The 236,679-nt window shown below is 42.1% G+C and overlaps 10 protein-coding genes, 2 long non-coding RNA genes and 18 other non-coding genes across 44 annotated transcripts; 6 read left to right on the top strand and 24 right to left on the bottom strand.

Moving 5' to 3' along the window:
- Nucleotides 1-4,339: 4,339 nt before the first annotated feature.
- Nucleotides 4,340-13,858, top strand: LOC115588111 (transmembrane protein 50B-like). Its single transcript, XM_030428491.1, is given in 8 exon segments — nucleotides 4,340-4,487; nucleotides 6,236-6,499; nucleotides 7,352-7,464; nucleotides 8,542-8,609; nucleotides 10,795-10,809; nucleotides 10,812-10,886; nucleotides 12,438-12,495; nucleotides 13,504-13,858. Coding segments are annotated over 7 exon segments (474 nt in total). The 5' UTR covers nucleotides 4,340-4,487; nucleotides 6,236-6,400; the 3' UTR covers nucleotides 13,550-13,858.
- A 2,215-nt stretch (nucleotides 13,859-16,073) lies between these two features.
- On the bottom strand, nucleotides 16,074-22,420 carry LOC115588110 (uncharacterized). Its single transcript, XM_030428490.1, has 7 exons — nucleotides 22,223-22,420; nucleotides 21,145-21,259; nucleotides 20,880-21,049; nucleotides 19,877-20,022; nucleotides 19,217-19,358; nucleotides 18,210-18,361; nucleotides 16,074-17,852 (listed from the first exon to the last, which is right to left on the bottom strand). Exons 1-7 carry the CDS (start codon nucleotides 22,260-22,262, stop codon nucleotides 17,760-17,762), a joined length of 858 nt encoding a protein of 285 aa, XP_030284350.1. The 5' UTR covers nucleotides 22,263-22,420; the 3' UTR covers nucleotides 16,074-17,759.
- Nucleotides 22,421-24,326: 1,906 nt separating this feature from the next.
- Nucleotides 24,327-44,675, bottom strand: LOC115588379 (interferon alpha/beta receptor 1b-like). The gene is made up of 8 exons (XM_030428979.1): nucleotides 44,467-44,675; nucleotides 35,328-35,457; nucleotides 33,743-33,933; nucleotides 33,022-33,182; nucleotides 31,717-31,870; nucleotides 27,638-27,795; nucleotides 27,382-27,551; nucleotides 24,327-27,291 (listed from the first exon to the last, which is right to left on the bottom strand). The coding sequence occupies exons 1-8, from the start codon at nucleotides 44,561-44,563 to the stop codon at nucleotides 27,066-27,068; spliced, it is 1,287 nt and encodes a 428-aa protein (XP_030284839.1). The 5' UTR covers nucleotides 44,564-44,675; the 3' UTR covers nucleotides 24,327-27,065.
- Nucleotides 44,676-45,946: 1,271 nt separating this feature from the next.
- On the bottom strand, nucleotides 45,947-46,020 carry trnan-guu (transfer RNA asparagine (anticodon GUU)). The gene has a single exon. It is a non-coding gene; the product is annotated as a tRNA-Asn (tRNA).
- A 345-nt stretch (nucleotides 46,021-46,365) lies between these two features.
- Nucleotides 46,366-46,439, bottom strand: trnat-agu (transfer RNA threonine (anticodon AGU)). Its single transcript has one exon. It is a non-coding gene; the product is annotated as a tRNA-Thr (tRNA).
- Nucleotides 46,440-46,608: 169 nt separating this feature from the next.
- trnat-ugu (transfer RNA threonine (anticodon UGU)) lies at nucleotides 46,609-46,682 on the bottom strand. The gene has a single exon. It is a non-coding gene; the product is annotated as a tRNA-Thr (tRNA).
- A 246-nt stretch (nucleotides 46,683-46,928) lies between these two features.
- trnan-guu (transfer RNA asparagine (anticodon GUU)) lies at nucleotides 46,929-47,002 on the bottom strand. The gene has a single exon. It is a non-coding gene; the product is annotated as a tRNA-Asn (tRNA).
- A 345-nt stretch (nucleotides 47,003-47,347) lies between these two features.
- Nucleotides 47,348-47,421, bottom strand: trnat-agu (transfer RNA threonine (anticodon AGU)). Its single transcript has one exon. It is a non-coding gene; the product is annotated as a tRNA-Thr (tRNA).
- A 665-nt stretch (nucleotides 47,422-48,086) lies between these two features.
- Nucleotides 48,087-48,160, bottom strand: trnat-agu (transfer RNA threonine (anticodon AGU)). Its single transcript has one exon. It is a non-coding gene; the product is annotated as a tRNA-Thr (tRNA).
- Nucleotides 48,161-48,406: 246 nt separating this feature from the next.
- On the bottom strand, nucleotides 48,407-48,480 carry trnan-guu (transfer RNA asparagine (anticodon GUU)). Its single transcript has one exon. It is a non-coding gene; the product is annotated as a tRNA-Asn (tRNA).
- A 345-nt stretch (nucleotides 48,481-48,825) lies between these two features.
- On the bottom strand, nucleotides 48,826-48,899 carry trnat-agu (transfer RNA threonine (anticodon AGU)). The gene has a single exon. It is a non-coding gene; the product is annotated as a tRNA-Thr (tRNA).
- Nucleotides 48,900-49,068: 169 nt separating this feature from the next.
- On the bottom strand, nucleotides 49,069-49,142 carry trnat-agu (transfer RNA threonine (anticodon AGU)). Its single transcript has one exon. It is a non-coding gene; the product is annotated as a tRNA-Thr (tRNA).
- A 44-nt stretch (nucleotides 49,143-49,186) lies between these two features.
- Nucleotides 49,187-49,260, bottom strand: trnat-ugu (transfer RNA threonine (anticodon UGU)). Its single transcript has one exon. It is a non-coding gene; the product is annotated as a tRNA-Thr (tRNA).
- A 246-nt stretch (nucleotides 49,261-49,506) lies between these two features.
- On the bottom strand, nucleotides 49,507-49,580 carry trnan-guu (transfer RNA asparagine (anticodon GUU)). Its single transcript has one exon. It is a non-coding gene; the product is annotated as a tRNA-Asn (tRNA).
- A 322-nt stretch (nucleotides 49,581-49,902) lies between these two features.
- On the bottom strand, nucleotides 49,903-49,976 carry trnat-agu (transfer RNA threonine (anticodon AGU)). Its single transcript has one exon. It is a non-coding gene; the product is annotated as a tRNA-Thr (tRNA).
- Nucleotides 49,977-50,146: 170 nt separating this feature from the next.
- trnat-agu (transfer RNA threonine (anticodon AGU)) lies at nucleotides 50,147-50,220 on the bottom strand. The gene has a single exon. It is a non-coding gene; the product is annotated as a tRNA-Thr (tRNA).
- A 492-nt stretch (nucleotides 50,221-50,712) lies between these two features.
- Nucleotides 50,713-50,786, bottom strand: trnan-guu (transfer RNA asparagine (anticodon GUU)). The gene has a single exon. It is a non-coding gene; the product is annotated as a tRNA-Asn (tRNA).
- A 345-nt stretch (nucleotides 50,787-51,131) lies between these two features.
- On the bottom strand, nucleotides 51,132-51,205 carry trnat-agu (transfer RNA threonine (anticodon AGU)). The gene has a single exon. It is a non-coding gene; the product is annotated as a tRNA-Thr (tRNA).
- Nucleotides 51,206-51,360: 155 nt separating this feature from the next.
- trnat-ugu (transfer RNA threonine (anticodon UGU)) lies at nucleotides 51,361-51,434 on the bottom strand. The gene has a single exon. It is a non-coding gene; the product is annotated as a tRNA-Thr (tRNA).
- A 246-nt stretch (nucleotides 51,435-51,680) lies between these two features.
- trnan-guu (transfer RNA asparagine (anticodon GUU)) lies at nucleotides 51,681-51,754 on the bottom strand. Its single transcript has one exon. It is a non-coding gene; the product is annotated as a tRNA-Asn (tRNA).
- Nucleotides 51,755-52,099: 345 nt separating this feature from the next.
- Nucleotides 52,100-52,173, bottom strand: trnat-agu (transfer RNA threonine (anticodon AGU)). The gene has a single exon. It is a non-coding gene; the product is annotated as a tRNA-Thr (tRNA).
- Nucleotides 52,174-53,619: 1,446 nt separating this feature from the next.
- On the bottom strand, nucleotides 53,620-60,471 carry LOC115587541 (interleukin-10 receptor subunit beta-like). Its single transcript, XM_030427424.1, has 7 exons — nucleotides 60,211-60,471; nucleotides 58,882-59,005; nucleotides 56,612-56,793; nucleotides 55,820-55,980; nucleotides 55,164-55,314; nucleotides 54,914-55,059; nucleotides 53,620-54,300 (listed from the first exon to the last, which is right to left on the bottom strand). The coding sequence occupies exons 1-7, from the start codon at nucleotides 60,266-60,268 to the stop codon at nucleotides 54,142-54,144; spliced, it is 981 nt and encodes a 326-aa protein (XP_030283284.1). The 5' UTR covers nucleotides 60,269-60,471; the 3' UTR covers nucleotides 53,620-54,141.
- Nucleotides 60,472-61,834: 1,363 nt separating this feature from the next.
- Nucleotides 61,835-84,035, bottom strand: LOC115588746 (interferon alpha/beta receptor 2-like). Its single transcript, XM_030429516.1, has 15 exons — nucleotides 83,840-84,035; nucleotides 83,109-83,243; nucleotides 82,194-82,326; nucleotides 81,097-81,272; nucleotides 80,500-80,648; nucleotides 80,075-80,225; nucleotides 79,245-79,360; nucleotides 73,886-74,593; nucleotides 70,795-70,970; nucleotides 70,450-70,582; nucleotides 67,893-68,064; nucleotides 67,635-67,777; nucleotides 64,274-64,433; nucleotides 63,948-64,075; nucleotides 61,835-62,288 (listed from the first exon to the last, which is right to left on the bottom strand). Exons 2-15 carry the CDS (start codon nucleotides 83,155-83,157, stop codon nucleotides 62,169-62,171), a joined length of 2,514 nt encoding a protein of 837 aa, XP_030285376.1. The 5' UTR covers nucleotides 83,158-83,243; nucleotides 83,840-84,035; the 3' UTR covers nucleotides 61,835-62,168.
- Nucleotides 84,036-84,252: 217 nt separating this feature from the next.
- LOC115588023 (uncharacterized) lies at nucleotides 84,253-95,738 on the bottom strand. Its single transcript, XM_030428259.1, has 8 exons — nucleotides 95,625-95,738; nucleotides 94,631-94,722; nucleotides 94,339-94,465; nucleotides 90,298-90,458; nucleotides 90,013-90,173; nucleotides 89,346-89,505; nucleotides 88,746-88,876; nucleotides 84,253-87,708 (listed from the first exon to the last, which is right to left on the bottom strand). Exons 2-8 carry the CDS (start codon nucleotides 94,677-94,679, stop codon nucleotides 86,926-86,928), a joined length of 1,572 nt encoding a protein of 523 aa, XP_030284119.1. The 5' UTR covers nucleotides 94,680-94,722; nucleotides 95,625-95,738; the 3' UTR covers nucleotides 84,253-86,925.
- A 2,448-nt stretch (nucleotides 95,739-98,186) lies between these two features.
- LOC115588026 (uncharacterized protein C21orf62 homolog) lies at nucleotides 98,187-182,862 on the bottom strand. 7 transcript variants are annotated; one of them, XM_030428266.1, is made up of 3 exons: nucleotides 182,789-182,862; nucleotides 112,229-112,377; nucleotides 98,187-104,720 (listed from the first exon to the last, which is right to left on the bottom strand). In XM_030428266.1, exon 3 carries the CDS (start codon nucleotides 104,655-104,657, stop codon nucleotides 103,893-103,895), a length of 765 nt encoding a protein of 254 aa, XP_030284126.1. In that variant the 5' UTR covers nucleotides 104,658-104,720; nucleotides 112,229-112,377; nucleotides 182,789-182,862; the 3' UTR covers nucleotides 98,187-103,892. The 7 variants fall into 7 exon arrangements, with proteins under 7 accessions (XP_030284126.1, XP_030284128.1, XP_030284124.1 ...); XM_030428268.1 differs by having other exon boundaries at nucleotides 112,229-112,373; nucleotides 182,789-182,843; XM_030428264.1 differs by lacking the exon at nucleotides 182,789-182,862 and adding an exon at nucleotides 120,644-120,754.
- On the top strand, nucleotides 122,865-173,533 carry LOC115588020 (butyrophilin-like protein 2). Its single transcript, XM_030428256.1, has 13 exons — nucleotides 122,865-123,479; nucleotides 123,633-123,878; nucleotides 124,569-124,631; nucleotides 124,865-124,908; nucleotides 128,172-128,510; nucleotides 128,608-128,892; nucleotides 168,293-168,622; nucleotides 168,720-169,013; nucleotides 169,593-169,691; nucleotides 170,200-170,268; nucleotides 170,357-170,437; nucleotides 171,931-171,975; nucleotides 172,107-173,533. Exons 4-13 carry the CDS (start codon nucleotides 124,872-124,874, stop codon nucleotides 172,223-172,225), a joined length of 1,698 nt encoding a protein of 565 aa, XP_030284116.1. The 5' UTR covers nucleotides 122,865-123,479; nucleotides 123,633-123,878; nucleotides 124,569-124,631; nucleotides 124,865-124,871; the 3' UTR covers nucleotides 172,226-173,533.
- On the top strand, nucleotides 131,848-133,149 carry LOC115588029 (uncharacterized). Its single transcript, XR_003985264.1, has 3 exons — nucleotides 131,848-131,948; nucleotides 132,400-132,444; nucleotides 132,576-133,149. It is a non-coding gene; the product is annotated as an uncharacterized LOC115588029 (long non-coding RNA).
- Nucleotides 137,515-147,055, top strand: LOC115588021 (ICOS ligand-like). 2 transcript variants are annotated; one of them, XM_030428257.1, is made up of 10 exons: nucleotides 137,515-137,778; nucleotides 138,010-138,053; nucleotides 140,322-140,684; nucleotides 140,782-141,081; nucleotides 141,434-141,484; nucleotides 141,716-141,817; nucleotides 142,335-142,415; nucleotides 142,721-143,173; nucleotides 144,063-144,107; nucleotides 144,240-147,055. In XM_030428257.1, the coding sequence occupies exons 2-10, from the start codon at nucleotides 138,017-138,019 to the stop codon at nucleotides 144,416-144,418; spliced, it is 1,611 nt and encodes a 536-aa protein (XP_030284117.1). In that variant the 5' UTR covers nucleotides 137,515-137,778; nucleotides 138,010-138,016; the 3' UTR covers nucleotides 144,419-147,055. The 2 variants fall into 2 exon arrangements, with proteins under 2 accessions (XP_030284117.1, XP_030284118.1); XM_030428258.1 differs by lacking the exons at nucleotides 144,063-144,107; nucleotides 144,240-147,055 and having other exon boundaries at nucleotides 137,519-137,778; nucleotides 142,568-142,811.
- On the top strand, nucleotides 148,106-149,617 carry LOC115588028 (uncharacterized). Its single transcript, XR_003985263.1, has 3 exons — nucleotides 148,106-148,320; nucleotides 149,276-149,371; nucleotides 149,465-149,617. It is a non-coding gene; the product is annotated as an uncharacterized LOC115588028 (long non-coding RNA).
- A 9,841-nt stretch (nucleotides 182,863-192,703) lies between the features above and the next one.
- LOC115588019 (uncharacterized) lies at nucleotides 192,704-225,265 on the top strand. 8 transcript variants are annotated; one of them, XM_030428246.1, is made up of 12 exons: nucleotides 192,704-192,803; nucleotides 192,958-193,219; nucleotides 193,911-193,973; nucleotides 194,205-194,248; nucleotides 195,873-196,208; nucleotides 196,306-196,590; nucleotides 204,847-205,188; nucleotides 205,286-205,573; nucleotides 208,381-208,482; nucleotides 220,358-220,834; nucleotides 221,722-221,766; nucleotides 221,899-225,265. In XM_030428246.1, exons 4-12 carry the CDS (start codon nucleotides 194,212-194,214, stop codon nucleotides 222,075-222,077), a joined length of 2,091 nt encoding a protein of 696 aa, XP_030284106.1. In that variant the 5' UTR covers nucleotides 192,704-192,803; nucleotides 192,958-193,219; nucleotides 193,911-193,973; nucleotides 194,205-194,211; the 3' UTR covers nucleotides 222,078-225,265. The 8 variants fall into 8 exon arrangements, with proteins under 8 accessions (XP_030284106.1, XP_030284110.1, XP_030284112.1 ...); XM_030428249.1 differs by lacking the exons at nucleotides 192,704-192,803; nucleotides 192,958-193,219; nucleotides 193,911-193,973; ... (4 more) ...; nucleotides 205,286-205,573; nucleotides 208,381-208,482 and adding exons at nucleotides 219,363-219,419; nucleotides 219,937-220,014; nucleotides 220,205-220,276; XM_030428250.1 differs by lacking the exons at nucleotides 192,704-192,803; nucleotides 192,958-193,219; nucleotides 193,911-193,973; ... (4 more) ...; nucleotides 205,286-205,573; nucleotides 208,381-208,482 and adding exons at nucleotides 219,322-219,419; nucleotides 220,205-220,276.
- The last annotated feature ends 11,414 nt before the right edge of the window (nucleotides 225,266-236,679 follow it).

The following is a 236,679-nucleotide window of genomic DNA, read 5'->3' as shown; positions in this document are numbered from 1 at the left end:
GCCGCCTGCGGCTGGTCCAGCAGAGTCTCATTATTCTGTGTTTACAGACCAGTTTCTCCAGAAAGAGGACGAGTGAGGTTAAACCCTGCGGTTTAAGAAAGAGCAGCAGCAGCATCCTCCACACATGAAGCTGGATTACTTTGTTGTGAAAAGAAGCGTATTATCAGCAGGGCTGCACCTGGGACGTGAGCAAAAATTGAGCTGCCAAATTTCACGCTGCCCATCTGACAGGGAATGAATTCCATAGGCTGCAGGGTCGGAGTCCATCGTTAGGAAACACACAAACACTCCAGTGAGCGTTTTCTGGGATGCTGCAGGTCTGAGCGGCGCCGCCTGAGCTGCTGACGCTTGTGGTCATGTAGGAGGTGACGTTTACCACCGTCTGACCTGACTCACCTCCTGCTGGGAACAGTCCAGTGCACACTAAACTGAAGCCCTGGTTATACAAACAGAGGTGTGACATGCACGAGAACAGGATAAAACAGGATGAGAGAGAATAAAGGAGCACGTCTAGGAGCAGAGATCTGAGTCTGCGTGTAATCCGTCAGATCTGAGTCCACTTCACTGAGAAGCTGTTGTGTCCTCGGGGAGACGGTGAAGCTGTTTCCAGGCCTTTGATTTTTTGAGTAAGTGGTTTTTTTATCCGGGGCAATCAGCGACTGAAAGGATACAAAAGCCTTTGGAAGAGTCTTTTACATTACATGAACGCTCTGTCATCGCCACTGGGAGCGAGACAGTCGCTGAGATTAAAGACAGCAGCGACTGACTTGGATCAGAAACAGGATCAGGATCAAATGTCAGCAGTTAATGTTCTGCAAACCATTTGTTCTGGATGTTTGAACGAGACATCTGGACAATTCCCAGCCGTGTTTGTGTCGACAAAACCAGTCGTTTAAATGAAACCTCTGGATAATTTCCTGCTGAAAACAAAGCTGAATGTTTCTAACCAGAACCTGATATTTTAAAACGAACCGGGATCTTTTCAGAACCCTAACCAGTGTTTTTTTTGTGCCTGAACATAACCAGAACCAGAACATAAGCTCAGCGCTGTCATACCGTAAAACCTAAGATGTAAAGTTTGAACTTATTGTTGGTTTTTGCAGAAATGTTCTTTGCGAGCACTCGTTCAAAACTTCATGTATCCAAAAGTGTAAAAGAAGAGTTGTGATCTTTCTGTTAAGGGAACAACTATAGTGGTAATTAATCATTTCATGTTTTAGTTGTTAGTATTTAAAAATAGAGAAGAGTTGCAGATACGTGACACAGAGAGAAGATGGAAACAGTCCTGCATGTTTTGTATGATTAAAGCTGGTTCTGAAGTTACGGGCAGTGTTCCAGCACCGGCCTCAGCAGGACTCGTTGATCTGGACTCTGGGATGGTTTGTACCTGACCCACCTTTCGCCTGGCCTCATCCTGCGGTGCTGGACTTCTCCGGCTGCGCCTCGCCGCTCACTGCAGCCCGGATCTTCTGCACCACGAACCTGCAGGCTGCGGAACAACGAGACACTGTGAACAGAACCTCTGAGTCCAACATCAGCAACATTTCTCTGATACTTCATTCAGTGTTCTGGCTCGACGCTCTGCAGCGGCCAATCAAATGTGTTCAAGCATCAGTGATGTCATCGACTTCTTTAGCTCAAACGATGTCATTAATTCACTCCACGTCTTCTTTACAGCCACGTCAGCTGGAAATGAGTGTTTGATCTCAGATAAGATTAACACATTATGTTAATTTAACTAATAATTGCAATCTGGTTCAATATTCAAAAGAAGCTGCTGCAGGAGGGTTCAGGAGCTTTTATCTGGATATGAAACAATCCAAATTTAATAACGACCTGCACAATCAGACGAGATCATCAGTGAGAGGATCGGCTGTGACTTTGGGTTTGAGTTTTCAGCCGAGGACAGATAAATCATTGACGAGGACGTGAGCACACTCTTCAGATGTGATCAGAGCAGATTGTTCTCTGGCAGCCGGACGTCTGCAGGGAGATTAACTGTGGTTTTAATCAGTGAGATGATCCGGTTTCAAGAGAGACCTTGTTATCATCTGGCAGAGACGTGTCAGGATGTAATGAACGAGGAGATTTATTAATTTTTAGATGGAGCAGATTTAGACTTTTACTGTGGAGTCAGTTTCTGATCTGTTTGTTTGATCTCTGCTTTTCTCTTTAAAGCAATCCTCCTGTCGGTGCAACAGAAAGACTGGTACATAATTACAGATCCAAAGGTCGTCTGAGGCCCAAACTGTCATAAAACCAGTTGATCTGGTCCTTCAGCGCCTCCTGACAGACAAACGCTGAGTCATTCTGACAGCTGGCAAAAACAAATCTCTCCGTCTGTCTTTTCCTTTAACGGGCTGAACAGGATCGACTGCTCTGTTTCTGAGACTTTAAAAGAAAATAAAAAGACTTCAGATTGATCGTCGATGTTGCTGAGAGGTTTTCTGTGAACGCAAACCTGCCTCCTGTTTGATCCAAACGCTTTTATCATGTTTGACTCAAACACACAACTTTAACTTTTGCTGAAAGCTTTTTAAAAACAGCAAAGACTCACCGTTGATGATCAGTCAGACCATGTCTCTGGGGTTCACTGAGCTGAGGCTCAGACTCAACGCTGTTTCTTCGGTGGTGAATCAGGAGCAAAGCTGTTGTTAGTGTGTGTGTCAGCGCTCAGCTGTCATCTGAAACTGGATCTCTTCTTCTTCCTCAATAACAAGTTGGACCCTCCTCTGGCAGATGACCCTCCCCTTCTGCTCTAGCTGAACTTCCTTCTCCAACTGGTTTAACTGGAGTTTTTGTTTCCTGCTGCAGTCGATGGTCGACATGTGAACACAGCAGCAACTCTGAACGCTTAAAAACAAAGATTCTGTTTGATTATCGTTGGGTTGAGAGACTTTTTAGGACATCAGGGGAAAATATTTGTATCTTATTTTAATTTCATGATTCTAAACAATAAATCCAAATATAAACTTGAAGGTTTTATACATTTTAACAGAACATTTAACAGGTTGATGTTTCACTACTCGGAACAATCCGGCCATAATCAAACTTGAAAAGTAAAAGTAATTTAACAAAATAAATACAAACCAAAGGACAGGCATAATCAATAATACTATCCCAATATTAACACATGAGGCGCCGTCAGTCAAAACAAGAGAACATCCTGAAGACTGTGAGTCATTATCAATCCTTTTCACTCATTAAAAAAATCGTTTTTCAAACAAAATTGTAGACATGACTCCAGATAAAGAATCTCTCAGCATCGTTATGATTATCGACCAACAACAGAAGTTTATCGTATGAAACCTGTCGCAGGCTTCTGTGGTCACATGTGTGAAAACCACCGTGAGATGTGACATAAAAGCTCAACATAATGATTAAAGATCTGAACGAGACGAGGAATCGCTCCAGGCTTTAACTGCAGACTAATTATCAGCCTGACAGTTAAATGTTTTAAAATTCTGCAGGTCAACAGCTTTAACGTCCCGCGTCTGGAGGTTAATAGAGAAAACGATAAATTATAAATGAAAGACTTACTTTAATTTCACAACTTGATTCATTTCATTAATTTTTCCCAGTCTGCTCGTTTATTTACCAATTTTAAACTTTTCTTTTAACCATCATACAGAATCTTACAGACTGGACGAGAAGTAATTATCAAGTACATTAACTTGTTCATGAACAAGAACAGCATGAACACAAATAAAGACATTATCAACTTCCACTGAGGTCACGTGCTGTGTATTCTCTCTGGGTCTACAATATCTTACACACACACACACACACACACACACACACACACACACACATATTTAGATATTTTATACACATATATATTTTTGGTTACACTTTTCATTAAAATAAACAATTATATACAATCAAAAATGTAAATAAAACTTGATTTAATCAAGTTATTTCACTGTTAACAAGCGATTAAATACTATTTATAAGCAATTGTTTGATGTTCATAATGATTTATAATTGCTTAATAACTTTATGAACAATTCCATCAATTTTCAAGAGTGAAAATAATGAACTATATCTAATTAACTATGAATTTACCAGTTATTAATGAAGTTTAACACATTTAAGTCAAATATTCTTCTTCTTCTTCTTCTTCTTCTTCTTTCTTCTTCTTCTCTTCTTCTCTTCTTCTTATTCTAGGCTAGGCTACTTCCTTAGCATTGTAGCCTAAAAAGTAAACACTTAGTCCGTCAACAGTTAATGTCTTGAGTTTAGAGTTTTACAGGAACAGAAAATGTTTATTTTTTAATCGTGTCCCACATCAGAAACTGTAATTCTCAGTGACCGTCAGAAGTTGCTGGCGCTGTTTGCTAACCGCAATTAAACACAAAGAAGAAGAAATCGACGGCGACAGCAACGAAGAAGAAGAAGAGGCAGAAGACGACGAAGAAGAAGAAGGAGGAGGGAACCAGCTCCAGCTTGTCAATGGAAACTGAAAGCAACCTCTGGCTCATGACAAGGTGGGCAGCTACATGTAACCCTACACACAAACATGTCATATCGCGTTAAAACTTAGTTCCTTTTGTTATGAAGTTAACGGTTTGTATCTGCTAACTGTTAGCTAGCTTCACACGTTGTCGTTTCAAACAGAACAGCCGCTGCTGCATCTGGACGAGGAACGTTATGTTAGCCTCCGTTAGCTTCCTCACAGTAACACAGCTTGGGCACGACCCTTTAGAGATTTATGTAATAAGGTTATTAATCCGCTAATGGTGCAATTCAAAGACTAAACAATCGATTATTTTACTAAATGGCTCTGCTACAGACGAACGAAGCTAGCTGTAGTGTTGAAAGGCTAACGTGAGAGCTAGCTTAATAAAGCTATTAGCCAGATTCAGGTGTGTTTCTGTTCAACGGTTGGCAGTGATGCTAAATTCCGTTCAGTAAAATGGCAGTTAAGATGTTAAGCATTATTGTTATTTGCTGATTGGCGCCTGGCAAAAACTTTAACCCATGAATGATTGAATAATATTCGTTCTTTAATTCGGCATGCTTGTGACCAGGTATATATATAATTTAGTATTAACTGAGATGTGTAGGAAGTGTTGTATTTATAGCTGAGCTGCTCACAATGGCTTGAACTGGTGTAAGACATTTGTCAACAAAAGCACTACAGTGCCACAGAGACGTCCCGGCTTAAAAATCATAGTCTCCAGATGTAATTTACTTGGTGGAAATGACACCAAGGAAACTAGGGGTGGTTAATCGGCCCAATTTCCCGATTCGATTCGATTACAAATCGAATTTCGATTATTAACGATTATCGTTTCGATTTTCAATTATTAACGATTATTGATCTTCCATTTAACATCAGTCAGCTGCTGAAATATTTTACTTCTCTTTTGAGTAACACCTCACAGCACCTTCAATATGTATAGTGTAACTGTAATATCAAAATTATTATTTTTTAATTTGTTTTAAATGTAGTGTTTCACTGTTAAAAGAAAGCTGCCAAGCTCAGCAGCCGGACTCATGTTAGAAGCATTGTTGGTGACGAGAACCAGGGCGTGTTTCTCTATTCCCCACTCGTCTGCCGTTGCTTTGAGAAACTCACACATATTTGCGCTTGTGTGGCTATCATCCATAGCTCTCGTCTGAAGTACGTAGGACATTAGCTTCCATTAGCTGCTGACATAATGAGCTGTAACGGTCACATATGAGACTGTAGCTCTGGGTGTCCAGGCATCGCAGGTTATTGCTACCCTGTGAGCAGAGTTGAGGGACTCTTGCACGGAAAGTTTTGTCTCCTTGTAAAGATTTGGAATCGATTTAAGTGTGAAAAAGCTCCGGGATGGAATAACATATCTTGGCTCCAGACTGTGGACCATGTAGCAGAAGCCAGTAAGAGGAGGACTCCAGTTTGTATTACTATTTCCCCCCCCAAAAAAAGTTTTTTTTTTTTTTATCGATTTTTGGAAAATCGTCAATATTATAATCGCGATTAATCAATAATCGATTTTTTTCACCACCCCTAAAGGAAACATGACTTCACTATTTTTATTTGTCATTAAAAATTTTTTTCATATTGCATTTCCAATATCTGTGAAAAAATAAAAGCAGTATATACATTTCCTTGTTGTCTGTTAGAAACTCCTCACTAACTCTGCAGTTATAGACTCCATGTCTGAGAGAACTGAACGTTACACATCAGGTAAAAGTTTAAGTACAGAAGATAATAATAAGACTTGATCATATGCATCCTCTCCAGGAGACTTGGTCAGTGTCACTGATCTGAGCCGGAAGCAGAGCCGCCTGCAGTCTGCGAAGAACACCAGGTGAAGCAGGTGTTGACACCTACGAGTCTGGAAGAGGAGGCCTGGTTCACCTGTGCAGAGAAACAGACGGAAGGAGGTGGACACGACGAGGACTGCAGATGGCTGGCTTTCTGGATAACTTCCGCTGGCCAGAGTGGGAATGCATCGACTGGGGGGAGAGGAGGAACGCTGTGGCCTCGATCGTCGCTGGAGTTCTGGTCAGTAGGTTTATTAGAGTGACTGTTTGTGTGACAGTATGCAAAAGCAAGATTGTGAAAATAATACAGTTGAGGCATAAGTAAGGTTATGACTGGGCTCTGACTCCTGGTTTTACATTTCTAAACTAACAGTCAATTCCAGCACCTACAGTTAATTAATGAGTCAGACATGTAGACACATGATAACCACTCCTTTATCTGTTTGACTGTTCACCTCAAAAAAAGCTTCACTTTCACTTCAGAAAACATTTAAATCTCTTTCGCTGCATCGTTTTCTCGGTTTGCAAACAACCAAACTGCATCACAGCCAACATCTGGGGATTTCATCTCCACAGCACTGTCTCCTAAATCAACAGGAAATCCTGTTAAAAAAAACTGAGATGGTTTGAAGCAAAATAAAGTTTTTCACTGTGTTGCTACATCATCATCTTAAAAAGCAGAAGTTTCCGTGTAAAAGCTGACACACCAAGCCAGCGTTTGAACCTTCATTACTTTGGAAACGCTGATGAAAAGGGCTTTAATATTCTCGACATGTTCATTTTGAGGAATCACGTCATCAGAAGTTGCAGAGTACAATATTACACAATATGTCTCAGTAAACTTAAATCACCAATATTACACAATATTTCTCAGTAAACTTAGATTACATCAGTGGTGTGACTAATTATTCTTCTCAGGCTTGACTTGTCTGTGAGCAGCTGTTTACATCTCGACATGTCGACATCTTCTCTGTTGATGACTAGAAGCTTTTAAAGACTGGCCATTTGTAATCCTCTGGACAGTCGACTCACAGTACTGCACATCCTGTGTTCCTATAACCACAGATGACAACCCTGTTTTCTCTTCTCCCAGTTCTTCACAGGCTGGTGGATCATGATAGACGCAGCAGTGACGTATCCAAGTCAGGATAAGATGAACCACGCCTTCCACACATGCGGCGTCTTCTCCACCATAGCATTCTTCATGTAAGTGTTGCACACTCGAGGGTTATCATCAGAGAATTAAAAATAATTGGCAGCATTCAGTAGTTGGAAGCACATCATGTTCCTGTTGCTAATAAGGGTCTCCCGCTGGTTGGATGTGTGTTGTGATTCTCTCATGTGTTACAACCTTCTGGTGAGCTGCTGGAAACTCCTAAAAAGCAGCAAATACCTAAAAAAAAAAAAACTACATTGTGTTAAGAAGAGTTAATTTTAAATTACAGGTCTCAACATCAACATTAGTTGTAGCTTTGAACTGCAGAGAGTAGCAAAGAAAATCATCACCTCATAACGATCAAGAGTCACTTTCAGTTAAAAACAACTGAATTATTTCCTTGTTAATTTGTTAATCCATCGATCAGTCTTCTCATGAGGACAGATTTCCTCCCTCAGCGCGAAAGCTGCAGGTTTACTGTAAATGAGCTTGGCTGCTGTTCATCTGATTTGAGGGGAAGATCAATCAGATATAGAAATTGATGTGGGTGTTTGGGGGCAATCTTTGAAACTCATTTACGAGAATAATGGCATAAACACACAGCCTAAAAATAGAAGATGACAGTACTACACAATAGGTTGTTGCAAACAGGCAGCTCTGTATAAAATTACCTCGTTTGGACCCTCATTTATTATTTTGAAAGATTTTTAAAACCTTTTTCTGAGTCTTTCAGTAGCTTCCCATGTCTCACATCTGTTCAGCGATTCAAAAAGAGAAAGAAAATAATCTTGTATTCTGTTTACGTCCTCCATGATGAGCAGCTTTCCTGATGTAATTTTCTCACTCTGCACTTACAGCTGATTTTATCGGGTCCAACATTGTGACATTTGACGCTGCTTCTTTACTGTTGCAGTGTCTCTTCCACTTTCATGTTTCTCATCTTCTTGAGGTCAAGCTGACAGGATTTGAGACACTTCCTTTTTGGTCATAGGTTAAAAAAAAAAAATGTGGACATTTCTCTCGACATCTTGTGAAAGCATCTTCAACAAAAGGAAGTACTCAAGAGAACTGAAACTTTAGGCTGTAGAGTTTTTTCCTGCACAGCTGACTGTGTCTTGTATTTTCAGGATCAACGCAGTTTCTAACGGCCAGGTGAGAGGAGACACGTACGGAGAGGGCTGCTTCGGCAGGACAGGTGTGTTGAGAGACATTTGAGAGTCTGTAATGACTCGTAATGTTTCTGTAGTCTCAGTTTTGTTTAGTTGGTTTGCAGCAGGAGGTTTGGTTCTGATTCATCAACAGTTAACAGTCAAAAATAAGCTGCTGGGTTCCCAAAAGAAAAGCTTTTCACCAACCACCCACACAAACCACGTGTACATGAGGTTACACTGCAGTGTGACAACAGTAAGAACAAGAATCATTAGTTATGCAGCACCTTCAAAAAACAAAGTTACAAAGAACTTCAAGTGGTTGAACCAGGATTAAACACATTTCACTGCAGTGAGATGAATGAAATCAGACCAACAATAATATAAGGTATAAAAAACAATAATGATAAAGTGAGAAAGTTGGAGATAAAATGTGGTGTTGTAGCATCAATGTTAAGCTGTTCATAGAGAGCTGAAGTCACAGCAGTCCTGTTTCTGTCAACGACATCATTTGATCAAACCTTTGTCTGGTAGTGAATGAAGGGAGACAGATGTTGTCTGGATGTTTCTTTAGTTTGATGACAGACTGACTGAATAGGACGATGTAGTTCACTGAGCTTTAACACTAAACTACATGAAGTTTGACTTTAATCACAACAAACTGACAAACATCATGTGTGAGATTCATGACACAGTTCAGACTGGATCAATACGTTATCTCTCTCTCCTTACTACCAGACAAAGGTTTGATCAGATAAGGTCCCGTGATGGAAACAGGAAGGGGCGGGGCTTCTATCCATCTTTGTTTATTGGATGAACTCGTGTTGATTGAAGTCTCCTGTTTAAAGCCACTGCGGTGCCGACTCGTCTGAAACGTTCTTGTACTGATTGTTTGCCTCTTTGATTCCTGTACATGTATTCTTTTTCCATATTATGCTAAATGGTGATTAAACAGGTCGTTCTTAACACTAATAAGATAAAAAGAGAAGAAAATAAATATTATCCCCAGGGTTCGTACAGGTGCTTGAAATCCTTGAAAGTGCTTGAATTCCAATGTTGTGTTTTCAAGGTCTGAAAAGTGCTTGGATTTTAGTTTAAGTGCTTGAAAGTGCTTGACATTATAACTCTGTGTCTGGGCAACATTGGGATCAGACTGGATGGTTTTCTTATTACAAGGAGAAATAAAATTAGTGTGTGTGTGTATCATCACACATGCAGCCTGGTGGCAATAGAGAAGGATGGCTGAGGAGAAGGTGAATTTGATGCAAGTTGGACTGATGACACGTTCAATATTAATAAACTTTGATGAATAAGCGAAAAGCTTATAAAAGTTTATGTCAAAAAAGAAAATTACAGGCTCAGGTCTCTCTTTGTCCCGGTGCAAGTGTACCTGAAGAACACCAAGTGGCTTCCCTTTTTTTGGATAAAACTTTGTGTTCTCCTTTAATTTCTAAAGTTTTTGCTATCATGAAACATAATTTTAGATGTTTACAGGCATATACAATGTACATAATTGTGATAAAAGTGAAAAAATAATCCTGAGTATATATATTCCTGTAGATATGTATTTTACCCCAGCGATAAGGTGCTGGAAACTTGTGTAAATGGCCCTGTAAAAGTGCTTGAAAAGTGCTTGAATTTGACCTTGAAAAATGTGTACGAACCCTGTATCCCGTACTGTGCAGATTTTCTTTCAGTTTCTGTTCTTTTTAATCATGATTTTTTTTACCTGACTTCCCATTCAGCTTAATTGATCAAATATTTCTTGAAGATGAACTCGAGTGCTAAAACAAGAGCTGTATATTCAGGTTCTGTCTTATTAGTTTCCATGTTAATAGAGGCCACTGTAGCTCACTTTAACATGATACAATATTGTGTCTCATAATTGGAACCGTCTGAGATACATAATTGAAAAGCACTTTCTGTGCATGTCACGGCCTCAGTTCAGCATCTGATCACTCAGAGTCTGAAATGGAAATAACATTTGTGTTTTTAAACGGTTTAAAGACAAAATCCTGCTCAGAAACAACTAATAGACAACTGGCAGGATGTAAAGTCATTGTGTTTTAAAGCACAGAAAACAAAGCAGTTGTTCAGTTTTCACGCCTCACATTCTAAAACATTACTTGTAATACACCTCTGCTCTGTTTTTAATTGATTGGCTCATGATTAAAGGATGATGCGGTACTGTGTGTTCAGCTGTCGATGTGTTAACACTCGGTGTTCTCACAGGAGCTCGTCTCTGGCTGTCATCGGCTTCATGATGATGTTCGGCTCGCTCATCGCCTCCATCTGGATCCTGTTCGGAGGCTATGTGGTGCCGAGTGAGGTGAACACGCCTGTCGCTACTTCTTCTCTCGTCCAGTCAAACGTTTTTTGTTTGTTGGGGGGTTTTTCAACTTTGGGATCTGATGTTATTTTAAATGTTGTTCCTTCCTCGCTCAAAATAAGAGAAGTCCAAAACTAAAGAGAAATGTCACAAACCTCAACCCACATAGCAACGTTACAGGACCAAACAACAGCTACGTGCTAACTCATCACGTCTTTGGCAACTTATATGAGGAAAGACTTGCTGAAGTTATACGTGGCTGTTCTGCTGACAGACGTCTGACTGATGTATGAGTGAGTGGATCTTCTCTAGTTTAACCTTTTAAGGCTGCAACACATCCGTTAGCTCCTATATCACCCTTGACTACCTGCAATTAAATGGAACATAATGATTACAAAGACTACGTCATTCACTCATTAATTCATCTTGTTCCTCCAGCTAATCCTCTCAGCTCTTATCCATTCATACATCATTCTGTTTGTCTTTATTATTCCGTCAGCTAGAAAGCTATACACGCCTCTTTTCGCCTCGTTTATCTCACCCACACAATCTCTAATCCACTACTTGGATCAGGACGCACAGGTCCACCAACATGTTTAACACCTCTGATGTCACCACAATCAAATGGGATTACTGAGGTTTTAACTATGACTCGAGCTGCGTCCATGCTAATGCGGATCAGTTCGACACGCAGCTTTCCTCGTTAGATTTGTCGCTCCGCCAGCAGTCAGTCAGTGTTTTCCAGCCTCACAGAGGGGATTCAGCACTGACCTGGTGTTTGTGACCGGATCAGAACCTCTCTCTGTGACTGTTGCTTCTTATTCCAGCTTATTCTGAGAATAATAAACTATGACATGCCCTGTGAACTCGGTAGTGACGCTGCTAAAAGCCTGTCAGCTACAAATAAAAGCACAGACGAGTATTAAAGACTTATTTGTTGCTGTATTCATATCGTCCTGCTCATAGCGGCCATGCACTGGATTCCAGTTATTCTGATAATGAGGCTTCAGCGGTCTGTACATGTTCTGGTAGCTGGGTTTAGGTTTATTTCTGAGGGCACATGCATACAACAACAAGAAAGTCTTTTTACTCAAGCTAAACTATTGTTTGTTCTGTTTTCTCCTAGTTTAAGTTAGAGAGTTTAAAAGTAATTTTGACCAAATCTGATATCAGGACGTCCCCCTCCAACCCAAGCCAGACAGGACACACTGTCCGGGGTTAAACTAAGATATATTTGTCCTAAAACGACCGTAACTAAGAAAGGAAATCCATCTGATTTGTCTAATTCAACCTGCTGAAGCCTCACGTTCGCTGGATTGTGTCCTGTGTTTGTCACAGTCAAGTTTTATTTCTGCAGACTTTTGGTTGAGTCCATCAGTTGTCGCCGACCTGTCAAAGGTGTCTAACAGCCAATAATGTTTCTGTGGCGTTAGGTAATAAAGTGACTTCCTGTAGTCTGTTTAGAGATATTTAAATACACATTTCAACATCCCTTTAGTTATCATTTTATTACTGACTGATTTTGTTCTGTGTTTTGATGTTATAGAGAAAGAAGTGGCTCCCGGGCTGGCTGTGTTCTTTCAGAACGCATTCATCTTTTTTAGGTGAGTATGGGACCATCACATATATCTAATCTGGGGGTGAAGTGATCCAGTAGGCTTGTGCTTCAACGTTGGTAGGTCAGTCCATGGACCGTGTGTGTAACGTGTTGGGAACCCCCCACACTGATCAGTTTGCTAAAGGCGAAGCTGCTGTGTTGTTATGTTACTAGCATGATGGTCCTGCTAGTGATTATCCTCCTTGATGGATGGATAAATGCTTCGAGTCTGATCGCCAGCTTACGTGATCGCCCACTGCTAGACGACGCCAGGCTGCGTTTCTCCAAAGTAGCACCGCCGCAGTCAAAACGGATTACCCTCGTTAAGATGACAGGACGGACCTGTATTCTAGTCTGGTCTACAACATGGAACTTGAATCAACCCAGTAAATGATCAGATATTAAAACACTGCCTGTCTGTAAACTACCAACCAAACGTATTTCTATGACGAAGGTATTGATTTCTGTGAAACGGTCCAGAACAACCGCGTTAAATGTTCATGTTGTGATGTTACACTTCGAGTTTACAGAGCAGGTTCAGCTTGTATCCATTCATGAGCGTCGCTTGCTCAACAACTACAGCTCAGTATCATTATCAGTAACAGGAAATGTCTTGCAGCTTCATGTTGTTTCCAGTTTGGGTGTGACTCAAGTGATACTTAACAGGAAAATTGTTTTAACCTACCCACGTGTTTTATAGATGATAAGTTTATGTGATGGCATAAAAAGGGGCTTGGTCCTCTGTGATGTTGGTTTCCAGGAACCTTTAACTGTTCACCTGCTTCACTGGGAGTTTGTGTCTTTGCCTCCTTTTTTTCTAAAATCAGCTCTTTGGTTTCGCAGACATCATTCTCTGCAAGATTGTAGATTTCCTCCTGATATGAGAAACTGATCAGGATGACTCATGTCCCTTTTTAAAAAATATCAAATGTGACGATCTTGATGGTCCATTAAACCTCTTGTGATGGAGGAACTTATGCTGACGTTGTGTTTCTTCCTCTCTGTCTTTCTGCAGCACTCTGATCTACAAGTTCGGCCGGACTGAAGATTTATGGGGTTAGAGGGTTTGTCTTATTGCTGACTGTCGGTATAAATGACACACACACACACACACACACACACACACACACACACACACACACACACACACACACGTGCAGTCAGTCAACATGTTTTGTAACCAGCCCAAACACACACACACAAATCCACAGATTGTTTTATAAACTGCATTTGCTTTTTAAATAGAAATCCGTCATTGCTGCTACACACACACACACAAACACACACACACACACACACACACACACTTTAGTTCTCTGTAGTTTAGATGCTTTTGTAAATGACTCATACTGTGTCTGTGCTGTTCTTGAGAAAAAAAAACTTTTCAAAGTGTTTGTATTTAAAATGACTGAACCTTTTTTTTTGTTTTGGACAAACTGGAGGAACTGGTTCATGTTCTTTGTTTCATTGTACATCAGGACCGGTTCAGACCCGGTGTTAATATCCGTCCTAAATGATCCGACCACAGCTGTTAAAAGTAGGTTGTGAACATCCCTACTTCCTTTCAAAAGAGGCCATGAAGACGTGCAGGTCCAACCACTGAACTAGAATCACAGCATCACCAGACTCCCTTAACAAATTGCGCAATTTAAAGAGTTGTTCATTGAGGAGAAACGTAACAAGCTTTGTGTAACTGCTATGACAAATTCTAAATCATTGGTGCCTTCTTGTAAATTCAGCATTAAATTAGAACATGAAGTGAACTAGTAACCACAACATCACCAGACCCCTTTAACAAATGGAGGGATTTTAAGAGTTGTGGAGTTAAAACAAACTTTCTTAACAGTAAACAGTTACCGTAATAGACCATTCCTGGGGAGATATCCAGACTTCCTTACAAATTGGGCAATTTTGAGACTTTCAGACTGACAAATTCTTTTTTAATTGGGCCTTATTTTTTTACAGACTGTATACATATAAAATTTTACAAAGACAGTAAACAGTAACCACAGTAAAAGTCCACTTCTTGGAGAAAGTCCCCAGACTCTCTTGAAAAAGCACTTGATTTTGAGAATTAGAAGAACTTTGTGAAACAGCTACAGCAAATTCTAAATCATGTGTGCCTTCTCTTTAATTCGACATTAAATCTTATACAGTCTGTTTGTTTTTTTTCACTGAAAACATGCCAAATACAGTTAACAGTAAGCAATATTGGCTACTTCTTGGTAAAAAGTCTCCAGACTCCCTTTGAAACTCTTAAAATTACCACATTTTTAGAGTCGGAGAGACTTAAAAAAAACATTGCCAAATGATGTCTCTGATGAATTTTAATAATTTAATAAGTTTGTCTAAATTCGGCTTTAAATGTAATCCATGAACTTGTTTCTTTCCGTGTAAAAGTGTCTGTCACGTCTAAAGTGTGTCTTTCCAGACTCCCTTGAAAAAACACTCATTGTTGTGAGTTATTGAAACACAAGAAACGTTTTAAATTCTTAACCATTTGGACCTTCTTGTAAATTCGGCAAATAACATTTAGTTCTTTGGGCTGAAAACTGTTCCCGTTGGTTCCAGTGTTGTTCCATTTTAATTTGCATATAAAGTGAAGCGGTAACTTCACATGTGCTGGATCAGGACGGATGTGAATACAAGGTCTGAACTGAGCTTCTCAGATGCTTCTCAAGTGTTCATTCATGCATTTATTCATTGTGTTGGGGGTTACAGTGTATTTTCACTGTAGTGAATCAGAAAGGGAAAATCATCGTTTGTTTAAGGAGGAGATAATTTATTGCTATAAATGCATTTTGAAGTGGATGTGAGCGAACACACCACCACAGAGGGAACAAAGCCCCTCCTGCTGTCTCGGCTGAAGCTGCTCATTCGTTCAGCACATGCACTGGATTATAATTGGATGATTGTTATTGTTTCTGATTCGTATTAGGGTCAGTTTCCTGTTGACAGATTAGTCGCTGTCGTTCTGCCTCAGGATCGAGTGTGTTTTTTAAAATAGGCTGTTTTGTCTTCTTGTACTTATTGTCCTCGTTTAGCTCGTTTCTACCAGAAAATGTCCTGTACAGTGAGATGTAAGTATTCAGTATACTCTGGATTTTTTTTTAAGTGGCCATTTTAAGTATTTAAGTATGGAACAAACCTTGTCAGTCAGACTGCTGTAGTAAAGGCATTAAACAGACTTCTTTACACTCCTTGCTTTTCACGTATTGATTATTTTATAACGTCCGAAAGACACACTAAGGTACAAGTGTTTCTTTTAAAGCTTTGACTTGCATGGAGTTAAAATCAGAGGGGAAATTGGGGAAGTAGGATTCAGGGGCACTTCCCAACATTTTTTATCATTTGTCTGACTTGTCAAAAGCTTCGAATATGTGAAAAATAAAGAAAATGTTTTATTGGACCCTGGAATCTGATAATTATTTAGACGTGTCCACAGCTCCTTCATTCGTTTAGGAAAATGCTGCGACGCCGTGCACGACAAAATGTCCCCGACTGTCTATCAGTGAGTGGGTGAGTAGACTGTTCCTCTGAATTAGACACATTGGGATGAAGGTGAAGTGACACATCATGACGCCGTCTGTCTCCACATGTTTTATTAATTATTATTTAACCCAGAGCAAAACTTTGTAATATCCAACTAACTGAGTTGATCTCACCGACACAGAAAGTCAGTTAATGTACAAAGGAGTAAAAAAAACAACAATATTTAAGCAGTGTTAGGAGGAGAGAAGCCAGACAAGAAGCAGAAAGCACCTTCAAAAACAGTCCAGCCGGTGAGAAAAGGCTCTGGTGTGATTGGAGAATAAAGATTAAGATTGTCATGGACAGATGACAGATCACCACCTTCAACCTCTGGTCATGTGCTTTTTGCTCGACTCGGACATAATTTCCTCACAGATGACAGCAAATTCCCACGTTTTTAAAAAGGTGCAGTGTGTAGAAATCATCCACCTGTTGACGGTTAATCTAAATTAACAGCAGATCACCAGAGTCACCATCAGCTCTTAGCTCAGAGTTTAGAAGGCGTGTAGAGCTCTGATTGTTGGTGTTGGACAATAAAAATGAATTTAGGATCAGACGTGATATGACAGAGGCTTGTCTGTGACCCTTTTACAGCAGACATTCCACTTGTTACAGCTTTTCCATTACGTCTTTACTAAAGTGCATATAAAACATATCAAATCACGTTATTATCGTAACCTGATTATTGTGGTCATGTAAACAGGCCTCGTGTTTAAAACTTCACTCGAGCCTTTCTGGCTTTGAAAAGTAAAACGTGAGTGTCTGCTGTGAAAAGGGTCGGTTGTGTTAGCCTGCTAACTTGGGTCGTCTAACAAGCTAGCTTTGGCCCAGCCTATCCTGTAACATCACTCTGGGCCACTCACTGCACAGCTAACCAAGCTAACTAGCTATCTGGTGATCTTCCCCAGTTGAGCTGCAGGGAAGACACATTTCTGCAGGCTACACTGGAAGTTAGCATCACTCTGGTTCCCTCTCAGAGATTTTGCTTGAGCTCGTTACAGGCAAACTAATTTCCAGGTTTTAACAGTCTATTTGTTAGCGGTATGAATATGATCAGTGGCTTATTTTTACATGTTGCACCTTTTGTAATGATTTAGCGGTTGCTGACGCCTCCGTAGAGTCTGTGCTCTGTGTTAGCACTTTATTTTACATCGGCAGAATTAATGCTGTGATTGTTAGAAGCTGCTGATGATCTGGTTGTATAATACCTACAAAAGTGCTTAGAAATAAACAGAAAAAATAGTGTACAGTTGTAAAAACAAAAACAAGAAATCTCCAGTAGTCTCACAGTTTCTCTTCCTTTAAAACTAGTGTGAAGTCGACGTCTATGAGCAGCAGTTCTCATCCCGTGTGATCGCTGTCTGCGTGTTGGTTTAACAGTTTCTCACAATGACTCTCCACAAGTCAAAGTGCACTTGGAACATCAAACGTCAAACCGATACACTAAAAATGTCTGTAAGCACCCTCTTTCAACTTCTCCTGAAAAGAAAACATTTTTCACAGTCAATCGTCAATTTGGCACAAAAAAACTTTAGACCTTGGTGATTATATTCAACATCTATGATTTGTAATTTGCAGCAGTATTAAATCAAATGAGAGCGGATATGAGGACAGTGTGGAGCTGGTTGCTAAATGGTTCAGTTCTTTCTCCTGCAGTGAAAGCTGAATGTAGCGCCGGTAAGAATCTGTGTTAGGGAGGAGCACAGCCGAGTCCAGCTGGCTCAAACAGTCCGAGCCGGTTTACTGCGGCGTGATGCAAGTGATGACATCAAACTGCTCCTCGCTGGGGCTGGTGGGGAGGGGATGGTGGACATACGAGCTGAATTGGAACAACTGGAAAAACACAAACATACAGTTTGTATTATAACTCCTGTGAGCACACTGAAGTGTTGATGTGTTTCACTGTGTCCAGACAACTGCTGTTTGTGATCAGCTGCTCTAAATATGCTTTATGATCTGATGTCCAACAGGACAAGGACGGACGGGTGTCCTCAACACAGACAGATAGATGGAAGGTCCACTAAACATTTCTGCAACTTCACAGCAAAACAGTTCCAGAAATGTTTAGTGGACTAAATGTCTCTCTCTCTCTCATATCAGTCACATGACTTCCTCATTAATGTAAAGCAGACTGTGTGAACCATTGTAGCCAAGATCAGCAGTGTGTGTGTGTGTCTGTGTGTCTCTTACGTCCTCTGGGATCTTGCAGGGCGGCTGCATCAGCCGTTTGATCTTCTTAAAGTGGAAGATGAGGACGTACGCCATCAAGAGTCCCAGGATGACGACGCAGGCGACGGGCACGACCACGGCCACAGAGATTTCTGCTTGGTTCAACTCGTGTTCTGGGAAAAACACACAAAAAAGACAATTCATGAAAAAAATTACGTTTTTTTGGACAAAAAAACCCAAAAAGTTTCATGTGGACCCGAATGAAGAGGAGGAAAACAATATGAAGAAGGAACGCAAAGTCATTCAGGAGAAAAAAAATCCAAGTGAAAAAAAAACCCCGTTTTCTCTGAATATTGTAGTTAAACTTAATTTTTTTTACCACTTTAAAAAAAAATTCTTTCCCCAGGAGGACGAAAATATATAAAAGAAATTCCAAGAGAGTTTTTCTCTCCTGAAAAAATGTTTTTGCTCATTGTCATAAAAAAAAATTATATTTATTTTATTTTTCACGGATGTAAAAACACATTCTGAAACTTGGACGTTTTGTTTCCAAGAAGAAAAAAAGTGTGAAATAAATGCAAAAACTTTTTTTTTTCAGACAAATATTTAGTTTTACTGTTTCACATCAAGTCTTCTTTTAATTTTCTCTTCCACAGTTGTCAAAACTAAAACTAATTCTGGAAAGATATTGTGGTATAACTGAATTTTCCATCAGTTCTCATGTCATGAACACAGGGGACAAAGACTTCCCTCAGGAGGAAAAAATATAAAAGACAATTCTTTCAAGAGGAAAAAAGACAAAAAAAATAAAAAATAATTGTAAAAAATGTCATCTGTGAAACCAAGCGATTTATTTTTCTCCTGATAAATACCTTTTTATTTTACCGTTTCACATAAAATCTTTTTTTATATTTTATTTTCACTTATTTAAAAAACTCTGGAACTCAAGAAGATCGTTATATATCCACTGATTGATTTTCATTCTGCTCTACAAGTGAAACAAACAACCAGCTCTAAGAGGCTCTTACTTGTCTTGGGGATGAGCTCACACTTGGTGCAGCTCGGCAGTCCGACCGGATATCCCAGGTAGATGTACTGGACCTTCACACAGTACCGCTCTCCCTCCTGCAGCCCGTTGATGGGCACTGAGGCCACGCTGTCTTTAAAGAGCTGCAGGGGAGTGGAAGGAGTTTGGATTAACACATAATACAGACAGAAGGTCAATATTCTCTCTTCATTTCACAAATATTGTTTCCAAAGATTATTTTCATCATCAAATCATCTGCAGGATATTTTTAGGACTAATGGAATAAATTATTCAATTTATGAAAGAAGACAACATGTCAAATATTACACATATACTAAACAGTAACTGATGTAGGCTACTTCTTGGAGAAAGTCACCAGACTCCCTTTAAGAATCACACTATTTAGTGAGTTGCTGAGTTGGGAGAAACTTTATAAACATTTTGAAACACTGTCTCTCATCAATTCATCATCATTTGTGCCTTCTTGTAAATTTGGCAAATGTTCTACATTATGTTCTTTGTTTGTGTCCTTGATGTACGAGTTCATTTAAATGTAGATTGTGGTAGTGAGATGTGCTCCCTCAGGATGTTAAAACCAGGTCTGAACCACTTCATGGTCTGAGATCTGGTGTATTATCTCTAAACTGATGAGGTTCCTCACCTTCAGCTTCTCTCCTTCCTTGCCCAAGTACACTCTGTGTTTGGCGTGATCTGCATGTTCCTTTGCGAGATCGTTGTCACTGCTCAGATGTACCATCAGTGACCCGGGCTGGGCGGTCAGATCGACTACAGGAGTGCAGGAGTCATCTGAGAGAGCGCAACAAGCACACTGAAGATCAGGACAGATCCACACCAGGCCCGGAGGCTCGCCTAAACACATCACTCTGTGGTTCACACCATGGTTAGGCTGGTTAACGCCCGGAACCACATGACAGACAGCGGCACTACGACGCTGATGTGCCGCCTCAAACGAGCCCACTCAAACTATAGAAAGCCGATGTAACTGAAAGTAAATGTTACCAGTCGTGGGTCTGAAATTAGTCACTTCCTGACAGTTAGACCGCTGTCATTCAACACCTCTGAACCTCACGACTGTAATCAAGAGTGTCTTGTTTGTTTCTGCTCAGTGACGTTTTTAGTGTAATATAAAAGATAACAGCATCATAAGCTGCACACAGTCACAGACACTCGTACAAACTGAACGATGTGTGAAGAATAAATAGATTCATTCAGAGAGCTGGGTAGAGGGATCCTTTCTCGATTTCCCTGTGAAGAGAGTTTACTCACAGAGGAATAACTGAACTGAGCTAAAGTACTAACGCTTCCAAAGATCCTTTATTAAGTTCCCTTGGAAGATGGTTTACTAGAAAGATGTGAGAAACTTTGTACCAAACTGAATTTCTATCTTTGGTCGTTACCTGTTGAATCACTGAAGGCTGCAGAAAGCCACCGTGATAAAAGAAGAGTTTGAAAAACACTCTCCGTCCGACCCTCTTATTAATCATCCACTTTTTTTAATGCAGTCTCTGCAGTGGAGAGCTCTCAGATCAAGCACATCTTTTGTTGCCGGTGTGTATATTAATCTGCATTATTTCAATACATGCAAACCCATAAAAACACAAAACAAAGGTTCTTAATTCTGGGTGCAGGTGTTGGTTTCTCACTGTGATTGCTGCAGGCTTCCACCTGGCTGGACTTCAGGCCTCGTCTCTCTGCCTGGATTCGCAGCTTCACGCAGCCCAGCTCGTCCACAGCTTTGAGTGACGTGACATCACATGAAGTAGAAGATATCTTCTCGCAGGCTGGAACATTTATCCACTTCTCGCTATCAAAACTTAGGATTGAGAGCAGAAACAACAAGAGGTTAAGAGAAATAACTGAGTTGGTGTCATGTGGGGGCAGATTCACAGGACAGCCATCAGACCTCACCTGCTGTACTTAACCGTGTAGGTAACATCTGTATCCTCGGTGCCGGGAGTCCATTTCAGAAGCCAGTTATCAACATGGATGTCCTGCGGTGGTGCTGGTGGCACCTCACAAAGTACTGGGAGTGATGGGAACGGACACGGAGAGATCAGCGAATAAGAAGGTGTGTGACAGGAATACAAGAAAGGACACATTTCCTGCAACTGTAATGACTAAATCTGATCTTTGAGGTTTTTTTTTTGTCTTTTTCTGAACAACCATAACTTATATTAATTCTTTTGTATGAATAATAATGCACTAAGTCATCCAAATATAATTAAAGCTCCTTAATTGGCCACTATTGCTTCACTTTCTCGCACTTTTCTGCCCTGATTAAAACTATTAGTTTGATTAAAATTATACATAAAAACAAGAGTGTGTGATTCAACTACATTCGGCTGTTTCCTGTGAGCTGCCAGTAAAAACTGATGTTTCTGATAACAGTTCTGAGTGTTTTGTCAATTTTTCCTGTTAATCAGATTAAACAGTGTAATGTTACAGCTTCCTTTAAAGAACAAGAACATTGCACAATGGAAGATGCCAATTTTACCACAATAACTTCTATAAAATAAATAAGACATTATGTTGCATTTTATCTGACACACTCAATTCAACCAGACTTTAAAAGTGTGAGTTTTAGAAGTGGAGTCTGGTCTATGTGTGTGTTTGATGGGTTCAGTTTATGCCGATTTTACCACAATGCCTTATTTAAAACAATTACAACATTAGATCATGTTATCTGTGACGGCCAGCTCCGCTGACACACAGTGACCTTTAAATAGCCAGTTGTTTAATGGAGTCTGGCTTGCTAGCTTACAACACTTTTCTAATATAAAAGAAGTTGTTGTTGCGGACCGTCCGGTCCGAACCTGTGTGTGTCAGCTTGGCTAAATTCGGACACCTCTCCATTTGTCACATGCGCACAGACACACATAGAGGATGTTGCCTCACAGTTAACACACACAGAGAGCGCACACACAAACGGCTAGGCTAGCCATGCTAGCTAATATCGAAACGGTTAACGGTTATCAACGACTCTTACCTCGAGCGACGAGCTGGACGCACAGCGCGATGACCAACATCGTGACGGCGTCATTTCACAAACGGAACCGAGTCTGGGTCAAACATGGAGGTATCGAGTCCGTCTCCATGTCGGCTGTAAGCGATCAGAACAACCGTCACATCAACTCAAGCTCGGCCGATGACACACTTCCTCAATTTGGGAAAGAATCTGTGGAAGTTACGTACTTCAGACTTCTGCCAAAAACGGACTTCCGGACACGCCCCTTAAACGCCCCTGGGAACTCGAGGAGGAACTCTTTTCTTTTCATTTGTTTCACACTAAAAGAAACTTCCCTGCACTTTTCTTTCACTCTTTTCACACATGAGAAAAGACAAAGAAATCTGATTTTTCCTGTTTGTAAAACCGAGAAAAAAAACATTCAAGTTGATATTTTTTTTCCATCAGTGAAACCAACAAATTATTTTTTCAGAAATATTTATTCAGAAAAAATAAATAAAAACATAAATAATAGATTTGTTTTGCCTCGTGTTAAACTGAGTGAAAACAAACATCTGAATTTTTTTCTTCCTGATTTTTTTGTTTCAACACCCCCCCCCCCCCCCCCCCCCCCCCCACAAAAAAACCCAATCTTTTTATGTGTGAAACCGAGTGGAAGAAAAAAAAAAAAACAATATTCAGGATGATATATTTTTTCATGCATCGTGTGAAATCAAACACATATTTAATTAAGAATAATTTTTTTCTTGTGTTTGAATTTGTTCTGTGCGAAACAAAGCAAAAAAAATTATAAATAAAAAAATTCAGGATAATATCATTTTTTCAGGATGATTTTTTTCAACCAATCAAATAAAAAAATAAATAAAAAAGATATTCAGAATGATCTTTTCCTTGTGTGAAAGCTGGTGAAAAAAATATATTTTCTTGTTGAAACAGATTTCTTTCTGCGTGTGAACCCAATTTGGTTTTGAGGTTTTGTGGTGTGTGAGATAAGAAGCAGGATGTGATGGACTGCGCTTCTTCACTGTGTTTTCTTGAACTGTGACCTTTGGCAAAGATCACATCTGTCCAGGAGAAAGAAAACAATCCGACAGGACACAGAAACACCAGCAGAGGGCGACATGGACCAGCAGGAGGGCTCAGCTCGGTCCACACAGTCTTCATTACAGAGGAACAAAGTCCAGAGTCAGTCTGTTTGACACAATGTGGACTTTGAAGCTGCACGCAGCCATAAACTGTAATAGTCCTCTGGCTTTAGTTTAATGTTTAAGCCAAAGACTGAATCAACCTGAATTTGACGGTTCAGGTGTGTCTCACTGCAGCGAGCCGGCCTTTCAGTTTCATTATGACACAGATGCCAACAAGTACAGACCAGCAGACCAGTTACCCTCCAGTGAGGCATCAGTACTGGATACCAGTTACACAGAGACTTGACTTTAAAATCCTCTGTCACACTCCGTCAGTTTAGTTTCGTATATTTTCTGAATATCGACCATGAATCAGTTTATAAAAGCCATAAACAGGAAAAATATTAAGGGGGTGAAGACTTTTTCTAGACACTTTAATCTCAGCTTTGTGGGCGTCTTTAAATCAACCAACACCAACTAATGTTCAGGAGGAAGACGATGAGGCTGAGAGACGTTTAGGACGAAGACGATGAGGCTGAGAGACGTTTAGGACGAAGACGATGAGGCTGAGAGACGTTTAGGATGAAGACGATGAGGCTGAGAGACGTTTAGGACGAAGACGATGAGGCTGAGAGACGTTTAGGACGAAGACGATGAGGCTGAGAGACGTTTAGGATGAAGACGATGAGGCTGAGAGATGATCAGGTGCGTCCTGAAGGAGGGAGACTGAGTGATCCCTTCACAGGTGAACAGAGTCCACTCACACCTGATGTCTCCACATCATCCTCGTGATGTCAGATCTGCTCTCACTTCCCCACACTAACGCAAATATACATACACACACGCACACAAACAGGAGGAAGTGATACATTTATTACACAAATAAAGACTTTTATTCATGTAAACACTGCTGGGGTTAAAGATTAACAGAGTTAAACTGACTGTTAGAAGCAGAAACTGTAACATGAGGAGTAAAATGAGTCGTTCTGACGCCAGGGTTTGGTATAAGAAGTGATTTATTTCATCTTGATGATTGTCCATTAAGATGGGCGCAGTAGACGAGAGAGTTGTCGAGACGTACACTGACATCACTGCTTCCACTCACTTCACCAGTACACAGCTTCACAATATGTTTATATACAGTTTTTTTCCACAGACGTTACAACAGATGCTGAATGTTGAGGCGATGCAGACAGAAGCTCTGCAGCAAGAATCAAACCTCAGCAAGTTAACTCATGGTTGTCTTCTTGACATTTTCCCATCATATTCTACACTTTCTGCCTCAAAACATCCACAAACATCATCGTCACATGGCAGATTCAGAAAAGGGCAATTTGCATGTGTTGTTATAAAGTAGATGGAAGTGACAACAACTGTTTCATAATCTATACAAGTCCACAGCGAGGCGGCCGTCTCCGTCTCCTCGCTGCTTCTGTTCACAACAGAACATTTTCTCTCAGTCTTTGTTGAAGTGAAGTCACAGACTGAAGGATTATGATGAACATGTGAGGTAAAACTTAGAGGTTCTGCTGTGACGACCCAGTTTCTCCTTCGAAAGCATAAAAACAAACATGACAGATGAACACAGGAAGACGTTTAGAGCCACCGTAAAAAAATCCGTTCTGATGTTTTATTCTCAGTTCTCTTTTCACAACTTCTGTTCTCAGAATTCAGACTTTTGTTCCTTAAAGTTCTGGGAGGATTCAAGAGTCGGACAGAACTCAAAAAAATGTTCTTACAGCGGCCGCTAATCGTCCTCCGCGATATGTACATTTAAATGAAGAAATACAAGGAAAATATCTTTGATAGAAAAACAAAATTTAACCAATATGGCACCAAGATTCTATAAGAATCATAAATGGAATGAAAATGTTTCCAAGTGCTCGCGTTAAAATTAATACAAGCTTCAGAGACACACACAAAACTTTCCTTTAAAAATAGTGAACAAAAGGTTGGATTAAATCCGGTTCTTGCTGATAAAATGCAGACAAGAACTAGAAGAACAGAAATAAATTCCTAACCACTTCCTTCTTTTAAGTTTTGAACTCGGGACTGTTCAAGTATGAAACTGGATCTGATCCGATGTGGAGACGCCTGAACACGTCTGGGATGGATTGTTCCTGTTCAGGTCAAACTACCCTGTTAAAAGTTTAAAGTCTTTCAGAGACGTTTCAGCAAAATGTTAAACAGCACAACTATTCTAAAAATTACTGCGTTAGCAGGTAACAAAAGACGTTTGGCGCGTCGGGTGCAGATCCAGATCTTCAGGAAGAACAAACATCTGGATTCTGCTCTGACCCGGAGCGTTCACTGACGGGAGGACAGCTCAGAGATTACTTTTTAACTTCTGGGATTAAAATGTAGATTTTTTCTTCAACTCAACAGAATATATAACAAAGATCTAGTGGTTTTAATTCCTACGTATTAATTCTTTAACTGGCAGTGACCCGCACTGCCTGAGCTGCTGCTGAACTCTCCTGAATAAAACCTTCCTGGAGGAGGATCGACTGCAGGACTGCAGGATCAGACGGTGTCAGGTTCATTTACGACCAACTAAGATCAGACGCTCTCTTGTTTACTTTTAATCTGCCAGACTCCACTCAGCAGAGCTTTGAAGAAAGTCATTTTTACGTTTATTACTGCATATTGGGGGAAACTTTACAAACAGGCAACTTTTATGTATAAATATATTTTTGGTGGTTAGACTCAGTTAATAGTTTTTTCTCGCCCTAAAGGATTTTACTGCAGCCAGGTTTTAAAATACTGGAATTTAATAGATGATAAGATTCCTACATTTATTTTTTTCTAATAATTTAATTTAGTAAAATATGTGATTTGCAGTTGAAGTCATATTTTGTTGCTTCAAACGCAGACTGAAATCTTATCTCTTCTTGCAGCGGCACTTTGAAAACATTTAAATTTATTTTAGATCTGCTGTGATCGATTGTCCTCCTCAGCCACCGTAGCGCCGTGTGCAGGTGGGTGAGGTTTGGCCGACAGCTGGAGCGTTCTGGAGCCGCCGAGTAGAGTGAGTCACGACAGCGAAAGCTCAAACTGCAGATTGACACGTGATTCACAGAGACTTGAGATATTTCCAGGTAGTTTGAGGCGGGCAGTTTAACTGCGTGAACGCAGAGAGAGAGAAGTACGATGTCGGGATGTTCATAGTTTGCACATGATTTATCAATTGATTGATCTACCGGACAAGAGGCTCCACGACCATCACTAAAATAATACAGGTCCAGTGGAGTAAACAGATGACGCGACTCGCTCTACTCGAGGGCTCTGGTACCTTCATGTCATATCCACTGTTGGAGTCAATCAAGCGCTCTGAGGTCGTTTTATTGGACTTAGTCTGCTAATACTAAATTACTGTTAGCTAATTAGCACCTTTAAGCTACTTATGTTAACTCAATAAACAACATGAAAGTAAAACATCATCAACACACTGCGACACAGTTGAATCCTCTCAGCCACAGAGTGATGGCACATTAGAGTGACTGCAGGCTTCAAACAGTGGCTGTCTGAGACGAGGGGACAGAAATAAACAACATATTTTAATCAGCGCTGACAGTACTTCCTGGTTGGCAACAAATTCAGGTCCGATGAGGATGTGCGTCCTCTCCTCGTTTCACAGTGACAGCTGGAGAAAAGGCACGCCGCACATTTTCCGCAACTTCCTGAACATCATCCTCCCTTCAAGCTCCTCCAACGAACGTCTTTCGGCGTGCGAGCCTTCAGACACACATGTCTACGATGCCCTCGTCTGTGATCAGAAGTGGACTCTTGAGCCCAGGAGCCATGTCCTTCATCTTCACCTGCTCCAAGTCACCCTGCCAGGAGTTCTCGACCGCCCCGGAGGAGGACTGAGTGCTGCTGGGCTGCCGCAGGCCGGAGCTGCCACCTGTGGAGTAAACGCCAGAGTCTCCGCTGCCACTGCTGTCCTGACGGCTGTGTCTGCCACTAGAGACATGAAGCAGAGAGAACCTTTAGTCATTTACGCTGATAAATAAGAGAAGATCGTATTAAATGCTCTAAGGAATATAAATCTACCTGCTGTCTGGCTCCAGGCCTGATGTGGGTGACGGCAGGGCCTCAGGGGGAGGGTTGTGGATCTCCAGGACCGGTTCTGGACAGATGATCACCTTATCACACAGGAGCTCTGACTCTGAGTCCGGGGTGAGGAGGCGAGGAATGTCAGAGCCAGGTGAGTCACAGATATACTGGAGGAAGAGGACAGAGTCCGAGTTATTTGTCTGCCAACGATCAAAGGTGAACTGTGAATCTGAAGCGTGCGGCGGCTTCGTACCGTCTTGAAGAGTGGAGGCAGCTGGTTGGTGGGGCAGAAAGTGGACTTGATGGTCTTGTAGGTCCTGTAGAAGCCGAAGACAGCAACCAGCACCAAGAGGAAGCAGACCAGCAGGGAGGCCAGGAAGTACAGAAAGATCTGCCACCACGGTATCGCACCTGTTAGAGTGTGAACACAAAGACAGACAGGTGAGATCAGATCTGCAAGTTGTATTCATCTTCTTCATACACTCACACAGGTAAACACATCTCACACAGGTAAACACATCTCACACAGGTAAACACATCTCACACAGGTAAACACATCTCACACAGGTAAACACATCTCACACAGGTAAACACATCTCACACAGGTAAACACATCTCACACAGGTAAACACATCTCACACAGGGAAACACATCTCACACAGGGAAACACATCTCACACAGGTAAACACATCTCACACAGGGAAACACATCTCACACAGGTAAACACATCTCACACAGGTAAACACATCTCACACAGGGAAACACATCTCACACAGGTAAACACATCTCACACAGGGAAACACATCTCACACAGGGAAACACATCTCACACAGGGAAACACATCTCACACAGGGAAACACATCTCACACAGGTAAACACATCTCACACAGGTAAACACATCTCACACAGGGAAACACATCTCACACAGGGAAACACATCTCACACAGGGAAACACATCTCACACAGGGAAACACATCTCACACAGGTAAACACATCTCACACAGGTAAACACATCTCACACAGGTAAACACATCTCACACAGGTAACACATCTCACACAGGTAAACACATCTCACACAGGTAAACACATCTCACACACGGTAAACACATCTCACACAGGTAAACACATCTCACACAGGTAAACACATCTCACACAGGTAAACCATCTCACACAGGTAAACACATCTCACCCAGGTAAACACATCTCACACAGGTAAACACATCTCACACAGGTAAACACATCTCACACAGGTAAACACATCTCACACAGGTAAACACATCTCACACAGGTAAAACACATCTCACACAGGTAAACACATCTCACACAGGTAAACACATCTCACACAGGTAAACACATCTCACACAGGTAAACACATCTCACACAGGTAAACACATCTCACAGGTAAACACATCTCACACAGGTAAACACATCTCACACACGTAAACACACTCACACAGGTAAACACATCTCACACAGGTAAACACATCTCACACAGGTAAACACATCTCACACAGGTAAACACATCTCACACAGGTAAACACATCTCACACAGGTAAACACATCTCACACGTAAACACATCTCACACAGGTAACACATCTCACACAGGTAAACACATCTCACACACGTAAACACATCTCACACAGGTAAACACATCTCACACAGGTAAAACACATCTCAACAGGTAAACACATCTCACACAGGTAAACACATCTCACACAGGTAAAACACATCTCACACAGGTAAACACATCTCACACAGGTAAACACATCTCACACAGGTAAACACATCTCACACAGGTAAACACATCTCACACAGGTAAACACATCTCACACAGGTAAACACATCTCACACAGGTAAACACATCTCACACAGGGAAACACATCTCACACAGGGAAACACATCTCACACAGGTAAACACATCTCACACAGGGAAACACATCTCACACAGGGAAACACATCTCACACAGGTAAACACATCTCACACAGGGAAACACATCTCACACAGGTAAACACATCTCACACAGGGAAACACATCTCACACAGGGAAACACATCTCACACAGGGAAACACATCTCACACAGGGAAACACATCTCACAGGTAAACACATCTCACACAGGGAAACACATCTCACACAGGTAAACACATCTCACACAGGGAAACACATCTCACACAGGGAAACACATCTCACACAGGGAAACACATCTCACACAGGTAAACACATCTCACACAGGTAACACATCTCACACACGTAAACACATCTCACACAGGTAAACAATCTCACACAGGTAACACATCTCACACAGGTAAACACATCTCACACAGGTAACACACATCTCCACAGGTAAACCACATCTCAACACAGTAAACACATCTCACACAGGTAAAACACAATCCACACAGGTAAACCATCTCACACAGGTAAACACATCTCACACAGGTAAACAACATCTCACAGGTAAACACATCTCACACACGGTAAACACATCTCACACAGGGTAAACACATCTCACACAGGTAAACACATTCACACAGGTAAACACATCTCACACAGGTAAACACATTCTCACAACAGGTAAACACATCTCACACACGGTAAACACATCTCACACAGGTAAACACATAATCTCACACAGGTAAAACACATCTCACACAGGTAAACACATCTCACACACGGTAAAACATCTCACAGGTAAACACATCTCACACAGGTAACACCATCTCACACACGGTAAACACATCTCACAAGGTAAACACATCTCACACAGGTAAACAACATCTCACAAGGTAAAACACATCTCACACAGGTAAACACATCTCACACAGGTAAACACATCTCACACACGTAAACTACATTCTCACCACAGGTAAACACATCTCACACACGGTAAACACATCTCACACAGGTAAACACATCTCACAAGGAAACAACATCTTCACACACGTAACACATCTCACACAGGTAAACACATCTCACACAGGTAAACACATCTCACACAGGTAAACACATCTCACACAGGTAAACACATCTCACACAGGTAAACACATCTCACACACGTAAACACATCTCACACAGGTAAACACATCTCACACAGGTAAACACATCTCACACAGGTAAACACATCTCACACACGTAAACACATCTCACACAGGTAAACACATCTCACACAGGTAAACACATCTCACACAGGTAAACACATCTCACAGGTAAACACATCTCACACACGTAAACACATCTCACACAGGTAAACACATCTCACACAGGTAAACACATCTCACAGGTAAACACATCTCACACACGTAAACACATCTCACACAGGTAAACACATCTCACACAGGTAAACACATCTCACACAGGTAAACACATCTCACACAGGTAAACACATCTCACACAGGTAAACACATCTCACACAGGTAAACACATCTCACACTGCCACTTTGAGAGGTCAGTTGATGTCTCTTGGCCAAAAAGCTGCAACTTACTCTTCATTTTACAAGAAGCAGCAGAGGAAGACTTGAGACTGATTGTCATGAATAAGCAGCCATTTTCACACCACTCTTTATCTTCATCTCAGTGAATCACAGTCAAAAAACCCTACTTTTCATTTCTTTAGTGTCATTTTAAGACCCCCTTTTCCAATAAATGGTAACCAACATATTCCTTTGTGATAGACAAAGATTTCTGGCCTGTGTGCTCGACCTGGTCACAGCAGAAATCAGTACAGATAAATAAATCTGAATGTTTTTGTGAAATGTTTGGATGTGGAAGTGACGCAGAGATGATACTTAAGGCTTCTCTACACAGATGCTTCATATATTTACAACTCGAGTAACTTAATGAGGTTCACTCACTACCTGAATAACTGCACTCTGAAATGTTTTTTTTCTTTTGGCTTCATGCCTCTTTTCCTGCCATGCTACGCCCCATGTGTGATGTCTGCCTCTGCACGTGTCTGCCTGCTGCTCGCCCACACTCGGTCTGCTGACTGAAGGGAAAACACGGAACCCACCAAACGTTTGTTTTTGGTTTTACCACGTGGAAAGTTGACAGCTTCAACCGCCACCCGTGTGTCACATCTCTGAGACAGAATTTATGACTCTGATGTCTCGATCTTTGATCATGAATGTCACATATATTATATATTCTGATCTCAGCGTCAGGACTCTTGAATTGGTGAAGGTTGCAGATATTTTCAAAATAAAACCATGACGTCAACAGCAGACATTTGAAAATAAGATCACATCAACACAATATGATCATAGTTAACACTTTACAACTCTGTACGGACTCTGGCCGACACTTTGACCACTTCGGGCGTGTACACTGTGTTACCTTCAGTCTTCATGCACTGTGGGGAGGTGAAGCTGCTGCTCTTGTTGTAGAAGTCGGAGCGAGTCTGGACCATCACACAGTACAAAGTCCAAGGCTTCAGGTGGGGCAGCGTCACCAGGTTAGCGCTGCTGCTCACCAGCTGGGCATCTGAAGCCTGAAGATTTAAAAAGGTGGATGTGTGATGGATGTCTGTTAAATACTCAGTGGACGTCATATCCACTCAGATGTCCATTAGAGCCACTTTATAACTTTGTCCAATCATTTGTGGTCGTGCCAACAGTCAGCACCAGACACTGTTTGACATCATCAGCACTCTCTCGATACGATGACTGATGGTCGTCAGCTGCGGCAAATGTCTGGTTTGACTGAAGTGCATTAACAACAGCTCAGGTCGTATCTTGGAGTCAAATGTCTACTTTGCAGAAGAGGTGAGACACACCGAGAGCATGTAAAGAGATTCCTCATTCAAATACCTGTGTGGAGCTACACTCTGCAATGACCTTCAAACAAACAGGAGTGGCTCTCAGATATGTTGAAATGTGAAGGCTTTGCTGTTTCATACGTGCTAAATGTACGTCAGAGAAAATGATAATTGAGTGTTGAATGAATCTAAATCCTTTTCATGTTTAAATACAGTCGACTGTTGGGCACAGAGGTATGCACTCTACTGAGTGCCACCCTAGTTGTGAAATCATTGGTACGTCTCTGAAAAGGATTGTCTTGTGTCTAAATGGTGCTCTATAAATAAATAAATACATTTTTCAAAAACAAGAATGAGGAGATGAGCCTTCACTGAGACTTTTTTTCTTTTAGAATATTTTCAGTATTATTCTAATGTGACTCATTCTCCAAGCTATTTGTTATTATTATTACTGTTTTTGTTTTCAATCTTTAAATCACCCGCACACTCGTCAGCTGTGCGTCAGCTCTGTGGCCCTCGTCAAACCAGTTTAGAGATGTTGCTGCACTTTTATAGTCAAGCACCTGGCAGGAAATCATGCCGATTTCTCGCGTGTGATTCGGCACCTTGTTGCACAGACAGGAAACTGCTCTGCTCAGAGTTTAGGGCACAGATCAAAACCACTAAACCAACAACATGCGCAACAGAGGCAGACACCAGGTGCTCTGCTGCTGCACGCTCAGAGATGTCGCCAGGTGGTTTCAAGGACTGAAGACAAAGTGGGAAGTGTGAAGAGGAGAAACTGTGTCATTTTCTGTAAACTGTGACAATCTGTCCTGCTGTTTTTAAAGAAGTATCTGTAGAGAAGGTATCACTTAACAAAACAGCAGGGATGACAGCTCTACCTGTGGGTCTGTAGAGCTGTCCCAGTAGACGATGTGGTAGTACAGTTTCTCCACTTCTTCCCTCATGGAGCTGTTGTTTCTGGTCAAAGGGTCGGAGATGTTGACGTCCAGGTCGTATCCAGCAAGAGCAAGAGTCACTTTCCTCGGAGGACCCAAAGCAGCTGGTGGGAAATATTAGAGAAGATATTAGATCCAACAAAAGAGAGATTCAGGGTCATTTCCTTCTCCCCCTTTATTTGAAGCTTCAGTAGCAACAATCTTATATCAATTTATAATTAAATAAAGTAGTTTCACAATATCATCATCATCATACAGCCTCTGATTGGACACAGGTTGCACTCAATTATTTCCTGAGTTTTGTAGAGATTAAAGACGGTAAACAAGTTATCTCAGAGATCTCAATCATGTGATGTGAGCAGCTGATCGTTTATCTAAGAATCACCACACCTTCTGACTGTTTACTTCTACATTTCCTTGATCGTGAAACTCGACTCTGTGGTTTTGACAGTTCAGAACTGCACAACTCAGAACACACGCAAAGGTCATCATAATCCCGGTGTTGTTTTTCTCACAGCTCCGTCTGCTTCACTTTGTGGTTGTTTGCTCTGTTGTTCAGCTCTCTTCCGTCACTCTGTCTTGATGGTTTGTGGTGAAACAGACGCCGCCATCAGCGCCACCCGTCTTCATCTCATCCTCCCCCCTCTCTCTCTCTCCAGCTCACCTTCTTTATCAGGGCAGAATTCCTTCTGCACCCAGTCCGAGTGATTCCCGTTCAGGTTGGCTCGTACACGAAGCACGTAGATGCCCAGGTAGTGCAGGTCGAACTCTGTGAGGTCACATGACCTGTCTGGCTTCTCTTCACACGCCATGGACCAGGTCACCTTCTTCTTTGTGGACCTCAGCTTGTACTTCCTGGAGGGGAGAGAAAGAAAGAACATGAAAAATACTGATGGGAACGTTTTAGATAAAGGCAGCTGCAGAAAAGCACAGTTACCTGTTAATAAATGCATAATGAAGAATGAAATAATCGTAACAGAGCCACAACAGAAACCTTGGTGTGTTTGTAATCTATAACCTGGTCATTCTCAGATACTGGGTCACATTTTACTTAAGTCAAATTCTTTCATAGGCTTTTTTTTCAGATTCAAATCTACAGTCAACATTTGAGCCACATGAGGGGAGTTTGCTGGTAAACACGGTGCTTACAGTAGAATTTCAATGCTGGAAAGATAACGCTATGCAATATAAACACTTAAATATGATTTGAAATTGATGCTACATGACCAGAGAAAACAGGGCTGTGATATTTAACCATTCCACATACACAGAACTGTTAACCTGGGATGTTTTAAAGCTGCATTTGTACAATTTCTGGAACTTCTTCAGTCTGAAATGTTGCACAAGAGGAAGATGTCACATGTTTGGTAATCAGAATAAAACTCTGGCCACGCTGCAGTTTCCCAGTACCAAGTATGAGGAACTGCGGGCGACAAGTCAACTATTATCTCCTAGATTCCAGTAAAGAGTTGAATTACATATTCTCTCGGAACAACTGTCATCAGAGTTCTTGTGGAGGACAGCTGCAGCTCTCAGTGCAGACTGAACCGAACTGACGAGTTTACAGCAGCACATCTGTCTCTGTGAGGCTGTGATGGTCTTTAAAAAGACAAAAGAAAGAAGTTGAGATCTTTAGCAGTCATAGTGAACTTAATGTGAGCTGGACAAAGAGCGTTGTCAGTAGAGACACACAGGAAGTCAAGCCTTTTTTTTAAGCTTCATGTGCCACTAAGCTGCTTTCATAGGACTGAACCGGGCTCCTCCTCCGGCGATGTGTCCAGGTTTTAACATCTTTGGTCTGGACTGGGAGCCTGGAGCAACGGGGAAGTGTTGAGGTTTATGTCGCTGGTACAGGGGGGACTTTGGACCAGGACAAGCCAGTTCACCTGGTCAGTGAGTGAGTATGCACAACACCAGAGCCCTGGAGCCAGTTCATCGTTATTCTTCTAAATTCCACTCTTTTCCTGCCAAAATGTCTGCTGCGAAAAGTATCTATTGCTCTGGAGGGAAAAATGAATGTCTGAATGTGATTTCATTACTTTTTTCCACTCTGGACTGAAGCGGTGGAGAACGACTGACCTCCTCTGAGCCACATCACTCATGCTGCATGAAGTTAAACCAGGCAACTCATCAATAACCTCAATGTTGATCCAAAGTGAAGTTAGAGGAGCTTTACAGATTAAAACTCGTTTCATTTAACTTGCCGTTTTCCCTCGTGTATCATGTTCGTATGTGTGAGTGACACTCACGCGACGTATTGTGTGGTGAAGGTGACGCTGTGACCCTCTGCAGCGCTCTGGTCCCAGCCCCAGGTCAGGACGTAGTTGGTGTTTACGGTCACCATGGCCAAGTTGTGTGGTGCAGCCACCTCTGCTCCAGCTGAAACACAATCAGAGGAAAACCACATGACGACACATTTCACAACAACATTTAATCGCATTTAAACTCAATGTGTTATCCTATGACAAAGAAAAGCTCAATATTCTGACATTTGAGAAGCCATCTGTTGTATTTGGGTTGGACTAAATTAAAGAGAAGGTCGTCTCTATGTCAACACTTCCTGCTACTAAATATTTAACAGCAGCTGTTTAATGCCAAATATTTAAAGTTTAACTTTTGAAAAGTCTATTTATGGAAGAAAGACACTCAAACTCAAAATCTTAATATTTAGAAACTCACAAATATGTATATTGTCCATAAGTGATAAACCTCCCTCTTCTCAGAGGTAACACTGTTTGAAGCTAAACAGGTGGCAGGGTCCACCACATATAAACAAAGTAAAGCTAAGGTCAGTTTGATGAGACATAAAAAAGAAAGAAAGAAGTAAAATCTTCCTTTAAGGATTAACCAACAACTAGGGCTGCACAAAAAATCGTTAAAAAATCGCGATCTCGATTCACACATACACGTGATCTCATTTGTACACACAGCGATTCTGAAGCATTTTATATCTCGAGCCGAATCACAAACAAATGCTCCTAATTTCCTCCCGGATTTTTTGACGCGCCCCCAAACGCAGCACGGCCGCTGCCTCCTCCCTCAACCTGTGGTAAAGCGTCTTTACAACACGTGATTCAGTGGCGGAAGCCCACCTGCAGTTGAGTGTTTGGAAGGAGTGTGAGAAGCTGTTTTTAGACAAGGCAGCAAGCCGCCAATCTGCCCGTCCTATTGACGGCTAGGTCCGCGGTTTTAGACAGAGGGCGGCAAATTGGGGGTCTGTTTTGGTCCGCCGATTTGCTGCCTCGGACGGTACACTTATTTCCGCCTCGACTGCTAGCTTGTTGTTGTAGCGACAAACTAGGAACGGTCGCTACTTTCAAATTAAAAGCCCCCCGCTAAGAACCCAGTTCTAAACTCCAATGGGGTGCAATGTAAAGCTCTTATTTTGAAGACAAATTTGTTGTCAACTGTTTGCAGCCCAACTTCGGGCTTCACGTCACGTCACCTCTGAGGCGGCTTTTGGAAAAGGAAGAATATTATGCCTCCGTTTTAGAAAGCCGATCACAGCAGCTATCACATATCACCTAGCCAAAGCTACGGCCCCAATAAACACTGTACAACATGAGGTATTACAGGATGCCCTCTCATCTTGGAGACTAATTTTTTTTACTTTTGTAAAAATCATTTATCATCCAATGATAGAACTAACAAAACAAAAAAAACATTGCTTTGGCAGAGGCATAGTAGTATGCCTCTGCCATACTACAATGTTTTTTTTTTTGTTTTGTTCAAGTTCATCAGTGCAATAAACATTTTGTGAAAAAAATCGTGCCAGAGAATCGTGATCTCAATTCTAAGCAAAAAAATCGTGATTCACATTTTTTCCAGAATCGTGCAGCCCTACCAACAACCAACATGTTAACTCTGACATGCTCACTGACTCTTTCTGACGACAAGTACCCCCAAAAAACTCTCTTAAAACACACAGTTTCCTTTTACCAAAGGCTAAACAATTTAAAAAACCTGAAGGTTTCAGCAAATGTTACTCAAATATTAGTAGTGTGTTTCAGGGGACTGTTAATCCAAATCTGGTGGTCTCTAGAGGTTTTTCTGGTAGCAGAATAGAGTCCGTGGGATCCAGAACAAACGTGAGACAATGGAGCTCAGCGGCTCAGAGGAAGAAGATATTTACAGCACACAACAATAAAGGAAAAAGTTATTCAAACATATAACCAGACAAATTCTTCAACAAGTTTGTATTTCAAAAGTAGGATGACAACATGCAAACTAGTGTCGTCACAATTCTGAAATTTTATTGTCTTTACCTTAAAAAATGTCAGTATTGTATAAATTGACAGAAAACATCGAGGGCATGAAAATCACTTTAGTAAAAGATAAAAGGCTAAAACATCACAGAGGTACAACTTCTCTTTTGTTGGCGGCAGTAAACTCTGAATACTGCAGAAAAACAAGTACTGAAACCACGTCAAATTTTAGAACTGATGCGTTTTGAAAAATCAACTTTTAATACAGAGACAGCATTTATGTCCACGTGAAACTTCATAACAAGAAGTGACAGATCAGAAAACACTGGAAGAGACTAACGACAAACCTGCTGAGACGAGAGAAACAGCAGAACATCTCTAATCTTTAACATTTACATGCATGTAACTCATGTTTATTACACTATAAAGTAGCTGTAGGCAGATATCATTTATAGTGTTAGTGTTAATTATACCAACATACAGTTTTTATAACCTACTTTATATTATTACAACTGTGTTTTATTATATTATTATGTGTTGATGCAGCAGCCTCCATGGGAGACGTTATGTAATAAAAACATTTATAGTGTTACAAATCAATCATTAAATGTTTATAGACTGAATATAAAAGTTAACTTATTTTAGACTTACAAGACTTTTTATGTTGTTTCAAACTATCTCAAAACTATAACTGTTGTGTTTGAACTGCTTCTTTGTCAACAAAAGTAAATGAAATATTCACGAGCATCTTCACGTTTCTGGATTCATGTTTGTTTGGAAACATTCATTAAAATGTCACGATCAGGAACCTTTGATGCTCACAGTCTAGTGAGCGCAGCCAAAACCCAGAAGACAGACACAGAAAGAATAAATGATCAATGTGATTCAGATTAATGAGGTCAGTAAGGAAACCAAAAGGAGAACAAACAGAGGAGAGTGTGTTCTTTTCTGCCTTGTGTGATATTTCACCAGCCGAGAACAACCATAACGAGAGTCAAACACACAACGATGTGACCTCAAGAAAGAGGAACGAATCACAGATAGGGGAAAAAAAATCAGTGAGCTAATTTAGTCTCTCTGGAGACAAACAGAACATCGAACATTACTGCTGTAACACCTGTGGATTCAAAAAAGGGGGAAACCGTGCAAAAACAGATGAAAGATGTTTCGATGTGACTGAAAAAAGCACCCAGTGAACAAACACAGGAAACATTTGAAGGAAAAACTCTGGCAGTTTTGGGCGGACCGGGTTCGGTTCGACACTTCCTGTGTGGGCTTCCATGTGTGTGTGTCTCAGCTCGTTCGGCCTCCTGCGGACTCTGGCTGGGACTTCCTCCCTGACTCAGTTCTTCTCAATCCTTTACTTGCGCAACTCTTTCTTTCTGTCCATTTCATACAACTTTCACAGCCACAGAGACATTTAAACAGAACGCTGATGGTTTCATGACTCAAACCGTCCAAAGACACAACGCAGAATTTAACCCGAGCTGTCCATGTATGACTCAATGACATCACAGCCCAGTCTGAATTGTTGAGGCCTTTGTGGACAGACGGGAAAACTCTGTTGATACTTTACTTAACCGTGTGTGCACACAAAGGCGGAAACATGCCAACCTTCTTGTCAGATTTATGGAGCTTCGTGTCAACATGGTTCAGTTTATAAAACTCGATCGTTGTGGATTTGGCCGCACAAGCCTCATTTTTACTACAAGAGCTCGCCTTCGGAAACACCTTAATTGCAGACAGATTGTGATAAAAATACTTGCTTATGAAATATATTTTTAAAAAAAACTTAATACTGGTATGAGAAACTTATTTCTAATTAAAAATACATTAAGTTTTAATTTAAAAAGTACTGATGACTATGTTTTAGGCAGTTTGTAGCCTCATTATGGGTTTTGTCGGGCCTGATGTTGAAAGAATCTGTTCTTTCACCTCCTAATGTGACCTATTCTGATTTTACATCAAACATAAAACGTGGTCAGACCAACCAACCAACCTATAGACCGACAGACCAACAAACAAATCAGAAAACAAATGAACCAACCAACAATACAACATATACAAACCAACTAACCAAGGTTTATTTTTGTCTTATTTACTTTGTTTATGTCAGAATGCAAATGACTTCTCTTTGGAATTGCTGACTTAACGTTCCACCACCTACAGTTTATTTTTAACCTTTTCAAATCTTGAAAAACCGGCTTAAAATTCATATAAACAGAAAGACACGTCACCAACATACAGATAATTTCCCTGTAATGGTTGTGACTAATAATTACTACAAAACAGGGGCAAAATTCACAGCGAGTTCTGGTAAATACTGAGGAAGGAACCTTACTAAAAAACGTGGACCTGCCCTCAACTGCGGGTAACAAACAGTTCTTATAAACTCCTCCTATATAAAAAGTCTCCGGTGTACCTGCAGATATAGATACCAGCACCGAGTGCCAGTGCACCTCAGGGTATGAAGGTGTGGCTCACCACAGAGAAACGGCATTGATGAGTCAAACAGAGAAACATGGAGTCAGTCAAACTGAAAGTGAAACTGTGACTCAGATTAGGATAAATCAGGAGCTGCATGTGACTTTTAACTGCTCAATTTCATGATATTTATTTTGGTAAATATCTTTAGAGTCGAGCATTATAAACAGTTTACTCACATATAAACACTGATGAGTAGACAAGTTCCTCTTTTCCAACACTTGAATTTGAAGCTACACTTTCACACTGAAGGTGTAAGGCAGGCATGTCCAAACTATTCCACAAAGGGCCGGTGTGGCTGGAGGTTTATGTTCCAACCAGTCAAGAGCACACAGTATGACCAATCATCTTTCTGAAGACTGAGATCAGTTGATTAAATGAGTCAGGTCTGGTGTGCTGGTGCTTGGTTGAAAAGAAAATCTGCAGCCACACCGGCCCTTTGGGAAATAGTGTGGACATGCCTGGTGTTAATGGGAAGTTTTCCCAGATATATTATTGACTCAAAAGTAGGATAGGCCTCATCCACTCATGAAAGTGGAACATTAAAGTAATTTGACAGCCATAATTCTTGGCTGCCTGACAGATGATTGAGTCTAGTTTGTTCCCAGCATTAAGACATCGAGATGCTTGGGACTTGTTTCCACTCGTCATGGATTATTTCCTCTGTCACACCAATAAAACTTACTCAAGCCTTCAGAAACTCCTGCACAGGACTGAAACACTGTCATGGCCAACTAACTCTAAAAGACTCTCCAAACTGGTCTTACTCTCATACAGGCTTTCTGCAGGTTTGAACAAGTCAGACTCAAGACTCTTTAAGACCTTTTTTAAACCATTTTGAAATAAATTTAAGACCTACACGAAGTATGAAAAAGTAAGGAAAAGTGCGGTCCCAGAATTACTTTCAAAAATAACCAAATTTTTACATCCAAATCTGTTGCAAAAATGTTTAGCAACAGTGTTAAAATCCAAAGCACCTCCGCTTTCAACATCGGAGTTGAGCCAAAGATGGTTTGAGTGTCACTTGACTGCGAGGCAGCGCCGAGTTCAGGTCGAGCAGAACTGGATGAACTTGGACTGGGAACTGGTGACAAAGGCGTACAAAAGTTATAGTGATAGTGTGACTTCGCTGGAGACTTTTAGAAGCTAACTGTTGTTTTTCCGATTTTGTTTGTGACACCAGTGCTTTCACACCAAGTGTGCCCAAGTTGAGGGTCCTCTGGCAGAGCGTGCACTGCGCTTCAAATTCATTATGAGGTACGGCTTTTAACTAACTGTGTTCTGGTTGTTCAAGCCAACACTTGTTAAATTTACACTTCCCCATATTTGTAGCAGGTTCCGTAGTCAAAGTCTTTCCAGAACTGGCGAAGTGTGCGGTGATAAATTCCAACCAGGCTGTTGGCAAAATGCCACTCACGTTCCTGGTTACTTCAGAAAGTAAAGCAAAATACAGACGTATTTCAGACTTTTCAAGGCCTAAAACTGAGATTGTCAAATTTAAGACTTTTTAAATCCCTGCAGAAACCCTGTCATAAAGCTCATACCTCCACCGAGGCCCCAACAGTCCCCTCCAAACACACTGAAGTGTACTCACTTATAGATATCAGACACCAGAGTACACCAGATTTTTTGCATCAACATACATGCATTATTCCCCGAGAACTTAATGCAAATGTCGGGAAAAAAATTGCAGGATCCATCCTTTAATCTGGATCCACATCAAAAGTTAATGGGGTCTATTTGGGGATGAGACCCGTCCTCCATCCAAGTTTCATAGAAACCTGTTCAGTAACTTTTTTGTAATACAGCTGACAAACCAAGAGACAAACCAACACAGAAGGCACGCAACCTCCAAACAGTATACAGCAGAACAGTCGTCTGTCTGCACGCAGCCTCTTCAATACTGTCCATTTCTACATCAGCTCAGGAAGAGATAAGAGCCAACTCCCAACAGATCCCTCTTCAAAACACACAAACACAGATTATATCACTCCCACTGCTTTTTAACTCCAAGGTCAAGAGGAGGATATCTCCATACTTAAAAAAAAAAATGAAGGAGAAGACAGTCTCGAGTTAGTCATGACTGTATTGCAGTGTACTAAAGAGAGGAAGTGGAACAAGATGCAGAAATTTTTATTTCCAAACTAAAGAAATTCGTCAGCCAGGAGAGCTTTTACCAAATCAAACTCACGTCTTAGTTTACTGGCTTTCACTCTACCGTGGACTGAGCAGCCTTGTGTATTTGCCTTAACTGGGAAAGGATTTGAGCAAACAAACTTCCCCCTCATTTCCATAGAAGATGCAATGACCCGGTGTCATGTGTTGATCTGTCGAAATGAGGAACAAACTCCAAGGCTAAAGCTGACGCTAATATTAGCTGACCACACGGCTGGTGGGAGCAGATATTCAACAGAAAAGGGCGTTCCTGGAAGAACAGACATGTCAGATAGAAGAGCAGCTGGACAATCGCCCAAAACATATCTTGGTGTGTTATTAGAGAAGGGACTATGTTCTTATTCTGACATTTCCACCTCATTCACACCTCGATGTCTATTTGCACACTGGAAGTGCAGCGGTGCTTGAGAGAAGAAAATGTCAAAATTCACCTTTTTAAAATCTTTTATAAATGTGACGTTTTTCTGGTTAAACTGAGTATCTCTGGATTAGAAAAACAACCCCATTTTACGAAGATATTTTTCATCATTTTCTGACATCAAAATGAAAATAAGTGTTAGTTGCATGCGTCAACCTGTATCCAGACATAACCACATCATCATTTCTCAGATGGACCGATAACTGGCATCAATAATAACCCCTGGTGTTTTTTTTTCTGCACTCAAGATGCAAATAAACACATGTATTACCTCCTGTATTGTGATTCCTTCTGCATATTTCAGGTGCTTATATGTGTGAACTCACAAAGGTTTTTTGATAAACGGTTGTTTGGTGTGAGACAAACTCACAGATGGATGGACAGACACATGACGGGGAACAGTTGTTGAGGGCTGCAACCAAACGTTTTCGTCATTAATCAATCTGCCAATGAGGCCAGCACAATGTGGTAGAAAAAATATCATATTGTGAGTATTTTGACCGATACTGCGATGCAGTATATGAATTTATGATTCTATAACGATGTGGGTGCTCAATCAACAAACTCTCATGGTATCTAAGAACCTTTATACTGGAATACACTGTGTAATATCAGACAGACGTGTCCTGTAGACTTTGCTTTTGTACAAAGCAGCAAAAAAGATGTAGCAGGATGTGATTGTGTTAAATCTGTCTGACAATGAACACGCTGCGATGTGACTATTGCACAGGCTCACACTTCAATGTCGATGTTGAAAATGCTCACCACTATTTTTCAGAGCCCCAAGTGACAGTAACGACTCGTCATTTACTGTCACAGATGACAAGAAGACAAGCAGGAAATCCTCACATTTAAGATCATCAAGATTACTGCAACTTCTGGGTACTTTCATGCAAACCACAGAAACTGCTTTGTTTGAGTATATAAACAAGCCTTTACTCCTTATTTTGCCTTCACTATTCCATTTTCAACTTCAGTTTCAGTTTAAACATCGGATTGGATAGAGAGCGCAGGCTGGGAGTCTAATTGCACGGATCGGTACTTTCTCCTTCTCTGAGGACATCGGATAGAGCTGAACGCACGTCAGGCTTGTTGCCAGCGGCAACTTGTTCAGTGCCTTTGAGAAAACCACAATAAAAGCAGAACAAGGTGTGCTTCCTTCAGATGGGAAATATAATACACAAGACTGAATTTGCCTACTTCAATACCAATTTATGGTGGCTGAGTATTTCAATGTAATTCAATAACTGCTCTCCACCTCAAGGGCAAATATTGTCCTTCCAATCAACTTAATTTGTCTGACAGCTTAATATCCAACCTTCTATCTCTAGATGGGTTGATGTTGGTTTATTTATTGAGCAAACACTCCTCCTTGAGCAAAATAAACTCTATAAAAACCCTCTTGGATAACCTGGAAAGTGCATCGACACAAAGCTGAGAAGAGGCTGTTTTTCTGACTTTGTACAGACACATGATTGTCACAGGAAATTCAGCAACCACACATTTGCTGACAGTATATGATATGTAACTGTGGACTAAAACAGCCAACAGCAAAATAAAATCTGCTCAACATCTAAAGCAGTAAAATTCATTCTACACATTAATGCAGCAGTAATAATATTAATCCAACATCATCAGATTGGTTGACACATTTTCTTGCACACTGATAATAAATACTTTCTCTTAATGCAGTGTAGTTGAGCATTTTTACACTGCTGTTCTTCTTAAATAATCTAGACGGTCTGTTGCTTTCCTTCCTCCTAAGAGGTAAACAGCCAGTCCAAACACAAAAGGGGGTTTTTACAGTCCTCACCTGCAGCGAGGCAGCGTGAAGCAGTAACACTGTATTTGGCTGTGCGGCTAACAGTTAGCTAGCAGTGATAACGCGTCTGACGCTAGATTTCGTCAGACAGATAACCGGGTAATATGAGAAAAATTTACATCAGACATTGTTTTCTAATAAAGACGGAAGTCTTCAGCACACTGGTAGAGAAAACAGTAAACGACGGGTATGAAGCAGCTTGCTAACACGAGCACCGTCAAACCCGTTCCAAAAACAAACCGTCGAACGTTAGCATGCTAACTTAGCTAGCAAAAAGAACTTACCGGCGCTGGTGTGGAGGCACAAGAGGAGGAGGCCGGTGATAACAGCAGCAGACATGGTTGAGGTGGATATTTCTTCGACGTGCTGACAGTTTTTCATGCGCTCATCGTCTCTGTCGGGATCCGCTCGGCTGAACTCAGCTCGACTCGCCGCTCTGCGCTCCACCGATGTGACAGCTACAACACGCGAAGAAGAACCAGAACATCCGGTGGCGATGTCAAAATAAAAGCCAGGTTATCATTTCTGCTCCTTTGAATGCAGTTCCGGCACGCTGTGAAACGTGAGTGCTGCCCTCCAGCGTCAAGATCAGGTCAACTAAAACACATAAACACATGAATAAATAAATCACTCACCCAGCCCATGGTTAAAAAAAATAGTTAATAAGTAATAAGCATTTTATTGGCTTAATATGAAACACCTATTATGTTGTTTGATTTGAAAACGATTGCATTTCTCTAAAAGATTCCAGGTCATGTGTCCCACAGACTCCAAACCAGTGCTGAATTGTACAAATGATCTACATGATTCAGGCAATCCTCTTATTGTTAATAATGTTATTTAAAATGTCAATATATTTTTTTTATAAAAAATCTGTATTATTTTCAATAGTTCCAGGTCTTGTGACCCCTTGACTCAAAACCAGAGCCGAATAATAGGTATAATACAGATGATTCGGTCATACCTCTTAGTTTTTTGGATAATAATAATAATAATAATAATAATAATAATAATAATAATAATAATAATAATAATAATGATGATGAAACAAAATGTTTATGAAAAATCAGTATTTTTTTTTATGTTTCCTGGTAACGACACTCATTCACTCAATATCAATGCGGAAATGTCTTCCTGTATTGGTTGAATGAGACACGTCTCTTTTTACTTTACTTTAATACTTTGGTCCATCATAGTTTATATTTACATTTTTCTTAAAAATTCTGCATTTTTATCAGTGGGTTCCATGTATATTCAATGATGACAATAAATGTCCCGGAAATAGTAATAAAGCACTTAACTAATTGTACAATAAATATAAGCATTAATGAATTAGATTACAATTAATTTATTGATCTATTAATCAATATAGTTAAATTACAGAATATTCATTATTTCATTTGTAATCATGCAGATCAACTAACAGAACTTTAGTTCTTTTTTCACATTTAACATGAAAATGAACAAGTTGCAAAAGTTTTCTTACACTGAAGGCAAAAATTTACTTAAGTAGTAAATTGTGCCTGCAGATGTTTTAATACAGCTACAGAAAGAATATTCAACCCATTTTTAAGTAGCATGTAACGATGAGATGAAGTTGTTATTATTTGTATGACCTTTTTACCTGAACAAGGCTGCCATACTTTCTCAATCACATTTGATGATGTGGGATAGTCGGACTTGGTGACAACAGCAGGTGCTGGCACAAAAACTGTCTAATTTCCCTCATGCAGCCTGTAGGACTTGAAAGGAACAAAGAGTGCTCGTGCCTGGGTGGGCTTGAACCACCATCCTCTCGGTTAACAGCCGAGCGCGCTGGCCGATTGCGCCACAGAGACATGCTGTGGTGCTCGGTGGCCAAAGATCGTGGGTCGTCTTCTTCCGAAATAGGTTCTGCTGTGCTCAGACAACATGTACTTTTGATGTCATCAAAGAATCCCCTCTAATTGGAATAAATCCACAGTCTAGTAGATTGCTAACAATGAACACCATTCATTGTTCTTTCCAAGACAGCGACACAAAACATCAGTTTGTTTTCTTATCAATCATGTCTCTGTTTTCCATTTGCCTGTTCTTCCAGAAGAAATTCTTGATGGGTTCTGTAACGCTTGAAGTTGCATTGACTGCACGTGAGATAATAATGGTTTTAGTCCTCTGCAAACCTCTTTGAAAAAAGCCAAGGAAGGCACCGCTGGGATTTGAACCCAGGATCTCCTGTTTACTAGACAGGCACTTTGACCAACTAAGCCACGGCGCCCTCACTTTCAGCTTTCTCACAGAGTCTTACATGAAGCATGAAATCACACCAAAGTAGTTTGGCGAAAGATGCTTCGTTATTTGGTCAGGGCTAGGAAAAAAAAAAATAATAAAACAGAGCCAATCTAGCGGTGGGTGCCCTGTCGAACAGGAAACGCAAGGGGCAAGGAAGGCACCGCTGGGATTTGAACCCAGGATCTCCTGTTTACAAGACAGGCACTTTGACCAACTAAGCCACGGCACCATTACTCTTGAGTTTTCTGCACACTTTGATCGGAGCAGTTCTTCCAGATCTGGACTCAGCAGCCAGATCATTAAGCTGTAGACTGGGATCCAGTTGGGGAGCGGGAGCCTTTAAGGGTTCTGGAGAACAAAAGCCCCAGTTCCCTCTGGAGTGAATGGACATTGTGGCACCCTGCTTGACTTCGAGATGGTCAACTAAGTTCAGATAGATGCCCGGCAGTGGGACTTGAAAGGAACAAAGAGTGCTCGTCCCTGGGTGGGCTCGAACCACCATCCTCTCGGTTAACAGCCGAGCGCGCTGGCCGATTGCGCCACAGAGACATGCTGTGGTGCTCGGTGGCTAAAGATCGTGGGTCGGCTTCTTCCGAAATAGGTTCTGCTGTGCTCAGACAACATGTACTTTTGATGTCATCAAAGAATCCCCTCTAATTGGAATAAATCCACAGTCTAGTAGATTGCTAACAATGAACACCATTCATTGTTCTTTCCAAGACAGCGACACAAAACATCAGTTTGTTTTCTTATCAAACATGTCTCTGTTTTCCATTTCTCTGTTCTTCCAGAAGCCATTCTTGATGGGTTCTGTAACGCTTGAAGTTGCATTGAATGCACGTGAGATAATAATGGTTTTAGTCCTCTGCAAACCTCTTTGAAAAAAGCCAAGGAAGGCACCGCTGGGATCTGAACCCAGGATCTCCTGTTTACTAGACAGGCACTTTGACCAACTAAGCCACGGCGCCATTACTCTTGAGCTTTCTGCACACTTTGATTGGAGCAGTTTTTCCAGATCTGGACTCAGCAGCCAGATCATTAAGCTGCAGACTGGGATCCAGTTGGGGGGCGGGAGCCTTTCAGGGTTCTGGAGAACAAAAGACCCCATTCCCTCTGGAGTGAATGGACATCGTGTCACCCTGCTTGACGTGGAGATGGTCAACTGAGTTCAGATAGATGCCTGGCAGTGGGACTTGACAGGAAGAAAGAGTGCTCGTCCCTGGGTGGGCTTGAACCACCATCCTCTCGGTTAACGGCCGAGCGCGTTGGCCGATTGCGCCACAGAGACATGCTGTGGTGCTCGGTGGCTAAAGATCGTGGGTCGGCTTCTTCCGAAATAGGTTCTGCTGTGCTCAGACAACATGTACTTTTGATGTCATCAAAGAATCCCCTCTAATTGGAATAAATCCACAGTCTAGTAGATTGCTAACAACGAACACCATTCATTGTTCTTTCCAAGACAGCGACACAAAACATCAGTTTGTTTTCTTATCAAATATATCTCTGTTTTCCATTTCTCTGTTCTTCCAGAAGCCATTCTTGATGGGTTCTGTAACGCTTGAAGTTGCATTGAATGCACGTGAGATAATAATGGTTTTAGTCCTCTGCAAACCTCTTTGAAAAAAGCCAAGGAAGGCACCGCTGGGATCTGAACCCAGGATCTCCTGTTTACTAGACAGGCACTTTGACCAACTAAGCCACGGCGCCATTACTCTTGAGCTTTCTGCACACTTTGATCGGAGCAGTTTTTCCAGATCTGGACTCAGCAGCCAGATCATTAAGCTGCAGACTGGGATCCAGTTGGGGGGCGGGAGCCTTTAAGGGTTCTGGAGAACAAAAGACCCCATTCCTTCTGGAGTGAAAGAACATCGTGTCACCCTGCTTGACGTGGAGATGGTCAACTAAGTTCAGATAGATGCCTGGCAGTGGGACTTGACAGGAACAAAGAGTGCTCGTCCCTGGGTGGGCTCGAACCACCATCCTCTCAGTTAACAGCCGAGCGCGCTGGCCGATTGCGCCACAGAGACATGCTGTGGTGCTCGGTGGCCAAAGATCGTGGGTCGGCTTCTTCCGAAATAGGTTCTGCTGTGCTCAGACAACATGTACTTTTGATGTCATCAAAGAATCCCCTCTAATTGGAATAAATCCACAGTCTAGTAGATTGCTAACAATGAACACCATTCATTGTTCTTTCCAAGACAGCGACATAAAACATCAGTTTGTTTTCTTATCAAACATGTCTCTGTTTTCCATTTCCCTGTTCTTCCAGAAGACATTCTTGATGGGTTCTGTAACGCTTGAAGTTGCATCGAATGCACGTGAGATAATAATGGTTTTAGTCCTCTGCAAACCTCTTTGAAAAAAGCCAAGGAAGGAACCGCTGGGATTTGAACCCAGGATCTCCTGTTTACTAGACAGGCACTTTGACCAACTAAGCCACAGCGCCCTAGCTTTCAGGGCTCTCACAGAGTCTTACATGAAGCATGAAATCACACCAAAGTAGTTATGTGAAAGATGCTTCGTTATTTGGTCAGGGCTAGGAAAAAAAAAATAATAATACAACAGCCAATCTAGTGGTTGGTGCCCTGTCGAACAGGAAACGCAAGGGGCAAGGAAGGCACCGCTGGGATTCGAACCCAGGATCTCCTGTTTACTAGACAGGCACTTTGACCAACTAAGCCACGGTGCCCTAGCTTTCAGCTCTCTCACAACAGGAAAGGCAAGGGGCAAGGAAGGCACCGCTGGGATTCGAACCCAGGATCTCCTGTTTACAAGACAGGCACTTTGACCAACTAAGCCACGGCGCCATTACTCTTGAGTTTTCTGCACACTTTGATCGGAGCAGTTTTTCCAGATCTGGACTCAGTAGCCAGATCATTAAGCTGTAGACTGGGATCCAGTTTGGGGGCAGGAGCCTTTAAGGGTTCTGGAGAACAAAAGCTACAATTCCGTCTGAAGTGAATGGACATTGTGTCACCCTGCTTGACTTGGAGATGGTCAACTAAGTTCAGATAGATGCCTGGCAGTTGGACTTGAAAGGAACAAAGAGTGCTCGTCCCTGGGTGGGCTCGAACCACCATCCTCTCGGTTAACAGCCGAGCGCGCTGGCCGATTGCGCCACAGAGACATGCTGTAGTGCTCGGTGGCCAAAGATCGTGGGTCGGCTTCTTCTGAAATAGGTTCTGCTGTGCTCAGACAACATGTAATTTTGATGTCATCAAAGAATCCCCTCTAATTGGAATAAATCCACAGTCTAGTATATTGCTAACAATGAACACCATTCATTGTTCTTTCCAAGACAGTGACACAAAACATCAGTTTGTTTTCCATTTCTCTGTTCTTCCAGAAGACATTCTTGATGGGTTCTGTAACGCTTGAAGTTGCATTGAATGCACGTGAGACAATAATGGTTTTAGTCCTCTGCAAACCTCTTTGAAAAAAGCCAAGGAAGGCACCGCTGGGATTCGAACCCAGGATCTCCTGTTTACTAGACAGGCACTTTGACCAACTAAGCCACGGCGCCCTCACTTTCAGCTTTCTCACAGAGTCTTACATGAAGCATGAAATCACACCAAAGTAGTTTGGCGAAAGATGCTTCGTTATTTGGTCAGGGCTAGGAAAAAAAAATAATAATACAACAGAGCCAATCTAGTGGTTGGTGCCCTGTCGAACAGGAAACGCAAGGGGCAAGGAAGGCACCACTGGGATTTGAACCCAGGATCTCCTGTTTACTAGACAGGCACTTTGACCAACTAAGCCACGGCACCCTAGCTTTCAGCTCTCTCACAGAGTCTTACATGAAGCATGAAATCACACCAAAGTAGTTTGGCGAAAGATGCTTCGTTACTTGGTCAGGGCTAGGAAAAAAACAAAAAAAAACACAACAGAGCCAATCTAGTGGTGGGTGCCCTGTCGAACAGGAAAGGCAAGGGGCAAGGAAGGCACCGCTGGGATTTGAACCCAGGATCTCCTGTTTACTAGACAGGCACTTTGACCAACTAAGCCATGGCACCATTACTCGTGAGCTTTCTGCACACTTTGATCGGAGCAGTTTTTCCAGATCTGGACTCAGCAGCCAGATCATTAAGCTGTAGACTGGGATCCAGTTGGGGGGCGGGAGCCTTTAAGGGTTCTGGAGAACAAAAGCCCCAGTTCCCTCTGGAGTGAATGGACATCGTGTCACCCTGCTTGACTTGGAGATGGTCAACTAAGTTCAGATAGATGCCTGGCAGTGGGACTTGACAGGAAGAAAGACTGCTCGTCCCTGGGTGGGCTCGAACCACCATCCTCTCGGTTAACAGCCGAGCGCGCTGGCCGATTGCGCCACAGAGACATGCTGTGGTGCTCGGTGGCCAAAGATCGTGGGTCGTCTTCTTCCGAAATAGGTTCTGCTGTGCTCAGACAACATGTACTTTTGATGTCATCAAAGAATCCCCTCTAATTGGAATAAATCCACAGTCTAGTAGATTGCTAACAACGAACACCATTCATTGTTCTTTCCAAGACAGCGACACAAAACATCAGTTTGTTTTCTTATCAAACATGTCTCTGTTTTCCATTTCCCTGTTCTTCCAGAAGACATTCTTGATGGGTTCTGTAACGCTTGAAGTTGCATCGAATGCACGTGAGATAATAATGGTTTTAGTCCTCTGCAAACCTCTTTGAAAAAAGCCAAGGAAGGCACCGCTGGGATTTGAACCCAGGATCTCCTGTTTACTAGACAGGCACTTTGACCAACTAAGCCACGGCACCCTCACTTTCAGCTCTCTCACAGAGTCTTACATGAAGCATGAAATCACACCAAAGTAGTTTGGCGAAAGATGCTTCGTTATTTGGTCAGGGCTAGGAAAAAAACACAACAGAGCCAATCTAGTGGTGGGTGCCCTGTCGAACAGGAAACGCAAGGAAGGCACCGCTGGGATTCGAACCCAGGATCTCCTGTTTACAAGACAGGCACTTTGACCAACTAAGCCACGGCGCCATTACTCTTGAGTTTTCCACACACTTTGATCGGAGCAGTTTTTCCAGATCTGGACTCAGCAGCCAGATCATTAAGCTGTAGACTGGGATCCTGTTGGGGGGCGGGAGTCTTTAAGGGTTCTGGAGAACAAAAGCCCCAGTTCCCTCTGGAGTGAATGGACATCATGGCACCCTGCTTGACTTGGAGATGGCCAACTAAGTTCAGATAGATGCCTGGCAGTGGGACTTGACAGGAAGAAAGAGTGCTCGTCCCTGGGTGGGCTCGAACCACCATCCTCTCGGTTAACAGCCGAGCGCGCTGGCCGATTGCGCCACAGAGACATGCTGTGGTGCTCGGTGGCCAAAGATCGTGGTTTGTCTTCTTCCGAAATAGGTTCTGCTGTGCTCAGACAACATGTACTTTTGATGTCATCAAAGAATCCCCTCTAATTGGAATAAATCCACAGTCTAGTAGATTGCTAACAATGAACACCATTCATTGTTCTTTCCAAGACAGCGACACAAAACATCAGTTTGTTTTCTTATCAAACATGTCTCTGTTTTCCATTTCCCTGTTCTTCCAGAAGACATTCTTGATGGGTTCTGTAACGCTTGAAGTTGCATCGAATGCACGTGAGATAATAATGGTTTTAGTCCTCTGCAAACCTCTTTGAAAAAAGCCAAGGAAGGCACCGCTGGGATTTGAACCCAGGATCTCCTGTTTACTAGACAGGCACTTTGACCAACTAAGCCACGGCGCCCTTTCAGCTCTCTCACAGAGTCTTACATGAAGCATGAAATCACACTGGAAAAGATGCTTCGTTATTTGGTCAGTGCTAGGAAAAAAACACAACAGAGCCAACAAGTTCAGATTGATGTCTAGCAGTGGGACTTGACAGGAACACATTTATTTCACCTGTCACTGGTTCTAATATTATGGCTCTCAGTGTATACACATGTTAAATGCTTTTTACAGATACACTCAGACCCTCCCAAAAAAGACTAAACATTTCTACAATGACACATAAATCAACCATAAACACACAAAAACTCCACAAATCTTTACAAGTTCACAAAAGACTTCCATAAATACACAGAAATTCTCCACTACACACAAAAACCTCAGAAATTCACACAAGTTTGCCACAAATACACACAAATTCTGTACAATGACACAAAATCAACACAAAGACACTCAAAACCTCCACAAATACACATCAAACCTCCACAATGACACAGAATCTTTCCTTATAGACACAAAATCTTCACAAACCTCCACAAAGACACGTGAACCTACCACTGCTCTTCTTTGTCTTCTTGCAGGTGATGGAAGAGTTAAAAGGATGAATCTCCAAGACGGACGAGACAAACATCATCCATCACCTGGACTTTACATCAAACATCAAACCTGGCTGATACATCTGCAGCAGACTGACGGTCAGTTGTTTCTTCAGAACCAGCAGATGAGCAGTGAAGAGGAAGAGAAGGAGGCAACTCGAGTTGGACAACAGTTTCCAGAATTGAATCCTGATTTCCTGTAATTAAGTTTTGTGGACTGACATTTTTTGATGACGGCTAACACAGGTCTTTGTTTCACCTGTTCAGAGATGTCGACCTTGCAGGAGATGTAATCATATAAGCAAACAGACTCACACTCTCAGCTGTGATTCTGAGCCTGAACAACCAGCGTTCTAACTCGCTGTCGTTCACAGTTGACATCAGTGCATTCAGCAACTCTGTTAATAAGAGTTATGTGTTTTTAATACGAGGGAGTGTGGGAGGTCATCGTGCATCCCATGATGCACTGCAGCCCAAAGATTTGTTCCTGTAAGCTAACATGGTGAAAGAAGCATTTGTTACATCAGTGAATCAGCATCGTTTTACCGGCTTGAGGACCAAAGGGTCACGGAAACTCTATTTATTTATTAATTTTGTCTATTAAAAATATCAAATAATGGATTAAATTGTAATTGAGTCAATTTATTATTAATAGATACATTTATTAATGCCTGCATTTGTTCGTGTACAGTGAGTTAAATGCTTTATTACCATTTCTGTGACACGTGTGGTTCAGTAGCTTCCAGGTCAGGTGACCCATTGACCAAAGATGGATGCTGAGGTGTCTCTATGTACACCTGTGGTCTCACCTGTGGTCTCACCTGTGGTTGCACAATTACCTGATTCATGTCAGAATAAAACCAAACCCATGCGTTTGAACAATGACTTTATTTATGTTGAACTGAATTCTACATGAACACTGCACATCATTTCACTTTTTGACTCGTAGCTTCTCTGAACCATTGCCGCTGCATTCTGAATTTAATTTAATTAAGAAAACCTTCATATTTCACCGACGAGGCAAAGTTAAGTCAGGAAATGTGACCACTTGGTGGCGGATTCCACATCCACGTCTTCCAGCACCATGAATACTTTAGTGTGGGCGGCTCCGGTTCTTCAGTTACACTCTGGTGATCAGGATGGCACAGCACAAAAACAACTTCACTGGGATGAGGTATTGATGTACCTCCAACATCTCTGCTGCCCAGTCGCTTCACAGTAACACCTGCTCCTGCTGAGGGATAATACCGAGCTGCTGCAGAGTTTGTTGCCTTAAAACACTGAAATCCACAGAAATCGATGATTCCATTGTTTGTCAGAGTGTGTCAAGTCGTTGATAACGGTCCCTGTCATCAGCTCTTCTTCATTGCTTTTGTGTGTTTCAGTCTCCTCTAGCTCTCCCCGACGATGAGGCTGCAGCTCGTCCCCGTGTCCTGCAGAGGGCTCCCTTCCTCTACAGACCCGTCGTCTGCAACGATGCTGACGGGGTCGTAGTGCTCCTCCGGTGGGTGGGAGTCCCGCATGGCCATGTACATGGACGACTTGGGCGCCTGAGGGGCAGAAAGGAGATGAACTGATTGTTGTATCACGGTTAGAGAAGGAGATAAAGGACACGAGTTCTGACTGCACCGTTAGAAACTTGGACTTTTCTCCAAATTGTTTTGACTGTTTTTCTCGGGATTTTGCCAACTCGACATCTGTGACTCTTGTTCTTGGAAATCTGAGTTTAAAGGTGGAATTTGATCGTTACCTCAGAATTCTTCCAACTTGTTTCTCAGGATTGTTGAGTTTTAAGTCTGAATTTAACTGTTTTTCCACAGAATTCTGATTTTGAAGTTGAAGTTTTTGTTGTTTTTTCTCAGAATTTTGACTGTTTTCTTGGAATTTCTGAATTCAAAGTTAGAATTCTGAGCTTCAGGTTCAAATTCTGACTTTTTCTCAGAAGCAAATATCAACATTCTGACATTTAGCTCAGAACTCCCAGTTCTGTCATGTGACCCTGATCCCCTCACTCATTAAGACTTCAGAAGAAGGGAAAACATTTCACATGACTCTTCTACACGTTTGAACTCTGCACATTCTTTGATAACATTTGACTTTTAGACTTCGATCAGTCGTGACACTCGTTCTCACACAGATCCGTGCAGAGGTATGAACACACACCTCTTTGAAGCGTTGCGGCAGCAAATCTTTCGGACAGAGAAAGTTGGATATACGTTTCCGATACACCACCGCCAGCACCAGTGCCGCCGCCGCCACGGCAATGACCAAGAACGTCACCACCGCTGCCACCCACGGAACCCCAGGTTCTGCAGAACAATCGGACATCAGTTTGTTTGTCACTTTACTTCACTGCTGCAGAAGCATCGCAATATGAATGAAACACACTAATCTTATTTCTGGGTGAACTTACTGCTGGTGGTGCGTTCACAGGCTGGTTCGCTGGGCTCGCCTGGCTTGGGGTTCATCAGGGCGTTGATGTGGACCTGGACGCAGTACGAGGTCCAGCGCTCCAGTTTATCCAGAACAAACCGGCTCTGCAGTAAGTTGGTGCGGCTGACTGCCTGTAGGAGGCGACAGAGGAGAGGTCAGGTGTGCAGCAGCGACAGGTAACCACGGAGACCACAGGTGAGACGAGAGGGGAGACTGTGATCCTTCACCACTGAACATCTGAGAAACATCTGATGGATTTTGGTTTTTGACCATTTTCTCAAAAGTCTTCTGACTTTTTTCTTGAAATTCTGATTATAAACTCAAATTTTTACATTTTTTTTTAGAATTCTTCCAACTTATATCACAGAACTTTAACTTTTTCTCTGAATTCTAATTTTAAAAGTTGGAATTTTGATAGTTTTCTCAGAATTATTTTGACTTTATTGTCAGAATTTGGACATTGTGACAAATACTTGATTTATTGCTCTGAATATGGACCACTTTCTCAAAATTCCTATGAATTTTTTTTTCTCCAAACTCTGATTTTAAAGTCAGATTTGAACTGTTTTCTCAAATTCTTCCAAATGTTTTGTCCCCAAACTAATGTATAATTACACTTTTCACATGACATCCCACCTCCTTCTCGTGGCCTTCCTTCCAGTGGGTGATGTTATAGATGACATTTGAAGCGCCGTAAGCCTCCTTGAGTGTGGAGCGAGCAAACACCGGATCTGTAATGATGACTTCTATCGTGTCCTCGGTGGAGATGAGAGACACGTTGGGTGGACCGATGACGGCTGAGGAAGAGAGAGAAGAGAAGAGAGGGACAGCGTGAGGAGGGAGATAACACGACTAAAGCAACATGGTGGTGAGACTGAAATCAAACGATGAGATAAAAGATGCTACATCCCTTTAACTCCCGATTTCTTCTCTGAACTGAAGCCAGTAAAACATCGACGTCTCTCAGGAAGATAAAGCCACAGCAGCAGCATGTTTTGCATATCAAGTTGTGTTTACAGTACGATGATGCAAATTCTACGGCTTCAGTAAATCCCAGAGCTTTCTGTGGCAGGCAGGCAAATTACCAATCGAGAGCAGAGCAGGAGAATGTGTCCAAGCGTGGAGGCAACATACGATGAGCCAAAAACATGGAGCTTATTCTTTAGAGCCTGTGTTGGGTTGGTATGAAAACACATTTCTGTATTTTATATTCATATTTTCTGCAAGCTGAATTAAGAAGAAGACCCGAATCATTAAGAATATGTCAGAGACAAAGTTTCACAGCGTTAATAAGTTTCTCCCGACGACGCAACTCACAAAATTGAGTGATTTTTGGAGGGAGTCTGGGGAGATCTCCTGTATCTGATGAGAAACACAACTGTACACATCTGTAATACCAATGAACACCTGTGCAGTGTTTGGACTCACTGTCTCTATCCAGAAAGATCTCTTTGCTCTCCACCCAGTCGGAGCTCTCCGCCCCGAGCTGTGCTCGCACTCTGCCGGTAAACTTTCCGTACACGGAGATGGAGGAGTCCGGCTGGCTGCTGAAGTCACACTGGAGTTGCGAGGAGTTCGTACAAATCGTTTTGTAGGGTGTGAATCGGCTCCTGTGGACAAAACACAGTGGCGCCACGTCAGACGTGATGTCGAGCTCTCAGTTCCAGGTGTGTCTGTGATGGTGTTCACTGTCACATCATCTGTTACTGGAGACGCTTTCACCGTCTCATCAGAAAGAAACTGAACAAAACCTGACAGAAAATGCACATTTATCATTTTACATTAGACTTAGACTTCTCTTTATTGATCCTTTTGGGATGACTCCCGCAAGGAAATTGGATTTCCAGCAGCTTACAAGTAGGAAAGAGCAAACAATAGACAGTAAACAATAAAACTCTTAGCTACATATAGAAAGCAGACAATAAATAAACAGTAAAAAATTAACTCTTAGCTATACATGTATAAATATAAAGTAGAGATAAGAATAAAAGTAAGATGGAATAAAATTCACGGAAAATAAAATCAAATAAGATAAATACATTTAGAGAGCTGTATAGAGGGTGAATATAGATAAATAAAGATAAATATATGGGACTGTATATGGCATTGCGGATAAATGACATTAGCGGGAATTAGCCGTTAAGTTAAAATATTGCACTGAAGTGGTGGATCAAGTTATTGCGCAGGTATGTATGAGTAGATTATTAATTATTAAGTGCACTCCATCTAATTAATAATCTATTCATACATACCTGTGCATTAACTGCTTTAAGTAAAAGTGAACGTAAATGTTATGAACATAAATATCAAATTATATTAATTAACATCCGGGTCGCAAAAGTACAAATTATTCATGGTACGATAACGAACTCAGGAAATATTATACTACATTTTTATCAGGTTCAGTGACTTTTAAAAAAAAACTAAATGTTTGTTGGTTTAACAAACGCTTTATATATTATATCTTATATATTTATATTGTCCTGACATACATGCAACTTAATCTACACTTAATCTTCTGTAATCTGAGAGGCGGCTGAGTGTGTTTTTGTGTTGAGGGTCTACTTTAAATAATATACTTTTTATTACATGAATTCAGTTCATGTTCACGGCACGTTTACCTTGAGAGGGATTTATTGCTGCGACCCAACTAAACACCATCTCTGCTGTATGTTGCCAAAATATAATATAAATACTGAAATAATATTAAATAAACACACATAATGTGACACTGATGTTACATAACTTCACAGTAAATGGTGTCAAGGTAAATGAGGAACAGTGATGTCATCTGTGTACTGTGTGTAATGTGTGTACTGTGTGTAATGTGTGTACTGTGTGTAATGTGTGTACTGCGTGTGTCAGCATTCATTAACAGTCAGTCGGTGTTCCGGCTGTTTCCCAGAAGAGAAGCTGCATCTGTTCATACGCTGATGTTGTTGCTGATAAGAGCAGCGAGTCACTTTTCAGTTTGACAGTTATTGAAATGATGCACCTGATAAAAATCTGGCTGTTAAACCCTCAACACAAAAACACACTCAGCCGCCTCTCAGATTACACAAACCACTTCACACGTACGACCACCAGCCGGACTCATTCAGATTGATCCCAGCACTTAAACACTCCGGTGTTTGTGTCAGAGGAGTCAAATCTTTGAGAGATTGATGATTCTGATTCTGACAAAAACTGTCCACTGCTAATGATTATTCTCATTCTTGGTTATTCTCTCTATTAATTGATTAGTTGTTTGGTCCATAAAATGTCAGAAAGTCTGGTTTTGTCCACAACCCAAATATAATCAGTTTGTTGTCACAGAGGAGGAAAGAAACCAGAGAATATTGACATTTAAGACACCGGAATCAGAGAATTCCGACTTTTATTTCCTTTCAAAATGAGTCAAACCGATTAATCAATTATTTAAATAGTTGCCGCTTCATTTAATAGTTGATAACTAATTGATTAATTGCAGCAGCTCTCCTCTGCTGTGTCAATCTTTTCACTTACTTGAAAGTAATAATAAGGAAGAAAACCTTTTAGATGAGACTCAACAGATATCTGATAGTGAAAGTAATCCCAGGGTTGTAGATCTGTTGATCAGCTGTTGATTTAAACAGCTTTGACAGCTGTGCAGCAACAGCGCAGACTGACGTTGGAGTGTTTGCTGAAGCTGAGAGATTCTGTGATTACTGTTGACTCACTTGTACTCTGATGTGTAGACCAGGCCGCCGGCTGCTCCTTCAGGTGGATCCCACCTCAGCACCAGGTTCATGTTGAAGGAGGTCAAGCTGACGTTTGTGGGTCCGCTGAGGACTCCTGATACCGCTGCACAGTCCAAATACATAAAATATGATACACAATGTGATCTCTAGCTAGCTAGACAGCCTATATAGAATTGCGAATAGAAAACATTTTCCTATGCTTGCTCACTCTGGCATGTTCTCAGAAATTGTATTAATATGTACAGTGACTGTCAAGTAAAACAATTCAGTAAATATTGCTATTTATGTTAAAATCAACTGTAAGATTTCATAAAATGACATGCTACGTTACTGATACTTAACATGCTAACAGTCTGTGGAACATGTTTATTCAGAAAGAGGAAGACAGACCAATACATTTTTTCAGTTTCATTGATATTTTTAAAAAACCTAAAGGCCTTCTGTCATATTTTAAAAACCTAAACCTAAATAACTACATAAAACACAAAATGTTACAAAATAAAAAAAATAGCATTTCTAGCTAATGCAGGCATGTCTTCTGAAATGTTATTAATATGTACCGTCTCTGTCAAATTAAGAAATAAAACAAGATAAATAGTGCGTTTAATGCACAAATTTAAAGTAAAATGTAAGTTTAAATTCAACGTACATGATAAGTTAATGATAGTTAGCATGCTAACAGGCAGTGGAAACTGCAGACAGACACAATAAGGAAAATTATTAATTATGACTGTTACTGTATTATTATTACTATTATTATTATTATTATTATTATTATTATTATTATCAATTGTAACCTGAACATATCTCATCAAACCATTTAAATTCTCTATACAGTAGTTTACACTTTTAAGTTTAGAGCTAACTGGCTAACTGACTTCGTCTTTACTGTTAGCCTGAAGTTAGCTCATATAAACAGACCACAGGTCTAAAGTAAGAGTTCACGTCAGGACAAACAACTTTTTTAAATAAATATTATTTATAGGAAGTCAACATAAATACATATAAATACAGTCTTTAGGGTTATAAACTGTCTGTACGAGGCAATAAGCTAAATATACTTGTTTCCTGTACTGTAATTATTAGCGACGAAGAAGAGTTTGTAAGGGTCCCCACAAGCACCAAACGACACCTCGTTTCTAAAACAGTCGATTTAAGTTCAAACTGAGGAACCATGTTGAATCAAACTTCTTTGATAGAGGCCGAATACTTTAAAATTTTTACACCCGGTTGTCTCGTCCTGCTAGAAGCTAAGAAGAGGAACAACTCCGAGCACACACACGTTATCGATCAAAGGTTATTGATTACCTCTGGGTCCATGTAGTGTTGAGAGCGTCAGGATGAAGACACACACACGAGCTGACATGTTGCCGAACTCTCCTTCAGTCACTGTGTTCTGTAGTTCAGCTGGGTAGTGTGTGTGTGTGTGTGTGTGTGTGCAGGTGTCTGTGAGTGTGTTTCATTATAAACAGTGTATTTCCTGGTACGGCTCGCGCACAGGAGGCGGGGGGAAGCCCGAGGAAACGAAACTAGTCCCTGCACAGAAACGTCTGCCGCTTCGAGGAAAACAGCCAATCGGCGTCAAGAGATATAAAAAACATCACCCATCTGAATCTGTCGAATAAATAAGTATGTGAAATGTCGCGAGAGTTCATAGTTTGCGTGTTTTTGTTGGTGTTACGCAGCTTCAGGTGACAAGTGCGCTGACACCTGCAGCAGGGCGGAACCAGGGGCACCTGGTATTAAATGTATACTTCGAGGCATTCCAGGCATTTTTAACAGTTTTCTAAACTAAGTTAGTAAATAAATATTCAGATTTCATTCTGGAAATGTGCTTTGTGTTGTTTAACTTTGATTTCTTCTGTGTCTTCATGTTGGAACAGTTGGTTTTATCCTGTAGGCGGCGCTCTCTTCTCTTCTGTTGTCGTCGAGCTCTCTAACTAACATTTTCTTGTAATTCCAAAGAAACTGTTACTGAAGTAAAGCTGCCTGACGCGCGTCACTTCCTGTTTCTAGGTTCTTTACTTTCCTTTACAAGAACGAGTTCCAGGTGTTCACAGCATGATAACAACATCATATATGTTCCCTGAATGTCACAATGAAAGAAAAATTGCAGCATAGTTGAATTTTTTTTGTACAGTCAGTCTCATTTTCTCCATAAGTGTTCGAGGTCTGGTGTTAAATGTACTCAAATATCAAAAGTAACTTTGCTGCGTGAGGGAGGGGGGCTGCCAGCAGCATGCAGGAGAGTGACTGACACTTCTCAGACACGCCCCTTGGCTCTGATTGGTCGTGTTGATCCTTGAGCGGTGGATTCTTGCAGATCAAAGGGGCGGAGCCACAGACAGCTGACCTGCATCTTATATCTTATTCTACTACTATTCTACTTACAGACTACAACTTTAAGTTTAGACAGTTAGAGTAAATTACACCAACCTGTGTAGTTACATGTGTATTCTGTGGATTCTTACTTTCACAAATATTGTACTCCACTACATTTATAGTGAGTTACTCGTCACATGTTGTCTATATTTCTACTTCACCACATGTTTGAGGCACTTTTTTACTTCATTACATTCGTCAGATAGCTTTAGTTACTTATAATGATTCTAAAAAGTAGGTAAAAGTCCTCAGTGGCTCTGCAAGTAATCTGATAAAGTACAACAGTGTTGTAGGAGCGATGCGGGACCAGCGATGCCTACATTACCCACAATGCAACTCGCTGTTGAGACACATCGGTAGAGATTATTATTGTTATCATCCGGCTCGTCAGTTGGATCCATCAAGTGTTTCTGATTTGATTTAAAGTAGACTTTGATTATAGAAGACAGCAGAACTTTGTGATCATAAATCTGCAGAATATCAGTTTATTGTTGTTTTTCTGTCAGATCAATTCAAGTCCATTAAAGTAAAATCAGTCGCACAACTCTTCTTCACCACAACTCGTTTTATTCACAGGATTTTCTCGACATCTGGAGATTCAACAGCTTGTCAATGAGATCAGTTACAGGACAGAATCACAGAAACACTTCACAGAGATCATCACACACTATAGTGGTTTACACCGACATGTTACACTTATTCAGACATTTCTTAAGTTTAACTTTTAGTGGACAGAAACTTCGACCACCTCAATGTTCGTTAAAAAGTTAGAAGAAGAGTCAGAGAATATATTTTGCCATAAAGCAGGATTATAAACTTCAGTATGATCGACTTCACAGTCACTAACAGTCTTCTTCTGAGCTGCTCCTCAGCGTTTGGACCGGTCAGTGGTCCGGCAGAAGACAGTCAGCAGAACCTTCTTTATGCAGCAGCGTGGCCAAGGTGTCACCTGAGAGTTCAGGTGGTGCAGCTCCAACATCCTGGACTTTGAGGAGGAAGTACGACTGCAGACAAAGAGACGGAGATGGTCAGGCTTCATGATCGAGTAAACAGAGAGTTACCGTTAGCTCAGTTAGCTCAGTTAGCCATGCATCTAGCAGGTCACGGCCAGAGCTAGTTGGTTAGCATGCTAATCATGCTGAGTGTAAAGAATAACTCTGGTGTTATATTTTTATAATTGTCAACAAATTTCACGAAAAGACCAAAACCAACAACACGACTTCCTGTCTGTCTGCGGCGCCGAGCTTCCGGGCCGGGCTTCCGGGCCGGGCTGCACCAACAAGGATTCATTTAATCTAAAATAAAACTCAGTTTAAAATCAGTAAATCCAGGTTTTAATTCCAGTAACTTCAAACTGGAGTTTCTAGTTTGAGTGCTGAATTAAATGTAATCCAGTTTTAGAGAAACTATTTGAATCTGTCTTCATTTTTAAGATTTGGTTCAACAGAATTTAAAACTTAATCAGGTTTAAAAGTTCACCCTTGTTGGTACAATCGAGTATTTGACTAAATGTTCTTACTGAGGACTTAAATCTGTAAAATATATAATTAAATATAATTAAAATAGGGTTAGTAATCCACCTAAAACCCTTTAAAATGTATTCAAACAGGAGGAAAGTGTTTGTTGGACTATTTTCAGCGATGGATGAATCCACATTGGCGTATTAGTGGCAGGGCAGTGTGTGTGTGCGTGTGTGTGTGTGTGTGTGTGTGTGTGTGTGTGTGTGAGATCAGGCTGTGAGACACTCGGTACCTGTCAGGAGCTCGGGTCACTGCTGGTTCTGGTCTGTGCTTGAGATTTGTTGAATAAAAGAAAAATATAAAAACGTCACCAGACTGAAACCTCGAAGGCGGCGGCGTCACATCGCTCTGTCGTTCGTCTGACAGTCCAAAACTAAAAGATACTGAATTCACGATGATGGTTCACAGAAAATCTTCACACAGGAGAAACGTTTCACGTCTTGGTCGGGTCTGAAACACATTCATGATTCTCGGAGGATAAATTCTTTATCTTAAACTTTAACGATCCTCCGATCTTCAACAGCACCATCATCAGGTCAGGTTTCAGTTTGTTCGGCACAATTAATATAAAAGGTGAATTCTCTAAATAACAGTTATTGGACAGGATCAATACAGCAAAGTGACAACAGATCCGTGCAGCTTCGGGTTGTGAAGACAGAACCAGACGTTGAGACAAACGTGGATATTTACTCCGAGATGTCGGGACGTTTTCCAGCCGTGTTTGTTGAAAAGGCAGCTAAGACTTGTTGCTCACCATAAAACCTTCCTGCATTTTGTCTTGTTTTGTTGTTTCAGACCCCGTTTTTCTCCTTTCTATTCTCTTGTGAGTACTCTAGTACTGGATAGTAATTGGAGTACTTGGACGTGGAACTAACTTGAAACCTCAGCCTCAGATTCACCTTGCCTTCAGTGTTTGTATGCAAACGTTAGCATGCTTACATGCAACAAATGTTAGCTTCGCCATTGTAAGCCTGGTAGCTTGCTGATGTTAGCACTTAGCTCAAAGAACCACTGTGCCTCTAATTAATCACTATGATCACGTGATTAGCACGTGGACGTCGGAGTCACAGGAGCACACAGAGTATTTAACCTAAAGATGAATGAGTGATTGTTGGAGCCGCAGCACACAGTCGGATCTGTTACCAGCGTTGTCGGGAGGCGTCGTTGGAGTCCTCTGACGCTCAGCTGACCGCTGCAGACGAACGATCCGATGAGGAGGAGGAGGAGGAGCAGAGCGCAGAAGGCCCCCAGCAGGCCGTAGACAACGGACACTGAAACAGGAGGACGGCAACAGATATCAGATCACAGATCCAGCTGAGGATCTTCCAGCTGCACGAATCTCTGAGAGGAACCGTTAACATTCAAAAGAAGTTCCTCTTTCTGCCAGCAGCACAGAGGAACAGCAGCTGACTCCTGTTTTTGAACCACAGAACAACAAAGATCATCGATCACAGTGAGCCGTGACGTACGTGAGTGCGATGGCGGCGGGCTGGTGAAGGCGCAGTGGGCGTCGCTGGGCCCCGAGTTGTCGTTGAAGAGCGTTTTCACAGTCACGGTCACGCAGTACTCCACGCCTCGCTGCAGGTACGGGATCTCCACCTCCTCCTCGTATGGCCGAGTCAGGATGAACTGCAACACAAAAACACAAACCGGGTCACACAGAGCGTTCAACAAACCGAGGCAACAGAACCGGACATCTCTGATGAGACGTCAGGACGTTTTCCAGCCGTGATTGTGGCAACAAAACCTGATTATTTGACGAGATGTCCGCACAACATTCAGCTCCGTGTACGGCGATAGAACAGATCATTTTGACTGGATGTTGGGACACAAAACCAGATTTATTAGACGAGACAAGGAAAGACGTTTTTCTGCAGTGCTGGATCAGTCTGTGTTAATCTCGATGACTCATCGGGACATTTTCCAGCAGTTCTCGCGGCACCAAAACCAAATATTTTTTACAAGATTTCAGGACATTTTCTAGCTTTGAGTGGCAAAAGAAAAGGACTTTTTTTTTCACGGGAAATCAGGACATTTGCCTCCATGTTTATGCCGACAAAACCACATTTTTTCAACAAGACGTCGGGACATTTTCCAGCCACGTTTATGACGATTAACCAGATATTTAGATATTATATGAGAAGACATTCTGGGCGTTTTTCAACAGTTTTTCAAACCAAGTAAGTAAATAAATATTCATATATCATTGTGGAAATGTGCTTTGTCTTGTTTATCTTGGATTTCTTCTGTGTCTTCATGTTGGAACAGTTGGAACAGCGATCTCTTCTCTTCTGTCTCCGTCGAGCTCTAACAGGTTCTTGTTATTCAAAGAAACTGTTACTGAAGCAAAGCTGCCTGACGCGCGTCACTTCCTGTTTCTAGGTTCTTTACTTTCCTTCATCAGAACGAGCTCCAGGTGTTCACAGCAGGATAACAACATCATTTATGTTCCCTGAATGAAAGAAAAGTTGCATCATAGTTGAGATTTTTTTGTACAATCAGTCTCATTTTCTCCAGAAGTGTTGGAGGTCCGATCAGTCGTGTGCAGCGAGACGACTGATGCGTTCAGGCCGAGCGTTTCCTCGAACACATGCAGGCGAGCGGAGTCTCTGAGAGGAAGACGTGGGTTAAAAACTGAAAAACCACAAAGTGAAAAACAGATCAGCCTCCACACGAGCTCCTCTACAGACTCACATCCACCTCTCAGCAGAGAAAGAAACGACGTTTGTGGCTTCGCTGTTTTGATTTCTCCACATTCACCTTGTTTCAGATCTTGGAAACACGCAAATGGAGAAGAAAACGAAACAAAAACTGCAGGAATTCACTGATTTCTTCTCGTATCTCCCAAAAATGACGATCAGCTTTCAGATTTGGTGTTTTTGGTGTGTTTTTTTTCTAACTTTGATGACATTAAAAACATACAACAAATTAAAAACACGTGAATCATATAAAAAGGCTGAAACGTGATACGTGAAACGTTCATACTCGTCTACGTTGACGCCTGCTCACAAAATAAACAAAGTAAAATGACATTTTGACCTCAATGAATCATACAAAGCATCATTTGTGTTCGAGCAACGAGTAAACTCTAAGTAAAAGACGTGTGACGGCTGCTGATCCAAACATCGGGACTCCACAAGACTAGCATTACACTGGACCTCACTGATTAAATTACCCACAATCCATTGCATATGCATGTGTAAACTGGACTCTGTTACGTGAGTCTTGTGTAGAAATAATATCCAACCACGTCATGATACAGACTGTAGAGCTCATCAGGGTCGTCTGTCAGCCGCTTACGTTCGGCCCTGACGTGATGACGGTGAAATGGACCATGTGAACAGAACGTGGGCGGGTTTAAAGGTCCGGTGTGCAGACTGCAGACGACTGAGCAGCCCGTGTCGAACCCAGAAAACCGTGAATCATCCTCTCTGGAGCCGAGCAGCAGGGTTTGGACTCGACAACAGCGAGATTCACAGTTTAGTGTTAGGGCGTGTACACAGCTCACCTGCTCCAGCAGGTAACATGTATACTGCAGCGAGTCCTCAGCAATGAGCCGGGCTCGAGTCCAGTCTTCCTCTTTCCCAACCCGCTGACCCGTCAGACCCGTCAGATTAAAGCTCAGAGAACAAGATGGACGTTGTTTTAATTGGAGGATGGACATGAAGTTGTTTGGTGTCTTTGGAGCAAAATGAGAAGCTACTGCGACTTCAGCTCGTTAAGTTCTGCTCTCAGTTGTGTAACGACCCAGCTTTCAGTACCGGATCATAAACTACACGTCACCTCTTTGTCAACATTTGGGAATCTTGCTGAAATCATCGCCTGAAGGGAAGTTTCGCTTCAGACTCACACCGAGAGAGAAGGAGAGCTGGATGTGTTGTAATGTTCTTTAATTGAACTTTTGATAAACACATGACATGAAACAGAAACTCGCTCTCTTCCTGTGAGAGTTTACAGGTTCTACTAACCTGTAAACTCAAGCAGCCACAGTTAAAGCCACAGTGAGGAGGAAACAACCTCAGAGACAGGAAACAAACAGCTTCAGGTCGACACCTCAGTGTGTCGTGTGGTCGTCAGCACTTTGAAACATCGTGTTGTGTAGTTTGATTCTCTACGAGTCTGAGAAACACCAACAGTCAAATAATACGTTAACGTCCGTCTGAGCCGGGGTCAGAAACCAGAACACAGCCGAGTCACCAGAACAAAACCGTGTTGTTTGTTCTTAATGCAAATCACATCAAGTTCATGTTACATGTATATGAGGTCCGAGCAGACAGAACCAGACAGAGACGCTGTGTGAGGCTGCGTTTCAACATCTGATCGGGAAACAACTTGATATTTTCCAGCCGCGTTCCCAAAGACAAGCTGGATGTTTCTAAAAAGACGGAATCAAACGTCTTTGGCGAGACTTTTGGACGTTTTACTGCCAACAGAACCCGATGTTTCTGCAAGACATCAGGATGTTTTCAATTGCTTTTGTGGCGACAAAACTGGATCTATATTTATCAGGACTTACACATTTTTAGCCGCATTTCTGACATCAACAATATATTTTTTTTAACAAGACGTCGGGACATTTTGAGCGGCGTCGTGGCAACTGAACAGGACATTTTCAACTCGATTTGTGGCGACAAAACTGGGCATTTTTTAAAAGACTTCTGCTCTGTTTGTTGTGACAAAAAATGATATTTTTATCACCACGTCGGAACATTTTCTGGTCCTATTTGTGGAGACAGAACCAGGTATTTTAAACATCATGTCAAGGTGTTTTTTTGTGCACAAACCTGACCAGATGATGAAGAGACATCACACACAGTTTAGGACTCGTACCTGTGCACCGTCCCTGGTCCTCTTCACATTGATGACCAGGTCCATGGAGAGGCCGATCTGCTGCGTCCAGATGGAAGGACGGACCCGCAGCAGCAAACAGTTCCCACAGCCGGACACGACCACATCAGGAGGTCCCAACACAGCTGCGAGGAGAAAAGGTGATCACGGTTCCTCATTAATACTTTAGTGTTAGTGTTCAGTGTACTTTAGTGTTTACAGGATCTGGATGAGACCAAAGTGTGTTTGTTGGTGTCTCACTGTCTGACAGAGGATGGAACGCCGACGACACGGTCCAGCTGGACGTCTGTCCGGCTGTGAAGGCCCGGACTCGGGCTCTGAACTGTTCCAAAGGGTCTTTGAACACTCGCGTCAGATTACACGTCTGTCCAGCCGTCAGTGCCGAACAGGCGGCCACCGCTTTCCACGACTTCTTACTCCAGAGGGAAAGAAAACAGAGACACACTGATGATGGAGAACGACAAACCACGTCTTCCAGCAGGTGAAAGGTCGCTGCAGAGCGGCGAGAAAACTACAACAGCTGGTTGTAAAGGCAACTGGTTGGACCGGATGAGTCACACTGATAGGAGGAAATCATACGTGTTTATGAGTCGCTGTTACTGAAAAAGGAAAGTGTCGACTCAGACGGTTCAGACGAGTCTCAGAAACAAAAATGAAACTGATGAAATTCTGTGCAGATTAAAGAATTCTTGTTTCTGACACATCCGGCAGAAAACAGCGTCTCAGCTCGGTGCTGGCGCTGGTGAAGCTCATGTTTGGGTTTATAGATGGATACAAATAAGATCTGGTGGATTATGGTCCTGATTTTTTGGGTTCGGTTCCCGAGCAGCATCATTATTATTATCGAAATATTAAACGTGAAAATATGAGACGTCTTATGATTCAATTGACCAGTTAGTTCCAGAAATATCTCGACAGCTACAGGATGGATTAAGATTGAGTTCTGTCCAGACATTTCTGGTTCCCAGAGGATTAACTGAGCTGATAAATGAACTTTTATTGTCGCGATCGACAAGTCAGACTTTGAACAGCTGTTGGATGGATTTTCACAAATTTGCAAAAACATTTCCATCAGCCTCAGCTGCACTTTTGTTGGCGCTACTTACCAAATGTTAAGTACAGTAAGACGGTAACAAGATAAATTGTACCCAGCACTCTTTAACAGACTCTGGTAAAAGTAGAAGTACTGATTCAGCTTGTTTACTCCAGTAAAGTAATAGATTACAGGCTCTGACATGTACTCAGAGTATCAGAGTAAAAAGTCTCCCTCTGAAGGACATTTGTGCTCAAAGCTAACTGAAGCTCACGTCATATTAACAGAATTCAAAGACTATTAAAGTTAAAGGTAGAATCAGTAGGATTTGTCCCAGCTGTTCCTGAACGCACCACAAAGACAGTTGATTGTTGAGTCTCATTCCCAGGACGTCAAATAGACACATGTTGGGTTGGTAAAGCGTCCCGAGCAGCAACAAAGAGAGAAAATCAGAAACTCTCTGCAGATATGAGACACTAACACGCCTTTTCTCCACATTCCAGTCTCCCTCTCTGTCTGTTTACGCCTTCTTACGGCTTTTACGTCTTTGTCTCGTCTCGCTGCGTCTGCCGTGCGTGATGTGCTCTGATTGGTCCACACCAGTCTTGATAATAATTCACCTCAAGTGCATCAAACTAAAGCAACGAGCCTGTTGTGACATTAAGGTGGAAACATCAGATATATTATAGATCTGCAGACGTCAGACGTCCCTGCAGCTGATGAATAATTGAGAATTACACATTTAGATTTGAGCGTTTTTCTATTTCAAACTGTTGCAACATCGATCGAAGGAAACTTTTCAATGCACATTAACGCAGGATTTAAACTCCTCGTCTCCGTCTCTGTTACTCACAAGAAGCTCGTCCTGAATCCTGAACCTCCGTCTTTTCTTAATGTGAACTTGAGTTTCTGGTCGACTGCAGAACCTTTTTTAGACCTTACTACATCTCAGTTCTTGTTAAATTCTGAGACAACACAGTGAATTAACATCATTCCTGCAGTTTGACTTCTTCTGGGTTTTCTGTCTTCTTCAGTGACACAGATCTCACGATGTATCATTAAATGATCGTCTCACTGTATCGTGATAAAATTGTCATCGTGGGCAAACTGTCGTGAATCGTATCGTACGAGGAGTCCCACAGGTGTGTTCTTTAAATCAGGTGCAGCATGACGTCACTGATTAGTTAGAGCTGCAGCTAAAGATCATTTTCATTATCAATTATCAGCTATTAAATGTCAAAAAAGTGCTCATCACTGTCATATCGCTTCTTTTGAAACCGAACAGTCCAAAACAGAAAAACTCTTTGTTTACTGATGAAGAAAAGCAAATCGTCACATTTAAGAAGCTGGAACAAAATTAATGACTGAAGACGTAAAATTAGAGACAATTTCAGTATTCAGTGAGATTAAACCAGATCTAAAAAGCCCAAAGTGACGTCTTTGAATCGCTTCTTTTAGTCCAAAACCTCCCAAAAACTCTTCATTAATTATCAGAAGTGATGAAGAAAAAGCAGCAAATCGTCACATTTAAGGATCTGGAACCAAACAATCATCGAGATTTCAGCTTTAGAAAAAATGACTCAAACGATTCATCGATTATCAAAAATGGTTGGTGACCTAGTTTTTCAAGAAATGAAAGTCAGTCTGAGTGATTTCATCTGGAGTGAAGCCAAACCACAGTGAGTCAATCTTTGTGGATTTTCCCAGAGAAATCAGTGCATCTGTCTGAAACCTTCTCACACTTCTGCTCTCTGACTCGAGTACCTGAGACGGACGACCTGGACCTCGAAGCGGCTGCTGTCGGGGCTGTCGGCGCCGGGCAGGAAGCTGAGCGTGTGCTCCATGTTGAAGGAGGAGATGGAGACGTTGGATGGAGCCGGGAGGGAAACGCTGACTGCTGCAGAGGAGAAGAAGAAGAAAAACAACTTTTAAAACCCAATAATTTGAAACATCTGTCTTCTGCAGCTCTGAACTCTTCAATCTAAACATTTCCTGCAGGTGAACAACAGCTGAGTGAGTTTAACACACAACACACACACACACACGACATATGTACAGTCCAAAGGTGTAAAACCTCCTCCTGCAAACCTTCAGTCCAGGGAGCATTACCAAGGTGCATCTGCTGAAGAAGAAGGAGTAGAAGGATCACCAGCCTCATCTTCCCTCCATGCAGTCACTCGCAGTTCAACGTCTCTTACGCAAAGCTGGCAAATGTTTTTAAGGTTTGAGCACACAACATATAGAGTGCTGGGAGGGAGCAGGGGCTGAGAGAGGGGGTTGGGACGTGAACACGATTGTTATCATGTCGCTGGCTGAGTTTCTGTTTCCCCAGAAGTCTCCTCCCTGTGTGAGCTTTACACTGCAAATCCTGCGTTTCAGCGTCACAGCTGTCGCAGGAGCCGGACAGAAGACTGGTTTCTGATCTGTGGGGAGTTTTTCTCTGCTGGTTTTTGTGGGTTTTTATTTTGGTAAGCTTGAAAAAAAGACTTTGCAGGAATAATGCAACAGATACAAAGACTTACAGAGTGTAGAATGTGGCTTTATTTGTTGGATTAGGTTGTATGATTGTTACAGCGAGTATAAAAAGATACAAACATGTCGTTAACTTGTCTGATTATGTCGTTTACATACAGTTACATGTGTTTACTTGACTGTCCTGTAGCTTTAGATAAGACTGTACGCTGAACAGGACAATAAAATATGGAAAACATGACATGATACTGTAACACTGATGCATTAATATTAAATATAACAGTCACAATGCAGACGTGATTCTCATGTGGAGTGAAATGTGAGATAATGATTGTATAAAAAACAGTCAGAGAGTTAAAGGTGTTTCTGTTTGCTACAGAAATATTAATATTAATATCTTGATTCATGTTTAGCGTGTCGATTATTTCTGCCAGAGTCAGAAGTTTTATCTGACGACTCTTCAGAAAACAAAGATATTCAGTCTGAAGACGATGAGGGATGCTGGTAAACATCTTTTTGAGTTCTGACTCTTTTCTTTGGCTTTAATTCTGAGGTTTAACTCAGAATATTAATGTTAAAGTTCAACATTTTGAGATTAAACTCTCTTTGTGGGTGGAAAAAAAACGCCAAAAAAGTGTTTTCCAGTGGTTCTGATCGTCTTCTGTACACAGAAACTGGAGCCAGATGCAAAAGATTGATCTTAAATTAATCAAAATATAAAAGATTGTTAACGATTAATTTGCTGTCGACTGAGCAGCGAGAAGTTTGAGCTCTCGTTACAACCTCCAGCTGAAGAGTTAAAGGTGCACCGTGTGAGGATTTTAATTTCATCGTTAGTGAAGGTGTCTTTGTGTTTGGCAGAGACAGCGACTGAAGTTAGCATGCTAACAGCTAGCAGCAGCCCGACGGCTAACTGAGCTAACGGCAGCTACCGTCAGCAGCAGTTAGCGGTTACTCCAGGATGAATTCGACAGGTGACCAGTTCTCACATGTTGCACCTTTAAGTACAGACACACATAAACCCACATTTTATAAAAGCAGCACAGTACTCAACACGTGGACCCTTTTGGCAGACGACTGATCAAACAAAACTGATTTCACAAACTCAGTTCTCAGCACACGATGAAGAAAAATAAAATGAAAATTAAATTCTGCCTTAAAAAAAAGCTGTCAAACATCAGAAGAGCAGGAACAACTAGGTGTTGTGAGGGCGACTTCTGCTGCTCGGGCTGCGTCTAACAATCACTGTCATTATCATCAATCTGCTGATTATCTTCAACATTGATCTGATATTTGTTTGGTCACAATTTCCTCAAAGTGACGTCTTCAAACTGTTTCAGTTCGAAACACCTAAACTCCTCATTCACTTTCAGAAACGACAAAGAAAAGCTGCAAAGAAGCTGAACGAGACAATGTTTGACATAAAATGATTGGCAACGACATTCTCTTCAATGTACCGGACAGACATGTTGGGCTGTGTGGCCAATAAAACTACAGAAACAGTCCAGTGGTGTGAAGCTATTAACAGAAAATTACCAGAATTCCTGTAAATTAATGCCCTAAGATTCCCAGGAATAATTCCCTGCATGCATCTACAGGAAGATAAAAGGAAGTTGTTCCCTGATCAGAACATCACAGCCGGTCCAGAAGTTTGAAACCACTTCAACGTATTTTAATTTCATGACATCAGCTCCACAGTTTGAGTGGAAATCTTTGAAACGTGTCCGTGAACTTCAGAATATCTCAGAATCTGAAGGCACTCGAGCTGGTACGGACTCCACAATCCCACCTCGATCCGACGGCGTTCTCGGTCCCTTCGTTTGTCTTCAGGTCGCTCTGGGAAATCTCTGAGGTGTTCGTGGAGTCCGTGCCAGGTCGAGCGTCCCGCTGTTCTCTTATTATTATTATTCTTATTATGTGTTTGGTTGTTAAATGTTCCAACTGATCGGAAAAAATAAAGCTACACATTTGTTGGCAGCAGTTCATGTCTTCAAGTTCTCGTCTTTTCATTAGTTCATAGATCAGCTGATGGTTTATAAATGTGATAAAGCTCCGTCACGTTTTAAATCTATTACACCAAAACTTGACTTATAATAAACAAAAAATAATCACAAACTGTGTCACAATACGAGGGCAAACATCACGCTGAGATATTCTGAGATTCATTTTTCAAACATTTGACTTTTCATTCAAACTGTTGATATTATAAAAACATAATTACATTAGAAACAAATGTAAATCATGAGTATTTTTCCGAGTGGTCTCTGACTTCTGGAGCAACAGCTGTGATGTTTTTAGAGGAAGCTCAGACGTCAAAACACATACAGTAACATGATTCACAGTTTATGATGTGGAGGGGAATTAATTGGGCCTCGTGCAAGAACATTCTAATATCTTTATAATAAATCGCCTGTAAACGGCCGTACAGAAGCTGCCTGTTCTCCTGCTGAAGGGCGAGTTTCAGAAAATGCAGCCAGCAGGAAAACTAAGGATGCCGGCAGAGAAACAAACATGTAGCAGCTTTCAGCAACGACGTCTGAGAGCGACCTGCAGCCGACTGACGGCCCGCTGCTCCAAACTACAAACATTTCATCAGAGAGAATGTGAGAATATTACGAGCTTCCAGTGTCTCGACTCAGTTAATGGAGAGGAACGCTGCCTCGTGTGTCCGTCTCCAACACTGGGTTTTAAACACATTACAAAATCCTAAAGAACACCAAGACTTCTATTTCAAGTTCTGTAAGACACGTGGAGGTGGACGCCTCATATATCCACAGTCATCTTCTTCATCTTCCTCCTCCTCCTCCTCTTCTTCTTCATCCTCCTCGTCGACATCGCATGATTTCAATGCAACTTCCTCCTCAGCGTCCTGTGTTTGTGCAGGCAGGATTGCAGAAATCTCATCATGTAATTCGTCCTCCTCGTCCTCCTCCTCCTCCTCCTCCTGCTCATCATCATCATGTCTGCCAAAGGTTAATGTGAGGAGGTTAACATCCTGACCCTCCTCCTCCTTCTCCCCCTCCTCCTCCTCCCCCTCCTCCTCCTTATTTGGTTCGCTCCCTCCAGTCAAACTGTCTGCAGGAGGATCTGAAACACACTCTGGCAGAGGCTCAGAGTGTGACGATGTGTGTGTCGGGGAGTCTGACGTTTGGTTTGAGGAGAATCCTGACGTCGTTTCAGGCGCTCGAGGCAAAGGAGCCGCCAAACACGATGAAGACGAAGAGGAGGAAGAGACGAGGTTAGTGCCCACCTGCAGTTTATAACCTCCTCTGCCGCTGCTCTCCTCGTCGCTCTCCTCGTCGCTGTCCTCTGACAGAGTCTGTTTGCTGCCGTTCTTGCCAGAAGAGGGCGGTGTTGGTTTGAGGTTCAGGAGGGACGACAGGGACGTGCAGCGTGGAGAGACGACCAGAACCTCGTCCAGGTGATGGATGGACGTCTGAGACACACAGACGGAGACACAGGGAGTGTTTAATCAGCCGCAGAGCAGATATTCAACAGACAGAAACAACAAACTGTTCATGAATCCATCAGTCAGTAGAAAACAAACTGAGACTATCAGTGTCTGAGTCCTTCATCAACGCTGTCACCACTCTGCACTTCCTGGCTATAACATGTAAACAGAAAATATTTAGGTTTTGTTATTCTTATTTTAAGACACACGTCTCTCTGAGTTGGACGGCTGCAGGCATTAGCTTCAGGTGAGAACGGCTAATGTGGTTAGCAGCTGTTGTGAGTCACAAGTCACAAACAGCACGAGTCTCGTCATGTTCTTAAAATCTGACACCAAAATGTCTGCTTTCAAAATGCTGTGTGATTTTTCTTTTGTATCACCGGCTGCTGATCTGTGCCTCCCTCTGATATTAATCTAGATGATACAAGTCAAAGTAAGAAGCGTTGTGATGTCACTTAACAACTTTATTTATCAGCTGATGCCAAAAAAATCAACAATCCACAGAAGCTTCTATCTCTGGATTACGTTCCGTCTCCACGTTGACATCGTGACGCATCTTATATCGAGAAATGTCGACACCTCTGCTAACTGAAGGCACGCAACTCGCAATTATTCTCATCATTTATTTATTGTTACATGAAAAAACACCAAAGTCAATTCAGTTGTTGAGTTTGTTGATGTTGAGTTCAAAACTCCAAAGATATTCAGTCAATATTATAATAATATAAGACAAAGGAAAACAGCAAATTCTCATATTTGTGAAGCTCAAAATGACCTTAAAGTCCAGGGTTTATTACATTATCATCACGTGAAAGTAAGAATCATTGTGCTTCCACTTTCTTACCGCCGTCGGCTACAACATTCAAACCACTAACCGTCAGAAACATTCATCCACTGGTTATAATTCAATGTGTTCTGCTGGGAAACCTTGTGGACAGGAGGATCGTGACTAAGAGCTCCAGGTATCGACCGGGCCTTGAATTCCTCAGATCCCAATCCAATTAATCATACGTGGGACTCGTCAGAACAAGTCTGATCCACGGAGGCCCGACCTCGCCCTCCGAAGGATTCTGGGGATCCAACAGCAGAGGACTCGTGTCCACACAGACACATGCTGCTGTCAGTGTTTGTTTCATAGTGAGCATCACCCATTTAGAATTTATAAATATTCATTAAATGTTGGTCCACATCAGAGACGCTTCATCAGACCGGACGCTCGTCTGACCTGAACTTATCTCGCCGTTCACACTTCTTCACATGAAGCTGTGTATCTTCTACATGCTATCAGGCAACAACACATTTCCCTACAGTGGAAATGTTGCTGAATCACATTAAAGGAAGCGAGAGTCCACAGAGTGCTCGCTGGAAAAGAAACCAGCCTGCAGCCTGAAGTCCCCTCGAGCAGTTACATGATGTGTTGGCCACATACAGATCCTGTGTGAGGGGGAAGCCCCTCCACGTCTCGCTGTCACTCCGGCTGACTCCAGGCAGTCGCTAGCAGAACACGAAACCGCATCTTAGTTCATAAAAAAGCGTGTTCAAATCCCCCTCGCATGAGACAAACAGCACAAATATTAAAAGGTTAACTATAACCGACACCCACACAGCCAGCAGCTCCTCCATCCCAGCAGCAGCAATAAAACAGAGACAGGGACTGAAATGAATTCGAGGTTTCAGAAGCTGCCAACTGATTAATGGTCTCAACCCCCTTTTTCCCCCCCCGAGGTTCACGAGTTCAGTGTCACAACCCTTCAGACGTTAAAGTACCAACCTTTTTCTCAGAATTCTGGGTTTCTTAGAATTTCCCAGAATTTAATAAAAAAAAGTTAAGAATTAAAAAAAAGTGAGAATTTAAAAAAAGTCAGAAAAAAAGTGAGAATAAAAAAAGGGGGAATAAAAAAAGTGAGAATAAAAAAAGTGAGAATAAAAAAAGTTTGAATTAAAAAAAGTGAGAATAAAGAAAGTGAGAATTTAAAAAGTGAGAATAAAAAAATGAGAATTTAAAAAAAATCAGAAAAAAGTGATAATGAAAAAGGTGAGAATAAAGGAAGTGAGAATTTAAAAAAGTTAGAACAAAAAAAGTCAGAAAAAAGTGATAAAAAAAAGTGACAATAAAGAAAGTGAGAATTTTAAAAAGTCAGAAAAAAGTGATAATAAAAAAGTCAGAAAAAAGTGATAATAAAAAAAGTTTGAATAAAGAAAAGTGAGAATAAAAACATGAGAATTTAAAAAAGTAAAACAAAAGTGATAATAAAAAAGTGAGAATAAAAAAAGTCAGAATTTAAAAAAAAAAAAAAAAGTATAAATTCTGTTTCAATCTCAGAATACTGGTTCTAAGTTTAAAGTCACAAAAAGCCAAAATAAAAATTAAAAAAAGTTAAATCTGGGAAAAAGTCTGAGCTCAAAATGTCCCTAAATCCTGTTCTGTATGAATGAGATCAGTATCTCATTCAAAAACATGTATGTTTACTTTATCTCCGTGTCTCTGTTCACCACCACTGTTTGTAGAACTTTGAACTGAGGTTCTGACAAACAGCAGAACTAAAGTACTGATTCCAGCAGTGACCCAGTAACAGGACACTGATCATCACTGGACTCAGTTCATCTCAACAGTGTCTGTGTTCAGTAATAATCCGTCTCCTCTGATATCTGACACTCTGAAGCAGAATCATCAGCGGTGTGATGTGACGAGGCAGAACGTCTCTGGAATACAGAAGTTCTGTCGTTGTAGCTGAAAGTTAAACTCAGTTTGCTTCGTGCACACAGTTATCGATGAACACGAACAATAACTGCTTTGTGGTTTTACAGAAAGCAGCTCTCGCTTGACTTTTTCTGAGTAAAGGAGCTGAAGCGGAAACACACAGATGTAGAGTGCAACCTTTCTCCATACTGACGGGTGAAGATGACGACCTGCAGTGCAGAGTTGATTGTAATGTATCTGTGTTTTACAGTTAAACGCAGACGTAATGCAGATATTTTGATGAGTGTAGCATCAACAGCACTCCTTCAGTTCGGTCCAGTCTTCTCCTCTTATCTCAGAACACGAAGCGAATACATCAACCATCAACCATCCTGCAGCAGGAGAGACAACGAGCTTTCTGCCTTCGTCTCTTTTCTTCTGTTGCCACAGATCGACCACAGCGATGGCACAGTGGTGCTGCATGTAAAACAAGTGTGTGTGTGAGTGTGTGTGTGTGTGAGTGTGAGTGTGAGTGTGAGTGTGTGTGTGTGTGTGTGTGTGTGTTTCCGCCTGCAGTTCTTTCCTGTTACTTTACCAAGAAAAAGTGAAGCGGCAGCTGCTTTTCTGTCAAACCACACATGTAACAGTGCGCTTACTGTTCGTATTAACACAAAGCAAACTGGATCTACTTTATGTTTCTGCATCAGAGCTCTGATTTAAAGTCTCACATGTTCTCTTGTCTTTATGATGTAGTCATTCTGCCTCAACACATCACACCACAGATTTCAGAACTTGTGAGATGACAAGAGATCCGAAACCACAGAAACTCTTATTCAAATGTGTTTTACTCTCTAAACGCAGTTGACGAGAGCGCAGCTGAGAAAAGATGAAGTGATAAAATAAAAACATGAAAACAGTCCAGGATGTTACACGTAGCAACACATAATGCAGAGATCGGACTCTGTGATGCTCTGTGGATGATCTCTGGTTGAGTATTTCAGCTTCTCAAGCTTTTAAATGTGAGCCCGTGTACGAGGACCGGCTCGGTTGAAACAGAATAAGGCGTTCGTTCGGGCCAACAGTGATGGCATCGGACTGGGCAGCAGACTCTGCCTCCTCACCAGGGACCACACCAAGGAATGCAGTGACAGGGGCAGGGCTGGGTTTTCTTGTAGCGAATACACGAGAATGTCTCACAAACAGAAGATTAAAGATCGTACCAACGTTGGTCCGGACAAGAACTAGTGACAGAAGGAAGCCGGAGCCTGATGGCGTCCTGAACCGTAACTTGAATGCTGCATCCATCATGTTGGTCGTTGTCTTTGACACGGGTCCATGAAATATATTTTATAAAGATATAAAACACCCTGGATACTGTTATTACTGTTAACTTGTGTTTGATACAGTTTGTCCACAAGGAAAGTTGATTTAACTTGTTAAAAAAATTACCTCTTCTCCATCAAAAATCTGTGAATGAGCTGATAGTTCATTTAAAAGTCTGGCTGCAGGACGCAGACACGTCTTTTATAATCAGTTTGTTAACTCGGGGGCTTCTGGAGACATCTGGTGTCTCTTTAGTTGTTTCAACGTGTTAAATCAAGTCTCCAGCTTCTTCAGTTGTTTACTGTGTTTCGCTGTGAAGCTCCAGACAGTTTGTGCACTACGACACCTCACCTGACTTTTAAGAACATGAAGCAGGGGCTGATGACTGGATTGACATTTTTCGGGGGAACTTCTCCTTCAACATTATGACGAACGCAGCGAATATTATAATTGCAGAGACGTGGATCATTTTCCAGTAATGACGGCTGACTAACTGTCCAGTTTCCATAAAAAGACAATAAAAGATGAAAATGGAAACTGTTTTTTTTAAAACCTAATGAACTCAGACTCATTCCTGCTGCTTGTTAACGCCTACAGCGTAAAACACGACAATACAATGAAAGTATGACTTACCAGGACGCGCGGCAGAGGCCTCCTCCTCAGACAGATGTAACCAGCAGAGAACAGCAGAGCCACGATGACCGCACCGATTATCACCAACAAACACAGCAGGGTGGAGATCAGCGCGTCTGCAGAGAGGACAGGAGGACAAAAACACTCATAAATTAACTGAAAACAACAACAAAAAACTAACCATGGAAACCGTTTGTTCTCATAATATTAACACTTTATTCCAGAAATGTTTAAACGTGTTTTTCCTGATTGTTTGTCACATCAGATAAAAAGCTTCTGCCAAACAATAAATGAAAAGATGAAATATTGATCCTGTGTGTAAGAGTTCAGAGAGTTTCTCCTCATTAACTACTTTATGTTTCTGGAGCATTAAAGACCTTTAATGTCATCGTTTATCCTCGACTAATCTCGACTCACAGGAGAAATGCTCTGCTCATATTTTTACAGATTCCTCACGATCATACTTAGTTTTTATACTTATTTATAGTTGTTTACTGTTTTTATATTGCTTTTATTCTACATCCTGTGATGTTGCACTCTTGTTTGTTTGCTGAGTTAAAGAGATAATAAAGATATTCTGATTCTGATTCAATGCTCAAAAATCACATCAGTTTTCTGTCAACATCTTGCTATTAATCAACATTTACATTTAGATTCTGAATCCACCGCTCTTTTGGATTTATTCCCAAAAATGCAGTTACTAAGTTACATTATTAACGTGTCAAAGGCAAAAATCCACAGCAAGATATGATGAGAGATTTAAAATCGAGGCCTGTAAAGTGACGAGGTAACTCAAGGAACATGACAGTGACAAACACAGAGATCTGTACCTCGATTAAAGAGGCTCGGGCTGAGGTAACAGACCGGCTGGCTGTAGCTGGGCTCGTTCCGCACGCCGGCTGAGAAGCGGACGGAGACACAGTACTTTCTTCCAGGCAGCACATACTCCTTAAACTTCACTCTTTCCAGAGAATGGATGTCCTGAAGAGACACAAAGACAACGGAGAGACAAAATGACAAACTGCATTCATCTCAGAGATGCTCTCCTGCATCCAGGAGCCACAATCTGACATCAACACACTATATATTACATTTAAACTACAGAACAATAGCACAATATTAATGCTCAGAAAACACATTTTTTTCTCACACTGTCTGTCTGAACGCTCTTTAGGGAAGTCTGCATCATCAGACCTTTAAACTTGTTCATCACGATGGCATAAGTGAGTGAAACACCGTCTGTGAGTTCATGTACCTTCTTTTTTTCCCCTCCGTTGTACTGGAGCCTGAGTTTGTAATCCAGACGGTTGTAAACCTCTCTGAGGTGCTCGACAGGACACTGAAGGTCCACACACAGGTATTCATCGCAGGGCGTCACAGAGAGCAGCGGCAGGTCCAGGTGAGCTGGAAGACACGTCGGACAGAAGAAACTCTTCAGTTACATAAACTGACATGTAATTAACGGCCACTAAAAACATCTGGTGGATGTGATGAAGCAGTTCACTGAGGTGTCTGCTAATTAAAAACAGGCACTCAGGGTTTCTGCAGGTCTCAACAAGGTGAGTTTAAAACCTATTTCACATCCAACAAACAAACCCTGAGGCTGATTATTCCCTCATGTGTCGCATGTTGTGCTTCTGTTATGCTTCTCCTTAACCACAAAAACATCAGACCTCCTTCGTTAATGGAGATTAATCAAGTTGGAGCCTGTGTTGAAACAACAGAGTCCTGGTTGGCAGCTGAACCGGTTCTTTAATCACATATTTGCTGAGACAGCAGACAGGAGGATGAAGACAGCAGGTCCAATTCAAAGTGAATCCCTCTCCAGTATGTGCAGCACGGAGCCACTTACTGTCTCTGATGGGCTTAAAGTCGTTTAAGGTGCGAGAACTGGAATTCCATCCCTCCAGCCGGGCTGTAACTTTGGCAGTGTAGGTCACATCTCGGTTAGAGAAGGTTTCTGTCAGGTTGCAAACCAGCGGGTGTTGGACGTGCTGGCAGCCGTCCACTGGCAGAAAGGAGGTTCCCCTGCAGGAGCAGAGGAGAAAGACGGAAGCCTCAGAGGATCAGAAGAGCAAACAAGTCCCAAAAACAAATCTTCCTTCTCGATAACCAGAGAGAGGTCTGAGTGTGTGAATGTACATGACCGTATGAAATGTGTGTTTAATGTTTACAACATGGATTAAAGGCTTTCATAGCAAACACTCTCATCTTTCACCTGAGTGGATTACCTCCACGCTACGGAAGCCCATTTCTGCCAATTAAAGAAGGTCAAACTGATGAAACTGACTTCATTTTGACTTTTTATTTCATAATTTGGATTTTTGCATGTTATTATTTTGATGTTACTTATGACTTTTATCTCATCATTTTTTACTTTTTCTTTATAATTTTGACCTTTTATCCCATAATTGACCAAATTATCTCTATAATTTTGACTGTATATTGTCATATTTATAACTTACCATCTTATAATTTTGACTTTCACAATTTTCATTTATTCATCTCCTAATTCTGATTTTTATTTAACTCATAATGACTTTTACCTCACAATTTTGATTTTTTCCCTCAAAATTCTGACTTAATCTCCTAAATACGATTTTTTTATCCCATAATTACGAATGTTTTCATATCACTTTAAAATCTAATCTCACAATTTATTCTCTTATTTATGACTTTTTAGTCACACATAGTCATATTTCTGACTTTCATCACAAAATTCCAACTTTTTTAACCCTTATTTATGTCTGTTCATGGAAATTAAATTTTTTTCATCAAGTTTAATTTTCATCTTGCAAAATTATTTTTGGGATTTAAATTTCTGTGATATCTGGACGATATCTGATCCTTGCTAATAACTATAATAATATCTATATCACAGGTGTATTACATGGTGGTTTGTGCATTAACTCAGTTCATATCACCGCCACAAACACAGATGAAACCTACGTGTTTGTGTTCACAGCGTCCACGCTGTAGTAAACTCCTCGGGGTGTTCCTGGTCCAGGTTCCCATTTCAGCAGATGAATGAAGTTACTTGAGTTCAGCGTCACTTTGTCAGGCGAGGGGAGTTCACTCACAGCTGGAAAACAAACACACAACATGTTAAATCTGGTGATCTGACTCTCCGATGATCGTCACAGTAAGAACTTCTTCTATCTGTCGGTGTGACTGTGGACTGAGAAAGCAGCGAGCTAACCCGACATGTGAGCTGCTCCTCATCTACAGCTTCACACTACATTAGCTGCTACCAGCACAACATACCTATATCTTGAACTGAACTGTTTGAGGTCGAGTTGCATTGTGGGTAATGTGGTTTTAGTCTTTCCAAATGTTATCAGATCAAATGGCTCAAATTCTGACTGACAAACAAGTAATTTCTCAGGGATTGTGCATCATGTGACGATGTTACTACACTATGAACATCGGCTTCAAAGCCTGCTGCTCTTCCTGGAGGATTGGGATTGAAGTCTGTAGTCCTAAAACCCAGAAATCAACTCACATTTTTGCACATCCGGTTCCTTCGCCTCATAGTCTCTGAGCTTTCTGAATGTGTTTAATGTTAAATGCGCTCAACATATTTACACGTTCTGTTCTACAACATAAAATCCATCATTAAATGTCCCGCAGTTTAATTATAAAGCTCTTCCGTGTGTTAAAAGCAGTATATATTATTAATAATTGATCCATAATCGACTGTTAAGGTGGCCGAGTATTGATTAAAGAGATCACTTAAAGTGTGCATCCCTAATCGCTTCACCTCTCTGTTGTCAGGTTGTGTTCTGAGGGGGGCAGCTTTCAGTGTGACTGTGGTCCAGTAGGTTATAATGACACCCATGTGACATCACCTGGCTGTGCACTCACCTGACAGGACCTGAGGCAGCCACGTGAGCATCCAGATGAGAGCAGTCATGACATCCAGAGCATCTCTGCTGCAGAGCCATCAGCCCACCACTCTGCTGCTTTCACTTTCCCTACCAGCTGTCGGACATCACAAACCTGGAGACATCAGCACACATTACGTTACATTACGTTCACCATGTTGTCTGATAAACAGTTATTATAACGATTACATGTAATGTGGTGGATGTGGAGAGGGTTGGAAACTTCACACCACACTTGTTTTACAGTTACTCCCACACACATTATGGCACATTCCTGAACAAGACTGTCTTTCACTTTCACATTTTTCATATTACACTGTCATTTTTCGATTTAAATCTTTATTCATGATCATTTTTACGCACCCAAACAACAAAACAACACGCCAAATTCCATTGAAGTGTAAAAATATTTGGCAACCCACCTGATTGTGACTCACATTTATACTAAGTAAGCTGCATCGATTCAGTTAGCTTAAAAACCTCCACTTTAAGAGGAAACAGTGGCTAAACGACGCTAAACGAGTTTTGGCGGTCAGATAAACAATATCTGACTTTATTTCACCCACAAACTTACAATGTATTCGTGTTTCTCTCAAGACGTCTCCGGAAATCACCGCTAACTTAAGCTAACGGGCTAGCCTAGTTTCTGACAGCGCGCTAGCTAACAAGCTAGCAAGTTAACGGCTCCAAGATGTTCGAGTTCACGGCTACCTGTCGGGAGAAAGAGTTCCCATGTGTGTCTTCTGAGTTCAGGCACAGGAACAACCTCAGGAGGACACTGTGAGGGTGAGGACACCACGGACCGACACCTGTGTGGACCGCACGGACCTGCAGCTGCGAGGACACACGTTAGACTGCCGTTACTCCTGCTGCCTTCACGGACCGCCAGGAAAATTGTGTTCCCAAATCCGACAGCGACGTTATTCATGGCGCGATGACTGGCAGGGGTGTAGAAAGTACCTAAACGTCATACTTTAGTAAAAGTAACGATATCGTGTTAAAATATTACTTTGGGAAAAGTGAAAGTTGCTTATTCATATGAAAAGGATCTGATGTATGGGGAAAAAGTATAAAAACTGAATAAATACAAATATAAATAACTTAATAATTCAATTAATAAACGATTGAAAGCACCAAAATATTTATTTCATTAAATGTGAGTAATACATAATTTATGAAATGTGACATAAATGGATTTCTCTTCTTCTCTGTGTCTAAAAATACAATATTTGCGTTAAAAATGTAAGAATAAACAGCAGAAAGTGGAAATACAGTACATCAAAACTGGACATATGTACAGTACTGATATGTAGAGCACCCAAACTGCCAAAAGATAAATACATACAAATATAAATGACTTAATAAGCAACACTAATATGGAGTAATGTGGACATTATGGACATGTTTTATTAAAGTAGAAATTTGATGATGAGACACACAATGAAGTATAATCAGAGTTTGAATCACAATACTTGATATAAATAGACATACAGCTAAACAGACAAGGATGACACAGGTGAATGCAGATGCAAAAACATTGTATAATAAGTACAAGTAGTTGTAAGCAAAGGCTGTTGTTACACAGTAAACATCAACAGTAAGTAAACATCAAAAAACTATGTACACTTTAATAAACAGCAAACATTCTCCAGCTGTCACGTGTTTTGGGGGAATTAAAACTCAAGTTCTTCAAAAACATTTTGTGGCTCTAAGTTGTGGCTGACGATGTAATTGGAATTTGTCCCGCAGTTCCTGAAGGCAGCACCTGGAGAGGCTGTTGGTAGGAAATCACGTGACCTCGTGGAAATACAGGAATGTGTGCAGCTTCTCAGCTTCAATCAGCTGTTCAGGAGGCACGGGAGCAACAACATGCAGGCTGAAGTAATCACATTACATTTCTACTTTATATCTGATCTGCTCTGACTGTCACTGCAGCATGAAACATACAGGAGTCACCTGCCTGTCAGATCCAGTTGTAAACAGAACAAACCACAACTGATTTAACGGGTTTGTTTAAAACAGGATGAGATACAACATGTGCAGGAAAACACTTTGGTCTGAGTTTTTCCAGCCGTGAGTCAGAGCCTCCATTTCCAGTCTTGTGCATTGCATTGTGGGACAATAACGAGACAAATATCCAGCGATTTGGTCATTTCTCCAGAGTGAAGACATGACATCACACATTCACTGCTGCCATGGTGCTGTATATGAACAGTAGGAATGATGGGAATGACTCATGTGTGGGACACGTGAGTATGCAGGGTGGTTGTATGATTGCATAGTTGAGTTTTAAAGGAACAGTACAGCAAACATACCTGCAATTTTTTTGTTTTTGTTTTTTCAGTGGCTCTAATCCTCCTCTGGAACAGTTCACCCAATATTACAACATTTAGTCTCATGTTATATAAAGTCAGGTGAAGTCTTTTGCTACACAGAACATTTCTGGAGCTTCACAGTCAAACAGAGTTGCAGCATCCTGCTAAACAACTGAAGTAGCTGGAGACCACATGAAGATTCAGGATTAATAATTGTGACATAAAACGGCTCGTCAAGAGTCCCAAACTGATTTAGAAAGAGTCCTGGTTTTGTGTCTGCTGGCTCACTGTCACACTGACATACATCATTATTAATGTTATTAATTACACAACAAAAGTTCTCCATGAAAAAATAACCATATAAAACATTATTCCCATTAAATTATGCATATTTACACTGAACGACGACTGTGGCTAACATGATTTATTCGGCTTTTTCAGGCCGTTCTGCATCATTAACCTCTCAGAAAGGTTTCACAGTTATCACCTGAACGTTAACACAAACGCTCTTTTAAAATAACTGGACATGAATGTGGTGTGAGCTTGCTGGTCTAAATTTAAATAAGGTACATGGACATTTAAATATGGCAGCCAGGACAGAACAAACAAAAACAACGAGATGATTCAAGATGAACAACAACCGAGGGCTCCAGGACGACCTCGTCAATAAATAATAAAGACATCTCAGCATTATTAATTTGACACATTTTCATAATCTTTCCTTTAAGAAATCCTGGAAATGTTTCTGCCTCACAAGAAGACAGGTGCAGATTAACATTAACATGAACAAAAACACTAAAATCAGCCTCCTTTACCACCTTTAAACACTTCAGTTTGACTTTTCCTTTAATAAAAAAGGAATGTACCGGCTGAGAAGGAATGCCTGTTCAGACCCGGTGTTAGCACCGGTCCTGAGCGATCCGATCACAGGTGGTAGGTGTGAATAACCCAAAAGTAGGACACCTTTGTGATTCCATCACTCGGACCACATTCAACTGACGTCCGTGGAAGAAAATAAAGAAGAAGAAGGGAAACAGCTGCGACAATTCAAAATTATTCACGCCTTCTTGTAAATTTCGGCATTAAATGTAAAACATTAAATTGTTTGTTGCAGCAGTTTGAACACTTTTTCAACTGATTTCACCATTTACACTAAATCTATGAAAGGAAACAACATTTTGTTTGTTATAATTTATGTCAAACTTTGTAAATACAGTCAACAGTAACTATTATAGGCTACTTCTCCAAGAAAGTCCCCAGACTCCCTCTACAAATCACTTAATTTTGTGAGTTGCTGACTCGGGATGAACGTTATAAACTTTGTGAAACGCTGATTCTGACAAATTCTTAATTTTATGGGCCGACTTGTAAATTCAGCTAATGTTCCACATGAAAATAATAATTTTTTTGTGTTTCCTTTGAGCTGTCCACTTGTAATCAGATCACTCAGAGTGGATGTGAATACTCGGTCAGAGTAACTGATCATGTGTGCCTCATATACCCAGAGAATTCCTCCTCTTCCTCTTCATCCTCCTCCTCCTCCTCCTCCTCCTCCTCTTGTGTCTCACCCTCACAGGTTTTGAAAAAGTCTGAAAAAGCATCTGCACGTCTGTCTTCATACCCGGTGAAGTCTTCCTGTGCAGGCAGCGTTACCGCCACAGCTGTCTGATCGTCTAACTCAGAGTCTGTGGCCGCTTCAGGCTGCTGGTCCAGTCTTAAAACGTTTGTGAGGGAGTCTCTCGGATGCTCCTCTTCTTCCTCATGTGCAGCCAGTGCGGCGAGGGTGATTGAGAACAGATCGACGTTGCCTGAGCTGTGACACACCTCCTCCTCCTCCTCCTGAGGCTCCTCCTCCTCCTCCTGTGGCTCCTCCTCACCTGTGATACGGTCTCTGGCTCCAGTCTCCTCAGGAGTAAAACAAACCTCTGCAGCTCCTTCAGCTTTGGCCTTGTCTTCTTCCAGCCCCTCATGTACGACCTCTAACTCCGGTACCTCCGCCTCCAGCGTTCTGCTCCCTGATCCATTACCTGAGTCCTGGGAGGAACTCTGATCTGAGGAAAGATCTGTGAGTCTGTCCATGTACGCGTTTAACCCGTCTTCTTCCTCCTCCTCCTCCTCCTCCTCCTCCTCCTCAGAGTTGTCATGCCTGCTGGCAGGTTTAGGCGTTGTGGGATTATTTTGCCTCCTCTGTTTCTCCTCATAAATAGAGATCTGGTCAGGGATGGTTCTCTCTGGTGTGAGGGCGTAGCCTTCGCTCAGAGCCGCCTACAGTGGTGAAGACAGAGGAAGACGACAGTGAGAGAGTGGAATATATTTGTCAAGTCAAAGAAGCACTTCTCCTTTAAATACTTCCAGGTATCACCCAGTCGAACTTATCATATAATGGTGCTGGGAGCAGAGCGAGGCAGCAAAACGCCTGAAACTTCAGGCCAACAGAGTCTAAGAAACAGCTGAGAGCAACAGAGAGAAGACATTTCTCACATTACATCATTTCCTTATTTTGGTTTCCTTATGCAAGAAGTGACGGCAGCAAAACAGACCTATGGCATTATTATACCAATAACATTCTTTTAAATCTTGATAATTTAAGTAGTTTTGCTCAAATGCCCATTACATCCGTAACATGTCACGATTAACAGCCATTAAATACTGAATAATAATAATAATAATGTGCAAAGTAAACAGTAACTTTTATCAGGTAAACGAGGTGGAGAGAAAGAATGAAGTAGCAGAAAATTGTGCTTAATAACAGAATTTGGGTTCATTCCATCACTGGTTGATCTAAATTTCTGACATAAAGATTAAAATTTTTACTTTTATTGGTCTTCTTGATTTTTCAACAGTCTGTATTGTTGTAACGTAACGTAACGCACCTCATCCATCGCCACAACTTTCCTCTGCAACCTTCTAAAACAGTTTTACTCCAACTACTCCAACCCTCCTCTTTCCTCGACAATCAGTGTGTGAAGTCAGTCAAGTTGTCAGACTGCCTGACCTGCAGTGACACCTGCATCAACACGCTTCACCTCTATTTATATAAAAAGGTCCAGATACAGATCGCATGTTTATACAGAGATAAATGAGGCATGAATGTCATCTTTCACAGACGCTCACTGACTCAAACTGACATTAAATCTTTGAAGTTCAGCATTCTGCAAAGTACACGTTCTCCACTTCACCGCCAAGAAACAGGGAGAAACAGTTAGCCTGGATAACAAAATTCAACCCCTAAAATTCTCAAGGAGAAGTTTGTTGTATAGTTTAGATGCATATATAGATAGACAGAGTTATTGATTACTTACAATTAGTGCTCTGGGCAGAGTTGCCTTCAGTTTACAGATGAATCCGGTGTAGTAGAGGAGATACGTGGAGGCCATCCCAACACCGAGGCAGATAATCACAACAGAAGCAACTGAACCTACAACAACAGGTGCTGAAGACACACACACACACACACACACACACACACACACACACACACACACACACACACACAGGAGCAGTTAGTGTCTTGCCCTTTCACACAGATAGTGGGACCAGGATATCTGATTTTATTTCATGCGCTGGCAAACGGGAATTTCCACGAGTTTCACAGGTTAATGGAAACTCTCACTTCCACGTCTCCGTCCAAAATCACCCGGTAACCGGGGGCAACGTGTGTGCGTCATCTTCTTTTTAACAAGAGTGGCCAAGCTATCATCTGATGTGACGTTCTGCTAGATTTAGCTTGTTTTGGACATCAAATGACACAACATTCGTACAAAATTTGAAGAAATTCCCCGACGGTGTTTTGAGATATTGCGTTCACAAGAATAATGTGGACGGACGCTGTCGATGACATCATCTGCAGCTCATTAGCAGCACTGTTGAGACGCTGTATCCATAACGGAAGCTAAGCCTACCTCTGTTTGGTCCCAGGATGCTCGTGAAGGCGCACACCCAATCAGATGGCTCAGAGTTCCTGTTCACACCAAAGTCTGGGAGCACCTGTACGCAGTACTCTTCACCCTCCTGCAGGTTGGACAGGTTATAAATCCTCTTTTCAGTCGTGAAAACTAACGTCTGCAAGTGAAAAAGTGAGAAATTACTCGATTAGAATGACTATTGAGGCCTCATCTGCTTGACTCAGTCACAATATTGGATTTGAATCTTGGTTTCAATGAATCTTTCCAAGCAGCGAGACAACACCTGTAGGATCGTGACAAAAACAGGCTTTTCCTTGAGGTTTACTCGGGAACATGGAATAATGTACAGCACTATTTCCACTGAGCGAGAGGACTGGAGTTTTAGTTTCATCTCAAAATAATGTTAGTGTATTCCTGTCTCAAAATGATGATACAGCATCTCAAAAGTCTCAAATACCCAGAATATTACCTCATTATTTGGAGCAGCTGGGATGTTATTTCCAGACACACGAGTCATTTTTTTTGTTTCTAACTAACAGGATCTTTTTGTGTTGAGTTAAACCTGATGATCCTGCTGTGACGAGTCAAAATGTCTGTTGTCATCATCAACAGTACAGTTGTGAAATCTGTGGTGTGTCACAGGAGTAAAACGCGGATGTCTTACCTTTTCCTCATTACGACTCTTCACCGAGATGTCATAACTTGCCATGTAGTGTGAACCGATATCATTGACACCTGAGTTCCTGTCGGGTTCTGGCAGTGAAATGTTGACGTGGATGCCGGTGCCAAATCCAGCCAATGAGAGTTTTGGAGCACCAATTTCAGCTTGGAACAAAAAGAAAACAGTCCTTTTTAAAAGTTAGGAACATTCCCAACAATCACAATATTCAGCCATTCGTTAACTTCAAACAACAAGCATTCATGTCAAGAGACGCTCATGTGTACGTACTCTGTATGGAGGGGGTGAACTCTTTTCTGGCAGACAGCGGAGACTTGTTGTGGTTGTACCGCGCCTCGACGGTCAGAAAATGTCTCTCCTCTGGATCTTCAAGGACCACCTGCGCTGATGTCTCCTTTGTCTTTGCTAGACGTTTCAGTTTTTTGCCCCCGCTAAAAAAAAGAAAAACAGAGCTCAAACATTTTATTTCATTTTATTTTCTATGATTCTTGGTTCAAACATTGATGTTATGTTTTGTAGTTTCTGGACAACAAAGCTTTGATACACACAACAACAACACTGGTTAGTAACAAACCCAAACTCAATCCATACAGTCAAAACTAATGTATATCTAGTATCGTCATGTCCCCCTTATAATAGTTAGCTTTAGAGCTGGCTTGGTCTGGAGGAGAAGAGAAGGAGAAGGAGGAGGAGGAGGAGGAGGAGGAGGAGGAGAAGAAGAAGAAGTAGGAGGAGAAGAAGAAGGAGATGGAGGAGGAGGAGGAGGAGGAGGAGGAGGAGGAGAAGAAGAAGGAGAATGAGGATACGAAGAAGGAGGAGAAGAAGAAGGAGGAGAAGGAGAAGAAGAAGGAGGAGAAGAAGAAGGAGAAGGAGAATGAGGATACGAAGAAGAAGGAGAAGAAGAAGGAGGAGAAGGAGAAGAAGGAGGAGAAGAAGAAGAAGGAGAAGGAGAATGAGGATACGAAGAAGAAGGAGAAGAAGAAGGAGGAGAAGGAGAAGAAGGAGGAGAAGAAGAAGAAGTAGGAGATGGAGGAGGAGGAGGAGGAGGAGAAGAAGAAGGAGAATGAGGATACGAAGAAGGAGGAGAAGAAGAAGGAGGAGAAGGAGAAGAAGAGGGAGGAGAAGGAGAAGAAGAAGGAGATGGAGGAGGAGGAGGAGGAGGAGGAGGAGGAGGAGGAGAAGAAGAAGGAGAATGAGGATACGAAGAAGGAGGAGAAGAAGAAGGAGGAGAAGGAGAAGAAGAAGGAGGAGAAGAAGAAGGAGAAGGAGAATGAGGATACGAAGAAGAAGGAGAAGAAGAAGGAGGAGAAGGAGAAGAAGGAGGAGAAGAAGAAGAAGTAGGAGAAGAAGAATGAGGATAAGAAGAAGAAGGAGGAGAAAAAGAAGAAGGAGAATGAGGATAAGAAGAAGAACGAGAAGGAGAAGAAGAAGGAGAAGGAGAAGAAGAAGAACGAGAAGGAGAAGAAGAAGTAGGAGAAGAAGAAGGAGGAGAAAAAGAAGAAGGAGAAGGAGAATGAGGATAAGAAGAAGAAGGAGGAGAAGAAGAAGGAGGAGAAGAAGAAGAAGGAGAAGGAGAAGAAGAAGTAGGAGAAGAAGAAGGAGGAGAAAAGAAGAAGGAGAATGAGGATAAGAAGAAGAAGGAGGAGAAGAAGAAGGAGGAGAAGAAGAAGAAGGAGGAGGAGAAGAAGGAGGAGAAAAAGAAGAAGGAGAAGGAGAATGAGGATAAGAAGAAGGAGGAAATTCCAGGTCATTGGTTCCTTTTTGTAAATTCTGCATTAACTAGCGAAGACAGAAATCTGATTAATGAGCTAACATCATAAAAACACACATCAGACCCGAGTTTAACCAAGAAAAGAAATGAATCATGTGCATTCCCTTCTGTACAGGCGAGAACAATCACATAAAAGCTTCATTATGACTGTCAAAACAAGAGATTAGCTCATGTGAAACTGAACAATCAGACCCATCCCTACTGCTTTTATAAGACTGTTTGAACGATCGGTTCCTTTCAAGCCTCGGCCGGCCTCTCTGTGGTCACAGCTGCCTCGCATGCTCACTGACAGGCTGGAAACAAACAGCGCTGTGAAACAACGCCTCGGCCACGGTCAACGAAAGCAGAAGACTGAAAAGAAAAGTTCCCCGCAGCAGTCAGATATTCCATCAAAGAAGGCGCTCGAGTGAAGCCACAGATTGTCAGACAGATGCACTGAGTGAAAACGTGACTGAAGTGAAGGTCGCGGTCGATCTTGAGGCTGATATAACACGACAAATTCACACGATGTATATCAAATATATTCATGAATTACATTTATTGTGATATATTTATACATATTCTGTCTTTTTCCTTATGAAAAATCAAGTATCCTACAACTTTTTAATCTTCAAGTGTGTAATGATGTGAGTCAGACTGCAGGATAAAGTTAACATCGAACTGTGATGATAAAACTGAATATGATGTATTCCTGTGAGTCTTTTGTTTATATATGATTGAATAAAATACACATTTATACAAAGGAGGATAAGAGCAACTCAAAAAAAACATTATGTTCTCAGAAACCTGACTTTCAAAGCAGCATTCTGACTTTCTTTCGAGGTGTTCTCTCTTTTTTTCTCAGGATTCTGTTTCTAAAAACAGAATATTGACTTCCAAAGCACATAATTGGTTTGAAACTCATTGTTTGTTTGTCTTTACAGAGGCCCGAAAACCTCTTCCATACATTCACATCATGTCAAGCTACAAGGTAAATGTGGTGTTAGTTTTCTAAAGGAAAATAATGTCCTGCTATATTTAGGATGAGTTCAGGAGTCTCACGGCAGCCTGGGCTCCACAACCAACCACATGTAAATCTGTGAATTTGCATTTCAATTCTTGTTGTGGAAACTAAAGTTACACTTGGTGTTTATAGATGGATCTGTCTCTTACTTTCCTATCAGCAGGGATTAAAAAAAAGTGAACGTTGTTTGAACAAAGTGCTCTGAGCACTCAGAACGCCTGGCTGTCTTATCTTTCTCTCTCTGGTTTATCAGATACGAGAGAAAGAGGATGCTTTGATTCAACACTGGAGGACAAACTGACATATTTGACTACATATTATATATAATGCTGTGAGCAGCCAGAGAGCCTGGTACACATACTGCTGATCTTGAGGTTTAACCATGAACCACAGCGTCTCTGCTCAGAGTCCAGCTGGGGGCCAATTCTGCATTTTGTTCCCCATCTCACAGTCATTTCACTTCCTGTTATCTCTCTACTGTCTCTAAAAAAACAACAGAAGCAGAAGCTGTCCCCGAGGAAACGTTACAAATCTGAGGACATTTATTTCTGGGTTCTGACAAAGCAACCTCTACTCGGGGGTCCACGTATCGGCTGGTTCTGGAGCTTTAATCAAAAATTCTTCATCGACAGACGAAGGTTCGCTCAGTTGTCATGGAAATACAGACGATCACACTTTCCATTGTCAATCGTTTGGGATTTCTTACGATGTTGAAATTTTGTGAACTGGAAACTGATGTTTCCAAAGACGCCCAGATATTCAGTGGTACGAGAAAAAAATAATTACATTCGTATTTTCAACCCAAGGCTGCACAGAGCTTAATCGCAAATGTGTTGGGATGTGTTCAGGAAAGGAATACATATATAAACAATAAAATTAAGTTTTAGGTCTGGGATTTTTCTTTGGGGGTGATTTTGATGTTTTTTAAAACACTTTAAATTATGTGTTTACATGATTTAGTAGGAATCAGTTGTATCACAATTTCCATTTTCATTGTAAACTGTCAAAATCACGATGATGAGAAGAAGATTTGGAGGCGTCTCTGCAGCACTTCAGTATTTTATTACCGTTCTGTTTTGTCACACATTTACTTTTATCAAAGAAATTAACCTTCTTGCGATTTAGAGTTAATTTGTATATTGAAACCTTTCTAAATTCTATAGTTGTATTCTTTGCATCTTAATAAAAACTCCACTATATAACATATGATATATTATTATATATAAGTCAAACTTTACCCACAAGAATCTCTATGTAGACTTTGAAAGAAAGAAAGAAAGAAAGAAAGAAAAACTGTCTTAAATTGACTCAATTTGTAAAGTGCTCTGGTCGGGCAGATAACAATGCAGATAAACAGACGCATCCTGTTGAGGTTTGATACTTTGCCACAGGAAACATCAGAGCTCACTGAGAAACGAGTATAAAACTCTACAGAAAAGAGTCTGACGGGACATTTTTCTGCTACCCAAAGAGGAAATGCCAGCAGTGTGGCAGGAAATGGAGAGCAGCCAACAAGATGGTGGACAGGGGGATTCACCTTATGGCCTTGTAGACCCGGTACTCCGTCCCTTGTGGGGTGCCAGGACCGGGAACCCAATGCAGGACATGGTGGAAGTTGACGGACTTGACGGACAGATTCACCGGTGCAGGAAGGGAAGTGAGCGCTGCGAGGAGAAACGCACAGACACGTGACTCAGTCATAAGGTTCAGACACACCTAGCAGGTTATTGATAAGAGCATGTGGGCGTGTTGAGGAGAAAGGTATCTGAGGTATTTCAGAAACTGCCTGTAAAAAAATAATCTTCTCTGAGCGACGTCTGTGTACTCACCAGAATCAAGCAGTAACATTAAATAAAGGAGAAGAAGCAAACAGTTCATCCTTCTGTCCTCGTGAAGCTCCAGGTGGCAGACTGCATCGTTACTGTCGGAAAGAAAACATAAAGCATTCACACATTGACTGGAACCAACACTTAATGTCTTTATTAATATCATTCTTTTTAATAAAGCTATTTTCTCTATTTTCACATGTTTTATTGAAATATAACAGACTTTAAAGAAGCAATATGTAGTTTTGGAGGAGAAATTCAAACCGTAAGTGAATGAACAAGCTGTTCTCAGAAGAAAAATAAGGTCCCAGATCACTGTTTGGAGCTAGAAGGTGGCAGGGTCCGCCACCATTAAGATCAGTTTGTTTATTCAGTTTATTAAGTCCTGAATACACAGAGAGTTAGATTATTTAGTCTTTATTATCTTCTCATTTACATTTCTTCGACAAAACTAAAGACTGCTCCTTTAAACTATCACAACTTATTCATATTCTATTGATTATATAACTCATTTCACACACTTTTTTCTGTTAAAGCCCATGTAATTTAGTACTGAAACACGATTAAAACAGGGTAATAAATGATAACATTAAACAAGAATAACATTTCTCGTCTGTCTGAATGTAAATATGAACATCATCATGCTAATTTAATCATGTTTCAGCTGTTATAATTATTAGCCTTCTCTTATTGTCCCATACAGTTGATCCATTTCTAAGCTAACTGACGGACAGTTGACTCCGACATAATAACAAACATTACTGAGAACTAAACCGACATAAAACACAAATATTAAAGAGATTTAAATGTTTGCTGACGAGCCTGTCGCTCACATTAGCTAACATTTATAATAACATGTCAGAGCAAACAGTCAGTGACATGTTTACTGACACATTAAAACACATGTATGACTGTTTGAACAGCCACAAAGTGATGTTAGCTAACAGCTAACACGACGAACAAGGTAAATAAAGTGACCGCTGACTCTCACACTCACCGTCCGCGTCTCAACGTCTCTGAGTCCGGGAGGGAAAACAGAAATCCTCGGTGTGGAGCTCAGAGTCCAACTGACGGACGTCCCCTGCGTCATGACGACATCTGAGCGCTCTGACGTCACACTGCATGACAACGAGAGAGCTAGAGAGACGCCACTGGTTCATGTTCGCCTTCAAACTAAAAGCACGCGCCAGAGTGAAAATACAGATTATTTCCATCAATTCAGTTTAACTTAATCTCAGACACACAGGTCCATATCAGTGTAGAGTAATGGAAGCAAAAAATCCAGAATCTGTCAGAAAATGTGCCCCAAAAAGAAAACTAGTGATCAGCGTTGTACCCAAGTGCCCAAAGATAAGATATAATGTGGAAGTAGACTGATTGTGATAAATTAGTGAGCTGTGGAGAAGCAGTAGGATTAAATAAGTGTTTATTTCTTCCTGCTCCTCTACAAGCATGTCAGTGCTTGTTGTTAAATGTTCACATGTACATTTACATGAATTAATCCGTAAATTCATTAATTCATAAAGTGCTTAAATATTACTTTGATAAAATTGAATATCTTATTATATCTGATATTAAATGTACTTTAGTATGTACACGTAAAAAGTAGTAGCATATAGGAGTATATGTAGTTCATGATTATTATTGTTGTTGCTTATTACACTGATTTATTCTTATTTTTCTGAGCTATAAATTATACTTATGCAGTGTATTAGCTAGATTTAACTGTATAATCAGCAAAACATGAGAAAATGATCTCCGAAACAAACAAAATAAATCCACCTGGTGCCTTATACAGTACAGAAGTATCATGAAATCTGCAAAGTAACCAGTAGCTAAAGTTATCAAATAAATGACGTGAAGTAAAAAATATGTGTGGCAGTATAAAGCTGCAGAAAATGGAAAAATGTACATGTAATGTGTTTTTTTGTGTGTGTATTGATAAAACAGGAAATAGTGATTACATTTCTGAATCGATTAAATAGATTAAATAACAGAAATCTGTGCAGATTTTCCTCAACATTACAATCAAATTACTGGTCATAAACATTTAAATTTGTACTTGCCCATCTCAGCAGCTCGTTTGCTTCTTCATCATCATCGTCATCATCATCTGCCTCTCCTGCTGTCCCTGAAGATCCTGCTTTTATTGTGAAGGCTTCCTGTGTGAGTGCACTTGCCCAACGTCACTCTGTACTTTCCAGGCTGAGCTGGCTGGATTTCACTTGTTGTATTAGGATCATGCACCACAAGAGGGCGGTGAGAGAAAAGATAAAAACCTGTCAGCTCTCTGTGGCTTCCTGGGACACCATTAAGTTATATGTTGTATTTAAAACATGGCAGCAGCATTATTCCTGCAGATAACTGCTGTTTATACTTACAACAGATGAAAATACATCAAAAAGTTCCCATAACATTATATCTTTCATCAGGTGGGTTTCCCTCTGCTGCCGTCTGACATGTTGTATATTTAAATATTCAAATTACCCTCCAAACTGTGCAGGACGTGTCTCTACAGGACGGTGTTCAGTATGTACAGATGTGGACAAACATGTCTTCAGTTCAGGTGTTTTTCATCTGGAATGTATATTTTGTTGTAATCTCTGGTGTTCAATGTTGCTGACACAGATTCAGTTCACAGCTGGCTGATGATAAATGTGATGTTTCTAACAGCAGGTCATTGCTGAACACAACATGGAGCCAGCTGGGATCAGAAAATTTAGTTATTTTATTAGTTTGATGACAAACTGACAATTTTTTTTACTTTAATATTGTAGAAAATTCCTGAGAAAATCAAATCATAAACGTCCAAAAAAAGTCATAAACAAACAGGGAAAGAACACAGATCTACAATGAAAAAAAAGGTGAATTTAGTAGAAGACAAATCAGATAATCTAAGAAATTAACAAATTATAACTGTCAATATGAGCAGATTTATTGTGTTGTTCATCTTGTTTATGACCTGTTCTGACCCAGTCGGCTCCATGTTGGTTCTGGTGACACTGAGCTTCAACACTAAACTACATGAGGTTTGACTTTAATCACAACAAACTGACAAACATCATGTGTGAGATTCATGACACGGTTCAGACCGGATCAATAATGTATCTGTCTCTCTTCACTACCAGACAAATGTTTGATCAGATAAGGTCCCATGATGGAAACAGGAAGGGGCGGGGCTTCAGAGACACACAGCTGGACTTCATGACTCCTGTTTGCTGCAGTGGTTCAGGTTGTTGTTGTGTCAGGAGACAGTTTCCATCCCTGAAGGCTGCACACACTCTCACACACTCGCACAGCTTTCATGGTTTATTTTTCCCAAAACACAAACAGAACAAATGAATCCTGTGTGTTTCTCCTGCTGCTGATTAACTTTAATCGTCTTTGAATTATATCAATATGAGGTGAGCTTCACTGAGCTTCGACCACAAATGTCCTTCAGAGAGATCTGCTTTGTTAGAGTGATGTGTTGTTTCCTCTACAAAAATAAGATAAAGAACTTTTTATTTGCATTCAGTGCGAGCAGTGATATCAGAGCTGAAGGAAGACACGAGACATCTCTCTGTAAAAACGTTTTATTATCTCAGACTATACAGAGGAACAAAGTTTGTGGACAGAAGAATTAATCCACGTCGTCTGGTCATTATAAACAAATAAGCTCCAGGAATTTTGCTTTAAAAAGCCAAATTATATACAAATCAAACCTTCCAAGCCGTTCCCAAATACACAATCTGTTCCTGAAACAGCACACGAGTCAGCCGCGAGTCACACAACATGTCAGAGGTTGTAAAAACTGTTTTAAAGTCATCTTGAGGCGCACCGCCGTGGAATACACACAATCTTTTTTTACATTTGAATAATTACATTCCCTGATGCAAATACTTAAGGTGCTGTACCGAAGATCAAGAGAGAAGACGAAGGAGAAAAAGGAAGCCGAGGCTTCGAACTCAAGAGGGGTGATGTCAAACCCAAAAAACCAGATGATCTCATTTTCACCCATTTTGTGGTAGAATGTTCCAGACGTTTTAAGACCCGTGTGATGAGCTCTGACGGGAGCGTTAGCACAAAGTCTCACGGCCCGCTCTAAACATCCTGTCTGAAAACCATTAAAAGGTGGCCTGTGGAGGTGCGTAATCGCCCCGTTCACCAGATGGGAGTGACTAATTTTTGGCTGCACAAGACGCTCGGTAAGTTTCCACCAACGTTTACGGGTGAACGAGCTCCCAGTCCGGCCCGGTTCTGAGCGGAGTGTACTGGGCGTGACTGCTGGCTGAGAGGCAAAACCCCTAAAAAACAAGGTGTGCAGAAGATTTTCAGCTCTTTGAGACAAACGGACAGAATCGAGTCGCCGTGCTCTGGTTGAAACCTCAGAGCTGCGACACACAAAGCTAAATTAAAGCCTGTTGCATAATGAAATGTGTTTCCATTCAGCCAACAAAGAGCCGCAGCTCAGACGTTACAGGCACCATCTTGTTTCCATACCCAAGTGTTAGAGACACAGTCAGAAAAAGTGCATTCAGTGCCAGGACGCAGAATAAATCACACTAAAGAAAGCAGAACATCAGCTGCACTTTGGCGGCCGCTAGAGGAGCAAGAACTTTTACTTTTACGTAAGACTTTGTGGTCTGGTGGCTAATTTCAAGTCTCAGGAGTGTTGCAATGTGGCATGCTGGTGATTTACAAAGTATAATCTAATGTTCCTCTGTGGTGGAACAGAAAACAATGGGACTCGAGCCGTGACAGTAAACAACGCCTGAACTTGGAGGGTCACATCAGAATTAAAAACGCTTGTGTAAGATAACCTTAATAAATACATTCAGCACTGAAAAAGTAAAAAAAACAAAAACAAAATATTTTAATGAAGGCAATTTTTGTAGTTTGATGGTAGCTGGCGTTCAGTTACAACTTCCTGTCTGATTTGCGGCCTGTAGCTACGTTATCTGCGTGTTAATGAGAAAACTACCCAGCGACCAGCTTCCACGATTATACCTAGAAAACCAGAGAGGCAAACCCGACGAAGAACGCAGGTAATGCAGATTATAAACAGGTTAAAGTGGTAGAAGCTAACAGTTGCTAATGTCAGCGATCATAGCTAACGTTAGCTCATCAAAGAAATCCTGCAAGTGTGTGAACTCGGCTCTGTTTCAACCTTTAGGAGCTTTGAACCTGTTAGAAAAGCCTGCGGATAAATTAAGAACTGCTCAGTAGTCACGTATCTCATCGTGCATGTTTTCTCTGGACTTTAGACGAGATTGACGAGAGTTTTAGTGAAATGCTGCAAACGTAGGAGTTCTGAGGGATTACTACATTCAACAATTTTTGCAGCAGTTTCTTTTCGCTGACACTGTTTACTTGCACACAACCCGTGAAGAAGTGAAGTATATACAACACGTGTTGCACACAGCGCTCAACACGTTGCATCTGCTGCGGTACGACTGTGGAACACGGATCCGACCGTCTGATCCAAACGCACTGAGATCACACAGCGACAAATCTGCTGCGACGGCGAAAAGGAGATGAATGCAACCACATGCACACACACACACACACACACACACACTCAGACACACCCATGCGCTCACACACTCTCACACACAGGCCCAGAACAGTCCTGAATGATCAGCGGAACAGAAGTGTTGGCTCCGGATCGTGTTTGTGCGAGCAGCTTTAACAAAGTCTCTCACAGGATATGAGCTGGAAGCAGAGAGAGAGAGAAACTAGAACCGCTCTCAAATCGCTCGCTCTTTACTCGTTTGGTAAAAAATAACCAGAACCTCAAAAAAAAAAAAAACCCACACACAAAAACAATCAAGCACCTCATAATGACGGTTTTTTTTTCTACACAAACAGCTGGAGAGCGACTGAATCACGTCCATCACGGTTCTGAGAATGAAACTTCCCTCACACGGGGCGCTGCCAACTTGGCTTTGAGCGGGTTCAGAACTCATCCAGCTCGTTAAAGAGAGTCGGAGTCATTGTTCTGATCCAAACAGAGAGAGAGAGCTGTTGGCTGGTGAGAGAGAGAGCGAGAGAGGGATCCTAACCCTGGGACTGTTCACTGGGCGTCCATTTTAACCTGTTTCAAAACAACTTGTTTTATTAGGCCATCTGCAGTCAATAAGCCCAGCTGGAAACGGGCCGCTTCAGAACAGCGAGCCTACTGCGCCTCTCTGTCAGCTCATACCACAGCGGACTGACGCAGTCCTTGTCTTTTTTTGTTTTCTTGTACGCTCTTCTATCTTTTTGAAGTTGTCTTTAAATCTTAACAGATTTTTCCTGTGATTTCTACTTTTTAAATATCCTCATGAAGTCCGCTCAGCGCTCCGTCCCAGACACAACAGTATCATGCAGCTCTGGTGCCGGCGCTGACCCTGACTCTGGATTCTCTGGATCGGTTCCAGCCAGTGTTCGCTGCAGTCAGCTGCCACAGTTCATCTTGTTGTTTTTTGTTTTTTATGATGCTCTATTGATCCCTGAGGCAGGAATTTGTCCTTGTTGCTTCTCTCCTCTCCCCACAGCACCTCGTTCACTGAGGTCTAACAGTATTTCAACATGTGAGTGTTGAACAGGACCTGCCACATGTTGCAGTTCAGCCGCACGCAAGTGAAAAGAGACGATTACGTAACCCAGACGTTCTCCGACGTGGCAAATCCTTTCGCCCACTAACGTCTGGATTAACCATCGAGGAAGGAAATAAAGGGCGAACCTTAATCACAGTCCCAGAATCAAACCAGAATCTCTGCGCTGGAATCCAACACGTTGCTAAACACCAGGTCATTTGTGATAATTTGATATATAACACAGATTTATCAGCTGCCAGCTGCACAGGTAACGTTAAGAATCTGCAACTTTTTTGATACAAATCTTTTTTTCCGGATGTGAGAAAACAAGTGAAAATCTAAACTGTGATGCAAAAGTGATCCCACTAGTTGTTCTTGACATTATAATCAAGATCAGAGAACGAAAACAAAAATCACAATATCACTTTTTAACTTTGTTGTGCAGCCTTGACAGAAGGCCTCTTTAAAACAGACCTCAGGCCCACGATCATGATCAGTATTATCAATAAATAATGGCTAAATTGCAGCCACAAAAAACACTTATCAATAAATAATAATAATCCGATAGATGAGTAGAGCAGCTGCTCTGTAGTCAAATCAAATCATCACAAAGTAACTGCCATGGGTTAATTAACTGCTGGTCCAACCATGTCGAACATTCACCTTTTCACCAAAGACAGAAAAGTTCTCGTCCTTTTTCATCACGCAAGAAGAAACAAAAAACGGTGAACGACTAAAATCCTTCTTCTAAAAGACTACGTTATCAGTTTACCAAGGCTGGCTACGTTACGTATAACCCAGGAAAAGCAGCAGCCAGCAACAGCTGAATAGTGCGGTGTGTTTACTGGGGAAACTACGGGTGACGGTGGTGACACCGGAGGAGAAGCGGAAGCTGGAAAATGTGATTCTAGCGAGCAGACCGACCACGGCTGCTACACGTTACAGTTCTGGGGAGGTGCTGTCGGACTGTGATGTCCAAGATGGAAATTCAACGCTCAAAAGTCCTTAAAGTGTTGAATGCTGGTGACTTCTGTTTTCTTTCCAGGGAGTTTGATCGTTAGGTTTCACAAGCAAAGATATTTTCTTTCTGTCCACTGGGAGGAGCTCAACCAAAACAACTGAACAAAGAAAGAAGAAAACATTAAATGGCTCCTGGTGTCAGTCAAGTCTCTGCAAACCCTGAGGTCCCAAATTGATTTAAATAGAGTGTAAATAACGTCAAGATCAAAATGACAAGATCTTGATGCTTCTGGAGACTTGGAGACTTTCACCAGTGTGAAGCCATTTTCTGTTCTAAGATGTTGGAGGGAAAGACTATCTGCGGTCCATCATTTTCAGACTTTCCCCTGTAATTCATCAGCTAAAAAAAACAAAACAAGTGCAGCCATTCAGAGGCCCAGATCTCTTCCCTGCTGCCCGGACACATCTGACAACACCTGGATGGGAACTAACACCCACTTGGCAGCTGTGACGAGGACCTGGAACATCTCACGGCTCTCTGGGAGCAGGCGTGCGGTTTGTCCAGGATATTGTTCCAGCAGATGGCCGATCAGTCTGTCTGGACGCTCGTGGCTTCGGTTACACTCGTCACAGTCGCCCGTGTGTCATCTGATCTCGCCAGGGAGGCTTCAAGACCAGATGTGCACAGATGTGATCTAAAAAAAAATAAAAATGAATACTGAAGCGGCCTCCAGCTACCTGGTGTTTCAAACGTACACGGAGAGCGGTGTTTACGAGCACACATCTGCAGAAAAGAGTCGCTAAGTGCTCCTTATAAGAGTTACGTGTATAAACTACTGACTCCTATCTCGACTAGAAGTTGACCCGATAACTGGAGAGCTTTAAAACTGAGCCATGTTCACACTCTGTGCACTCACTTTCTGAGAAAAGTGACCTATGATCTGTTAAAGCTGCTGTAAGCGTTGTCATCGGACTTCCCGTCCCTCCTCTCCACGTCACCACACTCACACGACTCCTTTCTTTAGTTTGGAAGCTAAAGCCGTCACAAGGAGCAAAAGAACTGGGAGCTTTCCCCCAAAAAACAACACTTACGGCAGCTTTAAGTCATTGCTAAATGATATAACCATTTACAAAACCACCAGCTTTAAACCGCTTTATAAAGAGTGCCTTACAAATTAAATAATTAGGTGCCTTTCGCTGCACCAACATCTGCATTCAGAAGGTGTACGTGCATGTGAAACACTCTCCTGTATTTAATCATGACAAGAGGATAACATTCGTGCACATTGTTTCTGCAAAGCATCACCTCTAACTTGAGCACATGAGCTGGGATGATGTCACTACAGCTTTCAAACCTCATGACTTATGTTATAGTTTGACAACTAAATATTCTGCAGAGAGACTTTGGAAGAATCTGCAGCTGGTGCAAACGCTGCCAGAGCTCGTGTCCGTCTGCTCTACGAGTGCAGATATTTTAAACACAGCAGCAGGAGTAAAAGCTCTGAAGTCAATTATCTCCTCGAAGAAAATGTATCAGGGTGAGCGAGAGGAGCCTCTCTTGAATCACTGCTCAAGGCCAGAGTGACAGCACAGCAGCCAGTCATACATGGAGTTAATATATTCCACAGAGAACGTGTCAGGTGTGCAACTTTCTCTTTGCAGAAGGAGAACAAAAAACCATCCAGCTGTGTCCTGTACGATCGCATCATGTGTTGCTGACCGTGTCCTCCACTGAGAACTTGTTGTCAGTAGATAAATGTGAGGAGCAGGTTCTCCGGAGGCTCTGCAGCCGGCTCACTGGGGTCTGCAGGGACCTCAGGTGCATCAGAGGACGGCAGAGGAAGAGGCACAGCCAGGTGGGGGAAGTCTCTGTAGAGGGAGTGAGCAGGTGGTCCCACCACAGTGTAGGCCTTCAGCGCTGACAGACCGTTCAGCACGGCGACATCCAGGAAGGTCACGTGGAAGGAGGAGGAGAAGTCAAAGGAGAGGGCTTCGATCTCGGCTGTGAGCCCTGCTGCAGGGGAGACTGTGATCTCCTGGTCCGGGTAGAGAGCCTCCGGTGCTGCGCTGTGGATCCTGAGGGTCTGCAGACCGAGCAGAGCCAGATACTGACTGTCCATCGGTTTTACTCCACAAAACGACAACCGCAAATGGTCGACTGTGCTCCTGTTCAGCAGCTCCTCCAGGATCCAGAGCTCCTTCACCCACACGGTGACCTGTCCCGGCTCTCTGAGCCCAGCAGGGGGCAGAGCGGAGCGCAGCACAGTGTGGCATCTGCAGAGCGAGTTGGCCAGCGCCTCGTCGCAATCCGCGATGGGCGCAGAGCAGCTGCAGTTGCGCAGGTTGTAGCCCGGAGCGCCGCCGTCGAACAACAGCGTGGTGTTGACCGTCAGAGAGGCTTCAGGTGTGGGGGCGGAGTTTGTTGTCCGGGTGACCGGGGCCAGGAAGAACAGCAACCACAGTGACCATGGCAACGAGGCAGAGGAGACTGTGTTTGGAGACATCTCCATGGAGATCAAGCAGACTACATCTTCACCAAGTGGACGAGCTGGACTGTAGAGAGATGGACGAGGCTGCGGACAGACAGGAGGACAGTTAGCATGTTAGCATGAGCAGGTACGAAGAGAGACGGCAGAGCGACTTCAGGTAAACACTGACAGTCAGAATAGTTCTGACAGTCTTGACTTTGGCTGTAGAGCCCAGCTCAGACCAAAGACCAAACATCAAGGCTCCATGCAGCTCGTCTGCAGAAGCCCTGAGATCCCAGATTGATTTAAAAAGACGTTATTTACATGTGCATGCTAACACTTTTAGCTCAACAGCTACAGTGAAGAGTTCATCTTAAAGAAGGACCCAAATCTTCACGCAGTCCTCAGATACTTCAACTGCTTAGGAGAAGAAAACCTCTCCTGACTTTCCATCATTGTGAGTTTAAACTCTTGTGCGAACTGTTCCTTTAAAGAACCAAACCCCAGCAGGATCGGACCTTCACTCAGCCCTCCATGACTCACTGCAGCACTTCCCTTAAAACACATGACACACAAAGGACGTCTCTCTCGCTCGCTGCCCTGCAGTAACCTGCTTCTGCTTTGCATCTGTATTTTTACAACATGTGGAGGCCAGCTCGAGACCCACAGCCAATTGAATTCAGCTCTTTATTTCCAGTCCAACCCTGGCTCACACACACACACACACACACACATAATTGAGCCACTTATTTCTTGCTCTCCAGTTTTACGGGGGAGAGGTCCTTCCAGGCCCGAGGCTACCGCGGATGGCGTACTGCTGCTTGTAAAAGTTCCTGCGCCACGCTGCAGCGCTGTGGTGAAACAGGCAGCCGGCCACATTAAATGTTCAGGAATAATGAAACACTGGTTTCTTTATTTCCTCACTCGGGAACGGTGGAAAAGTGGCCTGAATAAGCACTTTTCACTTCCAGAGTCAACTTTCCCCCCACGCTTCTTTTCTCTGAGAGAGACGAGGACTTTCCAGCGTTCAGGTTGGACACATTCGACTTTATTGTCTCAAAAACCAGGTCTGGAAAAAGAAATCCATGTGATGTATTTCTTACCGAAGACGTCGTTTTTTACATTTTAAGTTACCACATTTACTCTGGCTTCTTTTTGCTCGACAGTCGACTAGAAACCAACTCCTCTCCCTGCTTGAGTCTTCTTTCCTTTAGTTAAAAACACTCGGCTACCAGAACTAAGAATAAGAAGTGAAACTTTCAGGATGCCATTACTCAGATATTTATCTGAGCAAATCATTGATTTCTGCTACATTAATGCTCAAAATATCTTATACAGAAGCTTCAATATTAATAAAAACTAAAACGAAGCTCCATAAAAGCTCTGAGTGTGATCGTAGTGATTAAAAGACTTTAACATGTTTTAGCGTTAGAGTTTGTTTTTTAGCTAACTAATGTAGTAAAGTTACTTCATGTACATCAAGTGATTTCAGTTTTGTATCATACGTACAATCGAAATGAAGTTACATGAATAATATAGTTAATTTAACCCAAACCACAATATTTTCCTGAACCTAACCGAGTAGTTTTTATTCCCTTCAGTCGTCTGGATACGAGGACGTGTGTTTTTCTTATAACATTGTGACTTAATACTCGAACTCTCTGATTATATTTTACGTCTTACGAGCTAAACGCAGTGAAAGAGACGACGGTCGTTATCTAGTGAGCAATCGAGTGAATACAGATTCTGATTAAGGAGCTTTTAGGTTGATTTTAATCAGCATTGTTTCACTGAGGTGTAATTAACACACAGAGGATTCAAGCTTTTACAACATTATTAGTGTTAATTGTCTAAAGTGATTAAAAACCACGTTAACGTTGAGTTTCATGGTTGATGTAACCTGTCAGGTTCCCTACGTTTCACTCAATCATTTGTCTTTTTCCTCTCTGGATGCGAGACATTTGGGATGTACACCAGAATAATTAACAGCTTTTAAAGACGTCTGCACATTTTACTCTGTTCCAGTTTCTCCAGGAAACACTTCCCCCCTTTTTTCTCTGCAGCCTCTTTACGGGTCACACGGGACATTATTTATAGAAATGTTCTCTGACTGTCCTCCAGATTTCTTTGTCAGATTTTTTCCCAGAATGCGATACGAAGGAAAAAAAAACAGTGCGTGAGCGTTGAGTGTGTGGAAGGAGGACGAAGTGTGGAGGATGTGCGAGTCAGAGATGTTGCTGGTGTTCAGAGACGAGACCGAGTCGGCTTCAAATGTCGTAGAAGTCGTAACCAGATCACATCTGAGACAGACGAACCAGAACTTCTTCTGAGAGTTTCAGGTCGGTGGAATGAACCGTGGAAACTCTCTCAAACCACTGTGGAGGTTAAAGTAAATAAGGGTTGTGAGAATTTGTGCGTATGTCATGTAATTGTGGAGTAAATATGAACGCGTGTTGGGGTTTCCTTTGTTTGTTGCTTTGGTAAACGTTGGTGTCGGTGTGATGACGTTACAAACATGATTTCCATCCAAATGAAGCACAAATTGTATCCGGATGTCCAGAAAATGTGCGACAAAGAACAGAAAATGTTCCGTTTTATGCAGTTTGTGGAGCAGATTCTCCGGCCTGTGTCATTAGATGATTTAATTGTATAGTTAATGTAAGTAAAATGATTATTGTGGAACCTCAAACAATCAAAAACCATGTGGAAAAACAGAAAAGACACGATAGAAAACAAGGTTACAGTCACACAGATGTTAAAGGCTTGTTTGATTTGATTTTTGTTCTTGGAAAAGTTGAAAGTTTAATGTGTATTTGTGTATTTTTAAGCATTTTAAATCTTCTATATCTACATCTCTGGTGACTCTGATATGTTTCAGTCCGTCTGTGATGGACAACTTGACTTCTAACAAACTTAAAGTTTCTTCATCGGGGACAAAAGCACGAAACGAAAAAGATGTTGAAGGGGTTAAAGTACAATTTGGCATTAAAGTCCCATTTCTGGTGTCCTGACGGCGCTTCTATAAATAAACGTGACTTCACTGTGGTTGGTTTACAGTAGCAGCTGCCCTCCATACACACCGCCCGTCCTCTCCGTCCTCTCCGTCTTACCTCACTGCTAATATTAGTCATCGTCTTTCCAGCTGTTCCCAGCGTCTGGCGCTCCCACACATTATATCACCCGCTTTCTCTCTCTTTCCATTCGTCTGTCCTCTCTCTCTCTCTCTCTCTCTCTCTACCAAGCCCATTTTCTTTCTCCTCTGTTTTTACTTTCCTTTCCTCCATCTCCATCTCTGTAATCCCTGCAACCGGGCTGCAGCTGCAGGACCGGATGCTGGCAGGGAGGGCCGAGCCGAGCCGAGCCGAGCTGAACCGAGCCGAGCGCGGAGATGAAAATCAACCCACTAAAAAACACATTCCACAACGCTTCAATGGTGATGCTGCGTGTGTTTTTGTTTAAATCCTTTCTGATTCTGTTTGTTGTATCTGAAGGATCCAGACAGAAAGCGAGAGAAGAAACCAGAAGAAGAGTTTGTGTGTTTGTGAGAAAGCGAGGCGGCCGGCGGTCCTCGCGGCTCCAGCTTGTTAAAGGAGAGGCTCATGCATTCCTCTGACATCATCCACCGCAGGCACCAACCCTAATCCTCCCTTCCTCTTTCTCTCTCCACACCTCTCAGCTCCACTCGTCCTCCATCTCACCCATCTCTCCTCGGTGTCTCTCGCTCCTCTCTCTCTCTCAGCAGCTGCAGTCTAAAAACAGTGAATATGCATCGAAAAAGAAATGTGGAGATAAAGATCTGATGCTGCTGTGGACGCGTGTAAAAGTCTGATTGAAGTGAGAATAAAACTCCAGTTCATCTGAAGAAATTAATCATGGCGTCGTCGTCCCGCTCCGCTCGTTAACTGTCAGTAAAACATCTGATGATGGCGGCGAACTGAAGTCCTGCATGTGTTTATTTTATAGTTTCCTTCTTGTCAGCAGATGAAATGATTAAGACGTTCAGGCTGCTTCACACTGAAATCATTAAAGAACAATAAGATGTTGTTCCTGCATCAGTTTGTTGAGCTACAAGCCAAGATTAGATTAAATTAGTTTATCTTAGCCTGGAAAATGGGTCATTTTCATTATCTAACTGATGATCTGGGCTGATATTCAACATTTCTATGATTATCTGTATCTTTGTTTATTGTGTCTGATTGCCGACTGGATGATTCAACACATTCACTTTCGCTCTGATCACGTAATCAGTGTCATATTACATTCAAATTATTTGCTAATTAGCCGAATTTCAGACGAGGCTGCCGAGCAGAAATGTTTCAGGACACCTGGAGACGTTTCGAGCTGGTTATTTATCACAGCGAGGCCGATCTTCTCCATCCGTGATCGTCCCGACCAAAACAGGTAGCTTTAGCCAATCGGTGATGTGATCTGATTCTAACAAGAGGTTTTTGTGCCGCAACCTAAGCAAAGTCTTGGAGAAACGGAAAAACCAAAACAAACTTGAAGTTGCAACAAAAGTTTTAACTTAACGTTCCTGAATAACATTTATTTTGGTGACCAGGAAAAGATTATGCTCCAGATTAAAGGTCCTATTGGTATCATAAATTTAGGAATGAAGCTCAAAAATAAACTTTTCTTACAAATAGGACCTTTAAAATTATAATCAGTCACAGAAGTTTGGTTACAGAAGTTAAGTTATGTGATTGTGAGAGCTCAGAGAAACTGTGAAACGTTGAGACGACGACGGACGAACACTAAACTCTCGATAAAGTCAAGGACAGCTTCAGATTTATGGTATTAAAAAAATATAAATTATAGCTGCTTTAAATATGAATTAATGCCTCAAAACTTCCTCATGAATATATAATTATGATTCAGTAATTACCTGAAACAGCTGCAGTGATATCGTGTCATTCGTTGGTGGTTTTGGTTGTTCGAGTAAAATATAAACCTCAGCCGACGTGTGGATGTAAATACTTCACATCTGTAAAGCTGCTGGAGCTGCAAACAGTGCAGCCACACAGTCGAACATACAGTTTGTTTAATGAAGTGTAAATAGTTTATATAGTGTTTATATGTTTTTACCCATAAAGCCTGTTTCCACGTCTGTAACCTCGTCTCAGGCTCTCCTTATATAATTCCTTCTATACGTCTGCAGCTGCTGTAAACGCCCCTTCATGCATTTTTTCCTGCATTAGGCCTGTGGGAGGTTTATTTTTTATTGACTGTTGTACAGTAGAATCAAGTTAGCAGGCTGTAAAACAAAACACTCCAGAGTCTCATAACCCGGCTAATCTCCAGATCGCTCTTCTGAGTTCGGTCGAGAGCAGAAACTTGATTTTTTTTCCTCAAACTGATTCTCCCGAGTGTGAGACGGAGGAGAGCGGCAGAGTTTCTGCAGGAGTTTGGCAGCCGGAGTCAGAACACAAACAAGTGTCAGAGTCACACAAGTGATATAAGTAGTATTTACAAGTAGTATAGTTAGATTAGATCACTGTGACTCAATTTAGTTCTATTAAAATACATCTGATACAGGAATAAAACACAGAAGGTGTGAAACGTACCCAGAAAAGTCTGATATTGAATCTACTCAAGAATCAAAAGTACAAGTTTAAGTAAATTATAGATAAATAGCCCTTTTCTATTAGAGTCAGTGTTTTATTTTAAAGGAGCAGTCTGTAGTTTTGTTGAAGAAAAATGTTAATGAGCAGAGAAACATCCTCACTGGCTGAACAAACTAATGATTCAAACTCTCTCTGACCTCACAGGACAACTCAATTTAGACTGTTTTACTTTGTTTACTCTTTCTAAATAATCTCTTTGAAATTATATAATGTCTTCTTCACTTCTTGTCCAACTTTTAAAAGCTAACGTCATCTAGTAATATGTGCCATGCTGACATATATTGGATTTTACCCCTGATATTAAGGATATTAAGGATGTTTTAAAGGTTTGACTTTGAGTTTTTGATGTTTGGATATCAGGAAAACTTCTAAACAGCTTTTTTATTCAGTTATAGAAAAGATAAATATTTCTGAGGCTGTAATATTACCACATTAATTAGAGTTTGAATTTCTTCTCCAAAACTAGAAAGTGCCACCGTTATAATTAATCTTTATTGTGCGTCAGAGAAACCGTATTTTAACTAATTGGTTAGGAAAGTACAAAGAGGATCAGGTTTATGTTGAGAATTAGAGTTAAAAGTCAGAATCACGACTTCATTCTCAGAAGAAATATGATTAGAATCTGAGAAAACCATCAGAATTCTATTTTTTTTTTTTAAACAAGCATCAGTGAATTTGTGTCTTAATTGTTTGGATGTTAAATGTGGCGTTCCTCAGGGACGCGTTATCGGACCTTCTCTGTTTCTTTACATGTTCTTCCAATTGTGCAACAGAATTTCTCACCACCGTTACGCTGACGATACACAACTGTACACATCTGTCTCACCTGGATCTCTACATGTTACCTGTCTCACTGACATGAACAACGTGGATGACTGGAAATGTTTTAAAAATAAACAATAAACAGAAATGCTTCTTTAAGAACCGGATGAGGAAGGACAGACTTGTGACAGCGTTGGTGAGACACGTGTCACAGATCTCGGACTGACAAAAACATACTTTTATGATCTTAGAAACGAGATCATTTGAACTCAGAACAATGCTGAAATAAACAAAAACATGCTTTTATTAAAAGTTGTTTGATTAACGTCAAAGTTTTTTCTGGTCTCCATAAAAATTCCACTAAGAAACTACAGACAATTCAGAAGAAAAGAGTCTTCACTCCACTTTCTAACAGAATCTTTTAGAATTGATTTTAAAGTCATCCTCAGCTGCTTTTATTTTGAAATATTTAAAAAAATCTGGTGAAGCTGCTTTCTGCCATTTCAACCATAAACTGTGGAGCCATCTCTTAAATTTGGCTTTTAATGTGAAGTAACAGCATCACGTTTATTCTTTCAGTGTTCATTATGTCATGACTGTCGTATTATCTTTATTATTATTATCATTTTATTGTTTTATTTATGTGTCTGTCGGCTTTTTGTGTATTATTTTATCCTGTCTTCTTTGTGAAGTACTTCAGGCTGCATCTTTGCTTGAAAGGTGCTGTATACATAACATTTATACTATTTGTAAGTGCTTTACAAAGGCAACTGGACTTATTTCAGTGTCTTGAAGACGTTTCAGCTCTTTTTATGTGACCCGGATCCTCTTTGGTACAAAAGTCTTTAAGGATTCTATAATTATCATGAAAACAGACGCAGTTTTTTTTAAGAAACCCCTGTTTTCTTTTAGATTTGAGTGACAAAATAAATACATTTACTTAAAAACAACAAAGTAAGTCAGATACTAGATTAACAGCACTGTTCATTCTCCAGTCAGCCGACAGAACCAGAGTCCGGTTCCTCGGACAGATTACATAACTCGGCTGTCTTTAGGTTCTTCACTGGTTTCAGAATCTGTTTGATTCCCAGTACAGAAATATAACCTGATTAATGTTGTTCTGAAGATGAAGCTCAGTTTGACTCACTAACATCTGCAGAGACGACTGATGGAACAGATCTAACAGTTTAGCAGCACATGTGCAGGAGAGAGTAGTAACGGACTTACGTGGACAGCGGCTCAGTTCTGGTTCTGGAGGCATGCTGCTGCTGCCGTCTGGATCCAGGCTGATCTATCCAGCTTCCTCAGGCGGTGAGAGCAGCAGCTGCAGCTTCCACATCTGTCTGCAGGTTGACCGGAGAACCACATCTGTCTGTCTGACAGCAGAGGAGAGAGAGGCCGTTAGGATGGAGAGGAAACGAAGGAGAGGAGGACGAGGAAAGACGGAGAGAGCTCTTACTTCCAGGACACTGGATGGACTCAGACTCTCGGTCCATTTTCTCTGACTTCTTCTCATCTCTTTTTTCTCCTTCCCTCTCTCCTCAGCCCACTCTCCTCCTCTGTTGGACCCGCCTCTCATTTTCCACGGCGGCACTTTTCCCCCCCAGAAAACACAATGATTGTGTTTGCTGCCATCTTGTGGCCCCAAAATACACAATCACAGCTTCACAACACCAGACCAACTGCTTCCTGATTGATCGCGGCACTTAAACTAAATTGAAGATGTAGATTAGATTTGTTGGGAGCAAACTTTCCAACCGTGACCTTGAGAAATATTTGAGATGTAAGGACGGTGTTTCCTGCATGTTTAAAGACTGAAAATAACAAAATAACAAAACAAAATGTTACTTCTAACTCTCAGAAGACAGTGCAGGATAAACCGCCCTCATGCTTTAATATGTGTAAACACTTAGAGGGCTTTATCTTAACGACCTGAAACGCAAGTATCAAACGCAAAACGCAAGTATCTTTGTGGGCGGATCTCAGGCGCTGTTGCTATTATGCCGGCATGATAAATGACTCTTGCGCCCGACGCAAATCTAAAATGGGTTGGTCTGAAGTAGCTACATTACTCACAGGTGTGGTTTGGGCGTAACGTGCAATAAACCAATCAGAGCGTCATCTCACATTCCCTTTAAAAGCAGGCGCGCTTGTTCCATGGCGGATTTCTATTATAATGGCGGATTTGCCAGGCGCACGCCAGGAGACACCAGGAGCGGCTCACAGCCGAGGAGACCGACGTTCTCGTCAGGGCCGTAAAAGACCAAGAAGTGGCCTTGTATGGGGATGGGAGAAATCCATCCAAATTAGCTTTGGTTAAACGGGCGTGGGAGGAAATTACCACAATTGTTTCTAAGGCTGGCATCCCCAGGACATCGCACCGGGCCTCGGGAGCAGTGCGCAACGGCCAGCTGATGAGAGAGCAGTGCAAACACCAAGGTGCAGAGGATCCAGACCCACTACACGCCGTGGCAGCATTGTCAGACCGGACCGCACTGTCCGGGCTCCGGCAAGGTATTAATGCCCGTCTTGATGCTGCTGCGGCCTCTCAGGCGCATCGCCTCAAGTCTCCAAACGCACCACCTGCTCCTGTTATGCCCCTTCCTCCTTCTCCTCCCACTCCATCTCCATCCTCCCGCTCCACTAGGAGCACATCGCGCATTGCCACTCCCGGACCCTCACGGCTACGTGAGGCGCGTCGCATATCAGAGGGGAAAAGAATTAGTTCTTCTTTTTAAATCTTTTCAACTTTTTCGTATGGTTTGCAAAAACGGGAACTGCTTCCTTGCAGATGAGAGAAGCAAAGTGTATGCACGTTGAGCACACGCTACATTATGGCCGAGCATGCGCCCTTAAAATAGCATCTGAATAAGCGCCACTGACTTTAGACTAGGTTTGTCCTGGTCTGTTGTTTTCTGAAACAGCAAAATAGCACCAGTGAACGTTTGCGCCTCCTCTTTTCACTGAACCGCCCCCTGGAGCGCAAATTAATTCCCTAATTTAAGGACGTGTGTCTGTGGAGGGAACATTCCAATGTGCGCCGAATGCAAAATAGGAATTGTACAAGTGCCATTGTACAAAGTAAAGTGCACTTAGTGCAAGATAGAGCCCAGAGAGTCTGTCTACCATCGACCCGTCTGTCAGCCTCTCAATGGGGGTAGTTGACAGAAAAATCAATGTGGCATTTAACAGTCCCGTATCTTTAAAAGTGTATGCAAGAAACATCAAGTTCTTCTCTGCAGGGCATCTGAAATGTGTTTAAATATTCTGTGTCAGTCTCTCGCTCACTGAGGAGGACGAGGCGACACAGAACCAGAGCTACTTAAGTTGTGAAAACTAAAAATCAAGTCATTCATTTGGGAGAAATTCAGGAGAGCTGCAGCGATGAAAAACAGGAGTCAGGAGGGAGAATCAGGAGGGTTGGCTTGTATTATTGCAGTTACATTTACGTGTGCTTCATTGTGACTTCATGTCAACTTCAAAGTTGATTACAAATTCTGATGCATTGGGATTGTAGGTCAGGATGTCTGCATTCCCAATGTGTCAGTATATTTAGACTCATAAACCAACTTTTCTCTCATGAAGTCTCTTTAAAGACTGAATATCAGCGGTCAGAATGACAAAGAGCTCTTTAATTAATCAGGAAGTGATGTTGGTCAAAGAAGAGGCCACATGTTCCTGTAGTTTGGTACGATCCAGGTTTCCTTACATGAAGCATCTTTAAAGACTGAATGACATCAATCTATATCACACACTCGACTAACGAGATGAGGGAATTAAAGAAACGGTGCTTTCAAGTGCAAGCTGAAAACTGGACGCTCGCTGAAAACTGATTTAACAGTCGAGGTCACTTAAATAAAAGTGTATATGTCGTGTCTTCCTTCTATTTCCCACTTGAGTCTATCAAAAAACATTGTTTAGCTGTTTTGCAAAAGCCATTACACACAGCGACGTCTGAAGCGTGATTAAAGCTGTTGTTGCTTTTTAGTGTCTAAGCATTTGAAGGCCAATTACGTCACAATGCAGTCACCCACAGATGCTCCGTCTTCTCCCTGTTTCTGGAGGATGCACCGCTACGATCCTTCGTGGCCTCACATATCCCAAGATTCTTTGCATGCCCGAAAAAGAAGAAAGAAAGAGAGAAAATGGCGACATCACGTGGCGTAGATCGACACTTTCGCGGGCCTGGGCTGCAGAAATCGTGACGTAAGTGTAAAACATCTGGTGACGCAACCAGGAAATGCTCCAAAGGCTAGACTGTCACATTTAACAACGGCTGTTGAGGTTAACAAGGTCTCTCTGAAGGACTCGCCTTCAAAGACCACAAAGGCCGAGTCCTTCAGAGGATGCAGACCTGAACTGAGACACAGCAGCTGACAGAACACGTCACTTAGTTTGGTTTCTGCTCGTTGGAGGTGTTTGCAGATATTTCAGCCTGATTTCATTTCCATCCATGAAGCCGTCCACAAACAGAGGAGACGAGTCTACAGGCAGGAGAGGAAGCTCCGGTTAACAAATGTAAACAACTGAAACTCTGACGTGAACAAATCAAGTGCAAAGACAGGAATTATTAATGAGTAATGTTGGGCGAGTTACTTTCAAAATGCAATATATTACATATTACAAGTTACCATCATTTAAAAGTAATAAATTACTTTACAATATTACTGCTTGTGCAGAGTAATGTCTTAATAATAACCTCCACAGAACCATTAAACAGCCTCCATCTTGGACTTGAGTCTGATATTATTATAAAGATATTGACAGTCAGTCAGTCAGACGATGGAATCTGGATCCGATGTCATTTTATATCTCTGGTGTTCGACGTTTAGAGAACACGACTCGTTTTCCTCCTGATCCAAACTTTTACACGCTCGTCGCTCACAAACACTTTTTAATTTGTGAACATGATGGGCGGCTTCCGGCTCGAGAAGACAGTAAAAAGACAATAAAAGCAGGTTTATAACAGCGATCATTTTGATAACATCCTGCAGATAAAACATCGCACTAAGTAAACCTCACAACTTTGACACTGTGTGTGTGTGTGTGTGTGTGTGTGTCATCCTTGTGTGTTGTGGGTTAAGGTGAGAGCGAGTGTGAGCTGAGGTCACGAGGCTGAAGCTCAACAACCCTCATATTTGCACAGCAACAGCTGCTGTTGTAGCAACCGGACCAAAAAGATCCTGACGAGAGGAGCAGAGCAGATGGAGAAACTGGCTCCTCTCGCTCTGAGGCAGTGAGATCACTTCCTGTTGGGGTTCTCGTGTTGGCGAGGACAATCAAGATGGCAGCCAGGGGCGACGCTGCTGCACCAGAACACCCAGTACTCCCAGAACCGTGGCGCTGGGTGGAGGCGCAGATGGCTGCTGGGAATAATGTGACAGACAGACGCTGAGTTTCCTCCTCCTGCTTCTGTTAATATTATTTACACGTGTGCATATTTTTAATTTACTGTCTCTTCTGAAAATCAACAACCAGGAGACAGTTTCACCCAATAACCCACTTCTGCTCTGTTCCTCTTCATATTTATCTCTAAGAGATGATCTGCGATTACACCACCATGTAGTCTGTTGACTGGATGCTAATCAGTGCTTAGCATAATGCTAACAACATCACAAGACTGATTCTGATGATGATGACGCAGCGAGACGAGACAAAGACGTAAAAGCCGTAAGAAGGCGTAAACAGACAGAGAGGGAGACTGGAATGTTGAGAAAAGGCGTGTTAGTGTCTCGTATCTGCAGAGAGTTTCTGATTTTCTCTCTTTGTTGCTGCTCGGGACGCTTTACCAACCCAACATGTGTCTGTTTGACGTCCTGGGAATGAGACTCAACAATCAACTGTCTTTGTGGTGCGTTCAGGAACAGCTGGGACAAATCCTACTGATTCTACCTTTAACTTTAATAGTCTTTGAATTCTATTAATATGACGTGAGCTTCAGTTAGCTTTGACCACAAATGTCCTTCAGAGGGAGACTTTTTACTCTGATACTCTGAGTACATGTCAGAGCCTGTAATCTATTACTTTACTGGAGGAAACAAGCTGAATCAGTACTTTTACTTTCACCAGAGTCTGTTTTTACACAAGTACCTGAACGTCTCCTGGAGGACAGGATGTGTGGACTGTTGACTCGTCTGCATCTCATGAAAACTATCCGGCAGTTTCACGCTTACAAATATTGGAACTCGCTCTCTAACAGTTGGAGTGAGACTCAAAAATCTGCTTTTCTTCTAAATAAAACCTTTAAATCATCAGCTCGCTCTGTTCTCACTCAGTATTCTGTGACGTTACAGCAGCTCGTTAATCCTTCGTGTCATTTCAGTCCTAATGTTTTGCGGCAGAAGTCGTGTTTCATGTTTTATTCTCCGTCACATCACACAAACGCTGCTGTGACACATTTTACTATCGAATGTGACGGTTTAACATGAAACACAGAAGAACTCCAGCTGGATTAATGAGGTGACATAAACAGCTTCATGAAACTATAAATAATGAAACATAACTGAGAGTGTGTGTCTGCTGCTGCAGAGCTACACAAACATCAACCGCTCACACAACAACAAACAAACAAACAAACAAACGGTTGACTCATCTGGTTATTTACTAGTTTACTTCTCAGTTTGTCAGGAAATCTTGATAATAAACTCTTTGTATTGACAATTATTGACATTTTTCATACATTGTCAGTATATTTTTCCAAAATAGATTATCTAGTGAAATATTTTAAGTAACAGATGTTCAAATAAATATCAGTATATATTATCAGTGTAATCTCACAGTATACTGGTACATATTGTAAATATAATAACATTTAACATTTAACATCTTAGTTTGTGTTAATATCTTCTTGTTCCTTAAAAGTAATCAGTCCTCCTCTTTTCTCACACACACACACCCACACACACACACACACCCACACACACACACACACACACACACACACACACACTTCTGTGCTTACACCGGCAGTAAACGTGTTTGATTCCTGTAAATCTCTTGTTTGTCACCCTGTTCACAATTGCTTTTTTTAACCGGGGTAACGTTGAAACCACAAACTGTGTGTCTGCGTCTTTCTATCTCACACTCGCACACACACACACACACACACACACACACACACACACACACACACACACACACACACACGAGTATGGAGTTTTTGGAAAAAGCACACAGCTGTGCAATGTGCAACTTTCTGTTTAAAACACACTGAGTTCATACGTGTTCATACTACAGATGCTGTGAACGAAACTGGACGATGTGACGTCTGTTCAGGAAACCTCATTTCAAATTCAAAAGCCATCTGCGTCACTGGTCTTGTTGGTTAAGTCACAAGACTTATCAGAAAGTGAAATTAAAAGTGTGTCTGTGCAGGTTGAAGCAGGAAGTCATGCAGACAGACAGACAGACAGAAGTGTTAGCTTATGTTTGTTTCTCCTCCAGTAACATCTGATTCAGCTGCAGGTGCATTCACAACCCGCGTGACCGCTTATTTCTAACTGTTCGACCAATTCTGTCAGTTCTGAGAACCCAGAGGCGTCAAAAGTCCACAAATAGTTTCCCTTGTTTGTACGAGTGCCTGAAAATAACAAGATACCACCAGCTAACGTGTTCCTCTGTCATTAGACCGTCAAACAGTGCGAGGAAAAAAACAACCTTTCAGCACGGAAACAAATAAATCAGTTGCGACCGAAGCTAACGAGATATTAGCCAACTACTTAGCTAGATAAGATTAGACTACAAAATGTTGCCATTAAGTAAATTACAGGAAAGGAAATTGCAGTAAAACCTGTGAGCGACTCTTTGAGCAGGCGGGTTATATTGTTCAGATGATCCACTGTCTCATCTTCATTTAGAGACGGTGAACTGAGCAGAAGCTGTTTCAATGAACACACAACACGGCTCTTATAGCCACTATATGATGTTTAAACATGCAGCTAATGAACCAACAACAACGCAGCTTTAAGGCCTTATCAAAGAAAAACATCTGAGATTATGAGAATGAAGTAGTGACGTTGTGAGTGTGAAGAAGCATAAAAGAGATAATATCATAAATATTACCATAACAAAGCCTGAATTTCAAGCTACAGTTCTTCAGTGTAATATATATTTTAGCAGGTTTTCACAAATAACTGAATGCGTTCTGTGTTGCAGATGTTACAGTAACGACCAAAATGCAGAAACCAGGAAGAGCGAATACAAACTAACTATGACTACAAAGAGCAAAGTAAACATGCGAAACACAAACAGAAAGGTAGCGTCAGGAAAACATGCTGTTGGTGTCTGAGGGAAACAATGCAGGACAAACTGATAAAGCCAGCTGCAGCACACAGGCTGAGATCCAAACTTAGTTAACGAGGAGGACGAGCTGCAGCTGGAGCGCAGGTACTGTAACACAGGTGAGGAGGAGGAAAGGTAAACCAGGAGCAGCTGATAACCACTGAAAGGAGGGAAAAGAGGGAGATGCAGAGCAGGTGTGGAGGGAAAGACTAGCCCTTTCTAGATAGAAAAGGCGGCACATTTGCTCCAAGGTAAGGACGGCAATGTGCCGGCCTGTCTTTCTGAAACGGAGGCGTAATATTCCTCCTTTTCCAGAAGCCGCCTCTGAGGTAGGCGTAAACATGTGACGTGACGTGAAGCTCGAAGTTGGGCTGTGAACAGTGACAACGTATTTGTCTTCAAAATAAGAGCTTTACATTGCACCCCATTGGAGTTTAGAACTGGGTTCTTAGCGGGGGGCTTTTAATTTGAAAGTAGCAACCGGTCTTAGCTTGCTGCTACAACAACAAGCTAACACAACCAAACAGCTACAGAGACCGAGGAGACGCTAGCATCTCCTGGATCTCAGCGGCTGTCCAGTTGTTCATCTTAATGTCCGTGGATGAAGTGATGGACTGACTGCTGTGATCAGCTGTTTCCTGGTTTTAAAACTCCCCAGCTGTGGGTCGCACAACAGTGCAGGTCATCGACACCTCCGCCCACCTCACGCAGAGGCCGGCACATTGACGCCTCGTTTTTAGATAGCAGTCGAGGTGGAAATAAGTGTACCCTCCGAGGAGGAAAATCTGCAGACCAGAGCAGACCCCCGATTTGCCGCCCTCTGTCTAAAACCGCGGACCGAGCCGCCAAAAGGACGGCAAATTGGAGGCTTGGTGCTCTGTCTAAAAACGGCTAGTGATGAGGATCACACAGAATCAGAAAACACACAATGAAACCAGACCGACAGGACCGACGCTGCGACCCGACACTGCAGAAGACTCATCCAGAACCCTCGAATGACGACAACAGGCTGATGAGAACATGAAACAGTGATTTAACTCATCAGTCGTGGTCGTCTTGTATTCACTCAGCCACAGAAGTAAATATAAAGCAGTTATTTTTAATTCCCTCCTGGAGGTGCAGCTCGGCCCGGCTTTATCCCGGTCCTGTGCACATCATTGGCCGGCTGCAAACCCTGACTTTGACTATATGATTGCATCTTGGTACCGTCATGTGAGCGCAGAACTACGACCTGCATCTACATGTGCAGGAAGGCAGAAAGATTAAAACGCCGTGCTGATTCTACAGATCTCACATTATTCAGCCGTGACACACGAAAACACCTTTCCAGCCTGTCAGAGGTCAACGTAAAGCTCAGCGTACCTGTCTGACCGCGTCCTCTGTCAGAGATCCATCTGGTGTTTTCACATCTCCAAGGAGCCGAGCTGAGCCTTCAACAGGGCCACTGAAACCTCCTCCTCCTCCTCCTCCTCCTCCTCCTCCCTCTCTCTATTCTTCTCTAGCTCGCTCTCCCAGACTCTTTCTTTTCTACACTCTGTTTACCCCCCCACCCCTCCTAGTCCTCTCTGTAACCATGGCAACAGGCCCAGTTTGCTTCACGATTATGCCAGCATGGTAAAACAAGAACATGCTGCATCTCTGTCACGGTCTGCTGAGCGGGTCGACACCAAAACATCAGCCTGGTTTCTTTTTGCCACAAAGTAAATAGTAAAACATAATCTCTCATTGGTCCGCGGACAAAAACAGCTGATTGACTTGTGGTCGGGAGCGATTGAGTCCGAACAAGTCGAGACAGACGGGGAGAGTTGTGGGAAATCTGGTCCGTTGGCAACAGGTGATAATGACTCACAAAGACGAGGCGAGGCTCAACCACTTGAGCCGAAACTGTGACGTTGTGTAGTCCAACAGTTTCATATTGTTCCACTGACATTTTTATGGATTTCACCATCTGACGATCCATAAAATCATAAAGAGATTCAGAGAAATCTCTGTTCGGACCACCAACATCAAATGCCTGTTACTTTTTTAAGAAGATAAATTATTTTCATGCCATATTTTAAGGAAAGGACGGGAAAAGAGTGTCAGGAAATGGGCCGAGAGGGCGACAGGGTGGAATCAGACCTGGGCTGCTGTGGCGAGGACACAGCAGCTGTACATAGGAGGCACGCTTATCCAGCTGAGCTACTGGGGCGCCCTGAATGATTGATTTTTTTTTGAAGGACAGGTGAAGAGCGACAATCAAATCTGGGCTGCTGCAGCGAGGACACAGCTACTTTACATGGGAGGCCTCCTCTACCAATGGAGCTACTGAGGCGCCCCAAATACCTGTAACCCTTTTTAAAACATTTTTATTACTTTGGTTTGTCCTGACATTATCTGAAGGACCGGTCAGGCAAATAGTGACTGGTGGGATTTGGGGGAAAGAGAAGGCATGACAGGTTGAGCAGCTCCGGCCCGAGCAGCTTCGACGAGGACACAGCAGCTGTACATGGGATATTCGATAATCAAGCGAGCTACTGGGGGCACCTAGCTACCTTTTTTCTGGCTTTTCATGGCTTTATTTGAAGGATACGACGGGCAAAGTGCGTCAGGAAATGGGAAGAGAGAAATTTGACAGACAGCAATCCAATCCAGACAGCATGTTCACTCTAAGTCTCACTTTCTCTGTGCTATTCACATTGCAACCATAACAGCAAGAGGCATGTTTCCCCCGGTCATTAACCCCAGGTAACGTTAGAACAACTGGTATAACTGTGGAAACACTTGCTCGAGGGAGAGTGAACGGTGTTGTGTCGAAGTCTGTTCCCCTGTTGATTTGTGTCTCCTCGTACCACCGGGACTTGAGCAGCTTCAAACCCTCATTAATACAGCTGGCGGCTCGGTCACAGCAGACAGATCAATCTTTCTAGGATGGAACTATGTGGTTATTTTTTTTGCTGCTCTGGACATCAGCCAGGTTACTAAGGAATGGGAGGCACGAATGCAGTATGTGAGGACCTGGAAGCAAAGAGGATTCAGCTGCATTAATCAAAACAGAAGTCCAGCAAGAGGGGTGAAAAAAACAGACGCTCAGAGGAAGCTCAGAGAGGAATTACCTCATGATAAGGAGGGCAGGGCGAAGGAAATACTTTCACAGTAGTTTTGAAGCAGAGAGGACGGCAGAACTTCTCAACAAAAAGACTAGAAATTCTAGTTCTGCAAACTGAACGGAGAAGCTGCAGGTCACTGCATTTTTTTGTCTCCAGGTCTGCATCAGCAAAAAGCCCTGAATGCAACATTTCTGGTGTTTTTTCTCTCAAGACAACAAGCCGTCAGAGGAAAGTAGAGAACACGCCCGCCCAGTTCTGTCTCTTTGTACCTCAGGGATTTGTATCTGCGACCAGGACTCTGATGTGGATCACACATTTCCTCTTGAAGTCCTCGGCCTGGCCTGCCGGTGATTTACAGAGTTTCCTGATGTACGGGTAGCTTTAATTTTTGCACAAGAAACCACTAACTGCTGCTACGTTAGCTGCAGTTAGCAGTTCGCAGTTAGCAGTTCTGTCTGCCTTCTCCAGGCTGCGGTTCAAAAGAAAATCTGCAGAGTATTAAGAGCAGACAAACTGGAGAAGCTGCTCTTTGCTCTCCTCTCAGTCTTTTTGGCTGCTTTCTGTGACCTGAGGACGTTCTGTCACCGGCTTGTTTATTCGTTACCTGCTCACAGCACAGCATCCCTGCACGGTACAGGCCACGCCCCCATCCAGCCATCGTTAATCTGTCCGTTGGTGCCGCAGTGATTCCTGTCTTCAACAAGACCTCAGCCTGACCTCTCCGTGATTACAGAGTTTTGGCAAAACATCTTTGTCCTACTTTGGTTATAATACACGGATGAAGTGGGTTGGATCATATCAAACTGCTTCCTATTCTGAGCAGATTGCAGCCTATTGTTTTCCAGGTTTTCCTTTATTCCACATCACACATCCTGTTTCCAGAGAAACATTTTGCAGAACTTGAAGTGTTCAAAGACTTGGGCCCTTAAAGACCAGACAATTCATAGACTGTCAGCAATGTTGACAACATAATACACTTCATTGCTGCAGTTCCCAGGAAAGACTGTGAACGAGGCTGAGGCTTTCACTTCCTCTGTGACGTGAAGCTGTGAACTCGTTCTCTCTCAGCCATCACCTCGTCAGTCGCTCACTGTCTCCTGTCCTGATCGGTAAGATTCCTGCATTTTTATTCAGCATTTGAATGCACCGTTTCATCAAGGCACTGATTGTGTGTTTGAACACAACAGAAACAAACTGTAGTCTGTTGCAGTCGATGGCATTTGTACTAAAAACAATTGTTTTTTTCCCTGTTGACCTTAAAGCCTCATGCAGCAGTTCTGTAACACACTTTATCTGACGGAAGATCTACACTTCTCTCTGTGCAAGATGAATGCACGGATACCAGAGCATGAAAACAACCTTCGTTGAGACAAGACCAAGATTACAGGACATATTTCAGTCGCAGTTAACTGATGTGGATCACAGACTCCAGCTGTTTGCTTCAGTGTTTGATCTCAGAGGGACGAGGAGACACGGACAAATCTGACAGACTGCCTCACATGCTGCAGGTAAGGATGGAGACTCTTGTTATTAATATTATCATCATCTCCTCCCTGCATGCTGATAAAAAGTCAGTGAAGTAGCTGGAGACTTGATTCAAATAACATCTTTTCACATTCAATTCTGCTTGAAACTTGACTGAGGTGTTTTCTGCACCGTACAGTAAAGGAGAGGATGACTTTATAAATCTGCTTAGAAACGTCTCTCCTCACATGAGCAGAACTTGCCTTAGAAACATCATGTTTTAGGTTTTCTTCAGTCTCACACTGATCCAGTGAACGATGTCTGTACGTGCATGAGTACACTGCAAACAGGAAGTGCTAACAGCCGATTTGGCAAAGTTTTAAAGGAGTTTTAGAGGTTTTCTTTAAATTGTATGGGTAGTTCTTTACGTTTGGTTTAGCAGAATGCTGCATCGCTGTTTTACTGTGAAGCTCTAGAAATGTTTCTGGACTCTGAGACTTCACCTGACTTTATATCATCAGGAGGAGGAGACGAGGACTGGAGTGACTTTTATGGGGTCAACTCATGTCGCCTCCTTTATTGTAAACTGTTTAAATTGACATGACTGTGTTACTGACTTCCAGTAAACACAAAGTCCAGTCCTGCCTGTTTATAGTCGCTGCAGATGATCAAGGAGTGGCTCCTCCTTCAGACGGCACACTTGCATATTTGAGCTGCCTGCTTTCTGTTCACAGCGTCACAGGTGAAGGTGTGCAGTGGAGGAACAGCTGAACTCCGCTGTGAGACGATTTGATCTGGTAGGTGCTCTTTAATTTACAAACAGTCACATTTATTGGGATGGAGGGAAACAGGAAACACTGATGATACGATCGAGACTTTTGTAATATTATCTAATACTTCCTCATTATGTTTTTCTATATTTGCATTTCCCATGTTTTAAAAAAACACAGTCACACCCGCTCACCCTGCTGTGACTCTCTGATCATGACAACACAGCTACTGTATCACATTCTTTATCTTTGTTTTTCAGTCCAGTCATGTCCTCCACCATCCTGCTGATCGTCCTTCTGTCTGGTGAGGAAAATGTTTCTTTTTAATAATTCAATCCTTGACTGCACGATACAGGTAGAGGTGGTTTATCAAGTTTGAAGTATGTAGGAACGTATTCACCTCTGGAATGATTGTCCTCAGTGTTTCAAACGAACGTGACAATCAGACGAGTCATAATTTGTTTCACTGTAAACTGGATGTGGTGAGGAAACTGTTTCATTTTTATAATTCAATCCTTGACTGCACGATACAGGTAGAGGTGGTTTATCAAGTTTGAAGTATGTAGGAACGTAGACACCTCTGGAATGATTGTCCTCTGTGCTTCAAACGAACGTGACAATCAGACGAGTCATAATTTGTTTCACTGTAAACTGGATGTGTGATCTTTGATTTGATTCTGCAGGGCAGCAGGGTGTCATCATTCTTTAAGTGATTATATTATTTAATCTCTTTTCTCTATATTGGGCCTCGGAGGCTTCTCGTCCTCTTCTGATCAAATGAAAGAAACTTTGAAAGAGCTTTGCTTTTTTTGTGGTTAAAAACTGTCATGCATACAAGTTTTATATGCGACCACAGATTCACTTCTCATTATGAAGTCGCTCAGTGTGTTATGCAACATATAATAATGTGTGACCTGAAATGTACAAAGTTCATTTTATATCTATCAGCAGTGAAAAAGAACTTCACTTGGGGGAGAATAACTTATTCAAACACTGACAATTGGCTTCAGATAAGAATACAACTGAGGTAAATGTGGTGAATTTAATGTGATCCACACACCAGCAGCAGGATCAATAATGTCAACAGTGTTTATTTAGAGGAAGAAACAAATGAGTCTGTGAACCACGGGGCTGGTTTGTTAAGAAAATGTACAGTCAGATTCACCAGACACACCCGTTGTTGTGGCAGAGGGAGATTTTGTGTAACATGAACAGAGCCAGGTGAGCTAACATCTCATTGTTCTGTTCCACAAAGAGCGACGGGTGAGGATCAATACAGAGATATTGATACATATGATCCCAGACATCTCTGTTCCTAAGATATAGTAACAGATCGATATCTAAGATCAGTGAGGTAGTGTTGGTGTGTGCAGACACTCAGTTGACAGAAACTACTCGTACTTCCTCCTGTCATACTGTAGTCGTATTCAAACTGCAGCTGTATGAATACGTAAGGCGCCTCGGGCAGAACATTAATGAGTACAGGCATTGTGGGAGCTGAGCTGATGCGTAAAGCTACTGAGATGCTTCCGACCAGATGATTTGATTGACGCACTACTTAACTCGCTTGTGATTGATTCACGCTTTGACACAGTTTGTCTTCAACACTTAGTAGTTCATTATTGTCCTTTATGTGTGTTCATTCAGTGATCAAACTTCAAACCTTTCCTTTGTAAACAAAACAAGACTAACTTAAATTCAGCTACAACGTGTCTCAGCTTCAGCCACAGCATGAGCGGTCAAAAACTATTTACCTGTCCGGGTGGAAACACCTGCCCGGGCAAAACGTTGGTTCCTATTTATAACATATGTGCCAAATACAACAGTGACACCTGGTAACATAAATTACAATGTAAACAATATTATGGCTCCTACAGGCATTTATATACAGATAGACAATGAAGCTATTTCTGACTTTTATGTCACTGACTGTGAGAAAGTGATGCCCGGCTCCTCAGGCCTCAGTTCTAGCGCTGTCAGTCATTTTCTTTTTAAAGATTCTTTTTGAGGCATAGACACCTTTATTTGTCTGACAGTGGATAGATCAGTACAGGTCCTCCGGATGGATTTGAACCGGGGTCCACTGCATTCATGGCATGCGCTCTAACCACTCAACTACCTGTGCACCAATGCTGTCAGTCATTTAACATAATTAATCACATTTTATCTCAATGATTGTCCATAGTTGTCTCGCGATTAATTTGCACAATTGCACAACTGTTATCTCTTCTAAATGAACCTTTAAATCATATTGTTCAAGTTTTAATGCTCTTATCAATATGGGAGAGCGTCTCCGTTGCAAACTATCCAGCGTGGTCAGTCTTTGGCGAGGGCGGGAGGAGCAGGAGGAGGTGGTGGAGGAGGAGGAGGGCTGTGTGTTGGTGGTGTTTTGACGCTCCACGCACTCTGGTGGTTGTCAGGCTGAACAGCATCAGACCGACACACACTGCTGGCTTTTCCATCCACACAGACGGTGTCTTGCCTCTGTATCTTTCATACAGACGACAAGGCTACAGACTAGGGCTGGGTATCACCAGGTACCTCGCGATACGATACTATCACGATATTTTGCCCACGATAACGATAATATCACGATACAACGATTCTGCGATAATCGATATATTGCAAGAAATTTCATCCACGATACATCACGATATCTGCGTCACTGAAGAAATTCATAATTTATTGAATGCACTGAATCCATTTCACAGGAATGACAAAACATTGTCAATCAATTTCACATGAATGACAGCCAAGTAAACAAAGAGTATATTGCACAGTGTCTCTTCTTAACACACACACTGACTACAACTATCATTAAATATCTATATGTGGGTTTCAGAGCTACTTAAACCATTTTTTGAATTTTATTTGGTTGTATACCTATGTTTGAATACAGATAAAGCTGTCCTCCTCAGAGGGGTGGTGGTGGGCCAAAAAAAAAATATATATATCGATATATATTTAAATATCGATATTTGGCACCAGTGTATCGATAACGTACCTCAAGACGAAATATCGGGATATAACGTAGTATCGATATTTTGGCACACCCCTACTACAGACTCACTCTCATTTCCTCCTTTTCGTTTTTTATTTGACATCAACACATCGGGTGCATGACGTGATCAATAGGAGACAGAAATACAGTGAATATTATCACCTAGCCCAGGAAAAAGTAATCGAGCGATGGTATCGTCAACAGGAGCAGCTATTTGTACGCAGGCTCTTTGTTCACACGTGGTCTGTAAGAGTTTCCAGTTGTTGTCTTGACGTTTCCATCAACAATAAAGCGGCTCTTGACTTCCTCGGATGGTCGAAAGATGAAGTTGTTCATGTTGGTTCTTGTATCTCGGCTGCTTTGTTCAGCTTCCACATGTTGGTGTGAACAAAGTCTGCAGTTGATCTGAATCTGAATGTTTGTACGTCAGGCTCAGAGTTTCTGTACAGGGACGCACCTTCTTCTCGTGAAGTTAGTTTATTGTTTTTTTTACTTTACTTTTTATGTTATTGGTGTTTTTGTACTTATTATTCCTCTTTCACTGACAAATATGTTTTCTTTTCTAGCGCACATTACAGGTCTCATCTCAGAGCAGCTTCTCAAAGCCACTGTTGGAGGATCCGTCCTGTTCCCCTGTTCTCTCCCAGGATATCCACCGACGTTTTACTGGCAGGACGGCGAAAGAAATGTTTTGTTTCACTGGAAAGATGGGGATGAAATAAAAGAACCAAACAAATACAAGAACAGGAGTGAAATCTTTCGTTCTGAGTTTAGTTCTGGAAATTTTTCCTTCAGACTTGACAACATTTCTCCTGAAGATAATAACACAACATTCTTTGCCTACGTTAAACTCGATAAGCAGAAACTGTCTGAAGAACGGTGCAGATCCAGGCTGCAGGTTTCAGGTAAATTCAGAAGCTTCTTCACACCAAACCTCAATAAATCTCTCCTCATATCAAAGTGCTGTAAATGTCTCAGTTGTTCTTTCTGTCACACTCACAGCTCCCTACCAGCATCTGGTCCTGACGGTTAACCACACAACCAACAGTGCAACCTGCTCAGCACGAGGAGGATACCCTGCAGCTCAGGTATCATGGAAGGGTCTGAACAGATCCAGTGATGAACAGCAGGACCTGCAGGATGCTGAGACGTCCCCACAAGAGGATCCAACAGAGAAAACCTTCTCCTTCACAAGCTCTGTCAACGTTACAGGGTTAAAGTCTGTAACCTGCATCGTCTACAACCGTCACTCCCACGAGTCCATCACCGAAACCAAAAAGATCCCTGGTGAGAGATCATTCAGATCAATTATTTAATTACAGTTAAACTATGAGGAACTGGTTTAAATGAATTATTACCTGATTGATTTGACATTTGACAAATTAGTGTAACCTGTTTTTATTCCTGGAAGTTAACATAAAGTTATGAAAGGCTTAAAAAGTTATAAGCAGTCAGAAGCTCTGCAAGTGTTTCTGGATAACGTCCCTGGAGCTGATTGTGATCGTTCAGACAATTCTTGTGAACCACGACATGTTTCAGCAGCGTCCCAGAAGCATCTCTGAATACGTGCCAAGTTTATTTTTGACAGAAGCAAAATCGCAGCGGTGTCAAGCTGCACAGAGCAGATCGAGTCAGACAGGAAGTCAGACACAGAACGATGTAGTGCATCAGGTTAATCTTCCAAAATAAAACACCCAGTGCTGACTAGGGCTCTACGGCAGAATACAGTCAGAAATATTAACTACAAACACACTTAAAACAGACGAATAACAAAACAGTGTAACTATGTAGCTACTGAACAACAGCAGAAGCACAAAAATCAAGAAGAATTGATGAAACAAACACAATCTGAGCCAGTCAACAACATGAAACACTCCTGGTTGGATGTGAAGTCGCGTAACAGAGATGTTCCCAGTCTCATGTAGTCTTACGTGATCCAAGTTCAGATGAACACCATCAACATCACTGAAGATGAACACGTAACACATGCTTTTCTGAGGAAATATTCAGGCACCTGGTCATCCATCCATTTTGTGACCTTGAAACACCTGCCTGAGAGTAACAGGAGCATTGCACTCATTATAGTTATTTTAAAGTTCAGATAAAACAGTCGAAAACAGGTCCTGAGGTGGAAAAACAGCTGATACAAAGAGCATTAAACTACATAAAGTAATATCTGTCTCTTCAGATCCACAGAACCCAACATCATCTGTCTCTACACCAGGTGAGCAGTGTTTTGTTGAACTATGTAGTTCTGGATTTGATGGTTGTTAGTGGCTCAGCAGAGAGGAGAAAGAGGAGAGAGTGGGTGGTTTGTCTATATAATCACTCATTGGCTGTTGTAGGCTCTAGGGTGGGCATAGAAGCTCCTGTGCAGCAGGTCTAATCCTTTGTTAACCTGTTGTTTCTCCTGATTTACAGGTGAAAACAAGAGGATTAACATGGCTGCAATAGTTGTACCTGTTGTCCTCGTCATCCTTGTCATTGCTGGTGTCTACATCTATCTGCGGTACAAAAGTCAACGTGAGTGATCTTCGCTGATTTTCTATTTTAACTGTTGTTTTATGTTTCATCAACTCGTGGGACGGGATGAACTCAAGCACCAAACAGAAACCGTCTGACCTGATATGAATAAACACAACTAGGCTGAAACTGTAAAGTAGAGTTGAGTTTGTTCAGTCAGCAGAAAACATCTGGTCACTTCATACCCAATCTGACGTCGTACATGGTATGAAGAGAACTTCAGTCAGCGATTTTCAAACACATCCTCTTATTTCTGGTCTGTATGTAGAGCGCCCGCCCGGTGCCGTCAGTCCAGAATGTCAAAGTAAAACCAGAAATAAAGCTTCGTTAAAAACATCCTGACATCATGTTGAAGTCAGTCACAAGCTACAGCAGCTACAGCACAATATTACACGTCTTGTCTTAATGCTGTAGAAATCTCCATTCACTTGAATGAACCTTCTCAACGTTCGGTGGACAATAATTTTCGTGTAATTGACCGTTGCTAAGCATATTTGACCGTTGTCAAGGAAAGTGGCCTTCTTGCCTCTGATTAACGTATTTCGTATCACTCCGCACTCTAAAATCTTTGCTCCACAAGTAGTCCGGTCACTTTTCACCCCAGCGCCTTCGGTCGCTAAGCGACATCAGCTGATCTGTAATCTACTTCATATCGCAAACAACGTCCTCCTAGGCCACTAGTGTGGATGAGTTTCACATTAACTTTAATATTTTTGGAAATATGGTGATTTCAACTCTTGTCAAAAGGCTGAGTTGTCGTCACCGGTCAAGAAAAGAAAAAGAGAGGAAAGCAGCGAAGAGGGAGAAGGGAAACGGCACAAAGTTTTGGATGACAGAGACGTTGATAAAATAAAAGAGGACCGACACGAACTGAACACCAAAAAGAGCACGATGTGACCCATGTCAGGTTTAAAAGACGGTTAGAGGACTTGAGTTTCAGCAGACGATTGACCAGCTGTGTTCTAAAGAATGTTCTGTTCAACGTTTTTGTCTTCGGTATGGCGAACTATATTTCTCTGCTGAAAAACACTATGAATGGTAACAAATACATTATAAAAAGACACACTATAAGAAGTTATTTTTCGTGTTGGCAAGTAGCCGTGTAATAAGCGGGATAACGTAGAGAATGGCGTCCATTATTGGGAAAATAAGTCCAGAAAGGACAAACCGGCCCCCGACACAGCTTTGCTTAAATAGACTTATATTTCTTTTAAGTCATGTCATTTGTATTATTTAGACAAATTCTAATCAACAGTCAGTTCTACCCTGATCACAGATCCAGTTCTAGAGCCACTGAACCCACAACCAGATGTCCTTAATCCCCAAGACGCAGTTCAAGAAGGTTTATTATTGAGAATAGACCACTGCCATGAAGATGATTTAAATCTAATAATGAATTATTATTATACTAACAACTGAAAATGCTAAGAATAATAATAAGAACATTGATGGTTTGGTTTCATTGGAATACACTCTACAGATTCAATCACAAATCAGTTCTGCCCTTATCACGCAACTCCAGATTTAAATCCAGAAGCAGCTCGAGAACCAGTCGACCCAAGACCCAGTTCAAGAAGAGTCAGCTGCTTTTTTTTATTCATAGTAGTGAGCTAGTTTCACCAGAGCAATCTGTGATGGTTTAATTTTGTTCTACCTTTATCGTGCAGATCAAGCTCCAGCTCCAGCTCCAGCTCCAGCTCCAGCTCCAGCTCCAGCACCAGCTCAAGCTCCAGCTCCAGCACCAGCTCAAGCTCCAGCTCCAGCACCAGCTCAAGAACCAGATCCAGCCAACCCACTACCAGTCCATTCCCAAGCTCAAGGTGAGCAGTTTCTTGTGTTGATGGCAGCGACCTAGTTTCAGCAGAGCAACCCATGAAGCTGATTATTAAAAATGCCAGCAGAGATTATTCTAGAAAAATGTTGTTACCATGCTGTCGTACGTCACGCTCATGTGTTACATTTCATCTGGTTAAAGCAGCAGAACTGCAGAAACATCATGTCGTGATCTGCACCCCTGGACGTAGACTCTTTGATTTGTTTACACACTCATTCATGTTCACCAGGCCACGCCTCCAAAGGTCTGATAACCAATTACAGATGAACAGGAAGTGATTACAAAGATAGATGGACAGTGTTGCAGTTAGAAGACGCCACAGTACATAGAGATTTAGTTCATTCCTCCATAGATCAACATTAACCACTGGCAACATTCCTACAGCCTAATTCAAATGAAATCAATAATCTCTCATCAATTGTGCCTCTGCCATGAAGATGCAGACGCAGCAGAACCTGCCCAAGACCCAGTTCTGGAGGAGGGTGAGCTGCATTTAGTTGATAACAGCAAGCTAGTTTGGAAATGCCAACTGAGATCATTCAAAGATAATAACTCATAAAAACAACAATAATAATATCAGTTCATGTCTCTCTTTCTCTTTCTAACCTCTCAGCAGCTGATGCACCTGGTGAAACTGCTTCACTGACTGGGACTCCAGTTGGTATTCGCCATCGCACAAAGTCAAACGAGGACGCTGCTGCTTCTCCAGAGAAAGAAAATCTGTTGAAGTGAAATGAAGACAGCGCCTCAGATTGAGTCAGAAGTGTTTATGAGAACCTGGATCAGAACTGAGTCAGGGAGGCAACAACCTGAAGAACTACTGCACATAGACTAAAATGATCCTTGAAGACTTGATCAGACAAACTCAGGTCCATTAAACTGTGGTCCATTAGCTGTTAGTCAAACTCTGGTGCTGAATAAACAACCCGACAAAGCAAACGGACCAACAACAGTATGTCATGATATTTCTGAGTGTTTCTTCTCTGGTGTCACACAGAGCTGCCAGCTGGACTGTGGTTCTGGAGAAGATGATCTTTTCTTAAATATGGCAACTTTTATCAACCACATGAAGAATCTCCCGTCTCACAGGACTGAACAAAGGTCCGTTTATTTCCACACAGACTCGACATTATCGCCACAATGAAGGCTCACATCTATTATACCATGGTCTGGGGGAATACTCAATTCTGATTGGCTGCAGGGTGTCCATTAACCCCTGATATATGGACACCTACTAAGTAGTTCCAGTCAAATTGACTGTTCACCGCTGTAAATCAATGCACTAGCTGGCGTATCAAATCTGAATATGTTATTTCCAGCACTGAGTTCAGTCCGTCAGTCCTTCAGTGTCTTATCCTCTGAACACCACAGGATGGCGACTGTAACACACAAGCTGCAGAAAGTTCACTTCCCCTCTAAACTTACTGATACGCGAATAATCTCACATCCCGTTCTCTGTTCAGCTCTCTGCTTCAGGCTGCGGCCACAGTAACGTTACACACGGCTGATCATTTGTTCGTAAAATCTTGCTGTTGATTTGGGGCCAATGACATGACTGGTTAGCTAGCTAATCGTGTTAGCTAGCATACTGTCAAATTATATTTACTGTTTGTCAACCGTACGCAATGATACTGACTTTGAATCTTGCTAGCATAGTGTTAGCTTTCTGGCTCATCGCTGAGCGGACGAGAATATCTCCCGTTGCCGAGTCGTATCTATGGTCCGTCCTATTTACTGGAGGAGTGAACAACGTCTCCGTTGCATAAGAATCTTAGAGGAGAGTAATGACTGTTCCAGGTATTAGTCAAACCCTCAGGCGTTACCTGGGAAACAGTTATGGCTTGTGAAAAACTATATTTTGATTGTAAAACACATGAAAATGTAAATTAATGGTCCGAATTTCTTTTCTTTGTCAAGTGACCATGGTATAAGCGGGATAATGCCCTTCGAGGTGTCCATAAACAGGAGTTAATGGACTTCGCGGAGGCAACCGTTCTTAGGCCTCCGCATCGTCCATTTACTCCTGTTTATGAACACCTCGAAGGGCATTATCCCTTACTTAGTTCACACTGAACCAAGCAGCTCCATCTGAAAGGCACTAAACTGGGTCCAGTTTATATAAACAGCCTGTCGGCCAAACGGAACCAAAAGTGGTGTGACGGCACACATCATGACGTTGACATCCGTGTGTTTCTCAGTGTCACCTGTTAATCTGAACATGTACCTGCTGACTGTTTATAATCATATGGATGCTGTTCTGATGTGTTGTTATTGAGGTCCAGACCCACCAAACATCCTGGAAGGTGTCAAAGTTACGTTTTTTGCACTAAGTTACATAATTACATCGTCACCATCAGTAACAGACGCTGTCTACCTCTATCACTCACAGGGAGGGAGGATGTTTTCTGGGGAAAAGTTTTGGGCCGACCGTCGCTGTGATTCTTTTCAATACAAGTTAAAAGTCGGTAGGACAGACAGGATGACAGACAGGATGACAACTCTTTTCTTCAATGTTTCCAAAGACACTTCCAGTTACCTCAGTACTGTTGTTTGGTCCTGTTACGTTGCTTTGTGGGTTGAGGTTTGGAACATTTCTTCTATGTTTGATGAGTGAAGGAATTATTTATCCGTCAGACTGAACACCATCAGACTGACACACTGCGGTCCACACTGACGCCAAACTGTCCTCCCTTATTATTATCAGGACATGATTCCCACCTGGAAAGTGCTGTGTGAACGGGTCTGTGGTCTGTCGATTTATTATGTTGTCTATTTATTTTTTTTTAGCTTTGAGTGTCCAGTGAGTGTTTCTGTATCGTGTGTGTGTCTGAATGTTGGGGTTTGTGTTGAAGTGTTGGGATTTTTCTGAAAATTAAACAATGGTACTTGAAAAAGTATTTGATTTACTGTGTTGTCTTGTATTTCACTATAAAACTAAGTACAGAAATGGTCAGAAGAAGTTGTGCGTGAACCAGAATTGAGCGTAAAAACAGAATAATTAAGAATAAACCAAATGCTTCCACTCAAATGGAGAGAAGGAAAAGTGTCACCTGTGTGATCTGAGTTGAAGTCCAATATATGATTCTCACAGAGTCATATACTGCACAGTGACAAATCCTCTAAGAAGGCAGAGAGAGCATGGTGTGGTGAAAACCAAACATCAGCCTGGTTTCACACAATTTGGTCTGCAGATAAACCAGCTGACTGATATTTGTTTGGGAGCAGGGTATAAAATTAGATTTTTGACCTACATGCCAATGGCAGGTAGGCTTTGAAATTTTACCGGCCAAAATATGTTTTGACCGGCCACTGAAGTGTTCACAATTTATGACCTTAACCAACAGATTTCTTGAAGGAAACACTGAACTGCATAATAAGATAATTGTTAACTGTTAATTGCCCACTGATTGTTTTTTATTAGGGAACTATCTAAATTACTACTTCTTCCTCTTCCTCTACTACTCATAGTTGTGATTGGCAAAGTACAAAAAAGCAGGAAAATATACGGCTCCAGTTTGTCACTCTTTACATTTATTTTGTCCTGTTTCTGCTGCAGCTAAGAAAGAAATAGTTCGCCCCACGCGTCCAAATTCTTTGAACACAATGTTTCCCCTAGATTTTTTTGTAGCAGCGGTGCTCTGAGTTGGTAACTGAGCAACACCAGGGGGGTCTGGAAGAAAATCTGAAAAATAACCCTTTAAATGGTGACTGCTGGTGAGATTTTCGAAAAAATAAATTTTTTTGACATTGCTGCTTGAAAATATGAGCATTAGAGAACTTTTTTACCATTATTTTCTTTATTATTATATATCTTATGGAAACAGAATCTGTTTCAGAGGCCAGTGGGTCACATGACATGGAAGCTATCGAGAAAAAAATCATAATTTCTGCATATTAATATTCATATAAAATAGAGGAAGCACTAAAATACGATAAAAATAGCTGTGTTTCATTTCTCAAGTTTACTAAAACAATCTGCTGCTGGTTTGGAGTCACTGGGTCACATGACATGGAAGATATTGAAAAAACTGCAATTATTTTGTATTAATATATTTCTGCTAAGTAATTTAATGACGGTCCCTAAATCCGTCTCAGTGATTCAGCGTGGCTCTGGAGGTGAGCTTACCGTCCTCCTGCTGCTCACACTGGGCGAACCTCAGTAAAGTCTCAGCTGGACCCGAGTGAAGATCCACCGAATATCCAACCTGAAACTAACTTCATCACAGTTTGATGAGTCGCCTGTTGCATCCTTTGAATATGATGACGAGGATTTCAGTCACTCAACTTAAACGCTGACTTGTAGAAATTATACAAATAGCAGTAATGACAATAATAATCGATTTCAGGATAATTTAGGATGTAGTGCTTTCACTGTGTGCTACTTAAATTCGCCATTCGCCCGTGATATTACACCGACAAAAATCATGTTTTGGGGGGGTTTTTTTGCGACGGCGGCGCTGAAAATCCTGCAGTAGAATACATATAGGAGAAACACTGACACATCAGATAACCTTCTGCAATGATTGCAGGCTCTTTGGTGGAGCTTTGCTTTCACTGAAGTTCCATCGTGACAAATGAATGGACTCGCGGAGTGACATGAAGACATGAATCAGGGGCACAAAAACGTTGACAGCGGTGGCCGGTCATGATGTTTACCAATACCCGACCCGTGCCTTGCGCAACTTGATACATTTTCAAATGTTGAATGACGGTGGACAGCCAGAGACACATTTGAAACGCAATCAGTAGATCTGCTGTAGCAGTAAACTGTGTCTGTTTTACTGTTTGGCATTTATGTGGAAAGTTATATAGCAAAGTCTGCAAATTTCAGCAGCCTGCCAATGGCGTGTGACATATTTATTTTACACGCCAAAACATATTGATCCGATCCGCTGGAAACGTATACATGCAGGAGTTAATGCGACTATCAATCGAATAATCTACGTGGTGTAATTCGACTATGAGAAATCTGATCCGGTCCAATTTTAGTCAGACAAAGGTGTATACATGCATCTTAAAGATCCGATCATAGTCGGACTAACGCAGTAATTCGGTTTTCTTGAGTGACATGTAAACACACTGACTGTTGGTGATGAACACTTCATCTGATGGAGGATCTACACTTTCCTCCTGGCAAGACGAATGCACAGATACCAGAGCACGAAAACAAACTTTGTTGAGACAAGACCAGGATTACAGGACATATTTCAGTCGCAGTTAACTGATGTGGATCACAGACTTTTCCAGCTGTTTGCTGAAGTGTTTGATCGCAGAGGGACGAGGAGACACGGACAAATAATATAAAGTCAGGTGAAGTTTTTTAGTCCACAGAACATTTCTGGAGCTTCACAGTAAAACAGAGTTGCAGCATTTTGCTAAACAGCTGACGCAGCTGACACTTGATTTAAAACATGAATGGCTCCTGACAGCTCTCCTGGTGTAATGCAAGTTTTTGGAAGTGTTAGCCATCTTTTTTTTTTCTGTTTTACTGTGAAGCTCCAGAAATGTTTCTGGACTCTGAGACTTCACCTGACTTTATATCATCAGGAGGAGGAGACGAGGACTGGAGTGACTTTTATGGGGGAACTAATGTCGTCTCCTTTATTGTAAACTGTTTAAATTGACAGACTGTGTTACTGACATCCAGTAAACACAAAGTCCAGTCCTGCCTGTTTACAGTCGCTGCAGATGATCAAGGAGTGGCTCCTCCTTCAGACGGCACACTTGCATATTTGAGCTGCCTGCTTTCTGTTCACAGCGTCACAGGTGAAGGTGTGCAGTGGAGGAACAGCTGAGCTGTGAGACCATTTGATCTGGTAGGTGCTCTTTAATTTACAAACAGTCACATTTATTGGGATGGAGGGAAACAGGAAACACTGATGATACGATCGAGACTTTTGTAATATTATCTAATACTTCCTCATGATGTTTTTCTATATTTGCATTTCACATGTTTTAAAAGAACACAGTCACACCCGCTCACCCTGCTGTGACTCTGATCATGACAACACAGCTACTGTATCACATTCTTTATCTTTGTTTTTCAGTCCAGTCATGTCCTCCACCATCCTGCTGATCGTCCTTCTGTCTGGTGAGGAAACTGTTTCTTTTTAATAATTAATTCTTTGACTGAACAATTCAGGTACAATTGGTTCATCAAGTTTGAAGTATGCAGGAACGTATACACCTCTGGAATGACAAACGAAACGTGACAATCAAACGAGTCATAATTTGTTTGGCTGTAAACTGGACGTGTGATCTTTGATTTGATTCTGCAGGGCAGCAGGGTGTCATCATTCTTTAAGTGCTTTTATTATTTAATCTCTTTTCTCTATATTGGGCCTCGGAGGCTGCTCGTCCTCTTCTGATCAAATGAAAGAAACTTTGAAAGAGCTTTGCTTTTTTTGTGGTTAAAAACTGTCATGCATCCAAGTTTTATATGTGACCACAGATTCACTTCTCATTATGAAGTCGCTCAGTGTGTTATGCAAGATATAATGATATCTAATAAAAGCAGTCGGTGACCTGAAATGTACAAAGTTCATTTTATATCTATCAGCAGTGAAAAAGAACTTTACCTGGGGGAGAATAACTTATTCAAACACTGTCAATTGACTTCAGATAAGAATATAACTGAGGTAAATGTGGTGAATTTAATGTGATCCACACACCAGCAGCAGGATCAATAATGTCAACAGTGTTTATTTAGAGGAAGAAACAAATGAGTCTGTGAACCACGTGGCTGGTTTGTTAAGAAAATGTACAGTCAGAATCACCAGACACACCCGTTGTTGTGGCAGAGGGAGATTTTGTGTAACATGAACAGAGCCAGGTGAGCTAACATCTCATTGTTCAGTTCCACAAAGAGCGACGGGTGAGGATCAATACAGAGATATTGATACATATGATCCCAGACATCTCTGTTTCTAAGATATAGTAACAGATCGATATCTAAGATCAGTGAGGTAGTGTTGGTGTGTGCAGACACTCAGCTGACAGGAACTACTTCCTCCTGTCATACTGTAGTCGTATGCAAACTGCAGCTGTATGAATACGTAAGGCGCCTCGGTCAGAACATTAATGAATACAGGCATTGTGGCATTCAGCTACAACGTGTCTCAGCTTCAGCCACAACATGAGCGGTCAAAAACTATTTACCTGTCCGGGTGGAAACACCTGCCCGGGCAAAACGTTGGTTCCTATTTATAACATATGCACCAATTTATACAGTGGCACCTGGTAACATAAATTACAATGTAAACAATATTATGGCTCCTACAGGCATTTATATACAGATAGACAATGAAGCTTTTTCTGTTTTTTTTTTTTACTGACTGTGAGAAAGTGCTGCCCGGCTCCTCAGGCCTCAGTTTGCAGGTTATCTGATTGTAAAACTAGCGCTGTCAGTCGTTTAACATAATTAATCCCGATTCATCTCATCGATTGTCCATAGTTGATCTTATCTCTTCTAAATGAACCTTTAAGTCATATTGTTCAAGTTTTAGTGGTCTTATCAACATGGGAGTGCACAAATCTGCTCTGTTCAAACGTTTCATCTATCTGAAAGCTGCAGCCGCACATTTAGCTCTCACTGTTGACAGTTTGTCTCATGAGGAGTTGTCCAGGCGTCTCTGTCGCAAACTATCCAGTGTGGTCAGCCTTTGGCGAGGAGGAGGAGGAGGAGGAGGGGGAGGAGGAGGAGGAGGGCTGTGTGTTGGTGGTGTTTGAGGCTCCACGTACTCTGGTAAGGTCAAGTTTGATTGTCAGACTGAACACCATCAGACAGACACACTGCTGGTTTTTCCATCCACACAGACGCTGTCTTGCCTCTGTATCTGTCATACAGACAACAAGGTTACAGACTCACTAGCATTTCCTCCTGTTTGTTTTTTATTTGACATCAACTCATCGGGTGCATGATGATAGGAGACAGAAATACAGTGAATATTATCACCTAGTCCAGGAAAAAGTAATCGAGCGATGGTGCCGTCAACAGGAGCGGCTATTTGGATGCAGGCTCTTTGTTCACACGTGGTCTGTGAGAGTTTCCAGTTGTTGTCTTGACGTTTCCATCAACAATAAAGCGGCTCTTGACTTCCTCGGATGGTCAGGAGATGAAGTTGTTCATGTTGGTTCTTGTATCTCGGCTGCTTTGTTCAGCTTCCACATGTTGGTGTGAACAACGTCGGCAGTTGATCTGAATCTGAATGTTTGTACGTCAGGCTCAGAGTTTCTGTACATGGACGCATCTTCTCCTCGTGAAGTTAGTTTGTTGCTTTGTTTTACTTTTCTCTTCATATTGTTGGTTTTTCGGGATTTATTATTTCTCTTTCACTGACAAATATGTTTTCTTTTCTAGCGCACATTACAGGTCTGATCTCAGAGCAGCTTCTCAAAGCCACTGTTGGAGGATCCGTCCTGTTCCCCTGTTCTCTCCCAGGATATCCACTCAGTCTCAACTGGTTTTACTGGCAAGAGGGCGACAATCTTTTTTTTCGATGGGAGAATGGGAAGGAAATAGAAATAAAAGACAACAAATACAAGGGCAGGTTCCAAGTCTTCACTCATGAGTTTAGTTCTGGAAATATTTCCATCAGACTTGACAACATTTCTGTTGAGGATGATAAGAACACATTCTTTACCTACGTTAATTTATATGATGAGCAGAAAAAAGTCACCAAACAGTCTCAAAAGCAATGCATATTCACGCTGCAGGTTTCAGGTAAATTCAGAAGCTTCTTCACACCAAACCTCAATAAATCTCTCCTCGTATCAAAGTGCTGTAAATGTCTCAGTTGTTCTTTCTGTCACACTCACAGCTCCCTACCAGCATCTGGTCCTGACGGTTAACCACACAACCAACAGTGCAACCTGCTCAGCACGAGGAGGATACCCTGCAGCTCAGGTATCATGGAAGGGTCTGAACAGATCCAGTGATGAAGAGCAGGACCTGCAGGATGCTGAGACGTTCCTGCAGCAGGATCCAACAGAGAAAACCTTCTCCTTCACAAGCTCTGTCAACGTTACAGGGTTAAAGTCTGTAACCTGCATCGTCTACAACCCTCACTCCAACAAGACCATTAACAAAACTATGGAGTTGGTGGAGATCAACACTGCTGGTGAGAGATCATTCAGATCAATTCATGTGGTCTGGAAGCATCTTCAGGGATGTTTATTTAACCACAGTTAAACTATGAGGAACTGGTTTAAATGAATTATTACTTGATTGATTTGACATTTGACAAATTAGTTTAACCTGTTTTTATTCCTGGAAGTTAACATAAAGTTATGAAAGGCTTAGAAAGGTTATAAGCTGTCAGAAGCTCTGCAAGTGTTTCTGGATAACGTCCCTGGAGCTGATTGCAATCGTTCAGACAATTCTTGTGAACCACGACATGTTTCAGCAGCGTCCCAGAAGCATCACTGAATACTGATGATACATAAAACATAAACTGATATCTGTCTCTTCAGATCCTCATGGTGTGTGGATCACAACGCCAACCTTCTCTACTCCTTCCCAGGGTGAGTAGTATTTTGTTAAACTATGTAGTTCTGGATTTGATTTGGCTACATGATGCACCAATCATCTGGAGGCTGTCTTGTTAGTGGCTCAGGAGAGAGGAGAAAGAGGAGAGAGTGGGTGGTTTGTCTATATAATCACTCATTAGCTGCTGTAGGCTCTAGTGTGGGCATAGAAGCTCCTGTGCAGCAGGTCTAATCCTTTGTTAATCTGTTGTTTCTCCTGATTTACAGATGAAAACGGGAGGCATCGATTTCTAATAATTGCACCTTTTGTCCTCGTCATCCTTGTCATTGCTGGTGCTGTGCTGTTCTATCTGTGGTACAAAAAGCAACGTGAGTGATCTTCGCTGATTTTCTATCCTAACTGCTGTTTTATGTTTCATCAACTCGTGGGACGGGATGAACTCAAGCACCAAACAGAAACCGTCTGACCTGATATGAATAAACACAACGAGGCTGAAACTGTAAAGTAGAGTTGAGTTTGTTCAGTCAGCAGAAAACATCTGGTCACTTCATACCCAATCTGACGTCGTACATGGTATGAAGAGAACTTCAGTCAGCGATTTTCAAACACATCCTCTTATTTCTGGTCTGTATGTAGAGCGCCCGCCCAGTGCCGTCAGTCCAGAATGTCAAAGTAAAACCAGAAATAAAGCTTCGTTAAAAACATCCTGACATCGTGTTGAAGTCAGTCACAAGCTACAGCAGCTACAGCACAATGTCATCACTCTGGTGGTTTGACTTTGCTGAAGTACACTTATTTCATTTAATTTCAGTCATGTCGTTTTGGTTTATTTAGACAAACTTAAATCAATACTGATCAATAATCAGTTCTACCCTCATCACACAGGTCCAGTTCCAGGACCAGTTCTAGTGCCACTGAACCCAGAACCAGACGTCCCTAATCTCCAAGACGCAGTTCAAGAAGAAGGTTTATTATTGATAACAGTGGCCTAGTTTCACCAGAGCTGTCCATGAAGATGATTTAAATCTAATAATGAATTATTATCAAAATAACAAATAATAATGCTAAGCTACACTCCATAGATTCAATCACAAGTCTGTTCTACCCTTATCACGCAGCTCCAGATTTAAATCCAGATGCAGCTCGAGAACCAGTCGACCCGAATCCCCAAGACCCAGTTCAAGAAGAAAGTCAGATGTTTTTTGTTGTAGCGAGCTAGTTTCACCAGAGCAATCCAGGATGGTTTATTTTGTTCTACCTTTATCACACAGCTCCAGCTCCAGATCAAGCTCCAGGTCCAGATCAAGATCAGGATCCAGATCAAGCTCCAGGTCCAGATCAAGATCAGGATCCAGATCAAGCTCCAGGTCCAGATCAAGATCAGGATCCAGATCAAGCTCCAGGTCCAGATCAAGATCAAGATCAAGATCCAGATCAAGCTCCAGGTCCAGATCAAGATCAGGATCCAGATCAAGCTCCAGGTCCAGATCAAGATCAAGATCAAGCTCCAGGTCCAGATCAAGATCAAGCTCAAGGTCCAGATCAAGATCAGGATCCAGATCAAGCTCCAGGTCCAGATCAAGATCAAGCTCCAGGTCCAGATCAAGATCAGGATCCAGATCAAGCTCCAGGTCCAGATCAAGATCAGGATCAGGATCCAGATCAAGCTCCAGCCAACCAACCACCAGTCGAACATGATCCCGTAGATGGACCTGAAGCTGAAGGTGAGCAGTTTCTTGAGTTGACAGCAGCGAGCCAGTTTCACCAAAGCAATCCATGAAGCTGATGATTACAAATGCCAGCAGAGATTTTTCAACTCTAATAACTAATAATTATCAAAGAATTTTTAGAATCAGAACCAGGAAAATGCAACTTTCTCTCACAACCTGACTACCACGGTCAGTCTGGTTTGTCACCTATTGTATGACAGACTACATAGAGATCATCAATTGCTTCAGGGTGTCGGGTCAGGACACTATTATAATGTTCAGGAGAGTGCATTAATAAGAGGCAGAGTCCTTTAATACACTTCCAGCTGTTTATCAGCGTTTGTGGATGAGTGTGTTTGGTTGCTGCAATATAAATACAGACTGATCAGAAAAGTACAAATTAAACATAAAATACACCGAGCTAGATTTATATCTTTAACAAGATGACAACTAAAATACAGCTCCAGATTAGTTATGAACTTAAAGTCAGCATTAATCAATTAAACCTGAATGAGCATTACTCTATAGGCCTCGATGCAACATAAGATGGACATACACTGTGAATGATCGATTAGCATTCAGTATGCAATGTATAAACAACAGAGATTAGCAATACAGCAACATAACCTCTGAGGCTATTGCTAGTTAGCGGCTAGGTCCACGTCACTCATTAGCAGCTAATTGTTCATCGCATTATACAAACCAAAAGAAAAACTACAGCAAAGTCATCAAAATAGACTCATGGATAAACACAAACATCAAGAGTGTAACACAACAGGAAAAACACAGAAACGTACATCTTAAGAGACGCACACACCAATGATTATTCAGCCGGTCTGTGTCTCATTTAATTTAAATGAAACTGATACTTTAATCTCTAATCAATTGTGCCTCTGCCATGAAGATGCAGACGCAGCAGAACCTGCCCCAGACCCAGTTCAGGAGGAAGGTGAGCTGCATTTAGCTGATAGCAGCAGCTAGTTTGGAAATGCCAACTGCTAAGAACTCATAATAACAATAATAATAATAATAATAATGATAATAATAGTTAATGTCTCTCTTTCTCTTTCTAACCTCTCAGCAGCTGATCCATCTGAGGACGCTGTTCTACTATCTGAGGATCGAGCTGTGTATCACTGTCAGACAAAGACGAGTGAAGGTACTGCAGACTGCGACACCTGTGAGGACGCTGCTGCTTCACCAGAGAAAGAAAAACTGCTGGAAAAAGAAAATGGAAATGAAGACAGCGCCTCTGATTGAGTCAGAGTGTTTATGAGAACCTGGATCAGAACTAAGTCTGGGAGGGAAACAACTCAAGAACTACTGCACATGGACTAAAATGATCCTTGAAGACTTGTTCAGACAAACTCAGGTCCATTAAACTGTGGTCCATTAGCTGTTAGTCAAACTCTGGTGCTGAATAAACAACCGGACAAAGCAAACGGACCAACAACAGTATGTTGGGATAGTTCTGTGTGTTTCTTCTCTGGTGTCACACAGAGCAGCCAGCTGGACTGTGGTTCTGGAGAAGATGATCTTTTCTTAAGTATGGCAACTTTTATCAATCACATGAAGAATCTCCCGTCTCACAGGACTGAACGAAGGTCTGTTTATTTTCATACACAGAATCCACATTATCTCCACAATGAAGGCTCAACTTTGTTTGTTCACACTGAACCAACAGCTCCATCTGAAAGGTGCTCAACTGTGTCCAGTTTATTTAAACAGCCTGTTGGCCAAGCAGAACCAGAAGTGGTGTGACGGTACACATCATGATGTTGACATCCGTGTGTTTCTCAGTGTCACCTGTTAATCTGAACATGTGCCTGCTGACTGTTTATAATCATATGGATGTTGTTCTGATGTGTTGTTGAGATCCAGACCCACCAAACATCCTGGAACGTGTCAAAGTTACGTTTTTTGCACTAAGTTACATAATTACATCGTCACCATCAGTAAACAGAACGCTGTCTACCTCTATCACTCACAGGGAGGGAGGAGGTTTTCTGGGGAAAGTTTCAGGCCGACCGTCACTGTGATTCTTTACAATACAAGTTAAAAGTTGGTAGGACAGACAGGATGACAGACAGGATGACAGACAGGATGACAGACAGGATGACAGCTTTTTTCTTTAATGTTACCAAAGACACTTCCAGTTTCCTCAGTACTGTTGTTTGGTCCTGTTACATTACTTTTTGGGTTGAAGTTTGGAACATTTCTCTGTTATTTGATGAGTGAAGGAATTGTTTATCCATCAGACTGAACACCATCAGATCAACACACTGCGGTCCACACTGACGCCAAACTGTCCTCCCTTATTATTATCAGGACATGATTCCCACCTTGAAAGCGCAGTTTGAACAGGGCTGTGGTCTGTCGATTTATTATGTTGCCTCCTATTTATTTTATTTTTTATTGAGTGTCCAGTGAGTGTTTTTGTATCGTCAGTGTGTCTAAATGTTGGGGTTTGTGTTCAAAGTGTTGGGATTTTTCTGATAAACGATGGTGCTTGAAAATGTATTTGATTGACTGTATTGTCTTGTGTGTCACTTTATTATATAAAACTAAGTACAAAAATGGTCAGAAGATGTTGTGTGTGAACCAAAATTGAGAACAAACAGAATAATTAAGAATAAACAAAATGCTTCCACTCAAATGGAGAGAAGGGAAAGAGTCACCTGTGTGAACTGAGAGAACTGAAGTCCGATATATGACCCTCGTGAGCACAGAACTAATCCTCTATTTACATGTGCAAGAGGGCAGAAAGGGAAAAACACTGAGCTTAATCTGATGATCCCACGTTATTTAAAAGTGTACAACCGTTCATCTGTGAACTTCCTTAACGTTCAAGGCCTTAAAAAGAAACTCAAACCACTTGCTGTCTTGTCTCCCTGGTTTAAGATTCCCAAACAACTTTTTCATATAGAAGATAATGATGACCATCACCGATAATCTAAGGGTGGATTGATTAACTGAGTGTGGTGGAGTGAGAGTGGAGACAGAGGCATGTCTTTAGAAAACATCACCTCAATCCAGGACGGATACAAACAGCTTTAATGAGCCATTTCCTGTAGAACATCAGGGAAGTAGTTCTGTGTTTGTGTTAATAACCATTTCTTTGTCTTAGCTTGCTAACAAGTTCCGTCCCATTGTCTTTTCCGCTTATCCGTGAGGGTCCCAGGATGTTGCTGCATTTTTCCCGCTAAGGGGTTGTGATGCTTACTGGGGCCAAATCCAGTTTTATGGGTGAAGGCCAGGGTACACCCTGGATGAGTTGCCAGCTCATTGCAGGACCCTTACTGATGGCAGTGGCTGCCACACAAGGTGCCAACTGCACATCAGGAGCAACTTTGGGGTTCAGTATCTTGCTCAAGGATACTTCGACATGACCTGCTGTAAATCCAGACTTTGATCATATAATTGCAACTTTATAGCCTCATGTGAGGCAGCAGGTGTGATGGGTGCTTGGTGCAGGCCTGTGAGTCCAATTTTTATGCTCCATAGCAAACTGAAACCATTTTTTCCAACTGGCATCACTGATGAGTGGTTTAATTAAGACTGCGCAGCTGTTTAGTCCCAATCCCTTAGTCTTCTTCACATTATGTGTGTGGAGACACTCTTACTTTCTAAATTTTATAAACTATCATTGAATCCATCTCATAACTGTGAACTTCAGACGAGTGATATCAAAGTGACCTCTACACATTTCTGTTCATCATTTGGTGACTATGTTAATGCTTGGTTTGTGGGTCTGTTTATGTGTATCCTACTCTGTGACACACTGATCCTACAGTAATAAATACATACAGTACAAATTGTGTTCTTTTGGGCCGGGATCTCCAGCCCCTTTTGGTTTGTTCTGTTAAACTTGTAAACAAATAAACTTTGAATATTTCATTTAAAATATGTCTCTGGTGTCCTTTTATATATCGTGATCTCTGTGGAGAGATGGTGTGCAGACAGGCTGTAACAGCTGCTACTTTGATTAATACATAATTTAAAGACGTCACTGCTTCTAAAGCACCTTTTGTTGATTAACTAATAACACCTACTATCAAACAGCTTGGTCACAGGTATGTTTTGTAGATAATTGCAGAGTGTGGGTGCAAATCTTTCCATTCAGCCTCATTATTGACCTTATTCCTGACGTCACAACTTTACCCATGGTTCATAGCGGTAGTCGTTTAAGCTTATCCCACTGAACTGATTGAACTCGGTGTTTACGCTAGCATAGCTTTCATGTTCACTCTAAAACCTGGCTTTTAACAAAAAGAAAACAAAAAGAAAAAAAAAAAAAAAATCGGGGGTGGATCCATAGTACGGATGTTTTAAAAAGTTGCGAGGACAGTTCCGTAACCGTACCTCATCCGTCAGCTCTGATGGAGTGGGTAGATGACATGAAACAATTTCCAAACGTTAGCTACATAGTAAATTATCTTGTGTTTTCTGAAGGTGTTGACGGCGAAGAATTGCGAAATTACAAAAGCACAGAAGCTTATAGCTACCTTCACAGTAACAAAATTGGGAAAGTGCTGTTGAAGAAACATAGCGACTTTATATTTATGAAGCCAGCAGTGCAGCCCAGCCAGAGCGTCAATTAGAGATGCACCGATCCAGTTTTTTCCGATCCAATCCTGATACCGATACCTGGACTGAGCGTATCGGCCGATACCCGATACCGATCCGATACCGTTGTTGAATTAATAATAAACTGTATACCTTCCACCATGTGAAAGGGACTAAAGGCACCAGACTTTCTTACTAAGACAAAATAATCAAACAGTTACCGAACATTGTAAACATGTGTAACATTAATAATAATAATAATAATAATAATAATAATACATTTAATTTATAAAGCGCCTGTCAGGGTACACAAGGACACACGTAACAAAGTGGAACAAACAAAACAAAGAATGAATGTAGCGCCTGTCAGTCACGGAGGGAAAACTAGCACCGAAGTCAGCAGCACCGTCCGTAAACAAACTAGCGTCCGGAGGCTCCGTGCACACAGCGGGGGCGACCATCCAGCATCGCTGCGAGCCGGGAGACCGCAGCAGCAGAGGAGGAGACAAAGCAGCCCGGCGGTGAATAACCCTGAGGTTGTGGTGGAGGGAGGACCAACAGAGCAACGACGGACAGCCCACATGACATAGTATTGAGTACGTCGGTTTGAAAGTTAGCGTTGCTAGGCTAACAGCTGATCGGTGAGAATAACAACTGATGGCGGGGCTACTAGCTAATCAGCGGTGAAATGTGACGTGAGTAAGTGCAACGTCCTGCAAACAGGAATACAAAATAAAACATAGCAGCTGAACCTGAGAATAAACTAATGAAGAGTTGCGCTCTTCCAGCATGCGACACACTAACGCTGAAGAATGACGTAGGATGTGCTGCGACGGAGGAAAAAAAAAAAAAAACTGGATCGGCCCGTGGATCTGTTTCATTTTACCGATCTCCGATCCGGCCGTTTTGTCAATATTGGAGCCGATATCCGATCTTAACATCGGATCGGTGCACCCCTAGCGTCAATCAGGCCAAACATGCAGCATGGATGATGCTGAGGGAAAGAGGAGTCGTGGAGACAGGCGGCTGCTCGTGCAATGTCGGGTTAGGGAAGTCGTGTAGTCATGCAGCAGCTATTCCGTGGAAGGTATTCATAAACCCAAAATCTCCGTTCTATTGTTTAAACATTGGAACAAATAAATATATTCAAGGACATTAAGTTATTGTGCTTTTATTGCCGAAAGGTATATGCTTACGTTCATGCTTTATAGTATGTCAATAATAAGTGGAGAAATTGTGAAGATGCTATTGATGTCATGGTTGCAGGTGCAGAATGCTGCATTCAGTGGAAAGACAGGGCTTGCATGCACAGATGAACAGCGCAGGTGGAATTCAGGGACTTCAATGAACCTTGAGCTTAAACAACTCAGTCAGATTGACTTCAGGCACCACAAGGCAGAACAGCAATACGTGAACTGTAGGGCTGTAGTGACTGAACCACTCCCAAATACAACACATCATCTGATCTGATGTCACTTTTTGTAAATCTTTGCCTCCCTGTGTTAATGTGATCTTGTGTTGACCTTTTCTCTTGCTTCTCTCTGTGTTCAGAACAGTTCTGGAAACAACGGGCCTGCAGGGGAAGGTCGAGTCCAGCAGGCCAGAAACAAGTGGGACCATTTAAAGAACAGAAAGAAGTAGCTGCAGGTTTGAATGATGATGTGGAAACTAAATTATATTTGTTTTACTTATGCAAGTTAATAAAGACTTTACTGACGTGATTGATTTCCACCACCTTAGGATTGCAGATATCCAGGGACAGCAGAGGGTCAGCGGGAGGCCCGGCGCTGCTACTGGACCTGGTTTGTCCTCATGGATGAGGTGTTAGGACAGAGACCTTCCTCTGTCCTAACACCTCATCCATGAGGACACACCAGGACCAGTGACCAGGAGGAGGATGAAGACGATGAGGAGGAGGAGAGGCAGCCAGGGCCGAGGAGGAAGAGGAAGAGGATGAAGGAGGACATGAGGCTGCAGGGAGGATGGAGAGACTCTTCTCTGCTCCAGAGGACAATCCTTACATTATATCTGTTGTTATTTAGTTAATCTATGAGTTATTTAAAATTATTTGTTCATAATTGTTCATTTTATATAATTCATGAAATAAAATATTGTTCTATTGTTACACGTTGTCTATTCCATTCAGTATTAACAGCTTAAGTATCATTTATAACAACAAACAGCATCAAGTGCTACTTTTCAGGGACAACAGGAATGTTTTCTTTTATTATAAAGGTCTTTACATTTAGAACTATTTGCAAAATTACAGCATAAATAACTATTTACAGATTATTATAATTCACTATTAACAAAAAATGTGGGTTGGTACTCAGGTTGTTTGGGGGTCCAATCCCCTCTGTCCTCTGTCTGCAGTTGTGACTCGATCGACGATATTATTTCATAATATAATAAATAATAATAATAATTCTAATAATAATAATAATAATAATAATAGTAATAGATTATTACAACAAACACAACTATCTACCAAACAAATAGGAATAATGCTTTTTGAGTGAGTCTGTGGAGACTTTTTTTTTTTTCCTCATCAGATGCTCAAGTTATTGTTTTTATCTTTTATGTTGGACTAAAGAGTCATAAAATATAAATGTCATAGCCTCCATCTTCTAAGGCTTCAATGTGATCAGAATTAGGATGGTGAAATTGAATTGGCGCATTTACAGTAATGTTATTAATGTGCACTGTCCCTGTTTTCAAATAAACTAAAAAAAAAAAAAAACTAAAAAAAAAAAAAAATTAAGTAAAAAATAAATAAATTAATTCCTTAAATGTTCAAATAATAAATTAGCTAATCGACTGAATGAATGAATTCATGGGAACTGTGTTCATAGGTCGGTGATTTTATTTTGAATTCTGTTCTTTTACTGCATTACCGTATTAACTGCTACAACTGACACAAGAATGCTATTGTAGAAATAAGACAAATATTACTGATATTACATTCACCAGCGAATTTTACACAAGTGGCACAGACTGTATTATTCACATGTCATTCACCCTAACAAAAGTAAGATACCTCTTCTGTCTCATACACACCCCACAAAGCAACGCTATAGGATACGTGGTCTGCTACTTGTGTCTACAATTTGTTGCAGGTACCGCCGCCGCCGTCATTACTGGTACCGGTACCGTTCCGGTGGGGCCGTTGCTTGTGGCAACGGCCCCACCGCTGCCAGTAGCCGTCATCATTGCCGGTAGGCTCGTGCCGAACAAAGCTCCAGACAGTTGTGACGGCCCTCCTGCTGTGGGCGTGTGTGTGTTTTCTTTAAGTTTGTCTGTCATGTTATAATCAATACCCCTGTGAGCACCTGATCAGTCCCCCCCAGAGTATTTAAGACCTGGCTGCCTTTGAGATGCCCTGTTTTTTTTCATCTTTTTGAGCTGTTTCTGTTTAAGAGCACCATGTATTTGTTTAGTTGGCCTCGGCCTGTTTATGTTTGGTCCAGAATTTAAGATTCAATTTTTGTGTCAGGGGAGAAGTTACAAGTGGTTTCCAGTTTTAAATATCTTGGTGTCATCATAAACTCAACTCTCAGCTTTAAACAAAATTTCACCTAAATAATTTTGTATTTATTCGCAAATATCTCACACCTGAAGCTGCTGAAATGTATTTTCATGCTATGGTTTTCTCACATATAACATACTGCTTAACCACTTGGTCTCTTACCACTGATACAACAATAAAGTCTGCACAATCTGTATACAATTGTCATTGTTTTGTATTACTCTTCTGCTTTGTATAAGTCCTATTTTGCGTGATGGTGCCATATTCCCTCCTGTCTTTTGTATCATGGTAACTGTCTGCACTGATTGTCTAGTATTGTGGGGGCTTTTTCTTTTCTTTTCTAAATAATATTTAAAATGTCTAAATAAATACAAAAATGAGTATTGTTTGGTTAATAAATTGTTTCATTTTTGCAGTTTACACCTTGTGTCTCTCTTGTTTTGTTTATGGCTCAAGAGCCGGGCCAACACAGTCCTTCCAGAAAAATGATTTGGGGCATCTCTCTCTCTGTCCTGATATGAATTATGTTGGTACTCTGATTTATATATTTTTACATTTTTTCTGATTTTATTTTATTTATATTATTTATATATATATGATATCTGTCTAGATAGATATATATATAGTTTACTCTATGATTTCTATTGTGTTTATATTTATAGTGTTTGCAAAATACCTATCATACATCACATATCATATATCTGAATATTCTATTACTGTTAATTCCACTATGAATGTTAGGGGAGGCCGTGGCTCAGTGGGTAGAACGGCTCGTCTAGTGATCGGAAGTTCACCAGTTGGAATCCTGGCTCCGTCATCAGTGTATGAATGTGTGTGTGAATGGGCAGTCCATTTACCATTAAAATTCGCCGAACCGTCTTATCTGTATCATAGCTGCATGTATGACGTAACACAGATACACGTCAGCGCCCCGCCCAAGCTCTGCTCTTGGTCCAGATCAGAGAGCAGGAGGACCAGAGGTTGCGGGATTGGATGAGGAGTGGGACCAATCAGAGACAGCCAAGTGAACGGAGCGCGAGTTTTGGATTCGTAGCAGTAGAAAAGTAGTAATAGCTAGTAAACACATTAGTTTTGGAGATAGAAGATTTCTGGAATTGATTTTGGGTAGATCGGATTGAGTATTGCAGGGAGCTGTTTATAGGGATATTGCCCGACGGCCTGTATAGGTCCGGGAACGGTATTCCTTTACAGATCTGTGCAGACTCAGGCGATTGATCCGAGGATCGGGTGATAAGACACTGGAAAAGTACTTCAATCATAATTAAAAGAGGAGTGCTGAAAATCAGAGTCGGCCTATGCCCACGGGAGCGGAGTGGGATGGGGGTGGGGGGGATTGGAGTACAGTGAGCAAGGAAAGACCCAAAAGGAAAGATAGAGGATACTATTCTCCAGATAGTGACATGGATAACCCTCAGACCAAAGCAATGAGACCAGATAATAAAAGAGACGACGGGTACAAAGTTCTAATCAAAGTGAAGGGAGGTGCAGGGTTTTCGGCTGTGAGTCCCCTTAAATTGACAAATGAATTTAAAAAAGAGATAGGGGATGTAATGCATGCCTCTATTCTGCAAAATGGGATGATTTCTATCATATGCAAGACGGCAAAGCAACAAGAGAAGGTGCTCAAGATAAAAAATGTGATGGGTAAGGGAGTAGAGGTGTTCAAGCCACGATCCAGTTCAGAGGTTAAAGGAGTTGTGTACAATGTGTCATTGGAAGTGTCTGAGCAAGAGATATTAACTTGTTTAAAGGGGGGCAATGTTACAGCTGCAAAGCGCATGGGAAGGGGGGAGAATGGAAGAGGAACCTCGCCTGTCCTTCTTACCTTTAAAGATGATGTGGTTCCTAAGAGAATCATGTTGGGATATATGAGTTACCCAGTGAGAGAGTATGAAAGACCTCCTCTGAGATGCTTTAAGTGCCAGAGATATGGCCATGTGGCAGCTGTGTGTAGCTGTGTGTAGCTGTGTGTAGAGGAAAGCAGCGATGCAGATGTTGCAGCAAGGAACATGATGGAAAAGAGTGTAATGTGAAATGTTGTAACTGTGGGGGTGATCATCCAGCTTCTTTCAGGGGATGTCAAAACTATGTCAAAGCAGAAAATGTGGAAAGGATAAAGAAGGAAAACAAAATATCGTATGCTGAGGCAGTCTGAAGGGTGGAGGATAATAGAGTGGTCAGTCAAAGTCAAAGCACAGCTGTTGCAGGAGAGCAAGGAAATGGACATATAGCTGTAAATGATGATTCCGTTTTGATGCGCAAGAAAGGGCTAATGGCATTCATGGTGGAAACAATGTGGAGGGTTAAAATGGTGGCAAACAAAAAATCAGATGTGGCACGAGAAATTGCTTCGGCTGCAGAAAGACTCCTAGGTTTCAAGGGAATAAATCCAAAGGAAATTTGGGAGTTAACCTACACTCAGAACAGTGCAGATCAAAGCTCAAATGGAAGTCAACATCTAGGCATAGATGATAATGACAAAGAAGAAATGGGAAGTACATATGGGGAATATGAGGGTGATTAGTGTTCTCTGCATTATGTTTTACATAATGCAATGGAATGCTAGGAGTCTTATTGCAAATGGGCAAGAACTTAAACACATGTTAGATGGGCTTGAACATAAACCAGAAATAATTTGCATTGAGGAAACTTGGTTGAAACCACGACTTGATTTTAAAATACCGGGTTATAAATGTGAAAGAAAAGACAGAGAGAATATAGTGGGAGGGGGATGTGCAACTTTCATTAGAAACGGAATTCAGTATAGAAGAATAGAAATTAATACAGTGTTAGAATGTGTCATCACAGAAGTATGGACTGACAGAGGGAAAATCACCATTGTCAACTTGTATAACCCCTGCATTAACTTAGAGGATAGTTATTTTCAAGAAATTGTGGATAAGATAAGTGTACCAGTGGTGTGGGTTTGGAATTTTAATGCTCACAATGAGCTGTGGGGAAGCAAGAAGAGGAATAGAAATGGGAAAATTGTAGAAGATTTTATTGATAAAAACCAGTTAGTTGTGTTAAATGATGGTCGTCATACATGGTTCAGAACAAGTCGGGCAGTCTCTTCCTCCATAGATATCACAATTGCATCAGCGGAGTTGGCATCAGTTAGTAGGTGGGAGACGATGGATCAGTATACAGTGGGAAGTGATCATCTCCCAATCATTTGTAAATTTGGCAGATGTTTAATTGAAGAACCAGTCAACCTGGCCTTGAGGCTTAATTATAAAAGAGCTAATTGGATAAAGTTCGAGGATGATGTGAATATGGGATTATCAATGATAGATAGTGAGAAAGGGGTAGATCAGTGGAATAGTTCTTTATCCAAGGTATTGAGGACAGCAGCAGCCCAGAATATTCCTAAGAAAAAAATTCCTGTAAAAGGATCAATGGTTCCATGGTGGACCGAAGAATGTAACTCTGTAGTCCGAGCTAGAAACAGGGCCTATAAAAGGTTAAGAAAACATTTGATAGAGAGCTATGCTATTGAATATAAGAGACTTAGAGCTAAGGCTAGACGTGTCATCAAGAAGGCAAAGAAACAAAGCTGGAGAAATTTTTGTGGTAAATTAGGACCAGATACACCCATAAACAAGATATGGAGTTTTGTACATAGAATGACAGGGGCTTTTCAGCAAGCAACAATCCCTGTCCTTCACTTTGATGGAGCTGAAGCTGTAAATAACAAAGAAAAAGTAAACATGTTAGTAAAGCAATTTCAGAAAGTACATAGCTCTGGCAATGTAAGTGATGAAAATAGGAGGAGACGATGTGAAGTATTAAGAGAGCAACTGGACAAACTGCAAATTAACAGTGATAATTCTGATAATATCAATCTGTTTTTCTCACTAGAAGAGATACAAAAAGTTACAAATCAGGGAAAAGACACCTCTCCAGGTAGGGATGGACTGGGATATCAATTATTTAAACATTCAGGAGAACTGATGAGAGAGGAAATGCTGGCACTTATTAACAAGGTATGGGAGAGTGGATGCCTTCCTAAAGAATGGAAACATGCGGTTATTATTCCAATTGTGAAACCTGGTAAACAATCAGATAACCCAGGATCATATAGACCAATTGCCTTGACCTCGGTCTTATGCAAAATTATGGAATGTATGATAACGGATTGACTTGTGGATAAGCTGGAGAAAAGCAATTTTTTTGTTACGCATCAGAGTGGATTTAGGAAGGGACGATCAACAATGGATGCTGTTTTAAGTCTAGACATGGACATAAAGAAAGCTATTGCAAACAAGGAAGCAGTAGTAGCAGTCTTTCTGGATATAGAAAAAGCATATGACATGCTTTGGAGGGAAGGGTTATTAATAGCACTTTATGACGCGGGAATCAGAGGGAGAATGTTTAATTGGATCAAGAACTTTTTATGTAACCGGACAATTCAAGTGAAGATAGGAAATGAACTTTCAGATGAGCTTGAGGTGGAAAATGGAACCCCTCAAGGAAGCGTGATAAGTCCAGTTCTCTTTAATATCCTAGTTAATGGAATGTTTAGCAAAGTGGGGAAAGGATTTGGATTTTCATTATTTGTAGATGACGGGGCTATTTGGAAGCGAGGGAGGAACCTCCCATACCTGGTTAAGCAAATTCAAAGAGCTTTGGAGAAAATAACTGAGTGGGCTAATGATTGGGGTTTTAAAATTTTAACAGATAAAAACTAAATATATGGTGTTTGGAAATAAGAAAAGTATACCGTCACAGCAAATCCAACTAAACAATAATAATCTTGAAAAAGTCAAGTATTTTAAATTCCTAGGAATGTGGTTGTACGAGAGGATGACAGGGAAAAAACATATTGAAATGGTTTCGATGAAGTGTGGGAAAATAATTAATGTCCTTAGGTGTGTGGCTGGATCTGACTGGGGGGCTGATAGAGAAACAATGATGGGGATTTACAGAGCAATGATAAGGTCAGCTATTGATTATGGATGTATGATATATGGATCAGCAGCTCCTTCAGTGATCAGTAAACTTGATAGAGTCCAAGCAAAAGCCCTAAGAGTGTGCTGTGGAGCATTCAGTACAACTCCGATACCAGCGTTATTAATTGAAATGGGAGAGATGCCGTTAGAAATTAGAAGACATAAACTTGGTTTGAGATATTTAATGAAGCTTAAAGGACAAAATGAAATGATACCAACAAAAAACCTTCTGAATGAGCACTGGGAGTTTATGTGAATATCAAAAAAGACTAAAACTAATTTTGCGGAAAAATTTAAATTGGTGGTACGGGAAATTGGAATGGTGGATATTAGTGTCTGTCCTCCAGTATGTCGACCAGTTGTACCGGCATGGATAATTCCAGCTCCCATGGTTGACCTAAAGTTGTTGAATAAAAGAAAAACAAGGATGTCAGAAGATGTAGTAAAGGAGGTTAAAATCTGGCAGCAACTAAAATGGGGAGACCACCTACAAATTTACACAGATGGATCAAAGGATCATGAAAGTGGAAGAGTGGCAGTTGGTATTAGCATACCTGAAATCGGTTATAAAAAAGGATATAGAATTTCAGATCATATGTCAGTCTTCACAGCAGAAATGGTGGCAGTTCTGTGGGCATTAAGATGGGTTGAGGACAATAAACAGGGGAATTCAATCATATGCAGTGATTCAGCAGCAACCTTAACTACAATAAAAGAAACTAAATCCAAGTCCAGACCTGATGTAGTGGTAGAAATTTTACAGTCTCTGTTCAGAATACACAAAGCAGGATATGAGGTGGGATTTCTTTGGGTTCCAGCACATATGGGTGTGAAGGGGAACGAGGAGGCGGATGAGATGGCAAAGAAGGCGGTAAAGGAGGAGAGAGTACAAATTCACTTACAATATGGAGCATCAGAGTACACAGAAAGAATAAACTGATTTTTAAAAGTGGCAAAAATCTTGGGAGAAGGAAAGGAAGGGAAGGGCGTACTTTATGTGCAGTAGAGTGTAAGTAAAAGCAAGTGCACCATTAGATGTAATAGAAAAGACTCTGTAGTACTCTCAAGACTGAGGCTGGGACACTGTGGGCTGAGGAGTGGGCTGGCTCTGATTGATAAGCATCCTGATGGCAAATGTGAATGTGGAGATAGTGAGACAGTAAAACATGTGCTACTGCAGTGCAAAATATACTCCAATCAAAGAAGGACTCTCTTCAGGAAACTTGGAACAGATGGGGAAACTGTTTTTAATATGCACACGCTTTTAAATCTGGATTCTTGGCATAAGACAAAGAAGTTGATGGACTATCTACACAAAATAGGAGTGTACAGAAGGATTTGATGTAGGTCTCGATAACAAACAGTAGGGGCAGCAATACACCATAGCTGTGTCTAGTCTGCCTAACTAAAGAAGAAGATGAAGAAGAAGAAGAAGAAGAAGCTCTGCTCTTTTACGGAAGTCACCTCGCCTCGTGTGTTTACTTAAGTCGCCCGACCTGATCGGTAAGATCCCTGCATTAACAGTTCACTTTCATTTTCAACATTTCAGTTCACCGATTCATAACTTGTCTGATTCTGTGTTTGAATACATCAGAAACAAACATTAACGTTTAGTTCCTCATACAACAGATCTGTACGGAAGCGTTTTGCTGCCACACCAGATAGGCTAAAGTGAAACTTATCATGTTATAACATGAAAGATAATGGTCACGGACGGAGGGATTTTGTCCCCAGATGATCACCCCCAATTTCCACTGGATACGTCTCCGCTGCGTTGCGTCTCCGCCACGCCAGCGGAGCAAATACGTTTCATTTTAGTCAATGTGTCAATCTCCACCAGGTCCGCTGCGCTGCGTATCTGCTCTGTCCCAGCAGATACGCAGGACTCCTATATCTGGCGGATGCCGGAGTGCGACGCAGCAATTCAGCTGAATTTAGCACCGAGCAGACAGGAAGTCAAGCGCTAAAATAACAAACAGCATCCGGTTACCTTTCAAAATAAAACACTCGGTGTTGACACCAGTACATAAATCTCAAAAAAAGAGACAAACACAAGCTTTTCTGCTAATCCCTCGGTGGGGAACACTTCGTGTTATTGATTTTAATAACACATACCTATAACTGCGGTCGTGAGTGATCATGTGATTATCGCGGGAACTCCTCTGCCTCGTGAGCCAGCTGTCTACCGTACTGCGCCGCAGCGGACTCAAACCGCAACCGGTGGAGATTGCCGGACGGTGGACGGCGGAGCAAAACCGGATCGGAGCTGCAACGCAGCGGACACGTATCCAGTGGAAATTAGGGGTCACAAATGTACACAGTAAAAGTACTTCATAAGTTCAGCAATATTAAGTTTGGACTACTTATAGAAAGGAGCCCGGCATGTCCCGCCGGGAGGAGACCCCGAGGAAGACCCAGGACACTCACCCAGCGTGTCCTGGGAACGCCTTGGGATCCTCCCGGAAGAGCTGGAGGAAGTGTCCGGGGAGAGGGAAGTCTGGGTGTCCCTGCTCAGGCAGCTGCCCTCGCGACCGGTGTTTCGGATTAACACGCGTCTATGTTAACTGGCGACCGTGAGCCGAATGCGTCTGTGGTCGCCGTAGCTACAACAGATGTTGAAAACGGGAAGAGAAGACGTAGCTGTCCTCTGATCTGCCTCTTTGTCCAGCTTTTCTCTGGTCAAAACATACCTGATACGTGTTTGGGCTCCTGTTTTATTAAACGTGTCTGACCCTCTGTCGCTGTATCAAAGTTGCCGGTTGTTACGGAGGACGTTGTAAACAGGAAAGGGGAGAGTCGCTCTTAATGTGAATGTGTATCTCTAATAAACCTTTATTAAAAACACGTACTCGTGTCTTCTCCCTGTCTGAGTAAACATGCATCACACAGAGGAACTATGTAACCCTTGTAAACAAAAAATAAATAAATAAAAGAAATACGGGACTTGAACTCACATTCACTGAGGGAAAAAAACACCAGCGCGGTAATCAGTCCACTATGCCAATCAGATCACGCAGGTGATGCGCTGTATCACCTATTTCTCTCCTCACAGCAGACACACAGCCACCTCTGGGTCGCAGGAGGAGGCCAGATCAACTTGTGACCGCAGTGTCTGTTCACCGTGTCTGTATGGTGATGATTTATAACACAAATAAGCATAACTTTTATGAAATGCTCATACTCATCTTTGATGTCTATTTGAGTAAACATTCTTTACACAGAAGAACAATGGAACCCTTTTAAACAAAACAGAGAAAAAATAAAATAAAACATGGGACTCGAACTCAGACTCAATGAGGGAAAAAGCAATTTAACACGTGATAACCAATCCACTACACCAGACTAACCACATTTTAAATGACAGCATAGCCTCAGAACATAAGTACAGACACCTTTTGGACGCAGAGGGTGGCCAGGTCAACTTGTGACCACGGTGTCTATGCACCAAAAATATAATCAATTTATGTTAGTGTCTGTAAGATTATATTATAGGCCACTTTAAATGTGTAGGAATGGCAGTCTTACTGCCCAAAAGATGCAACAACTGCACAATACCAAAATGTATGAAAACTGTCCTCTTCTTTATCTGCTCAAAATATAAGATAGACCCAGTTATTTTTCATTATTCAAGCATTTGATTTCATTTTACTTCGGTATAGAAGGTTTTTTACCAAGAAACACCATATTCTTTTGGAAAATCTTATTTGTGTTATAAATCATCACCGTACAGACACGGCATAGCGCTCGTTCACGTCAATGACCTTTTATTTTGGTACTTCCGGTGACAGGCATAGTGAATTTGCATATTAGCTAAATATTTAGTTTCACCCGTGACATTTAGATTTAACATTTAGATTTATATTTATATTTAACATTTATATTTATATTCAACATTTAATATTTAGATGTATATTTACTATTTATATTTAAATTTAACATTTATATTTATATTTAACATTTACATTTAGATTTAACATTTAGATTTAACATTTAGATTTAACATTTAGATTTAGATTTAACATTTAGATTCATATTTAACATTTAGATTTAACATTTAGATTCATATTTAACATTTAGATTTAACATTTAGATTTATATTCAACATTTAATATTTAGATGTATATTTACTATTTATATTTAAATTTAACATTTAGATTTATTATTTAGATTTAGATTAACATTTAACATTTAGATTTAATATTTAACATTTAGATTAAATGTTTATTCAGATTAAACATTGAAATTATATTTTCACAAGAGAAGTAAATATCACACATAAAAAAATTCTTATATTTTTATATATGTTTTTTTGCTAAATGTGGCAAAAAGTTGCTGTTTATTTTAGCATGCGCAACTTTACAATCAGCGCCCCATACATTTAAACATTAAAATACAAAAAACTTGCAATACATTTTTTTCTTAGCTTAACATAAGTTATCAACTGAGAAAGTTTCATGGTGAAATTGATTATTGTTTAATTTTTTTTCACCTATTCGGCCATAGTGTCTTGCCTTAAGTCAGTCACATTCCTAGTAACCTTCACTGCACTTAATGATGTTGACCTCTTAGAGTGCTATCAATGACATAAATGAGTTCCTCATCCCCAGAAGCTTGGAAATACATATTTGATTTACATTTCTATCACATTTAGATCCTAAGATACACACATTTGCAATTTTGTGCATGAAAATGTCATATTACAGAGGTCAATGACCTCTATCTGACAGCAGAGGTCAAACTGAGAATGCCTCCACATCTTAAATCAAAGCTTAGGTCATCAAGAACAAACCCTGAAAGTTTCATACTTCTTTCACAAAGAGCAAGATTATTGAGCTTAACAGCTCCACTAAAAAGAGACGCAATAGTTACTTTCCCTGGTAACTTTTATAGTGGAGTAATTCAGTTACTAACTCAGTTACTTTTTTGGAGAAGTAACTAGTAACTATAACTGATAAGTCTTTAAAAGTAACGTGCCCAACACTGGTTATAACATGATAAGTTTCACGTTATTTCTTGATTACAGGGCATATTTCAGTCGCAGTTAAAAAGCTTTTTGCTGAAGTGTTTGTGGAGGAGAGGAGGACTGGAGTGACTTTTTGGGGGAACTAATGTCGCCTCCTTTATTGTAAACTGTTTAAATTGACATGACTGTTACTGACATCCAGTAAACCCTCAGTCTGATCAAGGCTTTTGTAATATTATCCATTATGTACCTCATGATGTTTTTCTATATTTTTGCATTTCACATGTTTTAAAAAAAACACAGTCTCACCCGCTCACCCTGCTGTGACTCTCTGATCATGACAACACAGCTACTGTATCACATTCTTTATCTTTGTTTTTCAGTCCAGTCATGTCCTCCACCATCCTGCTGATCGTCCTTCTGTCTGGTGAGGAAACTGTTTTTGTTAATAATTAAATCCTTGACTGCACGATACAGGTAGAAGTGGTTTATCAAGTTAGAAGTATGTAGCAATGAATACATGAACTTTACTCAAGAGAGAATACATTATTCAGACTTTTAGTGCTAAATGGCTTCATATAAGAATATAACTGAGGTAAATGTGGTGAATTTAATGTGATCCACACACCAGGAGCAGGATTAAGAATGTCAACAGTGTTTATTTAGAGGAAGAAACAAATGAGTGTCAGGCTTGAACAAAGAAGAGGACTCAGGTGCAGAGTAGAAACGGTATAGACAAGCTTTTATTCTGGTTTCAGTTGTTTCCTCTTCAGACAAAGTGATAACACAACAAGCTATGAAAAACTGATCTCGTCTGCACAGACGGGGAAACATACAGCGAGAACAATACAACAGAAAGCGCTCCCGAAGGATGAAAAAACAACAAGCGATAATCTACACTATCCTGAAAATCTAATATCGATAAAACGTTACTCAAAGAAAATTCACTCTTAAGAGGAAAAAGGCAAAAGGCCGAAAACTTAAACTACACTGCACAGAGCTATGAAAATTACAAAACAAAGCGCTCCAAGGGGAGGAAACAAATAAGACTATGAAATCAAGACTAGCAGGCAAGAATAAACAAGCTGACCAAAACTTTACAAAATGAAAATTACTCTTCTAAAGAGGTAAGCAAATGAAAACAGAAATCAAGCATGGCAATACTAAGCGATACTTGGCTGTGGAAATCAAGGCTTGGGCAATCGACGAGACGAACGATATACTCTGGCAACGAAGACAGGGGAAGACAAAGACTATATACACATGAGGAGGGAAGACACAGGTGGAAACAATCAGGGATCAGGGGAGACGCCAGACCGGTGACACAGGAGGAAGGGCAAGTGACCTGAAATGAGAGGAGGATTACTTTTCAAAATAAAACATGAATTTCACAAGACAAAAACCAAAGACAGGACACCCCTCACCACGGTGTGACAATGAGTCTGTGAACCACGGGGCTGGTTTGTTAAGACAATCCTGTTGTCTTGACGGAGGGAGTTTTTGTGTAACATCCAGGTAACAGCCAGGTGAGCGAACGTTGCATTGTTCAGTTCCACAAAGTGACGCGTGAGGATCAATACAGAGATATTGATACATATGATCCCAGACATCTCTGTTCCTAAGGTATAGTAACAGATCGATATCTAAGACCACTAAGTTGGTGAGTGAAGACACTCAGTTGACAGGAGTGTAGTAGTAGTTTATGCAAATTACAGGTGTATGAATAGGTAAGGCGCCTCGGGCAGAACCACGGGTGCAGATCTGATGTCAGGATTGGGGGAACACAAAAGTGTTTTTGTTTTTGCCTGTAACTGATCATGTTTTTATGATGCCAGTTATGCTGGTAAACAGTTCTAAAAAAAACACAGTTCTAAGAGAATCTAAAATGTGAAGAATATGAAGTCTGAAAATACATTTGCTCATTTTTTAATAATTTAGGGTATTTCAATTCATGTTTTTCAGAAATTGATCTCCACCCATGGGCAGAACATTAATGATGACAGGTAGAGAGTGATGCGCGTCTCCTCAGGCCTCAGTTTGCATGTTATCTGATTGTTGCATGTTATCTGATTGTAAAACAATTTAACATATTTAATCCTGATTATTTTTCCATAGCTGATTCACGATCAACTGCAAAATAATCGCACCATTTTTAAAATCTGCTCTAAATGAACCTTAAAGTATTATTGTTCAAGTTTTAATGCTCTTATCAACATGAGAGTGCACAAGTCTGCTCTGTTCAAACGTATGCTTGTTATTATTATTATTATTATTGTTATTATTGAAGCAATCCAGAACAAACAACGACCTCAGAGGTCCTACAAGCTCAACAAATCTGCTGAGAGTGAAACACCAGCTGAACACACTGACCTGAACTGTCATGACTGTAGATCTGTTTGTTGTGTTCTTGTCTGGTTTTGTCTTGTGTTTTCTTGTATTTGATTTCCATGTCTCTGTATCTTGTCTTGTGTCTTGTTTTTCCCATGCCCTCATGTGTCCTTTAAGTTCTCCTGTGTTTTTTCCTATGTTCCCTCTGGCTCCCTCTGTCCATTGCCCTGGTCCCTTCATGTGCTCCTCCCCTTCGTTATCTCACCTGTTGGTCCACCTCACCTGTTCCTCGTCTTGTCATCAGTGTTTGTGTATTTAGTCTCTGTGTTCCCTTCACTCCTTGTCTGGTCATTGTTCTTGTCAGCGTCCGTATGTTCTTGTCAGCGTCCGTCCGTCCATGCTCCATGCTCCATGCTCCATGCTCCATGCTCCATGCTCCATGCTCCATGCTCCAGTTCCTGTTCCTGTGCCTCTGTCTGTTCCTTGTTCCCCAACGGTATGTGTTTTTGGAGTTTTGCATTTTGCATCTTTGATTTGAACTTTGCCTTTTTCTTTGTACTTTGTCTTGCTTTAATTTGCTACTTTGCCTCGCTTTCATTTGCTACTTTGCCTGCTTCTGTTTTTGTATTCAGCTTTTAAATAAAGCTCGCCTTTTGTTCCCCACGCCCTGCCTCTTGTCCGTAACTGCATTTGGGTCCACCTTCCCCTTTTCCTGAGTCTTCCCTTTAACCCCCCACCTGACAGAATGACCAGACCAAAAATGGACCCAGCAGACTACAGCCTACAGCTTTGTAGGCTAGGGGACAGACTGTTGGCGGTTGTCAGTGGAGAGGCTGACACAGAAAAGAAGCTAAGAGCCATAGCAAGTTTTGATGAAGAACTGTTTATTAGGCCTTGGTTGAAGGAAATTCCGTGTGTCGCACTCTTTATAGCGGAGCTGGCTAACCTCAGAAAGGCCTTGGTTTCTTCAGCCGCAGCCAAGCTACCAGCCCATGCCTCAGCCCATGCCTCAGCTAAAATGTCTCCTTTTTGTGGAACCCGGCTGGCCTACAAGGCTCCACCGAGAAAGCGACGAGCCCGTCCACGTCCTGGCTCCCTGAAGTCAGGCTCTGGGGTCCCAGCCCAAACTCCTGCCTCAGCTCCGGCCACGGACCATGCCTCAGCTCCGGCCACGGACCATGCCTCAGCTCCGGCCACGGACCATGCCTCAGCTCCGGCCACGGACCATGCCTCAGCTCCGGCCACGGACCATGCCTCAGCTCGATTCCCAGCTCCTGTGTTGGCTGCCCAGCCGATGCCAGCTGGGTCATCCCCTTTGACGGAATGGCTGACAACGGTTCCAGCTGGCCCTCAGTCGGCGGCCCAGTCGACACCTGCCAGTGGCCCTCAGTCGGCGGCCCGGTCGACACCTGCCAGTGGCCTTCAGTCGGCGGCCCGGTCGACACCTGCAAGTGGCCTTCAGTCGGCGGCCCGGTCGACACCTGCCAGTGGCCTTCAGTCGGCGGCCCGGTCGACACCTGCCAGTGGCCTTCAGTCGGCGGCCCGGTCGACACCTGCCAGTGGCCTTCAGTCGGCGGCCCGGTCGACACCTGCCAGTGGCCTTCAGTCGGCGGCCCGGTCGACACCTGCCAGTGGCCTTCAGTCGGCGGACCTGATGGCGCCTGTTCCTGCCTGTGGCCTCCAGTCGGCGGACCTGATGGCGCCTGTCCCTGCTCCTCGGTCGGAGGCCCGGCCGAGGCCCGTCGGAGGACCGGCCGAGGCCCATGCCAAGTCCTGTCCCAGCACCTCTGTCGGAGGACCGTCCGAGGCCCGTCCCTGCTCCTCGGTCGGAGGACCGTCCGAGGCCCATGTCAAGTCCTGTCCCAGCACCTCGGTCGGAGGACCGGCCGAGGCCCGTCCCTGCTCCTCGGTCGGAGGACCGGCCGAGGCCCATGTCAAGTCCTGTCCCTGCTCCTCGGTCGGAGGACCGGCCGAGGCCCATGTCAAGTCCTGTCCCTGCTCCTCGGTCGGAGGACCGGACGAGGCCCATGTCAAGCCCTGTCCCTGCTCCTCGGTCGGAGGACCGGCCGAGGCCCATGCCAAGTCCCGTCCCTGCTCCTCGGTCGGAGGACCGGCCGAGGCCCATGCCAAGTCCCGTCCCAGCGCCTCGGTCGGAGGACCGGCCGAGGCCCGTTCCTGCACCTCGGTCGGAGGTCCGGCCGAGGCCCGTTCCTACACCTCGGTCGGAGGCCCGGCCGAGGCCCATGCCAAGTTCAGACCCTGCACCTCGGTCGGAGGCCCGGCCGAGGCCCGTTCCTGCACCTCGGTCGGAGGACCGGCCGAGGCCCGTTCCTGCACCTCGGTCGGAGGACCGGCCGAGGCCCGTTCCTGCACCTCGGTCGGAGGACCGGCTGAGGCCCGTTCCTGCACCTCGGTCGGAGGCCCGGCCGAGTCCCACGCCAAGTCCAGCGCCTGCTCCTCGGTCGGAGGCCCGGCCGAGGCCAGTACCAAGTCCCGTGCCAAGTCCAGTGCCAGCTCCTTGGTCGGAGGCCAGGCCGAGGTTGTCTGCCGCCAGCGACCCTTTATTGGCTCACAGGCCACCAGCTCCCTGCGAACCTCTGTTGGTGGTCCGGCCAAGGCCCAGGAGGGTTTCCCAGTCAGCGATCCGGCCTCAAGAGGGCTTCAGCCTTCGCCTCCGCCGCCGGCCTCCAGTGGGTCCCAGCCCACGTCTTCGCCGCCGGCCTCCAGTGGGTCCCAGCCCACGCCTTCGCCTTCGCATTCGTCGCCGGCCTCCAGAACGCCTACGCCTTCGTCTTCATCGCCGGCCTCCAGAGCGCCTTCGCCTTCGCCGCCGGCCTCCAGTGGGGGCCAGCCCATGCCTTCGCCTTCGCCGCCGGCCTCCAGTGGGTGCCAGCCCACGCCTTCGCCTTCGCCTTCGTCGCCGGCCTCCAGAACGCCTACGCCTTCGTCTTCATCGCCGGCCTCCAGAGCGCCTTCGACTTCGTTGCCGGCCTCCAGAACGCCTACGCCTTCGTCGCCGGCCTCTAGGGGGTCTTCGTCCACGTCCCCGGCCCCTAGTGGGTCCCAGTCCCCGTCCCCGGCCCCTAGTGGGTCCCAGTCCCCGCCTCCGGCCTCCAGTGGGTTCCAGTCCTCGCCTCCACCCTCCTGTTTGTTTGGACCTTTTTCTTTGTACTTTGTCTTGCTTTAATTTGCTACTTTGCCTCGTTTTCATTTGCTACTTTGCCTGCTTCTGTTTTTGTATTCAGCTTTTAAATAAAGCTCGCCTTTTGTTCCCCACGCCCTGCCTCTTGTCCGTAACTGCATTTGGGTCCACCTTCCCCTTTTCCTGAGTCTTCCCTTTAACCCCCCACCTGACATGAACGTAACATTAATCAGTAATATTAACACAATGTTGTGTCCAAATTCACACTTTTAAAGTTTAACTACAGTGTTAATCGACCTTAAAGCTGCAGCTGCACATTTAGCCATCGATTGCATTTGCTTGGCTGTAAACTGGATTAGTGATCTTTGATTTGTTTCTGCACAGCCAGGCAGAGTTCAGTCTTTATTACTTAATCTCCTTTGTCTAGTTTGGGCCTTGAAGGCTTCTCATCCTCTTCTGATCCAGTGAGAAAACGTTGTTTTTTTTGTGGTTAAAACTTGTCATGCTGTTACGATTAACTTCTCATCATGAGGACCATCAGTGTGTTTTGCAAGATATAACAGGTATAATACTCGCCGTGGGTGATGTTTATATCAGGGTTTTTATTGTTTCTGTGAGGTGACAGTATCTGAGGAAGAAGATTAGGGCCGCTGTAAAAAAAACAACAGAGTTCTGACTTATTTTCCCTGTAAATTCTAACCATGTTTTAATCTTTCAAAATTCCAATCACTGTCATGTTTTCTAAAATAAAGTCCCATGGTGGTCCCCACTGGAACAGTGGTTACTGGATGTAACTTCAGTTCTATGAGTACTTGTTTAGCTCTCCAACTTCAACAAATGTCATTGCAGCCACAGTAAAGCACATTATATATAGCCAAACATAACACCTGTCCTCACCCAGACTAATTATTGATATGATATGAAACAAGGTGTGATTGGCACCTACTGTGACGCGGCATCTCTGTGTCACGTAATCACATAGCTGCATTTAAATATCTAATAATCTCATCCAAACCATCAGCCAACCCCACATTTTAAATACAGTTATTTTCACCATTGTCTTGTCAGGTCAGACTGTTCTGATCATGCTCATTGTGCAGCTGGCTCCATGTCGTGGGAGTTATTCTTATGCATTTTAGAATAATGTCACGTGCCAGGTCATGTAAGGGGTAGACTACAGAATGTATACTTGTCAAAAGGAAAATAGGAACTCCACTATGTCTCTTTACATTTATTTTGTCCTGTTGTCGGCTTCAGCTAAGAAAGAAATAGTTTGCCCCACACGTCCAAATTCTTAGAACACATCAGATAACCTTCCACAACGACTGCAGGCTCTTTGGTGGAGCTGCGGAGTGACATGAAGACGTGAATCAGAGGCACAAAAAACTTTGACAGCTGTGAGCGGTCATTATGTTTACCAATACCCGACCTGTGCCTTGCTGTCCCCCCTCCCCCAAAAAAGTAGATTCACATGATTTCCAAGAGCCTCATTTTGAGGTCGGAAAAGCCGGATTTATGGATTTATCCTGTAAATCACACCCCTGGTTTACTGCTGTGACATTCTCAGTGTTTTGGTTGCACTCATCATTTCACTTTATGCTGATGTCAGTATTTTCTATTCTAGCACACATTACAGGTCTGATCTCAGAGCAGCTTCTCAGGGCAGCTGTTGGAGGATCCGTCCTGATCCCATGTTCTCTTCCTGGTAATCCACTGAGGTTTTACTGGCAGGAGGACCAGTCTCCTTACCTTTTGTGTCACTGGGACGGTGGGAAAACATTGCCAGGATGTGACAAATACAATGGCAGATTCCAAGTCTTCACTTCTGAGTTTAGTTCTGGAAACATTTCCATCAGACTTGACAACATTTCTCCTGAAGATGATAAGAAAACATTCTTTGCCTACGTTAAATTTGATGAGCAGATACAATCTGAACGACGGTGTGAGTCCACGCTGCAGGTTTCAGGTAAATTCAGAAGCTTCTTCACACCAAACCTCAATAAATCTCTCCTCGTATCAAAGTGCTGTAAATGTCTCAGTTATTCTTTCTGTCACACTCACAGCTCCCTACCAGGATCTGGTCCTGACAGTTAACCACACAACCAACAGTGCAGCCTGCAGAGCACGAGGAGGATACCCTGCAGCTCAGGTATCATGGAAGGGTCTGAACAGATCCAGTGATGAGGAGCAGGACCTGCAGGATGCTGAGACGTCCCTGCAGCAGGATCCAACAGAGAAAACCTTCTCCTTCACAAGCTCTGTCAACATTACGGGGTTAAAGTCTGTAACCTGCATCGTCTACAACCCTCACTCCCATGAGACTGTTAAAAGAACTGTGGAGATCGACACTGCTGCTGGTGAGAGATCATTCAGATCAATTCATGTGTCCTGGAAGCATCTTCAGGGATGTTTATTTCATTACAGTTAAACTATGAGGAACTGGTTTAAATGAATTATTACCTGTTTGATTTGACATTTGACAAATCTGTTTAACCTGTTTTTATTCCTGGAAATTAATGTAAAGTTATCCTAAACACCTAAAACCAGTCCAGCCCAAAGTCAGTACAAAGCTGTTGTTGAGCCACAGGCATGGTTTGGATCTCTTTTGAAAAGTTATAAGCTGCATTTAATTTAAAAATAAAACACCCAGAGCTGACTCTGGCTCTACAGCACAATACACTCAGAAATAATAACAACAAACACACTTAAAACAGACGAATAACAAAACAGTTTAACAGTTTTTCATTAAACTACATAGTTCTGGATTTGAAATCTTATTGGCTTGTTAGTGGCTCAGGAGAGAGGAGAAAGAGGAGAGAGTGGGTGGTTTGTCTATATAATGAATCATTGGCTGTTGTAGGCTCTCGGGTGGGCATAGAAGCTCCTGTGCAGCAGGTCTAATCCTTTGTTAACCTGTTGCTTCTCCTGATTTATAGGTGAAAACAAGAAGATTAACGTGGCTGCAATAGCTGTACCTTTTGTCCTCGTCATCCTTGTTGGTGCTGTGCTGTTCTATCTGTGGTACAAAAGGCAACGTGAGTGATCTTTGCTGATTTTCTTTTCTAACTTTTCTTTTCTGATCTGTTTTATGTTTCATCAACTCGTGGGACGGGATGAACTCAAGCACCAAACAGAAACCGTCTGACCTGATATAAATAAACACAACTAGGCTGAAACTGTAAAGTAGAGTTGAGTTTGTTCAGTCAGCAGAAAACATCTGGTCACTTCATACCCAATCTGACGTCGTACATGGTATGAAGAGAACTTCAGTCAGCGATTTTCAAACACTTCCTCTTATTTCTGGTCTGTATGTAGAGCGCCAGCCCAGTGCCGTCAGTCTAGAATGTCAAAGTCAAAATAAGGCTTTGTTAAAAACATCCTGACAACGTGTTGAAGTCATTCACAAGCTACAGCAGCTACAGCACAATATCATCACTCTGGTGGTTTGACTTTGCTGAAATACACTTATTTAATTTCATTTGAGTCAGGTCATTTGGTTTATTTAGACAAACTTTAAGCATACTTTGATCCTATATCACGCAGCTCAAGATCCAGATCTGCCCAACCAATCACCAATCGAACTTCATCCCCAAGACAGAGCTCAAGCTGAAGGTGAGCAGTTTCTAGTGTTGATGGCAGCGACCTCGTTTAACCAGAACAATCTGTGATGGTTTAATTTACTTCTATCTTTTTCACACAGATCAAGATCAATCTCGGGCTCCAGATCCACCCAGTGAACCACCAATCGAATATGATCCCCACGATGGAGCTGAAGGTGAAGGTGAGCAGTTTCTTGTGTTGATGGCAGCGACTTAGTTTCACCAGAGCAATCCATGAAGCTGATGATTAAAAATGCCAGCAGAGATTATTCAACCCTAATAACTAATTATTATCAGAGAATCAGAAGAATCAGAACCAGAAATCCAGTCCGGTTTGATTTGTGCTGTAATGCCACCTATCCATGAAAGACATGACTCTGGACAGCAGACTGAATCAAGAGTTAACAAGACATGGCGGTTTTTGTAAATGGCCACACGGCAGCGCTGTTGGTACCATGCTGTCGTACGTCACGCTCATGTGTCACGTTTCATCTGGTTAAAGCAGCAGAACTGCAGAAACATCATGTTGTGATCTGCAACCTCGGACGTAGACTCTTTGATTTGTTTACACACTCGGTCACGTTCACCAGGCCACACCTCCTAAGGACTGATAACCAATTACAGATGAACAGGAAGTGATTACAAAGACAGATGGACAGCATACCTGTCAACCCTCCCGTTTTCCCCGGGAAATTCCATTATTTTAATCATCTGTCCCGCTGTCTTCCCGTTCACATATTTTCCCTTAAATCTCCTGTGTTTCCCCTCCGGCCCAGCAGGAGGGCCAGAGGGGAAACCGACCCTTCCTGCTTGTAGGAGGGGTGGAGGTGGGGGCAGCTGCTCCTCTCTCTCCGTGGCTGTGTTGCGGGGCTCCAGCGCCTCTGGATCGGCTGAGATGTGCCAAAAGCAGGTGCATGTCGCTGCTGTGTTGATACTACACACTGTGCCGTCGTGGTGATCCGCTTTATTCATTCATTTATTTATTTATATATTCGTTTGCTCTCGAGCGGCTGCATCGTCGGGCACCCGTTGTGGCATTTGCCCACATTGCTTTATGGTCAGTCCGGCTTGAACTGTTAGTGCTGCACTGCTGTTTTTTATGAATCATATTTTATATATTTTGTTTATTTGAGAATTATTTATTGAACTTATTAGGCAACCATATACAACAGTATTCTATTCTTTATTTCATATTCATATTTTGTAAAATGGTAAAATAATTACATTTGACTAAAACGTGTAAATTTGGTTTAGAAAAATTCCTAATAAACAACAAGCAAATTTATGTTTTGCATTTTGTTCCCGTACTGTACCGAAAATGAATCGAACTGAGACCTCAAAACTGAGGTACGTATCAAACCGTGATTTTTGTGTGTCGTTACACCCCTAGTTAGTAAATGTCTTGTACACTTTTCTAAAAATGTAAGGGGTCATGGCCCATGACGCGGGCAGTCCCACCACCCACAGATGATTCTCAGAGAATTCCCCTTATTTTCAAATCCCAATGTTGACAGGTATGATGGACAGTGATGTAGTTAGAAGACGCCACAGTACATACAGAACTCAATTTGACTTCATTACTCCATAGATCAACATTAACCACTGGCAATATTCCTACAGCCATTTGTTTATTTAATTTTAATAATCTCTCATCAATTGTGCCTCTGCCATGAAGATGCAGACGCAGCAGAAACTGCCCAAGACCCAGTTCAGGAGGAGGGTGAGCTGCATTTAGTTGATAACAGCGAGTTAGTTTGGAAATACCAACTGAGATCATTCAAAGATAATAACTCATAAAAACAACAATAATAATATCAGTTCATGTCTCTCTTTCTCTTTCTAACCTCTCAGCAGCTGATGCACCTGGTGAAACTGCTTCACTGACTGGGACTCCAGTTGGTATTCGCCATCGCACAAAGTTGAGCGAGGACGCTGCTGCTTCTCCAGAGAAAGAAAATCTGTTGAAGTGAAATGAAGACAGCGCCTCAGATTGAGTCAGAAGTGTTTATGAGAACCTGGATCAGAACTGAGTCAGGGAGGCAACAACCTGAAGAACTACTGCACATGGACTAAAATGATTTCAACGAAGAAGTTGAAAGTCAAGCATAAATGTGGGTAGGACAGACAGGATGACAGACACGATGACAACTCTTTTCTTCAATGTTACCAAAGACACTTCCAGTTACCTCAGTACTGTTGTTTGGTCCTGTTACGTTGCTTTGTGGGTTGGAACATTTCTCTTTTATTTGATGAGTGAATGAACTATTTATCCGTCAGACTGAACACCATCAGACAGACACACTGCGGTCCACACTGACGCCAAACTGTCCTACCTCTCTGCATCTTTCACATAGATGGACATGATTCTCACCTTTAAAGCGCCTAGTGAACAGGTCTGTGGTGTGACGATTTGTGTTGTTGTCTCATATTTATTTTTTTTATTTTTGAGTGTCCAGTGAGTGTTTCTGTATCATCTGTTTGTCTGAATGTTGGGATTTGTGTTCAGAGTGTTAGGAATTTTCTGATAATTAACCCTCAGAATCCCAAATCCCGCCGGCGGGCCCGAAATACCACTTATTTTTAAATGACATGCATTTACAAACCATTTGTCCTATCGAAAAACCAAAGATTCTCAAGATTCCGAGGGTACCTGAATGTATCACAAGCAACAAGTGCAACATGTCTAAACAGGCTGGAGAAGACGGGAGAATGTCATGAAATTTCATCAACCTCGCTTTGATTGCCATGTCTTCTTTGAAAATTTGCAGAAAATCTAAATTCTGTAAAATACACATAATTCTACGCTTCTTACTGCTTTCTGGAAGCCCTGAATGACGGACATTCGCCGAGTATACGCACTTCAAGAATTCTTTGAATTTTACATCCCATGGCATTGTCTTGCAGGCTGCTCAGAGCCGCTCAGCACCAATGAGCAGGCTCTATACGTCTGCTCTCAGTGCCTTACAAAACTTGTTTCAGGTCAAATTTAACAACTCTCTTGTCCTCTGTAAAAAAAACACAAAAAAAACTGCATAGAGGTGCAGAAATTTTGGTGTGGCAGCAACTGCTTTGCAGATTGGCATGATGCCTCTGCAATGTAGACTGTAAATTGTGTAAATAGTTGTGACAGTATTATTTGTAAATAGTTTGTGAAGAGTAAATGTGTATTTGTTGCCTGTGATAATGTTTACAGTTCACCAATTGTTTTTTTTATCTGAAGACTTACATAGTTCTTCACATTTCTTCATTTGTTTTATAAAATACATATTTAGAAAATGTCAATGTTCCTTTTTCTTGATTGAATGATTTATTGCATTCTGATGATGTTATACTGCTCAGGAGATATTGATGAGTTACATCTGACTTTTGCCATGGTTGTCCTGAACCCATAGAGGTGCAGGACTTCATATTTTACTGAAGAGACCACAGTGAGTAAAAATGTGACAGAAGCAAAAATGGCCAGAAACTGCTTGGGATTCTTAGAGTTATACAATGGTACTTGAAAAAGTATTTGATTACCTGTGTTGTCTTGTATTTCACTATAAAACTAAGTACAGAAATGGTCAGAAGAAGTTGTACCTGAACCAAAATTGAGCATAAAAACAGAATAATTAAGAATAAACCAAATGCTTCCACTCAAATGGAGAGAAGGAAAAGTGTGACCTGTGTGATCTGAGTTAAAGTCCAATATGTGATTCTCACAGAGTCATATGTTGCACAGTGACAAATCCTCTAAGAAGGCAGAGAGAGCATGGTGTGGTGAAAACCAAACATCAGCCTGGTTTCACACCATCTGGTCTGCAGATAAACCAGCTGACTGATGTTTGTTTGGGAGCAGTAAAGTTCAGACAAGTTTAGAAAGACGGGGAGAGTTGTTGGAAACTGAAAAAAACAACAACTCACCAGTGCATTTTTATTCAACATTTGAATGCACCGTTTCATCAAGGCACTGATTGTGTGTTTGAACACAACAGAAACAAACTGTAGTCTGTTGCAGTCGGTGGTGTTTGTACTAAAAACAATTCTTATTTTTTCCTCTTCACATTTAAAGCCTCATGCAGCAGCTCTGTAACACACTGTTGGTGATGAACACTTCATCTGATGGAGGATCTACACTTCTCTCTGCAAGACGAATGCTCAGATACCAGAGCACGAAAACAAACTTTGTTGAGACAAGACCAAGATTACAGGACATATTTCAGTCACAGTTAACTGATGTGGATCGCTGACTTTTACAGCTGTTTGCTGAAGTGTTTGATCGCAGAGGGACGAGGAGACACGGACAAATAATATAAAGTCAGGTGAAGTTTTTTTATTCCACAGAACATTTCTGGAGCTTCACAGTAAAACAGAGTTGCAGCATTCTGCTAAACAACTGAAGCAGCTGAGACTATCTATCTTTTTGTTTGATTTATTTTATTGTGGTTGTTTGTGGTTGTATTGTTTATTTTGTGTTGTATAATATAATTTTTAAAAAAAAAGAAAACATTCTTCGCCTTCGTAAATTTTTATGATGAGCAGAAAAAAATCGCCAAACCGTTTGAACAACGGTGCAGATCCACGCTGCAGGTTTCAGGTAATCTGAGAAGCTTCTTTACACCAAACCTCAATAAATCTCTCCTCATATCAAAGTGCTGTACATGTCTCAGTTGTTCTTTCTGTCACACTCACAGCTCCCTACCAGCATCTGGTCCTGACGGTTAACCACACAACCAACACTGCAACCTGCTCAGCACGAGGAGGTTACCCTGCAGCTCAGGTATCATGGAAGGGTCTGAACAGATCCAGTGATGAACAGCAGGACCTGCAGGATGCTGAGACGTCCCTGCAGCAGGATCCAACAGAGAAAACCTTCTCCTTCACAAGCTCTGTCAACGTTACAGGGTTAAAGTCTGTAACCTGCATCGTCTACAACCCTCACTCCAACAAGACCAGAACCAGAACCATGGAGACTGACATTGGTGAGAGAGCATTCAGATCAATTCATGTGGCCTGGAAGCATCTTCAAGGATGCTTTTTAGCTAATAACTATAAGGAAAAATGATAAATGTATGGAATAAATCAGTGACTGAAGAATTGAGCACCTGAATTATTGTGGTGTTACAGTACCAATGTGTTGCCTTTTTATTTCCCCTGATTTTATAGGTGAGGCGCAGCAAAGGAGTCTTTGGGCCGCTATAGTTGGACTGCTTCTTGCCCTCATTCTATCAGCTGCTTGTGTAGCATGTGAGTGATCTTTTTTATTCTCTATTGCAATTATTATTTTATGTATCATTAACTTGTCAGAAGACTCAGCGGTGAGTTACAGGTCAGATCTAAGCATGACCACTGCATATTAAGGTCAAAACATCCTAATAACTAAATGAATGAATAGACTAAAGCTACAGATATCACCAGTCTTTGGTATGGCCACTAAGAAAACCAGGGCCCGTATTCACAAAGATTTTTATCTTAACGTTAGGAGTACTCCTAAATCAGACTAAAAGTTTTTATGTAGGAGTCGTTTCTTAAAAGTAATTCACAAAGCTGCTGAGACCTACTTTTAGTTATGAACACAGTGAACTCCTAAGCTAGAAGTAACTCTCTGTTGCTATGGATGACGTCATTTTATAAGGACGCACTTAGAAGCGGTGACAACGGTGATTGGCTGTTGAGTGACAGGGCAGCACATTGAAAAGTCATTTAGGCTACGCAATGCATGAAGGGAAAATAAGGAAGCTGCCTACAAGCCCATGACAAAGCCTATGAAAAGATATTGGATAAAGAAATGTGTTTATGAGGAGAATTTAGTGCTGCGTTGGGAATTATAAATGAAAGTTTTGACAGCATTTTGGGTAAAAAATTCAGGAGGCTCATCAGAAGAGCGAAATCTCGAAAGATGATTAGATGGATTACATGCTTGGCAGCATGCGGTAAGGAACATTTTTCTATCTTTCAACAGGCTCACCAGTTATTATATTAAAAATATCCATATCTAACAGTTGTGCTGCTCCAGTAAGGGCTCCGATGTGATCGACCCGGGTGATAATAAATTAAAGTTAAAACATCGACTTTGCTTATCCTGTGTGAATGCGCCGCACGAAACACAGACGTGGTGGGATCATTTCTAAATCACTTGAGGTCCCCAGGTAATACTAGTCCCGTGCGAAGAGCTGCATTTTAAGCGTTATTGGATTGTTTCAGTTGGTTGGGAACGTTATTGCGTCCCTCACCAACTCAACCACAACTTCAGTCCCTTCGCGGTCCATCTGACATCGTTTTAATAATTCCCTGGTATTTAGCGTCTCCAGAACATTCTGCTGTGACCAGGTCTTAGCGAGTTAGGAGTCCTCTGGACTACTTCTAAGGTCTCCCAGACTTAGGTGCTACTTTTAGGCTTAAAATGTTTTGTGAATAACTCTTATTTTCAAAAATTAGGAGTCCTAAAGTTACGACTGACACGCACATTATTTTTAGGAGTTGCTCCTAAATTCGCCTGTTAGGAGCTACTTTTAGCCTGAAGATTCTTTGTGAATACGGGCCCTGACCTCAAAGCCTGCTGCTCTTCCTGGGGGCTTGACATAAACCATAGACACGGCAGCCATTTTCCTCTGACATCATGCATGGGGTGGGAAGCTTGAATCCTGGAATTTAAAAGTACAGTCTGACAAATTGATATCAGCTTACAACTTTCCAGTTAACCAGCCACCAGAGACATGTGGCCATATTTCAAGGTAAAACAACAGTAGCAATCACCAACTTCCTAGCTACTGTTTGACTGCATCTAGTGTTTCACTTTCAGGCTTAAATAAATGTGTCTGTTGATATTTCAGAGTTAATTCATGCTTTTCTTATCGTGTTGTGTAACTCCATCTAACAGCAGCATTAGTGAGGAGGTGGTTGAATGCTAACGCTAGCTCTTCTCTCACAGGATCTCAAATATGTTGTTTTACCATAAAATATGGCCCCATATCTTTCTGGATTTTCACTATCTGTTGTTATTTTAGTTGCTGTTGAATCAGGGAATGCTGGAATGATAATTTGTCAGATTTTCTACGTTTATACAACTTCAAACCTAGAAGCAGTGCTGGTGCAACATTAGAGCTTCCCACCTTGAGTGTGATGTCAGAGGAAAATGGTTGCCAGATGTATATGTTCCAAATTGTCATGATACGTTACATATAATACATACAGAACACATACACCCATACAACAAATACAATACAAACCAGCCAGACAAAAAACAGTCATAGAAAAAATGCACATGCACACCATGTTGAGCCAGTCAGAAGGACCAGAAACCTGCAGGTTTCTGCAGGTAATTTCATTTTTGCAGAGCACAGTACTTAAAAGTGACTGCATCACTAACTGTATGAATCATAACCTGAGGTCAGATAACCTGAGGTCAGATACAATGTATTTTGGGGTGTTTGAATATGTCTAGTAAGGTGATGCCACATACTATGGAATACTTGTTAATCTAGTTTAATCCATGAAATGGATGTGTTAAACAGCACAACAGAAACATCATGCTGTGTTTCACTGTTCCACGTGGAAGAGTGATGGTGCTGCAGACAACAAAACCAATAACAATGCTGTTGGTGCCATTGCAGGTAAAGGAGCTAGATGTTCTGCTGGAGATGCTGTTGAAGGCACTAGTCCAAAGAAGGAACCAACACTGTTAACACAAAACTGGAGTTTAAGAACTGCTCGCCGACACAATGATGCCCCTGAAGAAAATTCAGACAACGGTTTTAGCTTTTGTTTTCACAAACTTGGGCACATTAGGAGAGTCTTCTCCAGCACATCCCAAAGATCCTCACTGGGGTTGAATTCTGGACTCCATGGTGGCCAATCCTTCTGTGAAAGTGTTTCTTTCACAGTTTGAGCGAGATTAATCCTGATGTTGTCATCTTGGAATATGCCCATGTCATTAATTTGCGAGAAATTCAGCAGAATTGCGGCAATGAAAAACAGGAGTCTGCTGGAAGAATCAGGAGGGTTGGCTTGTATGGTTGGGAGCTGTGCTGTTACATTTATATGTGCTTCATTGCGATTGCTTTTATTCAGTCTTCAAAGATGCTTCATGTAAGAAAAGTAGATTTTTTTATCTCATTCCCAAATCATCAAATTCTGACACATTGGGATAGTAGGACAGGATATCCGCAATCCCAATGTTTGCATGCTTGTAGCTCACAAACACTTTTAATTTGTGACCACGATGGACAGCTGCTTTTGCTGTGCAAATATAGATTTACTTAGTGTGATCTTCTATCTGCTGGTTGATATCAAAATGACCGCTGTTATAAACCTGCTTTTATTGTCTTTTTAATGTCTTCTTGTGATGGACGCCGCCCATTGTGTTCACATATTAAAAAGTGCTTGAGAGCTTCAAGTGTGCAAATGTTTGGATTGGACGGAAAACGATGAAGCTGTGTCTGAGTCGTGTTCTCTAAACATCCAGAGATATAAAATCACATCTGGGCGTTAAAGTGAATTTATTGCTGATCCAGATTCCATCGTCACTCAGTGTGTTTACATGACACTCAAGAAAACCGAATTACTGCGTTAGTCTGACTATGAACAGATTTTTAAGATGCATGTATACACCTTTGTCTGACTAAAATCGGACCGGATCGGATTTCTCATAGTTGAATTACACCACATAGATTATTCGATTGATAGTCGCATTAACTCCTGCATGTATACGTTCCAGCGGATCGGATCGGATTTTGTGTGTATCTGAACTTCTACTGGAGGAAAGACTGAGAGGACTGTTGACTCGTCTGGTTATTCACTAGTTTCTATTGTATCTGTGAATATCTGGTCTTATATATCTCAGTTTGTCAGGAAATCGTAATAATATATTCTTTATATTGACAATTATTGATGTTTTTCATACATTGTAAATAAAAAAGACTGTATTTTTCAAAAATGAGATGATCAAATAAATATCAGTATATATTATCAGTGTATTATCACAGTATACTGGCACGTATTGTAAATAACATTTTAACATTTCAGTTTGTGTTAATATCCTCTTGCTCCTTAAAGGTCATCAGTCCTCCTCTTTTCTCACACACACACACACACACTTCTGTGCTTACATCGACAGTAAACATGTGTTTGATTGTAAATAACTTGTTTGTCGCTGTGTTCATAATAGCTTTTTTTACTGGGGTAATGTATGAAATCACAAACTGTGTGTCTGCATCTTTATGTCTCTCACACACACACACACACACACACACACACACAGGACGATGTGACGTCTGTTCAGCAAACCTCAACCGTCACTACCTGTTTTATTTAAATTTCAAAAGCGATCTGCGTCACTGGTCTTGTTGTTGTAGTCACAAGACTCGAACTTATCAGAAAGTGAAATTAAAAGTGTGTCTGTGCAGGTTGAAGCAGAAAGTCATGCAGACAGACAGACAGACAGACAGACAGACAGAAGTGTTATCTTATGTTTGTTTCTCCTCCAGTAACATCTGATTCAGCTGCAGGTGCATTCACAATCTGTGTGACCGCTTATTTCTAACTGTTCGACCAATTCTGTCAGTTCTGAAAATCCAGAGGTGTCAAAAGTCCACAAATAGTTTCCCTTGTTTGTACTTGTTTGTAAAGGTCCCATATTATATTGTTTTTCATCAATTTCACACAGCTGTCAGAGGTCCAACAACTCTGTATTCGATATGTATTGCCCTAAACACATCCGTGGTCCTGAACTTCAGCTGTCTCAACGTTGCTCTACTGAGCTCTATTCAGAGCACTCTGTTTCTGTGCCTGCACCTTTAAATGCTAATGAGCTGCGTCTGTCAACGCGTACTTGGGGGAGCCTTGCCTGCTACGTCACTCTCAGGGAGAGGAAGCCCCTAATGCTAACGGTAGTATGCGCTCATGTTTACGGTGGATGTAACACTATGGCTCGCTGAGATTTTTTCGTTCAACCAAACCAGTTTGACCCAAAATCGGACCCAGAAGGAGAGGCTCGTGAAGAAGTACAGACTCTGTGGCTGCAGCAGGACATTTCAGAATGGTTAGTGTGGCTAAATAATGTTAGTTTGATAATATGTGTTATTACAGTTACTACCATGTAGCTAATGAGACTTTTTACGGAGACAACCAAGCTCCATCGTAATATTATTAACATTAAACTTGCTTCAAACGCCATTGCACAGCGGACCGAATTGGAGCTAGCTAGTTAGCCAATTTCCAGCTGACTTCACCATACTCATCGGCAACTGTAAACACTATCAAACCGCGGCGACACTCATTCTCACTCTCTTCTGTTGTTCTGTAGCTGGGACAGAATATAGGCACTGATGTTGATTTTTACAACCAACAATAGAGCACTTTGCGTGTCTAGCTCTGAGCGACGACATTGTGAAACTGCTATCTTCCCGCTGGACACACTGAACTTCACCTCGGGGATGAACGCCCCCCTCTCAGATATCTCCTATCACCGCCCAGAGGAGGTTAGCCTATGATCGTCTAGTGATTGGAAGGTCACCAGTTCCAATCCCGGCTCCCCTCTACTGAAACAAAGCATAGTTGCATATCGAAGTGTCCTTGAGCAAGACACTGAACCCCACATTGCTCCTGATGAGCTTGTTGGAGTTGGCAGTTGGCGCCTTGCATGGCAGCCTCCGTCATCAGTGTATGAATATATGTGTGAATGGGTGAATGTGGCACGTATTGTACAGCGCTTTGAGCTGTCGTTATAAAATATAAAAATCGCTATATAAATCCAGACGATATAATATAATGACTCCTTTCATTACGTAGCGACAGGAGCAGAATCTGAACAGCCTGTAGGAGTGGGTGGGCTGCATTCTGGGAGTTGGAAAAAACTTGTTTTTCATAATATGGGACCTTTAAACCTCTTAGCGACTGGTTGTGGAGGTGGGTTATGCACATGCCGTGTAGCCAACCGAACATGAAGCCATGAATGTGAAGGGTTCACAGCCCACTGTTGTATCTTCATTTACAGACGGTGAACTGAGCAGAAGCTGTTTCAATGAACACACAACACGGCTCTTATGATGTAAGAGATCCAGTATATGATGTTTAAACATGCAGCTAATGAACCTCTAAACTGTGAGTCCTCACACAGAAACCATGAAAACAAAATTTGGATTTCAAAACACGTTCCTTCACATGAACGACTGAAGTGCTTACAGGCGTCACAACAACGCAGCTTTAAGGCCTTATTAAAGAAAAACATCTGAGATTATGAGAATGAAGTAGTGACGTTGTGAGTGTAAAGAAGTATGAAAGAGATAATATCATTAATATTACAATAACAAAGTCTGAATTTGTTGTAAAAAAACGAGGAGGACGAGCTGCAGCTGGAGCGCAGGTACTGTAACACAGGTGAGGAGGAGGAAAGGTAAACCAGAAGCAGCTGAAAAACACTTAAAGGAGGTAAAAGAGGCGGCACATTTGCTCCAAGGTAAGGGCGGCAATGTGCCGGCCTGTCTTTCTAAAACGGAGGCGTAATATTCCTCCTTTTCCAAAACCCGCCTCTGAGGTAGGCGTAAACATGCGACCTGATGTGAAGCTCGAAGTTGGGCTGTGAACAGTGACAACTAATTTGTCTTCAAAATAAGAGCTTTACATTGCACCCCACTGGAGTTTAGAACTGGGTTCTTAGCGGGGGGCTTTTAATTTGAAAGTAGCGACTGTTCCTAGCTTGTCGCTACAACAACAAGCTAACACAACCAAACAGCTACAGAGACCGAGGAGACACTAGCATCTCCTGGATCTCAGCGGCTGTCCAGTTGTTCATCTTAATGTCTGCGGTTGAAATGATGGACTGACTGCTGTGATCAGCTGTTTCCTGGTTTTAAAACTCCCCGGCTGTGGGTCGCACAACAGTGCAGGTCATCGACACCTCCGCCCACCTCACGCAGAGGCCGGTACATCGATGTCTCGTTTTTAGATAGCAGGCGAGGCGGAAATAAGCGGACCAGAGCAGACCCCCAGTTTGCCACCCTCTGTCTAAAACCGCCAACCTAGCCGCCAAAAGGACGGGCAAATTGGCGGCTTGGTGCTCTGTCTAAAAATGGCTAGTGATGAGGATCACACAGAATCAGAAAACACACAATGAAACCAGACCGACAGGACCGACGCTGCGACCCGACACTGCAAAAGACTCATCCAGAACCCTCGAATGACGACACCAGGCCGATGGAAACATGAGAACGTGGATGAAACAGTGATTTAACTCATCAGTCGTGGTCGTCTTGCATTCACTCAGCCACAGAAGTAAATATAAAGCAGTTATTTTTAGTTCCCTCCTGGAGTTGCAGCTCGGCCCGGCTTTATCCCGGTCCTGTGCACATCATTGGCCGGCTGCAAACCCTGACTTTGACTATATGATTGCATCTTGGTACCGTCATGTGAGCGCAGAACTACGACCTGCATCTACATGTGCAGGAAGGCAGAAAGATTAAAACGCCGTGCTGATTCTACAGATCTCACATTATTCAGCCGTGACACACGAAAACACCTTTCCAGCCTGTCAGAGGTCAACGTAAAGCTCAACATACCTGTCTGACCACGTCCTCTGTCAGAGATCCATCTGGTGTTTTCACATCTCCAAGGAGCCGAGCTGAGCCTTCAACAGGGCCACTGAAACCTCCTCCTCCTCCTCCTCCTCCCTCTCACTATTCTTCTCTAGCTCGCTCTCCCAAACTCTTTCTTTTCTACACTCTGTTTGCCCCCCCACCCCTCCTCCTCTCTGTAACCATGGCAACAGGCCCAGTTTGCTTCACGATTATGCCAGCATGGTAAAACAAGAACATACTGCTTCTCTGTCACGGTCTGCTGAGCGGGTCGACACCAAAACATCAGCCTGGTTTCTTTTTGCCACAAAGTAAATAGTAAAACATAATCTCTCATTGGTCCGCGGATAAAAACAGCTTGAGTCCGAACAAGTCGAGACAGACGGGGAGAATTGTGGAAAATCTGGTTCGTTGGCAACAGGTGATAATGACTCACAAAGACGAGGCGAGGTTCATTCACTTGAGCCGACACTGTGGCGTCGTGTAGTCCAACAGTTTCATATTGTTCCACTGACATTTTTATGGATTTCACCATCTGACGATCCATAAAATCATAAAGACATTTAGAGAAATCTCTGTTCGGACCACCAACATCGAATGCCTGTTACTTTTTATTATTTTCATGCCGTATTTTAAGGACAGGACGGGAAAAGAGTGTCAGGAAATGGGCCGAGAGGGCGACAGGGTGGAATCAGACCTGGGCTGCTGTGGCAAGGACACAGCAGCTGTACATAGGAGGCACGCTTATCCAACTGAGCTACTGGGGCGCCCTGAATGATTGATTTTTATTTGAAGGACAGGTGAAGAGCGACAATCAAATCTGGGCCGCTGCAGCGAGGACACAGCTTCTTTACATGGGAGGCCTCCTCTACCAATGGAGCTACTGAGGCGCCCCAAATACCTGTAACCCTTTTTAAAAAATGTTTATTACTTTGGTTTGTCCTGACATTATCTGAAGGATCGGTCAGGCAAATAGTGACTGGTGGGATTTGGGGGAAAGAGAAGGCATGACAGGTTGAGCAGCTCCGGCCCGAGCAGCTTCGACGAGGACACAGCAGCTGTACATGGGATATTTGATAATCAAGCGAGCTACTGGGGGCACCTAGCTACCTTTTTTCTGGCTTTTCATGGCTTTATTTGAAGGACACGACGGGCAAAGAGCGTCAGGAAATGGGAAGAGAGAAACAGCAATCCAATCCAGACAGCATGTTCCCTCTAAGTCTCACTTTCTCTGTGCTATTCACATTGCACCCATAACAGCAAGAGGCATGTTTCCCCCGGTCATTAACCCCAGGTAACGTTAGAACAACTGGAATAACTGTGGAAACACTCACTCGAGGGAGAGTGAACGGTGTTGTGTCGAAGTCTGTTCCCCTGTTGATTTGTGTCTCCTCGTACCACCGGGACCACCGGGAGCAGCTTCAAACCCTCATTAATACAGCCGGCGGCTCGGTCACAGCAGACTGATCAATCTTTATAGGATGGAACTATATGGTTATTTTTTTTGCTGCTCTGGACATCAGCCAGGTTACTAAGGAATGGGAGGCACGAATGCAGTATGTGAGGAGCTGGAAGCAAAGAGGATTCAGCTGCATTAATCAAAACAGAAGTCCAGCAAGAGGGGGGAAAAAAACAGACGCTCGGAGGAAGCTCAGAGAGGAATTACCTCATGATAAGGAGGGCAGGGTGAAGGAAATACTTTCACAGTAGTTTGGAAGCAGAGAGGACGGCAGAACTTCTCAACAAAAAGACTAGAAATTCTAGTTCTGCAAACTGAACGGAGAAGCTGCAGGTCACTGCATTTTTTTGTCTCCAGGTCTGCATCAGCAAAAAGCCCTGAATGCAACATTTCCTGTGTTTTTTCTCTCAAGACAACAAGCCGTCAGAGGAAAGTAGAGGACGTGCCCGCCCAGTTCTGTCTCTTCGTACCTCAGGGATTTGTATCTGCGACCAGGACTCTGATGTAGATTACACATTTCCTCTTGAAGTCCTTGGCCTGGCCTGCCGGTGATTTACAGAGTTTCCTGATGGACGGGTAGCTTTAATTTTCGCACAAGTAACCACTAACTGCTGCTACGTTAGCTGCAGTTAGCAGTTCTGTCTGCCTTCTCCAGGCTGCGGTTCAAAAGAAAATCTGCAGATCATTAAGAGCAGACAAACTGGAGAAGCTGCTCTTTGCTCTCCTCTCAGTCTTTTTGGCTGCTTTCTGTGACCTGAGGACGTTCTGTCACCGGCTTGTTTATTCGTTACCTGCTCACAGCACAGTGTAGGAGACACTACTTTGATAAAAAGGGATAATTAATTACTGGTAATCAATTAATTACTGGCAATCAACCATGCCTCACACGGGGCACCACAAATTTGTAGGAGAGGTAGGTAGGCTATGGGCCTCACGTGGACGGCACCATGGATATAAATGTAGGGGACTATCACTGCTTGATAATCAAGGTCATTCATCACTGGTGATTAATTTTACACTCGTAGAAGGGGCACCACCTCCATTGTTTGATTTACTAGAATAGGCTGGAGGGAACTATTCCAAACATCTAACTGTACAAGTTTGACTTGGGCAGCTAGAGTATCAATTTCAAATCAATTTATTCAATCTCAATATTCTGAAGCAGTGAATTCTTTGCACATATCCATCGATTCTCCACATCAAAATTAAGTTCCAGACAAAAACAAATGATAATATATATTTATTGACTAAATAATTTGGGGTAACATAAATGAACGGACAATTTTAGGACAAACAACAGATAACAGAAAAGGTAAAGACTGTAATTAGAAATAAATAAATTACGTGACCGTTGGCAGATGGTAAAGTTAAAGGGTCGGGTTTTTATATATTAAGTTTAATGGGAGTAATCTTTTAATACTAACGAGACCCTAACCTCAACTTTCTTAAGTTTATAAGATAGAAGTCAGAACTTTAGACAGAAGTCAGAACCTTAGACAGAAGTCAGAACTTTAGACAGGAGTCAGAACTTTAGACACCACTCATTCTCACGTGTGTGGATCCAACTGTATGAAGACGCTCAGCCTGTTTTGTCTGGGCGTCAGGAGGCACTGAAGCTTGGTCTCTTTGAGAGTTCTGGGTTGGCCCACGGCACAGCGCGTCGGTCCAGTAGCCAGAGGGAAGGCCGGTACTCTGTTGAGGGACTCTTGGTCCGAAGGCCCAGCGGGGTTTCCGCCTTGGGAGCGCTGGGGCAGAGTCGATCTCGGCTGGGAACAAAGTCTCTTTTGTGGAGACTCCTTGCACGGCTTCTGTGGCAGACGATGGACTGCAACGTTCTTCATCAGATGATCACAGTCTTGAAAAAGACTTTTCTTTGATGTTTCAAGGTGGTTCTCAAGTTCTGATCCTTTCACTAATTCAACTTCTTCTGGATCAGGCGGTGATACTTTAAAGTTATATTAAAATCAAATCAAAAATCAAAAAGAAAAGAATTTGTTCTATTAAAGACTTGGATAAAAGTAGAGTACTTAAAGTAGTTATTCAATTCGCTTTCTTAGAGCTTGTTGCAAAAATAAAAGTAAAGATTACTTTAAAAATAAAAATAAGAATAAAAAGCAAAGAAGTGAAGAGAAGAGAAGAGAAGAGAAGTCAGGAGGAGGAGAAACAGGGGGGCAAGAGAGCCCGGAGGAGAAGACTCCAAGTAATGACCGAAGTCAGGACCCAAAAGGAGAGAGAGAGTGAGCCAAAGTCCTGACCGAAGTCAGGACCCGAAAGTGAGAGTGAAGCGTCAGCATGAGAGAAGACCGGAGTAAGAGAAGAGAGAAGAGCATCTTCTCTGTTTTTATGACCTTACAGCAGGCACACCGAGCAGGGGTGGGGCTGGCTGAAAATGCTCCTTCTGTGTTGGGAGTTGTGACCCACAACACTTTAATTCAAATAAACTATATTGCCTTAATGTTTCGAAATCGTGTTTTAACTTCCCAAAAACTTTACCATCTTAAAAGTCGAATTTTTGTCTTCGTTAAAAGATGTAACATGAATATGATCCAAGAATTAAAGAATTAAACACATGATTAAGTCATAAAACAATAGTATACAACGTAAACCAAAAAGCATACAATACACAGTAGGACCAAGGGCTTATACATATTCCTTGTAGTTCTATCTTAAGAAAACATCAGACATTTAACTGGTAAATAACACAAGCATTACACACAAAGAGGATCATGATATGCAAGTCTGTGCCCATCGCAAAGGTGGGGCTGGTTTCTTTCAAACCCCAAATTCATTAAGTAATAAACTTCATCTGGGCTTGACAATAACATGGAAAATATCTACTGTATGACTTTCTTGGCTATTAGGGAATCTGCTAAAATTAAGAAGATGAAATTGTAGTTAATAGTTATTCAGAACATATTGAAATGTGGATGAGTATAGGATTGGGATGCAGCAAAGATTGGAAAGTCACAGACAGGGTCGTAAAACGCTTTGGCCTATGAGGGGGGAGGACTGGGTCATCTTTACCCCAACCAACATCAACCCCCACTTCTTGTCATCTGATGTGGAGAGAGAGGACTCTATTGTAGTAAGTCGTTAAAATTGATAAGAAAACGTCTCCAATGATCTGTTTATAGCAAGAGCAACACACCGTCCTAATCTATAGGGAGAAGAGGCCATAGTTTGGCCTGAGGAAGAAGGACTTCATCTTCTTTGTGAGGGGGGAGAAGAGGCAAATATTCAGTCAAACAGATATGCTTTGTTTGTTAAATTAGTCTTGTCTTGTGGTTGAGAGGTCAGAGGTCAGAGGACGGGGAAAGGGAGCAGAGCCTCGTGATGGAGACATAAGGGCTGGTGTTCCTACATATTCCCCCACTTCGATCCAATGACTGCAGCAACAGGAACTTGGATCGATGAAGTCACGCTGCCCGTTGTCGAGGTATCCCTGGGGCACACTTCATGATCAGAGTGCGTGTCTGTCTCTATCATATGTTAAGGTCTAATCATATAGTAAAGAGATAATGAGGAGGAAACAACATTGATAACCCTAACTTCCTCTGAGGGTTAGTAGGAAATACTAGTCTTATAGTGTTAGTAACTGTCATGACTAGCTGTAAGACTCATTGGAGTCACGACCTTCAGATTATTTTGAATAATACATTTGTGCATTTATGATGTTTACACCGTAATACCTAAATAATTTCTATTTCGTTATCGGGTCTGAAGTAGGCTTCATGAGGCCTCTTGTAGGACTCTTGAGGGATTCTTGTCTTCCCTGTTTGACAGTTAAATTGGTAGTTTAGACCTGTCTTTAGCTTGTAGCTTTTAAATGCTTTCATCAGTACTTTTCTCATTTTATTTATCTGATATGAGCTTTTAATTTGACTTAAAAAGTGGAGTTTGTTTGGTTAATTAACTTGATGTTTGATTTAAACCACAGTTGTCTAAGTTTTAAACGGTCTAAGAGTTAGTGTTTTAACACAGAAGCTTAAGTATTTAATCTAATTGTGAAGCTACTTGGATACTAGTTAACAGTCTAATTGTTTGACTTGCATACGCAAAGCATATATAAAAATCACATTCCAAATATTTTTAAAAGAAAACTGAAGTTTTAATTAAATTTGGGTTAAATTATCGGATGTGTGAATCTGCAATTTAATTATTTGATTTACCTGTGTAATGAGACACATCAATTTACTATCTTAAGTTTTGCAGTATTACAAATTTTCCTATTACAATTGATCAACTCAGTCTTTGGGATTTCAACCTATTAAAGCTGAAAAGATCACAATTCCATTTACCAAATCAATCCTCAAAGCAGGTTATTTTAAAGGCATTTGTTGTTAACACAATCAGCCACTTACGAGTAATTTTACAAATTCAATTTAATAGAGCCGAGCACAGATGGGTGCTATTCACAAATTTGGGATGTCTTACTGCAGTTTGAGCAGCAGATCAAGGAGTCAAGAGGAGCGGCTTTTTAGCTCCACCCACTGATATACCCCCACTTGTTTTAGCCGAATTTGGCTCAATGGTGGTTTGACCACTGAGGGAGTAACTTCTAAGCTGTGGAATTCACAGCGGTTGAGTTCACTTTTCACTCAAAAGCAACTTCTGGGCGACGGCGGCCAGAAGTGATCTCTTTTTCACAGACAGTTTTCCAGTGCTTCAGAAAACTTTTAATCAGCATAAGTATTTCATTCTTTTACTTCTGATTTCACAATTTAAACTGATCGAGGGATTTCTTCGCCTCTTTTACACAGTCTAAACTTTTCTTTTAATCCGCAGTAAGCATTTTATCCATTTACTTCGGATTTCACATTTTAAACCGATAGGGTCTAAACTCACTGTCCTTTTTGACAGGATTGTTGCCACGGCAACCGATCTTGGTACTACACTACACGGAGTAGTACCTTAACGAACAACCTCTCACTGTTTAACACAGCTGTCTTCTGTTTAGTTAGCTACTCCAAATCAGAAAACGCAAGGGTCTGTGCCCACTACACACCCCTGTCGGTCGCGCAGCAGGTGGTAGTAAATCACAGGAACGGTTTATCGATGCTGTCGTCGCGCAGCCACCAACTCCGCCCAACCGGTTCAAAGTCAAGTGTACGGTGACACTTGTGCATGCAAATTAGGTCACGGATCTGGAACTCGCAGCATCCGGCCAAAATAATAACGCGCGGTGGAATCTAAACGGTCTTTCAATTCACAGATCTGATTACAACGCAGAATCTGGGTACATTACTTTCAACATAAGCGGTGTTGGAAAGCTCTCTTATCGCTCATAAATCTTGTTACAATGCAGCATTTGTACTCATTAATTTTATCTTAAGCAACTCTTAAAGCTCAGCGAAATTTTATTTTCATGCACAATTCAAGGTGTGCAGCCAATAATATAAAGTTAAGTATCACACTAATCACTCGGTGGACAGTCAGACGATATTTAAACAGCTTGGGTTTTGATTATTACAACCGATGTTTGCCTGTAGTTAATTTAATGCAGAGAACCGTGGTTTTGGGGTGGCCTCACACGGGGCACCATAAAATTTGTAGGAGACACTACTTTGATAAAAAGGGATAATTAATTACTGGTAATCAATTAATTACTGGCAATCAACCATGCCTCACATGGGGCACCACGAATTTGTAGGAGAGGTAGGTAGGCTATGGGCCTCACGTGGACGGCACCATGGATATAAATGTAGGGGACTATCACTGCTTGATAATCAAGGTCATTAATCACTGGTGATTAATTTTACACTCGTAGAAGGGGCACCACCTCCATTGTTTGATTTACTAGAATAGGCTGGAGGGAACTATTCCAAACATCTAACTGTACAAGTTTGACTTGGGCAGCTAGAGTATCAATTTCAAATCAATTTATTCAATCTCAATATTCTGAAGCAGTGAATTCTTTGCACGTATCCATCGATTCTCCACATCAAAATTAAGTTCCAGACAAAAACAAATGATTATATATATTTATTGACTAAATAATTTGGGGTAACATAAATGAACGGACAATTTCAGGACAAACAACAGATAACAGAAAAGGTAAAGACTGTAATTAGAAATAAATAAATTACGTGACCGTTGGCAGATGGTAAAGTTAAAGGGTCGGGTTTTTATATATTAAGTTTAACGGGAGTAATCTTTTAATACTAACGAGACCCTAACCTCAACTTTCTTAAGTTTATAAGATAGAAGTCAGAACTTTAGACAGAAGTCAGAACCTTAGACAGAAGTCAGAACTTTAGACAGGAGTCAGAACTTTAGACACCACTCATTCTCACGTGTGTGGATCCAACTGTATGAAGACGCTCAGCCTGTTTTGTCTGGGCGTCAGGAGGCACTGAAGCTTGGTCTCTTTGAGAGTTCTGGGTTGGCCCACGGCACAGCGCGTCGGTCCAGTAGCCAGAGGGAAGGCCGGTACTCTGTTGAGGGACTCTTGGTCCGAAGGCCCAGCGGGGTTTCCGCCTTGGGAGTGCTGGGGCAGAGTCGATCTCGGCTGGGAACAAAGTCTCTTTTGTGGAGACTCCTTGCACGGCTTCTGAGGCAGACGATGGACTGCAACGTTCTTCATCAGATGATCACAGTCTTGAAAAAGACTTTTCTTTGATGTTTCAAGGTGGTTCTCAAGTTCTGATCCTTTCACTAATTCAACTTCTTCTGGATCAGGCGGTGATACTTTAAAGCTATATTAAAATCAAATCAAAAATCAAAAAGAAAAGAATTTGTTCTATTAAAGACTTGGATAAAAGTAGAGTACTTAAAGTAGTTATTCAATTCGCTTTCTTAGAGCTTGTTGCAAAAATAAAAGTAAAGATTACTTTAAAAATAAAAATAAGAATAAAAAGCAAAGAAGTGAAGAGAAGAGAAGAGAAGAGAAGTCAGGAGGAGGAGAAACAGGGGGGCAAGAGAGCCCGGAGGAGAAGACTCCAAGTAATGACCGAAGTCAGGACCCAAAAGGAGAGAGAGAGTGAGCCAAAGTCCTGACCAAAGTCAGGACCCGAAAGTGAGAGTGAAGCGTCAGCATGAGAGAAGACCGGAGTAAGAGAAGAGAGAAGAGCATCTTCTCTGTTTTTATGACCTTACAGCAGGCACACCGAGCAGGGGTGGGGCTGGCTGACAATGCTCCTTCTGTGTTGGGAGTTGTGACCCACAACACTTTAATTCAAATAAACTATATTGCCTTAATGTTTCGAAATCGTGTTTTAACTTCCCAAAAACTTTACCATCTTAAAAGTCGAATTTTTGTCTTCGTTAAAAGATGTAACATGAATATGATCCAAGAATTAAAGAATTAAAAACATGATTAAGTCATAAAACAATAGTATACAACATAAACCAAAAAGCATACAATACACAGTAGGACCAAGGGCTTATACATATTCCTTGTAGTTCTATCTTAAGAAAACATCAGACATTTAACTGGTAATTAACACAAGCATTACACACAAAGAGGATCATGATATGCAAGTCTGTGCCCATCGCAAAGGTGGGGCTGGTTTCTTTCAAACCCCAAATTCATTAAGTAATAAACTTCATCTGGGTTTGACAATAACATGGAAAATATCTACTGTATGACTTTCTTGGCTATTAGGGAATCTGCTAAAATTAAGAAGATGAAATTGTAGTTAATAGTTATTCAGAACATATTGAAATGTGGATGAGTATAGGATTGGGATGCAGCAAAGATTGGAATGTCACAGACAGGGTCGTAAAACGCTTTGGCCTGTGAGGGGGGAGGACTGGGTCATCTTTACCCCAACCAACATCAACCCCCACTTCTTGTCATCTGATGTGGAGAGAGAGGACTCTATTGTAGTAAGTCGTTAAAATTGATAAGAAAACGTCTCCAATGATCTGTTTATAGCAAGAGCAACACACCGTCCTAATCTATAGGGAGAAGAGGCAAATATTCAGTCAAACAGATATGCTTTGTTTGTTAAATTAGTCTTGTCTTGTGGTTGAGAGGTCAGAGGTCAGAGGACGGGGAAAGGGAGCAGAGCCTCGTGATGGAGACATAAGGGCTGGTGTTCCTACAACAGCATCCCTGCGCGGTACAGGCCACGCCCCCATCCAGCCATCTTTAATCTGTCCGTTGGTGCCGCAGTGATTCCTGTCTCCAACAAGACGTCAGCCTGACCTCTCCGTGATTACAGAGTTTTGGCAAAACATCTTTGTCCTACTTTGGTTATAATACACGGATGAAGTGGGTTGGATCATATCAAACTGCTTCCTATTCTGAGCAGATTGCAGCCTATTGTTTTCCAGGTTTTCCTTTATTCCACGTCACACATCGTGTTTCCAGAGAAATATTTTGCAGAACATGAAGTGTTCAAAGACTCGGGCCCTTAAAGACCAGACAATTCATAGAGTGTCAGCAATGTTGACAACATAATACACTTCATTGCTGCAGTTCCCAGAAAAGACTGTGGACGAGTCTGAGGCTTTCACTTCCTCTGTGACGTGAAGCTGTGAACTCGTTCTCTCTCAGCCATCACCTCGTCAGTCGCTCACTGTCTCCTGTCCTGATCGGTAAGATTCCTGCATTTTTATTCAGCATTTGAATGCACCGTTTCATCAAGGCACTGATTGTGTGTTTGTACACAACAGAAACAAACTGTAGTCTGTTGCAGTCGATGGCATTTGTACTAAAAACAATAGTTTTTTTCCCTGTTGACTTTTAAAGCCTCATGCAGCAGCTCTGTAACACACTGTTGGTGATGAACACTTTATCTGACGGAAGATCTACACTTCTCTCTGTGCAAGATGAATGCACGGATACCAGAGCATGAAAACAACCTTCGTTGAGACAAGACCAGGATTACAGGACATATTTCAGTCGCAGTTAACTGATGTGGATCACAGACTCCAGCTGTTTGCTTCAGTGTTTGATCTCAGAGGGACGAGGAGACACGGACAAATCTGACAGACTGCCTCACATGCTGCAGGTAAGGATGGAGACTCTTGTTATTAATATTATCATCATCTCCTCCCTGCATGCTGATAAAAAGTCAGTGAAGTAGCTGGAGACTTGATTCAAATAACATCTTTTCACATTCAATTCTGCTTGAAACTTGACTGAGGTGTTTTCTGCACCGTACAGTAAAGGAGAGGATGACTTTATAAATCTGCTTAGAAACGTCTCTCCTCACATGAGCAGAACTTGCCTTAGAAACATCATGTTTTTAGGTTTTCTTCAGTCTCACACTGATCCAGTGAACGATGTCTGTACGTGCATGAGTTCACTGCAAACAGGAAGTGCTAACAGCCGATTTGGCAAAGTTTTAAAGGAGTTTTAGAGGTTTTCTTTAAATTGTATGGGTAGTTCTTTACGTTTGGTTTAGCAGAATGCTGCATCGCTGTTTTACTGTGAAGCTCTAGAAATGTTTCTGGACTCTGAGACTTCACCTGACTTTATATCATCAGGAGGAGGAGACGAGGACTGGAGTGATTTTTATGGGGTGAACTAATGTCGCCTCCTTTATTGTAAACTGTTTAAATTGACATGACTGTGTTACTGACTTCCAGTAAACACAAAGTCCAGTCCTGCCTGTTTATAGTCGCTGCAGATGATGAAGGAGTGGCTCCTCCTTCAGACGGCACACTTGCATATTTGAGCTGCCGGCTTTCTGTTCACAGCGTCACAGGTGAAGGTGTGCAGTGGAGGAACAGCTGAACTCCGCTGTGAGACGATTTGATCTGGTAGGTGCTCTTTAATTTACAAACAGTCACATTTATTGGGATGGAGGGAAACAGGAAACTGATGATACGATCGAGACTTTTGTAATATTATCTAATACTTCCTCATTATGTTTTTCTATATTTGCATTTCACATGTTTTAAAAGAACACATTCACACCCGCTCACCCTGCTGTGACTCTCTGATCATGACAACACAGCTACTGTATCACATTCTTTATCTTTGTTTTTCAGTCCGGTCATGTCCTCCACCATCCTGCTGATCGTCCTTCTGTCTGGTGAGGAAACTGTTTTTGTTAATAATTCATTCCCTGACTGCACGATACAGGTAGAGGTGGTTTATCAAGTTTGAAGTATGCAGGAATGTATTCACCTCTGGAATGATTGTCCTCAGTGTTTCAAACGAACGTGACAATCAAACGAGTCATAATTTGTTTGGCTGTAAACTGGATGTGTGATCTTTGATTTGATTCTGCAGGGCAGCAGGGTGTCATCATTCTTTAAGTGATTTTATTATTTAATCTCTTTTCTCTATATTGGGCCTCGGAGGCTGCTCGTCCTCTTCTGATCAAATGAAAGAAACTTTGAAAGAGTTTTGTTTTTCTTGCGGTTAAAAACTGTCATGCATCCAAGTTTTATATGTGACCACAGATTCACTTCTCATTATGAAGTCGCTCAGTGTGTTATGCAACATATAATAATATATAATAAAAGCAGTCGGTAACCTGAAATGTACAAAGTTCCTATTATATCTATTAGCAGTTAAAAAGAACTTTACTTGGGGGAGAATAAATTATTCAAACATTGTTGTGTTATATGTTACATGTAAAAAGCTCAATAAACATATTTGAGGAAACATTGTTAATTGACTTCAGATAAGAATATAACTGAGGTAAATGTGGTGAATTTAATGTGATCCACACACCAGCAGCAGGATTAATAATGTCAACAGTGTTTATTTAGAGGAAGAAACAAATGAGTCTGTGAACCACGGGGCTGGTTTGTTAAGAAAATGTACAGTCAGAATCACCAGACACACCCGTTGTTGTGGCAGAGGGAGATTTTGTGTAACATGAACAGAGCCAGGTGAGCTAACATCTCATTGTTCTGTTCCACAAAGAGCGACGGGTGAGGATCAATACAGAGATATTGATACATATGATCCCAGACATCTCTGTTCCTAAGATATAGTAACAGATCGATATCTAAGATCAGTGAGGTAGTGTTGGTGTGTGCAGACACTCAGCTGACAGAAACTACTCGTACTTCCTCCTGTCATACTGTAGTCGTATGCAAACTGCAGCTGTATAAATACGTAAGGCGCCTCGGGCAGAACATTATTGAATACAGGCATTATGAACAGATAGACAATGAGGCTTTTTTTTACTTTTACTGCACTCGCAGTGATGCCTCAGGCCTCAGTTTGCATGTTATCTGATTGTAAAACGAGCACTCTCAGTCAATTAACATATTTAATCCTGATTATTTTTTCCTAAAAAATCATATTGTTCACTCCCCCTAACCATATTAGTCACTATCAGCAAGTCCTTGGTCTCCTCTCCGTCAACATAAAACCCACTGCAAGAAACCCAGGTGTACTCTTTGACTCAGAGCTGATTTTCATCCCTCATGTCAATAAACTGGTCCAGTCCTGCTTCTATCAACTATGCTCCGTTTCTAGAATAAAACACACGCTTTGTTCAGCTTCCACATGTTGGTGTGAACAAAGTCTGCAGTTGATCTGAATCTGAATGTTTGTACGCCAGGCTCAGAGTTTCTGTACAGGGACGCACCTTCTCCTCGTGAAGTTACTTTATTGTTTTTTTATCTTTTCTCTCCATGTTATTGGTCTTTTGGGACTTATTATTTCTCTTTCACTGACAAATATGTTTTCTTTTCTAGCGCACATTACAGGTCTGAGCTCAAAGCAGCTTCTTAAAGCCACTGTTGGAGGATCCGTCCTGTTCCCCTGTTCTCTCCCAGGATATCCACTGACGTTTTACTGGCAGGAGGGCAAAGAACATTTCTTTCAGTGGGACGATGGGAAAATAACAAAAGACCCATCTAAATACAAGAACAGGATTCAATTCTTCGATGATGAGTTCAGTTCTGGAAATATTTCCTTCAGACTTGACAACATTTCTGTTGAAGATGATCAGAAAACATTCTTTGCCTACGTTAAACTTGATAAGCAGAAACCGTCTGAACGACGGTGTGAGTACATGCTGCAGGTTTCAGGTAATTTCAGAAGCTTCTTTACACCAAACCTCAATAAATCTCTCCTCATATCAAAGTGCTGTAAATGTCTCAGTTGTTCTTTCTGTCACACTCACAGCTCCCTACCAGCATCTGGTCCTGACGGTTAACCACACAACCAACACTGCAACCTGCTCAGCACGAGGAGGATACCCTGCAGCTCAGGTATCATGGAAGGGTCTGAACAGATCCAGTGATGAAGAGCAGGACCTGCAGGATGCTGAGACATTCCTGCAGCAGGATCCAACAGAGAAAACCTTCTCTATCACAAGCTCTGTCAACGTTACGGGGTTGAAGTCTGTAACCTGCATCGTCTACAACCGTCACTCCCACGAGTCCAGAACCAGAACCAAAAAGATCCCTGGTGAGAGATCATTCAGATCAATTATTTAATTACAGTTAAACCATGAGGAACTGGTTTGAATGAATTATTACCTGATTGACTTTACATTTGACAAATTAGTGTAACCTGTTTTTATTCCTGGAAGTTAACATAAAGTTAGGAAAGGCTTAGAAAGGTTATAAGCTGTCAGAAGCTCTTCAAGTGTTTCTGGATAACGTCCCTGGAGCTGATTGTGATCGTTCAGACAATTCTTGTGAACCACGACATGTTTCAGCAGCGTCCCAGAAGCATCTCTGAACACGTGCCAAGTTTATTTCTGACAGAAGCAAAACTGCAGCCGTGTCAAGCTGCACAGAGCAGATCGAGTCAGACAGGAAGTCAGACACAGAACGATGTAGTGCATCAGGTTAATCTTCGTAAATAAAACACCCAGTGCTGACTAGGGCTCTACGGCAGAATACAGTCAGAAATATTAACTACAAACACACTTAAAACAGACGAATAACAAAACAGTGTAACTATGTAGCTACTGAACAACAGCAGAAGCACAAAAATCAAGAAGAATTGATGAAACAAACACAATCTGAGCCAGTCAACAACATGAAACACTCCTGGTTGGATGTGAAGTCGCGTAACGGAGATGTTCCCAGTCTCATGTGTTACGTGGTCCAAGTTCAGATGAACACCATCAACATCACTGAAGATGAACACGTAACACATGCTTTTCTGAGGAAACATCCATCCATTTTATGACCTTGAAACACCTGCCTGAGAGGAACAGGAGCATTAAACTCATCATAGTTATTTTAAAGTTCAGATGAAACAGATACAGATTATTCTGTGGTCTGTGGTGTGTGAAGAGTCAATTTGTCCCGATAATTTGCTCGGAAACGGGTCGCGGCCGACAATCGTAAATGTTAAACTTGTTCAACATTTACGACGAAAAATCTTCGTGTGTGGGGAAAGCTGACGACTCCTGAGTCACTACTCCATGAAATGTGACGTGAAACGCAACGTAGCCAACCAGCTGACCGAGGAACACAGAAGCGGACGTAAATAAAAACAGCGGTGAGATCTAACTTTTCCTATGGGAAAAATAAACTATAAATCTACTCACCTCTAGCTCGCTCAGTAGACTATAAAGTCCTTGTTCCCGCTGTCTCCAGGATTTTTTCACTCTCTTTTTTTTTTACGGATTTTTTGGACAGCAATAGTCCGAGGACCACCATCATTCCCTCCTCTCTGTCTTCCATGTCTTTCATGTATTAAAACCAAAATACCACGCGCAATCCATTTAGCGTGTTTGCCTTAATGAATATGTAAATATGGGCGTCTCTGCCAGAACACGCAAAATATTGGGAGGAGTAGATGCACATAGATTAATTTAGTGCACGCAATGTGATTTACCAAACCTAGAACTAATTGCGTTCGCTGATTTTGCGTCTTTATTTAGCACGTTTGAAAGTCATGTATTAACTGGCACAGCTTTACGCACACATGGCTGCGGTCGTTGTAGCAAGGAGGAGGCATAGGCACAACGAACGAACTATCTCTAACAGACAAAACAAACAATAACAGCCACCAAAAAACGACGACCGAGCCTCAATTTAAACAAAATGAATGTTGAAATTGCCATTATCTATTTTCTTTCCGTTTTCGCAGGCTGCGCTGGTGTCCACTAATGCGTAACGCGCGTCCATCTCCTCCTGCGATCTCGCCTCCCTCTCCCGGCTGCTCAGATGAAACACCACTAATATTTAATGACCTCCCGACTCTCTGTACGCCACCCTCGATCCCCTTTGCCAGGGCATTGATGGCCATCGTCAGCCCAGATACAGCACTGACTAGCTGCCTGGTGTGCGTAACGATGGCACGAATGTCCCGCCTGAGCGCGCGCGTCACAGAGGCCACAGGTCGCACCTCCTGTGCCATGGAATGTAACCCGTCTTCAAGTGCCACAGACTGTTTCATCATAGGGAAAAACATCTTGTGATACTGGAAAATGAAACGCACACACTTCTGCGTCACTGTTGGAAAATAAAATCCTCTGATAAATGCCATCCATCCATTTTCTTCCGCTTATCCGGGGCCGGGTCGCGGGGGCAGCTGCCTGAGCAGGGACACCCAGACTTCCCTCTCCCCGGATACTGCCTCCAGCTCTTCCGGGAGGACCCCAGGGCGTTCCCAGGCCAGCTGAGTGACATAGTCACACCAGCGTGTCCTGGGTCTTCCTCGGGGTCTCCTCCCGGAGGGACATGCCAGGAACACCTCCCGAGGGAGGCGTCCCGGGGGCATCCGAAACAGATGCCCGAGCCACCTCAGCTGGCTCCTCTTGATGTGGAGGAGCAGCGGCTCTACTCTGAGCTCCTCCCGGGTGACAGAGCTCTTCACCCTATCTCTAAGGGAGCGCCCTGCCACCCTGCGGAGGAAACTCATTTCGGCCGCTTGTATCCGGGATCTTATTCTTTCGGTCATGACCCAAAGTTCATGGCCATAGGTGAGGGTCGGAACGTAGATTGACTGGTAAATCGAGAGCTTCGCCTTTCGGCTCAGCTCTCTCTTCACCACGACAGACCGATACAACGACCGCATTATTGCGGCCGCTGCACCGATCCGTCTGTCAATCTCACGCTCCGTCCTTCCCTCACTCGTGAACAAGACCCCAAGATACTTAAACTCCTCCACTTGAAGCAGGAACTCTCCTCCCACCTGGAGGGAGCAGGCCACCTTTTTCCGGTCGAGAACCATGGCCTCGGATTTGGAGGTGCTGATTCTCATCCCAGCCGCTTCACACTCGGCTGCAAACCGCCCCAGGGCATGCTGGAGGTCCCGGCTCGAAGGAGCCAACAAGACCACGTCATCCGCGAAAAGCAGAGATGAGATCCATTGGCTCCCGAACCAGATCCCCTCTGGCCCGTGGCTGCGCCTAGAAATTCTGTCCATAAAAGTAATGAACAGAACCGGTGACAAAGGGCAGCCCTGCCGGAGTCCAACATGCACTGGGAACAGGTCTGACTTACTGCCAGCAATGCCCCTTAACAGAGGGCCCCCGACCCCGTACTCCCGGAGCACCCCCCACAGTATGCCACGAGGGATACGGTCGAATGCCTTCTCCAAGTCCACAAAACACATGTGGACTGGTTGGGCAAACTCCCATGAACCCTCGAGCACCCTGCGGAGGGTATAGAGCTGGTCCAGTGTTCCACGGCCAGGACGAAAAACCGCATTGTTCCTCCTGGATCCGAGGTTCGACTATCGGCCGAATTCTCCTCTCCAGTACCCTGGAATAGACTTTCCCGGGGAGGCTGAGGAGTGTGATCCCCCGATAGTTGGAGCACACCCTCCGGTCCCCCTTTTTAAATAGGGGGACCACCACCCCGGTCTGCCAGTCCAGAGGCACTGTCCCCGACTGCCACGCGATGCTGTAGAGACGTGTCAGCCAAGACAGCCCCACAACATCCAGAGACTTGAGGTACTCAGGGCGGATCTCATCCACCCCCGGTGCTTTGCCACTGAGGAGCTTACGGACTACCTCAGTGACTTCGGCTTGGGTGATGGATGGGTCAACCTCTGAGTCCCCAGCCTCTGCTTCCTCTATGGAAGGCGTGTCAGTGGGATTGAGGAGATCCTCGAAGTATTCCTTCCACCGCCCGACGATGTCCCCAGTCGAGGTCAACAGCTCCCCACCTCCACTGTAAACAGTGTTGGTGGAGGACTGTTTCCCCCTCCTGAGGCGCCGGATGGTTTGCCAGAATTTCTTCGAGGCCGACCGGTAGTCCTTCTCCATGGCCTCCCCGAACTCTTCCCAGACCCGAGTTTTTGCTTCCGAGACTGCCCGTGCTGCCGCACGCTTGGCCTGCCGGTACCCGTCAGCTGCCTCAGGAGTCCCCCGGGCCAGCCAGGCCCGGTAGGACTCCTTCTTCAGCTTGACGGCAACCCTTACTTCCGGGGTCCACCACCGGGTTCGGGGATTGCCGCCGCGACAGGCACCGGAGACCTTACGGCCACAGCTCCGGACAGCCGCGTCAACAATGGAGGTGGAGAACATGGTCCATTCGGACTCTATGTCCCCAGCCTCCCTCGGGATCTGGTCAAAGCTCTCCCGGAGGTGGGAGTTAAAGATCTCCCTGGCAGAGGGTTCTGCCAAACGTTCCCAGCAGACCCTCACGATACGTTTGGGCCTGCCAGGTCTGTCCAGCTTCCTCCCCCGCCAGCGGATCCAACTCACCACCAGGTGGTGATCAGTTGACAGCTCAGCCCCTCTCTTCACCCGAGTGTCCAAGACATACGGCCGGAGGTCAGATGACACGACCACAAAGTCGATCATTGATCTCCGGCCTAGGGTGTCCTGGTGCCACGTGCACATATGGACACCCTTATGCTTGAACATGGTGTTCGTTATGGACAAACTGTGACTAGCACAGAAGTCCAGTAACAAAACACCACTCGGGTTCAGATCGGGGAGGCCGTTCCTCCCAATCACACCCCTCCAGGTAACACTGTCATCGCCCACGTGGGCGTTGAAGTCCCCCAGGAGAACGACGGAGTCCCCGGTTGGAGCACTCTCCAGTACCCCTCCCAGGGACTCCAAGAAGGCCGGGTACTCTGCACCGCTGTTCGGCCCATAAGCCGAGACAACGGTGAGAGCCCTATCCCCGACCCGAAGGCGCAGGGAAACGACCCTCTCGTTCACCGAGGAGAACTCCAACACATGGCGGCTGAGCTGGGGGGCTATAAGCAAGCCTACACCAGCTCGCCGCCTCTCGCCGCGGGCAACTCCAGAGTGGAAGAGAGTCCAGCCTCTCTCAAGGAGTTGGGTTCCAGAGCCCAGGCTGTGCGTGGAGGTGAGACCGACTATTTCTAGTCGGTACCTCTCAACCTCCCGCACCAGCTCAGGCTCTTTCCCCCCCAGTGAGGTGACATTCCATGTCCCCATGGCTAGAGTCACCATCCGGGGATCGGGCCGCCGGGGCCCCCACCCACGACCGCCACCCATATCCCTCTGCACCGGCCCCTTCTGAACCCTCCCGCGAGTGGTGAGCCCACGGGAGGGCGGGCCCACGTTGCTCGTTCGGGCTGCGCCCGGCCGGGTCCAGTGGGCAGAGACCCGGCCACCAGGCGCTCGGCTGCGAGCCCCAACCCCGGGCCTGGCTCCAGGGTGGGGCCCCGGTGACGCCGATCCGGGCGACGTGCACGTCCTTGGTAGTATAACTTTCATCAGGGGCGAGTGAACCGATCTTAGTCTGACCCGTCACCTAGGACCTGTTTGCCTTGGGAGACCCTACCAGGGGCATTAAGCCCCGGACAACATAGCTCCTCGGATCATTCAGGTGCTCAAACCCCTCCACCACGATAAGGTGCCGGTTCAAGGAGGAGCCTCTGATAAATGCAGAAGCAAAAACACTTTTGTAGCCTAAATTATGAAATTACGCGTTTTCAGTGCATATTCAACTAAACGTTAACACAAGAAGCATATTCTTTTTTTCTTTTTTTGGCACATATCTAAATAAATTAAATGTATCCAATAAAAGAAATGCGTGTTTGTGTTATTATGGGCATAGCTTGCTCTGCAGTTTCTGGCTCAAGGGTGTCAAATCCTTGAATTCCCCAAATCTGTTCGGAGAAAGTCAGCAGCACCTGCTGCTCAATTGAAGACAGGGGATGTCCTCTGTCGGTCCACCACCTGTTTTATTTGCCGAGGTTTTATTATAAGCCATTTTTTCTTTTGCTCTTCTTCTTACATCTTGCCATCCCCTCTTAAATTCATCAGCCGTTCTTCTTGTTTTGCTGACAGCATTAACTTTGTCACAGATATCCTCCCATATTTCCTCCCGTTTCTCCTGGATATATTAATGTTTCCTTGTTGTAACTCGTGAATATGTGTGTTTGCCTCCTCCACTAACACCTCCAATTCAATAGCTTCAAATTTCATCTTTAGTTTGCGCCCACTCTCTCCCACATTCTCCATGGTGAAAACTAGTAACACACGCAAAAACCTCATTTAAATCTTAGCAATCTTAGTTGATCACCCACAACACGCAAACCAACAGCGCGTGCAATCTTTTAGCGCACGCAAGCAATTTAGCGCCCCTTATCTGGGATCTTAGTAAATCAGGCCCCCAGTTGACAGGATTGTAGTAGTAGTTTATGCAAATTACAGGTGTATGAATATGTAAGGCGCCTCGGGCAGAACCATGGGTGCAGATCTGATGTCAGGATTGGGGGAACACAAAAGTGATTTTTTTTTTTTGCCTGTAACTGATCATGTTTTTATGATGCCAGTTATGCTGGTAAACAGTTCTAAAAAAACACAGTTCTAAGAGAATCTAAAATGTGAAGAATGTGAAGGCTGAAAATACATTTATTAATTTTTTAAATAATTTAGGGTATTTCAATTCATGACAATTCATGTTTTTCAGAAATTGGGGGGGACATGTCCCCCCCGTGATCTGCATCCATGGGCAGAACATTAATGATGACAGGTAGAGAGTGATGCACGTCTCCTCAGGCCTCAGTTTGCATGTTATCTGATTGTTGCATGTTATCTGATTGTAAAACAATTTAACATATTTAATCCTGATTATTTGTCCGTAGCTGATTCACGATCGACTGCAAAATAATCGCACATTTTTTAAAATCTGCTCTAAATGAACCTTAAAGTATCATTGTTCAAGTTTTAATGCTCTTATCAACATGAGAGTGCACAAGTCTGCTCTGTTCAAACGTATGCTTATTATTATTGTTATTATTATTATTATCATTGTTGTTATTGAAGCAATCCAGAACAAACAACGACCTCAGAGGTCCTACAAGCTCAACAAATCTGCTGAGAGCGAAACACCAGATGAACACACTGACCTGAACGTAACATTAATCAGTAATATTAACACAATGTTGTGTCCAAATTCACACTTTTAAAGTTTAACTACAGTGTTAATCGACCTTAAAGCTGCAGCCACACATTTAGCCATCGATTGCATTTGCTTGGCTGTAAACTGGATGTGTGATCATTGATTTGTTTCTGCACAGACAGGCAGAGTTCAGGGCAGCAGGGGGACATCAGTCTTTAAGTGCTTTTATTACTTAATCTCCTTTGTCTAGTTCAGGCCTTGAAGGCTTCTCATCCTCTTCTGAACCAGTGAAAAACTTTGGAAGAGCTTTGCTTTTTTTGTGGTTAAAACTTGTCATGCAGTTACAATTAACTTCTCATCATGAAAACCATCAGTGTGTTTTGCAAGATATGACAGGTATAATACTCGCCGTGGGTGATGTTTATATCAGGGTTTTTATTGTTTCTGTGAGGTGACAGTATCTGAGGAAGAAGATTAGGGCCGCTGTAAAAACCAACAGAGTTCTGACTTATTTTCCCTGTAAATTCTAACCATGTTTTAATCAGAATTATTAGAATCTAAACTCAAATAACAATTTCTCAGAACTCAGAGATTAAAAATTAATCTTTCAAAATTCCAATCACTGTCATGTTTTCTGAAATATAGTCCCATGGTGGTCCCCACAGTGGTTACTGGATGTAACTTCAGTTCTATGAGTTCTTGTTTAGCTCTCCAACTTCAACCAATGTCATTGCAGCGACAGTAAAGCACATTATATATAGCCAAACATGACACCTGTCCTCACCCAGACTAATTATTGATATGATATGAAACAAGGTGTGATTGGCAAAGGACAAAGAAGCAGGAAAATATACTGCACACCTTCTGTGACGCTCACTGTGCAGCTGGCTCTAGAGGCAGTATTTTCTAACCATGTCGTGGGAGTTATTCTTATGCATTTTAGAATAATGTCACGTGCCAGGTCATGTAAGGGGTAGACTACAGAATGTATACTTGTCAAAAGGAAAATAGGAACTCCACTATGTCTCTCTTTACATTTATTTTGTCCTGTTGTCGGCTTCAGCTAAGAAAGAAATAGTTTGCCCCACACGTCCAAAATTCTTAGAACACATCAGATAACCTTCCACAACGACTGCAAGCTCTTTGGTGGAGCTGCGGAGTGACATGAAGACATGAATCAGAGGCACAAAAAACTTTGACAGCTGTGAGCGGTCATTATGTTTACCAATACCCGACCGTGCCTTGCTGTCCCCCCCAAAAAAAGTAGATTCGCATGATTTCCAAGAGCCTCATTTTAAGGTAGGAAAAGCTGGATTTATGGATTTATCCTGTAAATCACACCCCTGGTTTACTGCTGTGACATTCTCAGTGTTTTGGTGGCACTCATCATTTCACTTTATGCTGATGACAATATTTTCTATTCTAGCACACATTTCAGGTCTGATCTCAGAACAGCTTCTCAGTGCAGCTGTTGGAGGATCCGTCCTGATTCCTTGTTCTCTTCCTGGTAATCCACTGAGGTTTTACTGGCAGGAGGACCAGTCTCCGAACCAATTGTGTCACTGGGACGGTGGGAAAACATTGCCAGGATGTGACAAATACAACGGCAGGTTCCAAGCCTTCACTTCTGAGTTTAGTTCTGGAAACATTTCCATCAGACTTGACAACATTTCTCCTGAAGATGATCAGAAAGCATTCTTTGCCTACGTTAAATTTGATAAGCAGACACAATCTGAACGACGGTGTGAGTCCATGCTGCAGGTTTCAGGTAATTTGAGAAGCTTCTTTACACCAAACTTCAATAAATCTCTCCTCATATCAAAGTGCTGTAAATGTCTCAGTTGTTCTTTCTGTCACACTCACAGCTCCCTACCAGGATCTGGTCCTGACGGTTAACAACACAACCAACAGTGCAACCTGCAGAGCACGAGGAGGATACCCTGCAGCTCAGGTATCATGGAAGGGTCTGAACAGATCCAGTGATGAAGAGCAGGACCTGCAGGATGCTGAGACGTCCCCACAAAAGGATCCAACAGAGAAAACCTTCTCCTTCACAAGCTCTGTCAACGTTACGGGGTTAAAGTCTGTAACCTGCGTCGTCTACAACCCTCACTCCCACGAGACCAGAACCAGAACCAAAAAGATCGGCGCTGGTGAGAGATCATTCAGATCAATTCATGTGGCCTGGAAGCATCTTCAGGGATGTTTATTTAATCATAGTTAAACTGTAAGGAACTGGTTTGAATTAATTATTACTTGTTTGATTTGACATTTGACAAATCTGTTTAACCTGGTTTTATTCCTGGAAATCAATATAAAGTTATTAGTGGCGTCAACAATAATTGATTTGGCGATGCATCGCAATGCGGGGCATGCACGATTCAACATCGATGCGGCAACGTGCCATAATCGATTATGTCACTGTTTATTTTCTGGCCTCGAGTGGACAATAAAGTTGTGAAGTTTCAATTACCTCCGGGGGCATTTCCGGAGCAACGTTGCAATGACATGAGCAGCCTGTAGCTACATGCTAAGTGGCAGCACTAGCTAGCATAACAACAACACTAAAGAATCAAGAAGCGCGGAGGGAGATGACCGCGATAGACGGGTAATTAAAAACGCACCCAAAGCTTGGAAAGCGGACATCTGGGGCCTGTTTCAGGAAGCAAGTTTAACAAACTCTGAGTCAAAACCTGAACTCTGAGTTGACTTACCCTGTTAAGTGAAACTCTGAGTTTTCAGTTCCAGAACAGCTGATCTGAGTTAGGTAAGTCGACTCTGAGTATGTTAACTCTGAGTTGAGCTTGTGCTTGACGACTAGTAATCCATCATCAATGGAGCTCCGATACAGTGATTCACCATGGCAACAGGGGAGAAAACAGGAAGCAGACATTTTCACAGTTTTAGATGCTGTCGTCTTTTCATTTTGGATTTAACATCACTTTCTTTTATATTAGCCTGTGAGGAAGTGGTTGAATGTTGTTAAATGATTTGTTTCATTTTATTTTAGGCCATTTTATTTTATTTAAATCAGCTGAAAATGAAATATAAAAACAGTCTCATGATGGCTGCTCACTTTGGTTTTATTTCACATATTAAACAAAGTTAAAGTTTATTCAGTGGATATTTTAACTTGTAGTAGCTTTTACCACCAACAGATGCTGTTTAACACACATCTGTGTCCTGACATCCTGCTGAGTAGTTGAACATGAAGTGGCGCTCACCTCCACCTGCAGCACGTCCGACAGAGGCAGAGGAGCTGGTCCTGAGTCAGGTCGCTGGGTGAGCAGAGGCTGAGGGCGTCACTCACCCCCAGGACCCAACATTAGAGGCAGACACACACTTACTGTCTACAGATTGAACTAGAAGTCATTTCATCTTATACTCAATGCGGCAGCAAACTACAAACACAGACTTTGAAATTATGTAGTTGTAAAAAATACAATAGGCTGAACTGATGGTTACTTCTGTAGCTATCTGTGGGAAATAAAGAAAGCCAAATGAAATGTGAGTTATTTCTCTTTTTCTGGCTGCTGGAAGGTGATTGATTAACCTGCGAAGTGATTTTAAAAAAAAAAGAAAAAACAAAGAGGATTGTTCAGATCTGAGAGCACGTCAGCGATGACGTGTAGCCTGATATTCGCTGTGCAGCCGGAGAATATAAATGACGGACTGATGAGAAGCGTTTGCTGTTCGGTTCAGTCCTCGTCGGGGAGTCAGAGCTCATCTAAATGAATCTAAATTCTCCTTCTGGTAAAAAATAATGTGAATTATTTCTGCTTCAACATGATGGGACTGAGAAGGGAAGGACAGCCGCTGTCAGACAGCTCCGTCAAACTCAGGGTTTCTTCAGGTGAACCTGCCAGTGAGCAGGTTCCGTTCACAGAGTCAGTTACCGCAGTAACAGACCCAGAGTTTAACTTAACTCTCTTTCTGGAACTGAAGACTCAGAGTTTCTCTTATCTCAGGGTTAACAAACTCAGAGTTTTCACAAAACCCTCTTTCTGGAATACCCCCCATGTCATCTGGATCTGGCCTGGGTGGTTGTTGTTACAATAGTGTGACTGTGATTACTGATTAATGTTTGCACAGGAGTTCAGGAAGTGCCCTGTCTTAGAGCTGCTATTTTACTGTGTGGTTACTGCTGGAAAAAGTTGGCTGTTATTGCTCTATTTAATTTCAAATGGTTCTAAAGCAGAGAGAAGACAAACATTTCTCATTCAAAGCACTGAAAGCAGTGATTTATGTTTACTTTTTCAGGTTTAAAAATGCCACATCCAACACCCTCTACCATTCAATTTTATTTTATTTAATGACATTTATGTCAAAGATACAGGAGAGTGATAATACACACATAGCAGCCAATAAAATCTGTTGTTCAACATCTAACTGCTTGTATAGCCTCATGACTGATGAAAAATTTGCCTTGTTGTGTGCAGTAGAATTGTGATGCATCGCAGTGCATCGTAGAATCGAATTGAATCGAATCGTTACCTGGTGAATTGTAATCAAATCGAATTGTGAGGGCAGTGCCATGCACACCCCTGAAAGTTATCCTAAACGTCTAATACCAGTCCAGCCCAAAGTCAGTACAAAGCTGTTGTTGAGCCACAGGCATGGTTTGGATCTCTTTTTAAAAGTTATAAGCTGCATTTAATTTAAAAATAAAACACCCAGAGCTGACTCTGGCTCTACAGCACAATACACTCAGAAATAATAACAACAAACACACTTAAAACAGACGAATAACAAAACAGTTTAACAGTTTTTCATTAAACTACATAGTTCTGGATTTGAAATCTTATTGGCTTGTGGCTCAGGAGAGAGGAGAAAGAGGAGAGAGTGGGGTGGTTTGTCTATATAATCACTCATTGGCTGTTGTAGGCTCTAGGGTGGGCATAGAAGCTCCTGTGCAGCAGGTCTAATCCTTTGTTAACCTGTTGTTTCTCCTGATTTACAGGCGAAAACGAGAAGATTTACATGGCTGCAATAGCTGTACCTGTTGTCCTCGTCATCCTTGTCATTGCTGGTGTCTACATCTATCTGCGGTACAAAAGTCAACGTGAGTGATCTTTGCTGATTTTCTTTTCTAACTTTTCTTTTCTGATCTGTTTTATGTTTCATCAACTCGTGGGACGGGATGAACTCAAGCACCAAACAGAAACCGTCTGACCTGATATGAATAAACACAACTAGGCTGAAACTGTAAAGTAGAGCTGAGTTTGTTCAGTCAGCAGAAAACATCTGGTCACTTCATACCCAATCTGACGTCGTACATGGTATGAAGAGAACTTCAGTCAGCGATTTTCAAACACTTCCTCTTATTTCTGGTCTGTATGTAGAGCGCCCGCCCGGTGCCCTCAGTCCAGAATGTCAAAGTCAACATAAAGCTTCGTTAAAAACATCCTGACATCGTGTTGAAGTCATTCACAAGCTACAGCAGCTACAACACAATATCATCACTCTGGTGGTTTGACTTTGCTGAAATACACTTCTTATTTCATTTCAGTCATGTCGTTTGGTTTATTTAGACAAACTTTAATCAATACTTTGATCAAAAATCAGTTCTAACCTCATCATGCTGATTCAGCAGCAGGGAACCATAAAACCTTGGTTTGATTTAGCAGAAATACACTCTTCATATAATTTTAACATTTATCTTCTCTACCCTCATCACACCGGTCCAGATCAACCTCAGGCTCAAATTCAAGATCCAGATCCATCCAACGAACCACCAGTCGAACATGATCCCCACGATGGAGCTCAAACTGAAGGTGAGCAGTTTCTTGTGTTGATGGCAGCGACTTAGTCTCACCAGAACAATCCATGAAGCAGATGATTAAAAATGCCAGCAGAGATTATTCAACCCTAATAACTAATTATTATCAAAGAATCTGAAGAATCAGAACCAGAAAATAGAAGCTTTCACTCACAGCCTGACTACCACAGTCAGTCTGGTTTGATTTGTACTGTAATGTCACCTATCCATGAAATGCATCACATTGGACAGCAGACTGAATCAAGAGTTAACAAGACATGGCGGCTTTTGTGCTGCCGTCTTGGCCAGGTCACTCTTGGAAAAGAGGTTTTAAATCTCATTGAGTTTTTCACCTGGTTAAATAAAGGATATTGATTGATTTGTCAATGGCCACAAGGCAGCGCTGTTGTTAACATGCTGTCGTACGTCACGCTCATGTGTCATGTTTCATCTGGTTAAAGCAGCAGAACTGCAGAAACATCGTGTTGTGATCTGCACCCCTGGACGTAGACTCTTTGATTTGTTTACACACTCAGTCATGTTCACCAGGCCACGCCTCCAAAGGTCTGATAACCAATTACAGATGAACAGGAAGTGATTACAAAGACAGATGGACAGTGTTGCAGTTAGAAGACGCCACAGTACATGAAGATTTAGTTCATTACTCCATAGATCAACATTAACCACTGGCAACATTCCTACAGCCTAATTCAAATGAAATCAATAATCTCTCATCAATTGTGCCTCTGCCATAAAGATGTAGATGCAGCAGAACCTGCCCAAGACCCAGTTCTGGAGGAGGGTGAGCTGCATTTAGTTGATAACAGCGAGCTAGTTTGGAAATGCCAACTGAGATCATTCAAAGATAATAACTCATAAAAACAACAATAATAATATCAGTTCATGTCTCTCTTTCTCTTTCTAACCTCTCAGCAGCTGATGCACCTGATGAAACTGTTTCACTGACTGGGACTGGAGCTGCTTATCGCCGTCGCACAAAGTCGAGCGAGGACGCTGCTGCTTCACCAGAGAAAGAAAATCTGTTGAAGTGAAATGAAGACGGTGCCTCAGATTGAGTCAGAAGTGTTTATGACAACCTGGATCAGAACTGAGTCAGGGAGGCAACAACCTGAAGAACTACTGCACATAGACTAAAATGATCCTTGAAGACTTGATCAGACAAACTCAGGTCCATTAAACTGTGGTCCATTAGCTGTTAGTCAAACTCTGGTGCTGAATAAACAACCCGACAAAGCAAACGGACCAACAACAGTATGTTGGGATAGTTCTGAGTGTTTCTTCTCTGGTGTCACAAACAGCTGCCAGCTGGACTGTGGTTCTGGAGAAGATGATCTTTTCTTAAATATGGCAACTTTTATCAACCACATGAAGAATTTCCCGTCTCAGAGGACTGAACAAAGGTCCGTTTATTTCCACACACAGACTCGACCTTATCGCCACAATGAAGGCTCACATCTATTATACCATGGTCTGGGGGAATACTCAATTCTGATTGGCTGCAGGGTGTCCATTAACCCCTGATATATGGACACCTACTAAGTAGTTCCAGTCAAATTGACTGTTCACCGCTGTAAATCAATGCACTAGCTGGCGTATCCAATCTGAATATGTTATTTCCAGCACTGAGTGCAGTCTGTCAGTCCTTCAGTGTCTTATCCTCTGAACACCACAGGATGGCGACTGTAACACACAATCTGCAGAAAGTTCACTTCCCCTCTAAACTTACTGATACGCGAATAATCTCACATCCCGTTCACTGTTCAGCTCTCTGCTTCAGGCTGCGGCCACAGTAACGTTACACACGGCCGGTCATTTGTTTGTGAAAATCTTGCTGTTGATTTGGGGACAATGACATGACTGGTTAGCTAGCTAATCATGTTAGCTAGCATACTGTCAAATTATATTTACTGTTTGTCAACCGTACGCAATGTTATTGACTTTGAATCTTGCTAGCATAGCGTTAGCTTTCTGGCTCATCGCTGAGCGGACGAGAATATCTCCCGTTGCCGAGTCGTATCTATGATCCGTCCTATTTACTGGAGGAGTGAACAAGGTTTCTGTTGCATAAGAATCTTACGGGAGATTAATGACTGTTCCAGGTATTAGTCAAACCCTCAGGCGTTACCAGGGAAACTTAGTTATGGCTTGTGAAAAACTTTATATTTTGATTGTAAAACACATGAAAATGTAAATTAATGGTCCGAATTTCTTTTCTTTGTCAAGTGACCATGGTATAAGCGGGATAATGCCCTTCAAGGTGTCCATAATACAGGAGTTAATGGACTTCGCGGAGGCAACCGTTCTTAGGCCTCCGCATCGTCCATTTACTCCTGTTTATGGACACCTCGAAGGGCATTATCCCTTACTTAGTTCACACTGAACCAAGCAGCTCCATCTGAAAGGCACTAAACTGGGTCCAGTTTATATAAACAGCCTGTCGGCCAAACGGAACCAAAAGTGGTGTGACGGTACACATCATGACGTTGACATCCGTGTGTTTCTCAGTGTCACCTGTTAATCTGAACATGTACCTGCTGACTGTTTATAATCATATGGATGCTGTTCTGATGTGTTGTTATTGAGGTCCAGACCCACCAAACATCCTGGAAGGTGTCAAAGTTACGTTTTTTGCACTAAGTTACATAATTACATCGTCACCATCAGTGAACAGAACGCTGTCTACCTCTATCACTCACAGGGAGGGAGGATGTTTTCTGGGGAAAAGTTTTGGGCCGACCGTCGCTGTGATTCTTTTCAATACAAGTTAAAAGTTGGTAGGACAGACAGGATGACAGACAGGATGACAGACAGGATGACAGACAGGATGACAGACAGGACGACAGACAGGATGACAGACAGGATGACAAGTTTTTTCCTCATTTAAGCTCCCAAAGACACTTCCAGTTACCTCAGTACTGTGTTTTGGTCCTGTTACGTTGCTTTGTGGGTTGAGGTTTGGAACATTTCTTCTATGTTTGATGAGTGAAGGAATTATTTATCTGTCAGACTGAACACCATCAGACTGACACACTGCGGTCCACACTGACGCCAAACTGTCCTCCCTTATTATTATCAGGACATGATTCCCACCTGGAAAGTGCTGTGTGAACGGGTCTGTGGTCTGTCGATTTATTATGTTGTCTATTTATTTTTTTTTAGCTTTGAGTGTCCAGTGAGTGTTTCTGTATCATCTGTGTGTCTGAATGTTGGGGTTTGTGTTGAAGTGTTGGAATTTTTTAAAAAATTAAACAATGGTACTTGAAAAAGTATTTGATTTACTGTGTTGTCTTGTATTTCACTATAAAACTAAGTACAGAAATGGTCAGAAGAAGTTGTGCGTGAACCAGAATTGAGCGTAAAAACAGAATAATTAAGAATAAACCAAATGCTTCCACTCAAATGGAGAGAAGGAAAAGTGTGACCTGTGTGATCTGAGTTGAAGTCCAATATATGATTCTCACAGAGTCATATATTGCAAATCCTCTAAGAAGGCAGAGAGAGCATGGTGTGGTGAAAACCAAACATCAGCCTGGTTTCACACAATTTGGTCTGCAGATAAACCAGCTGACTGATATTTGTTTGGGAGCAGGGTATAAAATTAGATTTTTGACCTACATGCCAATGGCAGGTAGGCTTTGAAATTTTACCGGCCAAAATATGTTTTGACCGGCCACTGAAGTGTTCACAATTTATGACCTTAACCAACAGATTTCTTGAAGGAAACACTGAACTGCATAATAAGATAATTGTTAACTGTTAATTGCCCACTGATTGTTTTTTATTAGGGAACTATCTAAATTACTACTTCTTCCTCTTCCTCTACTACTCATAGTTGTGATTGGCAAAGTACAAAAAAGCAGGAAAATATACGGCTCCAGTTTGTCACTCTTTACATTTATTTTGTCCTGTTTCTGCTGCAGCTAAGAAAGAAATAGTTCGCCCCACGCATCCAAATTCTTTGAACACAATGTTTCCCCTAGATTTTTTTGTAGCAGCGGTGCTCTGAGTTGGTAACTGAGCGACACCAGGGGGGTCTGGAAGAAAATCTGAAAAATAACCCTTTAAATGGTGACTGCTGGTGAGATTTTCGAAAAATTAATTTTTTTGACATTGCTGCTTGAAAATATGAGCATTAGAGAACTTTTTTACCATTATTTTCTTTATTATTATATATCTTATGGAAACAGAATCTGTTTCAGAGGCCAGTGGGTCACATGACATGGAAGCTATCGAGAAAAAAATCATAATTTCTGCATATTAATATTCATATAAAATAGAGGAAGCACTAAAATACGATAAAAATAGCTGTGTTTCATTTCTCAAGTTTACTAAAACAATCTGCTGCTGGTTTGGAGTCACTGGGTCACATGACATGGAAGATATTGAAAAAACTGCAATTATTTTGTATTAATATATTTCTGCTAAGTAATTTAATGACGGTCCCTAAATCCGTCTCAGTGATTCAGCGTGGCTCTGGAGGTGAGCTTACCGTCCTCCTGCTGCTCACACTGGGCGAACCTCAGTAAAGTCTCAGCTGGACCCGAGTGAAGATCCACCGAATATCCAACCTGAAACTAACTTCATCACAGTTTGATGAGTCGCCTGTTGCATCCTTTGAATATGATGACGAGGATTTCAGTCACTCAACTTAAACGCTGACTTGTAGAAATTATACAAATAGCAGTAATGACAATAATAATCGATTTCAGGATAATTTAGGATGTAGTGCTTTCACTGTGTGCTACTTAAATTCGCCATTCGCCCGTGATATTACACCGACAAAAATCATGTTTTGGGGGGTTTTTTTTGCGACGGCGGCGCTGAAAATCCTGCAGTAGAATACATATAGGAGAAACACTGACACATCAGATAACCTTCTGCAATGATTGCAGGCTCTTTGGTGGAGCTTTGCTTTCACTGAAGTTCCATCGTGACAAATGAATGGACTCGCGGAGTGACATGAAGACATGAATCAGGGGCACAAAAACGTTGACAGCGGTGGCCGGTCATGATGTTTACCAATACCCGACCCGTGCCTTGCGCAACTTGATACATTTTCAAATGTTGAATGACGGTGGACAGCCAGAGACACATTTGAAACGCAATCAGTAGATCTGCTGTAGCAGTAAACTGTGTCTGTTTTACTGTTTGGCATTTATGTGGAAAGTTATATAGCAAAGTCTGCAAATTTCAGCAGCCTGCCAATGGCGTGTGACATATTTATTTTACACGCCAAAACATATTGATCCGATCCGCTGGAAACGTATACATGCAGGAGTTAATGCGACTATCAATCGAATAATCTACGTGGTGTAATTCGACTATGAGAAATCTGATCCGGTCCAATTTTAGTCAGACAAAGGTGTATACATGCATCTTAAAAATCTGTTCATAGTCGGACTAACGCAGTAATTCGGTTTTCTTGAGTGACATGTAAACACACTGACTGTTGGTGATGAACACTTCATCTGATGGAGGATCTACACTTTCCTCCTGGCAAGACGAATGCACAGATACCAGAGCACGAAAACAAACTGTTGAGACAAGACCAGGATTACAGGACATATTTCAGTCGCAGTTAACTGATGTGGATCACAGACTTTTCCAGCTGTTTGCTGCAGTGTTTGATCGCAGAGGGACGAGGAGACACGGACAAATAATATAAAGTCAGGTGAAGTTTTTTAGTCCACAGAACAGTTCTGGAGCTTCACAGTAAAACAGAGTTGCAGCATTTTGCTAAACAGCTGACGCAGCTGACACTTGATTTAAAACATGAATGGCTCCTGACAGCTCTCCTGGTGTAATGCAAGTTTTTGGAAGTGTTAGCCATCTTTTTTTTTTCTGTTTTACTGTGAAGCTCCAGAAATGTTTCTGGACTCTGAGACTTCACCTGACTTTATATCATCAGGAGGAGGAGACGAGGACTGGAGTGACTTTTATGGGGGAACTAATGTCGTCTCCTTTATTGTAAACTGTTTAAATTGACAGACTGTGTTACTGACATCCAGTAAACACAAAGTCCAGTCCTGCCTGTTTACAGTCGCTGCAGATGATCAAGGAGTGGCTCCTCCTTCAGACGGCACACTTGCATATTTGAGCTGCCTGCTTTCTGTTCACAGCGTCACAGGTGAAGGCGTGCGGTGGAGGAACAGCTGAGCTGTGAGACGATTTGATCTGGTAGGTGCTCTTTAATTTACAAACAGTCACATTTATTGGGATGGAGGGAAACAGGAAACACTGATGATACGATCGAGACTTTTGTAATATTATCTAATACTTCCTCATGATGTTTTTCTATATTTGCATTTCACATGTTTTAAAAGAACACAGTCACACCCGCTCACCCTGCTGTGACTCTGATCATGACAACACAGCTACTGTATCACATTCTTTATCTTTGTTTTTCAGTCCAGTCATGTCCTCCACCATCCTGCTGATCGTCCTTCTGTCTGGTGAGGAAACTGTTTCTTTTTAATAATTCATTCTTCGACTGAACAATTCAGGTACAATTGGTTCATCAAGTTTGAAGTATGCAGGAACGTATACACCTCTGGAATGACAAACGAAACGTGACAATCAAACGAGTCATAATTTGTTTGGCTGTAAACTGGATGTGTGATCTTTGATTTGATTCTGCAGGGCAGCAGGGTGTCATCATTCTTTAAGTGCTTTTATTATTTAATCTCTTTTCTCTATATTGGGCCTCGGAGGCTGCTCGTCCTCTTCTGATCAAATGAAAGAAACTTTGAAAGAGCTTTGCTTTTCTTGTGGTTAAAAACTGTCATGCATCCAAGTTTTATATGTGACCACAGATTCACTTCTCATTATGAAGTCGCTCAGTGTGTTATGCAAGATATAATGATATCTAATAAAAGCAGTCGGTGACCTGAAATGTACAAAGTTCATTTTATATCTATCAGCAGTGAAAAAGAACTTTACCTGGGGGAGAATAACTTATTCAAACACTGTCAATTGACTTCAGATAAGAATATAACTGAGGTAAATGTGGTGAATTTAATGTGATCCACACACCAGCAGCAGGATCAATAATGTCAACAGTGTTTATTTAGAGGAAGAAACAAATGAGTCTGTGAACCACGTGGCTGGTTTGTTAAGAAAATGTACAGTCAGAATCACCAGACACACCCGTTGTTGTGGCAGAGGGAGATTTTGTGTAACATGAACAGAGCCAGGTGAGCTAACATCTCATTGTTCTGTTCCACAAAGAGCGACGGGTGAGGATCAATACAGAGATATTGATACATATGATCCCAGACATCTCTGTTTCTAAGATATAGTAACAGATCGATATCTAAGATCAGTGAGGTAGTGTTGGTGTGTGCAGACACTCAGCTGACAGAAACTACTCGTACTTCCTCCTGTCATACTGTAGTCGTATGCAAACTACAGCTGTATGAATACGTAAGGCGCCTCGGGCAGAACATTAATGAATACAGGCATTGTGGCATTCAGCTACAACGTGTCTCAGCTTCAGCCACAACATGAGCGGTCAAAAACTATTTACCTGTCCGGGTGGAAACACCTGCCCGGGCAAAACGTTGGTTCCTATTTATAACATATGCACCAATTTATACAGTGGCACCTGGTAACATAAATTACAATGTAAACAATATTATGGCTCCTACAGGCATTTATATACAGATAGACAATGAAGCTTTTTCTGTTTTTTTTTTTACTGACTGTGAGAAAGTGCTGCCCGGCTCCTCAGGCCTCAGTTTGCAGGTTATCTGATTGTAAAACTAGCGCTGTCAGTCGTTTAACATAATTAATCCCGATTCATCTCATCGATTGTCCATAGTTGATCTTATCTCTTCTAAATGAACCTTTAAGTCATATTGTTCAAGTTTTAGTGGTCTTATCAACATGGGAGTGCACAAATCTGCTCTGTTCAAACGTTTCATCTATCTGAAAGCTGCAGCCGCACATTTAGCTCTCACTGTTGACAGTTTGTCTCATGAGGAGTTGTCCAGGCGTCTCTGTCGCAAACTATCCAGTGTGGTCAGCCTTTGGCGAGGAGGAGGAGGAGGAGGAGGGGGAGGAGGAGGAGGAGGGCTGTGTGTTGGTGGTGTTTGAGGCTCCACGTACTCTGGTAAGGTCAAGTTTGATTGTCAGACTGAACACCATCAGACAGACACACTGCTGGTTTTTCCATCCACACAGACGCTGTCTTGCCTCTGTATCTGTCATACAGACAACAAGGTTACAGACTCACTAGCATTTCCTCCTGTTTGTTTTTTATTTGACATCAACTCATCGGGTGCATGATGATAGGAGACAGAAATACAGTGAATATTATCACCTAGTCCAGGAAAAAGAAATCGAGTGATGGTGCCGTCAACAGGAGCGGCTATTTGTACGCAGGCTCTTTGTTCACACGTGGTCTGTGAGAGTTTCCAGTTGTTGTCTTGACGTTTCCATCAACAATAAAGCGGCTCTTGACTTCCTCGGATGGTCAGGAGATGAAGTTGCTCATGTTGGTTCTTGTATCTCGGCTGCTTTGTTCACCTTCCACATGTTGGTGTGAACAACGTCGGCAGTTGATCTGAATCTGAATGTTTGTATGTCAGGCTCAGAGTTTCTGTACATGGACGCATCTTCTCCTCGTGAAGTTAGTTTGTTGCTTTGTTTTACTTTTCTCTTCATATTGTTGGTTTTTCGGGATTTATTATTTCTCTTTCACTGACAAATATGTTTTCTTTTCTAGCACACATTACAGGTCTGATCTCAGAGCAGCTTCTCAAAGCCACTGTTGGAGGATCCGTCCTGTTCCCCTGTTCTCTCCCAGGATATCCACTCAGTCTCAACTGGTTTTACTGGCAAGAGGGCGACAATCTTTTTTTTCGATGGGAGAATGGGAAGGAAATAGAAATAAAAGACAACAAATACAAGGGCAGGTTCCAAGTCTTCACTCATGAGTTTAGTTCTGGAAATATCTCCATCAGACTTGACAACATTTCTGTTGAGGATGATAAGAACACATTCTTTACCTACGTTAATTTATATGATGAGCAGAAAAAAGTCACCAAACAGTCTCAAAAACAATGCATATTCACGCTGCAGGTTTCAGGTAAATTCAGAAGCTTCTTCACACCAAACCTCAATAAATCTCTCCTCATATCAAAGTGCTGTAAATGTCTCAGTTGTTCTTTCTGTCACACTCACAGCTCCCTACCAGGATCTGGTCCTGACAGTTAACCACACAACCAACAGTGCAACCTGCTCAGCACGAGGAGGATACCCTGCAGCTCAGGTATCATGGAAGGGTCTGAACAGATCCAGTGATGAACAAATGGACCTGCAGGATGCTGAGACGTTCCTGCAGCAGGCTCCAACAGAGAAAACCTTCTCCTTCACAAGCTCTGTCAACGTTACAGGGTTAAAGTCTGTAACCTGCATCGTCTACAACCCTCACTCCAACAAGACCATTAACAAAACTATGGAGTTGGTGGAGATCAACACTGCTGGTGAGAGATCATTCAGATCAATTCATGTGGTCTGGAAGCATCTTCAGGGATGTTTAATTAATTACAGTTAAACTATGAAGAACTGGTTTAAATGAATTATTACTTGATTGATTTGACATTTGACAAATTAGTGTAACCTGTTTTTATTCCTGGAAGTTAACATAAAGTTATGAAAGGCTCAGAAAGGTTATAAGCTGTCAGAAGCTCTGCAAGTGTTTCTGGATAACGTCCCTGGAGCTGATTGTGATCGTTCAGACAATTCTTGTGAACCACGACATGTTTCAGCAGCGTCCCAGAAGCATCACTGAATACTGATGATACATAAAACATAAACTGATATCTGTCTCTTCAGATCCTCCTGGTGTGTGGATCACAACGCCAACCTTCTCTACTCCTTCCCAGGGTGAGTAGTATTTTGTTAAACTATGTAGTTCTGGATTTGATTTTGCTACATGATGCACCAATCATCTGGAGGCTGGTTGTTAGTGGCTCAGGAGAGAGGAGAAAGTGGAGAGAGTGGGTGGTTTCTCTATATAATCACTCATTAGCTGTTGTAGGCTCTAGGGTGGGCATAGAAGCTCCTGTGCAGCAGGTCTAATCCTTTGTTAATCTGTTGTTTCTCCTGATTTACAGATGAAAACGGGAGGCATCATTTTCTAATAATTGCAGCTGTTGTCCTCTTCATCATCCTCATCCTCATCCTTGCTGGTTTCTGTCGGTGGTACAAAAGTCAATGTGAGTGATCTTCACTGATTTTCTATTTTAACTGTTGTTTCATGTTTCATCAACTCGTGGGACGGGATGAACTCAAGCACCAAACAGAAACCGTCTGACCTGATATGAATAAACACAACGAGGCTGAAACTGTAAAGTAGAGTTGAGTTTGTTCAGTCAGCAGAAAACATCTGGTCACTTCATACCCAATCTGACGTCGTACATGGTATGAAGAGAACTTCAGTCAGCGATTTTCAAACACATCCTCTTCTTTCTGGTCTGTATGTAGAGCGCCCGCCCGGTGCCGTCAGTCCAGAATGTCAAAGTAAAACCAGAAATAAAGCTTCGTTAAAAACATCCTGACATCGTGATGAAGTCAGTCACAAGCTACAGCAGCTACAGCACAATGTCATCACTCTGGTGGTTTGACTTTGCTGAAGTACACTTATTTCATTTAATTTCAGTCATGTCGTTTTGGTTTATTTAGACAAACTTAAATCAATACTGATCAATAATCAGTTCTACCCTCATCACACAGGTCCAGTTCCAGGACCAGTTCTAGAACTGAACCCAGAACCAGACGTCCCTAATCTCCAAGATGCAGTTCAAGAAGAAGGTTTATTATTGATAGAGGCGACCTAGTTTCACCAGAGCTGTCCATGAAGATGATTTAAATCTAATTATGAATTATTATTATGATAACAACTAAAAATGCTAATAGTAATAATAAGCACAGTGATGGTTTGGTTTCATTGGAATTCACTCTACAGATTCAATCACAAATCAGTTCTACCCTTATCACGCAGCTCCAGATTTAAATCCAGATGCAGCTCGAGAACCAGTCGATCCTAATCCCCAAGACCCAGTTCAAGAAGAAGGTCAGATGTTTTTTGTTGTAGCGAGCTAGTTTCACCAGAGCAATCCGGGATGGTTTATTTTGTTCTACCTTTATCACACAGCTCCAGCTCCAGATCAAGCTCCAGGTCCAGATCAAGATCAGGATCCAGATCAAGCTCCAGGTCCAGATCAAGATCAGGATCCAGATCAAGCTCCAGGTCCAGATCAAGATCAAGATCAAGATCAAGATCAAGATCAAGATCCAGATCAAGCTCCAGGTCCAGATCAAGATCAGGATCCAGATCAAGCTCCAGGTCCAGATCAAGATCAAGATCAAGCTCCAGGTCCAGATCAAGATCAAGCTCAAGGTCCAGATCAAGATCAGGATCCAGATCAAGCTCCAGGTCCAGATCAAGATCAAGCTCCAGGTCCAGATCAAGATCAGGATCCAGATCAAGCTCCAGGTCCAGACCAAGATCAGGATCAGGATCCAGATCAAGCTCCAGGTCCAGATCAAGATCAGGATCAGGATCCAGATCAAGCTCCAGCCAACCAACCACCAGCCGAACATGATCCCCAAGATGGAGCTGAAGCTGAAGGTGAGCAGTTTCTTGAGTTGACAGCAGCGAGCCAGTTTCACCAAAACAATCCATGAAGCTGATGATTACAAATGCCAGCAGAGATTTTTCAACTCTAATAACTACTAATTATCAAAGAATTTTTAGAATCAGAACCAGGAAAATGCAACTTTCTCTCACAACCTGACTACCACGGTCAGTCTGGTTTGTCACCTATTGTATGACAGACTACATAGAGATCATCAATTGCTTCAGGGTGTCGGGTCAGGACACTATTATAATGTTCAGGAGAGTGCATTAATAAGAAGCAGAGTCCTTTAATACACTTCCAGCTGTTTATCAGCGTTTGTGGATGAGTGTGTTTGGTTGCTGCAATATAAATACAGACTGATCAGAAAAGTACAAATTAAACATAAAATACACCGAGCTAGATTTATATCTTTAACAAGATGACAACTAAAATACAGCTCCAGATTAGTTATGAACTTAAAGTCAGCATTAATCAATTAAACCTGAATGAGCATTACTCTATAGGCCTCGATGCAACATAAGATGGACATACACTGTGAATGATCGATTAGCATTCAGTATGCAATGTAAACAACAGAGATTAGCAATACAGCAACATAACCTCTGAGGCTATTGCTAGTTAGCGGCTAGGTCCACGTCACTCATTAGCAGCTAATTGTTCATCGCATTATACAAACCAAAAGAAAAACTACAGCAAAGTCATCAAAATAGACTCATGGATAAACACAAACATCAAGAGTGTAACACAACAGGAAAAACACAGAAACGTACATCTTAAGAGACGCACACACCAATGATTATTCAGCCGGTCTGTGTCTCATTTAATTTAAATGAAACTGATACTTTAATCTCTAATCAATTGTGCCTCTGCCATGAAGATGCAGACGCAGCAGAACCTGCCCCAGACCCAGTTCAGGAGGAAGGTGAGCTGCATTTAGCTGATAGCAGCAGCTAGTTTGGAAATGCCAACTGAGATCATTCAAACCTAAGAACTCATAATAATAAAATAATGATAATAATAGTTAATGTCTCTCTTTCTCTTTCTAACCTCTCAGCAGCTGATCCATCTGAGGACACTGTTCTACTATCTAAGGATCGAGCTGTGTTTCACTGTCAGACAAAGACGAGTGAAGGTACTGCAGACTGCGACACCTGTGAGGACGCTGCTGCTTCACCAGAGAAAGAAAAACTGCTGGAAAAAGAAAATGGAAATGAAGACAGCGCCTCTGATTGAGTCAGAGTGTTTATGAGAACCTGGATCAGAACTGAGTCAGGGAGGCAACAACCTGAAGAACTACTGCACATGGACTAAACTGATCCTTGAAGACTTGATCAGACAAACTCAGGTCCATTAAACTGTGGTCCATTAGCTGTTAGTCAAACTCTGGTGCTGAATAAATAACCGGACAAAGCAAACAGACCAACAACAGTATGTTGGGATAGTTCTGTGTGTTTCTTCTCTGGTGTCACACAGAGCAGCCAGCTGGACTGTGGTTCTGGAGAAGATGAGGATAAAAACCGCGTTTCTTTACTAAGTCTGGCAACTTTTATCAATCCACATGAAGAATCTCACGTCTCACAGGGACTGAACGAAGGTCTGTTTATTTTCATACACAGAATCCACATTATCTCCACAATGAAGGCTCAACTTTGTTTGTTCACACTGAACCAACAGCTCCATCTGAAAGGTGCTCAACTGTGTCCAGTTTATTTAAACAGCCTGTCGGCCAAGCAGAACCAGAAGTGGTGTGACGGTACACATCATGATGTTGACATCCGTGTGTTTCTCAGTGTCACCTGTTAATCTGATCACGAACCTGCTGACTGTTTATAATCATATGGATGTTGTTCTGATGTGTTGTTGAGATCCAGACCCACCAAACATCCTGGAAGGTGTCAAAGTTACGTTTTTTGCTCTAAGTTACATAATTACATCGTCACCATCAGTAAACAGAACGCTGTCTACCTCTATCACTCACAGGGAGGGAGGATGTTTTCTGGGGGAAAGTTTCAGGCCGACCGTCACTGTGATTCTTTACAATACAAGTTAAAAGTTGGTAGGACAGACAGGACGACAGACAGGATGACAGACAGGATGACAGACAGGACGACAGACAGGATGACAGACAGGATGACAGACAGGATGACAGACAGGATGACAACTCTTTTCTTCAATGTTACCAAAGACACTTCCAGTTTCCTCAGTACTGTTGTTTGGTCCTGTTACATTACTTTTTGGGTTGAAGTTTGGAACATTTCTCTGTTATTTGATGAGTGAAGGAATTATTTATCCATCAGACTGAACACCATCAGACAGACACACTGCGGTCCACACTGACGCCAAACTGTCCTCCCTTATTATTATCAGGACATGATTCCCACCTTGAAAGCGCAGTTTGAACAGGGCTGTGGTCTGTCGATTTATTATGTTGCCTCCTATTTATTTTATTTTTTATTGAGTGTCCAGTGAGTGTTTTTGTATCGTCAGTGTGTCTAAATGTTGGGGTTTGTGTTCAAAGTGTTGGGATTTTTCTGATAAACGATGGTGCTTGAAAATGTATTTGATTGACTGTATTGTCTTGTGTGTCACTTTATTATATAAAACTAAGTACAAAAATGGTCAGAAGAAGTTGTGTGTGAACCAAAATTGAGAACAAACAGAATAATTAGGAATAAACAAAATGCTTCCACTCAAATGGAGAGAAGGGAAAGTGTCACCTGTGTGAACTGAGAGAACTGAAGTCCGATATATGACCCTCGTGAGCAAAGAACTAATCCTCTATTTACATGTGCAAGAGGGCAGAAAGAGAAAAACACTGAGCTTAATCTGATGATCTCACATTATTTAAAAGTGTACAACCGTTCATCTGTGAACTTCCTTAACGTTCAAGGCCTTAAAAAGAAACTCAAACCACTTGCTGTCGTGTCTCCCTGGTTTAAGATTCCCAAACAACTTTTTCATATAGAAGACAATGATGACCATCAAGATAATCTAAGGGTGGAGCGATGAACTGAGTGTAGTGGAGTGAGAGTGGAGACAGAGGCATGTCTTTAGAAAACATCACCTCAATCCAGGACGGATACAAACAGCTTTAATTAGCCATTTCCTGTAGAACATCAGGGAAGTAGTTCTGTGTTTGTGTTAATAACCATTTCTTTGTCTTAGCTTGCTAACAAGTTCCGTCCCATTGTCTTTTCCACTTATCCGTGAGGGTCCCAGGATGTTGCTGCATTTTTCCCGCTAAGGGGTTGTGATGCTTACTGAAGCCAAATCCAGTTTTATGGGCGAAGGCCAGGGTACACCCTGGATGAGTTGCCAGCTCATTGCAGGACCCTTACTGATGGCAGTGGCTGCCACACAAGGTGCCAACTGCACATCAGGAGCAACTTTGGGGTTCAGTATCTTGCTCAAGGATACTTCATCATGTAGCACAGTCTCGCCCCAGGGGAGCCGGGATTCAAACCAGTCACCTGCTGCTAACAAGTGTATTGATATAAAATTTAAAATGGCTTTATGTGCAGGACTGTATTATCAGCATATAGACAGGCGTTATAGTTTGTTACAGAGGATGTAATATTGTTAATATAGCTTGTGAAAAAGACAGGACCGAGTATTGAACCTTGCAGAACCTTTAGACGATGGTAAAAACACGGAGAGATCGTTTCCTTCAGTCACACGTTGTTGTCTGTGAGACAGGTAGTTCTTGAACCAGTTACAGGAATTACAATCAAAACCAACATCACTTAACCTCTGTATTAGCAGACGATGGTCAACAGGATCAAAAGCTTCTGTCAGATCCACAGAGAAGGCAGCACAGTTTTCACTTCATCAATGACAGGACCATGAAGCCCAACACTGAAAAAGCGGGGCCCCGATTTTATTCTGGCACTGTGCACATCACTGACCTGCTGTAAATCCAGACTTTGATCATATAATTGCAACTTTATAGCCTCATGTGAGGCAGCAGGTGTGATGAGTGCTTGGTGCAGGCCTGTGAGTCCCATTTTTATGCTCCATAGCAAACTGAAACCATTTTTTCCAACTGGCATCACTGATGAGTGGTTTAATTAAGACTGTGCAGCTGTTTAGTCCCAATCCCTTGAGTCCTCTTCACATTATGTGTGTGGAGACACTCTTACTTTCTAAATTTTATAACACCATCATTAAATCCATCTCATAATTGTGAACTTCAGACGAGTGATATCAAAGTGACCTTGATACGTGACACGTTTCTGTTTATCATTTGGTGACTATGTTAACGCTTGGTTTGTGGGTCTGTTTATGTGTATCCTACTCTGTGACACACTGATCCTACAGTAATAACTACATACAGTACAAATTGTGTTCTTTTGGGCCGGGATCTCCAGCCCCTTTTGGTTTGTTCTGTTAAACTTGTAAACAAATAAACTTTGAATATTTCATTTAAAATATGTCTCTGGTGTCCTTTTATATATCGTGATCTCTGTGGGGAGATGGTGTGCAGACAGGCTGTAACAGCTGCTACTTTGATTAATACATAATTTAAAGACGTCACTGCTTCTAAAGCTCCTATTGTTCATTATCTAATAACATCTACTATCAAACAGCTTGGTCACAGGTATGTTTTGTAGCTAATAATTGCACTGTGGGTGCAAATCTTTCCATTCGGCCTCATTATATCTTCGTATGTCTTTCTTAGTTTTCTTCTTCCTTCTGTTGCTGTTTTTCTGAGAAAATGTGCAGGACTCATCGTGATATTCTCATGTGACTAACTGGGTTCAGTACTTTGTGCAGCTTTATTTTTGCTCCTCTAACAGAAACCAATAACTTACATATACATAACTATACGTATCTGAAAGAGGAAGTGGTCTGTTGGTGCAGCGATGTCTCTCGTGTACGTACATCAGTCTGTCTGACACCTTTTGCATCATTGACAGTTTCGTGTGCAGGCTTTGACATCAAAGAAGGTTAATTCTTTGATGGCTTTTAATTTGCAGATTTGACAAGAGGATACTTTGTATGTGGGACCTTTTCACATATGGGCTGTTTGGCTCCTTTGACTTTTAAGTAGGACAACACAACCTACCAACATCTCAATTCATACTAATTTAGGTACTAACAAATATGTGATTTCACCCAGATGCATTTTCCATCATTCCCATCCAAACCACCGTTCAGTCCCCTTCATGATTTAGCCTGACCAATCAGGTTAGCGGACAGGTTACAAACAGTACTGACTCGATGAGAATATCATAATAATTTAATTCATGCTCATGTTTGCTAAGGAGAAGTACAATATATGACCATTACTGTCTTTCTGATTTAGGCTTTTTCCTGTAATTGTCTGCAGACTGTCCTATTTAATCAGATGCACACAGACTTCAGGACCTGTTTAAAGACAAAGTACTTCATAATATTTGTGCTCATTTTGTGTTAATAACATGTTGAAAATCAATTTCAGTTCCATATTTAGTCCAAAACATAGTGTTCCTGATAAAATACTGACAAAATTGTGATCGCAGACACTTTTTCATGCCTTTATCTGTCTAAAGACTCCTCTCATCCCTCAAGATCCTGAGATGGCAGCCAGTCTCTTTTATATACAACAAAGCTTCATTTCTATACAATATCATAATGATATAGGTTCGGCTGACCTCTCATTGGATCATTTGCTGACCACTCAGAAAACACATTAAAGAGCCGAAAATATAATAACTGTTTGCCTAAAATCTGATCAGGGTCCAGTGTGACCAAAATGAAACATAAAACTGTATTTTTCCATTAAATTACTGGTGGACGCTGGTATTTGTCAATAATTCCACAAATTCCAGTTCCTTTACGAAACGAGACCGCGACGAGGATGTGAGAGGAGGAAGGATGAGACGCTGTTCAGTGAAATATGAGCCAATCAATAATTAAAGTGTGGCCTGATGGATGAGAAGGAGCAGTGAAGATGAATATGAGATAAATAGACATCGCTGCACCAACAGGACACTTCTGGTTTGATGCAGAATACAGTTCCCTCCTCTGACTCTCTGCATACTGCAGACACAATGAGGCTCTTGAGGCTTGACAGTCAAAGCGATCGATGAGGCAGTTATAAGTGTGGATATTTGTACATTATACATTTCTGCAGAGCCACACCGGCTGAAAATCACACAATACATGCTGAGTAATTCTTCTTTTCAAGAGAACAGACACTGGCAGGATGTTCTGTCAAAAAGTGTCTCACCACAAGCACCTTACAGACAGAGACGTCATGTGAAGTTCCCTTGTTTGTGTGTGCAGACATCTTGCAGGTTGTGTGCACACCATAGCGTGGGAAAAATGTATGCATGTGGTTTTTAACATGTGAGATCCGTTCTCAAAGCTGTAGATGCATTATCTGTCTGTCACTCACTGCGTTCAGAGAAGCAGCGCAGACGGAGGAAGAGTGGAAGCAACACAGGTCAGTTTAATATCATTTCTCAAAAGCTGTTTGTATCAAATAAGAATCACTGCTTTTGCTTTCTGTTTTAAGAGGAGTTAAAATCTGAACATCTGATGTTGAATATGGTCTAAAGTATCATGCTGAAGTTGAAGTTCAGAGACTTGTCATTGATTCATTTTAAGGCTTTGAACTACGCTGTGACCTTTTGTCTTCAGTCTTGTCTCTTTTAAAATGTTTTCTGTTTTAGCTTATTTTCCAAATGCGATTTTTAAATGTCTTTAAATGTTATTTTGGGTCAAAGACGTGGCATGTCAAATCTGGTGTCTAAAGCACATTCATAATGTAGAAAATAAATATTACCAAACTGTCCATCCTGGGTAATGTACAGGCTTATATGTGTTTCATCAGACCTGGAAGGATGCCATGACAAATTATCAAAAAGCAGTTAAAGAAGCAACAACTTCATTCTTTTCTAAATTAATTTTAGCTAATCACTCCAACCCCAGAAATGTATTTAAAGTTATAGAGTCAGTAACCTCCCCCTCCTCCACTCCCTCCATCGATGCCTCTCAAGAAAGGTGACTCCTCAACTTACAGGCGTTAAAGCAAAGAAAAATCCTGAGCCGCGAACGTGCGTGTGTGTGAGAATCAGTGGTGTAGTGGGGATTATTAAACATTTATTATTAAAAATATCTAAAATTGTCAATATTTTTAGATCATACTGGAAGACATTGCACAGGACACACAAACACACACACACACACACGCTTACTTGACTGTAATCTCGTCTCTAAACAGGCGTGCAGTCTGTCCGTATCTTGTGGGGGGGGAATCAGTGGTGTAGTGGGGATTATTAAACATTTATTATGAGTTTTTTTAATCCATGTACAGTTTTGTCAGAGCAATTTTGTTCTGCAATGAACATGCACCAGCGTATTCTCAAGTCGTATTGTCACACACACGGTCAGTCATTGATGCCGGTATGTCAGCTGTGGTTGTTGCTTCCGGTAATCGAGTTGTGTGTTGGAGAGTGCAAACAGCTGCTCTATGAATGGGCTCTGATTCGTGACGTGGTAGCACTTTTTCACTGCTAGTTGCATAGATTAGCTTTCTGGAGCACAAAGTGCAAGAGCAAGAGCACTTCTTGCACCAGCTACCAAAAGGCTTACCGTCTATGGAGTTAGAATCATGTCAAAACCTCACACACACACACAAAACTTTGTTTTTAGTTTGTACTTGAAGGATACTTTTTTGTACTTGAAGAAATATATTTCTTTGTATGTGTAAAACATGCTGTATTTGTTTCTGAAGCATGATGTATTTGTTTGATTGGTACATTTCTTATTTGCAAAACAAAATGCATTAGTTTGTGAATGATGTTTTGCATTTGCAGACCACACTGAGTTTGTTTGTAAATCGTTGGGCGTGAGTAAAACAAGTTTTGTGTGTGTGTGTGAGGTTTTGGCATGATTCTAACTCCATACATTTCTTTTATTTCGCCTACTTTAAAAAATCTGTATCATTACTTCTGTTATTTCAACCATTTCATGCAATCTATTTTATCGTCCTTTGTAATTGTAAATTGTATTCTTGCTTTGCCTATCAAAGCACTTTGTAAACCATGTTTTTAAAAGTGCTATAGAAATAAAGTTTAGTATTATTATCATATAAAGTCAGGTGAAGTGTCGTAGTCCACAGAACACTTCTGGGGCTTTACAGTGAAACAGAGTTGCAGCATTCTGCTAAACAACTGAAGCAGCTGGAGACTTGATTTAAAACATTAATGGCTCCTTACAGCTCTCCTGGTGTAATCCAAGTTTTAGGAGGTGTTGATGTGTTACCCATCTTTTTTTTCTGTTTTACTGTGAAGCTCCATTTGATCTGGAAGGTGCTCTTTAATTTCATAATACTTCCTCATTATGTTCTTCCAAATTTGCATTTCACATTTTAAAAGAACACAGTCACACCCGCTCACCCTGCTGTGACTCTCTGATCATGACAACACAGCTACTGTATCACATTCTTTATTTTTGTTTTTCAGTCCAGTCATGTCCTCCACCATCCTGCTGATCGTCCTTCTGTCTGGTGAGGAAAATGTTTTTTTTTAAATATAATTCATTCCTCGACTGAACTATTCAGGTACAATTGGTATTTCAAGCTTGAAGTATGTAGCAATGGATACATTAACTTTATTTAAGAGAGAATAAATGATTTAAACATTGTTAATTGGCTTCAGATAAGAATACAACTGAGGTAAATGTGGTGAATTTAATGTGATCCACACACCAGCAGCAGGATCAATAATGTCAACAGTGTTTATTTAGAGGAAGAAACAAATGAGTCTGTGAACCACGGGGCTGGTTTGTTAAGAAAATGTACAGTCAGATTCACCAGACACACCCGTTGTTGTGGCAGAGGGAGATTTTGTGTAACATGAACAGAGCCAGGTGAGCTAACATCTCATTGTTCAGTTCCACAAAGAGCGACGGGTGAGGATCAATACAGAGATATTGATACATATGATCCCAGACATCTCTGTTTCTAAGATATAGTAACAGATCGATATCTAAGATCAGTGAGGTAGTGTTGGTGTGTGCAGGACCTACTTCCTCCTGTCATACTGTAGTCGTATGCAAACTGCAGCTGTATGAATACGTAAGGCGCCTCGGGCAGAACATTATTGAATACAGGCATTATGAACAGATAGATGTGGACTTTTATTGCGCTCGCTGTGAGAAGGTTTACATGTTATCTGATTGTAAAACGAGGACTCTCAGTCGATTAACATATTTAATCCTGATTATTTGTCCATAGTTGACTTGAGATCAACTGCAAAATAATCACACATTTTAAAAATCTGTTCTTAATGAACCTTTAAGTGAAACAAATCTGTTTTATTATTGTGTCAACAATCCAGAACAACAAACACTGTTCAGAATATTCTCCACAACGACCTCAGAGGTCCTGCAAGCTCAGAAAATCTGCAGAGAGCGAAACAACAGATGGACACACTGACCTGAACGTGCCATTTATCAGTAAAATCAATACAATGTAGTGTCTAACTTCACACTTGTAAAGTTTAACTAAACAGTGTTAATCCGTCTGAAAGCTGCAGCCGCACATTTAGCTCTCACTGTTGACAGTTTGTCTCATGAAGAGTTGTCCAGGCGTCTCTGTCACAAACTATCCAGCGTGGTCAGCCTTTGGAGAGGAGGAGGACGAGGAGGAGGAGGAGGAGGGCTGTGTGTTGGTGGTGTTTGAGGCTCCATGTACTCTGGTAAGGTCAAGTTTGATTGTCAGGCTGAACACCATCAGACCGACACACTGCTGGCTTTTCCATCCACACAGACGCTGTCTTGCCTCTGTATCTTTCATACAGACGACAAGGCTACAGACTCACTCGCATTTCCTCCTGTTTGTTTTTTATTTGACATCAACACATTGGGTGCATGACGTGATCAATAGGAGACAGAAATACAGTGAATTTTATCACCTAGTCCAGGAAAAAGTAGATATCCAGAGACAGCAGAGGGTCAGCGGGAGGCCCGGCGCTGCTACTGGGTCCTCCTCCAGGTCCAGTGACCAGGAGGAGGAGGACGAGTCGATGATGAAGAGGAGGATGAAGGAGGACATGAGGCTGCAGAGAGGATGGAGAGACTCTTCTCTGCTCCAGAGGACAATCCTTACATTATAACTGATGTTATTTGAATGAGTATTTGTATGAGTTATTTTAAAATTATTTGTTCATAATTGTTCATTTTATATAATTCATGAAATAAATATTGTTCTATTGTTACACGTTGTCTATTCCATTCAGTATTTACAGCTTAAGTACAATTTATAACAGCAAACAGCATCAAGTGCTACTTTTCAGGGACAACAAAGGATTGAATGTTTTCTTTTATTATAAAGGTCTTAACATTTACAACTTTTTGCAAAATTACAGCATAAATAACTATTTGCAGATTATTATTATTATTCACTATTAACAAAAAATGTGGGTCAGTACTCAGGTTGTTTGGGGGTCCAATCCCCTCTGTCCTCTGTCTGCAGTTCTGACTCGATCGACGGCTGCCATGTCACTAAGAAATATTTAAGAAAAAGGCAAAAATTTCAATTTTTATAATATAATAAATAATAATAATAATAATAATAATAATAATGATAACAGATTATTACAACAAACACAAACAAGTAGGAATAAAACCATTTTAATGTGGCAATCAACAGTCTGTGGAAACAGGTAGTGTTTTTTTTTTATTTATATCTTAATTTGAGGGATGTGTTGAAAATGACTGAGGGCTTTAATTTTGAAATTCCACATCAGAACTCCCTGATATTATATGAGCGACTCCCCGAAGTGGAGTACAATCAGTCTGGTGTAAAATTACTCTGTGGAAACAGGTAGTTTCCTCCTGATTTTCATCAGAATTAAGAGAGAAATATCAGAAATATTGACATTTTAGAGGGCTTTTATTTTGAAATTCCACATTACAACGTCACGAAATTGCTGCTCTCTCAGGGAAGCTCACCTCGCCTCGTGTGTTTACTTAAGTCGCCCGACCGGTTCGGTAAGATTCCTGCTGTATCAGTTCACCTTCATTTTCAACATTCCAGTTCACCGATTCATAACTTATCTGATTCTGTGTTTGAATACATCAGAAACAAACATTAACGTTTAGTTCCTCATACAACAGATCTATACGGAAGCGTTTTGCTGCCACACCAGATAGGCTAAAGTGAAACTTATCATGTTATAACATGAAAGATAATGGTCACGGACGGAGGGATTTTGTCCCCACATGATCACAAATGTACACAGTAAAAGTACTTAATAAGTTCAGCAATATTAAGTTTGGACTACTTATAGAAAGGAGCCAGCTGAGGTGGCTCGGGCATCTGTTTCGGATGCCCGAGCCACCTCCCTCGGGAGGTGTTCCTGGCATGTCCCGCCGGGAGGAGACCCCGAGGAAGATCCAGGACAGCTAGAGTGACTATGTCACGCTCACTCTAGCGTGTCCTGGGAACGCCTTGGGATCCTCCCGGAAGAGCTGGAGGAAGTGTCTGGGGAGAGGGAGGTCTGGGTGTCCCTGCTCAGGCAGCTGCCCCCGCGACCCGGCCCCGGATAAGCGGACGAAAATGGATGGATGGATGGATAGATACTTCTACTACTACCGGGAACAATGACTGTACAAGTCTCGTATGTTTCACGGTTCAGACTGATAGTAAAGCTGCATTCTGACCCAGTCAGAGAGGGTTCAGTACGACTACCGTAAATGTTGGTGCATTTGCTCACTGGAAAAAATAGGTGCGGCTGATTTGATCAAGCGAACGCGAGCCACGGCTGTCTGTGGACCGCAGTGCTGCAAGTTCATTTCTAAAGACCGACTGGCAGTTCACAACCGGAGTAGATCATGCGGTGACTAAATCCCTCCGTCCGAGATCATTATTTATCATGTTATAACCAGTGATGGGAATAACGGCGTTACAATAAACGGTGTCACTAACAGCGTTATTTTTGTCAGTAACGGGTAATCTAATTAATAACTATTTCCATCGTTACAACGCCGTCACCGACCATAAAATGTGCCGCTTTACAAAGTGAAACTACTCGTTAAAGCTACTGTCAACCAACTCGGCTCTCAGCCACCGGCGCTCTTTCTCTTTGGTGAGGGAGGGGCGAGACAACCGCAAGTGATGGTGATTGGCTCTCTAAGGTAGAGTGAGAGTTCGTAAGCCAATCAGAGGCAGTGTTCAGTTTACACACATCAGCCTCACACACACCAACCAGCAGAGGTGAGCTGCAGTGAACTGCAACTCTGATCTAATGAAGCATCTCTCAGCAGCAAACGCTTCTACTAAACTAGTGGCCCAAAACTCCGTTGCTGACGCTGTTGATGATGACAGCAGGCCAGGTGTGGCTAACGTGAGCTAAAATGACTGACGAGCTCAAAAGAGGGGATGAATAAAAAGTAACGCAATAGTTACTTTCCCTGGTAACTAGTTACTTTTATAGTGGAGTAATTCAGTTACTAACTCAGTTACTTTTTTGGAGAAGTAACTATTAACTATAACTAATTACTTTTTAAAAGTAACCTGCCCAACACTGGTTATAACATTGTAAGTTTCACGTTTTTTCTTGATTACAGGGCATATTTCAGTCGCAGTTAAAAAGCTTTTTGCTCAAGTGTTTGAGGAGGAGACGAGGACTGGAGAGACTTTTTGGGGGAACTAATGTCGCCTCTTTTATTGTAAACTGTTTAAACTGACATGACTGTGTTACTGACATCCAGTAAACCCTCAGTCTGATCAAGGCTTTTGTAATATTATCCATTATATACCTCATGATGTTTTTCTATATTTGCATTTCACATGTTTTAAAAGAACACAGTCACACCCGCTCACCCTGCTGTGACTCTCTGATCATGACAACACAGCTACTGTATCACATTCTTTATCTTTGTTTTTCAGTCCAGTCATGTCCTCCACCATCCTGCTGATCGTCCTTCTGTCTGGTGAGGAAACTGTTTTTGTTAATAATTCAGTCCTCGACTGCACGATACAGGTAGAAGTGGTTTATCAAGTTTGAAGTATGTAGGAACGTATACACCTCTGGAATGATTGTCCTCAGTGTTTCAAACGAACGTGACAATCAAACGAGTCATAATTTGTTTCACTGTAAACTGGATGTGTGATCTTTGATTTGATTCTGCAGGGCAGCAGGGAGTCATCATTCTTTAAGTGCTTTTATTATTTAATCTCTTTTCTCTATATTGGGCCTTGGAGGCTGCTCGTCCTCTTCTGATCAAATGAAAGAAACTTTGAAAGAGCTTTGCTTTTCTTGTAGTTAAAAACTGTCATGCATCCAAGTTTTATATGCGACCACAGATTCACTTCTCATTATGAAGTCGCTCAGTGTGTTATGCAACATATAATAATGTGTGACCTGAAATGTACAAAGTTCATTTTATATCTATCAGCAGTGAAAAAGAACTTCACTTGGGGGAGAATAACTTATTCAAACATTGTTAATTGGCTTCAGATAAGAATACAACTGAGGTAAATGTGGTGAATTTAATGTGATCCACACACCAGCAGCAGGATCAATAATGTCAACAGTGTTTATTTAGAGGAAGAAACAAATGAGTCTGTGAACCACGGGGCTGGTTTGTTAAGAAAATGTACAGTCAGGATCAACAGACACACCCGTTGTTGTGGCAGAGGGAGATTTTGTGTAACATGAACAGAGCCAGGTGAGCTAACATCTCATTGTTCAGTTCCACAAAGAGCGACGCGGGAGGATCAATACAGAGATATTGATACATATGATCCCAGACATCTCTGTTCCTAAGATATAGTAACAGATCGATATCTAAGATCAGTGAGGTAGTGTTGGTGTGTGCAGACACTCAGCTGACAGAAACTACTCGTACTTCCTCCTGTCATACTGTAGTCGTATGCAAACTGCAGCTGTATGAATACGTAAGGCGCCTCGGGCAGAACATTAATGAGTACAGGCATTGTGGGAGCTGAGCCGATGCTTAAAGCTACTGAGATTTAGTTCATTATTGTCCTTTATGTGTGTTCATTCAGTGATCAAACTTCAAACCTTTCCTTTGTTAACAAAACAAGACTAACTTAAATTCAGCTACAACGTGTCTCAGCTTCAGCCACAGCATGAGCGGTCAAAAACTATTTACCTGTCCGGGTGGAAACACCTGCCCGGGCAAAACGTTGGTTCCTATTTATAACATATGCACCAATTTAAACAGCGGCACCTGGTAACATAAATTACAATGTAAACAATATTATGGCTCCTACAGGCATTTATATACAGATAGACAATGAAGCTTTTTCTGTTTTTTTTTTTACTGACTGTGAGAAAGTGCTGCCTGGCTCCTCAGGCCTCAGTTTGCAGGTTATCTGATTGTAAAACTAGTGCTGTCAGTCGTTTAACATAATTAATCCCGATTCATCTCATCGATTGTCCATAGTTGATCTTATCTCTTCTAAATGAACCTTTAAGTCATATTGTTCAAGTTTTAGTGGTCTTATCAACATGGGAGTGCACAAATCTGCTCTGTTCAAACGTTTCATCTATCTGAAAGCTGCAGCCACACATTTAGCTCTCGCTGTGGAGAGTTTGTCTCATGAGGAGTTGTCCAGGCGTCTCTGTCGCAAACTATCCAGCGTGGTCAGCCTTTGGCAAGGAGGAGGAGGAGGAGGAGGAGGAGGAGGAGGAGGAGGAGGAGGGGGAGGAGGAGGAGGAGGAGGAGGAGGAGGAGGGGGAGGAGGAGGAGGAGAAGGAGGAGGAGGAGGAGGAGGAGGAGGGGGAGGGGGAGGAGGAGGAGGAGGAGGAGGAGGAGGAGGAGGAGGAGGAGGGGGAGGAGGAGGAGGGGGAGGAGGAGGAGGGCTGTGTGTTGGTGGTGTTTGAGGCTCCACGTACTCTGGTAAGGTCAAGTTTGATTGTCAGACTGAACACCATCAGACAGACACACTGCTGGTTTTTCCATCCACACAGACGCTGTCTTGCCTCTGTATCTGTCATACAGACAACAAGGTTACAGACTCACTAGCATTTCCTCCTGTTTGTTTTTTATTTGACATCAACTCATCGGGTGCATGATGATAGGAGACAGAAATACAGTGAATATTATCACCTAGTCCAGGAAAAAGTAATCGAGCGATGGTGCCGTCAACAGGAGCGGCTATTTGTACGCAGGCTCTTTGTTCACACGTGGTCTGTGAGAGTTTCCAGTTGTTGTCTTGACGTTTCCATCAACAATAAAGCGGCTCTTGACTTCCTCGGATGGTCAGGAGATGAAGTTGTTCATGTTGGTTCTTGTATCTCGGCTGCTTTGTTCAGCTTCCACATGTTGGTGTGAACAACGTCGGCAGTTGATCTGAATCTGAATGTTTGTACGTCAGGCTCAGAGTTTCTGTACATGGACGCATCTTCTCCTCGTGAAGTTAGTTTGTTGCTTTGTTTTACTTTTCTCTTCATATTGTTGGTTTTTCGGGATTTATTATTTCTCTTTCACTGACAAATATGTTTTCTTTTCTAGCGCATATTACAGGTCTGATCTCAGAGCAGCTTCTCAAAGCCACTGTTGGAGGATCCGTCCTGTTCCCCTGTTCTCTCCCAGGATATCCACTCAGTCTCAACTGGTTTTACTGGCAAGAGGGCGACAATCTTTTTTTTCGATGGGAGAATGGGAAGGAAATAGAAAAAGACAACAAATACAAGGGCAGGTTCCAAGTCTTCACTCGTGAGTTCAGGTCTGGAAATATTTCCATCAGACTTGACAACATTTCTGTTGAGGATGATAAGAACACATTCTTTACCTACGTTAATTTATATGATGAGCAGAAAAAAGTCACCAAACCGTCTCAAAAGCAATGCATATTCATGCTGCAGGTTTCAGG

Source organism: Sparus aurata, chromosome 9 (genome assembly GCF_900880675.1).
Source record: "Sparus aurata chromosome 9, fSpaAur1.1, whole genome shotgun sequence".
In the NCBI taxonomy this organism is placed as follows: domain Eukaryota; kingdom Metazoa; phylum Chordata; class Actinopteri; order Spariformes; family Sparidae; genus Sparus; species Sparus aurata.
This window is presented reverse-complemented; position numbering and strand designations above follow the sequence as displayed.

Coding starts and splice junctions, on each gene's coding strand:
- LOC115588110 (XM_030428490.1), bottom strand. CDS start 22,262: ATGTTGGTCATCGCGCTGTGCGTCCAGCTCGTCGCTCGAG. Junction 21,260..22,222: donor CGTCCAGCTCGTCGCTCGAG/GTAAGAGTCGTT, acceptor CATCACTCCCAG/TACTTTGTGAGGTGCCACCA. Junction 20,023..20,879: donor GGAAGCCTGCAGCAATCACA/GTGAGAAACCAA, acceptor GCGCTCTCTCAG/ATGACTCCTGCACTCCTGTA.
- LOC115588379 (XM_030428979.1), bottom strand. CDS start 44,563: ATGAAAAACTGTCAGCACGTCGAAGAAATATCCACCTCAACCATGTCT. Junction 27,552..27,637: donor TGCCTCCACTCTTCAAGACG/GTACGAAGCCGC, acceptor CTCTTCCTCCAG/TATATCTGTGACTCACCTGG. Junction 27,292..27,381: donor GGCCTGGAGCCAGACAGCAG/GTAGATTTATAT, acceptor TCATGTCTCTAG/TGGCAGACACAGCCGTCAGG.
- LOC115587541 (XM_030427424.1), bottom strand. CDS start 60,268: ATGTCAGCTCGTGTGTGTGTCTTCATCCTGACGCTCTCAACACTACAT. Junction 56,794..58,881: donor GTCTACACATCAGAGTACAA/GTGAGTCAACAG, acceptor TTTTGTCCACAG/GAGCCGATTCACACCCTACA. Junction 55,981..56,611: donor GATCTTTCTGGATAGAGACA/GTGAGTCCAAAC, acceptor TCTCTTCCTCAG/CCGTCATCGGTCCACCCAAC.
- LOC115588746 (XM_030429516.1), bottom strand. CDS start 83,157: ATGACTGCTCTCATCTGGATGCTCACGTGGCTGCCTCAGGTCCTGTCA. Junction 81,273..82,193: donor GACGCTGTGAACACAAACAC/GTAGGTTTCATC, acceptor CTGCTCCTGCAG/GGGAACCTCCTTTCTGCCAG. Junction 68,065..70,449: donor GTCCAGGTCGTCCGTCTCAG/GTACTCGAGTCA, acceptor CTCTGGAGTAAG/AAGTCGTGGAAAGCGGTGGC.
- LOC115588023 (XM_030428259.1), bottom strand. CDS start 94,679: ATGAACTGTTTGCTTCTTCTCCTTTATTTAATGTTACTGCTTGATTCT. Junction 94,466..94,630: donor AATGTTACTGCTTGATTCTG/GTGAGTACACAG, acceptor TTCTCCTCGCAG/CGCTCACTTCCCTTCCTGCA. Junction 88,877..89,345: donor CATCCTGGGACCAAACAGAG/GTAGGCTTAGCT, acceptor GTGTGTCTTCAG/CACCTGTTGTTGTAGGTTCA.
- LOC115588026 (XM_030428263.1), bottom strand. CDS start 107,746: ATGACTAATATTAGCAGTGAG. Junction 104,721..107,725: donor TGACTAATATTAGCAGTGAG/GTAAGACGGAGA, acceptor GTCTGTCCGCAG/CCTCGTCCATCTCTCTACAG.
- LOC115588020 (XM_030428256.1), top strand. CDS start 124,872: ATGTCCTCCACCATCCTGCTGATCGTCCTTCTGTCTG. Junction 128,511..128,607: donor ATCCAGGCTGCAGGTTTCAG/GTAAATTCAGAA, acceptor TCACACTCACAG/CTCCCTACCAGCATCTGGTC. Junction 128,893..168,292: donor CGAAACCAAAAAGATCCCTG/GTGAGAGATCAT, acceptor CACACATTACAG/GTCTGATCTCAGAGCAGCTT.
- LOC115588021 (XM_030428257.1), top strand. CDS start 138,017: ATGTCCTCCACCATCCTGCTGATCGTCCTTCTGTCTG. Junction 140,685..140,781: donor ATTCACGCTGCAGGTTTCAG/GTAAATTCAGAA, acceptor TCACACTCACAG/CTCCCTACCAGCATCTGGTC. Junction 141,082..141,433: donor GGTGGAGATCAACACTGCTG/GTGAGAGATCAT, acceptor CTGTCTCTTCAG/ATCCTCATGGTGTGTGGATC.
- LOC115588019 (XM_030428246.1), top strand. CDS start 194,212: ATGTCCTCCACCATCCTGCTGATCGTCCTTCTGTCTG. Junction 205,189..205,285: donor GTCCATGCTGCAGGTTTCAG/GTAATTTGAGAA, acceptor TCACACTCACAG/CTCCCTACCAGGATCTGGTC. Junction 208,483..220,357: donor TCTGCGGTACAAAAGTCAAC/GTGAGTGATCTT, acceptor TTTATCACACAG/CTCCAGCTCCAGATCAAGCT.